The sequence below is a fragment of the Epinephelus fuscoguttatus genome, linkage group LG1 (genome assembly GCF_011397635.1).
Source record: "Epinephelus fuscoguttatus linkage group LG1, E.fuscoguttatus.final_Chr_v1".
Lineage (NCBI taxonomy): Eukaryota > Metazoa > Chordata > Actinopteri > Perciformes > Serranidae > Epinephelus > Epinephelus fuscoguttatus.
Window position 1 is genome coordinate 42,238,947 of NC_064752.1, and position 278,639 is coordinate 42,517,585.

At 41.6% G+C, this 278,639-nt stretch overlaps 4 protein-coding genes across 6 annotated transcripts; 2 read left to right on the forward strand and 2 right to left on the reverse strand.

The window, feature by feature from the left end:
* Positions 1-20,979: 20,979 nt before the first annotated feature.
* pdzrn3b (PDZ domain containing RING finger 3b) lies at positions 20,980-136,946 on the forward strand. 3 transcript variants are annotated; one of them, XM_049576739.1, is made up of 10 exons: positions 20,980-21,830; positions 28,993-29,079; positions 32,239-32,346; positions 126,843-127,096; positions 129,820-129,904; positions 132,364-132,462; positions 132,642-132,704; positions 132,938-133,039; positions 133,266-133,382; positions 134,553-136,946. In XM_049576739.1, exons 1-10 carry the CDS (start codon positions 21,117-21,119, stop codon positions 136,065-136,067), a joined length of 3,144 nt encoding a protein of 1,047 aa, XP_049432696.1. In that variant the 5' UTR covers positions 20,980-21,116; the 3' UTR covers positions 136,068-136,946. The 3 variants fall into 3 exon arrangements, with proteins under 3 accessions (XP_049432696.1, XP_049432704.1, XP_049432715.1); XM_049576747.1 differs by lacking the exon at positions 28,993-29,079; XM_049576758.1 differs by lacking the exons at positions 20,980-21,830; positions 28,993-29,079; positions 32,239-32,346 and adding an exon at positions 110,383-110,654.
* Positions 136,947-158,793: 21,847 nt separating this feature from the next.
* On the reverse strand, positions 158,794-167,613 carry ppp4r2b (protein phosphatase 4, regulatory subunit 2b). Its single transcript, XM_049583310.1, has 9 exons — positions 167,452-167,613; positions 166,647-166,728; positions 166,126-166,296; positions 163,467-163,560; positions 163,334-163,371; positions 163,143-163,217; positions 162,854-162,994; positions 162,454-162,761; positions 158,794-160,373 (listed from the first exon to the last, which is right to left on the reverse strand). The coding sequence occupies exons 1-9, from the start codon at positions 167,483-167,485 to the stop codon at positions 160,003-160,005; spliced, it is 1,314 nt and encodes a 437-aa protein (XP_049439267.1). The 5' UTR covers positions 167,486-167,613; the 3' UTR covers positions 158,794-160,002.
* A 3,463-nt stretch (positions 167,614-171,076) lies between these two features.
* On the reverse strand, positions 171,077-205,058 carry gxylt2 (glucoside xylosyltransferase 2). Its single transcript, XM_049588327.1, has 7 exons — positions 204,590-205,058; positions 191,130-191,328; positions 189,227-189,358; positions 178,122-178,373; positions 177,658-177,781; positions 174,802-174,974; positions 171,077-172,543 (listed from the first exon to the last, which is right to left on the reverse strand). Exons 1-7 carry the CDS (start codon positions 204,868-204,870, stop codon positions 172,367-172,369), a joined length of 1,338 nt encoding a protein of 445 aa, XP_049444284.1. The 5' UTR covers positions 204,871-205,058; the 3' UTR covers positions 171,077-172,366.
* A 4,450-nt stretch (positions 205,059-209,508) lies between these two features.
* shq1 (SHQ1, H/ACA ribonucleoprotein assembly factor) lies at positions 209,509-260,956 on the forward strand. The gene is made up of 12 exons (XM_049584480.1): positions 209,509-209,581; positions 210,556-210,724; positions 211,062-211,126; positions 219,877-220,005; positions 220,095-220,249; positions 220,392-220,504; positions 220,592-220,689; positions 227,529-227,686; positions 228,247-228,300; positions 239,059-239,182; positions 247,601-247,721; positions 259,482-260,956. The coding sequence occupies exons 2-12, from the start codon at positions 210,582-210,584 to the stop codon at positions 260,104-260,106; spliced, it is 1,785 nt and encodes a 594-aa protein (XP_049440437.1). The 5' UTR covers positions 209,509-209,581; positions 210,556-210,581; the 3' UTR covers positions 260,107-260,956.
* Positions 260,957-278,639: the final 17,683 nt, after the last annotated feature.

Genomic DNA, 278,639 nt, shown 5'->3' on the forward strand with positions numbered 1-278,639 from the left:
CTAAATGAAATTTTAAATGCTTTCAATTTTGCATTAGTCCAGATCCATCCATCCATCCATCCATCTATATATCCATCTATTTTCATCTGCTTATCCTGGGACAGGTTGCAAGGGCAGCAGGCTAAGAAAGGTACTTCAGACGTCTAGCTTCCCAGTAATGCCTTTCAGCTCCTCCTGGGGGAAGCCCGGGCATCTCCAGGCCAGATGAGATATCTTCCAGGGTTGTAATTTAACCTTGACTGTGAGACTAGATAGAAGTTGATTGTGATAATTGTCTTGTTTTAAAAGTACTGGACCGCCCCCCAACAGAGGTTGCTGATGGAAAGTTTCATTTTGTGCACATGCCTATGAACACACGTTCACATGCAACAGGGTTATCTTTTCCAAGCTGAAGTTTATAAACAAGGACTGCCCATTGTTCTGCTAGCTCATTATTCTGAAACTCCATTAGTCCAAGAAATGTCCCCTTGGGGTTAAAGCCAATTTGTCCAACAGCCAGTTATCGCGAAAACAAACAGCCATTGCTCCGAAGGCTCATTGCTTCAAAAATACACAATCTCCCAAACACATCACTGGACCTTCCTGGGTGCCAGTTCTTTTTCCAACTATAGCGAAAGCATTACCCATCCTGCTCTGCCACTGATTGGCTAGTATTCGTTGCCTTGTTGGTTGGATTGGTTAGGTTTAGGCAAGAGGAGTCTGATTGGTTAAGGTTAGGGTAAGAATATCAATAGAGTCAGAGTAGGACAAAAACTATAGCGGTAGGACTGACTGATTACAGGCCATGAATCTTTCTAACTGCAGGGAGAGTGTGTATTTTCAGAACAATGGGCCTTTGGAGCAACGGGTGCTTGTTTACAGGATTACAGGATAACAGGCTGTTGGACAAATGGGCTTTCACTTCAATGGGACATTTTTCGGACCATTCAGGTTTTGTAATACTGAGCCATGAGAACTATGGCATGGCACCTTTATACACCATTGCCTGTTGGTGTTTATAAATCATAATAAATGGTTGTATTTTTGTTAGGCACAAAGTTACAGAACACAGCCCTGGAAGTGACTGGCAAGCAAGCAAGACACAGACAGGCTGAGAGATATACTGCCAAGAAAAGATGGCAAGACAGACCGACTAGAGAGCGATCCACTGCAAGTTAGCACATCAACTTAACGTTACTGTTATTTGCTGACATAAAACTTTGAGAGGAAAGAACACAAGTTTACCTTATTGTTGTTCCCACTCTTCTCTTGTCATGAATTGTTCCACTTGGCTCTCTTCTCATCGACATTGTAAACATCCACTTTGACACAAGAGGGTGGTTCTTGCATAATGTGAAGGTTGATGCCAGTTGTGGATAATCCACCCCAATAACTCAGCGTTGAACGACGAACAAATGTAAACAGACTACAGCATGTACAGATGAGCTGTATTGGTGTAGCATCAATATGCCTGTGAACAAGTGTCACTTTTTTTGCCATCAGAATTTGAAAATAGTAGTTCAGCGAAAAGTTCCATATCAGCTGCAGCCATCTTGGCTGTTTTTAAAGATGCCTCAACAGCACTCCTCTTTACTAAACCAAAAGTTCTCAGTGTTCTAAGTCAAAAGTTCTTATTGCTAAGAGGTAATACAATGCCGACTTTCCAAATTACTTTGTATCACTTTATAATCCATTACCATAGGTTTTCATGACATAAAAAATGAATGAAAATCTTTGGATGTTAAAGAGGAAAAATACTATTGAATTTCTGACACACAGTTGCATGTGTTGCTAACCATTCTGCAACACATGCAACTGTGTGTCAGAAATTCAATAGTTAAGTAAAATGTACATGTGATTTATAGGATTAGCTAAACATTCAGAAAGACTGGTATTATCCTTTAAACTTCATTTATTCTCAACAAACTTTTTCTCTATTGATTTTCAGAATGTACTGACCACTACAGACTTTGGCTCAGATTAGCTGCAGGCCTCATCTCATCATTAAGGTGACCACCAGTTTGCCTGTTGATTGTCATATGAAAGGTTCTAGCTGGCACAAAAGGACACATATTCTGAGTTAGGCATAGTCAGTTTTTTCATTTTACTGTTTTTTGCTTAACCCATTTTAGCCCTCTTTTCTTTCATTTGATCTGTCCCAGTTTATTTTTTCACAACAATGCTTTCCCATTCATGTGTAGAATTTTAATTTCTCTTTTATTTGTCATTTCATTGTTTGTAAAGCACTTTGCTTATCAATATTTACCCCACACCACACATTTACTCTACATTATGTCATTACAACAGCCAAAAGAGACGCACAGTGTGTTCAGAGACACAAACCAGGACAGCCTCAAGGTTAATAATCTCATATTCTTCTACAAAATAAAGAAGTTATTCAAGCCTCGCTCATTTGTGTGAAACAAGTAGGTCAGAAACTGGAATTCTAAATGAGATACTTGTGTTTTGTACGAAGAATTAACATATTTTTGCACACAATATTTTTAAACCAAAGCTGCTGCATGTTATTTTGGGCCCTGCCCACACACTGTTCCCTTTGTGAGATTTATCTCGCACCGTAATCCACAGCAGAACAACCAGCATCTAAAATAGCCAAATAAAAGAGGGTAGGTGTTTATTTTTTTTCTATAGCCTTTACAGGAAGGTTGTCTTCAGCTGTGGTGTGGAGGTGTGTTTGTTTTCACACTGCTCCAAAGAGCATAAGCAGAGACGCTATCTCCATTCCCATCTGATCTGGCCAGGTAGAGCAGCAGCAGCATTGGCAGGCAGAGACTCCTTTGGACTGAATGGAGTCGAGGTATTTGCCTCTCAGGCATCTGAAGTAGGACAGTGAGAGGAGTATAATCAGCCCTGCTATCATGCGATTCTGATGTAGTCTTTTCTTTGCAAAATTAACAAATTAATTGTGATATTAATATGTGCTTTCACAGACTACAGCTGTCAAATCTTATCTGTATCTTTTGCAAAGGTTGGTATGTCTTTTTTTTTCACAACAGCAGCGGTTCTTTCTCAAAACAGCAGCAGCAATGAAAGCCAGTATGACTTAACAGAAACTACACAATTTAAAGCAATATTTCTGCCACAGAATGATCATTTGTGTATTACTCACCCTATGTTACGGTGAGTTCATGAAGAAAGCTTTTCTTTTCTCCCATGCCTACATAGTGAACCAAAAGTCCAATAGCAGAGAAAAATCTCACTGAATTGTACTAAAGGCGGCCAAATTTAACAGCAGCAAAACTATATCAAAACATCCTTTTGCAAACCTCACACAACTCATGCAGTATAATCCAAGTCTCATTTATCCAGTCATATGCTCAGTTCTTCCCAAACATATGCATTTTCACCAAAACCTTACCATTTAAAACACCTCTGCTTAAAGAGTCTCAAGCAGGGACAAGTAGTAAGTAGACTAATGAGGTAAATTTAGTTAGTAAATGTAAATTTACTAAATTTACTTTTGTAAATTTATGTATAAAGTGCCTTTTGAAACAAAAGTTACAAAGCACTGTGCAATAACCACAAAATTAGACATTAAAAGTGCAAAGAAAGGCAGACACACATAATAAGAACAAACTGCTTGCAAACAAAGATTTATGAAACCAATTAGCTTTAAACAGCTTCTTGAAAATATACACTGACTGCATTTTTATAGCAAAAGGAAGATCCAAAGAGTGGGAGCTACAACTGTAAAATCTCAGTCACCCTTCGTTCAAATGTCTGAACTCTGCTCATTATAATGCGCGAGTAGAGTTCAGATGCACACACTTATCCACTTAAACTCAAATGCACTTATATGCAGAAGTCTTTTAAACAGCACAGTGTTAGCAAACATGCATGTGTTTGGGAGGTACTGAGCATACGACTGGATAAATTAGACTAGATTATTCTGTTGTGTTTGAGTTTGTATACAGATGTTTTGGTATAGTTTTGCTATTGTTAAACATAATATTAGTTTCAACTTTAAGGCATTCCTCTATAATGTAATTATTCATGACTAGATAAGCAACAACAAAAAGTTAAAGTACAGCAAAAAAACATTCTAAGTGAGAGATACATGCCCGAAACTCAGATTTGATTGAGTATGCTGGAAACATAAGCACACAACCCTACGACACATTTAAATTCAAACAGTGCTACACCCTGATTGCTGCATGGAAGTACGTCACCTTTTCCCCACTGAGCTAAACTTTGGCATCAGATAGTATGTTCATGTAGGACTGCATTTCTCATAGTAAGACACTGATTGAGAAAATAGGCATTCAGTGTCTCTAAACAACTTAATCAACAGAAAATTGCAACTGCACAACATATTAATTGCCTGACAAGCGCAATAAATCAAAATACAATAATTAACATCAATTCACTCTTTATTCTGTGTTTACTCACATGACAATAAATAACATCAGAGACAACAATCACTTGATTATGAGGGCGTCTGTTCAGATGATGACTGCATTTAAAACTCTAAAAATACTTCATTTCTTCAACCGTTCAAATTGAGTCAAACCCAGACCAGCGTTCCCCATAAGGGAAAGCAATAACTATGACCTCAGCCTGTTATTTTGGTAATGGCTAATTAGAAGGGGCTTGTTTCCGATTAGCTCCTAATGTTACTTACACAGGCCATTGCCTTGTTTCCGTGTATATTGAGTTATCCCTCAGTGAACCCCTCTCGCCATGGTGTGCTGTTGGAATAACTGGTTTGACTGTTCCAATCAGGCTGTTTGTTTTTGTCCACATACATAATGATGACACAATGTCAGTCCATTATTCTTGCTTTTTAAACCCAGTATTTGTCACCTAATGTATGTTTCTGATTTAAGTGATCACTCCGCTGAAATGGTCCTGAGAAATTCCCAGGAGAAAGAGCTGATATCCGGAGGAATGGCTTTAATTATTCTGAGAAGTGACTGGGGCCATGCTTGCTTATCTATGGACAATGTAATTTCTCAGCTTTCTTCTTTACACTTTATTATTAATTCAACAATGAATAATATGCTAATATTAATATATAAGGATTTGTCCTGCAATAAGCCCTCATACCTAACAAAATCATGTCTTTAGTTTTGTCTTTCAAAACAACCTATATGAGCATTTTCTGAACTGGTGCTATATTGGTGTTTGCCAGTGCAACGTTGTTATAAATGACTGAATGTTCTGAAAACAAACAAACAAAAAAAATCACAAGAGTTTCTTCTGATCTGCTGACTTTATTGTTATAGTTTGGCTAAGTTTAGGCAACTAAATCTACTTTGGAAACAATTGTCTTGGTTCAAAGACACTAAGGCTAATTTACAAACAGCAGTTTCTGCTAAGTCCTATGTTTTATTCACCCAATCATCTATCCAAAACTCCTCCCTGAATGTGTGCAAACTAAGTCAACCCCCCCGCCCCTCACGTTATTTGCATAAATTTGAGCACTGAAGTGTTTTTTTCTGACCAAATGTATCCTTCCCCCCCAACTGCCAACTGCACAGGAAGTGTCCACCCATAGGCTGTGTAAAAGAAGTCATCGTAACTTCCATGTCTAAAAACGTGAAGCCAATGTGGAAGTGCCTGAAGCCTGCATTCTTTCTAATGGCCAGCAGGGCAAAACTCCACTGGATGCAAAAAGGAGTCAGATTGTACAGAAGTCTTTGAGAAAATAACCGTACTTCTCACCTCATTTATTACGTTAGCAAACATTGTCCTATTAAGTTTTGGCCCATTCTCACTCCTGACTCATCCAATACCACCACTTTGTCAGTGAACCTTGGCAGCAGACACCGAGGCACAGGGAACCCCTTAGCAGTGGTATAATATGCACCGCCCAGTGGCTGTTTCTGACACTGCGGACAACTACCTTCATTTAAGGAGTGAGAAAGTCTGCATGGGGCAGGTTAGAGTGGGGGTGGATGGGTCAAACAGACTCTGGATTTTTACCTGGGAGCCCACTATTTATTTCTTGTCAATGGAGTGATTTTAACAATGTGTGTGCACTAGTGATGCATGTCACATGAAGTATAACACGTGGCGTTACATTACATTAGTAACAACCATAGTTTTTTTAAGCCAAACCATGATGTTTTTTCTAATGCTAACCACACGCTTTTGTTGCCCGAACTTCAGGAAGAAAAAGACCTTATGCACGTAACAAGCAGAACCTGTACATTTCCTCTAAAAACAGGGGTGTATTTGAAAAAGACACAATGCATGTAACCAGCATAAATTTACACACTCAGTGCTTTTCAAAGTCAAGGATGCCACCTTGGTAAAAACAGGTCCTTCTAGTCGGGTCACACAGAGGCTAGGTGAGACTCCTTTCTAGCATTCAGTGAACACACATTGGATCAGGCTGTCAAGTGCCCAGGTGTGCATCACTGAAGAGGCCCTACCTTCAGTTCTGGCAAATCCTGCACAAAGAATTGTGGGCACTTCATGTCTGCTGAGGATACACACATGCATCCTTTAAAATTCTCTGAGGGAAGGATTTGGTCCTTGGTAACACTCAAAGGATCCTTGATATTGAAACAGTCCTTTGGCGGAATTCCATGGCATAGCCTCTTTAAAATTCAGCTGTTCAAGGATCCTGCATTGACTTTGAGAAGCACCATCTGTCCCTGTACTTCCAAAACCGACGCAGGAGGGTATCTAGCATCATTTTTTGACATGTAATGCCACTGACAAAGCTACTATATTTGATGAGCTGAGATGAGAATGTGTTGTGAGTTTATGGGCTCAGTTGCAATAGTTTCAAGTCTTCTTCAATACAGCATGATGTTCATTATCTAAGTTATGGACCCATGTGGAGTAAAATAGATGATTAAGCAGGGAATGCTTTAGGGCGTTGCAACCTTGGGATTGGCAAGTTGTTACCACAGCCACCTGTCAGTCAGGACAGAGGCATACTGTAGCATGCATGTCCATGAGCTGCGCACTTTTTGGGGGGTGTTGCCCATGTATTCGTCTTAGAACTTTGACCTTTTCACAGTGTGTTTTCAACTCAGTTAAGTTATTTGTGAGATTTTGGATGACGAAAAATCTCTTGTTCAGCAGAGCAGCAGTGAAGTGGAGGGTTTATGCTGTTATACCACTACACCACTAAGAGACACTTAAAGGAGTTGGCTGTTCATTTTTTATTGGTAAATAGGCTACGTTTTGTTTTCAGCCTGTTTCTGACCTGCCAAAATTAGCATCCCAATTAATATCTCAGTTAACATAAATTAGTGGTGTCCCTTACTAACCAAGCCAGCTAGCGTTTACTTGATAACTCTGTGTTTTTTGTCTAATCCACCCCTCACTCCTCCACAGCTCTACCTTTTCCATCCAATTATGGTTACTTCGTGCTCCAAAACACCCAAATGTCAAACTTAAGGCTTCTAAACAATAGCCAACAAACCAGTAAGTGATGTTATAGTATCTATATCCACTTTTTTATATGCTGCAGTCTATCTGCAAAAACCAACAGTGGATTCACTGTAACATTATCTGACTGAACTGGGTGATCTCTGAACTCACCAGGAGCTCCAGATCTGTTTCCTAGTTTTTCTCTTCTCCCTATTTGTCTCTATATACAGAGTCATACAACCTCAAGGGCCAGTCTTACCAAATGATGATATTTTGTGCTGAAATCAATGTATTTCAATGGAATCTCCACTACACTTGAAATCTCTCACAGGAGTAAAGTATATGAAGTAAACTTGCTCACACACAGTTTGACTTTTTTGTTTGTGCTATTGACTGATAGCAAACAGTCTAGACAGCGCTTAAAAGAATGGAGAGACACGAATTCATAACACAAGTTAGCTTGTTAGCTGTGTTGCACCATCCGGTTTTTCCAAGCCTCATCTGGTTGGCTGAAAAAGAGACATGTTTTGAGACAAGAGTCAATGGTGCAAATACAGTGCATCTTTTGAATAAACTGTATGAAATTGTCCTGTTAGCAACCAAGCTAACTAACCTCTGTGAAAAGGGTCCATGTCGACAGCCCATTGGTTCGACAGCCCATTGGTTCGACATCCCATTAGTCCGACTGTCCGCGGTGCTGAATGGCTGGTGCGCCGCGACCGGCTTGAGGCGGAGCAGGCTCACGGCTTATGAGTTTGTCACTTTCTTTTTCATTTTAACCCACACCATGATCTTTTCCTAACCCTAACCAAGTGGTTTTTGTGCCGAAACCTAACCAGACCTTAACCACAGGGCATCACGATGATTTCGGAACGGACTTCGGAACAATGAGTTTAATACGGTCAGAACAATGGGATGTCGAACTAATGGGCAGTTCCCCTATGAAAAGCCATTGCATCGCACACTAGCTTAATTACTGTTAGCAAGCTACCAGTGGTGAGCACAGTCTCCATCAGAACCACTATAAATCATCCATTTAAAGCAAATGTTCACACTTTGTTACTCTTTTTCAAAAGTGCTCTATATCCTCATGATTCATGGAGCAAAATATACCAGAAGGCTGAGCATTCCCTGTATATCCCTATTTTCCTCTTTAGCTCTATGAATACTTCTCCTTACTAGATTTATGAGTATCCAAATATTAATCTTGAGCTGACCTATTTTGAACATTATGGCATTGCACACCTGGGAGATAGGACAAATGTGAAGTGAACTCAAGCCAGAACAGCTCTTTAATGAACAGTCAGTGATAAATGTTATTTTTGTGGTGGAGGAAGATTTAATTTTTAAAATATTGTAACAGAAGCTTGCAGTCAGTGTTTATATTCAGCATTGCTCATATTACATAAGTATGTATTACCATTACCATAATTAAGTAATCTAATGAGCTGCTTGCAGATTTGTATAATAAAAGCAGAGAGATGTTGACAGTGCTTGGTAACTATATTCAGAATTGTCTGTGTTTGCTTTAGATGCATTAAAATTGCATGCCAGAGCTAAAACAGAAAAGCGTCTGCATGTGTCCTATCCCATCGACTCCTACTGCTTTAGGGATACTGTTCTACGGCAATCAGCCACATACGATGTGACAGAAGTGGAGGTAGAGTGGCCACTGAACAGCTGGCCTGGAGACTTGAAATGTGACTTCCTCTTGCGCCGTCAGATCCTCTGTTTCAGATGAGCTGAAATCTGGCTTCACTTTCTGCAGGAACTCATGAAACCCTTGTTGGGTCTGCTGAAGTAACTGATCAGGATTTCACTCCCAGTTTTGACCCTTTAGCCTGCTTTTAGGGTTTGTAGAAGAGGGGCTGTAACGCGGTAACATAATACCTCCTGTGACCATGATTAGTATGATATACATTTTTCTTTGTGTTAACTGACAGATTATGGGGTTGGTGTTAAAGTGTGAACAAAATCAACAGTGGTTCAGAAATGAGTCATGCTCATATCACGCTCATATTATGCTCATGCTCATGCTCATCTACCATGCATGATAAAGTGTGAACTATGCTGGTTGGATTACCTGTCGACACTATAGTCACAGCTTTCTGGCTCATGGTCGCTGTTCTTATTATCAACAAGCTTTCAACATAGCAGCTTTTATCTACAGCTCCGGTTGTGTTGTCACCCGACTTCAGGTGTTAGAACCGCTTCTCAAAAAACCTTTGATTGTTTACTGAACTGTGAGTACAATACAGTGTCAGAAACTGGAGAAGTATCTGTTGCATGAAAACCAAAAGTACAAACAGCCGATTTGTAATTTTAGAGTAAACAACACCAGAATTCCTAAAGTCACTGGAAGATATAAAGGGCTGGATAGAAACCACAGGATCTGCAACCTTTATGATAATCCCGTGGGAGATGAGTATCATATTTAGTTTGAATGTCAGAATATCAGGTTAATGACTTACAGAGAGAGTTTCATAGAGTTGTACTTAACCCATGCCACGGAACAAAAACGACAAATATTTGCTTTGAGGACAACGTTAAATCTCTGATATACTCCAAAACATTGTATACATGGTCAACAGATAGTGAATATCCACAATGTTCTGAACATACTATACTGTCTGTGTCTGCGTGATGACTATTATAAGAAACTGATAACAGATAGCGTTAAGATGGCATCTATTCATTTGAATAAAATTGTCTCACCCAGCACAAAGACATTGTTTTCACTTTTTGTCTACTTCTGCATTGTGTGGTTTCTCTCCTTGGTACTGTCAACTCAGGCTATAGACTTTAAACAATCCAATTATCAGACAAAATGTTGGCATTTTATATTTCTGCAAATCACGGAAGCATTGCATTTGCATGTTATTATGTAACTGACACATTAAAACAATGTGGCACAAAAAACACTTGATTATGGTTAGGAAAAGATTACATTTTGGCAGAAAACACAACGCCTGTTCCCTGAAAAGCCACAGAAGACACTGCAAATGGTCACTAAAAAGCACCCACCTTGAGGAATGAAAAGCTACAAGGAACACAGCGACCATTCCCAAAAAAAAAATACCCATGTTTGGACCAACATAAAACAAAAACACTTCAGGGGGTTAAAAGTCACTGGAAACACAACAATGACTTGCTAAATTTCATAATACAAATTATAGCTGCTGCACAGCTATGGTCGGGGCCGGGCAATTTTAGGCAAAATTAGGCAATTCTGAGCAACACACACTAAAACAATGCATATCACAACATAGAAGTTACATCATATAATTATGGCATGCCCTTCAAATTGTGGATGAGTGGCTGAAGTGATCAGACTCATAATATACAAAGGAAAGAAAAAACTCAAGAACAAGAAAGTAAGAATAACATTAACTGCTAGCAATTATGAACAAACTGGCCTGATCTAGCTTAAAGCTAAACATTATCCATGGTGACAAAGATGAAAACATTTTGTAAAATGTAAAAGTAACTATTGGATAGACTCTGCATATTGACTGACAGCTAAGCCAAATAAACAGGGAAAAATGACAAGGGATAACAGGGAAAAGTGTTGATAAAGAGTATTTGTCTCTCCGCAAAACTGCCTGGATCATACCTTAGTAGTCTCAGACCTTAGTAGTCTCTAATCCACATAGCATGATGGCCGAACATAGGACTTTCACATTAGAATGTCTATTCTGCCATAGCTGAGGCTTGAACTCACAACTTCTGAGACTGAGGTATTTCTTCTATCTCACTGAGCTAATTGGCAAGTGACAGTCCCTGTGTAGCTTCACAAATTGACTAAGCCAAGCATCAGGGTGCCAGACAGTAGCCATCCATGCCATGGAAAAGCAAATTTCAAAGTGAAAGTTCCAAAGCTGTAGCAAATATGGTTGATTTGTTATGAATTTTCAAAGTTTTGAAATTTAGAAGCTTGCTGTAGCGCCACCATCATGACTACTGTCTTGTGTTTCCAGTTGAGGACATCTGGCATGGGACTGGACCTTTATGAAAAGTTTGGGTAACTTTCTCATATGGAAATATTGCACGAGCTGAGGCTTGATCTCACAATCTTCAAACACCAAAAACCATCCTCTATCTCACTGAGCTAACTGGCAAACAGAAATGCCACATGTAGCTTCACAAATTGACTAAGCCAGTCACCTGTGTGCAAGACAGCAGCTGTTAGTGTGGATTTCAAACAGCTGTCAAAAATTCAGTTATTAAGACAAAAATCCAAAAATACACAAATTGCATCTAGACAACATGGAGATGTTGGTAATTTGTTTTTAACAATGATTTATTGGTTCCGTAAGTGAAAAACTGATGTTTAAAAATGCCATTTTTGCATTGATTCAAAATGCTGTAAAAAAAAAAAAAAAAAATTGAGATAAAATTGTGATATTTTTCAAACATCATCTACCATGACTCCAAAATTTTGTCATTTTTTTAATGAACATTGAAAATATATTTAGCAAGAATTTGCAAGTATATGTTTACAGAACCGTTTACAGTCAAACATTTTGATGCACTGTAGGCTCAATTTTCGATGAATCAAAAATCTGTGTGGATCGTTTGTGTAGGACAGTCTGAAGATGCTCTGTAGCAAGTTTTTTTGAAGATTTTGAAAACAGAGTGATGGACTTCATAATCTGCAATAGATTTAAGTGTACAAAAGTTTCTTCAGTATTGGGGTTAAATTTTGGTGAGAGTTGCAAATCTGTAGCACATATGGTTGATTTGTTGTGAATTTTCAAAATTTTGAACTTTAGACGCTTGCTGTAGCGCCACCATCAGGACTATTGGCCTGTTTTTGCAGCTGAGGCAATCTGACATGGGACTGGACCTTTGTGCAAAATTTGGTGATTTTTCGCGCATGGGAAGCATGATTTCCTCAGAAGAAGAAGAAGAAGAAGAACATGCAGCAAAACAATAGGGTCCTGGCAGCTTAGGCTGCCCGGCCCCTAATAATAGTAACTGACTTTGTTTTGAATTCGAGATGTCCTGTCAACAGTTCTACAGGTGCCTACTTTATAATGGCAGTCCAGGGAAATGCTTTTGGGGCAATTTTTTGTTGCAGTACCTTGAGTGGCCACTGGGCAAATTAGCAGAAAGGCTGATGGGCCACACTGTCCCCTTACCAACTATATGTGTGATCAGTTAACTTAATCCTCCCATTAAATTATAAAATATCTTATTTGCTAAGTAAAGCTCATTGAGTGTCCATAGTGGAAATATGTCACCTTCTGAGGGGCATGGATATAGTCAGCAAATTTTACAGAATCCTACCCATTAGAAAATGATTTTTCTTGTTTTCTAAGTGAGCGAATTTTGGCTGACAATAGCACTAAAGTAAAGATCGGGGTTCACCACAAAATAGTGATTTGTACTCTGTGGACCATCAATATCCACAATAAACTCAGGCATTAGTTTTTAAAGTGGAAAAGTAGAAATGCTGACCCTAAAGGGAAGATCAGGACCATTTTTATACTGACATTGCCATGCTCAAGCCCTGCGTGGTTAAAAAAGAAAAATCTTTAAATGCTAAAGTGTAAAGTTAGATGTGCAAACTCTATGCAGTTTATCTTTAAACTTCTTTTTTAAATGTTTTTTTTAATAAGTCAAGATAAGATGTGCCAAGTATAGGCTACTTTGAGTGTTATTTATGGACCCAGTGGGAACAGAAAATCAGCAGTGTTTCACAGGCTTCAGAGAGGAACTTTTTTTTTTTTTTGTAGATTCTCAAGTGCCTTCCTCGCTTCCTCCCCCCTGCAGAGGGACTCATCTGTTCCTAATATTACACACTTGTGCTTTTGAAACCTCTGTAACTAATGCATTATGTTAGTCCATCTGAAAAAATGCTGAAGGCTTTATACAAGATCCATAGCAGATCACACTCTGCTGATAGTTTTAGGTAGAAATTTACCCAGAAAACATATAATCACACATTATCAGTACTTGAGAATATAAATGGTGATGCTGTATATCAGAGTCAGTCAGTATGTTCCACCATGAGCCACTTTTTTTCACTGTGGAAATTTATATTGCTTTTTTGTTACTTTTAATTTCTTTAAATAATTAAATTTATCTCTTGAACTGTTTGTTTTGGAATTGTATCCGAAAGCAGATGCCATTTTCCCATTGGTATGTAAGTGTAGGTAACAGAATTACGGCACCTTATGTTAATGCATATACATTTGGAAAAAAAAGATTAATGTATGGTATACAGAATTGTATTTTCTGTCTTGGAGTATGAGACTAGAAATGCATTAGAAATGCAAATGCGGTAGTTATTGGTTATCCACACAGCAACAGTGACCTACTTCATCATGGGTCAATGTGCATCCCTCTGTTCATATGGGGGCAGTATTAGATGATGTTATGAGGTCATATTTATTGGGATTTACATGATCCTTGTATATACATTTTCATCTATGTAAGACTTAAAAGTCGTGGATTTTTTTTTTTTTTTTCATTTAAACTATGAAATTAAAAACTGAAACTGTCATCGGGGGGCAAACATTTTCTGTTGCAGGTCAGGTCACTGTGGTATATGCAGTAAATACTACATCTATTTAGGCCTCAGAACTTATTCATCCTCCAATACACACACTTGCGTGTCCCAGTGCATGCCTACTGGTCTGGAAATGCATACAGCAGAATATTATCACCAAATACAGGAGTATAGACTTGTCTATTTAATTAGAAAAAAAAGGCAAATGTTAGTTTAATGTCCAACTTTAGGAAAAGATGCAGAGACAGACATACTTTTGGAGATAAAATGTGTGAGAAGTGGTGGTATAAAGCTGGATATTTCAGTCATAATGAGTCACCTGCTGCTTTGGTAAAGTTGTTTTTCTTTAAGAGCTTCCTATCTCAGGTAACCACAGTAAACTATGAGCTACAAGAAGTAGTGATGGGCGAAAATGAACAAACAAATGTTTTTGAACAGTTGTTTTTAGTATCTGATATGTACTGGGTCAGACTGACAAACATCCGAGTGCTCACAAATCCCTTTTCCCACTTGTCCTCTCACTTTTATCGTCTAGTACTGCTTAGTCTGCCTGCTACAGTGAGTGAATGAGGGATGATTAAATCGGCCCTAAATTGAGACCATCGTCCGCTAAGCCAATGGTGCATTCATGTGCTTCTCAGATAGTCGTTCTTCTGACATTGGTGTGGTCATGAGCCTTAAGCAATGTGGAAAAAATATACACTACAATGAGGATGTGCCGAACTTTGTTGCTCAGAGCAATTAAACAACATGTTTATAATGAAGAGCAAAAGAAATGGATCAGGTGAGCCATGTAATATGATCCCAATCTTAAGTATTTTGACACCCCATGAATGCAGCACAAGGCTGCTGAAGTAACTGGGACATCTGCCACTTGCCTCTCAAAGAATGACAGATCGTTGGTCAGTGACATTTCAACGTGTTCTCATTCAACAGTTGGTATGATATCTTACGAAAATGCACATACAATAGCTTTTGTGATATTTAACAAGTTAGCACCCCACAATGATAAATACATAGCTAATATAAAGTTACATACTGACTGAAAGTTATGTAGGTTAGGTTTCTATAGGTTTTGGCAAGTTAAGTTACAAAGGTTAGGTTTAGGGAAAGAAACATGAAGAAGACATACCTTAAATTAACTCACAGTTCACACATTGGTCAAGTGATTGCACCCTTCCTGATTACGTGGGTTAGACACAAACTAGTGGGTCATGGGTTATGTACAAATTGTGGTGCATTACTATTCATGGGTAAATGTTCATGAGAACAGCCTGGACATTTCTGTAACATCATATTAAGCTTCCATAGCCTACCTATGTACAAGTGGGATACTGAATCAATGCATCAAAATGAATATTTTATCTTCATTAATGTAAACTTATACATAATGAGAGAAAAAGAAAGAGAAGTTTGTTGAAGTGGGTAGGCCTAGCTGTCTGATGTGTATTTGCTACAAAGAAACTGTCATCATATTTTGTATCAAAACTTGGAATTTTCGATACACCAATACTGTGAAAAAATCAGTCTGCCCATCACTAGCAACACGTTTCTGTACAATGGGAATTTTGCCCCAAATCTTTATAAATTACAAAAACAACACATCAGTGGCATCAGCCATTACTGCATCTACTGTAAGGTGCTGCAGTAGGTCTTGGTAAATAACTTTCTTTTTTCATCTTTACTTTCTTTTTTCTGGTTGGTTGTTGTTTTTTCCTGCACTGGGAAAAGTCTTTGGTTACACAATTACATCACTTCACTAATACAAATTACAAGTTTTGAGCAGTCATAAATTAGTCTGAGGCAAACATGCAAAACAATCACACCAAACCACAACTGCTATCTAAACAGCACTCTCATAATAATAAAAGACTTAACATGTTCATTCATGCACAAACCAAGACAGAAAGGTGTAGAGGGCAAACTTTCTCACAATAATTATTTTAATAATAGCTGCTGCTGCTGTTGCTGCAGTCGTGGCAACACCAATAAAACTTGTAATAATGGTAATTATTATTTTTCTTTTGTCCAGTAGGGCAGTCCAGCCAAAGAGGGCAAAGGAACAGTGTCTGCATGTCTCGGCCATGAAGATTTAATTAGCTACTGTGTGTGACTGCAGATTTAGGTCAGATTTTGTTCTGAGACTTTGACTTAGTTCATATAAAATGGGGATTTTCTCTACTTGTGCAGTTTTGCTGTTGGGTAAATCCGGGTTCCACTGACCCACATCCTGTTTCTAACCTCCCTGTGAGAATTCAGAGCTGTCTGCTGTGAGAAACAAAGCAAAACTCTTTATTGGCTTTTTTTCATGTTCACATAGCAGTTTGTGATAAAGATCTTTCTGGCATCAGCAAATATTTTTCGCAACACTGTCTCTGCTGTGGATCTGTTTTTGTTTTTCTACACTTGATTAACAGTTGGTTTTAGTGAGACACTTGTGTGGCACAACATGTTAACAATCCATTATGTGTCATACCTGTATGCTATTGGTGTATTTCATCAACACTTCTACTGACACCTGTGTTGTGCAATCATTACCAATCGCACATTCACATGTTTATGCTTGGGAGGATGTTGTGACGGTTGAGCTGCTGTTCTCTGTCATAACAAACCGACAGGGCCAGAGTGGTTATTTGGTTCACACCATCTGTCAGAGGCATGCTAGTAAAGACCAGAGTAGCATTGTTGGTTCCACAAACCCAACCTGTCCATGAGGTCACCCTGAAATCTGTCCAAATAGCCTTTAAAGTTACTCATTCACTTAAGGCGCTGGAGCCACAAAACTCCAATTCCCCTTGTGAAAGGCACAATAAGTCACTGATGTTTGCAAGAAAAACAAACCATACTATTGGCGTATAAATCATTTGGGGGCTAGACTCAGTTTTGACAATATTACTGACTCCCGAGGGAGTTGCAGGAGCATGGGAAACCACAGCGAGATGGATAGTGTATTCCTTTTGTAAGTACATCATGTTTCAGCGCAACATGAAAAGGCAACCCGAAGAGCAATAACTCATCTTTGCAGTTTCCCACATGGCCCTCATGTCTTTGACATATATAAAGAAGAGTGGTGATGATTACTAAATGGCCCAACTCCAAAGCCATATACAAAACACCCTCATCACACATGCTGAAAACTATCTGCTGCCTTACAACAAAGGCTTCAAGTAAGACGGTTCTACAATGAAACCCAGGACTTCTCTGTTCATGTCACTCAAAGTATGCATTACTTTGCACTTTTTTGTGCATCTATTATGGGATAATTACATTTAAAAGAAAACAGGGTTGTTGCTGATTTTTCCTTAAAGGAATAGTTTGACATTTTGGGAATAGGCATACTTGCATTCTTGACGAGAGTTAGATGAGAAGATTATTAGCATTCTCACGCTTGTTCACTAAATATGAAGCTACAGCCAGCAGGCTAGACCGACAGTGTTTGTAGACCATAGCTTTTGGGTAGAAACCCTCCACATCACGAACACAAAATGGCATGGCACTGAGCAAACACTGCCTCAATTGGTTGTTTTTAGCCAACTAAAAGGCCCATCTAAAAAAAGAAAAAAATCAGACAGCCCATTCTGACAGGGAATGCCATTATCTCAAAGCCACCAGACTCCACTGACAAAAACAATAATTTTACTTCACATTACATACAGTTGCTGGTCTACCACTGCCTTGATTGACTGATAGTGTGTAAGGTAAAGCAGAGAAAATATTCCAAATCAGGCTGTTCTCATGTGCTGTTCATACATGCACCTATGGAAAGTGATGCACCACAATTCATATATGACCCACATAATCTGGAAGGCTGTAATCATGTGATCAATGCACTGACGGGAGGAAAGAAGGAAGTAGTATAAAGAGCAAAAGTGTGCATAGGGAAGTAGGTTGGGGTGGTGGATGGGTCAAACAAACACAGGACTTTCCCTCTGGAGACCAGTGAACATTGAGTTATTTTAAGGTTTGTCATCTTCATGTGTCTTTTTCTAAACCTAGCCTACATAACTTTACTTTCCTAAACCAAACCTTCATAACTTTACTTTCCAAAACCTAACCTACATTATTTTATTTGCTTAAACCTAGCCTACTTAACGCCAGTGAGTAACTTTACAACTTGTACAAGTACATAACATGACAACAGGCAACCATGTTTCTTTTTCTAAACATAATCTATGTAACTTTTCATTATGTGTATGGTATTTTTTTGTTTCTTTTAGATGACTGAAATAAGTGGCCCCCCTGTCCACAGCAGTAAGCTACTTTGCTTAGCTTTCGTGACAGTAGATTTGGTTTGTCAAGCAATGTAGTACATAAAAACAACACAACAGAAATGTCAGATAGGTCAGACCACTGTGTTTAATTAACTAGCTTAAAACGTTACAGTTACTTCTGAAATTGACAACAGAAATAAACAATTTTGCCATTTTCTTAATTCTCTGCAATTGAAAGCAGTTGTCGGTTATCTACCCAAAGTGATCGTTGTTGTTGGCGTGACATCGTGTTGATTCTATTAGCTTAGCTTAGCATAAAGACTGGAAACATGGCAAAATAGCTAGCAAAGCAACAAAATACCTACCAGCACCTCAACAGGTCACTAATTAACATGTCATATTTTGTTTGCTTAACTTGTACAAAAACCAACAACAAGACTCGAAGAAGGAAAAGACCAGCACATAACTTTATGAAAAAAAAAAAGCAAATAAGCACATTTCCAAAATTTTCACACTATTCCTCAAAATCAGAATCAACTGGTGCCATCCAGCCAAAAAATTGTGAGCTCGGATTCTTGCATGGAAGTTATCTCAAAATGCTATTTTGACCTGCAGGTCTGGTGGGAGCAGTTCTGTCCTGATCCTTCACTCACAGTTTAGGTTGGAGGACTGGGATTAACTCTTATCTCCACTGGGACATTGTCTGTCTTTTAGGCTGGACCCAACATGGACTCGTCTAAGCCCTCTCTGTTGCCACTTCACTCAGCTCCATGGAAAACATTCCTGAACAGACCTGTCCGGTAGATAGCATATCAGTTCCTTTACTGTACCATGAAAATCCAAAAGCTTCAGTCTCTCATAGGCTCATGCTTGCTCTGACTCCAACGCGGTCCATAAAAACAACTGCTTATTTATTCTCACTCCATTTTGAGAGCAAACATTTCTCCGACTGAGGCACTCTCGCAGTAAACAGCCATACACAGACAGGCAGGTTGTTTGTTCCTGGACTGAAATAATAAATCACAGGTGGCAGGTTGGCCCAGAGGTCGAGAGGCTGGCTGTAGCTGGTGGGCTGCTGGTTTGATTCTGCAGAGCTGAACACAATATTCCAATGTAACACTTCCAAAGGTAGCCTGAAGAAAAGGGCTAGATTTGATATCAGCCTTAAGCTCTCAACTGTGAAATAATATATGGCCATGTACAGCTGATGTGCATCAGCATGAAATAACTTCAATTACTTTATAAAAACTGGCTCAAGAAACAGGTGTTAAAGTCAAACACCAGCCCTTTCTTTCATTTTTCATCTGTTCATTTGTCCACATGTGTTTAAACATTTCTTTTCTCTCCAAAAGTTATTTAAAAAAAAAAATCACACCATGATCTGAAGAGTGCGTGCTAAGAAAAGTATGTAATCGCACAGAGAGGATGAAACAGGCTGTATATACACAGTACAAGGACCTCTGACGTGTCTGCACAGAGAGTTTTTCTTCCACTCCATCTAAGACAACCCATAACATCAGTGTAGGATTACCTGGAAGCTCAGACTCTCTCTGTCACACTTTGTCCATGAAGTCTTTGATAAGCCCTTGTTTTTAGTTCTGGATAATGCACATATGGAAAGGTTTTATTGAGCATGGCATTGCATAAAACTGGATTTCCGAAAGAGGAGGCAAGTGGTAGGAATGGGTATCTAATCAAGGCAGCGTCAGAACCAGTGCAGGCTGTGTGTTCCTGCCTGAGCAATGGAGGCTATTGTTTCCCTTCACTGAGCACATCCAGTGTGCCCACTGGAATTTCATTTACAATTCAAAGATATTCAGTACTATAAGGCCTCCTGCTGGGATTGAAAATGCCCCCAATTGTCAAAGTGATAAAATTGTGTAACACCATGCTTTCTTTACATAAGTAGTCTGGCGAGAGTTGTGTTCACTCCCACAGCGATGTATCAAATATTCATCTTTATACTGCACATTATGATCCAGGATGGGTTTTCCAACTTTTACCCATCTCTTCCTCACTCAAAGTGTGTTGTAACTTGACAGTGTTGTTGTGGTTACACTGGTAGTGTCCCTCCAAAGTTGCTTGTTTTCACAAGTGTTGTGCATGCCTGAACGCTCACCCACCGTGTTGTAAATATCTGTCACCCTGTCTAACATTTATATGGTGGAATTTCGCAGGTTATTATTAAGAAATATAAAAAAGTGAAGAATATAATTATGTTAGACTTAAGTTGCATTCTCAAATGATATTGTTATCTCTATACAATATGTAGGCTGCATCAAAATCCCAGAACATTATGACAACAAATATGCCTAAGGGTCTCCTCGAGGTCAAGTTTATAACACGTCACACTAGTCTAAAAGTTTTTATCTGCCCATATTTTTGAACACTTAATGAGACCAAACTACCTATTTAAAACTTCTATATGCTGACAGCAAAAGGGACTTTATATATGCCTGCATCAACCTTATATGCGCAGCTGATAGAGTAGTTACGGTAGAGAACTTCATACTTTCGCCCCTGGAAGTGCTGCCTTCACTGACTGTTAGAATTATCGAATTTAAAGGTTCAGGTGATGTAAACAGCGCCGCATAAGAGACTTTGAATTTAACATTTTTATGACAAAGACCAAGCGTATCAGTGTTATCAACAGAAAGTAGAATTTTATTATAGATTAGACTGCTGTTGCAGCTTTGCGGTTTTTTTTTTTATCTAAATAGTGTAACTTTTACGTGTCATAGCTTTTAGCAACACTCAATTTGATCCAGATTTTATCGTTTTCATTTTGCAGTTCCACAGCAATGTGTTTCTCTTTTTGAAAAGTTAACCAAAGTCATTCTATTTCAGGCTTACAAACTTTTTCTTAACTTTAGAGTAAAGGCGTACGAGGCGCCCTTGAATGCACCAAAAGTCTCGGTCAATTAGTAGAGTTTAGACAGTGAAGAAAGCTTGTAGTCGGTCTGCGAGCGCTCCACCAATGACCAGCTAAAAACGCCCCACTGCTCCGACTCAGATCTGCGGGGGTGGGGAGTCAGCAAGTTTGGATTTGGACTTCGAAGACCATGGGATTCGAGCTGGACCGCTTCAAGGGGACCGTGGACCCGGATTTCAAATGCAACTTGTGCAATAAAGTCCTGGAGGACCCGCTGACTACTCCGTGCGGTCACGTCTTCTGCTCCGGCTGCGTGCTGCCCTGGGTCGTCCAGCAGAGCAGCTGCCCCGTCAAATGTCAGCGGATCTCCACCAAAGAGCTGAACCACGTCCTCCCTCTGAAAAACCTCATCCTGAAGCTGGAGATCAAATGTGACAACCACGCGAGGGGCTGCGATGCCGTGGTGAAGCTGCAGCATCTGGCCGAGCACGCCGAGATGTGCGACTACTCCCCGGCGAAGTGCAGGAATAAAGGATGCAACGAGGTGCTCAACCTCGGGGACATGGATGCTCATATGCGGGAGACTTGCGACTACAGACCGGTGGGGATATGCGAGAGCGGCTGCGGCTTGATGCTCACTCATAAAGAGCAGAAATTAAACAGCCACTGCTGCCTGAGAGCCCTGAAGGCGCACAACAGCGCGCTGCAGTGCAAAATTATCAGCCTGGATAGAGAGTTCAAGAAGCAGACTATTAAAGCCAACAAGAGGGAGAAGTCACTCCTGGCACAACTTTCCGCCGTGCACAGCGAGCTGCAGATGACAGCTCTGAAATATCAGAAGAAATTCACCGAGTACAGCGAGAGGATCGACTCCCTCACCAAGACTGTGGTTTTCTCCTGCAAGGTAAGCACTGTTTCTACTCTCAGGAAGCACAGGCAAACTTTTTCCTCTCTTATCCACAGTTACTTTCTGCCTGCCACTGAGGGAAACCTGTATTCTAGTGGTATGAAATGAAAACAGCAAAAAAAACACCTGTGTTTCTGCATGATTCCCCAAAGTTCATTCTTAAACATCCTTAAACATGTATCAGCAACATATGTTTTGACCCATCTTTACTGACATCCTGCTCTATAAGATGTTTCAGGACCAACTTGAAAATATCATTCCCAGTATGTTTGCTTGCTCTCTGGGACTCACTATATCAGGTTACAGCCCCTCCATGTTGTTTAGATACTCTAAACTAGATGGAAATATAACTTTTTTTGAGGATTTATTTAAGGATTGTCCTGTTTGGAACCAACTTTCCAGGAGTCCTAACAGAGCTCAGAAATTTGTTTCTCCACTGTCTGCTTTGAGACATGGATGTCAGCTGTGTCTCTGGCCAGCTGGCAGTCAATGGGGGAGGGCCAAATATTTACTGCACTTCTGTACACAACAAGAGCCAGGTTCCAGTTATATTGCCTCCTCGCAGCATGCTTGTTTGAGGCTTGCTGTCATCAGAGGTTCACCCTTTCCCAGAGACACTCCTAACAGATTAGAATCAGAGATGGAGCAGAGTTACTGGCACCAAAGTTGCATGAGTGTTGTGGAAGACAGTGAATATCATCAACCTCCAAAAAGTCCTTTGAAGTCCCAATGTTTTGTGGACACTGTGACTGATATTTATTGCCTTCAACCTACACTCACAAAATATGTAGAATTGTGTGCTGATCACTGGTTAATAATGTATCTAAATCTGTGGGCTAATGCAGGCTTCTGTTGAGGAAAAAGTCAAGGAACCCTGGTGTAAGCTTGTTTTATGGTTCAAATTTAAGAACCTAATGCCTCCTGTAATGAGCAATTATCAACATCATAAAGGATGCAGGAGTTCATAAGTCAGTTAATGAATTGAATTAGTGTATGGTGGTTGAACTGCTGCTGTGATCAGTGGAGGGGAGTGGTCCCACTGTGATCAGGCTCAGTTATACAAATCTGTCCGAGAACAGGAGGAGGAGCTTTGGATTGGGCACACTCACTGCTGACAGTTACATAAAGTATTGCAGATGAATGGGAACCTTTCTTGGATTTTGTCCTTCTTTAATTTTACACCTCTTGACTCCTATATTTGTGTCACTGAAGTTTCAATTTCTCACACAACTGCACATCTTGTATAAGTGACATCCCTCAAAGACTTCACTATTCTCCCTTTTTTTGCTTGGTGGTTTCATTTGTTCGTCATGGACTCAGTTCCCAGGAAAATGTGTTCCGGTAGACTGGTAAATTGCGCATCAAAAGCACCGATGCGGGGAAATGGTGAAATCGCTCATGCTGGTATACAGAAGCTTTCTGGGCCTGTAGCACAGCTGGTTATCATAGTTCATTTGACGGCGGCATTTCATCCCCAACGCTGAGATTATATACATTCAGTGTATTATTCTCAGCACAGCTCTGCTAATGTTAACACAGGGAATAAAGTCCTTTGAACATACATAAAAGACACAGGAATTGTTCCGGAAATCATTCACTTAAGAGAAACAGCATTGGGAAGAAAAGGAACTGCATTTTGTGGATGGTGTGGTTAGTTGGAAAGCTTTTTTTTCTAGAGGGGCTCATTCATTGGGTCCAGTCAAGCAGAGAGCAGGATTGTTTGGTGGGAGAGGCTCAATACACACATGGCAATATGAAACGGAGCATCACAAGTGGGATTAGCTGTGGGAGGCGGGCGACTTGCAGACTGCCACTGAAACTCTCTGAGGGCCTAACTTTCTTGTGATGTCATTGATTGATTCTTATCACATTTGGTGACAGTTATTGCCTGTTAAATCTCTCTGGCATGGAAAATTTTGACTTGTTAAAGCAGGAAAAGCAAAGGTAATGACATTTATGATGGCTTGGTTCTTTTGAAGCAATGCAAGGGAGCCAGCATTCATAATGCCATGAATCTGGAACAACCAAATGGAGTGCATCCGTTTCACAAATCCAAATTTCCATGGTGACAAGAGTCTAATGCAGATTTGTTGTGACATATTTCTTCCTGGATGCACTGTCACAGAGGGAGTATATGCCCAGCATGACGGGTAACCTACTTTAGTTTGTTTTTGTGCCTCCGTCGCTCCTCAGCTCAGGCTTCCTGAGCCAGATGGAGGATTTTAATGTCTTCTTTTAATATCCAGGCAGCGACTGTGAGGGAGATCAGGCTGACCTGGCTATGTGGAATAACTGACTTGAGTTTCCAATAATAGTCCTAACACTTTTCAAATGTCTTCAGTGAGCCAGCCAGAGCAATAAAACAAAGCAACAACACAAAGCTCAGATCTCCCTCTGGTTCACTTCAGGAAAGCTGCTCGAATTGCTGTCACACTTTCCGTTCAGCCTCAGATCTTGGTTTTTGAACCGAGCTCCTCTTCAGCTGCTGTGGATGACAGTGTTTGCGCTACTTGATGCGATAAAGAGTGTCGATCAAAATCACAAGACATCAAACAGATTTAGCCTCCATCTAATTTGATTTGGGTAATCATGGCCTCAATCTGATAAGACTAATTGTGGTCTAATTTTAAAGCATGAATCCATGAGATAATTTAACAGAATAATGCAGCCCATTAGTTATCTCTAATGCATGGGTGCCAATTGAATATGACAGATCACATTAATAAAATCTATCCAGAAGTCACTGAAAACATGAGTTTGGGCTATTTTATTTTAATGTACCCCTTTTAAAGAAAGGAACTGATTAATCTGCTGCTTCCTTTGTATACATAAGTAAGTTTCACTGAGAAATAATGCTTTAATTGATTTAAAATCTACCATCTAACATCCTCCACAATCTGAAATGGCCACGACTAGGCCAATGAGTTTCTGCCTCTTACAACCCAGTCACCAGAATCAGTATTGGCATTGTACAGCCTATGTTTCTGCAAACCACAGATATGTAACATTTGTATGTTATAGTGGATACACTGAAACTTTATCTTTCTTTACATCCCAACAACATTGTGGTTAACATTTTGTTATGTTTGGTACAAAAAACACTTGATTGTGGTCAGTAAAAGATTGTCTTTTGGCTGAAAATACCCACTTTTGGTGGAAGATGGAAACACAGTGACGTCTCAGTAAAAAACAACCGCTTCTTGTGGTGCTATCCCAGCCAGAAATTTAGCAATGGCTTGGTTATCCTGGCAGAAAATGGAGAGATGGCTTGGGAAAAATAAGCTGCTTTTTGTGGTGCCATCATGGCTGGAAATGCAGCTATGTCTTGGTAAAAAAAACAACTGCGTTTCCTAGCTTTTTACCAGCTGAAAATGTAGGAACGTCTCAGTAAAAGTCAACCACTTTTGCAGATATTATTCTGGCACAAAACACAGCCATGGCTCATTAAAAAAACAACTGCTTTTTGTGGCACTATCTCAGTAGAAACATAGCGAAGGGTTGCCAGAATACACCCACATTTGGCGACTAAAAAGTTGCTGGGAATGTTGCTATGACTTGCTCGAAAACACCCAGTTTTGTTTGTTGCTCTTGAACAGAGGTGATGCAGACCAGTGGTCTGCATCACCTCCACTTCCTGATGACAAACTCAGCTTATACTACATCGCTTAAGAAATGCTGATACAAAATATAAAAATGTAACGTATCTGTGGTTTTCAGAAATGTATAGTGCCAACATTTTCTTCCAGTGACTGGGCTGCTTAATCACATATCAATAGTTGTGAATCAATATTTCCTTTTTCATTCTGCATTACAGTACCAATACTATAATTAGATACACTTCAGAGACAGACGTAGGGGAAGCAGTTTGATGCAGGACAGACTCGGAAAGTGTGACTGTTACTGATGTGAAGGCTCGCTGTGAGCGTGCCAAGTCACCAGTGAGCAACGTTTCACTGCCAGTTTGCTCTCTTTCCTCAGTAACAAATGGCCTTCTTTCCCATTAAAGTGAATGTTAAACGTTTGTTTACTTGGCATAGCTTCCATGTGTTCCCCCCAAGTAATGTTAGCGTGATCACGTTTTGCTTTTTTTTTTTTTTTAATCACCTAAGCATACCTTTTCGTTTTAGTAAATACACAACCTCCTAAAGAGATTCACTTCATTTCTTAGGGATTAGCACTTTGCTAGAGTGTTCACAGATGTGGAAAAACGCTCCTTAATTACTCTGAGTTCATTTTAATGGTGCTCGTGGACGAAATGTAAAAACACCTTTAAAATCCATCTAATTTGTTTTGAGGCTTGTGGCAGATTCAGTATATCTCAAGTGGATGATCTTATACTTTTTTTTGCGATAATTTGTCAGCTTAGTTTTCACTTGACGCCCTGAGTTCTTGTTGACAGTAACGGCTGTAGTCACTATAATGTGGAAGCATGTGTTGCTAATGCTGGTGTGACACTGTGCAGGAGCGCACATTCCTGAATGGCCTGACATGCACATGATGGTCTTTTTAGAATACATGGCAGTCAGGACACTGTACATGCCAAGCTTTATATTTAGTCTCTCTGTGTCGCAGCATACTGGAGTGGCAGCTGAAATTATGTTACCTCATAACTCCCTCCTAAGTCCAGCTTGAAAAAAACAGATTAAGAGCTGACTCTGTGAGTTTCCCAGAGGTTTTCATGTCAGGTTGCCACTGAGTAAGAGGTCCTCTGGTGTATTAATTTACATAGGACAACAGTTTGTGAGGAGGAAGGGCTGTTAGCTCTTTGGACTGGTCACTTCTAGTCTTTGGGCTGGCTAAGCCTCAGAGAATGGTGAAGGTTAGGGCTGAACAATTCAATATTTTGCCAATATTAGGATTTTTTTTTTAAATAAATAAATTAAAATTAAACTCTACAGTTTTTAACCAAGATAATTTGTATCAAGCATAATCACAAACTTGTTTCTGGGTCAACTGAATCAGATAGAATAACAGTTTCTTGTTGCTCTTCGCAATTTAGCTGCTTAAGCTAACGTTAGCTTCACAGGATGAGCTGCTTTATAGTCCTGAGTTCTGGAGATCAAGATTCAGAGCTTTTTGGGCAGTAAGTTTAAAATATTTTTATGATATACTTTAAAGTTTAACCATGAGATTCCAACAGCTCTGTCCACCAGCCCTCTGTCATTTACACTTAACGTCTACAGAGCTAACCTTTAGCTACCTGTCTGCGTCAGCTGATTATCTTAGTTAAAGTTAGACTCTTTATATCGAGAAAGACTTACCACTCTTTTGGTCTTTGTGTGTGATGGGTGATGTTATCCTTCGACAAAACCATCTTTGGCTTAATGTTAATTGTCCAGACAGCGGTACACAGAGAACTTGTTACCTAGAAAAGAGTCAATAGCTGTGTTTGAAATCCCTTACCACTCACCACATAGTCCACTACATAACGTTAATGAGTTGGCCATTTTGTAGTGCTGTCTGAATGTATAGGGGAAATGATTATACCCTATATAGTGGACTCAAAGTTTCCCAATATGCAGTTTGTTTTACCATTTTTTTAGTCATGTAGCAAATTGTTAATTTAATGCATAGTCGTTTGTCCACAAAGAGGTAAAATAAATTGGCTAGTGCCGTATAGAAGAGCACTAACGCTAGCTAACGTTAGTGAGCTGGGTCGCTACTAGCCGTGATTGTTGCAGATTAAATCCACAAGTTATTACACGATTAACTGGTATAACAAACTTCAACATATCAAATGTTTAACAGAAAATTAATTATATTAATAGGACAGGTTGTAGTTGCCCTGCTCTTTGTCCTCCTGCCTGTCTGCCAGTATATCGTATTAATGTGAGCAGTGTAACACAACACAAACAGTGCTTGGTAACATTCTTTATTAATTTGGGGAAACTACGCTGAGTGTAATATCATGTATTTATCACAAATATGCATGTTTGTATTTGTTATGAATGGCTCACTAGCTGACGTTGATATGACATGTTTTAATTGTGCCAGAGCAATGATGTCATTAATGGTGCCAAGAAAATGACCTGAGTAGTGTCCGAAAGTGTATTTTTCATGTTGCAGATGAGCTCACCATGTAGTCCTCTGCGTATAACTCCCTTGTAAGTAGGGAGTAGTGAATGAGTGAATAATTTCAGACACAGAAGTTAAGTCACTTTTCTGTTTGGCTAACACCCTGAATTAACACCAGTTAGTTACAGTTAGGCAGAATATGCTGGCAATATGGCAGCTGTGTGTAAAAAAATTCTTACACCTTGGAAGAAGCTGTTAACTGTGTAATATGAATAATTTGAATTAATTTGAATAAATAACTGAAATTTGTTTCAGACTGCAATTTTGATATAAAATCAGTTATTTTGTCTTTCTTTTTCAGCATCAGTCTATTAATTATAATTATTGTACAGACATGGTGCAACATGGGTCATTAGAATAGCAGCAACTCACTACTTGCCATAAGACATAGTGGAGAATGAAGTCACTCCCTTGTGTGTGTGTTGTAATTCGAGCTTCTCTGTTGTTGTGGTAGACAGTTTGGAGGCACGTGTGTGCTCATGCATGTGAGTCTGTGTGTATCCCATTGGCAAGCTAATAACTGCTGCTTTGCACTGGGCTCATACGGCAGTTACCGCTGATATTGGGATGGCGTCGTTGCAGAAGCATAGTGCCCACCCTCCGGTTTCCCCCTTGTTAATACCATTAGGTCTGTCAGCACTGTTGCCATTATTTAGCACTGTTTATGGAGTTAGCACCGTTAACTGCTAGCTGTCGGCTCAGCCACCTCCATATTGAGAACAGTGTCCAGACAACTCATACGCTCTGAATTTCACATAGAGGCCCTTTTATGTGTAGAGGAAGGTAGTATTAACTTGCTCTTACCCTGACATTTTGTTTTATTTGGAATTTTATGTGTTTGAGTCCCTCTCTGTTATGTTCTAATATTTTAGATAGTTAAGTCAATTTTATTTATGTAGCCCAATATCACAAATTTACCTCAAGCGGCTTTAGATCATTTGTTGGTAATTTTGTCTGTTTTGTTCCTCCTTTTTAAGTACCCAGTTGAATCATTCTGTTGCTCACCTGGAGTTAATAATGGATTATTATGTTATAACCTCCTGCCATCTCTTTGTTCACGTGTCTCTCCCCTGTCTGTCTGTAGGAAGGCGAGACTAAAAGTGAGACGGTTGTCCTTCTTCGTGAGGGCGGATCTCTGGGTTTTAACATCATAGGAGGAAGGCCATGCGCGGTAGGTTGAAAGCCAAGCGTCTTGGAGGTTTCATCTCCCCCGGTGATCAGCCAAGTGTCATATGGCAACCCAGGAATGAATAGCACATACTTAAAGCACCACAGGCTCTCTCTGCACTGACTGACACAGCTCAGACAGTCATGCATGTGTTCTCTAGTCTGTGGATAGATGAACCGCATCTATCAAGTTTTATTGTGTTTATATATTGGTCTGGTTTAGCGGATTTGGCATTACTGATTAAAAAAACTATAATTACTTTTATGGGAGTTAAATCTGGGATTATGGCTTTGACCGCAGTTGTTTTGTCTCTAATTGAGGGGATTTTGGTGGTGAGGTAAACACAGAGGAGAGGAAAGGGTCTTTTATCCCAGCCTGAACCTTTTCACAGCCACTATGTTTTTTGCCTCAGGGCTCTGAAGTGAAAGTCATTAATGATGCCACACGCTCTGCTGAGTGAAGGCTTGAAAATATCTCAACACCGGCTACAACGCTATCTTCCATACATGGAGCTTCTTTTTGCAGCGGAGATCCTATTGAAAATGCTGTTCCCTGTATCTGTTTCATTGCGACTGTACTGAAGTGTTAGAATTTTTCCACTCCCGCAGTGACGCACTTTTCTGTAGCGACATATATTATCATAGTAAAACCTTTTATAGCGGGAAACTATAAAAAGATCCACACATAAAACGCTGTTTTTTTTTGTTTTTTTTTTTTTTTCACCAGAGTCTACGGTCTTGTTGATTTGCAACCTTTCTCACTCTTGTGACAGAACCATGTATCAAACGCAACCATATGACAGCAAAGATAATACTTGGCCTTCGCTTTCCCTGCTAGCCTCAAATCAGCAGTCTGTTTAAGAAGCTATTCATTAAAATGGAAATAGCTAATATCCCTGTAGCCTTTGACACATGTGTTTCATGTGGCTGTTATTCTGGCATGGCTTGGTAAGAGCAATCAGCTGCCAGGTTTTGTGGTCTCTGGAAGGGCGAGTTTGTCTACATCTCTGAAGACAGGGGTAGATGTAAGGCGAAGTAATAAGCCTGTCAGAAAATTAGTGGCGAAGCACACAGTACATGATGCCCCCAAAAGAGGAAGCAGAGCAGAAATAATTAATTAGAGTTAGAGCTGTGACTTTTGAGGTTTCTTTAAGTATCCCATTAAATTGCAGTTGTGTTACAGAGCTCAGCAGGAGTGCAGAACACATTTTTATGTGGTTTTGAAGAGAGCGCTAAGAGAGATGTTAGCAGTATTAGCACTCACTCTGGGGTCATAGCCCCAGTGTTAGGTGTAGACTACTTCATGTCCATCCAACATTTCCACATGTCAACATTTAGGCCCTTATAAAAGGCCAGGTCACCCCTTCAGGCTTGGTAAGCATCTGAAGTTAAAACTAGGTCCACACTAAAGACCAAGGTTCACCGACTTATTTTTCCATTCACCTCTACTGGTATCTAGCCTCCCAGATATTTTTGGTTTCATGTGGCCAGATTTTAAGATGCCCACTATAATATTGCTGCTTCCTGTGTGAAACCTGCTGACAGTGAAATCTGTTGATTAATCTGAGTAACTGGTGAATAACTTCTGGAAAGACATGCTGTTATTCAATGTCATTCACTCATCACTTTTCAGTGTTTTAAGCAGGACAAACTAAATTCAGTTATTTTTATGGGGTGGCAGCATATGTTTCTGAGGGGCGTACCACGAAACCTCTGCACAAATCCTGTAACTATTTGCACGGCTGTACAGCTCAGTTAGGATGATGAATATGTGTTTTTTCTTATTTGGGTAAAATGACCCTTTAACATCAGATACTCTTAAAACATATTTGTTTGGTGTGGGCATACTGCACACAATAGGTGCTTAAGGGCCAGACAACAGTTGAGGGGACTCCCCCAGAGGAACTGCCCACTGGGGAGTTTGCCTGAGAACTACAGTACGTACCTTCAAGGGCTTTCTGTCTGCATTCCACTGCCAGTAGAAATTCTGAAGTGATATAGACAGCTAATAGTTGGTATAGTAACGTCACGTTTGCTTTGATGAGTTAAAATCACTTTGTATTCCCTCATTATATATATGCTCAGTACAAATTAGACATCACTGTTGATATGGTCCATACGTCCAAGTTTTTTTTGTATTACGAGTTGTCGTTTATGTTGTCTGTTTTTTCACCAAGCCCCCAAAAACAGCATCAAGCTTTGACAATTCCTGAGCCAATTTTACATAGAGGCCAAAGTGAAATTAATCCATGTCTCTCACATGATGCCATGGGGCTCAAAAAGACGTTTTCCCACGAAATTGCATGGTAAAAGACTTGTAGATCCTTTTTTTTTTTATTTTTTTTTTTACATCGCATCTGCTGCGATATGACTTGTTTAACAATTAGGATTTGATCTGTTCGTTCCAGTAACATATTGGAAGTCTAGAGGAGCCACAGTGCTAAATCATTTTTATCCTTATTCAAGTAAGTGGAGGGCTACACCGAGAATTAGCCGCTTGGCCATGCTCAGCCACACTTTCAGCCACGCTGAAAATCTCTTGTGCCATTGCTCTAAGGGCCCCACAGTGTGGAAGATCCAGGTAATTTAATACCACAGAAATCAAGCTTTTTTTGGCTTCATGTGCCACTGAGCAACTTTTGTAGGAATGAACTGAGCCCACCTCCAACACTGTAACCATTTCTCTTTATGTATCCATGGTTTACATAGATAACGGGTTTTTAAAAAGGGCTGTTCCCAATGTAGCATTGGCTGTGTTTGACTAATTAAGGTACACTTCGATCTGGACCAGTCCCAGCAGAGTTACGTCACTCATGGTTCCTCTTGTGCTGGACAGCTACCTACTCTGAAATAGGAGCTAGAAGATGGTGCTTCAAAACAATGTTCTAAGAACTAAAATCAGTGCAGACGTAAAAAATAGGGATTCTTAGAACCAGGTTCCTACGACTGAAAAAGTTCCTCCAGTCTGAAAATACCTTATGTTTCCAGGGTTTTTAAAAGTAGTGTTACAAGTTTTATTGAGAGATTTATCGAACACTTCTTCTGTTTAGATGTTGGCCCAAAGTTTCAAAAGATTTTGTCACAAATTTGTACGCCACCATTTAACAACTGGAGCACTGTGGTTTTATCATTGTCCAGGCAATAACTGCAATTTATTCAACAGGATGACAGTGACAGCACTTCGAATGAAGGGATCTTTGTATCCAAGATCATCGAGGACGGTCCGGCTGACAAGGAAGGAGGCCTTCAAATCAACGACAGAATCATAGAGGTATGTGGTTTACACTGTTTCATATGGAGGAGGTTGATGCACTGGAAGTTGGATTATGTGGCAGCTGCTGTCTACCCTATAAACACGGCGACAGCAAGGAAGCACAAACTCAATATTTATGTTCCGGTGACTTTTGAAAATTAAACCGTGGCTGAAAGCAACAAATGTGACACGTTGGATGAGCATTTACATTTAGCTTTTATTTCAGCTCAAGAGAGTAAATCTGGCAGACAGTAAACATTTCAACATATACTTCTACCAATCAACACTCAGGCGAAGGCTTTGTGAAGTGGGGCATCGCTGCAGATAGACCGATTAAACCTGAGGCAAGGCTGTCTGTCTTTGGTTTTGCTGAGTGAGAAAGAGTCCTGTGTTCCCTCCCTCGCTGACAAATCCCTTATGACAGAGCTGCCATGTAGCATCCTCCTCTTGCCTTTAAAGAGAATCTTGTGTGGAAAGGCCAGCTCACCCTGAGGTCAACTTGAGGGATGCGTTGAAAAAACTCAACATCACAAAGGTTGCTTTTATAGAACGGTTGTCAACCAGAATCTTACACAATGGCTGCATTGAACGGAGATGTTTATGTGGATTACGAGTGTGTATTACCGCGTGCCACAAGATGACAAATATGGTTTGTCGCAGGCTTTATTGTCCAACCTCAGCGAAATTGCCCCTGGAGCATTTTGACCGGCACATTGCTCACAGAGATGTTTGTGGAAAGTGTTTACAAGAAAAAAAAAAGACTCCCACATCTGGAGCGCGTTGATCACTCTATCCTGTCATTCATGCAGTCAATACAAAAAATGCCACAAGTCCTCTGGCACAAGCCTCACGCTATGGTTCTAAATATTGTGGTTCTAAGTACGGCAACACCATAACTAAGATATGACATGTTAGTCCTTAGTTATAATCTCTTCCAGTAACACAATCAAGTGTCTCAAAGCAACTTGAGATCCCGCAACAAAGGGCAGGTTGAACCAGCGATTTGCTCATGTCCTGGTGACTCAAGGCCAACAAGAGACTCCAAGCGGGCCACAAGCTGATGAGTGACGAGAGATTAGCTCATATGTCACATGAACGTGCACGAGTGGAACTAAAGAGTGTATCTTTGCATCTACAGTGTCTGTTTTTATGAGCTTGCATGCATGTGTTTGCCTGGGCGTGTGTGAAGGTTGGAGAATCGTGTTAATGGGCCAGATGTTGTTCTATCTGGTTACTTGAGAAGATATCTTGTGTAGGATTTCGTGTTGAGATAGCCATTCACTCTTCATTGGCTTTTTAAAAAAAAGAGAGTACAGATTTTGCTTTAGGATAATGGTGCACTTGTGTTGTTTTTGAGCTTTTGTGGGTGAAGTCACAAAATCTCTTCAGTGAGGAAGCACATAAGCAGAGAGGACGGGAAGAGCCTAAGGAGGTAGCGAAGCACCCTATTTAGTGACCTTTTCTTTTCAAAAGGTGTGGGATTAGTCGACAAAAAGCAACAAAATAAATCATTCAGCCATTGAAAAAGGAAATGTATAGACAGCTCAGAGTTGTTGTTCCACATTGGTGCTTTTCATCAGATGGGGAACCTGATAGCGAAGGTGGTTCATATTTCGAGGACTCCCTCTTTGTTAAAGTAAAAAGTTCCATGTCATGGTTTTTCAGGCCACAATAAGAAATGCAACGTCATGACGACATGTTTGCAATTGTGTGGGTTGCATCTTCAACCCCGGGTGATTGGGTCTATGAACTCCGGTTTACAGTAGTGAATCAAAGGAATTTAATCCCAAGCGCCCAAAGGCAGTTTCATGTTCATGTTTTGAACTTGTGGGTTGAAACCAACAGCTCGTAACTCCGACCTATTTAGCATCCTGTGTGGGACGCAGTGCATTAGAAAGCTGCAACCTTCAAGTCTGGTTTCTCATCATACCTCGCAGGAAGTAGTTTTTTTTCTCCAGGCAAATACTGTGTAACATTAGTGGCTTCCACACGTTTATAGATAAAGTTGTAGTACATGGGTTATGATATGTGCAAGGAAAAGATTTTTTCAAAATACACTAGATGTATTTAAAGAAACCATAGGTGCTTCTGAGAAGCTAAAATGATTAAAAATCAAACAGGATGTGCGGCTTTTGGTTGTGAATGGAAGCTAATTATTTTCATCAGTCAAATCTGCTGATTATTTTTAATCTTTTGATCTTTCAGTCTGCCCAGAAGTCCCTAGAACCCAAATATTCTTGCTTTTCAAATGAGCTTTTGTCAGACTAACAATCCAAAACCAAAAGATATTCAGTTTATAGTGATAATGAATGAAGTGTATTATCTCAGTCAGGCATAAAACTAGAGGGAATCATGTGTTGAGCTGTGTGTGTATCTGTTTGTCTGCAGCTATTCTCGTAAACTACCGGACCAATCAGCCTAATATTTTGCATGCATATGTACAACTGTATGCTCATGGGCCTCTCATGGTTGCGGGGATTCAGAATTGGTGGAAAAACCTGTTTTATTGACTGTTTTATACCATCATTGACTGCAAACTCCTCACTCCTCTTAGGGGCTGCAAGTAAATCAGCTCAGCTAAAAACAAGAAGCCTGTTGCAGGCCACATTTTGGCTTTCATTGTGACATCCATAGTAAAGGTTGGGCTCATTTTGAATTAGAGCATCTGCAGATCAATTTTGCTACTGATGTTAGGATCCACTAAAGTTAGGCACAATATGAAATAATTAAGTCACCATTGGGAGGCTTAGTAGCTCAGTGGGTAGAGCGGGCATCCAATGTACAAAGGCAACACCCCTGCTGCAGCAGCCAGGGGTTTGATTCCAATCTGTGGCCCTTTGCAGCATGTCACCCTGTCTCTTTCCCTTTCACACTTTGTCTAATAAAGGCATTAAAATAATCTTTAAAAAGAAAAAACATTTTTTGTTATTCTAGCAGCCATCATGACTGTAATGGAGGGACAGTTCCATTGGCCACAGCTGCGGCACTCTCTGGCTGCCATAACTGTGACCTGGTTTTGTTCCACTTGACAGTGTCAAAGCAGAGTGTTTTGCCTGCCCTATTTTGTAGACTAGCAGATTATGTTGATTTGGTCATTTTTCCTTGATATTTTTGCTTCTGCCATAGGTAAGAAAGTAGGCTATATAGTTAAATGGGGTTTTATTTTGTCTGTTTTAGTGTGTTTATTTGTATTTCCTTCTTTGTTGTGCTGTAGCCCACAGACAATGTTAATACAGTTAAAAGTCCAGTTATGAACGACATGAATCAAAAATTTGTGGCTGTGTTTCAATTATTAGAATGCATTCATCCTCATGACTGTATTTTATTTGTATTTCACATACAGTGCCTATGAACAGGAAAACTTCATCTGCTCTGTGCAACACGCTGCAGCTCTGATATAAAGCTGAATAGAGCGGCATAGTGGTCTGAAAGAGGCCAAAACTCTCCATAGAGCTGAAGGAAAACTGTAGAATTGGGTGGTAACTCTCTGGGGTGTTGTCACAATGAGCAGCTTCACGCAGTCACACAGTCATTGATCCACTTTTAATGTAAAAATATTGATTAGTGCAGCTTTAAAGATAAAATTCAGAAACTGCTCATGTTCCATTTTTTAGCATCACCGCCCTCATTTTCCATTACAGCGAAAAGAAAATGTTTTTCTCTTCCACATGAAATTTGGCTTACAAGCCTACAGAGGCAATAATTTTGACAGCCATTCACAAGGCATAGCATAACCCTGCCGTGGGGATCAACCGCTCTGTAAAAGAACAATCATATTACATGGCGCAGTGAAAAGCACATTCACCTGAGGAGGCAGAAAACCACAGCCGCGGAGCTGTTTTCTCTTCCTGTAGTAGAGGTGTTAGTTCCAGTAAGTCTATATGGATGTAACATGTACATGATGATCCACGGCTCGTCCTTCTATAACAGGCTCTTAGCGGGGGAGTGTGATAGCAGATGGCTGTCCTCTAACAGAGCTACAGGCTGGTATGAATCAGCACATGAATGCCTCCTTGTTCAGCCGGACATTTTTCTCATAAAAACCCCGAGCTGTGTTTGCTTTCGCTAGCCCCTCCGCAAGCTGAAAAATCTCAGCACTCTGGTCAGGATCTGCCCATGTTTGCCCAGATTTCATAAATAAGTTCTGATTCAGTGTTACGAGGGGATTGGTGCGATATGAAGCACTCTGCTCTGTAGCCCTGGCTTATTCTCATGTTTTCAGACAGCTGATTGATGTGTACTTACATGTTATTTAGAAAACGGTAACATGTTTACCATATAAATCTAATCCCAGCATTTTTTCTCTTCAGTGTCACTTGACATTGAGCAACGCTGGAACTCGGGCAAGAGTTTGTTGCCGCATTTCTTCTTACGAAAAATGACCCTCCACTTTCTCCAAGCCTCTTTGCTTGTGCAATATGACTAAGCCAATGTCACAATCCCAGAATGACCGTGCCTGAGCTCTCAGTGTGACGGGGATGTTTTCTGTGTGGGCTTCTGAGTGTGAAAATAGGAAGAGAATGGAGACGCCTGGGCTGCTGTTGTAAATGTCGCCTTGTAAATCCTCAACAAACATTCTTAGGTCGCAGAGGGCGAACAGCAACAACTACTTTAAAATAAACTGACATTGGGAGCAGTCTGTTCTAATGTGGAGGACAAGGTTGCGTGCGTTTTTGGACGGGGGGGCAGGAATGTGTCTTTGCTGAGACAGTGTTATATAGTGGATTACATTTGAATGGAAAAACTATTAATAGTTATTACCTGGCAAAAGTTATTATATAGAAGAGGTATTAATAGTTATTATTTGGCAGTTACCTCTGTTCATTTAACCTGTTTGAGTTGCATAATGTATTTTTGCATGATTAACTGGAGGAAGAGCAAGAGGAATGTGGTGGGAAAATGCCAGGGGTCACTATCAAGCATGTCTGAAATGCAAAATAGTCTGCTTTAAATACAGCACTGTATTATTGGCAAAACTGAACCTTCATCCTGAGACTTTGTAACTCACTACACCCAGATCAGCTTTATTGTGTTTGACACAACCTGCTCCCATGACTATATTGCTACAGCTTATACTAATTAACAAAGAATCAATGAGCTTTTGGCCTTGTGGCTCAAGTTAACTCCATTTTAGAAGTTTAAAACTTGAGGAAAAAAGAGTTTATGCCATGAGTACTGCAAAATCATGCGTCGTATCTCAAACTGCCGAGAGTAATTCACATATTTATTTAGAATATAAAACTGTGACATTCCTTTAGGCAACACATCTGCACTTTCTTACATGTCAAGGGCTGTATGAGTTGCGAGGTTACCCATGGTGAGCCACTAAACACCTCAAACCTCCCCACGGTTACTTAAGTGTCAAGTCACCGGGCCAGACAGCTTAAAAACCAGCCAGATAGCACTTAGCAGTGACTGACAGCAACGTGAAGTGAGCTGTGTTAGAGGTGGGTCCAAAGCACGTATGTCAATGAGGCTTTATACCTGTTTGGTGTCTGGGTCGCCTTGCAAGGCAAGTGAAATATTTGAACAATTTGGGGAGAAAGTGGAAGCAAAACGCTGCCTTTTGCTGCAAATTAGCTACATCACTTTTTCCTGTAGACATTCCAGGTTTTATTCTGGTCCCTGGAACGCTGTGACAACAAAAAGCTTAGCTTCATTACAGCTAATTCAGTAAGGGTTAGGTCAGTAATGTTCTCTATGTTTTTTATGGCAAGTTGTACAACGCTGGTCTCAAGTGTTAGTTCACTGCAGCACTTAAAGCGTTGTTTAAGCTCTGAATGAAAAGGTGTACTTATGATTGATGAAATGATTTTTATTGGTTATTAAATGTTGATTTGACATTGATTATTGCTCTTGAGAACATATAATACCATTGAATCTAACAGCAGTTTTCATGTCTGAGGATGTATTATGTCACCAGTCCTTCTGGAGAAAACTGCTAGATAACAACCAGGGATTCGCCATGTTGACTGCCATCAACCAATCATTTAATAAGCCATTCTGTGATGGCAGTGGATGATGTTTGTCTGTTGTGTCACATCAGTTTTGGACAGGCTAAAAAGCAGGGTTTGAGATTTAACAGCATTGTTGGAACAACAGAAAACATGTTTGGACACCCTTTGGACAAAAAGATGCTGTAAACTCACTATTGACATGGATATTGGCAGTAGGAGAGCTAGTTAATGTTAGCTTTTAGGTGTTAGCAGCCACGGCTGGAACTAACAGCTAACTGAAGTTGCATTCAGTTACATTATGATGCATTCAAGTTGTACTCAGTAAAAATGAGTATGGAGCGAAGGTAGATTATGATGGTGTCATGATGTGTTCAAATAATCATGGAAAATTTAGTTTCTGGAAAGAAACTTAAATAAGATTATTTGAAGGCAAAATTTGTTGATACCAGGGAGGAAAATATGATGTATTATATATTTAGTAAAACAGAGCTTCTAAAGCTTTTTAATAACAGTAATAAAAGTTTGATAAATTTGTATGATAGTGTAATGAAGGGCTTTATGACTTTAAAATAGTTCAATTTTTTTCTATAATGAAGATTTCTTTATTTTCCCAATACAAAAGGGGGAATAAGTAACAACAAAGTAAAGAAAACAACAACAACATTGGTATCCCAGAATTGAAAAATCGACGCATCCCTAATTACATGATTGCCTAGACCCCACTGTCACTAACAAGTTGTCCCAGCACATGGCATCCTCAGCAGGACATGTGCCAAAAGTTCCCCAGGCGTTATTTCTGACCCAGAGGGCTATGAAGAACAGACATAGAAGTTATTTCCCTAAGGGGGATCACATGTTGTTTGGCATTCTTAGGCAAGAAGCAGGCCTTTGTCAGGCTCCTTATTGGATTTTGGCTCCTGTGCAGGCAGCGTGTTTATTCCCCAGATGGGCAAGCTGAATGTGGCACTGCTCTGTTTCTGCTGTCTGGCCCTAGACAGGATGAATCCACCCCAGGCTAAGCAGGCCAATCCTAGCAGCGAGCCACATTCCTGTGCCCCGTGGTCCAGCTGAGGCAGGAGCAGGACATTAAATCAAATCTAACTTTAAAGAGTCCATAATCAGCTTCTGGTGGTAGCCGCTACCCTATGCAGAGCTGGTTTTAAGAAGTGAGGACAAGCACACCTTTGTTTTCCACTACTCTATATGAGGAGGGGGGGGGAATTTAAGATGTGGAGTCGTCGCAGTCTAGAGATGGTGTGAGGTGAGCTTACGCCTGGCTGCAGCCAGAAAGCTGCTTTTGTCTCCGTCCCTCAACACACACAGAATATTGTATTTTCCACTCGGTTTAAACAGCTTGTGTCCTCAAAGGCAGACCGGCGCTTGATGATTTTTGTGGAGACATACAGTCTGGGTCTACTGTACATGTGTTTGCTCTGCTAGAACACAGTCTCGCCCTGCTCCTTGTTCACTGAAGCTACTGGGGTTAATTTACGGCTCCTGAAAGCTTTAAAGGGGGCAAAAATAGACAGGTGTAATTAAGGCTAATTTTCCTGCCAATCAATCACTGGTCTTGTGTAAATGGATCAGTAACAATCGTCTCAGGTTCCTTTGCCAGCTACTTCTCATGTCAGCCTGACCCCCAAGCATAGACTGCCCACTGACTCCTAATTAACTACCCTCAATTAAACCCTAATAGGCTGATTAACAGACCCTTAGTTGTGCTGTAATGGTCCGTCGTTTCCTCCCAGTGCCCCTCTAAAATGCATCCTGACTGCAGCATGTTAATCACCGCTCTCTCTCTCTCTCTCTCTCTCTCTCTCTCTCTCTCTGTCTGTCTCTGGCAGGGCAGAGTGTGGCTGGAAAAAAAATGGAATTATCCAACATATACACATTGCCACAAAGTACATAATAGCAGGCCAGCAGCTTATCGCTTGCCCTTTCCTCTTGTATTATCAATTTAGGATTTATATAACATTTTCTGACAAAATCATGAAAAGTGCTCTGGAATTTATACAAAACTATTGAGCAGACTGTAAAATTAAAGTCACAGAGTCTAAGTCACTATAATTACAAAGAAACATACTAAAACACATGTACACAGTGCCCCAGTAAAGGCACAGAACGTTGTTGCTTCTCTGGTACATGAATACCAGTTGTGAAGTCAAAATTCCCATGATCCTATAGCAGCTAGAGTGTTAAGCTCTAAGTTCATTCTTTACCTTGGAAACAGCATTTGACAAAATTATGTTACCTCATGGTCTGTTAAGTAGCTGTTCTGGTGCTTTTAGTCATATTACATCATCTTTATCCGCAGTGAGTTTATCCAATTGCCATGGAAAAGAAAATTTTTATGCCTCTGCATATACATACGTATGTCCGTCTGTACATCAATCCCATTGTTGTGAACGTAATACAGGGGGTAAAATAAATATTGAACACGTCACCATTTTTCTCAGTAAATATATTTCTAAAGGTGCTATTGTCATGAAATTTTCACCAGATGTCGGTAACAACCCATGCAATCCACACATGCAAAGAAATGTTATGTGTAATAATGTGAAATGACACAGGGAAAAAGTATTGAACACATGACGAAAGGGAGGTGCAAAAAGGCATGGAAAGCCAAGACACCAGCTGAAATCTATCAGTAATTAGAAAGCAATCCTGCCACTTGTCAGTGCAAATTAATATCAGCTGGTTCAGTCCCAAATGATGGCCTATAAAAAGGTGTCTCATTACCAAGGTGTCACACAAGAAGCATCTCATGATGGGTAAAACCAAAGAGCTGTCTCAAGACCTTCGCAACCTTATTGTTGCAAAGCATACTGATGGTATTGGTTACAGAAGGATTTCTAAACTTCTGAATGTTCCAGTGAGCACTGTTGGGGCCATAATCCGGAAGTGGAAAGAACATCATTTCACCATAAACCAGCCACGACCAGGTGCTCCTCGCAAGATTTCTGACAGAGGAATGAAAAGAATTATCAGAAGAGTTGTCCAAGAGCCAAGGACCACTTGTGGAGAGCTTCAGAAAGACCTAGAATTAGCAGGTACAACTGTTTCAAAGAAAACAATAAGTAATGCACTCAACCGCCATGGCCTGTATGCACGCTCACCACGCAAGACTCCATTGCTGAAGAAAAAGCATGTTGAAGCACGTTTAAAGTTTGCTGCACAACATTTAGACAAGCCTGTGAAATACTGGGAGAATATAGTCTGGTCAGATGAGACCAAAATTGAACTCTTTGGATGCCATAATACACACCATGTTTGGAGGTCAAATGGCACTGCACATCACCCCACAAACACCATACCAACAGTGAAGTTTGGAGGTGGGAACATCATGGTGTGGGGCTGTTTTTCAGCATACGGCACTGGCAAACTTCATATAATTGAAGGAAGGATGAATGGAAAAATGTACCGAGACATTCTTGATAAAAATCTGCTGCCATCTACCAGGATGATGAAGATGAAACGAGGGTGGACATTTCAGCAAGACAATGATCCCAAACACACAGCCAAGGAAACTCTCAATTGGTTTCAGAGAAAGAAAATAAAGCTGCTAGAATGGCCCAGCCAATCACCTGACTTGAATCCAATAGAAAATCTGTGGAAAGAACTAAAGATCAGAGTTCACAGAAGAGGCCCACGGAAACTTCAAGATTTGAAGACTGTTTGTGCTGAAGAATGGGCCAAAATCACACCTGAGCAATATATGCGACTAGTTTCTCCATACAGGAGGCGTCTTGAAGCTGTCATTACCAACAAAGGCTTTTGTACGAAGTATTAAATAAATTTCAGTAAGCGTGTTCAATACGTCTTCCCTGTGTCATTCCATTTTATTATACATAACTTTAATTTCTGAAATTATTTATTTTGGTTTCTTTGCATGCGTGGATTGCATGGGTTGTGACCGACATCTGGTGAAAATTTCATGACAATAGCACCTTTAGAAATATATTTACTGAGAAAAGTGACGTGTTCAATATTTATTTTACCCGCTGTATCTCAAGAACACCTTGAGGGAATAGCTTCATATTTGGCACAAACATTATTGGACTCAATGATAAACTTGTTAGAATTTGTTGTTCAAAGATTACAGGTCAAGGTCACTGTGACCTCACAAAACATGTTTTTGGCCATGACTCAAGATTTCATATTTATTATTTCACGCTTATTATGACAAATTTTCATACAAATGTTTCATAGGATAAAATGATGAAGTGATGACATTTTAATATCCCAAAGGTCAACTTCACTGTGACATAAGAATGTTCTGCAAAAATACTTTTCTGGCCATAATTCAACATCACTCAGGAACTCAGGAACAGAAGAAGAGACATTTGGTTACTGAACTGATGTGTGTGAAGCATCCATGTTTTCCCTGACATGGATGTAAACTGTAAGTGCAACCTGACTGGTTCGTGGAGGCATATGATCACAAGTCAGGAATTCTAATCTCTCAATGAAAATTGCAACTTAGTGACTTTTTCTTTTGGTATAATTCATGAAAAATAAAAGGCAACTTGTTTCAGGGATAAGAAAACTGCACTTATTCTGGGTTTGTGATTTATACTACACTAATGTTACCACTAACCATGCATGTGTAATCTAACTCACTCTCACCACTTGCAATAGATCTGGATGCAGCAGCCTCTGTCATGGTGATTTGTCTTGTTTTTTGTTCATGTTTCAGCGATTTTCCAGTTGTGTTTGGCAGAAGAAAACTGTTTGCTAGATTTGTGATTTGTTTGTGTTCCACCACAAAGTTGCACATGGTGCAAAACACTCTACCCCCGCTTTTGTGCAGAATATCAGGGAATTACCTGCATGGTCTACATCTCTAATTTTAGTTGGTAAATGTGAGATGTTTGTGTCACACACGTCTGCATCTTCATAATCAGAAACAAGGAAGTGAGTTTGATGACATTCTGCGGGGCACTGCTTGATTGGCAAAACTCACAGGAAACAACGATGATTGGTCAAATTTGCAGAAGAGTTGCAGTGATTGGACAAAATTGCAATGTTGCGCGGAATTCATGGGATTTGGTTGAATTAGTGTTAGTTGTTGCAATGACAACATCCTGGAGGGGCTGCTTTAGGCGAGATTGTCAGTTCAAGAGTTGTCAAGTTCCCATGTGAATTTTTCTTTGGATCAGTTGTTTTCAGTTCCCTATACCATATCTGTGTGCATTCTAAATAACAATACATCAAATGTATTTTTGCCAATTGACACCAATCTGTCCTCATACCAAGAAAGGCTGAGATACCAGAGAGGCTTACATACTCTACACAGTGTAATATGTGCATCAGTGCTTTATTTCAGTCCCATGCCAATCTTCAATTCAGCTGCACTAAAAATAGCACGCCATGTCAATGCAGCTTTCTCAATATTTGAGATGATCACAGTAGAAATCTCACAAGGGAGCAAAACAGAAATAGAAAACAGTGGCACAGTCCTCAAACCACCAACTTAATGAAAGTGTTGACAGTTTTTACCAGATGTGCCCTCCAATGTGTAGACCATAGTTTAAAAGTCTGTGCTTTTAAAAAGTTGTAAATCTTTCTGTTTGGTTCTTGCTAAAGAGGAGCCCGCAGTCTTGTAGGCCCCTCTTACTCATTTCTGTCTGAGCTTTAGGGACAGTCAGCAGAAACAACTTGAGACAGTAAAATACTTAACCATGGTGGTTTTGTCAAATAAACTAAGAGTGCTTAACATCAGGCTCATATCGAGGTAGTTTATTCCACTTAGAGCTGATAGATAAGGGCATTATGGCAAACATAAAAACTAAATGGGGACTGGTGATTGGGGGAATGCTCCATGCGGGGAAATCAATTAAGTGGAGAAACCGGCTGCCAAGCTTCAGCAGCAGACTGAAGAATAAATCACAAGATGGTGACATGCATGTTGCTCTGTTTGTAGAATTTCTGTTGTTACATTTCATTGGAAACTTGTTTTTTATAGAAAGTCAGTTGAACAATGCCTACAGTCATATCTCTTTGACACAACAACTGGGTTCTCGTGAGTCTGTTTTACGACCGGTGCCTACATTATGATGATACACGGAGGGGCTTTCCTGTTTTATTACACAGATTCCATCTCTCACTAGTTGGCGGCAGACACTGTGACACGTGTGTTTGTTCCTATGGAAATGGCTATAGGCTGGCAGTGATTTAAACATGGGTTTGTGAGGCATTGTATGATTCAACATTGGGTCCTCAGCAGATTATAGGCTATAGATTTCCCTCATCAATCAAAATGCCATAGTATGCTTGTCTTCATCTCATATGGAACCAGTGCAGTTGTTGCTCCAGTGAGATGATGAAGTGGACTTCATTTCTTTTCCCACAGCCATGTATGACTTTAATCTCAACTTGCTGTTAATCATGTACAGTAGGTTGGACTCTTTTTTTTTTTTTTTTTTGCAGAGTGACATCACCAGTGCAGCAGAAAAGATTTTTTTGTAATGCTTTCCTAACTTTTTCTCTGCCCTTAAGGTCACAGTATCTTCCACTCTGAAGGACTTGGTCTGATCTGAACTCTAAAATCATGGAACTTAATTGTTTCAGAGATTGAGAATGTGTAAGACTGACTATTAACAAGGGCAGCAGGGTAATAAAAAAGTGCAGAATCAGAGCTAATGATTTAAGCATTTAAGGTAGCCGTTTCCCAGCATTCAGGTATTTAATGTTCTCAGTAAGGTACGAAGCATCTCAGGTTACTGCCTTACTGCCTTCACTGTAAAGCATCGGTTGACGGCCACAAAGAACATGATGAATGTGGCGTGGCGAGCTATATGGTCCATTCAGCAGTCTACTACACTCAGTCTCAACCTAATGCAAATGAATCCAATCAGCTCAGTGAGTTTGGGCCTTGAGTGGGTAATACAGATCAAATTTAGCTGTCAATTGCCTATTTTGTTCTATAAATGTATAGCATATTTGAATGGACTATCTTGGTGGCAACCCAGTCGCCAGAAAGAATTTTTTGACTAAATGTTTCTGCAAACCACATATATAGAAAACGGACAATGCCAACATTTGCTTCTTGCGACTAGGCTGTGGGTACAGTTGTGTAGACTGTGTTTTTGCGGCAATAACCATCTAACTTGCAGGTTGGAAAGCACCATCCAATCCCCTATTAGTAGCATTTTATGCATGTTACTGTATTTTATTCGTTTAACAGGTGCCGTACTTCTTCTGATCTAAAGCTAATTCCCTTGAGGTTAAACAAAAGTAGTCTCAACAACATGAATTTTCCAAAACAAATTGCTGCTTTACATCTGAAGTGCCCGTCTGACCTTCAGAACAAGTTTGAAGCTGTTCTAAAACAAGCCACATCAGCCTGTACACACTGCAGTGCTGCGGCCGTGGCCGATACTGCTGCCAACAGATGTTAGGTTTCATTCTGTAAGGCTCCATTAGGGCTTAACAGATGCAAAACATACAGGGTTGACATCACCGTACATAATTGTCCCTCCTGTACATGACAGATGTTCAGTAATATGTGAGCTAATTGGAAAACATCAACACACATTTTCTTGAGAGAACTGTTGCACATGTTCCTTAACTTGACATATTTATGAACAGTAGTTCTGCAGTGTAAGATCGAAACGCACACCTGCTCTTTTTCAGCTTTAACATGTTGAGTCTCTGTATAGTGAATGGTGTTGGATGCTGGTAGTGTTTGGCACCACAAGCCTATATGGTTCGACAGGCAGCGATGGGCCAGTCCTGGTGTCCGTTATCAAAATGTTTTCTTCACTCTACTGACTAATCCTAATGACACAACATGCTTTAGATGTGTTTGCCATTCTCCCCAGCCTCTCTGGAGGAGGTTTAGAGCTCCCCTCCATTCACCAGCCAACCAGTGGAACTGGTGGCCGCTGCGCTCCCTTTTCTCATGCAAATGTGTGCAAATAGAAAACATTGTTCATCAGCGTGGCTCTCCGTCTCTGTTACGCCGCTTTGCTCTGGCCTTTCTCTTGTTCCCCTGAGAGAGATGTTTCCCTTTCAAGTGTTACCTCTCTGTCTCATTCAAGACTTCCTCTTTCCTTTTGACAAACAGCCTGGAGGAACGGCCGTCGCCGGCTCATTGAGCAAGCTTTTCAGCTATCAGGCAAAGGGAGAAAAAGAGAGAGAGATGTTCTGCAGGCGCCTCCCTCAGACATCCCTGATCATGTCTTTTTTTTCCTCTCCCCTCAGAGGATGAGTTATTCTATAGTGGGAAGTAAAGTGTGCTCTCTCCCAGTACTCCCCTTTCTCTTGAGTATATACAGGTGCTCTCCCTGCAAGTACACACTTCCCTGTCTTCTAATTCCACCTGCTTATATGCAGTGATATATGCCACATGTTCTGTATTACAGAAAAAAATCATAGCTTTTTGCATCACTGAACACTGGTGGACATAGCTTGAAAGACTATAATATTGAATCACATTGTTCAGAGCCCACCTGGGAATAGTGGATTTTCTGTATTTCAACATGAGCTTGCAGTTCTATTCAACTGTGTTATCAAAAGCATATGTTTAATAACTTGTCTCTCCCAGTCACTCTGATCCGCAGCATGTTTTGTCCTCTCCTCAAAATGGTACACCTTGTACCTGGGGTTGAATAGGTTGTGTCCACAAATTTGTGTAGATCATGACATACGATAGTGCTTAGGCAGAGGAAATATCTGGCAGGCTCAGGAGAAGCCCAGGACCACCGGCTGAGAGCACAGAGACCTGTGCCAAGGTCAACGCCAAGGTGTCAATAAAGATACCTTTACTCCCAGCTAACAGAGGAGCGCTTTGATTAGAACCTCAGCAAGAATATGTAGCATTTAATCAGAGAGGTATGCCAGAGGACGCACAGTGGCAGCCATTTTGTCTGCATCTTGGAGTGAGCTCCAAAGAGATTTCCTCCTTCTTCCCTCCATATTCCTGTGGAGCACTTGGCCAAATGCGTGATTGATATGTGCAGGTGGTAAAGGATATCCCCCAGCGTAAAAGTTCCCAGCTAACTTGAAAGAGAATATTTTCCCCCGTTGCCATCTTATGAAAACAGTAGTCTCACAGCTGAAAGCCGGAGCGGGCCAGGAAAAGAAAAAGAAGTGTAATTTAACGTCTAATGTCTCTAACTTCATGCCTATCCTGGCTGGACAATAGGCCTTTGTCAGTCCATTGTAGCCTCGTTTTTTAACACCATAAGCCCAGCTGCCTTGGGCTTACTTTTAAATACAAGGAAATTTAGCCTTTTGTCACAACAGTTTCCACACTCCCCTCCTCTGCGACGGTTTACCCTGAAAATAAATGGAAGGAGGCTGCGGGTGCCAAGAGGAAAGATGGAAAATTATCACAGGGTAAAGCAGGGAGTCTTTTGTCCTGCAGAGTGCTGACGTGTTTCGATTTATACGTGCAACAGTGAAAGTCAGGGGAGAGTTCGCACAAGCTAAAAAGTTGTTTTTTTTTTGTTGTTGGATTCAACTCTGATGCAATAATGTACCTGGTATAAAGATAAGCTCCATGGTCCAAAAGGAGTGTGGATTTGGTTGTTTCCATTTGCTCAGGAAATATGAAATAATTGAATCTGCAGAGGGCCTTTTCTTTTTAAATGTTAGGGTAAAAGATAGGGAACTGTTCATCAGTTAACCGCAGAGAATATATTTTTTGACTGTTACACATGTTGGTCTATAGGTTAACTATAGGTTAATTTTGTTACTCTTCAGTTTACTGCACTGTGGACCACTTGGGTATGGTAGGAGCTCACTAGCAGTGCGGCTCATTCATCAATTACCACGAGTAACGCAATCCTGCCTCAATAGCATCACTGAGACAACATTACACCCACCCTCCAGTCTCCCCACAGGTCACCCCAGTGAGTAAATGGCTCAATTTTGAGCCACAAGCTCCCATTAGCATTGTTAAATATGTTATTAGTGTCAGCCCAGCTAGTGATGCTACAGCTAGATGCTGTAAACAATGCTAAAGGGGTTTTGTAATGAAGCTCCTTACTCGCTTTATCTGTGAGGAGACTGGAGGGTGGCTGCTATGTTATATGGCAGTAATCGCAAATGAGTGGCGCCACTAGCTTGTTTCCACCTGACTCCAAGCCCACAGGAACAGCTCCGGGCTTTGAAGCCAATTTTACACTGAAGCCAGAAGTAGACACACCATCTATCCTTCACTTGATGCCATGAGGCCCAAAAAGACTTATTTCCCATAGACATGCATTGTGAAAGAGACATTTTTGAATCAGTACGTACATTTTTTTGAGCACCTGTGGAATGACAACATGATCAACAACATGATGTGATCCATTCAGTCCAATAACATTTTGAAAGTCCAGAAGAGAGGAGTGCACTTGCTTTATGGGCCCCATAATGCGCAAAATCAGAGTAATTTCATACCCGGGAAATAGAGCTTTTCTGGCTTATGCGCCATTGAGCAACATTCATAGGAATGAATGGGGGCCCACCTCCAACGCTGTGTCTAGGTCTCTTCATACATCCATGCCTCATCCAGGTGGTGTGTAGTGCAGAGCAGCCAATGCTAACATTAGCTAACCAGTGAAGACCAGAAGGTGGCAGTAAGTTTTGTGCGTGCTGATACAGCTATCTGGCTATTTATCAGCAAAGCCAACAGAAAATAAAATATATTCAAATAATTATAGTATATAAAATACACTTAAATTTCTTCAACTCTAAATGAATAGCACTTTGAAATGTCATGCTGAAGTTCACTTAGTCAGTGAAGTGCCAGACTAAAAATAGAGGCCTCTTGTAGTTCATATTATTTTGCCTTTTTTTTTTTTTTTCTTAAAAATTAACCAGTTAATAAATGGTTAATGGGTATCAAGCTGTGGAACGCAAAATTAACTGAACTGACATCCCTAGTCAGGGTTAGAGTTAACCAACCTAAGGGGCCGTACAAATACTGCCTCATTTTCTTTAAAACGCAAGGTCGGGTGCTGGGTGCACCTTAGGTTGCCAGGCAACCTCAACAAGCACCATATCATAGCCTATTTACCTGAAATCCTGAGTGCTGAGCTGATCTTGCATAGGCCTGCTGTCATTAGGAAAATATAAACTTCTGGCAGCCCTGCACTAAAATGATCAACTTCTCCTCCATATTTTCCACAGACTGATATTTACAGATGAAGGGAAAGATATCTGCTGGCTGTGATAGGTTGTTCCTAGTCAAATGACATGCGCTGCACACCACTGCGTTCCAAAAGTTGAAAATAGGCGCTCAGGAACGCATGCGTGCCGCGACCACGTTGCTCTGGCCGTTGCTCTGCCGGCTGCGCACCTACACTGAAAACAGTGAATTTGAGGGAGCAAAAAAGGCGGCATGTGTACAGCCCCTAACCCTGCTTGAACTCTTGACTTCTGCTCTGTCTAGCTTTGATAAGCACAAGGTCACCACCATCTCTCATATATGACCTAGATCTACACCAGATATCTATTTCTCTTTTGTTTTCATATCGTATGGCATCATCTAGCCTTATTCTGCCAGGACACGTAGTCTTGCCGATAACAGAACAAGAACACAACATGGAAAATATGAGAGCTCAGGAATCCAGCCACCTGAAGCAGGACTGATGTAGATAAAGCAGAATTGGGCCACAATGAGGGGAAAACAGCGTTGCTCTGTTTGGCTTTGAAATCCCTTTGACTCCGTTCTTCAATTTCTAACCCTGGATTTTCTATCGTCTTTCTTAGAGAGAGAGAGGCTTCGAATGAACAAGGCTGGTTTTAACACTGTGGCCTCTCTGCTCTCTAGCCATGCTATATCAGGCCAGCAGCTGCTGTCTCTCAGCAAAGGCATGCTGACTGCCGGGGCTTGGCTTCCACACACACACCGGATCTTACACAAGGCCCTTTATTTTTGGGCTTATGACTTGGAGGAAAAAAACCCACAACCCCAGCTCTATCTGTGATTTTATTAGTAGAAGAAATAAAAACATTTTTTCAAGTCTGACAGGAAACCTTGAGTGTCTGGATAAAATACAGTGTTTGCTGCATAGCTGCTGACTTATCCTGGAGTTGAAGCTTTAAACACGGTATCTCAGGTAGAGGGTGTGCGTTGTGCTCCACGATTCAAATTCCTTGAATCGGAGCCAAAGAAATGTAAGCCCTCACCCAGCTGTCCCTTGGCACATCAAGACAAGACCTTTATCTGATTGTTGGAGAGTTTGAGCTGGTGCTGTTTGAACAGTATTGCTGCAGCTTCATCTGTTCACAGACAACAGCCTTAAACAACATGGGGCCAGTGCCGCAGGGACTGCCACCCAGGACAAACTCCCCATGCATAGGACTAGATCAACATTTCAATACTGGGGTATTTCAAATGCCACAACTTGTGTTCACTCTTTAAAAGCTGCTAGATTTGATGGTTGCCATAATATTTTTGAAACATTATCACTGCATGTTGAACTTGCTGTGAAAATAAGAACCACTTGTCCAGCTGTTTTCTGTACATAAAGGTATAGGTTAAGCTAAATGAATGCTTCTCTGTCTCATCTGGACCTCCTCCCAGTCCCTTACCTCCAAGAAGCCAACTTGCTCCTGCAGACAAACCACAACCGCAGTGTATAATCCTGACATACTCTCTGGCCCCCCAGAAAAGCATTTTGCCTCCTGCAAGAAACATTTCCACTTCCAGAACTCAGCGTAATTCAAACAATAATTAGGAAATGTTCATGGCACCGACTAGCCCCGAAGTTCACGTCTCAGGTAGGGGTTAGAGAGAGAAGTGGTTCCAGACTGTTAATGTCTGTCACAGCAGAGGCAGAGGCCTGTGATTATTTTGGTGCAAAGGTCCAAATAAACCCCGTGTGGGTCACGACCCTACTGATCTGAACCAAATGTGCCGCGCTCTGCGACCTTTGTTGCAAGACTCACCAAGCAGAGTGGCTAAATGTAAGCAACAATAGTGTTTTTTTTCCCCCACTATCGCCGTCCACCTAAGCTCTTCTCAGGCAGAACATTCTCAACTTTATCTGCGCCTCCGTTTGTGTACACAACACCATGTCAGAGACTCATCAGGCAGGTTTTTAGACAAATACACATATCCTTACTTGAGCCAACCATTTGAAGGCTCCTTCAAAATGTGTCGAGACAAATGCCTTTCTCATCCATCACTTTCCATTTGCAAGTGTTAAATAAGTGGACTCGGTCTTCATGTCGCCCGCAGCTGCGTTAAAACTGTAGACATCAGCATGTATGTTACACATCCATTCAAGTGAGCAAACACAGTTCATTATCACTGGATTTCTTTGAAGGGTGAGTGATTTATCAAGTGGCGAAAGTCAACACTTTCAAACATGTTCAAAGCCTGAAGGTCTCCTTCAAGCTTGCTGCAGCTATCTCTCTGCTTTTTTACCACTGAACAATTTACATGGCCCTCCAAATCTAGTCAATATTTATGTAAGCGTGTACATTAGGGCCAGACCGACAGAGCTCTGATCAAACGTTTCTTTCATCTATGACCTTCCTCTGACTCAGCTCACAGAAGCCTCTAACCCGGCTGGGGGTAATCAGATGTCAGGCTGGGTGTTCGCCAGGGACTTGAGCTCAGCTTCATGCATGGGGGCCAAGGCTCTTGCATCCCCCCAACCCCCGTGGCCTACCTAGCCGTCTGCCCTCGACGTTTCACTTTAGCCTGACACATTGCAGTGACAGAAGTTAAATTCCTTTCAGTGTACAGCATCTAACAAGGGATGAGAAATGGGACAGGAATGTAAGGATGGGGGCAGGACTGAAGAGTTCAGATCCATCAAGAACACACAGTAGACCTACTACGCAGATTCTTTGCAATGTGGTGCTAATGCTCACTGAGTCAAAGGAGCACCTACTGAGAGATAAAGGCCTCTTGTTTTTCAAGTCATTTGAGTTTTTTTAATTAAGTTACCAGTTTAATGGTGTTGGACTATAGAAAGCCAATTAACCAAAGCATCCTCCAGCTGATTTGTTTGTTTAGACTTAATAGGCTATGTTACCTGTATAATGAAGGTCAAAAATGGCTCTTTTGGTTGTAAAGGTTGCTGACCCCTGAACTAGGTCATGTGTCGCTTCACATACGATGGTTGTAAGCAATATTCCTTGGTAGTTGACGCCAGCTTTCGTTCTTTTTCTGTACTCCTGTAATTGTAACATCCATTTATGTAACCATAACATACCTAAGAATAGCTAAAACATGGCTCTGCAGGATAAGATAAACAAATCTTTACCTTTTTGCATTGAGAAGAGCAGGCCAACACTATGAGGTCAAGGGATATAAAACCGGTACTGGCAGGGCAAGAGCTATCTATAAAATCTCACAGAAAGCTTTTTATTCTAGCACTCTGAGTTTTCAGACAAGAAAAAGGGATTCACTTTGCTATTAGTGTCTCTGGAAATGTTTTCTCAGATGTTTTTGCACTCATTTGTCTGGCAGTAAAAACACAAAAATCACCGTCATTCATAAATGGCTGCTGTGGTTATGTGTCTTCGTCCTGTTTGAGCCCCGCTCGGCTGTGTTTTGCGGCCCATGAATTAAATTACATGATGCAGAAACTCTAGGGGGCCAGACTGGAGACTCCACTCACTCAGCGGTGAGGGGCGGTGAAATAACTCTCCTGGTTTGCCTTTTCCAAGAGAATTTCTGTGCCATTGCGCTGAAATGACAAGTAGCTGCTGACTTTGAAAGCCTTGCTCTCTCTCAGCCTTTAGTGTCTCTTTCGCTGTTTTCTCAGATGGTTCTCTCCTCATCTTGAGCACACATTTGTTCTCCTCCCAACCTCTGATTAATCAAGTATGACTCTCTGAGGAAAAAATGCAACTTGGTGGTTTTGATGCTCCGTTTCTTGTCGGTGTGTCCAAATGTGGAATGTTTAGAGCTAAATATTAAGTCTGGACTTTTGGGAAAAGTGAGTGTCATCCCATTAAAGTGTCTGTCATTGAATAGCCCCATTGTAATCTCACATTCAAGCATTCAGAATTACACAGTAAAACCAAACCAAGGCCATTAAGTTGTAACTTGACAGACACATGCGACTTAAAAAGTACACCCTGTTAATGAAGTGCAGCGTAGTGTGATTTTCCCAGCATGTGTCTGTGGGCTAGCAGCTCAGCACTCTCCATAAAGCTCACTATTGTGGTAAAGAAAAACCAACTTGCATGGGAGAGGTTCAAGTGCCAAAAAGAGGGTTCGTTTGGGGAGAAACACCGCTCAGCTGCATATCATTTACATCACTTAAACAAGGATTACGGTAATCTTCAACTCGCATCACCTGGTTGTAGTGTCACCCTGCTCCCTTCTGTTGTCGTGTCTCCTGAGGAAACCGTCACATGGGCTTTCACAGCTGACTGAGCTGTTTGTCCAGCTCCTACACAAAGAGGAAAACTCAACCCAGAGAGTAAAACTGCACTCCCCTCATCACAACAGCAAGAATCACCCAGTTGGAACCAGAAGAAGGACCGCTGGCCCGCAAACACATGATTCACTTCAGTCAATTAGCTTGTTCGTTCAACAAAGCTTTTTATACCTCCTCAAAAATATCTTGCCTTTGTGCTGTTCATTCCAAAGCTTAATCTGTAAATCATAAACAAGCATGCCTTAAAGGAGAAGCCCAGGGCCCTGACAAAAGAATGAGGAAGGGGACATGTCAGGAGACAGTGATCAAGAAGATCTGAACATCTAGAGGACTAAACTCTGAGCTGAGTTCAGGCAGATTACATGTTCAAATGATAAGAACACAAACCTTTCTCTTTGACACATAGAACTTGCACCATTTAGCCATAAATCAGCTGTTTATATAAATCATGGTTTTGCTTTGGTTCTTAGTCTTTGTGCCAGAATCTTACCATGTCAAGCTTAATTACTCATTTGTCCATGTCTTTACCCCAAGGTAGCGCAATATGGAAATAATGTGGCACTGCATGCTAAAGGAATGCAACATATAGACATTTGGGTTTTTGAAACTATAAAGAAGCCTGTGTGTGTGGCTCAGGTTTGTAGGATCTGTCACAAGTACAACATGCTTGGTATGGGAGATTAGAGACTTTGGAGAATTGAGTCTTGTTTTATGGCACTTCTCCCCTTGGATAATGTTACCGAATTGCTTCAGAATTCTGCAGTAGAGTACCCTTTGTGCGCTTGGAATATCAATACTTTTGGCTTTCTATTTCATAAACAAAAAATTTGGAGGTAATTAATCAGCTATTAGCTTTTCCTGCTCTAAACGGTCAATATTATATCAGCCTTTAAAAATTGGTAAACCTCTACTGATAAGCAAGTGTGACATTACAAGTTCATCAATTCTGTACGAAGACTGTGTTGAAGTACTGAGAGGAGCTTTGTATATTGTAAAACAAGAAGGCACAAAAGAAGGAATGGTGTATGTCTGGTCACTGTAGGGAAAGCTTGAGAAAACATTTCTGTACAGCTTCCCATCTGGAGCACAGAGAAAAAAGGCTACAGAACCATGTTGGCAAAAGAAAATATGAGAGAGACAAAGAGGGGAGTGGAATTAAAACAGGATCTCCCTATTCCTGCTGGTTAATTCAAAAGCCGCGGTGCCTGGAGGCTGTGTGTTGGCTCTCTGTCTGCTGTATTGCTCTAAGGGCCAGATCCCTCCGGTTCTGCTTATCTAAGCACATCCAGCATGGTCCAGTTTTTGACCCACTGCTCACTTTCAGCCCCAGTGTTTTCTCCTTTCAGCTGGATGTGTGGTCCATTGTGAGTGTGGTAAAAGGCTGGCAGCATAGGGACCACCAAAGTGAAGGCAAGGCCCAGTGGCCTGTATCAGCAGGGGAGGCCAGTCAGGCCTGCACCGGAATCCAAATGTCATTATATTAAACACCAATCCTTTACTTACATACTCACCTATTTACCTACCCCTGTTTACTTACCCATCCATCCATTCATCCATCCATCCATCCATGGTTCATCATTATGTAAGTGGTACTAACTGTCAGTCAGTCACATATTGGAGAATTGAGGGATGTAATGTTGCCTCCTTTTCAGTAGATAAACATGGCCAATCTTTGAGGTAAATGCTCTTTGCCATTACATGGGCAATTTGATTTGCTAGTAGCTAATGAGATGTTTCCAGCTGAGGTAATGCTGGGATCAGACTACATCATATTTCTGCCTGTGAACATGATAACTGTGTCAAATTGGGCGATGACACAGTTATAAATTCTTGTCTTGTCTTGTCTTGACGACATGTTTGATCTGACTCATCATATCTTTCCATCTTTCATGACTTTGAAAGTGGCCGTGGACCTCTTTCCATCTTTCATGACTTGCGTGACATATGCAGGTGATTGGAAAGGAGGGACTGACTTCAATGATCCATAGCAGCACTAACAGCATTACTTTTCCTTAGTTTTGCCATGTTTACCTTGTTCAAAGTAGAGTGCTCTGTGCTCCTATGGGTCAATGTTAAAGAAGGGAATAGGACATTGTGAGGTTTCCAGGATGCTGCTTCACTTCCATTATGATACACTTTCACAGGATAAAACAAGCAATTGAAGCACTAGAAATTCAGTTTGCATAGTCTGTTGGGTCGGTTCATATTTTGTCTGATTCAGGCATCAAATATTTTTTAAACATTAGCTAACTTACTTTATATTTGCTAATGTGTATCGTTATTATTTACTACTATTTTAAGCCGTGCATGCACTACACTGATGATATGGATGTGTATCTCACATATGTATGCTTGTTTTCGCTATCTTGTTGTCCATGCTTGTTGAGTATGAGCCACAAAAAAAAACAGGTCCCCGCAAGGCCTGTCACAATAATGACGTGACTAGCTCATTGTACGATATATAGACGTGACCTCGATCATTTTGCCGACCTTGATATTTCCCGTCCAGTTTACATGTGTGTTTGTTTACATAAGCATGTCACCAACATTTTAGCCAACATTATGCTGGAATAAACTGTAGGATTTTCCTGACAATAATAAGACTTGGGCCTAGCAAGACGACACAATGTAGCTTAGCGGTAGCCTGCAGCTGCACTTTTTTAGTGGAAGACATACAGTCCTAATAGTCGTCAGCTGGCCAACCCCTAGCAACGAGCCAAAAAAGTCCATCAGCAATCCATCAGCAAACCGCCCAGCTCCTAGGCTGTCCACTCCCGGTAGCTGACTGCAGCAGAGGCTGTATTATGGAGGTAACTACAGTATTCCCAGAGCTTTGCTACACAAGAGGCATCACCTGGTTTTGTTTCTTGGCCAGATTTTATATTAAGTCTCAAACTCAGTACTTTTGTGCTACTCTTGTAATGGTTCCAAAAATTAACATACATTTTTGCATGTTTTAACAGGTGTTAATGACGTTTAGAATAAATGTTACATATTGTTGTTGTATTCCAGTTCCAATGACTGTTCATTGCTTTTTCAAAGGATGTACTTGCATTATAATGCTATTATATTATTTAATCAGTGGCATAAAATGGTCTTGAAATGACAATAATATAGTTTATCGCAGTTATTTCTGAGACAAGATAACATCTGAGAAAAGTCATAACAGGCCTAGTCCACGCTCATCGAAACGTTATAATGTCATGCCCCCAGTGGTCAAAACGCCACGTGGTTCCTTTAAGCTGCAATACAGTCATAAAAAATCATTAAAATAAACCCATCTTATCCTCCTAAGTCAAACTTGTTTCTGTGGGAATAAAGTCTCATCCCTGTTAATGGAAACAATGTACAATGTAATATTCACATATCGTGTGTACTTCTAAGCCTGCAGCCCTTCATACTCGATTACCATAATAATGCCCATGCTTGTGTATTTTTGGTGATTACTGGATCGCACTGAGCTTGGCAAGGTTACTCTTATGCTCTATGACAGATCTGCAGCCATATTCATTTGCTTCCAGCTCACATGCTGACTCATCCAGCCTTCACAGCTCTGGATGGGAGCAGCTGGGAGGCTCACATGTCGCAAACACATTATTAATGTGTATGTGTATAGCAAGACTAACTCTGCCAAAAGAGTTCTCAGTTACCACTATGTCCATCCTTCATGTGTCAGTTGGATCTCTTATCGTTTTGAGTAACGAGCCTCAGACTAATGGATGTTGTGGTGGGAATAAAGTCCTGTTCTGTTGCCTATCCAAACATCAGTTTTCAAACTAGATAAGTGTTCATATTTCATCGCATTGATGTCAGTGTTCTCGTTAACTTTGTGTGATATCACGATCTGGTATTTAATTTTTGGAAACGAAACACCTTGGCATAAAGTAAAAGGAATTTAATTTTTACAAGATTCCTTAAAGAGATTTGTTTTCAGAACTGCGTCCCATTTTTCACTCCAGTTTTATTTACTAGTTTGCCTCTCACTGCTTTTCTGAGCATTTTAGCACCATAACGATGGCTTTGGTTGCATGAACAGCTGCGCACAAGACACAGCTTTGGAATTTTTTTCAGTTTTGGATTGATGGTTTGCCAGTGTAGTCATTTACTCTGAAATTTAGACTTATCTCACCTCATTTTTTTGGATTGTTCACATAATAAAAGAAAATTGGGGTTGTTACTAGCTGCTGACTCTGTGTGTCACACTCAAAGCTCCCCCAAATCAAGTCCTCAGCTCACATTGACGGCAGTGATGACACAGGCCCATATGACACCATACCAGCCTGTGATATGCTTTTTGTCCACAGAACAAGAGAGTGTTATTCCACACATTCCAGAGCAGAGCCTCTGTTCTCTCAGGATGACCTTCAACTTATCTCTCCATCAGAGCATGTCTGGGAGGGAGAGGAGTGGTGAGACAAGAGAGCGGGGGTAGGGGTGAGGGGTACAATCTCTCTCTCTCACACACACACACACTCATAGAACTGGTCTAGCGTGTTGGCGAGCCAAGAAAACCCACAGGACTGGCTGTGTATTATTGTGCTGTATTATTCTCTGTTTATGTTTGAGTCTGTAACTGTAAGGAATTAAATCTTCTGTGTGTGTGTGTGTGTGTGTGTGTGTGTGTGTGTGTGTGTGTGTGTGGTTTATGTCCGTGTGTGTGTTCTTGGGTTTTCATCTTTGTGAGAGCCAGTTTGAGCTTTAGACCTTTGGAGTCAGACAGTTTCGTGAAGTGAAGTCATTTTGGCCTATTCCCACTGGTGTGAGCTTCTATTTTAGGACTAAGCCTTGGGTTTAGGGCTTAATTTAGTTTTAGGTTTACCATAGAATGGGAAATTAATCTGATCGTCAACCCAAGCAACCAAGCTCTCACATCACGAGGTGAAATGTAGGTTCCAAAGTGGTTGAGGGGGCTCCTTTGGACAGCTATCTCAACTTTCATTTTGGTCTTTCTGGTTGCTCCAGGCTTCCCACACAGAAAGCTAACTCGAGAACTTAGCAGTGGTTGCCAAGGTTGTCCCCCTCCAGTAGAAGAGGTTCCTGACAGTTACTGCATGTACTGCTGTAGATCAGATTGTGGTGGTTTCAGCAGATCTGCGCACTCACGCACACGTTCCGACTGGATAGGAAACAGTCCTGGCGTCCCCACTACAACCTTTCAACTTCAGGCTTCCACTTTTATACTCAAAATGTCAGCTTCACTTTATTAAGTCATTTCAGCCCCATACGATCCAAGAACAGCACTAAATCTGTCACTCGTGCGGCGCGCAGGCCAAGAAAGCGTAGAGCTGTGTTGCTAGAATATTACCTCTTGTCACGGTAATGGAGTCATTTTAAGGGAGCGGAACAAGGTGGGGAGACCGCCGCCGGCCTCGGCTCTGTGGGGTTTACTCTCCAATCTGATCTGGTATCTGTTTTTTTGCTGCTTTTGCTGTGCTTGACCAGATATCACAACAAGATTTACTGCTACTGGATTATCTCTGCCCAACCAGAACAAAACATTTTGACACATGAGAAGGTGAATGTGCATCAGAAAACCATTTTCCTACTAACAGTTAAAGAGACATTTCACCCAGAATAAAAAAATGTGTATTTTTCCTCTTCTGTAGTTTATCAGTCTAAGTTGTTTTGCTGTAAGTTGCTGAGTGTTGGAGATACTGGCTGTAAAGATGTCTGCCTTCTCTCCAATATGATAGAACTAGATGGCACTCAGCTTGTGGTGCTCCTACCACCAAAAAAATACAACTGAAAAATTTAACAGCAATGTCTCTTTCCAGAAATCATGACCTGGTTACTCAAGATAATCCACAGGCCTTTTGTGAGCAGCTTCATGAAGGAACTGTTTTCTTTCTATTGAACTACACCCACCAACCGTAACACCACACAGTAAGAGGTGTGCGTCTACTCATGGACGAGATGCTCCTGCTCATGACAGCACAAAATGTAAACATTAATGCTGTCCTCCTTGGCTTAGCTGTAACATCAGGCCCCCATGACGTTCGCCGGACTTTAAAGCCAATTTGACATAGTGACCAAACCATGTAACTACAACTTCTGGTTACATCATTTGGTGCTGTTGCACCAGCAAATACTTTTTACAAATAGACTTAAATTGTGAAAGAGACGTTTGTAAATTAGTGAATACATTTTTTTGAGCATCACACCCCTGCGAAATCACTTATTTCACTATCAGGATTTGATGTATTTGGTATGATAACATTTTGAAAGTCTAGAAGAGCAGCACAATTAAGTAGTTTTATTCCCATTCAAGTTAGTGGAGGGCTAAACTGGAAGTAGCCAGCCCAGCTGGCAGATGTTAGCCACTTAACAAGAATGAACGAGGCACCGCCTCCAAGGCTGTATCCAGTTCTCTTTATACATCCATGTGTAACATTTGCTTATTCAGTGGTGCTAGGTGAGCTAGCAGTAGATGCACACTTTCTTCTGCATGTTGATATGATTGGAAGGTGTAGTGTGGTAAAAAGAAAATAGTTCCTTGATGAAGCTGGTCACAACAAGGCCTGTGGAGTATTTTGAGTAACCAGGTCGTGATTGCTGGTAAGTATTTCAAATGTATTTTTGGTGCTTTGAGCACCATAAGCCGAGTGACATCTAGTTCTGTTGTATTGGAGAGAAGGCAGATGTCTCTGTGGCTGATATCTCCAACACTTGGCAACTCACAGCAGAACAATCTAGATGGATAAACAGCACTACAGGTAGGAGGAGAAATATGGCTGTAGGGATGGAATATAGCCAAGATAAACTTTTACCACAGAGGTTGTTAGATTTAATATATTGGGGTACATTTGCCAGTAGTATACAAAAAACAAGTGAAACAGAGAGGCTGAGGTATCAGGTGGTGCTTAGCTTTGTGTTCTTGTTGTTTCACACCACTACTCCAACTGACAGATTGAATTTCTTCACACTCCTAGCAACTATATGCCTGCAAAAACAAAGTTACCCAAGAACAATTTTGCTGTTATGAGTTCATTTTTAGTTTGAATAGGGGATAACAGCAGTTCAGCAGGGAGTTGTGAAACTTGTAATGAACAAAGGAGCACATTATGCTGTACACATCATTAGCTGTCGGGATGGATGTGGAGCTCATTGTGAAGTTAAACCAGAGTAGCACCTCTGATGCTCTCCCTGGTAATGTAAATAACTGAATTAATACTGCCACGCATAGTTTTTCTGTTTGCAACTATTATGTAGATGTTAATGTGCCAGTGTGTGTGTGTGTGTGTGTGTGTGTGTGTGTGTGTGTGTGTGAGGCTCCAACTAAAGCCCTGTAGACTTCTCACATAAGTCCCTCTTACGGCCCTGTAAAGCCTGATAGCCAAATGCCACAGGGCTAATTGGAGAATGTGTGTCTGTGTACTCGGCTACAGCCGAGGTCGCAGGGTGTCACAACCCGGCTAATCAACATCAACTGCTTGCAAATTACCAACACATGCTGCCTAGTTAGTGTAGAGTGTGTGAAGACAGACAGACTGATGAGCTAGTGCAGAGCGGGAGTGTGTGCCTGAGACTGAGTCGATATCTTTTATTTTTGATTGTTAGCACTCACAGCTTGTTATCATTTCAGTCGCTCCCATTTTTGCTCCACTATTGTTAAGAAAGCAGACTGAAGTGTAATTGATTGACGGATTTCTTCTCTTTTAAAAGAACAACCTGTAGATTTGAAAGACTTTTTTTTTTTTCTTTTTTTTTTTTTTTTTGATCCTGCAAGATCTGCCGCAGTGCAGATAAAAACAGTTTCTCTCAGTAAAATAGCAGAGCTAAGAAGAGGCCCATTGCCATTTAATATTATGCAGGGATGAGTCCCAGAGCACATTACACATTTGTCAAAACCATGAACAGCTAGTAGCTCTGAGCTCTCTGGGTAGTGCTCTGCCTACTGAAAGCTGCCCAGATGGCTACTTCACAACCACCAGAAAATCGGACTTGGAGGTGACTCAGCACTCAAGTTCCAAACAAAACCCAGCGTGGATTTTAGCACACTTTCCACTGCTGTTAGCTACCACTGAAGGTAAAGAGAGGCTTTTTGTATGAAGCACAATGCTCAGTGGTGGTGAACCTATTGAAAACCACACTGTCCCCGTACTGCTGCTCTCCTAATTAGCTCCACGTACTTTAAGTCATGATTTAGGTCTGGACCCCAAATCCCCCTGTTCCCCCACCGGAGACCATAAATCTGCTTAAAGCCGACCCAGTCAGAGCGCGGGCAGCTCGCCGAGGTCCATCTACTGGAGCAGTTTTTACGTCCACACAGATTCTAATTTCATTAGCAGAATGTGTATACAGCCTCTGTTTCCCCCCTCCGCCAATCTGGTTGGAAACAACATGCTAATGAAATATTGCATCTTCTCAGGAGTGCTGCTGATTTAGAGCGGTTCTGATTTAGGTACTGTAGCAGGCGGCCATGTTAAACTTGGCAGTGCGGACTGCGCTGAGCTGTTCTGGGCTGGGGGAGTGGCTGACTGACTTAAAGCTTGTCTCAGCATCCAGCTGGAGCTGAGCTCATCTCCCTGGTCTGACTCAGGCCTGAGTGAAGAAGCAGATGACGTGTGTGTGTGTGTGTGTGTGTGTGTGTGTGTGTGTGTGTGTGTGTGTGTGTGTGGGATTGAACTATGGAGAGGTGTATTTACAGACATCATTAATATCTCCCTGCCCTGTGTGGTCACATTGTTGTAGTTAGACATCATCAGTCAGGTCAGGGAGAGCGATGTTTAGTAGCTCCAGTAATGTCCCAAATCTGTTTTAGTGTTTTTAAAACTGTCTCTTCAAATTATGCTCATAACTACAAACAAAAGTTCAACACGCTAAGCTTAGTTTCTCCCTAATACTTTCTCAAATCAGTGCTTTTGTTGTCAAGTAACTCTTTTATCTCCTGGTGTAAATAAAGAGGGTTTAGTTGGGAAGACGAAGCACTGATCTGGACTGATATGTTGATTTAATGATCAACAATCCAGTGTCACCTATGCAAAATGAAAACATTAATACAAACTGTAATCTTTAAGACACAATTTTATTTTGAAATTCCAATGGCACGTCTGTGCCACCATTTCCGTCCAAGCACACCTCTTTCCTAAATTTCCAAGCCATGTTAGCTGCCCAGTGCCAGGCAGACAATGGCAAGCAACCAAGAAAAACACAATGAGGATATTCAGCCCAGCTGCCAAGGAAAGTGTTGGCATTGTATGTTTTTGCAAACCACAAATATGCTATATTTCGAACGTAGTATATATGAACTGACTTTGTCATGAGGAGATGGAGGGGATGATGGAGGGTGACGCATCTAGGTGAAGCATCTGCCAAGCTGCAGACAGCTGCAACAAAACCGGTTGTTTATTAGCGAGTCAGCGCTGGGTTTCCAGCAGCTTTTTAGCCACCATCAATTTTTTTTAGCAAAGGGCAGTTGTTTTACCAAGACATCACTGCGTTTTCTGCCGCTATAGTGCGTTGAAAAGTGTTGGTTTTTTATTGAGACATTGACCGCTTATCCAGCTGTGATTGTGCCACCAGAACTGGGTTCTGAAAGCCCAAACATGATCTTTTCTTAACCATAACCAAGTGATTTATGTGCCTAAACCTAACCACATACTAACCACAGGGCAACTTCAAGTTTTAACATATCCACTACATAATAACAACAAATGTAACATATCTGGGGTTTGCAGAAATGTACAACGTTTTTTTCTGCCAGTTGGGTTGAGATATTTACCCATGTAATCTTATTTCGGTTGCAGGCCCCTTGTGTCTTTGAACAGAAAATCCCACACAATGACTGTTCAAAGACTTAAGTGATGTTTCCCATCACACTTCCATCTGAGACAGTTGGATATGCAAATATCTTTCTTCAAACTGGGCCCCTAAATTGAATCAAATCAAATTTGTATTGTGGCAGACTTTGTGATATTAGCAAATATTAATTGTGATAAAACTTGTAATTTACACTCCTGCTATTTAAAGGCCCTGAAAATCTATATTATGCTTGTATTGTACACTTCTGCTGCTGCAAATAATGAATACATTACATCTGCACATTTCATATGTATCATATCAACACCTCTCAAGTGACGTGAGCTGACTTTGTGATTGGGACGTGGAGGGGTGGTGGATTGCTTGTCACTTAACAGTAGGTGAGACACCTGCCAAGCTGGAGACCACTGTGCAAGACAAGCAAACAACAAAAACAGTTGTTGTAGTGAGTCACTGCTGTGTTTCTTGGGGCTTTTTCGCACCCAAACATGGATGTCTTTTAGTGACCTGTGGCTGTTTTTCCAGTGGAGATGGTTCCATGAAAAATGGTTGCTTTTTTACCAAGACATTGCTGCATTTCCTGTGGGGATAGTGGCACAAAAAGCGGTTGTTTGTTACTGAGATTTGCTGTTTCCAGCAGCGATTGTGCCCCCAAGACCAAGTATTTTAAGTCAAAATATGATCTTTTCCTAACCTTAACTACATGGTTTTTGTTCTTAAACCTAACCACACGTTAACCACAGCGCTGTTGAAACATTTTTAGTGTACCCAATACATAATAATGTGCAAATGTAACATGTCTGTAGTTTGCAATAACATACAACAGTTTATCTGGTGATTGCTTTGAGAGAAGAGTGAGTGAACTGACTCAGACATGACAGTCCCACAGCAATATCTACTGTACTTTAAGTTTGCTAACATTAGCCACTGTAAGCCACCAGTCATACCAGACCAAGTAGGAAAGTAGTAACAAAACTCCAGAGTGTATTAAATTGCACATGGGTGTGTTTTATTACTAATGAACTCAATATTTTATTTGTAATTGGAAGTTGTTCTGTAATCTATTTTAAATGTTTCTGCCCTTTTTCAAGTTATAAAAAGTAGTCTTGTCTTACAGCCTGACAGAAACATGACATTTATGTATCACATTAGCGTGACGTCTGGATGCTGGTCTGTTTTTGGTCCAGGCCCTGGCGGGACATCTCGCAACTTGTGCTCACTAACCCACTAACAGGTGCCACTACTATTCTCAGTGTACGCTGCTCCTTCATGATCAGTCTTGCATGTTACAGCGGAGCACCCGATCAGTCCCTGGGTGTGTTTTTGTCATTTTCAGATGTCACTTATCTTCCTTGGATCCTGAAATTACAAGTCTGTGGCTGATTCGCACGCTCTCAGGCTGGCATTGATACCTCGCCTTGAAAGAGGAGCCATATATCAGCCTTTAATTTGGCATGAGCGAAACCGATCTGTTTTATCGCTGCGCTTGGACGGCATGAAGTGTCAAAGCAATTAACGTCGGTGGAAACTAATAGCATTGATGAGCACACAGCCATGTAACTTCATCTCCAGTCTGCACATGCCTTCATGTGGATTTACGCTGATAACCACCTGCGTAAACCAGTGCTGAGTGAATAAAAAAAACACATATATATCCAAGAGGCAGTGCGACGGCTCATAAACAGTCTGTATTAATAGCCAGTACTTTTAGATGTCGGTATTCCATTTACCCGGGACGCAAGCAGGAGGTATTCTGGGTAGTTTGCCTCCTAAAACACTGGCATGCTGTTCACTCCATAGTGCAGACACATAAACCTTCTCCTCTACCGCCCAGCTATATGTTTATCCTGGATTAGGTCATTTGTATCCTTACACCTTGGAGGCCTGCTTTTAGCAGCCAGGCTGAAAGTGAGAGAGGGCCCTGTCTAAACGTTTGAAGTATTTTTTCGTCCAGATTGTCGCAGAGTGAAAGACATGGTGTGTGGCTGCTCGCTCCCGTCGCCGCTCAGGTCCTACTCGTGTTGTTTGTTTATGTGACAGTCATGAGTGGCGTGCCGCTCACATCCAAACATCCTGCGTGTGACATGGGGTTTTAATTATGAAAAGTCGTAGCTGCCTTTTTTTATGTGCACGCTGTTTTCCAACTGTGCCTACCTTCATGCCTGCTTGTGTGTATCTAAGTGTGTATGTGGTTCACTCTTAAAGGTCCACATTCATCCAGTGAGGCCCGGTGGTGGCCAGGAGCTCGCCAAGCATACAACAGAGCGCCTGTTGTGTGATTGGTTTGAAGCTGCGTCAGCACCTTTGGGAGAGACGCTGAAAAAAAAAAAAATTCCTCGGTCAAGAATTTTTATATGCAACATTTAGTCCACCTTAAGCCTGGATTCTGATAGTACTGAGTCAGTCATGGGCAATTTGAATGACGTTTGTGCACACTGAACAAAAGGCTTGAACAAAATAGCGGTGCTTGTTTTTGAGGACACTTTGAGAGAAGCTTTTATTGTTCTGAAAACCAGTCTCACCACTCATCCCTGCCACCGAGCCTCAGGAAAAGAAGGAGCACAGCATCTCAACTGATTAAATCTGCATGCACACTAGGCTATCATTACCATGATTGATTAGATTAAGCTGACATCTCGTTTAAATTGTTTACATGATTTGAAGTTGCTGCGAAATCCCGGCGTTCATATTTTAAAAAGCCCCCGCAAAAAATTGTCATTGATCTCCCCTTTTCATTTACTTTTACAAGGTATTGCAGCAGAGATGCTGGTTGTCACCACTTGCTGTGTTGTCAGAAAAATTGAAGGTAATCTGAATAAATCTAATTATTTACATGCCCAAGGAAAATCAAAGATGCAGCAGAAAGCGAGGTGTTTTTAATCAGGCTGTGTTTACACTCATAATGACCTTACTTAGATTAAAGCACCGACATGACAATCACTGTAATTGCCTTGAAGATGCAGTACATAATTACTCTCTAATTCTTTGGAAACTGGGACACTAAAAACCTCAAACTATGGCAAGCACCTTCGTAAAACACACACTTTTTAATAACTGGAAAGTAAAGTTGAGAGAGTGTCTGTGGACATAATCATCTGTCTAAGTCAATTTACAAAGTCCCAACCAGGACGTAACGTGGCCGCCCAGGATAAAGTCGCGCAAGATGTTATTGATTTATTTCTGTTTTGAGTTTTAGTCTGCCTCAGGAAACTTCACATACCTTTATCTAAAATGTCTGGCAACACGCTGCTGTGTCAGCCCGCTGCGGCTGTATCTTAATTTGGTCAGATTGTTCATAAGATGGCTGAACTCCGAGGCAGGGAAGGGGAAACTGATGGACACAGGCAAGAGGAAAATAAACAGAGCAGGGAAAGTAAGCAGGCCTGTGCTACTTTCCATTTTTAAGGGCAGGGAAGATGTGAGCACACTGCAAGAAAAGCTCTCACATCATGTCAGCTTGTACTGAGTTGTAAAATTCTATTTCTCTTGTAGATCGACTGAAGAAGTTCCCCCATTGCCTACTTATTTTAAGAACTTCTTTGAGTTCAGTGACATTTTCTTAATATAAAGTCATCTGGCTTCCTGTGCATGGTGTCAAGCTCCCTCGGTGCTACAAAATCCCTGAATTTTGTGGCACTGCATTGGGCTTAAGGGAATAATTTGACCCTTTTCACAGAATTTTTCTAAGTAAAGTTCTGTGAGAGGTGTCTGGATATGAGAAGCTTCACTCTGGAAGACATTGTTGCAGTGCATATTGTATCACATGCATATTTTCCACAAACTTGTTTTTTATTCAGAGAAATGTTGCCTCAATCCTTAATCACATTAAGATCAAATGATCCGAATGCATGCAAACCCTAGCCAGCATGTCATAGCCCTACGTTGTGCCTCTGAATTTGCGGCTCCTTCGGTCCGTTATTGTTGCTGTTTTTGAAAAACTTTTTTTTTCTCATTCTTCTTCCCCCCAGGTCCCTCGAGGTTAGATTCGTATTGTATCTCCCAAATCCACAGCTCACTACGAAGGCATAACTCTTCATGATGGCTGGATTTGGGCTAAAGCTGCTGTCAGAACAGGATATCTTGCTAATGTGTTGAGCAGGCCTTGTCCCGGCATAAGAAAGGAGGAGAGAGAGGGTGAAAGAGAGAAAAGAACAGAATCGAAAAGACGAATTTAGAAGTACAGTGATGTGTTGGTTTTAGACTGATGAATCTGTCTGAGATGTCGATGCTCGACCTAAATAGATTATTTTAGGACTGTACGGCTGTTCCTTCTTTCCTACCCTTCTTTTTCTTCCTCTTTTCATTCTCTCTCCCTTAGCGAACGAGCTGGCCTGACAACCGTGCACAGCTGCACCCACAGCTGTGCGTCGGCCCACAGCAGACCCTGCTCTTTATCAGCTTGATTGGTCACATGTGGTGTCATTACTTCCACCATGGAGTTGTCCAGCTTGGAGGAGGTATGGGGGAGGAGGTATGGGCGGGATATAGGTCGGGTCTGGAGTGGGCTCCCGGGGGCAGTGGTACCTGTTGTAAGGCTTTAGCTAAAAGCAACATGGCTGTGTTTGTGTTTGCTGGCCGGGCCCCCTGTGTTTGTTTTTGCCCCCTGTGCCCTCAAGGTCTTCCAGCACACTGGGCCTGAAAATTGTCTTCAGTGCAACACTATTTCTTCACTCAGAGATGTCTTCTTTCAGGGTGTGGTACACAGAGTGTTGGGGGATATTGCCCATTGGTCAACTTGTTAAGTGATGAGAAGATAATATTATCTTTGCATTTGTTAGACATCCAGTGCTCCATGCTTACTAGCTATGTGCTAAACTGTAACTTAAAACATAAAACATGCCTGTAGCTCCGAGTATTAAAAACTGCTTAGTAGTGAAAATGCATGCAGTGTTCTCTTTTTATTCTTTCTCTACAGTTGCTGATTAAAGTCAGCATTTTACCAATTTTTGATTTTTTTATTTTTTTTTAGGCAAAAATATCCAGAACAAAAGTGCAATATATACAGTACAGGCCAAAAGTTTGGACACACCTTCTCATTCAATGCGTTTTCTTTATTTTCATGACTATTTACATTGTAGATTCTCACTGAAGGCATCAAAACTATGAATGAACACATGTGGAGTTATGTACTTAACAAAAAAAGGTGAAATAACTGAAAACATGTTTTATATTCTAGTTTCTTCAAAATAGCCACCCTTTGCTCTGATTACTGCTTTGCACACTCTTGGCATTCTCTCCATGAGCTTCAAGAGGTAGTAGAGGTAAGAGGTGTCAAAGTTCTTTTTTGGCTGCTTCTGTTTAGACAATGTTTAGCCTGTGGAGTATTTGGCTTTTTGGGGTAAAAGACTCATATTTCTCAAAGTAAGGTGTGAAAAAGTATCGTTTTTGCATTGGTGATGAAACTCAGTAATATAAAAATTCCAACAGTACCCAGCTCTAATGCTAACTTTTTGTTGTTGTTGTATTTTGTAATTTATCTTTAAAGTGTGAGAAATTATGTGCAATTGTAGAAACTCTGTGAGAGCCTGGTAAAGTTCAGATGAAATATGGTGCAAGAATAACAAAAGCAAGAGACTGCTTGCTTTGTTTATGTGGGAAATGCCTCTGACACAGACTTCTGTCATCCTCCCTCACACGAAAGTTCCTTCATTTCTGGAGAAGCCTCACCATACCTCACACCCTTTGAGACACAGAACCTTTATTTTCCATCATCTCCAGTTCCCTTTTTTTTCCCTCTTGGGCCACTTATAGTTGAACCCGGCCCCCCGTGGTGAAGTGCCAGCAGCTCGCTGCCACCACGGAGCGCACTGGATGTCATTGCGAAGCTGCCTAGAAGCAGTAAAAACAAAGCCAGTGACAAATAAGATCAAGACCATTGTACACACCCAAAGTAGTGTGTTACATGGAGGCTAAGTAACAAAGCAGTTTTAAGCATCCGAACATTGCGTAGCCAGCGCTAATTCTCAGCACATGTGCTGAGTAGTATCCCTCCGGCTCTCCAGCAGTGGAGTTGTGATCCAGATGCAGATACAAGACTCTGAACTGAGCTGACCTCTCGGTGGCACAAGGATCTGCATCGACTCGTGCCCGACTCTGTGATCACTGTGAAAGTGTTACTGGCAGGAGCAGCGCCGATGACGTGCTGGGGTTGAAATACACCACCGACGCAAATGGTGACTGTGCGTCAGCCATCATAGCTGGATGGGTGGTGAGTGAAGCGGACGGCTGTTCTGTCTCTAAATCTCTCTCTCTTTTCTCTGGGAGGACATGGAGTATAGCAACCCCCCCCCCATACACACACGCACACACACGCATCCACCCCCCACCCCGAGGAACCAGTTTCCTGCCATGCCTCCATGCTGAAATCAGATCCCAGCGTCTCTCAGGCCTTGTTTTTCTTGGCAAGGGCCGCACACAGACACTCACACAGAACTGAGGCTCCCGACCATTTCCACCCACCATCACTACCTCTCTCTTTTTCCTTCCTCGCTCCTTCTCTCCACCTCTGCTCTCGTCTTCATAAATTTACAAGGAAACGAGGCCTTTATCGGCTTTCCCCCTGAACCTGTTTTCACACTACCGGAGCGTAAATGTTTGACTGATAAAGCTGTGCGCGATGGCTCGGAGAGTGTTGAAAAAGTTGTGATGAGGATAGATGCAAGACATGCATGTTTCTCCAGACGTATTGGGGCTGTAATTTGAACCCAACTCGTTCAGCCAGCACATATTTTAATGACATTTAAACATCTCCAGATGTAATTTGAAAAAGGTCCAAACAAATGCCTCATGAGGCTTTTAAGATGATATTTTTCCCTCTGCAGTCGACCGATGCATCTCGTTTTAGAGATAAGTTTTACAGAAAAGTTGCTGTCTTTTACCGACATTGAAAAACCTCCAGAACTCCTCAAAGGCTTGTCTTTGTCGAGCAGGGCAGCATTCCACCGAGTTCATGCAGTTAGTTTTTTTTTTTTTTTTTTTTTACTTCCTCCAGTTTGGGGCTTCACTCTCCCCTGAGCTTGGCCCGAGTGAGTCTAACTTGACAGAATGTGACTGGTGCAAAGTAAGCGCATTGTTTTCCAGCACAGCTCTGCGGCTTGTGGGAACAGGGTTGTAAAGAGGGTTTGAATGACAGAAGCGTGCACTCTGGTCAGTCTGCTCATTGTCGTCTGGTGTTTACATGCCTTTGGCCCTCACACCACTGCCATGGCCTGAGGCAGTTTAACTGCAAGCCCATGAGTTAGTGCCGTCTGTTGAAAAGGTGCTCTGTCTCAGGGCCCAGCGGTGTGGACGAGTGTCGAGTATGTGTGCTTTTCATGGATGGGTACACAAGCACCCACCCCACCCTCACCCCCTTCGCCTGTCTGCTTGTGTTTGTGTGGTTATGTGTGTGTACACACATATGCAGGCGAGGGGGGGGGGGGGCTACAACAACAAACTTGACTCATCAGTGACATTAAACAGTCCCATATTTCAGGAAGAAAGCAAACAGAGCTGGCTGTTGCTCCACATTTGCACTTGTGCACGCAAGTTAGCCGAGCTCTTCAAGGAAGCACCCATCTGACAAGGACATTAAATCCAGAATCGAAGTCACTGATGAAGTTTAGTTATCTTAGGCTATTAACTGTGTCCTTCTTCTTACCTACAGCAGAGCACAAATGAAACCCATATGCCAATCGCACAGGCAGCGCGAGTTACCGATTCAAAAACTGAACCTACGCTCAGATTTCCATCTCATGTGATGTTTTCCACTGAGGTGCGAGCAGAGAGATGGGGTGGGGGAGGCAGAAAGCGCAGCCCTCCTCGGTTGTTCCACGTCACCAGCCAGCCGATGGAGTTATCACACAATTACAGCTGTTTGAAAAGATAGACATGCCTTGTAATGTAGCTGACATACACTGACCACAGTCACCCCCTCACCCTGACCCGCCTTACTGGAGCCATCACGTGTCTGTCCCTCTGCTCATTACGCAAGGATACAGCTGAGCCTCCCCGTCTGCTTTTTTTTTTTTTTTTTTTTGGTCTGTGCTCCCTAATTTAATTCCAGGCTCGGCGGATGTTACAGCTTGATCTTTGCACATCACAATGTCTCATTGTTGTTGTAAAATGTTGTTGTTTTCCCAGCTTTCCCATGGCTAGTAATTAGAGGCGTGTGATGTGTGGGCTGAGAAGGGGGGGGTGACGAGGTGAGGTGGGATGTGATGGTAGGGATGAGCCAACCCCCCCCCCCCCCCAGACACTAAAGCTAAGCCCCCCTCTACCCAACTCCACCTCCCCACCTCATCCGCCCCTGGTGTATGTCTCTCCAGCCAAGGCCAAATTAAAAGCCTTTGCAACTTGCATTCACATTCAATTAAAAGCTCCCCTCTGCGGCCGCGCAGAAACAGCTGCAGAGACTCCACACTGTCTGTTCTCCTCAGTTGTTGTTGAGAAGGTCGCGGCTCGTCTCCCGTCGGAGGTTTACACCCCCCTCTCCCACCTCCTCCCGACACAGACACAGACACACATTAGACACTGACACAAAACAGCTAAGATAACGCGAGCTAAAATCACATCCAAATGTTTACATGAGAGGCGGTGTCCCCGTTTCATCGTTCCCTTATCGCTCCGGCATAATAAGGTGCAATTACAGAAAAGATAGCATAATGTGGACAACAAGCCAGCAAGAGGGGGAAGTGAGTAATAGCTTGTAAACAGATACTCTCCGGCCCGTATTCTTTGATGGGAAAAGATGTGTACCTCAAAGACCTGAATGAGCCCGTCCGCAATTACGCGTTATTTGCTGATTTGAATGCTGGTCAGACTTTCCACATCAGAAGCTCTGATAAGACATCTCACTATTATCATTACCTCTGATTGAACTGTTGTTTGCACGCTGCAGAATCAGAGTTGTTCATTGTAGTCTATCAATGTTGTTTTTTCTCGCTTATTTTTCTGTGTTGTCGGAGTGAAAACAAAGCAAAATTGGTAATGAAACCACCCGCTGTCTGTTTATATGTACTGTGGACATGCAGTTGGTGGTCTAGAAGTTAAGAGTATAATGTATACAGTGTGTTAACACTTTGATTTGTAGGTTGGAAATATGCAATTTTGAACCGCAATTACTCAAAATGAGACATGAGAGTTAAACATCACAAATGCCCTGAAAGACATATTTATCAGCCTCATGCAGTCAGGTAATACTTTTCATAAGAAAAACACTTTCACTTGAATTCACCCATTATGAAAAGGGTCCTTAAATCCCGAGACTTTTGCATGCATCAAGTCGAGTTTAATTTTGGGTGGTCGCGTCCTCCTCTCTAAGAAGTGAGGAGAAATGATAATGTGGTCAGCAATGGCTTCCACGAGTGACTCGCCGGCTGGGCTGCGAGGGCGAGGGCCGTCTGATCCAGCCTAAATTTAAACCTGTGGACAGACAAGTCTAGCCAGCGGCCAGCCTCATTCCAGCCGCCGATCATCCACAGCATGGAGAGAGAGGGGAAGAGAGAGAGGGAGAGAGACAGTCAGCCTCGGGCTTTTTAAGTCTGTCCTCCTACTCCTCTCACTCCCTCCTCTGCTCTAACTCACTTCCCTCATCTGTTTTCTCCCTGCTTTGAAATTATACTTTATAACTTAGGCTATGTTCTCCAGCCTCCAGTCTCTCCAGAAGTGGGCGAAAAACTGTATATATTAGAGTACTTAGAGCATTGTTGAGGTGAAATATATTGCACCAGTGGGATTCACTTACCACTCAATCCTTTCTGGACTGTCTTTTGGCTTTCAAAAGTTGTAATTTTTTAAACTAATTATCCACAACCATTTCCAACAAATACATTTCTTCTGATGGGTCTAACATAACAGTGATTCAATTTTGTCTGATTTAAAAAAATAAGAAGCTGTTTTTCATTTGCATCTATGAACACCTGGGAGGATGTTCCCTCAGAAGAAAACAACCTCAGGCACACTGGAAGTGATGCATTTTATAGTTTCAGCTGCAGCACAATGGGTTTGTTTGGGATAGCAGTAAATAAAATATAAAGCAACAGTGATTGTCACCATGCCTGAAGACAGAAAAGTCCAGAGCCAAGAGATAACCCAAAGATCAGACTTGATACTATATACCAAAAAATGCACCAACAAGGTTTGATTTTACAATATATCCTGTCAGTAGAAAGTGATTGGCATCTACTTCTACATTTTGAATTTGGAGTAAATTGACAGTCATCTGACCTCAATCCAGGTACACAGACACATTGTACTGGACTTACTTGTTTGGGGTTATAATAATAGTCATCTGTTGTTCTGGAAAATGTTGGCTCACTCTTCCTGATGTACTTAAACAGCCTTTCCTTATCTCTGCTCTGAATGCTTTGGCTCCTCAAATCATGTAATAGATGGAGGAGTTTAGACAGTCTCAATGGAAGACTGGAAAACATACACAGATGTTCACAGAACAGTACCGCTATTATGCTACATTTGTCTACTTGGTTTTATTGGTGCGCTGAGAATTAGTCTGCCGTTTATATGACAATGGAAAAAGAGCTTTGAGTGCACACGCTCGTTTGTGTCTCATACTCTCAAAAGCATCAGATTTGAGCAGAGTCCCTCATGGCTCGGGCCCTTCAGGGCTGGGCTAAGCCAGCGAAGAATCATCAGCTGGGAGCTCAACAGACCCCACAAGGAAGAGAGACAAGATATGTTTCCATTCTGGCTCTGTCCACCTTCCTTCCCTCCTATCCTCTATCCTTCCTTCCTTTTATCCCTCTGTCTTTCCATCCTGTCCTCTCTCTCTCTCTCTAGCTTCATTCTTCTCCTCCCTGTAATCACGGTCCTTTGAAGTGGGCCGAGGAGACGGATTAGAGTGGGACCTGCAGGGTCTTTGACCTGGGGTGAGCCGGGGACGAGTAATTAGATAGGGAATTAAGAGGAAGCCCAGCCCCTCTCTCTGTCTCTCTCTCATGAGTTGTGCGCCTTCTGTAGTGGAATCATGCTGTTACTTTTCGGAGCTCTTATTTCTATCAGTAGCATTTTATTTGCTTCTAAAGGCAGTAGTACATCTAACAATCAGACATCGTATCAACAAAAAAATAAATAAATACAAAAATATCATCAATTGAAGAAAATAGTCAAATGGCTATGTGTTTCAGAAACACAATAAAATTGATCATCTTGTTGTGCAGTTTAAGGATTGGAACAATGTCCTAAAGCAGAATTTCTTTATTTTCTTGGCAAGTCTGTGCAGCGCATTGAGATATTAACACAGAACTGACATTTTATCTCATTATAATGCTTGTATAACAAGCATATTAGCAAATAGCTGCCTATTTACACATCCAACAGACACAGGGCTACGTTAGTATTCATTTGAAGTCTTGGTCCTGGACTCCTGGGGAATCCAAGTCCACTGTTAACTTTCCTTTCAGCTCTGTTTTTGGTCTCCACCAAGTCCTTGGGGAAAAATCTGGTTATTTAGCTGCTAAATGTTCAATTATGTTCAGCAGCTAGTTGATAATATGACTTTGTGGATTTAGACTGTCGCTAAAAGCCTGCCATTGAAAGACACGCTGCAAATGTCAAGTTTGAAGACTGGAATTGTGCAATAAGGCATGTCTGCTTTGTTCTTTCTGTGAATTTCTGTAAAGGATCAAACTCAGTCGACATACATCTATGACCAGTTTTTGTGACTCTTTCTTTTGCAGAGAATTAGCCATTTTAATGACAGTGGCTGCCTTCCTGCATGCAAATATTCCACCTCCCTACACTATTGGGCATGGACACTGTCAGTGCATCCTGGGTTTTGCACCGCCTTAGCGCCAAGGCAATTGTGATTGGTTGAAAAAAATACAAACAAGCCAGAGCATTTTAGTGTACAATAGGCTAACCAGAGCTTTTCTGCTGCCCCCTGCTGCTGGAAATCAGTTTGAAAGCAGTGAGATTTAATTAACGTAGTAAATTTGCAGGGCAAATAGCCCAAAAAAACGAAAAAGTGACCCCTTTCATACAATATCAACTAGTGCAACTTGAATCTGTATGCAGTATCCTGTATATCACTTTAATACTGCTCAAAAGCTTTCCCAAACGAGTAAAATTCCACAGGTATAGAAAGTGTACTACTAACGCTTTATTTCTCACAAAACATACAGCTATAATCAGTGTCAGCAGGTCTGCCAATTGAACTTGTACAGGGACAGGCTATATTTTGTGATGAAATGTTAAATGTATTATTTAGTGATAAATGGAACAAGCCCGGCTCTTTTCCATTCAACGCCTTCTAAGTGCGGCAACAGTAATAATAACAGTAAAAAAGTGAAAGTAGTAGTAACACTAGGAGTAAACAGCAGGAGTAGTGACTGAAGAAATATTAAAGCATGAGCATTAATAACAAAAAAGTAATTGTAGCAGTGTGGTAAAAATAAACAAAATGAATGGTAATGGTAATAGCAGTAATTGTACCAACAAGCAATAACAGGAACAGCTGCTGTAGTATTTGTAGTATATCAGTAGTGTTTGACAGAAACTTTACTCATGTGAATCCTGTACGTTGGCCTGCAGTGTATGTGTGTGTGTACGGGCCTGTTGAAGATAAGAGTTCGCTGTGGAGAGAGAGGAATTATGCCCATCAGCCCAGCCAGCTGAGACCAGGCACTGTGTTATTAAACAGAGGCCGTCTAGAGGAGCACCCACGTGGCCAAATATGGACATCCAGTCGCCCTCTCTGTCTCCCTGAGGGAGACGAGAATGAACCCAAAGCAACTGGCCGACAAGTGACATGAACACTCTGCACTAAAGAAATACACTTAACACTTTCCATCTCTGTCTCTTTTTTTTTCTCTGCAGGTAAGAAAGATTTCCTGTGCTAAAAAAGCCTTTGTGATCTGCCATGTAAGTAAAGTGTCACAATTTTAGGCTCTCTATCCTGTCGTCCTCCTTCCTCCTTCCTGACATCTCTTCCCTGTGTGTGTGAGTCTATTTGGTGTGTGTGTGTGTGAGATCCCCAGGGTACCTGTTGTTGTGACAGGCTCTTGACTTGAGCGGCGTTAGAAGATAGCGTGTAAATTGTAATCTGGGAGCTCCCATTCCTTAGCCTGTGTCATGCTAATAATGCCGCGCGTCAGTCAAACCTGGCCGCTGATTACAGGCACAAGCCGATGCTATCTCTCCTCCTCCTTCTATTGTGCAGTCACCACAAAAGGAGCCATTTACCAGTGGCAATTTAGCGCCAGGGGGCGAGTATTGGCTGTGCGATAATAGAGACTTAACCTGTATTGACTTACTCCTTTGCATAATCCTTAAGCTAGTGCTAAAGAGTAACTTCCAGTGGGGAGTGTGTGATTATTACAAGGTAACAGCGCAGAGGTAAACAGATGAGTGACACTGGCTGTAATCCTTACGAAGGGGCCGTGAGCTCAGGCTCAAAGATAGAGGAGAGGGAGGTAAAGGAATTAATAAAAGAACACCCTTGTCCTTACATTGTCCTTCAAAAAAATTGTATTTAGACTTCCTTTTGTCTTTTCTGGAGCTCTTATTTTACTCTTTACCCAAGCTACGTGTTGTTATTATCTCCATTAGACATAAGCCTGCAGGGCATTATGTGTCTGTGTGTGCATTAGAGTGTGTATCTGTCTGCAGCTAATCTTGCAAACTGCTGGACCAATCAGCCTAATGTCTTGTGTGCACATTTATGATTGTATGCTAAAAGATCTCTAATGGTTAAGGTAAATCACAGTTGTTGGAAACCTGTTTTATATTGTCACTGACTGCTGACTTCACACTCCTTCTAACGGGCCAGTAGAGGCAACAAGCCTTACCTCGTCCTTCACAGGGTATATTTTGGCCTGAATCACTGCTCAAAAACTGACATCCATGGGAGGGTTCAGTCTCATTTTGAACCGGAGCATCTGCACATGAATGCTCTACCCGATACAATATGCTCCATTAAAGACAGGTACGATACAAGATTAATTTGTCCCTGTTTTTGTCATCTTCGCCATCGGTAGGTCCAACTCCAACTGGGGCACAGCTACACAGCTGCATCCCGGCTGCCATGGCTGTTGTCTGGTTTTGTTACGTCTGCAGCACAGTGTCATACCACACCAAGAGCGCTTCCGAATTGGACAGTTTTGCCTGCCCTATTTTTATAGACTTGCAGAATTTGTTGATTTGGTCATTTTTTCTCGATATTTCTGCTTCTACCATAAATGAGTAAGTAGTCCATGTAGGTAAATGGTTTCTCTTTTGGTCCATTTTAATTGTGTTTGTTGTAGTTGTTTCCTGTTTTGTTGTGGTACAGACTACAGACAGTGACACAAATGGTTAAAATTCCAGTTATGAACAACATGGGTCAAAGATTTGTGGCTGTGTTTTAGTTATTAAAAATATATTCATCTTCATAGTTGTATTGTATTTATACCCACTGCCTGTTAGCAGGAAAACTGGTCCATGCAATGTGCTGCAGCTACTAGAATTGCAAGAATTTTCTTGATTTGGTTGTAGTAGTACAAAGACCACTAGGAATCTCCAACTGAAACACGCCTCCATCAGCACCCACACACACAAACACATTCACACACTTCCCAGTAAACCCATGACTCTTGCTTACATAACCCACCTGCCTCTCCCGACCTTAGCCACATCCTGGGAGCAGCAGGGAGCGGAGGAGGGGTTGGATGACAAGAGGCTGTTAAAGATAAGCATGTTTACTCTAACATTGTGGGGAAGTTGTAGACATCCTTATCATTAACAATGAACAGAGTCAACAATGGAAAGAGTTTAATTTTGTGGTGCTGGCAACAGTTTCAAGAATCTGACAACAAGAAATACAGAGAAGAAATCAATGTTTAGGAAAATGGGGAGCCAGTAAAGAAGTTTTCCTTCAGTTCTGTTTACTGCAGTATCGTATCACCACAGGAGAGAAGTCAAACTGAAGCTGGCAGATAAAGTTTTTGCACAGCACAGTAGCAGGGCTGGCCAAGGTGCAAGGATGACGTATTGGTGTATGACAGTCTGAATGGCAAATCCCGATGGTGCCGTCTGTGCACAACCTCAAGAGCAGAAGCGGAAATTACTGCTCTACCATAACACGTCTTTCCATTCACAATCAGGTGCCAAGCAAAGGAGTAAGAGCACTGCTGAAAGCTGTAAAGAACCCTTGTTAATATTCCACATTTTGACCCCTGATCTCACCACATTTTAAACCCTAGGACATTCCTCTATGACCAAATTCTATCCTTGCGTTGCCCGTGATGGCTGACATCATCACTGTTTTGCCCATTAGGTTTGCCTCTCTTGAGAAGAAACAGCTGCGTCACCCAAAGACCACGTTGAGGGTGTATTTCGGTTCCTCGGTTAAATAGAACATTTGAACTCGGATCTCTGGAGGGCCAGCCAACCCGACTGTTGGGATTAAGGAACAGAGCATGTTGTGCAGTCTCACATTCAACCTCATTTCCCTTCCAAACCTTCATCCACTTTGGCCAGACCACACATCCTTAACCGTTGATAGTTCTGCTGGCTTGCTTATATTTTACTTTACACACAACCGCGCAGTCACGACCTCAGATAGGGATCACATTCAGCCTCGCTTGGCTGCTAACTGCCCTCAATTGCATTTAGGGTTTACAACCGAGCAGAGCTTGAGGTACCCCTCAGTATTTATAAACAGTTATGATCGCATTTGCTCTATGAAATAATCTGAAATTAGTATTTTTCTGGAAGGTCAACAGAAGAGTCAAGTAGAGCGAATTTGCACTGCACTTTCTAAAGTCGTGCTGTTTGTGCGGTTTGGTGTTAGCCGGGCTGCCAGTAAAAATGGATGGGTTGAGCAGTAGGTTATGAAGGGCTGCAGCAGCCGTGATAAAACATCATGTGGGCAGCTGGTAAAGTGCACAGCCCGGCCCTTTTAGGACTGATAAATCCAGGCCTGTTTTGGGGTGTTAAGGGCCCAGAATAGGGGCGGCTGTAAAGGTCATGGTGGAATCAGAGAGTCTGTCGTGCAAGTTTTGAGCTTTAAAATTAACTTGCACCTAGGGAGTAGGCATGTAGTCAACTGCTAAGCCTGTGACTGAAACAGATGGGTGAATTCACTTTCGGATAAGAGGGAAGACAAAAATTTCAGAGGGAATTTTGGAAATTCGCAACCCACAATATCCAGACAATGAATTCTCAAGGTGGCAGATCAGATCCAAAGAACTTTCTTATTGTTGAATTTGATGTCAGATGTGTTCAAATATAGTGATTTATTTCCTTTCTGATTTGTTTGGGGAAACATTTTAGTGATACGGAGGGGGTTGGGCCTCGATGCTGCTCACTGCAGAGGCTGAGATGCCGTGCTGGGGGAGTAATGCAGCGTTATCAGACGAGAAGCGAGAGGTACGGGTGGTGATGGAAGGGGGAGTACATGTGCCATGTGATGCAGAGAGAGGTGATAATGAGCCTTGTCTTAGCCTTCCATATCCCCCCTTCCCCAACACTTCCACACAATCTCTGCCATCTGCCTCTCTGATTGTGCTTCGTCTACAGTACCAATGACTAACTGGCTGGCAACCGTTCCTCTCTCCTCTGGGTTGTCTCTGCGAATAAGCATGTGTTCTTCATCAAACTCTCTCTTTCTACCCATTGTATTCTTTCTCAGCATTTCTTTCATTACCCCCTCTCTCTTTCTCTCCAAATCCCTTGAATCAGTCCGGAGTCAAGTGAAGATGCCGAGAGGGGGCATTTGCTGATCAGCTGATGAATTTCACAAAGGGTCAGAAGAACGGGGATTACAGCTCGACTCATGATGAGCTAGCAGCTCCAGCTCATCAGGGCGCGTGATGGCAGTGTCTTGGCATCTGGAGATCTGGGAGGAGGGCATCAATGTGAAACGACAGCAAGTCGTAACTGGCTGGCGGCATACTGACAGATCTGGCTCAAATGCCACTTTACCCTTCAAAACCGCTAAATCCAGCTTCAAAAGTCAGCGAAGCGTTGCTAGTTAAAGCCTTTTGGCAATGAATGTGAGGTCACTGACATTTATCTGGGAGATCATTTGAAAATGAGCCAGGCTGTTGCAACTACGAGATCCTGGGTTTAACAAGAGTGCCAACACAGCGAGCTGTGTAGCTTGCCTTTAATTTAACCCCGCTGGACTGTAGCGCAGCTGGAGGCAGCCCTGTTTGCTGGATACAAATCCTCTGCTAGTATGTGTAACACCCCCCTCAGAGCGCCTCACACACAAGAGTGCATTCCTCTCACCCAGGGCAGGGATTGGTCAGAGGATCCCTTACCCTATTTAAAATCCTTTATGTAGCAGCCAAACCAAGCTGTGGATCAGGTGGGAGTTACTCAGAGAGAAAAATGTGTTTGTGTGTACGTATGTCTGTCGTTGTATGTTTTTAATGAGGACCAAAAGTTGTTGAACAAATTTGACCAGCCTGAAGACTTTAGATGTCCTCATAGCTGTTAAGGATTTTCTGGTTAAGGCATTGTTTAAAACATGTTAGAGTCTGGATTTGTTTAAAGTTGTACTTGCTTTAACATTGAAGTTTAGCAGTAAGTCCTGATGATAAAATTTTAGGCTAAAATTTCAGGACATTTGTCCCTAAGGAGATCCTACATTTCTCATGATTAAAGTAGATAGTCTTTTTTAGACCCGTCATGCCTGGTAAACTCCCGTGTCTTTTAAGCTTCACAGACCCAGTTTGAAAGGCAGGCTTTCTCATAGAAGTATCAGATCTCCAAGTCTAAATCAAGATAACCTTGATGACATCATCAGGGTTTTTCATTTATTGCAACCACTGAAAAAAACTCACGTCGAAGAGAGTTCATACAGGTTGAGTTGTACTCCCTGTGATGAATAAACTCATTGATATGTTGGTAGGTGTAATAAGGAATGAAGGTTATAACGTAATCATCTTTAAGATTCAGTCCAGCTTGATAAAGCGGCGCTTTGGGTGCGGCGGACTCTGCCAGTAACGATAAAAATTCTCTGTAGAGAAGCAATTGCCAAGTGCAGATAAATTGAGTGCCCCAAAAGTGCTTTTTTAAACAATAGACATTGAACAAAAACATTTTTGAGGAAAAAGGAGGTCCGTAATACAAATCTTTAGGATTCTACATTAAACAGACTTATGTAGGCAGCTAAGGGAAGGGAAATAATCGTGATCAATTGAGGGTTGTCACTTTGATAGAAAAACAATAATGAATGTGTATATGTGTTTGTGTGCTGTACGGTGTGTTTTCATATGCGTGCGTGGTGTGGTGTGCTGTCCACAGGCTGCTCGTTAGTACAATGTCAGACATGTCCATCAGCAACATCCCTTGCTGCGCAGTGTGTGAGCTCTGGGATTCACAGAGCCTTAACACTGTTTTTTGTTGCTGTTTTTTGTTTGTTTGTTTTCATTTTTGTTTATTTATTTGTTTGTTTGTTTGTTTGTTTTTGTATAAGCATGCAGTGGGAGAATTTTTCCTGATCTTCTAATCTTGCAAGCTTTGGTCTGCTTTGCTGAAAAAATTAAAATGAAGATAAATAAATAAAGATCAGATCAAGCCAAACTTGTATGACACCCTCTCACACATCCCAGCACTTTGTTTTTTTTTGTTTGTTTTTTTGTTTTTGTTTTTGTTTTTTTTTTGTTTCAGTAGCAACACCTAAACCTCAGCAGTGGAGGCTGCCCTCCTGTAACTGGCAAACTCAATCAACAGCAAGAAATTTAAGAACAAGACTTTCCCTCGTCACCTTTGGCTGTTGGCGAGACTTTTGCTCCAACGAGATAATCACATTCAATTAGTGGGTGTGAGGGCAGGAAGACTGTGTAAGGCTGAGTGGCAAGCGAAAGTGAGAGACAGAGAGAAGTCAAGGCTGCATGGGTCTAATCCCGGTCCTCCTTATCACAGCCGACCTCTGGGAGGTTGTGTGTGGATCCTGATCCTCTTGGGGCCCCTATAGGGTGGTGGGGGGTAGGGGTGTTCCTTTTTTCCCCTGATCAGACTTCAAAGGCGGTGCAGGGAATGGCGGTCATCGCTTCTTTCATTACCAGGAGCTTTACGCTAATCTGCGAGGGCACACCTGATGCCTCTCCCCTCTCTGACTCCCACAAATGAACACCCTCCCCACCTTTTCTTTTTCTGCCAGGGGGGCTAAATGCTGTGTAATCTTGGTATAAAGGAGCCTTAATCCTCAGCAGTCGGGTCTCGTACTCCTGTACCGCTACCTGAAGACGGGATAAATTCCCGAGCTCGTTAATTTGTTAATCAGAGCTGGGTTTGAGGAAAGGCCTGGCGGGGATCAGAGGATGAGTCCGAGTAGTTGTCAGTCAGAGGGGGAGTAACAATCTCTGACCTATGCAGGAAAGCATGTGTGATATGGAGAGACAAATATAATGGTGGACTGATAAAAAATAGATACAATGAAAAAATAGCCCATAAGCTGCCACTATGCTGGGTGGAATACAGTTTTGAGCATTTTTTTTACTATTGACATTTTAATAGACTTAGCAATAGCTCAAATCAGAAGATAACCATCGGTTGCTGCCCCCATTAAATTGTGCAGGGATGACTTTTTTTGGAGGCGACCCCAGAAGTTAGCATCGTCCTGGTTCCCTCAACAAAGACCCTGTAAGATGTTTTTCATTGCATTTTGGATTGATGCAGAAAATAAGCTCTGTCACAAGCAAAAGTTTATGATACTTAAATGTTTTGCTTAGTAACATCATTTTCACAATTGAGCAATACCTTTATGATTTTTGAAGTGTAAATGCAGTGGCCAGATGTAAAAGGCTAACGTTAGGCTATAAATAAGCTACACCACAGTCACATGATTTCATGTCTTCACCACCACAACGAGGCTCTGTAGCGGAGACTCTTTATAGACATGGATGACATGACAGCACCCCAGAAGTGAAGCCAAAACATCTTGATCGCCCCCTGGTGGCTGGCTGCAGTATGTGTCATAAACCCCGCCCCCTCCATGTTAGTGGATAGGACATGAGCCAAACTAAAAACTCAAATTACATCAAATAAATTTATCTCAAAGATGGTCTAGGTAGTTCTCACGCTTCTGTACGTGCAAGTGTCCATCTTTCTGATAAGTTTGGTTTTGATTTGTTATGTGATACAGTAGAAATAGAGTATGACGTCATGAATGCCTGCCGACAATGTGTGCCAATCGGTGTGCTCGCAATCAGTGGCGCTGCTCATGATTGGTCAGATGGGTGTTTGGGTGGGAACTCGACACTGCCGCTGACTGGCTCCAAGCCACGTCACCAGCGCAAGACAGCAGCAGCTGTATGCAGGATATCCTGGCTTCATTTTTGTATAGTGGGAGTGAGTGGTAACCCGTCGTCCATCTTTAAATACAGTCTATGCTCTGTAGTCTAATTTAGCCTCTTGTTAGCAAGCACCTTTTAGAAGACACATTAAAGCTTCAGAATTCATGGGTGGGGTATTTACTGATGTATTTTATGTCGTTGAACAAAATGTTAATATCTCTTAAGCTTGTGTTAGATACAGACCTTATTTCAGGCATCTAACCAAAAATCCATTAACTTTGAGACAAGGGAACAGGCAGTGTAAAAAACTCATTTCCAGGTTTTAGGACCCATTCCCAACTTGTTTGATTCCCAACTTGTCACCCTCAGTGGGCAGTCTTTAAAACACTCAGTTTCAGAGAAATGTTTGACAAAAGGACCCTGTTATCATTCACACAGAAGTTGTAACTTGTTACTCAGAGTTAAAGAGTAACCCGTAATCGTCGGCTGTAGAAGCTCCTTCAAAGAATAAACAGCCCCCTGAGTGGTTTTCACTTGTTTTTCATTCAGATCAAGGTTTGCATGCTGCAAAAAAGCAGCAGCTAATTGGCCAGTACTGTGGGGTTTGATAAGGGGCTGTTGTTAAATGAGGAGCAGGATGAGCAGAAAAACATCAGTAACAACAGCTAAGTGCAAAAGTCAACGTACTTTTTTAGCTCTAGCTGTTACATTTCCATTTCCGTCAAGGAATATTTTCTTTTCCTGATTTTAGCTTGGGGAATACTGGAGTATGTATCCACTGTGAGCCTGCATGGAGCTTACTTTAAGGCACATCAGGTCACATGCAAAGAACCCGAGCACGAGACAAAACTTGGAACAGATTTTACGTTTTTTTTATGATAGTCCATTGTAACAGGAAAATGAATTTCCACTAACTTCATTTTCAGAGCTCTGGCTCTCAGTAGCATTAGAGTTGATTTGCCAAGGGCCTCTGGAACAGAGAATGTAACAAGAAGTGTTTGGCTCCACAGTGCAGCACTGGTGTGAACTGCACTCCCTGCCCCGGGCCTGTTCTCCGTATAATTCTTTCCCTGGGAATCTGTAAGAGATAAAGATCGATGTGAGGGCTGGAACCATGCCCCCCTCGCCCCAACCTCTTGCTCCAGCGCTCATGCCCCCCATTTTCATCCTCCTCCTCCTCCTCCTCCTCCTCCTCCTCCTCCTCATCTACTTCTCCTCCTCCTCATCTACTTCTCCTCCTTTCTCTAAATCTCTATTCATCTTCTCATGACCAGCAGTAATTACAGCAGCTCCTCACCCTCACCGCCAGAACGAGCTGTTTACATTGGGCCACTTGCCTCTGGCTGTTGTGGCCGGCCTCTCATCCCCCATTGAGCCCAGCAGGAGCAGCCGCACAGTCACCAAAAAGCAGCTCAGCGCGACCCAGTGCCCGCCAGGCCCAGCTCACCCAGGCTCCCACCCAGACACTTGTGCTCCGCCCAAAACCCCACAGAGCTCCATCAGTCATGTTCCTCATACAGCTTCTCTTTTTCCCCCTCTTTCTAGTGGCAGCCCTCTACAGTTTGGATATCAAGCCCTGCTGGGGGAAAACCATTTAATTCGTTGAAGGTTTTAGTGTAAAGAGGCAGGTCTCAAAGCCAACAGTTCTACCGCACACTTTTTTTTCCCTCCATGTTTTCTGTGCCTGAGGGTTGAAGCGGAATGAAAGATCGTACTCCCCAGTGCCACTGCTGCGTACAGAGGAGGTATGTTTGTTTACACACAGGCAGCCAGGGAGTGCTGTTTAGAGCTACGGAGCCAGCGCAGGATCCTTCTAGTCAAGCTGATGATGTGTTGCACTGGGTGGGGCCAGGCCCCCCCCCCCCCACCATTCTCTGTCCCTTGGACCCAGGTGCTTCCTGTCTGCCTGCTGGAAAAGTATGAATGCGCCCGTGATGGACCAAGTCAACCATGAGCTTTGCGCTGTTGCTGCTCCTGCAATGCCCTGTGGGACTGGCAAAAGGGCTTTAAACATCCAACTGTTTTTTTTTTTTCTCTCTCTGTCTATTTTTCTGCTCCTCCACCTCCCACGCTCTCTGCTGTTCTCTTGGACTCTTGTAATGAAAGAAATAAATTTGTCACCAACATCTGCAGAGAGAGTTAAATTTTAAGCAGGCAGCTTTGCATTTCTCATCCTACTGTGCGTCTCTCCCTCTTCTCAGGTGTGGCCGGTTGCAGAGCTAACAGTGTATTGTTCTGTGCTTGCCTTATTTCTCACATTGTTCTCCAGAGCAGCCCTGGAGTTGTACTTCAGCAATAATTCCAAGACAAAGGAATATTTTGGCAGATGTTTTCACAAATGAGAATGGATTTACAAGTTTTAGTGCCAGCTGTGGCAGTTCTATAAAGTATTTATATGCTCCCTAAAATATGCATTTTATATGTAACTGGAGCTGTCGTCTGTTAAAACGAGCGCAGGTCGACCTGCTTGGAGCTGCGTGCTTCTTGCAGCCTGGGTTTTGTATCTGGATAGAGGCTCAGTTCTGTGAAGATCATTCTTGATTCCTGTCCAGCCGGCCTTGCCCTGATCTGTTAAACACAACACTGGAGGGATGGAGCGACCCCTGGTGGCTGCTGTGTGCACTCACAACTTCTGAGCCATTTCACTCCACAAAGCAGCCTGTCAGAAATGAGAAGTCCTAGTGAAAGGAACATGTCACTGTTGGTTGTTGTGAATTTTTAGTTTGATGGCTCCCCACCGCAGTTACATTCATTCCCTTCTTTTTACTAGCTGACTCACTTATCCCACCTGTCATGCTCATGTTTTATGTCTGACACAAAAGCATTTAACCAACAAGCTCTGATTTATGACTTGCCTGAAAGGTGTAATTTGAGGTTTCGGGTGGAAGCTTGGAAAAAAAACTTGCTGTCAAGTCATGCAGGTACCAGCCGGAGCTGTGATCATTTGCACCCTCTATTCCTTCAACACCCCAAGGTTCAGCCTCTTCAACCTGTGGTGAAGTGAGGAGGTGACAGAATACATAAATGACACCTCTCCTCCTCCTCCTCCTTTTCCTCCTCCTCCTCCTCCTCCATCTTCTGCACCATCACATGAGTCATCAGATGAGTCGGTCTTAGAGGACTAAGTGAACGACGGTAATAACGGACAGCCCGACTAGGCATGGGAGTACATTAGTGGCTCGTAAAAAGAGTTGATGGCACCCGCTGGCTAGCTGTTCCCCCATTGTCAGGTGTTTCATTGGCCTCTCCCCGAGGGTATCTCCATGGCGATGGGTGCAGTAAAGGTGGTGTTTATTTCTCGGTACCTATGTCTGCCCTGTCCGACGCCAGGAGTCTGTGTGTGCTGATAAGACCTGAGACTGGCTGGGAAGAGACAGGGACTCAAGGTTAATACTCACAGTCTGGGAGACGTTTGCTTTTGCTTTAGGGTAAAGTTGTGCAAGAAAACTTTATTCCCGTTTGTTCAGTGGAACAGCAAAGTAAATGACTGTATTTCCAGACAGCTCTGTGAACTAGTTTACAGCAAAGACGGCACCATTAAATAAATCATTAAAGACAAGTAAGAAATCACTCATAAAAAAGGTTTTTGTACATTAGTGCTGCAATGCATCTAGTCTTTGCTGTCTAAAAGGAGCACAAACAGGATGGTACACAAAGGTCAGAAGGGTCATACCCAGTTTGACCCTGAGAGTCGTCCCACACTTTGGTGTGAGCAGTGACCTGAGCAATGACTCGCCAAGGTCAGTAACAGTTCACATTTGTCCCTCACCTCTTCACTGTCACCCTTCCACCCATGGCACTCTGCCTAGGTCTTTAACCTCCACTGCAATGCTGTTTCAACAGGGTCTTTTTGTGCAGTGCCGGAATTAGCACAATCAGTGCCCTAGGAAAGGGTGGCACCCCTGTCACCTATAGTAAGATTAACCCCTGTTTCTGTGACCCACTTTTAACTTGACGTATATATGATAGCTTCTATAGACATGTGTGACATGCTGCAGAAAACATTGACATGTAGCGCTTTAATTTTCCACCTGAATGAGTTGAGGGATTTTTATTTTGGTTTTGCGCTGGGCTAGATGTGCAGATAGGCAGGGAAAGACGGTCCTGGAGCCAGCTGTGGAAACAGAAGATAGTGAGCGAGCCGGCGAGGAAGTGAAAGGGATTTGGTGAGCGGGATCTGCGCAGCTCTGCAGAGATGGAAGTTTTCATTTCCTCAGGATAGCTCTGGCTGTTTGAACAGGTGGGCCATCCCCCCCGAGGCTGTAAACGCTCTGGCCCCTCTCGCATCGTCCAGTTTGTGCTGTCTCTCCTGGGCGTCGCATTCTTCATTCCAAGCCACGGCAGAGCCTCAGGAGCAGGGAAGAGATCTCTTTTCCCAGCTCGTCGTTTTGCAGGAGAGCCCAAACAGAGTCACTAATGCTTTTCCAGTCACCCTCCTGTCATTGCTGTTACTGCCGCTCAGAGCAGCTGGGCTAAGAGACATGGAAATGCTTGTTAAAGGGGGGAAAGTGAGCATCTGAACACACTGATTATAGAGGGCGAGGAGGGGAGATGGAGCAGTGTGTTTGTCTACATGTTTTGTGTGTTTTCCCCAGGGGCATGGATGCACCCAGACTGAGTCATGCTCGACTGGAGCCATGGCTCCGGCTCCCTGAGCTCCTTTCCCTCTTTTTCTTCCTACCTCCCCTCCCACTGTCGACACAACCAGCTGGGCTCCTGAAACATCCAAACACACACACGTTGGAGAGGTACTTGATGGGAGGACAGACGGAGTGATGAAATGCCAGCAGGAGTAGGGGCGGGCGGTGTGAGCCCCACATTGAGATTGATGGCCTGCTGTAGAATCTAGCAGGTAAACACCAGTGTGGCCCCTCCTCCCCCACAGGACGGCACTCTGGGATTAGGCCACTTGTTGAAGCCGATTCCACAAATTCTCAGTTTGCTAAAAACCACACGCCCCCTCTTACTCTCACCTCATGTCTGTCTACTTGTTTATGTTTTTCTCATCCACTTCCTGTCTCTACCTCGCCGTCTCCTCTCTTCATTTCATTCTTCTCCTCCTTACTGAGCATCTGTGAAAGTCATTACAGTGTTTAACATGTACGCAACATGAAAGCAAAACAGAATGCTTTGAGGCTCCTTTGCTGCTCAGCATCAGTGGGTGCACTCCCAGACTTTGAAATATCACCAGTAGGTGGCGATATGACTCTTCAGAAGCTCCATCAGAGCTCTCTTTAATAAATAACCTCGCTTCCTTGCCCTTATTTGATCCCACTTCCCTTCAGCAAAACAATGTCTCGTTACTGCTTTGTGTGATTTTTAAAGAAAAGAACCTGGATGTCTCAGAAAGTTTCTCAACTGCAAGATTTCCTTTTCTTTTTTTTCCGCCACATGGTCTGCTTCTAATGAGATTTATATATATTTGAAAGAGTAGCACATACAGCCTGCCAAGCTTTAGTAATGTTGGTAGTATGTGAGGATTGAAAATGATTTGCGGTACAAGCGAAGACCACCTGTGTTTGCGGGCAAATTACCTTGGATCTCACACACTGAATTATTTACAGCACGCTCTCACACCGTATAGTAAATATTTCACAGTATATACTGTGAGATCCTCACAAGGGTAGACTGCTATGGATTTTTGCTCCATCAGCATTTGCAGTGCAATACATCCACCACATGTTGTGCAGTTTGAGAATTATACAAAATGTCAGGTCGGCTGTATTGACAGATTTCACCCTGAACAAAAAGCCTCTTTGGAGAATCCAGGTGGTTTGCTATCTGGCAGTGTTTTCAGTATTATGACTCATTTTGTATCCATTTCCTGTCTCTTTCTTGCTGTCTGTGAGTGGTCTGACCTTGTGGATGTAACCCTCTCTTTCTATCCATCTCAAATGACATGACCTCTCTGTAGAATGAGAGTAGATCGCAGCTCTCCGAGGGCTGTTTAGTCTGGACGGCAGCTGAACTCTCGCTGGCCTCGCCTCTCACTTATTGTGTGTGTTTTCGTGGGCAAGCTGTTTGTTGTTTCCCCATCGGTGCTGGAATGTGAGTGAAAGTGCATGCCAGAGAGAGTGTGTGTGTTTGTGTGTGTGTTTATGTCACTAGGGGTAGATTCTACGATCCCAATCTCAGTGCTGCATGTATTGGCAGAGGGCAGCGGCTTGGGGCAGATTTGTGATGTAATCGAGAGTTAATCTCTGCCCTGTTACTTGCTGATCAGCCCCCCTCAGGACGGTCAACCTAGGCATGCATGTAAACCTCACCGCCCAAACACACACACTCGCACACACTCATATCTGCAGCTCTGCCATCCATCAGCTCCCTTCCAACTCCCATCTGAACCAATAATCTCATTACCAAAGCGAGCGCATGAGAGAGAACAAAAGCTCCGGTTCACCTGAACCCTCGTACTCATTACACATCAAGAGCAGCATTAGAGCCCGCTGGACAGAGGAAATCACATTCTCGGCCCAGCTCGGTTGCATAACATGACTAGCTGAGCTGGTTGAACAGCCAACAGAGCTGGAGCTCAGGGCCAAGCACGCTGATGTAGACAGGGTTGACCAGTGAGCAGCGCTTTTCATTCTCAATTTAAGAGGAAAGACAAAAAAAAATATCCGAATTAGCGTTTCTTGGCACATCGAGTGATATTTCAGCATCTGAATTCTTTCCTTGCTGCTTGGACAGGATTATCTCAGATTATTATACAGTTGTAAGGATGGTGTGACCTCAGAGGGGTAGTTGAGTTTGCACAATCTTTAATCGTTTTGATGGAAAATCTCATTCCTCAGTTTCAGTTGCTGTGTTATAACTTATTTTTCATTTTGTTGGGCACAGCTCTGATGAAGACAGATACCGTAACCTCAACAGAGAAATCTTTTAACAATGGGACATCGCCCCTCGAAGAGAGCCCTTGACACTTTTGGGATGCAGGTTGCCATGGCGACATTCGGAAGCAGGTTGTGTTTCCTTGGTGACTGGGGTCTTGACCGGCATGTGCATTAGCTTTCATTGTTGGAGTCCCTTCAGAGGCTGCCTTCATCTCCGATCCCCACACACACACACACACACACACACACACACACAAAAGGTGTTCTCAGGGAAAAAAAACTTTCACCAAGGTCATTATGGCAGCATCTCACAGAAAATTCCTTGTACATTTACAGCGTGTATTGGTCTGCTCTCACTTTCTCAAAGATGTGTCCGTCTTTCTTTACCTTCATCTGGTTTTTTAGACTTTGTCTTCTGGAGCGATACTGAGGTTGGCTAATGGTTTTTCCTGCTCACCTGTTTCCCCCATTAGGAGCGTCTGTGTGGTGAGACAAAGGTGAAACAACAGCATCAAAGCAGACGGGTTAGTTAGACATCATGTCAACCTGTGGCTCTCAATTAGGAGCAGGGGGAGATGTTACCCTGGGACGGCTAATGACAGCCCACTGGGACCTGGGAGAGGGGAGAAGGAAGGAGACATGCGGGGTCATGAATCCAATCATCTTTTCGTTTTTCTCTGGCTTGCTTGGGTTTGATTTGAGCTTTTTGTTGAGGCTATATATGTGCTTGCCACATTGTCCACCTCAGTCTGCAAAATCTGCGGTGAATTCTTATGTAAATTACGCATTTATTCATTTGAGTTTTCATTTAAGATTCTTTTTTCCTATATATAAAGTCAGCAATGTGCCCAGAGTTTCCTTTGCTGTTGTATAAATAGACGCTCTCTGCCTTAAAGAGGAGCTTACACTTAAAGAATTAAAGTTCGTTTCAGTGCAAAGCTTTCGTGCTCTTGAGAGCTGTGTCAGAGGATTGTTCTCCCTGACAATAACACAATTATACTGGAAACACTCGAGGAATGCACCAGTGCAACTTCTTTTCTCCAAACCCAATACCTCTACTCAGGATGTCTGAATACAGAGTAGTTATTCGATACCAGGGCTTTATTTTCCCAGAATTTAAAGTCTGTATACCCACAGTACATTTAACACAGTGGGATCATTTTTATGAGAGGTAACATCAGGGCAGGGACTGCCGTGGCACTCAGCCTATCATGACTGAATGAATGCAGCTTAAAGTGGAGACAGCATCATTTTATATTGGAGCTGTAGGTGGTGGGACAAAGTCATTGTTTTAGAAGTCACAAGTCTCAAGTCTTTGCACTCAAGTCTCAAGTCCTAATCTTTGAGTTTCGAGTCCTAAACAAATCATAATGTGGTCTTCACCGAATGCAGTGCCAAGTGCAACAACAAGTGCGACTGCACTTAATCATAATAACATGTCATACTGACATTACACTTTCATATAGCACAATTAATCAGTGCCACAGCAGAATGAAATTTGCACTGTATGTTTCTGTCCTGTTTTGTTGTTCATATATTGGAAAAAGTCTAAAACCTTCTCATTCCAAATTTGTAAGACATTTCTGTAAGGCTTTTCTTCCTTTAAAGTGATATTGTTTGTTGTTACATGTGTAATGTCCGAATGAAAAAAAAGATTAACATTAGTTTAGACAGGAGATGAGAGTAAATGAATTGCAACATGGCACACTTTTGATAACATAATTTTTTAAACTTTGGGCTCGGGGGGAAGGCATCAAGTATTTTCAAGTCAAAGGTGAAGTCACAAGTCATTGGTATCTAAGTCAATTTGGAAGTTGTTTTTGTCAAGTCAAGTCTAAAGTCATCAAATGTGTGACTCGAGTTTGATTCCAGTCTAAATCATGTGACTCGAGTCCACACATCTGAGAGCTGTATTTAATATGGACCAGCCAATACCTGATCCACCCAATCATATCAGTATCAGGGCCATTATCAGTTCTGCGTATCTTTATAAAAACTGAAACCTTGAAGTCTTTTTGGAATGAAAACTGCCTTTTAAAGATGGAGGATAATAGCACTGAATCCCGTCTATAAACCCAAAAATACTAGCGTACATTGAATTCTAGTCTTCAAAACCCCTAGTCCACTGTGTTTTCAAGTTTCCATTTGAAAGATTTTCATCTGTTATGTACTGAGTGTTCAATAGTGGTTTACTTTAGGTCATGTATCAACCACAATGTAAGCTACAAAAGATGCATGCTGCTCCTTTGTGTGGAGGTTTCCGTTGAGATCTTGATTGTCATTGTAAGTACAACAGCAATCTGGATCATAACCGGTGTTATCACTTCTGCCCGTATTCTGTGTGAATAATCACTCTTTTGTTTGCTTGACTTCAGTGAATAAGCCAGTGTTTCCTGTCTACAGTTTTCTACTTTACATTTTGCTTTTGTATTCAGCTTTGATCTTCAGATTTGTTAGTGTTATTCAGAGGCTTCTGCCTGTGTGATCTGCTGTCCACAGCCGTTCCCTCCAGCTGGCAGCACAGTCAGCCGTGACTGGCACGTAATACCTCCTCACCTCTACCACTCAGCGGCAAAAATCGATCTTTTTTTTCTTCCTTGGCTGAGGGACGTCCACTGGCTCGGAAGCGGTCTGAATAATGGTGTATTAGCTGAGAGCAGTAGATAAGGAAGTAGTCAGTGGTGGACTGAGGAAAGAGTACTTTGTAGTGAGAAGCTTTGACAGAGATAGATGGGGCTGAAAGAGCTCAGAGTGTGTGCCTCAGTGGAAAGGTTTCTTCTGGCAGAGTGGTGCATTTGGATACTGCAGATAGAGATGGTTTTAGCAGCACTGTATTCAGCTGCAGCAGGGAAATGATTGTTCTTTGCTCAAGAGTTCTGTTTGGAATATTTTAGCTGGACTGTGCTACGCTGTAATTACCACTGAACTGTTCGCTACCTGGCCAAGAGTATGTGAACACTGGGCCATAACATCCCCAAATGATTGCTGAACATCTAATTTCAAAACCATAGGCATTAATGTTATTCACCAAAAATGTGTAAATGTTTTTGTTTTTGGTAGATTGTCTCAAGAACCACAAGATGGACTGACATTAAATTTGGCACAGATATGTTTCCTAGACAGTGTATCCTAATGTCTTGTATCCAGATTGTAGATAATGTTTAACCTGATTAAATTGACACCTAGTATTAATACGTGTTGTGAGCGTCCACGTGAAGATCCGATTGAGATCCGATCACTCTGTCCAGCTCAAACAAGCCAATGTTTGCAGCGGTTTGCCACCATTTGCTAAGCAATTGCTTCATAAATGGCTCAGTTGCTATATGAATTGTCAAGTTCTGCTTGTACACTTTCATCTTGATTGTGGCCCATAATGACCCCGCTCCCCCTTATCAGCAGCTATTATTATAAGAGAAAATGACAGTTACATAGGGTGCATATCATGTTGTCTGTTTTCAGAGACAATACTGGTGCAAAAATATATATAAATATATTTGGACTCTGGTCCATAGTTTTCTTTCTTATATACACATCAGAGCCAGTCAGGAAGATTTTGAAGGCAACACCGAGGTCAGTGAGGATGAAACAGCCCTGCCTGATAAAGACAGTGATCGACAGGTGAGGAAGATACTCCAGTAGCATTAGCATCAGATGAGAGAGAGACCCCTGTACACTTTGCAGCTTCAGCATCAGCAGCTGCTGACTTGCTGGTTTGGAACAGTCACACATAATTATGTATTTCCGTCCATGAAGTTGTTGTATGTGAATTGGAAACAGAATTGTGTCCCTGACTGACTCCGAAGAGGGTTTGGCCGATCGGGTCACAAACGTCCTCAATGCATTTTGGGTGCAATTACACCTGTACTACCATGTGGTCAAGCTCTATCCAATTGCAAACCGAACACCCAAAATGCATTTTTATGTCACGTGTAAAGAGGATCAAAGTTTTCACTTTTTCAATGAAGTATTTCCATGTCTACTTGATGGATTAGCACAAAATGTTGTACAGACATTGTCTCCACTTGTCTAAAATACCCTGGTATCGGACTCAAAAATCCACCATCTGTGTGTCTCTGTTCTTTTATCAGTCGTGGGTTTTAAAACAGTGAATTTAAATCAGCCAATTATGGCTTGAAAAGTGTGGTGCCAAATCCTCATAACACCTTGGAAAATTCTGGAAACAAAAGATGTGCCACAACATAAATTAACAGTTTTTTTGTGAAAGCCAAATTACAATGTGTTTTTCAATGCTGGGTAATGACATATAGTGAAAAGCCCTTGCTGTTGTTGGGATTAGTGGCTGCTCTTGTAGCGTCACTGAAGGTCTTTGAGGACTCGTGCTGCATGTTCGTCCTCACACACTCAAATGTGGTGATGCAGTAGCCAGCTGCTCTGCTACTCTTATTGTCAAGTTGTTGTTTTTTAAGCCAGAGAATGGGAGTCACTTGCTGGCGGGGGACTGCCCTGTCGTGGGGGACCTCTCACCTCGCTCCCCTCTTGAGGTGTCCCCCAAGTCCCCCGGCAGGCTGTCCGTGTCAGTTTGACTGACGGGTACAAAGTAACCACTGTGTGCTTTAAGGTCCCCAGCTCGCCCCGTCACTCAGCTGTCCCAGGACAATGCCCGACTGTCCCACCCCCTCGACCTGCCTCTTTGTGTCCTTATTGAATTACAGCACAAGTTGGTTCTGTGCACTCTCGGAGTAATTGAAAACATGTGATTAAAAAAAGGCAGGGATGTGCACCACTGAACGTGACTCCATCCAACAGGAGCACCGGTCAAATGGCGCCTGTGAAAGATGATATCGGCATGTGGCATCCTCATTATGAGGACTTAAACGTCCCCTTTGTAGGTGTTAAGACCGGAGCCAGGATTTTTGAAGTGATTGAAGGGATTGTGCCGACCTCAAAATGAAGTCATGTTCCACCAGTCTGCTGCAGACAGAGCGTATCCTTTTAAGGTGCCTCCTCACTCTTGGCCTTGTCAGGGTGTCTGCTGCCAGGATACAGAAAGGCTGTTATACCTCTTCATGCTACTGTGCTGCTGTAAGTGTAAGGATTTGAAAAAAGTCTACAAAGTCCAAGTTCTCTCTTTTTGTAATATTGTTATTTATGTTGGATTTTTTTGGGATATCTCATTTCTTTATATTGCATCCTTACTTGCAAATCCCTTATCTAAACTAATCCAAACTACAGATATTGGTCCAGTTTTAAGAGCCAAAACAATGTTTTCAGGATTTCCAAACACTGAGTTGGTTCATTCCTGTCCACATAGCTTATCACACGATTTTTGCAAAAATGTTCTACAATAACTGAGCTTTTTCTCTGCGCTGTCTTCAACCAAACTGTTGGAGCAAGTTCAGCATTCCAAGCTTGTGATTGGCCAGGAGTAAGAGAGATTCATAATGTACCTTATCAGGAGAAAACATTTTACCCTTATGTAATGACAGTGGGGTGGGTTTTAACATTAGTCTACTCACGTTTGGATTCCAGGGATAGTCTTTGATCCTGTGGACGTCATTCATTTTAGAACAGAAATAATTCTTCCATCAACAGAAAACTAATCAGGAACTGTTCTGACAGTAATCATTTAAATCTTTTTTTTTTTTTTCAAGCAAAAATGTCAAACATTCCCTTGTCTCACATCACAGTAACGTCAGTATCTTCAGCTGTTGTTCCCACAAAACAGGAGATCTGAAGATAGCTTGACAATGGCCTGTTTTGTTCCTCCTTTTTCTAGTTTCCGATGTTTTCTAGAGCAAATGATTGACCTATTATGTAAGGAAATAATCAGCAAAGTGATCAATAATGGAAATATTTAGGAGTTGCTTCCCTAATTGGTTCATCAGCATAATAGGGCTACAACTAACAATTATTTTTATCGCCAATAAATCTGTTGATTCCTTTGTTTGGTCTGTGAAATTGGTGAATAATATCTATAGGGAATAGATTGTGTCATCATAACAGCAAGTCAGTCATTCTGGGAGGATAAGGCTAATAAAGCATTGGGGTAAGCTAACATAATGTGTATCATTTTGCTAGATACTGGCGGATAAATTGCGCATGAGTAGCTGCCGTTTTGTTAGCATTCAGTTAGCATACCTGTAGTTAGCTCGTCTTTGACAGGGCGAGTGTGCTGTTGGCTTGTCGATCTGAAGGTCTTGTACCCATTTGTTTGTGAATTAGACATGGTCCTCCAAAGATTTAAAGTTTCTGAATAGCTGTCAGGTGTAGACGCTTACCTTAAATACCAGATAGACTTCAGGGATGATAATGTTGATGGGTGGCAAGCTGTCAAGGTCTGTAAAGATCAATATGAACCCACTTCAGCTTTGTAATATTTCACCTCTTTACCTCTGTCGAGAGCTTCTCTTTGTATGAACATTGGTCTTTCATACGCGACAGCATATTTCTAGTGATGTACAGTTGACAAATGATTAGACCAGTAGCTACCAAAGCTAAGAATACATGTATTCGGTCCAATGTGATTGCTTGCAGTGCGCGTACGCCAATAGTCTCTGGCTTTGGGGTTTACCTTTGGGTATGCAGTCCAGTGAATATGTGCAGTAGTGGTTTTCCACTTGCCCCTCTCGCAAGTTCCCAATCAGCTCATAGACTTCAGATTGTGGTGATGTCATGGATTTTTAGACTTTTTTCAGCTCAAGGTATACAAATATAAAACCTCTATAGATCAGAAATTCATAATAGAAAGATTCACAATTGACCTTGTTTGTAATTTGACATGTCCTGTCAACACTTTAATAGACGTCTTTTTAATAATGGAGATCTATGGGGAAACTACTTTCAGGGCCACGGGAGATTTATTTTTTATTTAATTTTTTTTGCTGCAATACCGCAAGTGGCCACTGGGAAAAATGGAAGCCAGGCTGAGCAGTGTTTCCGGGGGCCTGACAGCCACTTATTCTTCTAAAAGGTGGCACTGCCCCAGAGCGGTCAACAATTTCCGTTCCCTATTGAATGTTCACAAACTCCAAGTAGGTTCCAGCTTCTTATTTCAGGAACTGGAACCAGCAAATGTTTGGCTTTTTTTGCAAATTAAATGACAGAAATGAAATGTCAGTTATCAACACTGTTGCTGACTGAATTCTGTTAATTAAGCACTCCGGCGTAGCTTTACCCCGGGCAAACAGGTGATTATTATACACCAAGTATCCACTTTCCAATAACTCCTTCCTGTGAAACTGAAATGAAGTGTAGTCTGTACCAGCTAAGAGACACGTGTCCTCGAAATTGGGACAAAGGCTAGGTATCCCATTAGTGGGAGGGTGGGGTTATCCGTGGGCAATATTTCACTCATCTATATCTGTCTGCAGTGGCCCCCTTCTGTCATGAAGTAAACCACCACAGGCAAAGATGGTGTCGAGGTACAGACACAGGCTCAGGAGAAAGGCAAGTAAGGTGCATAATTGTTGCTTTCGGGGAGGGTCCGGCCTCATCAATGTGTGCTCTGTTCTCATTACTACCCTTGATTACCTTAATCCTCCGTCTGAACTCAAGCCTGTCACACGCACCGAGGGATCTGAGAGGTCAAAGATCAAACCATCCCCCTCTGCCTGCTCCTAAAATCACTGTCTCCTCATTAAACTACAGCCCTCTCTCTATCTTTCCCCTCTCTCCCTTCCTTTACTCTGCATTAGCACCCCCAGTCCCTGCTCCCTCCATCCACCATTCCCCTCTCTTTCCTTTTGCGTGCCTGCTCTCCTCGAAAGAGAAGATAGTTCTCTCTCTCTCTCTCTCTCTCTCTCTCTCTCTCTCTCTCTCTTAATGGACTGGGTACTTTTAGAATCACCACAGCATTGTGCTCTGTATAGGCAGCATTTGCAGGGTGCTTCAACGCAAATGAAGTTGGAACGAGATGGAAATTACAGGCTTGGGTTCCTTAAAAGCATGCTTCTATTTTTCTCTCCTTCCATTTGGAAGGGAATGGGGTGTAAAGGGGGAGAAGTGTGGTGGAGGAGGGTGGGGGTTCTCGCAGTTCTTGTTATTTTCAATCAAACACACTCCATCTGAAGATGTGTTGGTAGAAACAGTTCTTGAGAAATTATATTTGGGTTAATGGTGCTCAGAGCATCAAAGGAGAAACCTGCACTTTGGGGCCATTTTCCCATTCCCAGTTTGATGTGAAATACACTGAGCCCACTGGCTGAATTAGAAATAAAATGTTGTTGTTGTTTTTTTTTTAACCAGGGCCTTGTATTGACATCAGTATTCTCTTGTTGTCCTGGCAGCCAAGCTCGTCACCATAATTGAAGCATATAATGTCTTTTCATTCTGAAAGACGTACATGCTAAAAAGGGCTTCATTATGATCTACTGAGTTGTTTGGTAAAGCATTTAATAGCCTTGTTTATTTGGAAAATAAACAGGAAAATAACAGCATGAACATCTTTTTGCAGTTGCATTTTTTCCATTTTAATTCATAACTCTGTGCAAGCTTTGCATTGCATTAGGACACTTTCTGAATAACACATTGGCACACGAAATGCTTCTGTTTGCACTCTAAGAACCACTTTGAGCAATCATTTCAGTACATCTATTGACATATGTCACAAATTAATTTTCCATTCAGGCTAATGGCATTAGCATTCCCTTTGTTAAAAGCCCCACTGTTTGGGGTAATCATTGGATCAGTAGCGGAGAATGGGGACATTGTACACACTTGGATTCTCTGGGAGTTGATAATTAAATTTACTTTAGGCGAATCTGGTTTGTATTGTCATGAGCAGATGTGTCATGGGAAGTATTTGAGAGGAGTTTATTGGCAAAATCTAATTCATTACACACTACTCATGACTGTTTGCATAATCAGTAATGTAAAGTCCTGCCACATGCAAACTGCTTCTTGTTTCTATGGCAATTATTCACATGTACTGGATACAAATTTATAATAAAAACAGCACTTTTTCTGGTCTTACATCTCACAAATGCCAAGTGAATTGTCTGAAATTTGACCAGTTTCCTTGATTTCATATACCAGTTGTAGTTTGACCTTTACAACCTTTTTTTTTTTTGTTTTCAATCAGAACAATGCAATCTTGCAATGTCTAATCTTTTAAACCCCAACCCTGGGGCTGCATGAGAAGGATAAAGCACTAACAGCAAGGACAGATGAGATGAAGTCACCATATCAGTGCTAAATGTGTTGCTCAAAGACATTTTAACTTTCAAAGTACCAGTGGCAGAGAAAATGAAGTCTGTGGTTTGTCTAATCCAAAAGGTCAGCCGTCACCATCAAACCAGATTGTCTCAGGTATCCTGTGGGATTTCTTGGTTAATGATGATATCTGGTGTACAACTTGTCATTTCACACCTCTTAAAAATCCTGGAATAGTTAAAGCGACAGTGTTCATCTAAACCACTGTGTTACCAGCTATTAAACTAATAATGGAGGGTTCCAGTATTTGGAGGTTTGTGTTTTTTGATTTGGGAAATATAATCTCAATAACATCAGTGATAAATAGCAGAATATTAAGAACCCTAAAATCAAACAGTCTGAACCATTTTCTCTGTCAAGGTAACATGAAGAATTGCGAAATGGCTAAAAGCTCTTGCATCACTGGCTGTGTATTACCTCTGTATGTAGAGGTTTATTCAGCCACATATGAAGTTGGCTATCGGTCATAGTAATGTTTAGAAGTGTCAGCTGACAGCCTCTGGAGCCTGACACATCTGAAGAGGAGCGGACATCTCATTTTGAAATTGCTGACTGGCTCAGCAAAAAACAACAGGGAGGCTGTGAATCCGTCCTCACTGCCCATAAGGACTCTGAGGTTACTGCCTTGGCCTGACTAATTGGCCAGGAGGTTCACATAGTAAGGAGATTTCCTGACTGGTCAAGACATTCAGTTAGCATCACTAGCCATTTCATCAAATTCCCATGGAGTGCTGAAGACATGAATGTGTGTAAAAATAACACTTTCCCCCTCTGCAGTGGTGGGCTCATTTATCACAGCTGACTTTGGGCAGTTAAACTCGGCTATCCATCTGGGTATCGAGACATTTGAGTGATGTCAAACAACATGTCAGTCAGTTACCTCCCAGTGACCTCAGCTCTCACTCAGAGCTTTTCATTTGGAGGAGCACTGTAATGTAATGAGATTGAGGGCTGAAGACGGACCTTGACTATAACTCACTCTTTAGAACCTTTCACTCAAACAGGCTGACATGTTCGCCCTTTTCCACTACAGGAACTAAACCAAAGTTACTGCAACATGTAGTTATTAGGTGTTTTCAGACTGTGCAGTTATGAGGATTCCATCAGAGGACCTGCCAACTGGAGAGCTCCCCCAAGAACTACTTGTCTTTCAGGGCAGTTCTTCTGCTTGCATTCGCACCGCCAATAGGAACACCGAAGTGATGTACTGAACACCAGCTGGCGGTTGGTATAGCAACATCACTTTTGCATTGATGAGTCAAAATTGCATTGTATTTCCCTCATTGGATTAATTCTCAGTAAAGCCTGGACTTCACTGTTGGCCCATTTCCCCATGTTTCCTTTTAATCTTTTTTAAGTTACAACCTGATGTTTGTGTTTTGTGTTGTCAGTGTAACCACTGCCACATTGGCTCGCGTTTGATCAGTCATCATACACTTATGTCACTCAAGGTTTCTCTTGTGCTGTGATAGTACCTACTCTAGGAGCTGACAAAGTCCCTCAAAACAGCATTGTTAGACCTATGATCATTCCTAGTTCTAGCAGTGCAGACATAATTAAAAGGAAAACGTCTATAGTCAAGGGGTCTGCTGTTATTTCCGTTACTAGTTATTTTCTTTAGGGAGAACTCCTGAGGTGATAATAAGTTCCTGTGCTGTGCTGTCACTTGCTGTGGTAAATAGGTAACTTATCACCTACCATCATGTTGCAAGTTAGTTGTAGGGATATTCCTGTTTGTTCTTTTGATGAATGTGTTCTGTGTGTCCGTAGTCTTGGGGTAAGAAGGTCTGACTCTGAACTACAGTACTGATCTCTGTTTGATCCATATCCTGTTTATGTACGTAGCTGTCTGCCTTGCATCTTCTGGTTCTGTTCAGCTCACTCTTCACTTGATGCAGGCTGTTCTGGCTGTATTAAATTTGTAGAATGGATAGAAGTTCTAAATTGTTTGAAGACCGCCGGGATCATCTGGGTGTTTTGCATCAGAGCAAAAGACCTCCAACCCTTCCCCCTCACATGCTTTAATCCACCAGACTACAGTCCCTTTCACACATGCACAAATTACCTGAAGTAATCTAGATATTAACCGATGTGACAACGCGAATGTCCTAACTCATAGGATCAGGCATTACACAGACTTTACCCTGCTAGCTCCCTAGCACAAAGTTCATGTAATGTCCAATTGAGCCATGTCTGTCTGGAAAGGTGATGAGATTTGGTAACTTCTGTCAGTAAGGACCAAAGCCAAAATCATCACACAAATTCAAAGAACAGGAAGAGACTCCGGTGTTTATGACCAAATTCATAACCAGCTACTACACCCTTGTGTAATCTGCATCATGTCCTGCCTCAGGCACGCTCTACCCAGGCACCACCCTTCGCCTAGACCAAATGTTCTGTTGTGTGCTACGTGTCTTACAGAGAAACTCCGAACAATGTCCAGACCTGATTCTCCAGGGTTCATATAAGAAAATGGTGTAAAAGACTCCGGTCCAATAAAACATTGTGGAAAAGTAAATGGAATGCATTTATATAGCTTTTATCCAAAGCACGTTACAGTTTGCCTCTCATTCACCCATTCACACACACACACACACACACACACACACTCGCCCAACCATTGGGAGCAATTGGGGTTCAATGTCTTGCTTAAAGACACTCCTGCAGGAGGAATCAGTGATCAACCCACCAACCTTGCAATTAATGGACAACCTACTCTACCTTCTGATCCACAACCGTGAGCAGGTTGTGGGATCAATTTTCAACTGACAAATACAATTCTAATGCTGCAAATATTATATTTGATCAACTACATACTCAAAACTTGTGACACCCTTTTTCCAAGTTTGATTCAGTCTGATTGCCTCTATACAGTCTCAGTCCGGAGCCATTTCACTTAGTACACTCCCACCTCTGTTTACTGGATCAGCAGTGTGTGCACCCACGCTTCCTCACTCTGCAACCAGTGTAGCTGGAGGCTTTCGTTGGCGACATTGGCTGCCAACATGCTGGAGCAGCCGGGAGCGATGAAGGCTCAGGGAATTAGCTGGTGACAGGAACTCTGTGTGGACTGCAAAGTTGGCAGTGCCCTACAGGGAGCCTCAGAGTGGAGTCACATCATCGAGCCCTGCTCTTGGTACGGGAGAGGGGATGAAATATGAACTCCTTTTAATATCCCGCCTAATAACCGTGTTGACAAGCGCCATGAGTTACCTTCTGCAGGAATGTCGTGGCATTTGGATAATTAGCTGTAAATAGTATTTTATTATACCTCGCCATCACACAGTAGTGGAGACGTTTTTATAGTAGCAAAGGTTAGGTGGTAATTTTACCGGCCTAATTATGGAGCCAAATTCAGGTCTCTCATAGGTGATGGTAGGTTGCAGGGGACCAGGCCAAAAGAATCTCTGCAAGTGCTAGTCTGTCTGCACCAAGACCAATTAATTTACACTTCAACTCATTCCTGTCCATGCCTGCATCCACTTGGCACCAATGCTGGCTTGTTTAGAAAGCCAGAAAGCTGTCCCACTCCTTTGTCAGTGATGTTTGTTTTTACTGGAAGAACCTGACAGAGTTTTCTGTTTTGAAAAGTGGGTAATGTTCCCACAAGTTGGCAGAGGGACAGAGGTCCCAGTCTGATGAACACACACAAAAACTGATAATTGCTTTTGCGTCATAGTGTTTGTGTAAACCACCTCAGTGACCGCATCAAAACAAATGCCTAAAGCTGTTTTTTTTTTTTATCCCAACCCCCCCCCCCCAAATTAGGATGATTTTTACACAGCACAGAGTGAAATTCTGTGCATTTCACTGTCAGGTTGGGAAACAGCCTCAGGGAGGTTGAAAGAAGCAAGCAGATTTACAGATTTGCATTTTCTGTTAACAATCTTAATCCTAAAAATATCCAGCGTCATACATTGGGGTTTGTTTGCGACAGGAGCATTATCACAGCATTTTAACATATCAGTCCCCTCATACTTAAGTAATTACACTGAAGTGATAGTGATGGCATTATTAGTTGTTTGAGTCTCCAATTAAACTGTTTCGGTGGCTGTCGCTCCTGCTGGCTGGGCTCCCTGTTGGCTCGGGATCTGGCTCGCAGAGTAAATAGGAGTACAAAGCTGACAGCTGTCTGATAAATTATGCACAGCCCAGTGTTTCAGAGGTGGATACACACACACACTCTCGCACCCACATACAGCCACTGATCCTCGCACCGCTCAGGCCCCAGCAGTACAGTTGAGAGGAACTGGAGGCTCATTAAACTCCTCGACACATTTAGTTTCTGTCCCTCCTCTGTGGCTTCTCTCTCTCCGTCTCGTGTGTCTGTCTTCTTCACACCTTCTTCTAACATCTCTCGTGTTCACTCTTGCTCCCTCTTGCCGCTCCTGTTTGCTCATCTGGTATCTCCATTAACACGGCAGCATTGTAGCTCCCTTCTCCTCTCGTTTCCTCTCCAGATTAGAGGGCTGATATGAGGGCTCAAACCAAACCATGTGAAGAGGGGGTTGAGATATGGCCAAAATCAACTCAGTGGAGGCGTCCTAATCCCAGTCTATAGTGGACCAAACCTGTTGACCATTGCCTAAGAAAACTCATGCTCCAGAAAGTTGTAACTGATGGCTTTGCTAATGGTTAATGGATAATAAACTCTTATGAGTTATAGGTCCGTTATAAGCCATTAATGGTTTTTACTGGTGTTGTCCCACTCCAGCATGACACTTGTTCTTGCTTTTTCTTTTCAGTGAGTAATAATACTACTCACAACTTGCATCTTTTGTAAGACCTCCCATGCCTGATAAATGCCAACACCTTTTAAACTCCACACCCCCACCATTGTAGAAGACAATATACAACTGCTGAGTAGTGCTTGTCATGATGGGTAAACTAATATATTTTGTTAAATCAGTGGAGTGGCCCTTTAAGTGGCGAGACCCAACTAATGAATGTTTTACCACTCAAGGTACATTTATACTTTTCATGTCTGCAGTGGTCTCAGTGATGTAACTTTGACCACAAGTACTGCTATAGAGCAATGTCATAGACGCAAGCATGCAGTAACTTTATTTGCTTTATTTCATGCAAATGGTTTTACATTATTCTAGTGATCGACAGATGGCGGCCATAAACCAGCAAAAGCACGGACGTGGGTATAAACAGTGTTTCCAAAACATCAAAAGAAATTGGCTTTTCATGATAATTTTTAAGGAATAAAGTGTATTCAACACATTTTTTAGACATCAAGGATACACACAATGTGTCTTAGTAAGTAACACTGAATGTAAACAGAAAATATGTTTACAAGAAAACAATATAGTGCACCTTTGTACATTCATAAATACATATGACTTACTAACCGTTGCTGTAGGCCAGCTGGATGTTTGGACTTTATAAATGAGGCCTCATTAGAAAGTTGTACCCTTTGCTTTAAGTAGCATCCTACTTCAGATATGTCTGTCCATCCAGTCATGTCGGAAAAAGAAAAATTTAAGCATCTGCGTGTTTATGTTATTCAGCATTTGGGGTTTCACCCCACAAAAGTACGAACAGTTGAGGACAGTGGAAAGTTTTCCTCTGACCTCAAATAACATGACAAGAAGTGACGTTAATCCAGCGTCTGCTGATGCACAGAACAATGACACTCTATAAAACAGACAAGCCACACTAGGACATTCTCCTCATGGATTCACAATATGTAGCCAATTTAGTTTTCCCCGTCACTCTATCGTTCCTCGTCTTCCACCCCTCCTCCCTCGCTCTCCCCCTCATCCTGCCGTCTGGACAGTGCATTAGAGTCGTGCGAGAGGACCTGGACATCATGCTTTTTCCTTGTGTTATCACTGTCAGCCATCAGTGTCCTGTTTCTTCACATGTTGCCACGTTGTCACCTTCTGCAGACTTTGTCTCCACACCCTGTTAAGTCCACCTTTTTCAAAAAGTGATTCTGATCACCAAGATCTCACTTACCACGATGGAGAGATAAGCAACTTGGCATTTTTCCACGTTCCATGAAATATTAAGGTTAGGTTACGTTAATTTTAGTGGATCTGCACTGACACCACACTGAAGACATTGTGGGTCATGTATATGCAATTATTCCTCAGTCACACACTGTAAATCTTTACATTGTCAATAAAGGGAATACTTAAAGCTTACTGGCCTTCTTCCCTAGAGTGTGATGATGAGCTATACAAAAACGATACATGAAAACTACCATAAAACAGTAAGCTGTTGTATTTATGTTTAATTTTTGTATTGATTAACATGAGATATGACATGTTGATTAGTCTTAATGCAAAGCTAAGGTAACTGGCTGCTGGCTCCAGCTCATGTTTATGGTACAAAAATAAGAGCAGTATCAATCCTCCCATCTAACTGTCCAACCCAATGGCCAGAAAAAAAAATTATTGTAAAAATGTATTGTATGTCTCTGCAAACCGTTGTTGTTGCATTTGTACATTATGATGTGTGCAACATATTGAAACTTTCAACTTCCAATGTATTAACAATGCTTTGGTTAACACTTGGATAGGTTTAGGCACAAAAACGTCTTGGTTATGTTTAGAAAAAGATAACATTTTGGCTTAGAATACCCAGTTTAAGGGACAGAAGTCAAGCTGAAAACACATTTCTGTTTAAGACGACCACTTTTGATGGCACTATTCTGGCTGGAAACACAGCAATGTCTCTGTAAAAAAAAAAAACCAACAACCCTGTTTTTGGCACTGTCCTGGCTGAAAGCTTAGTGATGTCTCTACATCACATCTACGTTTGGTGCCTAAAAAGCCACTGCAACACAACAATGCCTCACTAAATCACAACTTGTTTTGTTTGTTTGTGTGGAACAGAGGTCTGCAGCTTGGTAAGTTGTTACACCATCCACTCCACCTCCTGATGACAAAGTCAGCTCACATACTAGGTCACTTTACATTGATATGATATGTATTACATGTGCAAATGTAACGTATTTGTGGGTTGCAGAAACGTACAAACACGAAATGTACAATATTTTCATCTGGCAACGGAGCTGAACTCTCAGCAAGAAAGCATGTAGGCATATTTCCTAAAATATCAAAGTATTCCTGTAGTCATTAAAGCCATATATCAGTTATAGACGCTGGTTGCAGCTTGTGAAAATGAGGATTTGCAGCTTTTCTTATTTTTTTTTTTTAATCTTTATAGAGTCAATGTATTTGGATGTGGTTGAAAATCGGTGAAATTGTCGAATTTTTAAGTTGTATGAGGAGCATAAAGAGCTCAGACGGTGGGAAGACAATGTCTTAGAGAGTTGTAAACCACACAAGGATCGCGTACGCCACAGTGATCGCCACCTGATCCCACTGTGGCTCAGTTAAAGCCATGACTCTTAAACCGGGCCCAGTGGGACACTGAAACAACACCAGGCAGCCTCTATGAATATGAATGATCCAACCAAGCATGGATCAAATGCACAGGATCCAAGCACCGCATTGCTAATTGGGAGGGGATGTGGTAACCTCTGGACCTCTTGTCTCTATAAAAACAAAATACAAATGTTGATGTTTATTATAACAAACCACATGACATTATTATCGTTTGGTCTCACTCCCGCTGAGATAGGAACCTCCGACACTGTGTCACCGTCTAGACCAGTAATGAATAAAAGCTGAAGTGTGTGTGTGTGTGTGTGTGTGTGTGTGTGTCTGCTGAGCCCACAGATCAAAACACACCACAGGGACAGAGGAGAAAGGTTTTGTCGCCAGTGATGGCAAGAAATTTAATCAGCACTGACGAAATTAAATCTCCGAACACGATGTCGGCCAGTGTGCAGACACTCTGTGGTTGAACAGGTCCTCAGTTGACTTCTCTGCTCCATATTTTACTGCTGCTGATTATTCATTAATGCGCACATTTTTTCTGCAACAGCTGCCATAACCTTTAGAGCAGTTGTTCATATCAGAGCGCTGTCTCCGTTTTGACTTTGTGAATGGGATAATCTTAGTGTGAAGGAAAGATTAGCCGGCCAACAGCGCCGGCTAAAACTCCTCAGTGATCCCAGCCCCAGGCACAACAGTCCAGCTAATGTGAGCGTAGAATTAGTTTTTCATGCTACTGTGGATGAAAGTTTGAGCCCAGCACCCAGACAAAGCCAGCAGTAATTATGAATGATTGTTCAGTTCACACAGAGATACTTTCACTGTTTGCCCGAGGCAACTTTTTGTCACCATCGCTTCTTTTGCCTGAAGGATCTTATTTTAAGATCTCTTTTTTTTTTTTAGTTTGTCTTGTACTCTGTGTGGTTATGTTTGTGGGAAAAAGACAAGAATTTATATGGAGACAGCTTTTGGTTAACAGCTGTTGGACAGAATCCAAACAGAGATTAAATAGAAAAAGTGAAATCTATTAGCTGAATTCCCATCTAAGTGTTTTTATGTAAATTAGAGTAAATTAGAAATTGGGAATAGAAATGGTAAACTCTGATAAATATATATAAAATAATAATAAACTTTGCTTGAGGCAGAAGTGTTTTTTTGCCAATACATAAATTATGCCGTAACAACCTGTGGCGATGCATTTAACATAACAATGTAGCAGTGTTTGTAGCCACAAACTGTGACTTCAGAGTCAACCAAAACCTCCCAGTAACCCTACACTGCCGTTCCCAATGTACAACATGAGTTGCAACTTGCTGGCCATCAATTTATGCAATAACAGTGGGCATTACAGAGTCCAATTTTTGGTTTTCAGCCTTGGACAGTATGAAATGTGGCCAACATCGAACGGCTGTCCTTTTGCTTGGTGGGTCTGATGTAATTTTATTCCATGTTCAGGCTTCACATTATGCTTTCTGTGACATTTGAAATAAATTAACATAAGATTTGCTTGACATTTGACTGCAAAGCCTCACTAATAATGGGGCTGTCTTGGAAAAGCGCAGGAAGTGTGGAGGTGCTGATAGATAGGGATCAGTGGACACATCTGGCAGGAGGAAATACTACTATCTCCAGCAGTCAGGGTTTCTCCCACGTGACCGTCCCCCTCGCGCCATGAACTCTATCCAGGTATGTGGCTTAGCACCTTGGCCTTAATTGAACCAGTCTTTTGTATTTCGCAAAACTGAATTGTGAAGTGACAAATACTGCACTCTGACTGCACTGACGCAGTCAGTCCCAGATTATTCCACGTGGGATGTATAAAATAACTATATCGCAAACACTGAGTACAAATTGTAAGGTCTTTTTTTTTTTAGCCACCGGCATGAGACTCGCTTTGGCGTTTTTTTTCTCTCCCTCCATCTCACAGACACAAAAAGAAAGAAAAAGACTCACAAACATGATACATCACACACACTACCCCGCCCATTCAGACCGCAGGAGAGGCGTGTGTTTTTTTATCTGCAGGGCTCCCGATCGCAACCATGTAGTCGCATTTTGCGACCATGGAGCACCAGTGCAACTTGCAAGTATTACTAATATATTTGTTTCCAGCTCACAGCGAATAAATTCTCTGGTTTAATGGCACTGTTATAATTGTTTGACTTTCTGCTAACTGCTTACATCTAACTGTTTCAATAAGCTTCAAGTTCATTGTGAAAATGTCGATACTTCTGACCTGAGATGAGCTGCTTGCTTCAGAATAAAAGCTACAGTGCCTTCAATTCGATTTATTGTATCGTAACTGTACTTTATGTAACTTAATTGTAGCAGTACTTATTTTATTACAGAACGACTTTATTATATTTTATGAAAATAGTATAAGATAAAATATAATACTTTATTATATTTTTTGAAAACAGTACTGTATTTAACTTTATTAAAACAGTACTACGTCTATCGCAGTATAGCCTAAAATATTGCAGTAGTACAATGACCATATGATCCAGCCCTTAAGCACATCGTCTGCCTGTAGAAATGTAAAGTTTTTCTCCTCTAAACCTTCTCACACCAACAGATTGTAACCAGCAACAGCATTTGTTGCCCTTCTTGCCCCGAATGGGACATTTATCTTTGGTTGGCTGTGTGCACCAGAGCAAACAGCAGGACAAATGCCAGGTCTGGCTTATGGAGCCATCCCCCGTTGTCTGCACGCAGGGCAGCAGACACTAAGAAGGACCCAGAGAACTGTACAGTATGACACTATGCATAAGATGCTCCACTGGGTGAGGGCTTGTCCGGTTGCACTGGAGAGGGCCAGCATAAATATTTATCTGGTTTGTTTGTTTTCCCTGGCTTTGGGCCTGTGTATTTGGAGAGACATACATGAGGAAAGAATGCTCAGTGTCTCTCTCTGCTGGATTAGTAAACCAGAGGTCAGCAAGTGCTAATTTAACTGGGGCACAGAAAGGGTATGCTGTAACAAAGCTTCAGAGCGTAGCTTTGGGTGCATAAGTCACAAATATTTAGTGCCTAATCCGTTATCATAGATGAATGTCTCCTTGTCACACTTTGAAATTAAATGTCTGGAACTGTTAACAAACAAGATTTGGGGGCCTCTGGAGAGAAACATACTAGTCTTGTCATGAAATGAAAAGCCTTTCTGTCACTTGACTTGTTCCTGCACAATGGATCTAATGATGCTTATTAATTAAGAAGACTTCATCTTGCATGATGTCTTCAGTGAGCCCCATTCATGAGTTAGCCCCCCTCATGAATAATCAATGAGTGGCCGCTTAATAAACATGAGGGGCTGTATATAGCCGAGCTCTGGAACTGGCCCCCCGTAAGCTCAGCAGAAGGCTGGAGAGTGTTGGAGAGGGAGGGAGCATGTGAGGCGAGGAGGGGGTGTGTGTGTGAGAGAGAGAGACGAGGCTGAGCGGAGAGATAGAGCCACAAGCTGGGGGGAAGTCAATCCTGTCAGCCAAAGTCTTCGTGTGGCTGTGAGCGGACGGAGGGAGTCAATTCAGAGAGGAGGAGAAGAAGAGAAAGAAGATATCTTCCTCCACTCTCTTCCTGTCTGAGTGGCTGGAGGGAGAGCCTGGATGGTGAGATCTCCTCCACCATGGGATGCAGCCTCTGTACTCTACAGAAGCCTGAGGAGCAATATAAACTACTCTATGAAGTCTGCCAGGTACTGTGACCAAGCCTCTTCAGACCTCAGGAAGAGTTTTTCTCACTCTTTTAGCTTCTTTTATTGTACTTTTCACTCTTTCAGCAACAGCCACAGTCAGTTTTCATACTTTATCTGACTCTGCTCCGCTCGTGTCTCTGGGGGTCACTGGCTGAGTGAGAGCAGAGTGGAGTGGAGTTGTTGCCGGCCGGAGCTCCCGCAGCTGAGCAGCCTGAACTCTGGCCACAGAGGTCAGCGAGAGGTGGCGCACTGTGCTTAAAGGAGGGGGTGATGAAGAGGTGACAGCTCTCTCAATGTGTCTGCTAGTGTGTGCCGATCACTGCCCACCTCCTCATTGTCAGCTGAATGCTGACTCGGGAGCTTTCTGGCTTTAACCCCAGTTTGACTTTCACTAAAGTTTATATTTAACACTCCAGTGCTTGTTTTGCACTTTTTTTTCAACCAAAGAAAATAGAGCAGGCGTGTTATAGATGCACCATTAACATGACAGAACAGGTTCTCTCTGCTGTTTAAGTGTCTTGAAACAATACTTGGGTACAACCCTGAATAGTGCTGAAACATTGAATCGATTAGTTGATTAATCAACATTTATTAAGCAAAATTGCAAACCTTTCTGGTTTGAGTTTCTCAAATGTGAATATTTAAAACCTGTCTTTGCTTTGTTGTAATATCTTGGATTTTGGACTGTTGGTCACTGCAGCTGCAATGATTAATCGATTTGCTGTCAACTACAAAATCGATCACCAACTAATTTGATGATCAATTTATCAGTTTTTAAGACAAAAAAAAGTCAAAATACTCCGATTCCAGCTTTGTATCTATCATGACATTTGAGGATGTCATCTTTGGGTTTGGGAAACACTGATTGATAGTTTTCACCATTATCTGACATTTTATAGACCAAACAGCTTATTGGAAAATGATGTACAACAATTAAAAATATGGTTAGTTGCAGCCCTGTTGGTCAGACAAAACATTTTCGAGACATCAACATGCACTGTAGGAGATCTCACAGTTGTATGATTGGCAGATAAATGGATGATGAAAATAGGGCTAGGCAATGTATTGATATCCTGTTGATATGGTGATATGAGACTAGATATTGTCTTAGATTTTGGATATTGAAATGTCGTAAGTGTTGTCTTTTCCTGGTTTTAAAGGCTGCTTTACAGTAAGCTGATGTAATCCTCTAAAGTTACCAGACTGTTCGAGGTGTTTGATTGTTTGCCTTTACCCACTGAGTCATTATATCCACATTACTGATGATTATTCATCAAACATTTTATGGAATTAATATTTTGTTGAAGCCCCCTCCAATATCATTGCAATATAGACATCCAGGTATTTGGCCAAAAATATCATGATATTTAATTTTCTCCATATCGCCCAGCCCTAGATTAAAATAATAATTAGTTGCTCCAGTCATCAAAGTCAAAATACATTCTTGGTTTGGGATATTTTAATATGCATGTTGGATTTATTTGAAAAGATGAGTAAAACATGATTGATTTTTAACTTCTCTTGTTGAAAATGATCAAATGCAAATTTTTTTTTTGCTGAAGCTAATTTTCCTAGAAGTTGTTCATAATTTCAAAGCAGTGAACCATCTTCTGGCTCTCTGCCTGAGTCTTCTCTGCCGTCAGGTGAACTCAGTATGAACCCTCCTTCTCCGGCTCTGTTCTCAAAATCATTTGATTTTTACATTGTAGCATGTAAAAAAGAAGGTGGTTGATATTGAAGTCATAACGAAACTTAGCTGGCTGAATTATGATATATTCCTTCAGTGCAGAAAGTGCATTTCATTTGCTCTGTGACTGGCAGGTGGTGCCCCGGAACAAAACCTACGGCATGTTGCCATTCTCTGTTCTCTGCTGCATCGTCAACTTTAATTGAGACGGCACGCTCAGAGTGCTGGCTTATTCATCTGAGTGTTTGGATCAGTCCGGTCTAATGAGTGAAAACATCTGACAGCAGATGACTCTGACAGACTGTGTCGCACATCTTAAAGGACTGGTTTTTGTACCGTGCTTAAGTCTGTTGGGTTTTTTTTCTCCCCTCGTTCTTTTCATCCATAATGGACCCTGGCCAAGTGTTGTCCTCCAATCACACCAAATTACATCTCCATTTACTGCACAGGGTGCCGGGTGGCTAGTGGCTGGTTTAAATGAATATAATGATCAAGCTCTCTGTGGATCTTGCTCATTATTCTCTCTCCCGTCAGGGGAAGATAACAGGGGGAGTCTGACATTGTGTCTGCAAATAGTTCCGCTTTGATCAGGTCTGTTCATGGAGAAAAACAAAAAGACTAAAAGGTTTTTGCTTGTCTCAAAGACAAGATGGGTGCAGTGGCATAATAAATGGATTATGGGTGCTGATACTGGGTTCAGAAAGCCCTCCACTCCTGCACCCCCAACAGACCTCTAATAACAGCAAAAACATGGTGTATGGAAGACGGCTGTCACTTCTTTTGTCCTGCTGTCTCTCCGGTCACAGTGTCATCGTGCCTGTCAGTTATCCCGGATCTGCAGGCCGTTCGCCCTCCTCTGTTTGTCTCACAGCAGTCTTTACTTTTGTCAGTTGCTCCGTCTGCCACTGAGGCTCTGTAGAGACAGTCAGCGCACTGGGTTTAACATGACACATCATTTGTCACTTTGCTGCCCTCAGACAAGCCAAGCAGCCGGCCCACATGACAGCAGAGATAACACAGAGGATTTCCGATGCACTGTGTGAATGGATATTCTGTTTTAAAAGGTTAATGACAGGGATGCTCTTGGAAGAGTTGTGGAAGGAATTTGTCATTCTAGCCAAGTCTTTGCTGGGACACTTTTTCTTTTCATACTTGCCAGGTTGTTTTTCAACGGTGGCAGCCTTGTAAATCTTTTCTTTAAGGCTGCGACTAACAATTATTCTCATCATCCATTAATCTGCTGATTGTTTTCTAGAGTCATTTATTGTTTAATCTATGAAATGTTGGGACATAGTAAAAGATGTGTGTCACAGTTTTTCCAGAGCCCAAGGTGACTTCAGATCTTCAGATGTCCTGTAGATATTCAGTGTATGTTCACATAAAGCTCTGCAAACCCTCCCAAATCAGTATGACGTTTGGCAGTTTTACTTGAAAACTTATTTCAGTAATGCCAAATTCATTGCCTAGGTATTTTTTTAAACAAAAATGCATGCATGCAAACATACATTTTTACAATCAATTTAGAATTGATTGTTAAAGTAGCTGAGATTATTTTTCTGTCAATCAGCAAATGAATTTTCCTATTCCTATTTTTTAGACATTCGCATACTGATGACGCAGCCATTAGGAGCAATTTTGGGTTCAGTTTCTTGCCCATGGATGACCCACGTTATACCCTGAGCCATAACCACCCCACTGTATTGCATCTTACCTGTAGTGCTGTTTATCAGTCTAGATTGTTTTGGTTTGAGTTGGCAAGTGTTGGAGATGTCGGCCGTAGAGATGTCTGCCTTCTCTCCAGTATAATGGAGCTAGATGGCACTTGGCATGTGATGATAAGAGCGCCAAAAAAAAAAAATCATTTGAAAAGCTCAATGGCAATGTCTCTTGACAGAAATCATGATCCGGTTACTCAAGATAATCCACAGATTTTGTTGTGAGCAGTTTCATGTAGGGAATATTTTCTTACAACTGAACCACACTCGCATCCATATCACAGCGCTGAAGGAAGTGTGCATCTACTCATGGACTAGAGGCTAGTACTTGTGACAGTGCAAGATATAAACATTCATGGAGCCCTCCTCGGCTGAGCTGTAACATTAGCTAGCTCAGGGGAGCCTCTCGTCTATGAGTAGATGCACGCTTCCTTCTCCGTCATGATACCATCTAGTTAAATTATATTGAAGAGAAGGCTGAGAGCTCTACAGCCGATATCACCAACACTTAGCAGCTCTTACAGGTATGAGGAAATATACCTATGTATGTATGTACGTATGCATTTTTGATTTATGGGTGAACTGTCCCTTTAAAAGCAAAATCTTGATTAGTTTTGACCTGGTTAAGTTCCAAGGCCACATCTTGCATGTTTAAGTATCTGCCTTTAACCCAAGCAGTAACTGAATTACAGTAATAATACAACTAGGAGCTTGATAGTTTGTCTGTTTACCCAGAATTATAAGAAACAGAGTTTTTCATGGCCTTTGGTCAGTTGCACCACAATGATCCATCTAGGACAGCACACATTACAGAGCAGACACAAGCTGTCAGGCCCTCTGACACACTTGGTATGTTTAATCATTACATATGTCCTACTAGAAGGAGCATTTATAATGTACAACTACTATTACAGGTTAATGATGGCCGACAGGTCATGCCTGCATTCATTCTTCAGGTTATTGTAAAGCTTTTGCAGTTGTGGTATGATTGTGTAGCCAAAGCCTCTATATTTTTTGGAGGTTTTATCAACTGCATTGAATCAGTTGGTCTCAGCTATACCTGATGCCTGATTTCTCATCAGCACTGGTTTTTAATGATAGCATCGTTGAGCATTTTGGATGCTGGGATTTCTCTGGCCGTGGCTACAGGCCTCACACATGAACCTTTTTTATTTGCATTAACTGTATTAAGCATTTTCATGGTGCTGTGCCTTGGTACAGTGGAGGGTAGTGAATGAGATCTGTGTGAGCACATCCCAAGCTTGTACCTCTGGGGGGATTCTGGGCGGTCTTATTTCTCCTTACTGATAATACAGGCAGATCCTCTTGTTCAGTGAGCCTGGCAAAGCGCCCACTCTGCTCTCCCCTTCATCTCTCTGAGGACTTAATAATCCATGAACACTTGAAATCTTTCCAGTTCATTAAACACCTTAGCTTCAATTCCCATGTTGGAAGCATAAAAAATATGCTTTTACACTGTTTTATAAAAGTCAACAGGCTGCACTTTCCTTTATCCTGAAGGCATTTTATCAATTCTGGCAGGATTAGAAATACTTGCTTGACTTTTTTAACTTTAGCAGTCTGTTTGGTTAGAATGAATTAAGAGCTTTGGTGTCTGCAGACATTATTTTATTGAAGGAATTGCACTTATGCATATTTTTGTTTGCAGCGTTGAGTGTCAATAGAGTTATACTGGAAATCAAACATTGTTAAGGTCTATTAAACGCAGCCAACATGGCATTTTAGATAAGCGTTTTCCCGTTTTGTTATGATCATTAAAGGCCTGAGCTGCGGCAAGCTCAGTGCTCCCTTTTAAACTTGACCCCTCTGACAGCAGTGAACCCCCTCGGTCCTTTCTTCAAAGCTAAAGGTAAGCGCCATGTGGAGATGTAAGCTCAGCTGCTTTTGTCAGGGACTTTAAGGTAGAGGCCCTGGAAACTCTGTTTGACAGTCCTAGGGCTCTTAATCTCTCCAGAAGCACTCTGTAATGGCTGTGGCGCCGTGCTGTGGCTCTTACAAGACCCAGAGCTTAATTACAGCCTCCGCGCAAGCTGGCTATTGGGGCTCTGATCCATGCTGAACTGATCTGGACTATTGTTTGTCTGCTAAGTCTTTTGCTTTCTAAGTTCTCTGTATCTGTCTCTGTCGATTTTTCTGTCTCTGTTCCCTGCAGAGGAACAGCATCTTAAAACCAAAAACCATTGATCTGCTGAGCAATGGAAGTTTACAAATGAGCCCGTTGGAATATTTCCTATCTGAAGCTTTCCCAGTGCTGCTGCCTAATTACCCATATTCTGATTGAAGGCTGCAAAGATGTCATGCTCAGCTCAAGAAGCCAAGTTGTCACAGCGCCAGATGGTCTCAGTATGACATCTTCTGGACCAGCCAGACAGAGAAATTAGATGGAAATATTTGTACAAGACAGCCTGTCATCCCTTCAATCCTCTGCCCTCTGCCCCCACTGTCAGAGACCCCTGTCATCAAAGCAGTTACTAGAAAAGAGGAACTTGCAAAGATGCAGCTCGATCCGTTCGGCCCCAGCCCCTGTAATGAGGCTTGACACAGACAGCGTACAGAGACAAAGCAGGGATCATTGAAGCGAGCGCGGCCACCGGAGCCTGACACTGTGTGTTTTTAATAACGGCTAAGATCAGCCCTGGTGTGCCGTCACATCTGTTAAACACTGGAGCAGGTGGCTGGCTGCCACAGGGGACCACTCACAGGAGCCTGTGTACTTACCGTCAGACCAAAGCCAGTGACAAAGAGGGATCACAGCCACAACACAGATAGGACAAATCCTAACAATACAGCAGGGAAAGACTGAGGAAACCTGCAGTGATGTGCAAACCAAATTATGAGTGAGAACATATCATAGTATTGATGTAGCACATGTTGAGTTTACCACCCACACTCACCACATATCGATGTCAGTCAAAGTAGATGTCATGGACAAATGATAACAAATGACACACTGACACTGTACTCATGGATGTCAGACATAATTATCAAGTCCCATGAGTCCTATATTGCAAATGCCTGAATGACAGGACTCTCAGGTCCTCCACAACAAGGAGAACACTGCTTAGGTTAGTGGCAGTGATCATATACTTCTAAGCACATTGCACATTGTGCAGATGCATCAAGCAAGGCACAAAAGTTACTTGTTCAGGTAAAAATTAAAGTAATCTATTATAGGTCAGTCATGAGCAACTTTTTGTTGTTTTTTGTTTTTCACTCATTTCATGTACTTACCTCTTGAAGGAGTTTATGATTTCACCAGTTTGACTTTAAAAATAGAACAAAAATACACTTTTTACTAATGAACACTTTTAAAGTCATTTATTACAATCACCGACAATAATGTAAAACAAATGCTTTGTTTTATCATTCTTAAAAAACGTACCATGCACACTTCTCTCCTAGCTGAAGTGAAGGGAGGGGTCTCTCACCTGCCATCGGAGTGCCACGGTGGTGACACTCAGCTCGGCAGCTGTGTGACATTTGACTGACAGGTGCTACTCACTGCCACTGTCAGTAATCACACTCTACAGTTAGCAATAGCCCCTTTTACACTTCCTGTGGCAGGAGTAACGTGCCATTATGGCGCCTCGCCCTTCTGTACGTATGGTACAATCACAGAATAGAGGGACAGAGTTTTCTCGTCTGTCAGCTGGGAACTGAGGTAGTAACAGCGGCAAAGGACGTCTGCATAAACGGGACAGCCAGCAGGAGGAAATCATGGGTCACACAGGTGTGACGTTTTGACGTGTTATGCGCGTGACCCACTACGGAAGATTAAAAAAGTAGCTGTTAGCAGTTAGCAGCTAACTCAAAGAAGAAGAGCAGTGGCTGAAAATGTCCGCAAATTGGGAAAACAGTGAGGTCCAGGAGCTCCTTACCCTTCAAGCAGAGGATGAGGTCAGCCATGATACCAGTACAGTACATGATTGTTAACGATTGTTGTTGCAATGGTAATGCAATTGATATTATTTATAAAGTGCTGCCGACGCATATGTCGTAGCAGTTGGGTTGATGCAGTTGGGTTACATGTCACGCCCGTCACATCTCTTTTGATTTTATGATGCCGGGAAGCTGTCTTGAATTACACACGGGAGCAGAATGATGCTGCAGTCTTTCGGGTCTATGTAAAAATGCAAAGGTGCCATAAAGAAGGGACTTCATAGAGACCCTATAGCGCAGTCTCTGTGTAAAAAGGGCTAATGTTTGCAGTTTAGCTAGTCTGTAAGCGTATTTTCTGGGTCAATGCAACTGATCCTGTGAGAGCAGGTCACAGTTCTCTAGGATGGTGCTAAGCAAAGGTTATTGTAATCTAGCGAATTACACAGCTGCGAATGCAAGCTAGCTAACATCACGCTTGTCAGACAAGTCGGGCTGCCCGAGGCAGGCGCTGCAGAACATGACACCTTCCTCTTCGTTAAAATATACAAAGTCATCTCTTAAGTTGTTGACAAATTTTCATACTCTTTTTGATTCGTATGGTGCAGTTGTAATGTGAGCAGCTCCTACTCTGCAGAATACTTGGATTGACTCTTGATTGGCCAATCAAGGTAATCTGATCTGACGTATCACAGGAAAAAAAGGCATATATTCAATAGCCGATCAATGAGTGGCACATAACACGAAGACACACACTTTTGTTTTGTTTTGTTTTGTTTTTTTAATGACTTCCACTTGGCTGACAAAAAATCCATTTGTCCCAGGCAAGCAAACAGGCCTTAATGTCGCGCCCCGCATCAAGAGATCATGGGTGACCTCAACTCGAGTAGTTTTTGTCTGATTTTCTTCTCAATAAGAGATTTGTTTCTTGGTGCAGAGCTCTTAATTTGCATGAATTACCTGTTGTTTTACAAGAGCAGTGATGCATGAAACTGATTATCACTGTAGGCACATGATTAAGAATTTGCTGATTATAAAATGAGTGTACTTGCACCTTGTTAGTGCTTTATTTGTGTGTTGTATACACACCATTATAAATGAAATGTGTGGCCCATGTGGCCTATAAACAGTTACATTTGACTAATTAATAATGTTTATGATGTCCCATTATCAGGCTGTAAGAGGGAGGCTCTCTCAGCAGTGTTCTCACCACGAACTCCACATCTGATTCATAGTGTGATGTGTCAGTAACAGTGGAATTTAGGCTTAACTGTGGATGCCACCTGTGGGAAAGGGAGCTGTGATGCTTCTGTGGTGACTGGACATCCAGAAGACTTATTTTCTTGTTTTGTGTGCATGATTGACACGTAGCTCATGTGTGCTCCCTCCCTTTCCCTTCCTTCAGTGGAGTATATCTCTGTGTAGCTCTGTTTGATCGCTGTTGGAGCAAACTTGACTTTGCTGACTTGAACAAACACAGTTGGCCCTGGCACAGAGCTCAGTGTGATTCCTCACAGGGAATAGGTGTGTATGTTTTTTGTGTCTATGTGTGTGTGGAGCTGCTGAGGCTGGACAGAGACGGGGAACCTGGGGTAGTGCAGGAAGATAACAGCGCTAATGAAGCATCACACAACCCCAGGTTCAGCCTGTTTTGCTGATTCCCCATGAACTCCACCCTTAATTAAGCTTTACACTGCTGTCCTCATATCTGTACTGAGGGGCAGAGAGTGATGTAGTCCAGCTGCACTCTGCCTCAGGCAGCCTTAAGATGCTTCAAGTTATCAGTTAGGCTACATCCACACTAATATGCCTTAAAATGCATTACTATTGCTACGTTGAGGCCTAGCATCCACACTACTCCTGCATTTTGGAACCCCTAAAACAGAGACCTTTGAAAATGGCGCTGACCTTATTTACAGAGTAACTAAACCCCTGAACCACGTTATTCAGTTGAAAACCAATGTATCTGTGGGTGTTTAGTGGTGTTGTTTATTGATTTAGGTCCAAATCTTGACGTGAGTGCAAAGTATTTGAATTCTTCATATTGTGTTATAAATATGCAAAGTGACTGCCCTCTACAAGTTGAAACCTGGCAATTGCAATTGAAGTTTGCTATTGGCTAATCTGGTGCCAAGTGACATGTATGAAAGCAGCTTCAAATTGTAGTTGAAATGAATTGTAAAGAGTCTAACCATGCTAACGATGTACGTAACATGTCCACATTAACGAAAGCATAAATAAAGACTTTCTACTCGCGAAGCTTTCATGCATAGCGCACAGTGCAACCGTCGTCAACTCTCCATCTGTCCGCTGCTTCTCTCTCTTTTACTCCGCTGAACTCCCATGTGTGTGTAAAGAGCTGGGGCTGAGGCCCACCAGCAGCAAAACACCACACACCATAAACAAAAACACAGCATGAGAATGTTTATTTGTGTTATTTACCTAAGTTACAAGCACTCATTTCATTTCTGCTCAGTGCGAGCGTCTCTTGCATTTTCTGTAGCTCATGGTGATTCACTGCGGGCTTCAAACGCCAAGAAAAGCCCCATGAGCAAACAGCTTAGAAGAGTAATACATCAATGTGACCTAATCCATGCAAAAGATGTACAGAAAGTAAACACTCAGTAGAGTACAGGTCAGTCAGGTAGGCTATCTCAGATAAGGCTGCACCAATAGGGACAGAGAAATCCCCTCATCTTAAGACACTGCTTTAAAGTGAAAAGTTATTGTTGATGTGGCCTTTGGCAGCCTTTGGAGGAGGCTGCCATTTATTTTTAGCCATAGTAAATTTTACTGATCACTATAATTTTTTTAAAGCGCCTTTTTTGCTGTATTTTCATTCAGGATTTTTCAGTTGAAGTACCCAAATAAAACTCTTGAGTACTGTCGGCTTTCAATTCATGTTTTTTTGCAGATTCGAGTTGAGTCTGAGTCACTGTTTTTGTATGATTGATAGCAGGTTACTGCTGGTGTGGTGAAGCATTTTACTAATAAATCCCTCGGAGAGAGAAAATCATCCATTTATGATTCTTCTTTATCTTTTTCCACAGTTCATTCTTAAACACAGTGGATGAAACAGGTGACTGTTAAAGGGCTTAAAAGTCAAAGAAAAGGTTTTCCAAGTCAGGTAAAGTTCAGCCACTCCCTGAGACTCACTTCACACCTTCAATTAGGCTCATTAGCAGAAAGCCTAGTGGAAGTGATTTGGGTTTTTAATTGATCAGCTGTGGATAACACAATGTCCCATGCTTAAATCAGATTAGTAGTGAACAGTGGTGTCTCTTTCAGTCAGCATTAAGTTTTCAGCTGTTTGTTCTCTAATCCTCAGTAAGCTCGCACAATGGCAAATAAAGACTGCAGTGTTTTCAAGCCTCACACCTTGGAGAGTATTCTGTCCAGTCAGACAAAAGAACAACATGTGCAGATTTCAAGACACACTTGGAAGTGTGCTCATCCACACACACACACACACACACACACACACACACACACACACTGAGAAATCATTGGCTAGTCCTTGAGTTTTATTTCTCTCTTATGAAAATGGTTAAAAGTGAAATAAAAGAGGGATTAACTGTGGGGGGTTTTCAAGCAGTATGACCCACATTCAGACTGCCACTCAAATGTTATATAGGCCCCCCAGAAAATAAGCCTTCAAGTCTTCATGCTCTCTATCACGTCAGCACTCCTCTCTGTTCCGAAATACAGACTTTGAAGAATTTGTCTAAGAAGTGTATCCGAGCATAAAGAGGAGGCGAACGCCCCGGCTCTCGAGGCTCTTTAAAATGCTCGTCCATAGAGTGAAGTTCCCAGGGTTTCCTCTGCCCGGTTCTGAAAGGCACCGTTTGCCTGGCAGAGTTTCCACTCTGTTCACCTCACTGCACTTCCCCAAGGAACAGAAACACTGTCTCTTTAATGATGTTCTTCTCCTCTTTATTAAAGGATTAGGTGGCGATTGAATGGCCGTGTCAAAGACTAATGTTACACAACACAGTTGGTGGATTGACTTAATATCCTGCAAAGACTTTCTGTATGATAATGATTAGAACAGGGAATTGGGGTGTAAATACATATATGTGTGTGTATATATATATATATATATATATATATATATATATATATATATATACATATATATTTTTTTTAATTCTTCCTTTTCTCCCTTCTCATATTTCTTTGTTTTTTTTATTGTAACAATAATATAATTATAAATCCCCATATGGTCGTCCAATCATAGCTTACCAACTGTAACTAGGGACAGCAGGCCTGTCAGGCTTTGTATTAGAGCTGGATATGGCACCACCACTCAGCCTTGTTGCCAATTTGTCCCAGTGGCAAACCACAGTACTACGTCACAAAAAAATTTACATTGCATGTTAGCATGTCTGGCTAATAACCTCACTACCTAGTGTAGTAACGTAGCATTCCTTCCGAGGCCAGGGTTGGAAGCTAGCACCAGCCACCAGCAAAATGCTGGTAAAATATGCGAGTGACTGCTTTAAAAATCTTCCAGCCACATTGGCAGGTGGACAAAAAAATGAATTTCCAACCCTGTCTGAGGCCAAGCAGACTTCCATACTACATTATTTTGTGAAGTTACAGACTAAAGTTTCAATGAAAAAAAGCTAACTGTTGGCAATTGTACATCGACTGTCGTTTTTCCAGACTGTGTGGAAACTGGTCCTGGAGTTGGGCATATTTACCCTTCACCAGCCCTGGTGGACAGTGTCACAAACACATAACAACCTTAAGTCCTGCATTATTAAAAGTGAGACTTGCTGTTTAAAAATCTGTACTTCTGTACTTCTGCGTTAAATCAAAGCCCTACCTACGACGCACACTCTACACTGTAGCCTACACCATAGCCTAATGCGCACATCCACAGAAATGTTACTACATGTCGCATGCTTCCTCTTGATTTTTGTAAACTGAAGACCCTTTCTCTCAGTGGAAACAGAGCTTTTATTTACTTAAATTTCACAACTATGAAACAATACATTGCTAAGACAATAAAGCCCACACAAAATAGCATTTCAAGTCCTGTAAATGTCATAGGCTTATGCTAATAAAGTTAGCATATTGTTCATGTGGGAAAAACATGTCTAGTGCTATAAGATAATGTTTTGTCATGAAATGTTAAGTCATGTTTTGTGTGTGTTTTTAGGGTGTACTAATTGAATCAATTAAACTTTACTGCACTTCACAGAAACTCAACACAGTGACATAGAAACCCAGAAACCACCAACTGGTATTGTGGAGGTGTGATTGCAGAGCGACACAGACACACCACCTCACAAGTAGTTATTTATGTTCAAGCCTTCTATGTTAATTATCTCAGTAGGACACTAGCTGTTGGCCCATAGATGTAAGGCATTAGCCTCTGTCTTTAAGTACGGGATCAAGTGCATATCTAAGACTGCTTATGCAGTGTTTGAAGCAAGTCACTAGGAAGTATTAAAAAGTCAACTGTAGACAGTGTTTTCAATTTACTCATGGCTAACCTCAGCTCTGCCAGCTGCTGAAATATGGACCGTTGTTGGCTAGTAACCTGCTTTTGTCTACCTCTGTCTGAATTGTTTTTCAAAGATTCTACTGTGAATTTTTCGTGGTAAATCTGCCGTCGTTATAAACGAACAGAAAGTTTGACAGGCATAGCAACAGTAACTAAGGAGGGCAAGACTGGGCAAATGCTCAGTTGAATTTTATTTGATCTCAGACTGATTGTATTTGTTAGTTTTTTATAGCAGAGTTTCCATGAATGAGAAGCTCAATTATAATGAGACTAGCTGATTAAATAGAGAATAAATGGACAGCTGAGGCAGCCTCATCCCGTCTACCATAATACAAAGATAATAATGAAAGAGATTGAGCTCGCTGCCTGGCAGATAAGCATCTTTGGCAGCAGGTTAGCAATCAGTGAATACACACACACACACACACATACACACACAGATTCCCACATCAGCATCTCAATCCAACTTGATTTGCGTTCCATGGAAGATGCCGGGGCTCACGGCACGGCTCACCCTGCTGCCCCTAATTATTACCCAGAAGGTTGAAGACTGGCATAGATATTTCTCATGAAAGCTGAAATCCTGGTTTGCTCTCTAACAGCCAAATCCTGTGCAGGGATACAGGTACCTGATTAGAGGTCAGATGTGATATTTTAATCAAAGAAAATAGGCTGTGAATAACAAAGCCACAGCTGTGTAAATTCCTCACCAAACACCGACACAGCAGACATGTGTGATTTAGACCTAATTAGTATTCCTTGAAGTAGAGCCTTGCTGCCCTCTTGTCATTAAAATAGATTTAACAGAGACCCCTCTCTGAGGATGCACCAGAGGTTGACAGAGTCATTTCTGCATGTCAGTCATCGTTTCGTTGCGTCAACAGGAACAACAGCTCAGGTGTTTGGTATTTGCAATGGCATATCCAGCCTGGGATTACAGTTTAGGAGGTATTCAGAGTACGGAAACTGTGAAAGTGAGGTTTGTGTGGCTCATTACTGCATCAGCTTGAGTTTTGTGTTCTTCACAGCTAGCTGAGCTGTGGCTGTGTTAAGGCGCAGGGTTAACATGGCATAGTCGGAGAGCTCAGTGGTGGTGCAGCATTGTGTATTGTGTCAGGGGAGTGTTGTGTGTTTTTTCCCCAGTGTGCTGCAAAGGGCCGCTCTGTGTCAGAGGTGAGCGCAGTGAATGGAGGTCGTGGGACCCCCTCCACAGCTGGGAGGAGACTCCCCCCATTGAGAGCACTGAGGCAGAATGCTCCGGGCTCAACAAGACGGGGGCTAAAGGCTTTGTCTCTGCTTCACTGCCTTCAAGTAGCCCTGGGATTCCTGGCAACCAGGTTTGACTGTTGGAGCAGCCTGCATGCAGAGAGAAGAAAGCACAAAGGCGCTTGTATTCCTCAGCTGATGTACAACATCATGGGCTCGCTGTGGGAAACAAAGATAGTTGAGGATGTGAGGTCCCGTGTGATTGCGGGAAGGCTTATTACCGATACCAGCAGCAACAGCAGATAGGAATTTAGACGTCTTCTTTTGATGTGCCGTGTTTTGGTTGCGTCTCAGCTCACAGTCAAGGCCAGTTTTTCTTCTTTGCAGAAAAAGAGCAGTGGTCTTAAATCTCAAGGTTGTTGTTTTTTTCAGTAGGATTTCTTACATTAGTATTCCTTGATAAGATAACTCGCTTTTCTCAATGTCGAATAATTCAGAGCAAACCGCAAATAGATGAGCTATTAATTTTTGATGTAGGAGAAGTAGAAGTTTAAGTCCGCTGAGATGATCCAATTATCCTGCAGGTCCAGGATTAGCATTAATCTGCTCTGGTTATTAGCAGGCACATAGCCTCGTATCACTTCTGTATTAAGTTCCCTTCTTTTCCTGCCTTCTTCGTCCTTCTTCTAAACACACACACACACACACACACACACACACAGACACACACACACACACATGAGCCCAGTGCCTTTGGTTTCTTTATGTACTCCTTTATAGAAATATGCACGCAGCTTTTACATTGTCTGGGTCAAAGTCAGGGTATATAAGCATTCATTCCCCGGAGATGTAATATTGCTGCTACTCCTTATGTGCAGCACTCCAGTTAAGTCTGCAAAGTGTGCGATGAATTGAAATGAGACAACCATAGCCGGAGGCAGGCGCACCAACCAGCCACATGTTTATCAGAAAATTAATCCTCAAACACAGACTTGCATGTATGTTAGATGTCAGAGGGAGTGAGATGGGACGCTAAAGATTTACAACACGCCTAATGACCTGCAACTCCACATATTGGAAAGTAACTTTATTCTAAGAAAGCATTAAGCGTGTGTGTGTGTGTGTGTGTGTGTGTGTGTGTGTGTGTGTGTGTGTGCATTGGAGAGACAGGAGGAGGGAGGATCGAGTCTGTGAAATGAGAAAAGCCTTGGGCTGAGATCCTATCAAAGCTATCAACACATCCAGGAATCACAAAGCAACAAAGTCTGTATGATGTGGTGATTGAAAGTGGAACAGCAGCTCTGTGTAAAGGCTGATAAAAATCCCAGGGCCAGTGTGATGACCAAGGATGCAGTATGCATGCAGGCAGCTGCAGGGGACTTCAGCTCTAAAGTTCACTAGGTTAATGCTTGTTTTGGGTTCTACGTCTCCCACAGAAGATGCTTTGGTGAACTTGCGGTGGCATTTGGGCCAAAGGGAAATCAAAATTTAATCCGCGCACTCGACCTGACATTTCGGACGGCGTAGATCTTTGTGCTGACTCAAATCTTCTTTATTTAATGTTAAGTCTCATTGGATCTGGTGACACATTCCACTGAGAGCAGGAACTTTAGAGGGTCTCCGCTCATCTTCCATCAGCACACAGATGCCTCTAAGTGGCTCAACCGAACCTAATTAGCCTCTTCTCTTCAACAGGCCGCGGCCTTTGGCGCAAATTAATCTCAGGTTAACGCGCGGCACCCGCTCCACTGTCTCTGACAGGAGGTCAAATTTATCCTCTGCTGAGAAATTACTTAGCTAAATGAGGGCTCCTCCATGCAGCCTCGGCTAATGACCTTGATTAATTAAAGAGAGACTCATCCTAATTAAGGTCTTATTGGGCTTGGTCCGACTGTGACCCTGTAAAACAAGCTGAGGCAGTAATGAGTCATTTCTCCGGCAGAATACCGCTGCTGAGTTTGTGTGGGCGCAGTGCTTCATGTGAGGCCTTAATCATCAGAGGTTATGATTACATCAGTTTGGAATAATGAAGGAGATCACAACGCCAAATGGAAAAAAAGCTGGCATCTTTTGCATCCTATGATTTCCTTCCCCTTTCCTCTCCATCAGCAAACCATACTGAACCCTTAACAAGAGTCAGTTGCTGATTCCTGATTCCCATCTTCTTCCAGGTAAATGGCAAGGACCTCTCCAAGGCTACCCACGACCAGGCAGTCGAGGCCTTCCGCACCGCTAAGGAGCCCATCATGGTCCAGGTTCTGCGCCGTGCCCCACATCCCAAAGTGGCTAGTCCTGCTGCTGACACCCAGGTCTCGGACATCAGCACCCAGACCGACATCACCCTCCAGCACATCATGGCCCTTACAAAGCTGTCACCCTCTTCACCCCCCATGACAGAGCTGGAGGAGTATCTGCTTCCAGAGGAGTAAGTACCAACTCAGTTCATTAAAGGGTTACTATTATACTCATTTTCAGGTTCATACTTGTAGTTTGGTTTTCTATGAGAACATGTTTACATGCTCTAAAAGTCAAAAGACACTTGATTTTCCTCCTGATGTCTGTGCTGGAGCATCTATATCCACCCTCTGTCTGAGACACTCTGTTTAGTCCCAGTCTCTTTTACCTCCCTCCTGAAAAAAGCCCATTCTGCTCTGATTGATCAGCATTTTCTAGTCTTCCATATCTTGGAGTGTCTGCATTGTCATTGCAGCCGGGTCATAACACGTTTCCCTGACGTCAGCATGTAGCTTCATGTAGCAGTGTACTTGCAGCTGAAGAATGGCTGTAACGGAGTATGGCAGCACTTTCTACTGTGAAAAATCACCAGTAAGATCTTCTAAACCAAAGTCCTCACAACCAGACGTGTTCCAACAAGAACATGATCCAAAACTGAAGAGAAATTACATCGGCAACCAAAATTACATGTTCCACTGCTACATGTAGCATGTAGCTACATGTAGCAGTATAGACTACATAATGTAAACACTTGCAGTAGTGTTCCTGAAGCAGATGACCATATAAAGTAATCCAGCATAAGCTGACATCAATTTGTCTCAAAGATAGAAAAAAAAGGTTTGAAACAGGGTGTTCAGAACGGTCTCTAGCCATCGGTTTTTGCTCACTGGGATTACTTTTACATACATTTACCTCATTATTTGTAACTTTGGCCACGTTTAATATAACAACCTTCACTGTAGCACTATATATAAGACAGAAAATAGGAAAAAGCATAAAAGTCCCCTTTCAAACTAGAGAGAAAGCCCTGCTATCATGAGTAGATGGTCAGAGTCCTGTATCTGCAGCACACAGTCCATGTTGCACACATGAACACAACATTTGCTTAGTCTTAACAATAATTATTTTTCCTGAAAAATGAAATGAAACAAGATAAAGAACACAAGTATTCTCTTCCATCACTATAAAGATTCATGACTGCCCAGATAGCCAAAATGTTTTGGCTGCATACAGCCCCAAATGTGACACACCTGGGTTGCTGGACTTTTGTCAGACTGGAGATGAATGAGACGTTAGGCTGCATTCAGACAGACAACAGTGATGTATGAAAAAAAAATCAGTCACTGAAATGTGACCTTGAGGCAGTGTTGGTGCAGAGGGCGCCAGCAAGACAGTTGAACCTGGCTCAGCTTGCATTGCAGCTGTTACTATAAGATAAATGCTGTATTCCTGCTGTTTACAGTAGAATCGTTGAGATGAAATGGAAAAAATGATTGTTGCAGTGCATAACTCTGTAGTTAGAAGATCCCATCTTAGAGTATTATAACCCCCTGTGCAGGCAGTGTTGGCAGTGGTGTCTAATAAGCATTCAAACTGGTTTTTAGTCAAACCAGCTCTTCTTGATCATATTACATTGATTATTGATACCTTAACAATGCGCCAGGGTCATCATTTAAAAAAGAACCAGTACCAGTATCCTTAAAGTGATACTAGTACCAATAGAGTACTTCATCTGAGATTTTTTTCTGCTTCATTTTATACCCATCATGGACACTACAGGCATGTAGTATAGCCATACTTTTAATATTTTGGTGGCCTCTGGGCATGCTGAGCTGCCAACTCTGTCAATTTCAAAACCATACAGATAGCCATTTTGTGTAGGTCTGGGTATAAATAGATTGAATGCAGGTATTTTTTTTACTAAAGAAGTTTTGATACTACCTGCTATTTGCTTATTTTTGTAGATACCTTAAATTTATCAAGCAATACCCAGCCCTACAATACATCTCAATCAATGTAGCCCCTGTAGTATTTTTTCAGCCTGAAAGCTCACTCAAGCTCAATTCCACAGTTGCCTCTGACTTAAAGTGGAATTGATTCTGATTTTGAACCCAAATTAGCCCAATCTGCCCCCACCGAATCAAACCTGATCTGGGCTGTTTTTGGTCCTTCGGTGCCAGGACATCTTGGATTTTAACCACAAAGTGACTGATTGGTCTGATTGATCTTTAGTTGCGGTCTTGCTGTGGTAATAAAAAAGATTATTATGCATGTTTCGAGAAAGTCCACTTTGGTGTCAGAGCTCAGCAGTGTTAAAAAGGTCACTTCATTCTTGGACCTTTCACCTTAATAGTTAATTAAGAAAGCTACACCTTATCTTCTTCTCCACGCCACACTTCTGTGATCACACAGGACATGTCCTAAGTTTGAAGGGAAAATGTCCCTGTCACTTACTGGAGATGACAGCTCCCCCAGGGCATGCAGCCGCATAAAAATGATGGTTTAGTTCATGCGTATTTGCATATTCCCAAATTGCATCTTTTGTTTCTGTGTGTGTGTGTGTGTGTGTGTGTGTGTGTGTGTAGGAGGCCCTGGAGCTCAGAGAGTCTGGCTACATCTTACACCCTGTGGCAGCAGCGGTTGCCCTTTAATGAATGATTGTGATTCCTGTAATTGATTTCTCAGTCAATTTAATAACACGGCATGCTAATTTGTGATTAGCCTCCGGGTGTAGTTTCAAATATATCTGATTCAAGAGTGATTTCCACATTGACTTTTTATTACTTCCTCTCTCCTTCTCATTTAATTTTCAAACTCTGGGGCAAAATTAAATCCAGATTGACAAATGTGTTAATAAATTTACATTCAACTCTTCTCCACTTTATGTTATACTCTGTTTTTCACATTTCTCAGGCATCCTCCACATGGATACTTTGACCCCAATGACTTCCTGGAGGTCATTCAGCAGGACATAGAGCGTGAGGAGCTGGAATATGAGGTAAACATAAACTCTTCTCCGCTCTCCTCTCAATGAAGATGTACATTCAGACAGCAGTGCATTATTGCTACATAAGCAGACCCAAGGTCGCCTTTGTGTCTCCAGTCCAATGGCCCCGCTAGCGACCACAAGTCCTGATATATCCCAGTTATTGATGAGGCACTCTCTCTACATACGGATACTGAGCTGTAGGGCAGACAGGAATCGAGTTGCTGGTTTGTTCCAGCAGATGCACAACGGTGACATCATTACTTATTAGCGACAGGGCCTAATAAGTCTTCCTCAGCTGGTGGATAATTAGATGGCACAGATAATAGGTCTGCGGCAATGAATCTGATGATGCACGCTCACAATGCCTGGATGAGGCCATAATGAGGCCGTGATCAAGCCTCTGTTGTGCTCCTTCGGTGACCTCCGCCAACCCTGACACCCCCTCCCATTAAACCCCAGCCACCTACTGCTTGATATTATTAATATCCATGAAAGAGCTGTGAGGCTCAGACCAGAAAGGTGAAGCTCTGGGCGGCTAATGGCAGATGCGCAGCAGACAGACACCGGAGTGTCCTTGCAGAATGACTGTCTGTCTTAGAAAAGAATGGCTGACAAACGATCCAGTGATGCTCTGCTTGTGTCAGATCAGCTTCGTTTCATTGTCACTTGGTATTCATCATAATGTTTCTAATTCACACAAGTATATATCATAAAATTAGCAGTGAGCGGTGAATCCGAGGTTCAAGCCAGTATGGACCATTAAGACTTGAAAGCGGCAAAGGATCAAGACCTTTAACAGTGTCCAACACCTGCACTAAAAATAACTAACAGGTTTCATGATGGTTGGACAGACGCTTTTCATTTATGACCAAATCTGTGTTAGGCCACATCGTTCTGCAGAAATGCCGTCACCCCCTATTGGTCAATTTCAAAAACAAATTTGGAGAAAGTTTGGTGAGGTTTCGACAAACTTTTGTTGATTCATGGCCAAATTTTACACCAGGCCAATGCACTTGTGGGAACTGGTGGCGCCTCCTATGGGACCATTTCAAAATTATTTTACACACAGGGCTCAACAATGTTATGAAACATATCCTTCAAGTTTTTCATTGATTGGGCCAACAATTTCTGTCTGTGTTATGCCACGCCCAGTTGTTTTTTTAAATTTGTAGCGCCCCCTAGTGATTGATTTGAATGCAACTTCCAGGGAATGATTCAGGTACTTATGTGGACATATCTTTTCAGTTTCGTGGCAATTGGTGCCACAGTTGGGGAGTTAGGCCCATTCAGGAGTTTGGCCACACGCCGTCTAAAGTTCATTGGTCAATATCAAAACTTAAGAAGATATCAATCTTTTACTAACTTTTTGTAAGCCTGGTCCAGTGATGAGTATCAACAGAAAAACTTTGTAGTGATCAAAGCCGCAGTTTAGATGAGATGTCAAAATATGTTTTAAAATAAATGAAAATGGTGGAAAGTCTAATCAGGCAGACTTTAATACTTTTGAACATGTGGACTTGTGAGCTGGATTTTTGTGTCAAAGTTTAAGTCTGTTGGACTTACAGTGTGATGGGCGTGGCCTTTCCAAAATTGCATTGTTGGGCCTTAATTACATTGCCACCATCAGATCAATTGGGGTAATATTGGGCAGCATTTGGTCACAACTTCTAATCATTGGTGAAAATGTCATGTGTCTACAATGTAGCATCTCACAGGAACTAAAAGAAAACAAAAAACAACCCCTTGAACCTCTTATAATAGAAAGTCTTATAGGTGAATACTAATAAGTTTGTTACATTTAAAATCTTAAGCTGTTCGGCCTTATTCAGTGATTTTGGTTTGGTTCAAAAGAATGGTTGGACACTCTGACAATTAGGTTTATTTGTGTTCTTGCCTAACATCTTGTCATTGCTATGAAGTTGCCAGGCAACCAGCCAAGACTCCGGGAGCTAGTTGCACCAAACTTAAAACGTATCCTGGATATATGTATATATATATGTGAACCTAGCTCTTATCACTACATTTTCCATCTAACTCTCTACTAAAAAAAGGAGTAAATATATTTAAAATACAATTTCATATTCAGTTGCTAGTTTTTGGAGGGTTAACCCTCACGGTGCCCGTCCTCTGCCCTCGAAGAACAGCGCTTTTCGTATCTTTATCTGTATCTGTGAGATTACAGATGTTGACAAGTGAAAAACGACACTTGGCCCGCCTGCAGTCCACCGCATCATCTCTCATTCTGTCAGTAGGCCTCTAAGAAAGCCAATGGCTTCCCTGCGTCCAGCTGAAAGATTCATTACAGTGATTGATGGATCACTGTTGCTCCGTGATCCCATTTCGAAGTCAGTATATTCAGTCCGGCCAGAAAAACATGAGCAAATATACAACCATTTTCTACTCAGTCTGACGGGGAAACTGATCATTTCAGATGTATGTGGTGTTAATTTGTGCATGTGTCTTACCAGGAAGTGGATTTGTACCGAGCCAATATCCAAGACAAGCTCGGCCTGACGATCTGTTACAGGACTGATGATGAGGACGAGGCTGGGATCTACATTAGTGAGGTATGTGGTGCAGGCTAGATTTCAAATCTACATCAACAGTAGGTAAATAGCGACTGCTCGGACTGTCAGCAGTGATGATACTCACTTAAACTCAGAAATGGAAGAAATTGAAAGGATTATCTCACAGTGGATAGAATGAGTCAGCAGTAACCTTCATCTCTTACTCTTTTATTCTTTAGATTGATCCAAACAGCATTGCTGCAAAAGACGGCAGAATTAGAGAAGGGGACAAAATCATTCAGGTAAGATCTCAGCAGTTTTACTCGTCTCTTAAATATTCAGTTCATCTGTATTTCTGTGACCCAGTTTCTCGCTTGTAAGTGAATCCCCAGAATTGAATAAAGTTTCATCTATGTTAAGAGCTTTAAAAAGTTGTGCTTAGAGTTAAATGTTGCATAAATGTTTAATTTTAAGGGTACAAACAGTCATTTTGTAAAGATACAGTATTGCAATAATTTTTTTTCTCTTCCTTAAGATCAATGGTGTTGAGATCCAGAACCGGGAGGATGCTGTAACACTGCTGACCAGTGAGGGGAACCAGAATATCTCCCTGCTGGTGGCCAGACCAGAGATCCAGGTGATTAGGATGTCATTATGGGTGTGAACTCATTAAAGGTTAATGACAACAAGGCATTTCATGTTAAAAACCTCATATGGCCATCTTTGGAGCCATATATAGTGTCCTTCAAATGTCACACCAACAGACAAGAGTAGGACTTTGAATAGTAGATGCTTCACTTTCTGAGTAAAACTTTGAGATATTTGCATCTAATGAGGCGTCTCTTCTCCCCACTGCGTCTCAGCTGGACGAGGGCTGGATGGATGACGACAGGAACGACTTCCTGGATGACCTCCACATGGACATGCTGGAGCAGCAGCACCATCAGGCCATGCAGTTCACTGCCAGCATGCTGCAGCAGGTACACACACACACACACACACACACACACACTCGCACAGCATGTAGAAGCAAACTAGCACAATCAATCTGCATTAACACATATGTTCATCTATAGATTATTTAGGCTGAGCCAATTCTGCCGAGGGGAACAGCTGTTGTTATCAGTTGTTTTTGGCAGTGCTTTCCCTTTGCAGAAAACACAGGCTGTCATACAGAGAAGCACATGCTCATTGACAAAAACAATGTAAAGCCTGTTATAGCTCCATTTTAAATTTGAAAGTTTCCTGAGTCATCGTACATAAAGAAGTATTTTTAGTAGTAGTAGTACACTCTTCGAATTAAGGGTTCTTCCTAAAGGGCGGTAGTTCTATCTAGAACCATTTATTTCGGAGGAACACCTTTTTATTTTATTCATGTTCTTAAGAAAGTGTTGTTGAAGGGTTCTTTGTAAGTTTAAAGCCCAGTTCAGACCAATGATTCGAGACGAGGCGAAACAGTTTTAGAAGAGAAAAGTTGCAGTGGTGTAAACTGGCCGGTCTGAGCTCGACTCAAGCTGGCTGATGATGTAGCCTGCAACTCAGTACTTGGCATTTTGTATTCGGTTTTAATTTGAAACAGAGTTTCAGTTCCTAACCTACTGCACCAGTTAAAATATAAGAGGCTGTAGTGGTGGTGATTTTACAAAATCTCTGTTCCTTTAAATGTGATTGTGAACCATGATTGTTGTGGGTTACATTTGACCATTTCAGCCCTTAAGGAGCATCATGAAGCCCAAGGCTGCTGGACTTAGTTCCCTTGGCCCTAGGGTAACCTGTAAAAATAACATCAGAATTAATTGGCGAGAGATTTATAGGTTATGTAGTTAGTCACTATATTTGGCCCCTCTGAGTGGGTTCTAGATGAAACCCTTGGAAGGATGGAAATGTTTGAGATAAACCCCGCAAAGTAGATTGTGATTGTGTATATATCATAGATAGGAAATATAGAGGGTTCATAGAGGGTTTTGGGTGGAAACTTTCACAGATAGTTCCCTAAACCTTTATGTCGAGCTCTGGGTAGAACCCTCTGAAAGAAGTTTACAAGATAATTGTGATTTTTAATGCAAGATTGATTTAAGTCAGTCATTGTATTTTACACACATGCACAATGCAGCACTCTGTCTGAGTCGCTCTGTTGTCTGTTTTTACAGAAGAAGCACGAGGAGGATGGAGGCACAACAGACACTGCCACACTGCTGTCTAACCACCACGAGAAGGACAGCGGGGTTGGCCGCACAGATGAGAGTACACGAAACGACGAGAGCTCGGAGCAGGAGAACCTCGGCGACGACCAGACCACAGCCTCCAACACGCTGGGCAGCTGCAGAAAGCTCACCTACAGCCAGGACACCCTCGGCAGCACCGACCTGCCCTTCAGCAGCGAGTCGTTCATCTCCGCAGACTACGCCGACACTGACTTTCTGGGCATCCCGGCTGATGAGTGTGAGCGCTTCAGAGAACTCCTGGAGCTCAAGTGCCAGATGAGGAACAGTGGTGCCCAGGGTCTATATTTCCAGGGCGGTGGGGCAGGAGGTCAGGACCAAGAGGGTGTTGACAAAGAGCTGGAGATGCTAAACGAGGAGCTGCGCACCATCGAGCTGGAGTGCTTGAATATCGTCCGAGCTCACAAGATGCAGCAGCTGAGGGAGCAGTGCCGTGAGTCCTGGATGCTCCACAACAGTGGCTTCCGCAACTATAATACCAGCATCGATGCACGCCGCCATGAGCTCTCAGATATCACAGAGCTGCCGGAGAAATCAGACAAAGACAGCTCCAGTGCCTACAACACTGGAGAGAGCTGCCGCAGCACCCCTCTTACGTTGGAGCTGTCTCCAGATAACTCGCTCCGTCGAGGTGCGGAGAATCAGCCTGGGGCGTCCGGCTCCACCAGTTCTAACAGCAGGATCCTCAAACCTCTCCTGTCCCCCGTCCAGGAGGCCTGTGGCCCGAGCCGGAGCAGAGGCTCCTCCAAGGATCCAGATGGAGCCCTGCAGGCAGAGAGCAAGGAGAGGAAGCTGGGAGAGTCCAGTAAGTCCGGGCGGAACTACTCCCAGCCACACTCACCTTACAAGCATGCCCACATCCCCGCCCACGCCCAGCACTACCAGAGTTACATGCAGCTGATCCAGCAGAAGTCAGCCGTGGAGTACGCCCAGAGCCAGATGAGTCTGGTCAGCATGTGCCGGGACCCCATCAGCCCCAGCGACCTGGAGCCCAAGATGGAGTGGAAGGTGAAGATCCGCAGCGACGGCACGCGCTACATCACCAAGCGGCCCGTCAGGGACAAGCTGCTGAGGGAGCGCGCCCTGCGCATTAACGAGGAGCGCAGCGGCATGACCACAGATGACGACGCCATAAGCGAGCTGAAGATGGGCTGCTACTGGAGCAAGGAGGAGCGGAAGCAACATGCAGTTCGCGCCAAGGAGCAAAAGCAGCGCCGCGAGTTCATGAAGCAGAGCCGAGCCGACTGTCTGAAGGAGCAGGCCGGACCAGAGGACAAAAAGGAGCCCAACATCATCGAACTCAGCCACAAAAAGATGATGAAAAAGAGAAATAAGAAAATATTTGACAACTGGATGACCATCCAGGAACTGCTGACCCACGGTACCAAGTCACCAGATGGCACGAGGGTTTACAACTCACTCCTGTCTGTGACCACAGTCTAAGTCCTGCTCTGAGTTCAGGTGGCGGGCCAGCCAGAGGAGGACAGACTGGAGTGTAATGGACTGTACATAGGACACTACCAGTTGGGGTAGAGATTTCTGCCTCGTTCAATGTGGCAACATTTTGTAAATAGGAAATAAAGAAAGCCTTTCCTGGATGAACATTTCCCACCACTGCGGTGAAGAGAAGGTCTTTATAATGATGGTCGGACTTGATATGAAAGGGACATGGCTATGAGGATGATTTTGGAAACATTTTTCAAATTCTTTCAATAACCTTTTCTACCGCTGTGCTTGCTCTTTTAAATAATTTTGGAAACAAAAACGCAATATGTGACTTTTTTGGAAGGTTTTGAAAGTGTGTAAAGACCGTGTGCCATACATAAACAGCCAGCATTTACACTATTTTACATTATTTAGTTCGTACTATATATCTCTTATCAGTATTTTACTGTTATGCATACTTAATGCTTTTATGGAAACAATGCTATTTTCCTGCAAGGTAGAACACGTAATCCTTTTCAAAAGGACTTTTGTAAATTAAAAAAATAAAATTTTTGTAACAAATAAAACTTTTTTAGTTTTAATTTCTCTCTAATGGTGCTGATTTTCCAGAGTTGATACCACCAGCAATGTACCATCTGTTACATAATGTAGAGACCATCATAACATGATATCATTGTGTATGTGTTTAGAGAAAGATGTTTCTCACGTTTGAATTTAAATGTCTGTGTTTGTTGAAGCACACATTGTAGTCGCTTTTGCTTTCTTAGGGTTTCATGTATCGGACAGAATAACAGCGTAACAAATCCTTAGTTAGTCACACAATTTGATGTCTTGTAAAATGAGAGAAATAATAAATTATTGTTTTATATATGACAAGCTTTCAAATGTTGTTGGAATTTGTCATTTGTAAGAGTTGTTGGACCACCAAAAATATGATCTAGGGCTGGGCAATATATGGATATCATGATATGAGAGTTAGATTTTGGATTTCATAATATCATAATTGTTGTCTTTTCCTGGTTTTAAAGACTGAATTACAGTAAATTACTGGAATTTTCTAAACTTACCAGACTGTTCTAGCATATCTATATTTTGCTTTTACCCACTTACTTTTAATTACTGATGATGACATTACTGTAACTGTTTTGTAAAAGCACCAACAGTCAGCCTGACAATATCATCGCAATATCAATATCGAGGTTTGTGGTCAAAAATATCTGATATTTCATTTTCTCCATATCACCCAACCCTAATACGTCCACACCAGGGAAAGGTGAATCTACATGAATTTCCAGTTCCACTGATCCATCAACTTTATTTTATCATGTAGATCAGGCAAGACTAGTCTCCGTATAAATATATTTACAAAGTAAAATCGACTGAATTTTATTACATAGATCAAGCAAAGCTAGTATTTAAAAGGATTTTAAGATGTATATGCATGATCCTATACAGGATCATTAATGCTGTTGCCACAGCATTTACTGTTATTGTGGTGTAGTAGTTTCTTGTTGAGATAAAGGATCTATCTCCACCCAAACATCAGTTCCAGTGGTTAATCTGGCGCCATAAAAACCTCAACTAGCAGCCTTTGGGTTTAGTGGGTCTCTGAAGGGCCAGGGTTTATATGGTCCAGCACCACCCACATCACTCATGGTTCCCTATCCCACGGCTCCACCCACGATTTGCAATTATGATGGAACAGAGTAAATAAAACAAAACCATTGTTTGTGGCTGTACCTAAGAAAATTGGCTGTGATTACAAAAATACATACTGTAAAGGAAAATACACCAAGTTTTGTGTTTCAAACCAATGCAGATTAACTTCAAAGCTATATGTTCATGCGAAGACACAAGCTTAATTTATTATTGTTAACATCACAGGTTTAATTATGCTACATTTACATCTGCACAGATGTAATGTTTTACAGTGCAGTAAGATCTTCCATAATATAAAACACTACACAGTTTATTTCCATACAGTTTTACAGAGCAGTATTGTGTGTGGAGAGTCCAATAATCCATCAGAGGGTAGTCCTTGTGACTGAATACCCACAGGGATATCTCTTGGGTTTGAAAAATACATGTAAACACAGAATTGGATTTACTTCCAACTTTAAATCTGTTTCCTTCTGGTGCTTGTTTATTATTACTGTTACAGAGTTTAACACTGAGTAATAAAAGCCCCCCTTGCTTTCTTGTTTAATACAATTTTAAATGCAGGCTATGCATTCTTAATGAAATCACACAATCAGATGCTCTGTTAGTGTAACTTTGCCAACTTGTAGAAATGTTAGTAGCAGAAATCCTGTGGCAAAGAGAAGTCTGTTGGCGGTGTGTGTATTGTCAGAGCCCAAGTAGGGCATGTCAGACTGGCATCAACACAAAACCATCTAATCAGCAGAGATCCCTGCTGTCCAGATCTAATGGCTGAAGGCTAACAACAAAAATGTCCTCTGTCCTTTATTTTCCCTTATCATCATGGCGGTCTTCCCCTCTCATGGATTTTACAGTGGTGGCTGCCCTCCATCATCTTTTATTGTTTTTACAAAGTGGTCATAATGAGTATGTTGTTTTATGTTGGAACCAAGTTGTCCATGACGCTGGCATGAGGCAAACCAACATGGCGATATCTCCTCCCTGGGCTAATGGTGTATTTATCTGACTCAAGACTTCCACCATCTGTTAGAGGGACCTCATACCCTCAGTCCCATATGATCCTTCAATTAGCAGCTCACTGCCTCATTACTGAGGACAAAAGCAGCTCAGACTCTGCTGAGATGCCACTTTTGTAATCTCACCTCCATCAAACACCTTTTGGTTTTGTTTTTTTATGAGGTAACAATTAGGGCAGCATTAATATGCATTTAGTGCTTTTGCAAATTCAGTAGTTAAGAGTTTGACCTGTATCTTTTTCAAATCCCACACTCTAATCATGATTTAATGCTTTAATTATAGTATAGTAAAGCTTAATGCTGCACTAATTGAAATGTATGTATTAACAATGGGTCAGTTGACTGTGTGCAATGGGACAATGTGCTACATGGTTAAAGACAACCTATCCTCATTTAAAAAAAAAAAAAAAAAAAACGACAAAAAATGTACCTCTCAGAAAAGTCAATAACTACCACCTGAGACAGTTTTATGGAGCTCCACGGAGCACTTCAGTGTCTTTCAGCTCATTGTTTCGAATTTACCCACAACTTTAATGTTTTGGTTCTCACCATGTTCATCAATCTCACTCTCAACAGCATCCAAGCAGATGTAAGTTCAGATAAACCCACTATATTGGGTGAGACGTGATCGTTCTGACAGCTCGTAATTCTGAAGCCCCAATAGTCCAAAAAATGTCCCATTGAAAGGCCACTTGTCCGACAGCCCAGTATCTTGAAAACAAACGTGTATTGCTCTAAAAGGAATTTTGTCCCAAAAATAAGCCACACACTCTCCCAAACAGAAGCACATGGCAAGTTATTATGTAGAATGACATCATCCGAACATTCTATCATAGCAAGGCATGGCCCGCAATACTGTGTCAGATTGGCTTACCCTGATATCATATCCTAACCCTAACCAATCTCACTCCTGATGCCAAAACCTAACCAACCCAACCAATGAAGACAACAACTCCTAGAGGCAGAGTAGTCTGAAGGTCCAATAATGTCATTCTGCATAATAATTAGCCATGTGCTTCTGTTTGGGAGAGTGCTGTGCCCTTTGGAGCGATGCACAGTTGTTTTTGGGATATCGAGCTGTTGGACAAATGGACTTTCAGTCCAATGGGATATTTCTCAGACTTTTGGGGGTTCGGAATAATGAACCATCAGAACAATGGGCAGTCCCCCTAAAGGTCACCTGGCTAGCACTAAAAAAACAAACAAAGTTAGCAACTAGATAGTGAATGTAGTGAGGTGTCAAGCTCCTAAAAAGCCAAGTATTTTTCCCAGATTTGGTAGAGACCAAAAACAGAGCCAAAAGGAAACTCGATATCAGACTTCTAATTGTTTGATGGCCAACATTATAACTCCATATGAGTGCTAGTGCTGCTCCATGTTTGTGTCAATAGGCAGTTGTTTGCATGTTAGCCACATCAACTTTATATGATGATTTTATATCAGATTTGTATATAGCTTGTTTAGTTTCCCCAAGTGGACAGTCAGTGTCACTTTAAATTGTTTGAACACAGTAGTATCAAGATTTTAACCACAGACTATAACGTAAAGGGGCACTTCAGCAGTTTAGTATTTCACTTTGATACAGTTGGAGAAATTGACAGATTTACAAAAGAGTGGTCAAAATTTAAGCAGCAGGGGTTGAGATATCCCTAATATGAGTAAAACTCCAAAAAGTGTGAATCCAGCACTTCCCATGACAGTGTCTTTCATGGGACCGTCCGTGTGTGGTACTTTAAACGTCAACATCATCCCAGTATGTAGGAATGAATACATTTCTTTAAAAATTAATAATAATTATAATAATACATTGGATTTCTGTAGCGCTTTTCAAGATACTCAAAGGTGCTTTACAGAGAGAAACAACAGCAATCAAAAAAGTAAAAATACATAGAGTATCTTATATGTTAAAGGAGTGTATTTTTTTCTTTCGATCTTTCTTTTTTTTTTTTTAAATCCAAGTCACCCTTCAGTTTGCATTATTTGTCAGAGCTGGTAGTTCATGCACTCATCTCTTGTCTCCTTTTTTGACTCTGCATCACTTAAAGGGAATGATTATGATAATGAGAGCAGCCCACAGTGCAAGCTCAGCCACTTCCTCCATGTCTGGTAGGGTATAATTGATTACTTCTTCTTAAGCCTGACCCAACCCAAGCCCTGTGATTTATGTCTGGGTACAAGTCTCTGTACACACTCTTTTAATGGGAGATAACAATATGGCATGCAAGGCAAACAAAAAGCTGAAGCAATCAATTCTGGGATGTCCCCCCCACCGCCACAGAATGCTGGGAGATGAGTCGATCACAAACTTGGCTTTACCGCCCCTGTGTATTTTTATTATCTGTGGGATGAAAGTGTTCGTCCCCCCGCCCCCGTTTGACAGTCCTGTGTTTGGGCTGGAGAGCGGGACTCATCAGTTTAAATGTCAGTGCGGAGAACAGGCCGACATTCCAGTGCGCTCATCCATTAACTGATAAGGAGGCAGCTCCTCTGTTGATTCTGATGCCGCTTTACTGTGGAGACTGAGAAGCACTGAAGGGCTCGTACCAGCTCGACAAGCCCAGACATTATCCCTCACATTGCCATATTTACAAGCAGACTGTCATAGTCACAATATTCATTTTGACGGATGACAATGTAACTCAAATCAGGGCACCATTTGTGGCACGTCTTGCTAAAACTCTACTTGTACTGCCTGAGTTTTTGCATGACCTAAATTAAAATAACCACATTTTGTTATTTTTACTCAGTGCGATAAACCTCGGAGGCGCCAGGCTCTCCAGCAGGTTCAGCAGGTGTCGAGACTGTGTTAGCAAATCTTGGATTAAAGACAACAAGCTGCTGGATAAACAGAAAGAAATGCTGAACCACATATTCACACTCTCCTCACCATGTCTAAACATCAGTCAAAAACACTGCACTTAGATGTGGAGGCATGTCCTCGGAGCTTTTTAATCTCTGACCTCTTGAAGAGTTTTGTACCAAAAGTGTGATATTGACAATAAAACCGAAAGCTGCACCCAGGAGAATATTGCTGATGTAAAACTGGAGCTCAGCATGAGAAATGGAAATATTGCAAAAAATGACTTTCTAACTAGAGGCAATAAATTTCCAGCTTTTATTACTAATTGGAATCATATCTTCAGTAGTGATTGGTGTATTTTCCCCAAAAATTTAATTAGTGGATATTCATGTTTAGAGCAATCAATGTGACCTTGACTTGCATGACTGATTTTAAGTCCATGATGATTACTGTGATAACCTTGGTAGATATTAAGAGCGATAGATTTATTGTTTAAAAAAAAAAAAATCATTTCATTTATTACAAAAATACAAAAAAACATTGTCATGTACCTTAGAATAGAACATTACCTTAAATGTGGTTTTGAGTGTGATCCTACTAGACCAAATTAGGCATTAAAAAGAAAACATCTAATTATTCACAACTTTGTAAAGAACTATAAATTAGGCTACTCATCTTGGCTGACTTCATCTATCATGCTGCCTGCCATAATGTCACACTTGGCAACAATGAAATACAAGCTGGAGATAGTTTTCAAGAAGTGACAACTTCATTGTATTTTACAGCATTTTATCACTCTTATTCAGTCCAGGGCAATGTGCTTGCTGTGAAATCACATGTGACAGCTGGGATGGATGAGCAAATCTCCAAAGGTAACTAAATATATCACATACGTAAAATGAATAATAAAACCCACGAGCTATTCTGATTTATCACAAGTACGAGATGGAACAACACAAAGACATTACAATGATTAATGGCAGGAGGAGAACATGGGAACAACATGTTGTTTACCTGCGGGAGATATGAGCCTGAACAACATGCCAGTTCCTGACTTATCAGTTAGAGAGTAGCATGGGGATCAGGAGTAAAATTGGATCATGTGCTCATTTTAATTAGCTTGTCAGCAGTAACAAATTCCCAGTTCAAACCAATGGGGTACAAAGCTAGACAGTATTTAAGCATGGAATCTATGGGTTTGGGAAGGAGAGCCTTTCACTTATATTACTTACTGAAGCAAAACAAAACAAAGGTAATGGATAAGTTCATTGGTGCATTTCTCATTTTAACTCAAACACTTTTTATATAAATCATCCATTTAAATGTTAGATATTCAGTTTTTCCAGTAAATATCAAATCAAATCAAATCATGTTTATTTAGAAAGCATATTTAAAAACAACCAGAGCTGACCAAAGTGCTGTACAGAACATGTAAGTCAACATCAAATATCAATTGACCAACGAAATCAGCATAATGTAGTGCAACAAGGACCAGTTAAGGACAATCAAATGCCAGGGAATACATATGAGTTTTTGATTTTGCCTTGAACATAACTACAGAGGAGGCACATTTGGTAGAAAAAGGTAAAGCGTTCCACAGCTTGGGAGCGGCCACCGCAAAGGCCTGATCTCCCCTGCCCCTTGACTTTGAACGAGGGACAGCCAGGAGCAGCTGGTCTGAGGATCTGAGAGGTCTGGGGTTGGTGAGGGGGCACAGGAGCTCAGAGATGTACTGGGGTGCCAGGTCATGTAGGGATTTGAAGACAAACAGTAGGATTTTGAATTCTGTTCTGAACTTGACCGGAAACCAGTACAGAGATGCCAGGACGGGTGTAATGCTTTCTCTCTTTTTTGTGCAGGGTATTAGTCTGGCAGCGGCATTCTGCACCAGCTGCAGACGGGACAGAGAAGACTGGCTGATGCCAAAATAAAGTGAGTTGCAATAATCGAGGCGTGTTTTCATGCCTGTGCTTGTGCCTTGCTGTGAAAATTAGCATTAGTATTACCCAGTGTTGGGCAGTAACGCGTTATTAGTAATGTGTTACAGTAATGCTGTTAGTTTTGGCAGTAACTAATACTCTAACGCGTTAGTTTTTAAATTTAGTAACTCAGTTACCGTTATAAAACTACAGTATTCCTTCACAAACTGAAGTTCCCTTTCACTAAAACATTTTAGCCCTAAACAATAAAAAATAGTCAAGTCAGATAGAGGTATATGAACAATTCTTACCAGAGCATCTTAATGAAACACATCTCTCACCATCTCTGAAGTCACTGTTGACCTGCTGGCCTCACCACAGTGCTGTAACGTTACATTAAGCGGTGGCGCTTCTGTAGATTTTTAGTCCCAGTAAGGTTACATCCAGTGACATGATATCCATTGTTATCCTGAGGAAGCTTTTGTTGTGGACAGATAATGTCTGCAGTGGGCGACAGACTCGACACCATCATGTAGCTCTTCAAATGTTCTCTTTAGCTCATTTTCCATATTTGTATCCAAGTACCGTAGTTGTAAAAACGTTTAGCTGCCTGACAGCGAGTGACTCCACTGTAGAAGATGGTTGCATGTTTCCTATACCGTTCAATTGTTTTGTCAAGTTGTATTCTAACAGTCCCTTAGTTGAACTCAATCCGCTGTCGCTAACTAAAAAGTTACTTTTCTCAATAAGGCATTACTTTTTGGTTTAAGTAACTGAGTTATTAACTGAGTTACTTTTTGATTGAATGAAGTAACTAGTAACGGTAACTAGTTACTATTTTCAGTAACTAGCACAACACTGGTATTACCACAGTTAACTACTGCTGTAAATGCACCATGCTCACAGCCAGTGTTAGGGTTAGCTCCACCCTGTCGTCCAAATATGGTCAGTTCTGATCCAAAAATCCAAGGTGGCAATGGCCCAAATCAGGCTCCCAGGAAGTGTGCCAGGCTTTGAAGCCAGCTGTCGTGGGCCCAAAACAACCTATTCCCATTTACTTACATTGGGAATTAGAGGTCTGTAAATCAGTGGATCAATACTTCTAAGTGTCACAACAACTACAAAATGACTGATTCCACTATGAAAATGTAATCCATTCAGTCAACATTTGGAAAGTCCAAAAGAGCCACTAGGTGAAATTATTTTATCCCATTCAGGACTACAGAGTGTTAAACTGGAAGTCAGCCACTTGGCTGGCGGAAACCGGCTGCTCAGCAGCGCTCGGCCATGCTGGGTGGCTGTAAGTCTCTAGCGCACCTGATCCATGGGTCCAATAATGCAGAAGCAGCATTGACCATCCAGGTAATTTCATACCACAGAAATAGAGCTTTTCTGGCTTCATGCGCCCCTGAACTGCTTTCATAGGAATGATCAGGGTCCCACTGCCAACGCTGTGTCCATGTCTCTTAATACATCCATTGCCAAAATGCCAAACTCAAGGCTTTAGAACATGAGTCCACCTTCCAGTGGGTGATATCCAGGTTGCGTCCATTATTTCATACGGTCTATGACTAAACACAAGTACAGCTGAGGGTGATAGGAATGTCATTCACTTTGCAGGATTTTGGTCATAAAACAAACTAGCCTTGGACGACAATCAGCAATCTTAATGGGGTCTAGCCTCACAGTTGAAATAGCAAAAGAATGAAGGCAAAGCATGTTTTAAATGCAGATTAAATGGTAAAAATAGGAAGGTAGTGGAGTATGATTTTAACATATGACCCTGGGAAACATATACTGTATTGAACATTTGACTTAGAGAAACATATAGAACATATACACATTGAATAGAGAAACATTGCTAAGAACATAATGAACCTTTTGAAAGGTCTCTTTAATAAGTCATATTAAGAGGATATTGAGCTGGGGAACATAGGTCCCTAGGAACATTAATACACTCCCACACTACCAGCTACAAGATCTGAGAAAGAGAAAGATTAAGACGAAAGTTCAGATTCCCGATTAACTCAGCCACCTTCACAATAGTCTGAAACAAGTGTATGGTGCACCATGACTGTCTGTAGACGGGCCTGTCGGCTGCTGATCCACCGGTCTTTGAGTCATTTCTTTGCACTTTGACACAAAGTTGAGCAGACGCAATATGGCAGCAAGTATCTTGTCAGCTAGATGAGAGGGTATGTCGCTCCTGAACCAGACAGGAAGGAATTTCAAACATGACATAACATCACTTACAAACGAATCCAGACACAGAATTTCCTTACTTTAAGAAACCTTATAGCTTATACATTTTTGTATGAAATATTGTTCTGGAGATTCTGCATATGGAATTTTGCTCTTTTCTTACTTCATTTGAAACCGTTTTTGTCTCATCTTGCAAAATGTGATCCAACTCTTTGAATGCCGAAGACACATAAATGTCTTTAACTACGTATTTGACCCTTGCATGGTCTTGTTAGCTTCAAAGGCCCCTTTGCTTGTGTTTTGTTTATGGCCCAGCGGAGCCATAACTCACAGCGCTCCGTCCTCCCACAGCTCGTCCCTCTCTGCTCAACTGTTCTCACAGCGCAGTTTCCTGGGTCAGATCGCATGAACCTCTATGGTTCCCTTCCTGCAGATTTATTGGTTGACAGCTAATTTATCCATTATACACATTCCAAATTATAGGCTTCAGTCAGCAGGATGGCGGCAACTGAACAAGGAAGGAGAGAAAGAAAGGGAAAGACATGCTGTCATTCTTCTGTGCCACCACATTTCCCACTGGATCCAAAGGATTTACCTCACCCCTGTGCAGAGCGTATCAGCGCTCATGTTCAAACAGACTCTGCAGAGTGCTGCGATTGATAACACCAACATCATTAAGTGTTAAGTACAGCACTGTCACAACAAGCTGACTGCATAAATGTTGAAAAACCACAGCTACCAAGAAATGAGCAGACTGGAGTTTTGTTAACAGAGATTATACACAGACAATGTGCTATGATCAAAACTTTGGAGGCTCTGCCAGCATGGGTGTAACTTTTTGGACTGTTAGTTTTGGAAAGTCCTGAAAAATACATGAAGAGGCCCCAAACAAAATGACACAACAGAGCTTCTTACTGTTTTCACTGTCTGAGAGGCACTTTAGTCCATATTAAAACCCAACAACAGGACATTAATGCTGTATTTTCTGGTAAAGATTATGCACATTAATGTTGCTATGCTGCCTAATGAGACAAATAACACAAGACAGAGATTATTAACCACCAGTCCTGCCTATGGTTGGTTATGGGCACTTGAACAAGCAGCTGGGGGTTTGGTCGGTACGTTGCCCAAGCACACTTTGACACTGTCCAGGAGGTGAACTGGGACCTCTCCTGCTACCTAGTCCACACTTCTTTCCTGGTCTGCACTGGACTTGGATGGGCCACCCCCGATCCCCACTGAGCCACTGCCGCCAAAAGGCACCCACCACCCACTCAAGTGGGTGTAACCAAAAAGTCCAGTCACTGCCCATAAATAAGAGACATTAAAATCTAATTATCAGATTGTAATGGAAGTTACATGTCATGCTCCCCAGATGGTGAAACCGTTCCTTCAGACCAGCTTCCTGCAAGATAAAGACATTCTTTTTTAACTGGCAAACTGAGATAGAGTTTGTTAAGTGCATTAATAGTTCCAAGGGGATCAAAATTTTTGTTTGACATTTTAGGAAATATGCATATTCGGTTTCTTGCCGCAAGTTAAGAAGTGATGATTGATACCACTCAGAGTGGAAGCCAGTACGAAGCCGGAGCCAGAAGGCGATTAGTGCTGGTCGCCAAAGAAATGGTTACCCTTCACCACTCAACTTGAAAGTCACAGCTTGTTTTTACATGTCTGTCTATGTACAGATTGATAAAAGATGACACATGTTAATTATCTTTGAACTTTGAACAGAGTCAAGCTTCAGTTCCATATGTAATAACTCCCTCAGGACAAATTTTGAGATTCAATTCTGAATAGCTTGTTGTTGGTTCCATCTCAGTTCATTGGACACAGCAGCCATACTCCCTGTTTTAGACTTTTACGCCAAAAACACACCAAGTGGCTCACTGCAACAATTACATTTTTCTGTGGGCGGAAGATGTTTCCAGGTGTTTCAGGCAGGAAGAAATTCTTTGTAACATTGGTCAACATGTCACCAGAGTAACAGGAGTCTGTTTACTGGTTAGCTGAGGGTATTCTTTGGTCCCCATTTGCCACTAGGAGTTAAACTATCCCCAACACTTAGTTTTGCCACACTTTACCATAGAATCAAACGGCCATAGCTTGGAGCAAAATTGGATGCAGTGTTGCGTGACCAATCACCATTTTGCCCTATGGAAGGCAAACCGCTAACGTGACTAGCAGGCAGCTAGCAAGTGTATCGACATAATAGCAGTGCGTTGGGGCCTTTGACATTCTAGCGTAAGTGACATAGGCAGTGACAAAATCTGAGAAAAAATGGTCACTGCACACACATGATAGACACAAGTGTAAATGGCAATGTGTTGGCTGTCCACTAGTGCTCGGGTCACCTGAATGCATGTTAATACAAGGTATAAACAGGCTCTTTGTGTTTCATCTGTTGAATTCACTAAGTGGGGCTTCATAACAGTCCATTCCTTTTGGCTTAGATGTAATGACTTGGCCTATTAAGAAATTGTGCTGTTTTTTCACCTCCCAGCCCAAGGTTAGGTTTATAACACATGCAGCTTTAAGTCTTTCAGAGCTCTAGATGATTTATCTGAACATGTCAAACTTCTTGTTAATCTAAGGATTATATTGGCACTTGACTTTCAGTCTGCACATTTGAGAGTTATACAAGTTAACGATGTAATATGCTAAATGAAATGATGGCAGAATTAAACTGCTGCTCGTTTTCAAAGGCTCCCCACCAAGGGCTCCACTTTGAGAACCACTGGAGTGAAGAATTAGAATCTCAGTGTGATGCAAGCCGTAATTGAAAGACTTCACTAAGACATCATTTTTAGCTGCAGGAAGAAATGTGTGCGAAAGCTGTAGATTGTTTATGAAAAAACATTAGTGGTTTTGGTAACCTGAACATTATCTTCTAGCATTCATACAGTATAAGCATTTTTCTAAAGGTGCAAGCAGCAATTCTAATCTGATACACATTTTGTCAAATTCAGCAAATATCTCTACACAGTCCACTAGCTGTCCATTCTGTGTGTGCACTGAAAAAAAATCTGTTTATACACAGCCCTGACTCTGTGAAAGGGAAACAAACAAAGTGGCTCAGAGCAAACCACATCGCTCTGCTGGCTACTCTTCCTTTTACGGAACAGAGTTGCACCTTGGTATTAATGAAACATAAATAAGAGATAGAGAAATTACTGGAGCTTCTGAAGGAGCACTGTTTTGTTTGGTTGGTTGTCAGGGCCCCACCCCCTCGCCACCACCTGCAAAATGTTGCTGAAATTAAGAAGTACTTGACAGGTAGAGAGACCACAATGACACACAAAGAGACCACGAAGAGATGCAAAACCACCACAAAAAGACACAAAATAAATACAAAGAGACAAAAAAAATCCAAAAAGGACACAAAATGACCTCAGACCAACAAAAAATGATCCCAAAGAGACAAAAATAACTACAAACAGACACAAAATTATTACAAAAGACATTAAATAAACTTAAAGACACACAAAATGACTGCAGGCATGAAATGACTACAAGGAGACAAAATGACTACAAACAGACACAAATGACATCAACGAGACATAAAACGACTACAGAGAGACATGAAATGACTACAAACAGACACAAAATGATTACAAAGAGACACAAAACAACTACAAAGAGACAGGAAATGACTCCAAAGAGATACAAAATGACTAGAAACACACAAAAATGAAATGAAATCAAAGAGACACATGGCATCAAAAAGATGCAAAATGTCTACAAAAAGACACAAAATGACCAACATAGACGGAAAATGAAATGAAAGAGACACAAAATAACTACAAAGATACAGAAAATAACCTCAAAGAGACACAAAATAGCAACAACAAAAACAAAGCCTGTGTGTCTTGACCCTCTGTAGGTGGTGGGGCTTTTTGCTCATCTGTGCCCTGTAGCCCATTGTCTCATAATCCACCCATGGGTGCATGTGTATGTGTGCAGTTTGGTGGGGCTTTTATTGACCATTACTAATATCCCTAGAGAGCATGAGGTAAGGCTGAAGTTCACATATTTAGCAACGCTTGATTCTTACAATTCAGATGTCAGCCTTTTAATATTTACTATCTCCACCTTGCATGTTCATTTATAATGTATGTGCCATGACGTATCACTAGTAATTCAAGTCCTGTGCACATAAAATGCTGATCTCTGGAGCTCTTGGCTGTGCGACAGGCTCCGTGAGTAACTCTTATTTCCTGCCAATTGATTCAGATTACAACAAGCAGCTCTGAATGTGACAAAGGCTCTGTTGTCGTTGTGAATGGACTGTGCTGATGGCACACGGTTTTTCTGGCCTCCCACAGCAGCACTTCTCAACCATCCATGGCATGTTCTCACAAGCTACATTTCAACTTAATGTTCTTCCAGCTGAAAGTCAAATCAATACAGCTTAAGTGTCCATCTCAAAAGAGTCCATTTCATTTAGCTGCTTTTGAGGGGCTCAAATAAATAAACGCTAATTGTATTTAGTGTAGAGCTCAAGTAACAAGCCCAGTCACTTTCTCATTTATTTATGTCTTTACTGTCAGACATGCTTGAACCGCAGTCCTGAAAAATGACCATATGTCAGTGTTTGCTTGGACAGGTAGCAGCGGCTCAGACACAGACTCTCCCCAGTGCCTCTCCAGTGTGTGGCCTAACAATCCATTATCATCATCATAAAGCATCCAAGCAACCCGCCTCCTCAGCTGCAGGATGCATGCACACAATCCCTCTCAACAGCGCTATCACCACATACACACTCAATTGCTGTAATTGCACCTTTATTAGTCTCCCATTCACACTTTTTACAACCCAGCGCAAAGAGCAGGTCGCATCTGCGAAAATGGCCTCTAAAAGCATGAGGCTGCCATAAACAAGACCCTTCAGTGCCATTAGACAGAGTGGCTGGGGGAAGCAGACAAACCCTGTACTGCCAAAATGGTGAGTAAAGTCAATTAGTGTACTTCATTAGAGTGTAGTAAACTTGCACAAAGGCCATAACCTGATAAATATGGGTTATGTTTCTTATTTTATTTTGGGATGAAAATACGTAGACTTGAAATTTGTCTTTCCTTAAGCACCAGAAACATAGAAAATATCTATACATTTCTTTTTTTGATGATAATATCCATACTGTACTATCTGGAAAATGTATTTGTGCTCATAAAGAGTTGGAGGTGGGTTGGTTGAGATGAGGCAGTAGGAAACTTTGTGGCAAAAAGGCCAAACCTATCATCATTTACCTAATTGAGTGCATTAAAGACAAACAAGTCTGTGGAACATCATTGTTTTCAACTTGACAAATCAGAAAATAATGTTATTGTGCTGAGCTCCTGTGACAGGAAATATGTTCTCATTTAGCCTATCTGTTCCTGGAAGGTACCACACAGGTAATTATTGTTGATTCTGACCTTATCTTTCCTGAGCTGTATCATCAATGTGACAAAAGTAGCCCTTTATCATCTCACAAGACTGAAGAGTCTATAGCCATGCTTACAGCTCTGGGAGGCTGTACTTTGGCAGGGCAGTGCTTTGAGCTAAATGCTAACATGCTTTAGCAGGTTAACCCTGTCTGTGCATCTATTCATGGTCGAGGCTCGCTCTTGTGACAGCTATGATACAAGTGGTGGTTGTGGCTGTGGATTATCTTGAGTAACTGGGTCATGATTTCCAGAAAGAGACATTGCTGTTGAGTTTTTTTAAATGTATTTTTGGGGAGCTTTGAGCACCACAAGCTGAGTGCCATCTAGTTCCATTATATTCAATAGAAGGCAGACACCTCTACAGATTATATGTTCAACATTCAGCAACTCACACCAAAAACAAAACAAAACAAAAAAACAATCTAGATAGCACTACAGGTAAGAGGAAAATATGCATTTTGGATTTTGGGGTGACCTGTCCCTTTAAGGATGCACAGGCATACTGTAGCTAATGGATGGATGGATGTCTTAGTCTGGCATTTTACCATGTTATCATTGGCTAATTTGCAACAAAAACTAGGCGCATCTAAAGGCCCATTTATGCTCAACGTTAACTACGGATCCGGATACGGACGGAGCCGTCTGTCCGTGCTCCGCGTTCATTTCGTCCGTATTTCTGCACGTTTCCATAAAGCTTACGGATACGGGCCAAACGGAGCAGTACCACCGGGAACTGTGGGGGCAGTGTTGCTGTCACTACCCGATACGTAGCTCTAGTGAGACACAAAGAAGAAATAACAATTCAATTTCTCTCATCGGCAGTACTAGAGAAAAGAATTCTCCGTCCTCCAGTCACGATGTATTTAACGGCCTCACCAACCACCGCCTCCTACAACGCTGCCTCTGTTTTTGTCTTTTATGCAAGAGGTACATTATCAATATCTCCTCCACAGTCGCCATGTTTGTTTTTGAGTTTGTTGTTGTCATAAACTTTTGACTCTGGGCTGCCTCCTGGTGGATATATTGGTTAACATCCATGCCAACGTAAAGGACACATGGAAGTATGTGGGTAGTGACGGTAACATCGTTTGCAACGGACGTATACATTTTCGTACGTAAAGGGAGCATAAATGAGCCTTTAGGCTGACTGGAATGTGATTAGTTTTGCAGGTATTTGGTCATAAATCAAATGGAAATTTTGACCTTGCTGATGGCACTAAATGAAATTTTAAGGGCTCGCCAAAGTTATTAAAGTTCGTCCTGGAGGACCATGAATATCTGAACCAAATTCCATGAAAATTCATCGAATAGTTGTCGAGACATTTCACTTTGCATAAGAAAATGTCAACATTATGGTGGTGCTAGATGAAAAATCAAGGGATCCCAAATGTCTTTGGGGTACATCGTCTGGGGACCATGAATATCTGTACAAAATTTTGTGGCAATCCATCAATATGATGACCTACTGTTGCCACCACAGGAGAAGTCAGAAAATTACAAATTCTTAATGAATCATCCTCTGAGCACTGTGGGTATCTACATAAAACTTTTATTTATTATTAAGATGAGTTTGGACCAAAGTGGTGGCCTGACTGACAGACTGACTCTGTCATCTACTGAACCACACCACTGCTGTGCCTAAAAAAATAGGAAAGGAAGATGCAGAAAACTGCATTCCTCTTTAGGTAGTTAGATTACTGCAGTGTTCCACTCACTGGTCTACCTAAAAACACTTTGAGCTGCCTACAGATATATTCAAAATGCTCCTCAGATCTTTGCACTGGCTTCCATGTAGCTTTAGAGTTTACGACAATATGTGCTTCTTACCTATAAAGCCAACATGACCTGACTCCGCAGTACCTCTCTGACCTGCTCATCAAGTATAAGACATCTCAGGCCTTATATGTGCTGTGCTTGCTTGTTTCCTATTTACTGTATAGTATTTTCATGCATCTATTGGACCAAGATGCATGTCTTGTAGACATTAGGTTAAGTGCTTCTGCAGGAGTCAAACTCTCACTCGCTCCTTTACTTATAGATCTTTTAACACTGACCTGATTTCCCCAGCCAGGCTCACAGCCAGCATTTCATTGCCAGCCATAAATGTCACCACTTCATGTAATGTGTGATGTCTTAGAATTTCTCAACTTTTTGACGGCACTTGAAGCCGATCTGAAAGAGGAAGCTGATCGTCGGTGACACAAATAGACCGGCTAAATCAAAGCAGTCGTCCACTTACTGTCTCTCTTTCTGTGTGATGATGCCATTCTGACAGAGAAGTGGAAATTCAAACAGCAGCCACCCAAGGTTGGTACCCGCCAAGCGTGCTGCCCCCTCACTGAGCCGCATTAAAATCCACTCCTCAAACCCACTGGAGCCTGGATGCCGGAATAATTGAATCTCTACCTTTTTTCCACTGACCATTTCAGAACATTAGATAGTATTTCTCACTGTCCCTACTTTGCTAAGCGGTGCTTGTGAAGTCTGTCTGGAGGTGTCCTGTGGTGGAGCCTCCCTGCTGCCTCCATTTTTAGGTGCATGGTATTTTTGAAGTGGGAGAAAATAAATGTTTTTCCCCCAGACGTTTCTAGTCTGCCAACACACTGGACAGCATCCCACCCACTGCTGGTGTTTGCCATTTTGTCAGAGTAGTTCAGAATGTTTGACCCAGTTGTGTGCCAAATAATGTAACTTGACATTGACACCAACCCCCCACCTGATCCTGGATCTGCTTGTACCTGAAAAGCCCTAACAGAGGCACAGAGCCCGCTCTGCCAATTAAGCAATACAAGCAGTTGGTCCAGAAAAGGTTTTTTTTTTTTTTTTTTTGATGAACACTAGATAATTATGAAATAAAAACTGAACTTCCCAAACAAAAACTGGCAACACTTTGTGCAATTTTTGCCAACAAATGGCGACAATTAATTTACTGTCACCTACAAAACCAGCCCTTCTCTCTCATTCTGTGGGATATACTGGCAGAAATGCAATATAGTATAGTTTGTTTTCTTAAGTGTACAATTATCTGAAAATAAGAATCGTGTTTTCCTTACATTAGAATGAGCTGTTTGCACCTAATACGCTGGTTGCCAACCGCCGTTAAAAGACAAAAAGAAGAAGAAGAAGAACAGTTTAAATCACTAAGGAGACCTTAGTGGAAAATTCTGCTTCCAGTAAAAACCTCCTCAACATCTGAATCAGGGGTCAGCAACCAGAGGAGCCATTTTTGGTCCAAAAAATTAATTAAATCTGTCTTTGGCCGCAAAATTTATTTGAACCGTATAATAAAGGTAACCCAGCCTTATTATGCCAAAATTAGCATAATAACATCACTAACAGGTCTAATCATTAATATGTTTTACCATAAGGTGGCTACACTGCAGTAAGATATTTAGGAATATTTGGTACCTGCAGTGGAAGTGAACAAATCTGTCTATGCACTAGTATATTCAGTATTTTCCTCCAAGACTTTTCCTCTCTGGATTTGGAATCCACAGCTAGCTTCACTAAGGACACTCAAGACAAGCCATCGCTCTTGATGTTCAGCAAAATTTAGGAAAAAGGCACCACGCCATAGACATAGCTATGACTCACATTTTAGCTGATGAAATGTTAAAACATTTTAGAAATATGTTATTTTTACAGTTGGATAATCTAAGAATCAGTTCAGGTCTACAGCAATGATAAATGAAAATTAGAATGTTCAAAAATAACCGTGACTCATTTCTATGTGGCTTAATTTTTTTGGTCAATGCCACGAGGAGCCATTGGAGAGGGGCTAAAGAGCCAGAGCCATAGGTTGCCTTCCCTTTGTCTAGATCTTAAGTTATCAGAGAAAAAAGGTGGGCACACATTATCATTTGGTGAGTAAGCCACATGTCTCCGACATGCCAAACAGCATTGAAGAAACACTCTGAAATGTGAAACTGCTTTATTCTGTGCTTTTACCGTTTTTAATCACCTTTAAACCTCCTGAACAATGAACACTGAAGGAATTCTCACCAGGTGAAGTTTTAGCTGGTTACAGTCTGCAGTCCTCACAACTAGAAGCCACTACATCCCCCTAAAGTTACACACTGGACCTTTAAAGATAGTGCCGCTGCTAGTAGTTTTCACTTCAGTCTTTATATGCTTATTTGTACATTATGTGTGCTTAAACTAACATTCACAATTCAAGTTGTTTCAATGCCATCAGAACGTGACAGTGAGGGGGGCCCCCCAAACCAAAACCCCAAAAGTCTAGGGTCAGCCCTGCAGAGACACGAACAAACCTTTTAGGCAATGTAGAGGAATTAAACTTGTAGGAAAGACTCCCGCACACTGTCTACGTTGTCACTGTCTATGCTGCAACATTTCTGTGACTAGACCTTCATCAGGCATCAGGTTTTTTGCCTGATGAAGGTCTAGTCACTGAAACGTTGCAGCATTAGAATCATTATTCTTGTGAGTTAGACAGTATGCGGGAGACTTTTCTACAGGTTTTATTCTTCTCATCCCTCTCCTACGCACCTGTGTGGAAATAGATGTGCAAAGTATTCCTTTGTTTTGAGACAACGTAGTGGAAATCTCACCTTGTTTTTTTTTTCTTAACAAATATGATGTGCCTAGGAATTCACCACAAAGTAAGACGCTGTGTATTCTAGATCATTCTGATAAAAGCGTGAGAAATGAGACCCACGTGGGAGTTGATCTGAAGGCTGTGGTTTCTGAAGAGGCGTGATGAATGTGTCACAGGTTCAACTGAAACTATCACTCTAACTGGCATTTGGGCAATAACGAAAAACATGGTTATGTCATCTCATATTCATTCACAAGCATTCCCGGGCAGTCTGCTCTGCCAGAGAAACACAACAAGCGAGGGTTCATCATGCGGCCAGCGTTGGATAGAGCTGAAGGAGGTCATGATGTCTGTGTGTGCTTTTTCAGGCCATTCAAAGGCAGTGTGTAAGGAGACATACTGAATGTGTCACAGCCTGCATTCACCGGCAGCGGGAGGACTCGGCGTGCATTCTGATTTCAGGGGGCAGGCTAAGCATGTTTGGTCTGGCTCGGAAACTAAACAGTACCCTCTATTGGATGACACGGAGATTGCGCGTGGCGGTGCCTGACCCCGTCTGAGAGGACGTGACTGGATGCTGCTGCAGCTCCATCTGTGAACTTTCAATCCTGTTGAACCACTTAGTATGCTCAAATCTCTCAACCGACGCACTTGGACTAAATGACTTTCTTAAGACTTGATGTATTTCTCCTTTTAATCCTGTCAGTGTCACCAAGTGTGTCCAGCTCTGAAGTGCTTCCTTTTAACGTGATGACTCAAGACAATTAGTTTGATTTGGTATGCACTTGTACTGACCACAGATCCATTTAAAAGTTCTTCTCTTGAGGCAGGTGATGAAACATTAAAATCAAGTATAACTACATGTGGCAGCCCAGTGGGCTTTAAATGCAATCCAGAGGCCCCAGGGGTCAAAGAGGGGGCTCCAAGGAGAGAAATGACAGTTTAATTTCATAGTTATTTTACTGACTAGTTTGATCAAAGGCTTCACTCTACTCAGAGCAGCTATCACTATTACAATTATATACTCGTACCTACCAATACGTAGCTGATTTATAGGACTTGGACAGTAAACACTAACATCCCTAATTTCTTGTACATTCTTGGAATAATTCTGAAAATAAGGAATGCCACACGTTCAAAAGACAGCCCTGCAGTGTGTTTTCTTTCATTTTCAATTTAATTTGATTTTCTGCTTCTCAGGAAGACCAGAAGCAGTTTTTCTTACTGCGTATCTGACAACAAGCTGGTGTATTTACCTCTCTAAAATGTTATCCCCAGCTAATAGAGTCCTACCCCCCACGGCTGCAGACACAGAAGGTAGCAAAGATAGAATTTGGGGCCCAAAGTCAAAAATGTGCAAGTGCAGTCGTGACATATAAAGTGAGGAAAAGCTATTTAAATATAAACTGTGATACAAGTGTGACAAGTCAACTGGCCATTTTGGCAGGCCGGTGTTGACTCTTAAAAAGCCTGCGAAACCTTCCAGGGAACATCCTCCTCTGTCCATATTGTGTGCCAGTCATAAAGCTAGGGTCAGATTAAAAATCATTCGGTGTCAAGCTGCTTTTAATAACCCTCCTGACCTGGTATTTGTTTCCCTGGAGATGGGTCTTCGAAGCCCACCATTAAGAGTGCAGCAAGGATTAATGCAGTCCGCCTTTTATTTCCTCTGAGAGCCTGGGCAAATTTCAGCAGTCAAGAGACAGCAGTGACAGATGATATTGGGACTTTAAGGGCAAAGGTTCGCTTCTCTGTACGTTTTGATTACGACCAGAGCTCCATAACAGATGGCGAGCCATTACAAAAGACGTTTGCCAAACTCATCATGTTAATATCTTCTTTTACTATCACCTTCATCATTTTTAAATCAAGCTTCCTTTGCCCTTTAATATGAAAAAATATCTCAACAAAACCTATTATCTTATTTTTAAACACATAAAAATAATGCCTGCGTCACCACTGCTACCTGTGGAAATAATGTGCTTACGGGCATAAAAGCTAGTAGGAACACTTCAGACAAATTGGCTTACTGGGATGTTAAATGGAGTAGAGCCATAGTTAATTTTAGTAGTTACACCGTCTGTGAGAAACACCACTTATGCTGCTCAGGACCCAGATAACTTGCAGCCAACTAATTACAGACCATGATACACCTGAGCTGCAGTTATAAAATACATGAGTATTCTGGAATAGGCTTGTTTGAAATTAACAGCACCTTGCCTTGAAGGTGGAAACAATTATTAGTATTTGCAAGTATTTGCAAATCACAATGTAGTGTTAAATCTAAGAATTAAGGGGAGTCGGTGGCTTAGTGGTAGAGCAGACGCCCCATGTACAAGGCTGTTGCCGCAGCGGCCCGGGTTCAACTCCAGCCTGTGGCCCTTTGCTGCATGTCTCTCTCCCTCTCTCTCCCCCTTTCACACTTCACTATTCTATCAATTAAATGCAAAAAATATCTTTAAAAAAAATCTATGAATTAAACAGGAAAAAAACATGGTGTTTATAGTCAAACTAAGAGCCAATCCACTCTTTGATCAGGCATCAGCCAGGCAATTCTCATCATGCCCTGGGTCTTACTGTCAGTGGAGAGCAGCCACAGCGCCCACCTGAATCTCATAGGGTTATCATTGCCCACATGTAGATGACATCAGAGCAAGTCGGGATGAAGCAGGAAGCACCAGGGTGTAACATGGTGGCCCATGTTACACCCTTCTACCAAGTGTCATGAAAATAGGGCCACCTTGGTGGAGGTTATAACACACTAACCAGGGTTTGTAGGGTGTGTTGTTCACTGGAGACTATACTCAAAAAGTCAGTGTGGATACTAAAAAATACTTGATTTTTGAGTGTGTACTACTATCCCACAATGCAAGACAAAGATAGCAGCTAACAGCTGTAAAGATGGCGAGAAAGCTCTTCGAAAACAAATAAGTAGTCCATTTTTTGAAAAATACTCAAAACAAGGCAGTGAAAAAGTGTTGAGAATTCTGTAAATTAGTGAAGCTCTGAAATGGCAGACATTCTGACTTCATATAGCAGCTCTCTTAGTTGTCCCATTTCACTGAGCCAGCATTAACTATACTGAACACAGTTCACAGATTCAACCAGATGTTGCGTCAAAGTAAGCAAAACCAGCACGCATAAAAATGTTAACATTTATTGCTGTTTCTGAATATCGCACTGAAAGCAAAAGCATTCAGAGTATACACAGAAATTATACAATTATATATGGTTTCACAAAGGCAGTGAACACATACTGTATTACAATCTACAAAAATCTACTTTACAGAAATTTAAAATTCTAAATATCAAAAAGTACAGCTGCAGAAACAGGTGTAGAACTGGAACCAGAAACTGCTCTGGATATCGGTCGGTGAAACAACATGGTGACATCACGATACAAAGAAAGCAGAAGTCATCTTTGTACTTACAGCTGGTTTTGTAAACTACAACTGGCGGACGAAACAAAAAACATACTCCAAAATAACTAATTGAATTGAAATGATCATATAAATTATGGTGGTTTTTATGCATCCAAAATATATCATTTTACAGAAGACGCCTCAACAAGGTAGCAAGTCATTGTATTGTTAGTGGGATTGGTAGTGTATCATTGCAAAAAGAAAATGTGGTTAAAATAATATAAGGACACAATGGAGAAAAAAAGTCTCCCATCTCATAAGGATGGAGTGATACTTTTTAAAATAATGCATGTTCTCAACAGCCTGATGGAACTTGGTGGAGTAACAACAGAGCGGTGGTGTGTTACCCTCAGGTCATTGCTTGACTAAAGAGCATTTTAACATGAGCTTCAGCCAGGAACAGAAATGGTGGTTGGTAGCTCAAATATCTTCAACAATTTCATAAGTACCCAGGGGCTGGTATGGCTCTGTTCTGACCCTGGTAGTGTGGTTCACTGGGCTTAAAGGGTTCAAAACGTAGACTACCAATCCTGTCACAATGTCCAAAATGGATGGATTGAGTGGTGTAAGAAAAGACCACCCCAGCATCAGAATCTCATTGAACACACAAAAAAGAAGAAAGAATCCAGCCAAGAAACTCAAAGCTGCTGAAACCAACCCCTTTTGAGGGAAACTTAAAATCAGAGAATAAGAAGATCAATAAAATATTCCAGTTAAAAAGAAAAGAAAAGAAAAAAAAAAAACTTCAAATGAAATTTTATTTGTATGCCCACATCAATGCCAGGTAGCCATTTTGGAGGAGTGTCCAAAAGCGGGACGAGGCGTTCGTCTTGTGTACGAGGTGCAGTTATCCTCATTCCCAGTGAAAGTCAAGCTGGATTCAAGGACAAGCTGGTTTATGGTCACACATGGCTGCAGGGCGCCTTCAGTCTAGTCCTGCTCCATGGGCTCCTCAGTGGTCCCAGTGTTCAAGGTGGCACTTTCCATGGCGCCCTCTGTAGGAGGTTCAGTCGTACTGCTGGAGGGAGCGAGAGCTACGTCTTCTCTGGCTGCCTCTGCGCTCTCCTCTATGCTACAGCTGCTACCACTGCTGCTACTGCTGCTGCTGACTGGGTCACTGTTGCTCTCTTCACTGTCCCTGCTGGTCTCGGGGCTCTCCAGGACGCCTGCGGGTGCCTGCTGCTCTGTCTGATCCATGTCACTGCCCTCCTCCTGGGACCCGCATGGCACCTCCCTCTCAGCCTGCTCGGCCTCCGGACCTGAGCCTGCAGATGCCTCGGCCTGCGTGCTGCTTGTTGGTTCTGCGGTAAAAAAGACATAAAGACACCAAAGAGTATGATTTATGTTTTTGCCCTCTTCAGACTGAAATGACCCAAATCTTTCCAGGCAATTTAAGACAGATGAATGAGTGGTTTGCTTGTCTTCTTGTCAGGCACCAAATTTTAAAGACCACACACACACACACACACACACACACACACACACACTTAATTTGTCATGAAACAGAGCTTCTCACATTCTCTCACATAAGCTCACAAAATGGATTCAATGCAGTCATGTTAATAGGTGTTCAATGTAGTGAGTCCAGGGGACCCACAGGTGGTCATTTTATTGGTTCCCTAAAAGAGTTAGTGGTTTTTGATAGGTTATAGTGTTTAACTTGTTTTTAATGTTACATGGCTATAATTACTGTTTTATTCATGTATGCTGACAATAATCAAACACATAAAATCCTAAATATGAAATATACATATATGAAATATACTTCATTGACAAAACCATAGACTGTATATATATCTCTATATACAGTCTATGTACAAAACATTATACAAATGTCACTCAGTGTAGAGAGCAATAATGTAATGTGTAAATGAAATGTGATTTGTGATAATCCATCAAAATTTAATAAGCTGCTGTTTAACGTTCACAGTTCAACATTCTGACAAATATGCTTATTCTCGTTCTTTCTGAGAAGAGTTTTAATATTCTTCTGTCACTCATTCAGACAATGAACATGAATTGCGAATGAACATGAATTCATCTTTTGCAACCGCAGATGGTGAGACAATGGCAACCGCTGCTAAAAGTATTTTTTCAACACGTCATGTCCCCTGGAGGGTAGAGCATCATTGGATCATCACTGACACGAGTCAAGACAAAAGATGTTGCAATGTTAACACATAGTCAGATTGTAGGAATGCCTGTAGTGATATCGGACATATTTGTGATTGGTTGATTAACCTAAAAATGTAAGGTTATTGTCTGCCAGTGGTCCCCAAGACCTCTGTATCATGCCCCTGACACTGTTGACTTTTATGCCAAGCAAAAGCGGCGCACAGAGCTTCAAAGAGCTGGGGATGAGAATGAATTCACGGATTTGTTGTTCATAATGTAGCATTGTCAGGGGAAAAAACAGCGCGTCTCGTAGACTCATTGATACTGAGTTTACGGCATCCTTTCAGATTTTAATGCATCAGGCATGCAGGATGGATACCTTGCAACATCAATGCAACATTTCCTTTCAATATTGCTGAGAAGCTAGATTTAAGTTACACTGCATAAATATTTTAGGTCAAGCATGTCAGGCTATCTTTTTAAAATTGAGAAATTCACAAATCCAGCTATCTCAGAAGGAGGTGTGTTGGAAAGCAGGGTTTCCCCACACATTTATTTATTTGTGACGCACCACCACAGCATCAACATGCCCCACATTTACATTTCCTCGTTTGAGAACTCTGTCCCTCTCTACCTGTCTCTCACAGCTGAGAGCACTCTGGAAACAGATAGAGCAGCTGAGCACAGAGCGCAGAGAAAGTTAAACTTCATATTGTTTCTGTGTTGTCCATCATTAATCCAACCACTTTTGGACAAAACCAGGTATTTCCCCATAAAAAAAGTGCACACCACAGTCCAGCACTGGGTCTAACAGCAGCAGACGAATGTATGTTTTTCATGCGCTCTGCGTTACCTGCTCTTCTAATCCACTGATCTAGTCTGATCAATCTGACCACAAACTCATCAAATTAAAAGTCTGAATGTGTTAATCAGCTTGTTTCTCAATAATCCCCCCTATGAGTCAAACTAAAGAAGAAGAGGAAACAATAGGAAAAAATAAAAAGTCAAAGTTAAGCCCAGCACTGGCTTTTTGTTGAATGAACCAGCTCAATGTTGAATTCAGGGTTGGCCTACAAAAAACATGTTTCATGCAGCACTCTGTATGCAGCGAAATACAGCCATTTTAACAGTAATGCTCCTGGTTTCCATAACCTACCTGGGTGAGCTCATGAACAGCCCATAACATAATTTCCTCTCGGTAATGCAACACATCACATACAAACCGACGACCAGTTAACACACAGCACACAAGAACAGCCTCCCTACCTTGGTCCTCAGTGGCAGTAGCACTGCTGGAGGCTTCATTCTCCTTGTTGCACCTGACCTTCTCCTCTTCATCTTCCTCCTGGACCATGGCTTCTGCCTCTTTTGAGAGGCAGGTGGCATGTAAAGGCCTCAGTGTGTCAACCTCCTGTTCTTCCTCTTCGTCCTCCTCATCTTCCTCTTCCTCCTCGTCCTTGCTAAACTTAAGTCTCTTCACTTCCTGCTGCTCGGCTTCCATGTCCTCTTCTGTATCTTCCGGATGTTTGTTCTTCACTGAGCTGCCCAGAGAACCTCCCGACGCTGAAACCTCACTAGCAGGAGAATCAGGAGATACAAATGTGATTCCAGTGGGTTTATGTTGAACATAGATAACATATTTTCTGGTGAGTGGCTTCTGACATACCTGGAGCCTTTTTCGTCTTCTTGCTCTGTGTTGAGGTCTTTGTTGTCTGTGCTGTCTGGCAGGCCATTAGCTGCTAGTGAGTTGGCCAGAGACAGCTTCGGTCGGTTCAGCGGCCGGGGAGTTCCAGGACCGTTCACTTTCCTAACAAAAAGCCACCACAGAGAAAGAGGGAAAGGGGTTGGGGAAAAACAAAAACATTTTAACCATCATGAAAAAAACGAAAAAAAGATGTTGTATTTTAATGTATGTGAATTTCAGGATCAAGGACAAAATCTGTCCCCAAAACAACCTCTCTGTAAAAGCAGATGTGTTTCCAGGAAGCATCACTCCATTCATTCTGTTGACAGCACTGCATCCATTTTTCCTGTACAAGCAAGTTAATAAAATAAATAAATAAATACATACAATTCCCACCAGCTTCATATTAATTTGTTATTGAGGTTGGTTCTACAAAGTGTTTCACTTGAACAAAACACTTACTCTGAGGTTGGATGAACACAGCTTACCACCATTACATTCTGGAGGGAGACAAGAATTTCCAAATGAGTGAAAACAGGTGACAGCAGTTTAACAACATTAGAGGGAAAAAACAGCCATGCTGCTTGGGACATACCTTCTCCACCCCTCGAAGAAACTTATCTGTTCCTGTGTAGTTCCTCTTGGGTTCTGTGAGCAGCTCGCACAAGCGCTGGATCGTAAATGGAATTCTAAAATTAGGAAGAAAAAACATTCATTATACTTTTAACAGAAAATGTACCGTTTAGGTGGTCTTCTACACAAATTTGCCTGAACATTCTGTTTCACACTTGTTTGGTAAATTTGTTGAGTACTCGGGGATTGTGGGAGCTTAGGAGGCGTCTAAAACCTAAATCAGTCATGATTAAGTAAGATAAATTGAGATTTGTGTCCCTGTGAATCCAGTGTTTTCAACAAGCGCATACAACATCCAGCTAGGTAAAAGTAGAAGCCAGCTGAGGATTAGTGGCTTTATGCTCAAAGCAGTATTTCCCCACTGGAAAGATGGCCTTTTGATAAAACAGGAGCTCTTCTCAGTAGAAAGTAAGAAAGAAGAAACTTCTGAAATTGGTGCTACAAAACCACAGAACACAGAGGGACACTTTTGCCTAAGAGGGAGAAAACCTACAACTACCAGAGTGCACTGTGCTGCACCAGACCAATAAACGCTCCCGCTGGTGGGTGACGGAATGCGAACACGTCCATTTGAAACAATGGCAGCTGAGTGGGAACAAAAGATCTTGATCTCTTACAGTTAAACAGTAAACTAAAATATGTTTCTGAAAACATCTGAGGAGAGAAATAGGCAACTCAGTAACAGAATCTTGGTTTATATTTATTCAGTGCTGCCTAGACCTTTTGATCTCAGTTTTTTCTGCCTCTTTTCACTGTGCAGGAAACAGTATGGTGCCGACTTCCTGTTCACAAACCCTCACTATTACAATTTAACACAGTACTGTAATATGTTTCTAAAAACACTGTAGGCAAGAAATAGGCAATGCAGTAAAGATAACCTTGATATTTATTTGATCAGCACTGAGAGCCAGTGAAACCATTTTGCTGGGGACGAGGAGGGATATCTCTGCACTGGTTTGATGGAGAGAAGTATACCAGTTCATTTATATATACACTACCCACATTATTTTGATACAAAGCTCGTTGAAAATCTGCTAAATGCCCTTATCAGTTGTCTGTAACACATTTTTTAGGCTGAATTCTGTTTCCCTTTTTTAAAGTAAAGATGGTAACAAACTGTATCGCATTTACATTTTGCTAACTGGCATTTACATTTGACAGTAAGATGGCGTATTGTATAGAGTCCTAGGGGTGCGACTTCTTGACAGGTAATATGAACAAGGCTATTAAAACTGCGAAGCCATCACATTCCTCCTTATACATTGTAATTGGCAATATAATGAGGGGTGTTTTCTTTACTTGAAATTTTCATAGATCAGACTAAATTATAAACTGCACAGTGCATGGATTTTTTTGAGTGCATTTCCAAATGGTTCAAGCTGATTTTCCCTCTTAAGTTTGCATTATTGAATCACAAGTATTCATGGTTAGAGCGCCTGTTTCTTAAATCCAATATATATTAAACTTTGGAGCGCATTCAGAAAAAGAAGGACTTTACAGTCATCATGATCTTACAGATCCCAGCAGAAGGGGATATCAGAAGGTTTTTACAGAGAGCTGAATGTCCTCAGAGACGTCCTCCTCCTCAAAATAGATCCAACAGTCAAAACAGGTAAAAACACAGAATAAAGCAGCTTCACATTAAAAATAAGTGTTTCTCTGATGCTCTTCGGTGGCCATGGGACATAAGGGGGCTGCTAGCTGAGCTGACTCTAATATTAGCTCAGCTTGTTTTTAGGTGCTCAGCTTGTTTTTAGGTTAGGATTTCTTCAGTGGTCTCTGTTAACATGTTTTACTCTGAGCCGAACTATCGGCAGAGGTCTCCTCCTCACCAAAACAAACCGACCCAGTAGTCTGTGAGCCAAGCTGCTGCGCACATGAACTCAACTTGTTTCTCTAATTACTTAAGATCCAGAGGTCCAATGACCAAAATCCTTCATCCCTTTAAAACATATAGTTTACACGACCAAGATCTAAAATGTGACAGGTAAGTGACTTGATACAGTAAAAAAGTAGTTGGCTGAAGATGTTTCAATGTCCAGCCATCCAGCTGACACTTATGGAAAACTCTGATTCATCATTATTTCTATTTCGCATTGTAACTGACAGATTCCCACAATGTCAACACATGGCATTGTGGGATCATTTGCATCTCCATTTTGAGAATTTTGAAGGACACTATGTTGGGCATAACTTTCACAACAAGTCAGTCAATTGGGAGTGATGCGGGTACGTTCCTGATCTTTATCACACACAAACTTAATTACTCTGGCAACACTAAATATACACAGATTCAAACAATATATTTAATGAGGCCAGACCTTTCCATACAATTTGGGACACACTAAAAAGCCAATAGATGTGGCGCTGTTTCACAAAAGCGACAATATCAGCAAAACTACTGCATTTTACAGTCATAACACAGAATGAAGAACTGTATAATAATTACATCTTCCACTACAAATATTTGTGTAGGAAACTGGGTGAGCTAGAAGTCATCAATCCATGGCATGTGTTGGCCATGGGAAACCAGACATATTCAATCTGGCATCCCCATCCATACATTCAGTTTGGCACTGTAGCTGTAATACAGAAATGTACTCATGTAGCTGGTCACCTACCCATTGTATCCCTTCACAATTTTCAAGATTCTCTCCTTCATATCTTCAAATGGAATTGACTCCACGTTGGGATTTGCAGGACCTCTTTGCTCAGGTGCTGAGGCCCTAAAGTCATCCATCACCTTCTCCAATTTAAACAAGAAGTAGTTCCTAAATTGGGACCACTGAACCCTAGAGGAAAATGATAAGCAGAATAAGGCGCAACATATTAGGCATGATACATTAAATAGAGGAAAATACAGCTCAATTGGACAAAAGCATACTATGGCTGGATGTTGCATAAGCTATTGCAACACATTCATTAAAAAGATGAATTTAAATACAGTTGCACTGATAACAAAACTGCACAACAAACTAAGAAAAAAAAATATTTTAATCTCTGTATAAATAGCATTCCTGGACCGCACATCTATTGTTGACTATAAACACAATTATGGTATAACGTTAAATCATTATCTGTGTGTGTTCTAGTAACATTAGATATGAGGGGAGAAATGATCAGGCCTGCTATGTTTACTTACATGGTCTCTCCTGTCTTGGCAATATGACATAGAAACTGCTCCAGAAGAGGAGATGCCTCCTGCTTTGCCTTCTTGTCAAAATCTGAGGAGAAACAAATGCGGACATTACGTTGTGTTCCAGCCTGTACTAGCCTTGGGAGATGGACAGGCTTTGATTTAACCTACAGCTTTTATAACTCGGCTATAATGCTTGGATGTTATAATTACCTTCAAAGATTGCCTAAACTCTAGCCAACTAAATGAGGCTTGTTAGCAGGTCTCTAGCGAAACTTTGGGTGAAGACGATCACATTGTCTTATTAACGTTAGCTATTTACATAACGTAGCTAGTAGGAGCTATCTATCTCGCTATGTCGCTTGCTAGCTGTAACTAGCTTAACTTTAGCGCACTAGCTAGCATGTTAACTTAGCCGCAGAAGCGTAGCCGGCAAACAGTAACGTTAGTCTTCCAATAGCCGGTGACACCGGCCAGTTATTTCATCCCGACAAAAAAATATCTGTTAGCAAGTAATATCAGATACTGAGGGCAAATAGAAGGCAGGACAGTAAAGAAATCATCATATTTTAGTTAGCTTTCCACCTGGCTAATGAATTGACATTAGCCAATGGATAATGAACAGAAAGCTAACCATTTCCGTGAAACCGCTTGTGCTGTTAGCGTTAGCTGGTAATGAGTAGCAGCTAGCTAGGGACATTAGCCTGTGAGCTACAACCCGTTTGTTTCTTATAATGTAACAATTGCGGAAGCACACGTACAACACGTAGCCTTAATAAACACATAAACTATCGAAATAAAGTGAAATGACCTCTGAGCGCCTCTTGAAGCGAGTCAACTTCCATCACGTCGTTGCCCTCTGTCAGTCTTGAGGATGTAAAAGGCAGACTGGCGGCTAGCTGCTGCTGCTAAGCTACGATCTCACAGGCAAAGAGGAGGGAGCATTTTAATATGGCGCCGTGAGGTCACTGCCTGTTCAGCAACAGACAAGGCACTGCACTGAGAGGAGCACCAGAGCCCTGTGGAAAACATACCTGTAAAATGACAAAATGAAATACAATAACATGAAATAAAATAAATGTTTACGACAAAAACGGGGTATAATGACAAATGCAAGTGGCAATATCTCAGCAATCTCAATTTTATCCACTGCAAGTGAGACAATCTCCTCTTTCGAACAGGATCATTTGTTGAATTTGTAACATATTTTTTTATATTGCATTGTATTATTGTGATCTTATATGTGTTTTTCATTTAAAAAACAGGCAGGATCAAATAAACAGATGTTTGCCCTAACAGAGTAGCTGGGTATACCAGAGTGACAGTATTGCTCAATGCTCTCTAAACATTGCTAGAGAAACAAGAATGTGATTGATAGAAGTGAACTGTCTGAATGGTTTTTATTTTGTTTTATAGCCAATATACTTGTTTTGTAGGTATTAGAGCTTGGTCCAGTGTCTAGGACTTAGCGAGATAAATAGGCAGAAATGGAATATTATACTAAGCGCTAAGTTTTCATTAGTGTATATTTTATTTATTTTATATACTCTATTAATCCCCCTGAGGGGAAATTCATTTTTTTCCACTCCTTTGTCATTAACACACAGGTCTGAAAGTTACACACACGCACAAACAGGACCTATACATGCACAAAGTGGAGAGATGTCAGAGTGAGGGGGCTGCCTTGGTAGGGCACCCCGAGTGGTTGGGGGGTTTGGTGCCTTGCTCAAGGGCACCTCGGCAGTGCCCAGGAGGTAAACTGGCACCTCTCCAGCCACCAGTCCACCAAATATTATATATATAATAGCTACTGTCATAACTGTTGTGTTTCCATTACCTGAGAACAAGCCGTTTATATCTTTATGTGAAGTGGGTCCTCTTCTGCAGAGGACGCCATGTTGTTTCTGCAGTAGCCCAGATAGGACCAACCAAACATTGGGTCCAAAGCCTTTCCTATTTTCGCATCTACCACCACAGTTCTCCCCTGCATTCTTGGCACAGAAGTTTTAGTTGGTTGCAATCTGCAGCCTCACCACTAGAGGACACTAAAGTCTAAACACTGGACCCTTAAAGTAAAACATCACCTAAATTAAGAATTCCAATGATATTTCAATGACAAGTGTGAGAACAATTTAATTCATGAATTTTGTCATCAAAAAACTTGGAAACGCCAAAATTTGAATTAAAATCCCCTGATTTGCACAAACTAAAATACACTCACTATAGCCGGGTTTTGGTTAATGAGAAAAAAATTTTGATTCGCAAAACGGGGGATGGAAAAAGTTATGTTCGAATTAAGTCTGATGTAGTGCACTTTCACCCCAACTGCTTCCGGTGTTTCTGGTTCACTCATAAGGCAAAAACATTGCGGAAAACAACAACACAAGACTTCTGTGGACGGAGGACAAAATAAGAACGTTTCTAGTCTTAATACGGTGGTAATGCATTTACAAGCTGGTTGACAACCACCAGAAAACGTAGAAGAAGAAGAATGCAAGACTTGTTTTGTTTTTGGTTCTGTGGAAAACTCGTGCGAGTTCGTAGTTTTCACCAAAGTCAGTACATTTAATGGAAACACACAGGATTCGTATTTCTTTTAATGCACATTTCTCAATGATTCAAATCACTTTTGGATGGAAACATAGCTACTCAGGTTCTTGTCCATCATCAATGATGGGTAGTTGCATGTCACCATCAGACACAAAGCAGTCTCCTTTGACCAGCCTAGATGGTAGGCATTTGGGATCAGAGGTCATATCATTAGCTGTCACAGTCTGTTTCGTGGGCATTATTCTCAGACTCTGGCACAACTGAAATGCTTGTGATTTTTGCAGAGGGATCATCTGCATCAAGGATGTCCAAAACCTCTGCCAAAGTATACCTCTCTAATCATCCTGGTTTATCTCTGTGGAAAACACGAAACAGTTTGCTCCCATGGCCACTGGGGGCCACCATTTTGTGAAATTAACGCAATTTGAAATGGATATTTTTTACCAAACAATTCCAATTCTATATCCCTGTTCATGTACAATAGTGTTAAAGATGTTCTCCCTGTATTTGACATCATTCAGTCCTTCTAATCTACCACACAATGCAACACAGTCAGCGCTAACATTGGCAGCACTAATAGCTAGCTAGTTAGTTAGCTAGCACTAGCTACCAAACACTAGTAATGTTGGTTACCAAATGTTAAAGCTAACACTATCAAAAACTGTATTGTTACCAAATATTAGCCCTTTGTAATGCTGGTAATGTTATCTAACATTATTATCTACTGACAAGGTATGTGCCCACCGGCAACAATAGTTGCTGCTTGGACAAATGATTGCATACAGAAAAACTATACATCCAATGCAAAATTTCTGTTGCTCGGATGATTCTAGAGACTTCCATGAGTAAGTAGATATATATATATGTCAACAAAAAAAATATTATTATAATATGAAAATCACCTTTACTTGTGGGGGTTTGTCGTCGCCACGCCCTCAGTAAGATGGGTCAGGAACTCAACAACACCATGTGACAGGAAGTATGTGGAAACTTCTTCTTCTTCTTAATATGATTTTCTAAGGTGTCTACTCACATATCACTGATATATAAAACATGTATAGTATTTAGAAATGTATTTTTAAGTGGAAAATGACAAGCATACACTTTGGCAACTATTGTTGCTGGTGGGCTTAAATGGGTTAACATCTTTCCTAATTCACTGTCCAGGGTGCAGCTCCAGACTTCATACTTAAGGGTTTTTTTTTTTATTTACTTTTATTAATCCCCCTGAGGGGAAATTCAATGTTTTCACTCTTGCTTGTCAATTACACACAGGTCCGAAAGACACACACATGCACAAACAGGACCTATACATGCACAAAGTGGAGAGATGTCAGAGTGAGGCGGCTGCCCTTGGTCAGGCGCCCCGAGCGGTTGGGGGGTTCGGTGCCTTGCTCAACGGCACCAGTCCATGCTCCATATTTGGTCCGGACGGGGACTCGAACAGGAGACCCTGCGGTTCCCAACCCAAGGCCCTATGGACTGAGCTACTGCCACCCCAAAACTTGATGATATACTTGATGATGATGATGATGATGATGTACTTGATGATATACCAAAGTTGAGTTTTTTACACTCCAGCGTTTGGATTTGTTTGTTGTTATTTTTTGGACTGCTTTAGACCATGGGAATAACATATATGAATTTTGAAAATAGGCATAGTTCCCCTTTAAGTCTGTCTTATTGCTTTTGCTAATTTGCTTTTCCCTGTGCTCCTGACATGAACTCAGGAACTGAAACTGGATTTAAATAACTACATTTGCTAGACTCCTAAGGCACATAACTGGGGAACTCTTGTTATCTTTTTCCTCAAACATTAAAATATTATATTTCTTCAAGCCATTGGTGAAACACATACAGTGGTTAAGTTCAGTTCAGGTCCAGTTTCAAAACACATTATCATATTAATTATCAAACCAAACTAAATATAAATACAGATGCTAATGTCAAGACAAATCTTTGGTGTTGTGATGCAGCAGTTACCGTTGTGTATGTTGTGTATCTTACCTTACTGCATAATTCCATACATTTGTGAGAGTGCATTTCATCCATTTGCATTACTCTGGTATATTTCATTCCCCATATACAGTATGTAAATAAGACTCGGTGCATTGCATTGATTTATTTAGAAACATGTGTTGACTGTACAGCCATGTTCTGTTTCCAGTTTGAATGATATATTTAGATCATTACACCACACTGAACATAATGCTGCTAAAACATGTGACCCAACAGACCATACATCATATTACAAACTAAGATATCCTCTCAAACACACACACACACACCACCACTCATTTTCTTGTAATAGTAAACATGACTATTTATATATGGCACATAATCAGCTGTAGTATGTCATTATTTTTAAACGCTAGCACTTTTGGTTTGGATCCACTTGGACAGTGTAGCATCTAATGTGGACGTGTTGCGTACAAACAAACATCCTGTCCTAATATTATTCTGAAAGTGCATTTTAACATTCGCTTTTTAACATTGAAAGTCCACATTTCCTCTGTTGTACTGTATCTAATACTGTCAGTGGCATTTGGCCAAGAACTCGCAACTCTTTTCATTCACACAGGCTCACATTTCAAGTTATTTGCTGGTAAAACATTCACATGATTTTAAAGGAGTGGTCTATGAATCTACTACTCAAAGTAGTAAAGCCTTCCAAAGTCCAAAGTTTACTTTTAGTGTTAACCATGTTTGTGAGGAAAAATAAAGAAGGTTGATTCTTTCGTTAAATGCTTGATTGACACAAATGTGCCTTAATTTAACTTTTAGCCCACACTTGAGATGAAGAGCTCATACTTTCATAATTCTTGATTTAAAAAAGATTTTGTGCAGTTTTTTTCCCACTGTAGCTTTCCAACGTTGTCATACATTTCATCACCGTACATAACTGGGATGTGGAAAGTTTCAGACGGCAATAAGGCAAACCTACTCTACGGCATCACTGACCAGCACTGTATGCTTCTCTACATAGGCTCATTATCTATACCATCTTTAGAGGATCATTATGTTCATAAGACCATTCCAGGAAGAGTTGTGTGTTGGATACACTGCAAACACAGAGCCAATAGTTCAGTCTGGACGATGCTGGTGTGACACATAATCCACAGCAGGATGGTCCTTGGTGTTTGCCAGTTAAAAGTTGGAGTCCATTTCTCCATTAGTTATTTGTGCGGCTTGACGTGTCGGACCACTTTATCCTCAAACGCCTTCCTCATGGTCTTTTCTATCTGCTTGAGGAAGACCTGAGGAACCCGGCCACACAGGGTGTTGACTGTGTCCAGGAACTTGGTCTGGATGGGGTAGAACAGCGACTGGAACATGTTGTCCTCAAAGGGAAACTGCGGGGACAGAGTCATTGTCCTGTGTCAGTTCTGATCTAAAAGCTGTTTCAGTTTGATCATTTTTTAATGGAACATATCACACACTAAACGATATTTACAAATTCCATCAGTAGGGGTGGGGTGGTGGCGTTCAGTATTAATCATAAATTATGGCCCAGCTTGTCTTTAAGAGGCTTATCTCAGTAGAGCAGCGAGGGAACTGACTCTGCTGCCGGAGAAAACAAATTCTAAATTTAAAAACTGACCCAGATTGTTTAATGCAAGCAAGAGAGAATCTGTATCAGAGAGAAAACACTCAACGCTGCTGTTTTTGCTGAGCTGAAGTCATTAAAGGAACAGTCCAACATTTTTAGCAATATGTTGCTTTACATTAACCAGAGTCCGATGAAAAGATGAGACAGGTCAATAGCTGTTTGGTTGTAAAGGGGTGTATTTTTTCATAGGGCTAGGACTCCCCATGCTTCCACTTCCTATGCTAAGCTAGGCTAAACATGTCAGACTATATTAGGAGGCACAGTTGAAATTTGTATTGAGCTTTTTAACCTGACTGGTTAATGGAAAACAACAGTATATGATACAGAGTATATTTGTTCTCCTATATTTAAGTATATTTACATTGCCCATGAGTTCGAAAGGCTGAGTAGGAATATTAGCTGTTGGTTTTAAGGAATACTTCATCCGCAAAATGACCGTTTGTATATTTATATATTACCCCCCACGTGTTACCTTGAATTTATGAAAAACACAAAGTTTTCCCACTATGCCTCCATGGTGAACTGAGAATCCCAAAAAGGAAAACATTCTTGATAAACTGAAGTAATCAGGGTCCGCATCTAACAACAGCAAAACTATATCAAAACATCTCGCACAACTCGTGCAGTATAATCCAAGTCTCATTGATCCAGACGAAAGCTCAGTGCTCACCAAACACATGCAATTTCAGAATCAGAATCACAAACGGATTTATTGTAGGTTTTCACTTACAAGGATTTTGGTTTGGTTCTTTGGTGCATACATTACACATACAATAAAAAACATATTAGGAGGAATAAAAATGCTGAAAAGTACTGCAACACTCAAGAATATAAATATAGACTACAAAAATTACAATTGAAAAAATGTCATTACAACGTTACATTTAAAACACGTAAGTACAAACGGTCTCATGCACGGACAAGTAGCCCAAGCACGCTATGGGCATGCTACTCTTGTGTGGAAGTGTTTTATATTGTAACATTCTAGTAAAAGTACATGTGTTTGGGAAGTACTGAGCATACTAGAATAGAACAGCTGATGTCATGACATCAGCTAATGGGGATCCTAGAAATAAACAAATAAACAAATACGACTGGATAATGGAGACTTGGATTATACTGCACAAACTGTGTGAGAGTTTGTAAACAGATGCTGTGATGTAATTTTACTGTGCAATGAGAATGTGCCCCATTTTTGGATTGTCCGGTCACTGTGTAGGCATGCAAGAAAGACTACGTTTTCTTCACAAATTCACGGTGTCACGTGGTGATCAACTGATAAACAATGTGAAACTCAGCCCATTGTAGCCATATAATACTCACAATTAGATTATACACATTTAAAGGCCTTCATTAAGTTGGACTCAAGTAATAATAACATTACACAGTATATTATGATACTATTAATTATATTACTCCTCCATTATCCATCATCCTTCATTTCCATGAGATATTTTGATATGCCATAGCAGGTAAAGCACAGGTGTAACTATTAACATTACTGATAGATAATACCAGTTTACCATAATACTTACACCTCAGCTTTTTATGATGCTCAATTTTTGCAGTCATATTGTCATTAATACACATGAATGCAACATTTCTGTTGTTTCCCATCTAATTAGGTGTTAATGACCAACTGGATAACGGGTTCATCATCTTATATAACACACCCACATATATATATATATATATATATACACACACACACACACACACATATATATATATATATATATATACACACACACACACACACACATATATATATATATATATATATATATATATATATATATATATATATATATATATATATATATATATATATATACATAAAATTGATTACTAACAATATTAACTATGCTAAAATGAATGGAATAGGTCATTAACCATACATTATTGAGTTACCTGCACTGTGAGCACAGTGTAAACAGGGGGTGCTGTGCATCAATATCATATTGTGTCTTTAAAACTTGAATATCCTGCAGGGATACTTACATCATGTATTGCATCATAGACTACTTTGAACGCTGGCTGCTTGTCATCATGATATACTCCACGGTTGCCATGGAGGATGGACACGCCCTCATCTTCAGCCCCTTTGCAGTTACTCCCGTACATGCAGTGATCTGGTCTGTAGTTCCACTGGCAGGGGAAGATGTAAAGACACTCTGCGAGAAAACAACAAACAAGAACACATCATTGCTATGAATTACAACCAAACACTGTATCTGATGTCAATACGATGCTAGGAAACAGTTAAGATTTTAACTTGTGAAGGTTTCAAAAGCAGGTTTGTCACTGGCAGATTGCTAGTTTTATTTTTCAGGATGCAAAAAAATCTGTGAGGAGAACTATGGTATAGAACACACATATCTGCCCTTTAGAGTTAATAGGGGTTTATGCTCAACTAGAAATACAGCCCTGCGACTGTATGGCTCCACAAACCAGTCAAGTTGCAGTGTACGTTCATGTCTGCCCAGACTCACACTTTAATACATAGTGAAGACTTTGAAGGCATTAAGAGTTTGTTTTTGGAAAAACATGGATGCTTCACAAACATTTTTGACCCAGCAGCACAGAAGTTCTATGCCATCGCCACAGTTTCATGACGGACACCCAAGATTAGTGTCACCAATTTCTGTTCCTGAGATATGACGTTGAGTAATGACCAGAAAGGTGTTTTTGCAGAACATTATGTCACAGTGAAGTTGACCTTTGACCTTCTGGATATAAAATTTCATCACTTCATCATTTTATCATATCAGACATTTGTGTGAAATGAAATGAAATAATTAGCATATGACTTCTTGTGTAATAGCCAAAAACATGTTTTGTGACATTAGACCAATCTTTGACCATCACAATCTCATCACTTCATCCTTGAGTCCACGCATCACAAATGGGACGGATGGACAGACAACCTGAAAAACATAATACCTCCAGCCACAGCTGTCCCTGGCGTGGAGGCATAAAAATATTCAGATATGGGGCATCAGTGGCTTAGTGGATAGAGCAGGCGCCCCATGTACAAGGCTGTTGCTGCAGCAGCCCAGGTTCGACTTCAGCCAGTGGCCCTTAGCTGCATGTCACTCCCTCTCTTTCTCTCTCTCTCCCCCCTTCATGCTTAGCTATCCTGTCAATTAAAGGCAAAAAAGCCCCAAAAATATCTTTAAAAAAAAAAGAAAATCAGATCTAGGCCTAGTAGTTGGTAATATCTGGAGTGATCAAATATCCACATGTAGATGTGACTGCCACCTCCACTGGACCACAGTAAATTGTTTTCATGATTTGAGGACTTTGGAAACAACTACAAATTGTGTCTTTTTGAGAAACAATCTAAAAATGGAGCCTGAAACAGTGGCAACTGTCGGCACCAAACAGCCATGATGCATGTATCAATATCAATACAGTGAAACAGGGTAGAACCTAGGTATGCACAATATGAGGAAAATATGAGATATGCAACATTGTTGAATATTGTGATATTACTTGCAATAAATACAGATATCACAGTGTACTCAGTTGTATGCTGCTTTCAGTGTACTGCTAAAATAACAGTAATTGCTTGTTGAATAAAAAAACAAAAATTATTTCCCAACATTTTTTTATTGAACGGAAAAAAATCAATGATAGTTACATTCAAAAGTTTTCTACTGATACTCTCTTTCAACTATCTCAAAACATCTTTGGCAATGTGTTTATCGCACAAGTTGATATCGTGATCACAGCTAAAAGATTATATCTTCTGCAGCCCCACCATTCTAATGAAGGTATTCCGGTCTTTGTATTCAAAGGTTGATATGTTTTTGTCTTTCTCTAGCTTCACCTGCCCAACTGGCCACATACACTAATAACGCAGAATAATATCCTGATCAGACTGGTGGGTTTTTAAATATGCAGTACACTGCACCTAATAGCTCAAAATGTGATAAGCCAAAAGTAATTTTTTTCATAGCTATGAATGTGTATGTCAACACATCTCTCCGAATGTCATGTAACATGCAGCTGTGACTGTGACAAATTTGCCCCACAGCTCAGCTCTGCTCCACAGGGCATGTGTCCCACACATTATGAATGTGGAGGAATGTGTGCATGCTGCATGTATGCACATTAAATATAAAAAGAAGAAATGGTGGGAAAGATTTAATCATAGGATACACAGATATTGATATCTTTGTACATTTGTATCCATTATAGTGATGCATTGTATACAGTGCCAGGCTAAAAAAAAAAAGCCAAAATAATATACAAACATACAAAGGTTTTTTTTTTAATTTTACTGAAAAATCACATGAATTCATTGGATTCTCAATCAAGTTCTGACCTGAGGAGTGATCACAGTCTTAAGAAGCCTCTCCTGATTGCAGAACAAGCACAGAGAAGTCAGAACAATGCTCATAACTTGAATATATCTCTGGGGATTGCAGAGAGCTCAAAGCTGTACCATGTAAAACAAACACTGGCTGTGTTTTCGAGCAAACACCAGCGATGCCAGCTCTACCGTAGTTCTGCTGTAGCTCTGAACATTTAATGCCCACATCTGGCTGCTGCAGCTGGAGCTCAGTCTGCTGTTGCCTACAGCCACAGCCTCATGTGTTTACTGATGCAGATTCATAATGAAGACTGGTTTATCAACAGTGAAATAAGACACAATTTATGCGAACATGTTGATCGTGTCAAACTGAAGTGTGCTGACTAATAATTCAAAATGCATTTACATACACTGGTTATGCCTTTTGTAAGCCTTCAACAGAGCAGTTTAAAGCCTCTTTTTGTGGGTACCCAATGTGTTTTAATAATATGTTTATGATCATTGTAGACAATATGAGTGAACCCCAAAAAGGACTGTACCTGGGTTGTAGTGGAAGATAATGTTGAGCAGGTCCTGGTCTCCCCAGGTGATGTGGTTCTTGTACTTCTGATAGAGTGGATGCAGAAGATCCTCCCAGGACAGGCCACTGGGGATCATACTGTTCTGAAATACCAATAACAGCAACTTTCACTTGCGAACAGCTCAAGAGCAATCTTTTTTTTTACCAAAAACACATCATCAAAGGAGAAGCACATTTACATTCCCTCTTCCATTTGCAATCCAGTAGGAAGCATTAAGAACTGGAGTGCTACTAAATTGAGTTCTGAGGGCAGAAGTCTGTGCTTCTAGCGTGGTAATCAGAAAGCTTCAATTGCGGCCCACTCAGAGCACTGCGACTTGAGCTCAGAGAAAAGAATCTTGAGAATGCAAAAGAGAAATCACAGCTCACTTTAGCTTTTTACTGATCAGAGTGTGAGGAAATATGACTACGTTTTGACCTTACTTTAAACATTGTGCTGCGGATCCTTGTGAGATTCATCAGCATGACGCCAGAGTTGACCCCTGTGACTCCGTAGAAAGGGTGGCGTGCAAAGCGGCTGTACCAGCCAATCTTTGGAACCTCGTGCTCTGGGGCCATCGCTGCCAGCTGAGTGCTGTTAAAGGACTTCAGGAGACTCCAGATATCATCCATAGGCCGCAGGAACAGCACATCAGTGTCTACGTAGAGTAAGGAGTCCACGTCTTTCAGGATGACCTGGGAGGACACAGTTACATTAAATGTCATTATATATTATTTATTAATGACAATATTCTTCCATCTTATCCAGGGGTCCTCAGTGTTTTTCATGCCGAGGAGAATTCAAAGAGAGATGGAGTTTTTTTTAAGAATAACCTGATTTATCTTTGCTAATAATATGTTTGTATGTTACATTTTAATGAATTAAAAAAAACTTCAATTAAAATTAAAATTAAGAAGAAGATTAAGAATGAGAACTGGCATTATTACACCATATCAGTAATACACAAAAATGTAGTTAAATAAATAAACCTGCTGTTCAAACATGGTCTCACATACCTCTTGCTATGGCTGACCTGAATGCTTTGAAGCTTCAATCATTGACATGATAATTGACGGCTAAATCAGTATCTAAACCTTTGTTTTTTTGTTTTGTTTTTTCACCAGTAAACTGGCGGAGGATATTGAAAGGAGGTGGCAAGTGTCAGACACGAATGAGGCCAGTATCCTCAGTTTGGCGCAGTCATCGACCCCTACTTCAAGCAATTAAATTGGCTGTCTGATGAGGAAAAGGAACAGGTGAGACAAATTGTAGACAGCTATCCGCAGCTGGCAACATTAGAGAGGCACTTGTGTTCCATCAAGTGATGCAGCCCAACCCGTAGCATTCAACTTATTGATAACTTACAGAAACACTGCGTGCAATAGTCCACCCTCCACCTTACTTTCACCTTCTCTTAGCCCCACTCTGTTACTCTCTTTTTCTCACAAACATGCAACGATGCTAAGTCCTACCAAAGTCGAGTCTGGTTTAGGTGATGGATTAGTGTAAATGTATATGATTGGGTTTTTTTTGGAGGTGTTTTTCCTTATCCGCTGCGAGGGTCCTAAGAACAGAGGGATGTTGTATGCTGTGAAGTCCTGTGAGGCAAATTGTGATTTGTGATATTGGGCTTTATAAATAAAACTGAATTGAAAATTGATTGAATACTATCCCCCTGGGTCCTCTTGTGTCCCGTCGCAACGTTAGCAGCCCCAGAAATGGTATTTGGGACAGCCCTATTTCTTACATGGAAAAATGCATAATTTTCTCACAGTGTCATACGACACTGTCACTCCGTATGATTTTCACTTCCTCTTTTACACAAACAATTTCAAGCTCCTCTAATTATGTGTAACAACAACAGTAAAGCAGTCGTTGGCAACGTAAATCTGAGGTCTCAGGCAGCCTCTATCAATGCTTCTTAAAGGGACATTGTGTAGCATTTTCAGTTGTTTATTGGCAAAAATCAATGTCTGCATTCATAAATATGTCATCACTGGTGTATTATTACCTCCACCAATAATCTGACTTATTCTTGTAAAAGGAGAATTTCGGATTTGTTTGTACATTGGGCGGGTAAGTCGTTTGGGGGGTTCCATAACATTTCGCCATCTTGAAAATACATCCACCAGTCAGGGACATACAGCACTACCAGGGAATAGCCCTGCCTTCGGCGTTTTCGTTGCAAGCCAGGCCAGTGCTGCGTGACTGAAAAGCCGAAGGAGAGGAGCAAGAGGCGCTTTGCTACTACCCTGGCAAATTTGAAGCCTGCACTACTGCAGCATAACAAAATCCCACTCTAAGCATAATGCAGGATCACGGGAGACGGAATCCTCGTCGCCAAGAAAGCGCAAAAGGGAATCAAAAAGGCAATGTGACTGGCGAATTCAAAAAACGAGGGTCAACACTGGGGTAGCCTTTCCCAGGTGGAGAGAGCTGCTAAAGGAGAAAGGTAATGCAATCACAGGCCCGCGCCACTAGCTGCTGTCAGTGGTGCAGTGATGCGAGGGATGAGGTGTGTGAGGTTGAGCCACTTGTCAGTTGTCAAAAGACAAGATGTGATTGGTTTGTTTCGATTTGCACCCGCCCCAACAGTCCTACATTGTAAACACAGCCAGCATGGCGAGGAGGGGGTTTGTTAACTCACATCGCGTGTGTCTGTGTAGGAGCCTGAATGAATACTCCATGTAGTATCGGATGACGTGGTTTCATCAATGTTATCATAGCTTTTTGGTACACAGCGGCTACCATTGTTGCAATATGCGTTTGAAACAGTGAGGCGCTAGAGTGCGCCATCTGTTTGAATGCAATATATGATTTCAACGTTAGATGGGAGAAATTCCTACACACTGTGGCTTTAATTATCTATAAAAGAAAGAAGATCACACAAGTAAAAGCAAAATCTGCATTGTAGACATAAGACAGCTTGCTCTCACAGATGGCCACTCATATATTAATAAAACATAACTCTAAAGTATGTTTTATGCAGTTCAGATCAGATCAGTTAAACGTCTTTAGTGGGAAAAAAGTGGCATTCAACATCAAACACCCTGCAGGCTCAGTATTTTAACAAAACCAGACAATTCTAGCAGCTCTGAGAGGGTGTAGTTAGGCAGAGAGGTGCTTTGGAGGGCTGTACCGAATAATTCAAAGCTTTATTCATGACTTTGACTTTCAAATTCGAAATCAATATTCGAATGCCGTGCAGTTTTTTCTGCACATCTATTCATTTTGTTTAAACCCAGTATTTTTGCACAGTTGCAGATAAGGATTAGACATCACTAATATATTGGTATTGCAGATTTCAGAGATGGCTGCGTAGGATTTGTTCTGACTCGTGTGACCCAAACATTGCGAATAAATCCAGAATGTTGTAAAGTCAAAAAGTCACAATTTATTGAAAGAAGAATGATGTGATCGTTTCTAAAGTTCATATTTTTATGTGACAAAATATTCTGCTTCAATTCACATTTGTTGGCATTTAGCCTATGAGAACACTGTAGTCAAAAAAAGGTTTCCTCTCCTATTTGCTGCGCGTAAAGAGAGGCACATACCTGTATTATAAGGGCCCTCAAGCAGCAATCTGACTGCACTATAAATTACATTTATTCACTTAAGAGTCACTTAAATATATATCTCATTAAATTTGATTGAATTTGAATTACTATTCAAATTGAGGATTTTGTTTGAGGATTCTTTCATTATTGATATTACTTTAGGGGGATGATGTCATAAAATATGACAACTGACATTCAAAGCTTCAAACTGAATCCTCAACAGAAGCCCTAGTGCTTTGAGCTCAATGCTAACACGCTGATGTCTGGCAAAATAAACCAAAGTATTAGACACATTAAAATGTTGGCCCAGTGATATAAACTAAGGCAATAAATAGTAATATTCTTTATCCTAGGGATGGGAAATTATTACAAAAACAAATGCAAGTTGTCTAAAAATAGTTCCTCTTCACATTTTTCCATTTGTAAAATCAATGTTACCAATTGTTTTATTGGTATTGGCCACAACTGATTATCATTTCGCTGTGAATTCCATTTCTAATATGAAGAAAACAAAATTATATTCCAAAATCAAAGGTTCAGTCCAGATCTGATCAACTAAATGTTTGAGTGTGTTAAACGTGTGATTTAAGGGACTTTAATTATAGTTTAATGTTAAACAATTTCCCCAGATCCAGGATTTCAGTAAGAGTCAACAACCTAGGATTTAAGTCCACAACTGGTGCTAGTAATATGAATGGTGTGTTAAAAAAAAGCACACACACATACAAAGTCAGTAGCAAAACAGAGGTGATCTGTGGAAGAGCATCTTAGATTTCACATATCATAAAACACTGAAGTTGTGTGCTACAAAGGGAGAAGAAAATGCAGACTTTCATTGTCTGCTAACAACAATATCTTGAGTTAAAGATGAGATAATTACTTCCTGTATCCACTGATGAATTGTGCTGTCAACGCACGGTAGACAAATTACACGGCCAGTTTGGCTGAGATAAGATTCCACCATCAGCCAGACTTCAGAGCTGAGAAACACTGAGAGTTTAAACTATATTTCAGGCAGCCAAAGTGACTTCCAGTATATGGCATATGGGCAAAGTACATTATGTATTACTTTACTGTTTCAGACATGCTCTCTCAGAGTGTACCAGTCACAATATGATATTTAGAATATACAGCACAGGCAGACAAAGATTCATTTTCGAGGGTCCCTTTGCCCCTCAGAACAGAGTTACAAGGGTTAGTGGTTGAAATCTTCTCCTGTAAAATGAAACAAATCCTCAAGACCCTGATACTTCATCAGGAGTCATCAATGGCATTTATGTAAACAGACACGACTATGGTTTTAACAGTGTTATCATAATGACATTTGCCATTTATCTGATGGAAATAGAAAAGCATGGACCCTTGCCATTTGTTTACAACTTAAGTTTCATGCTACCAATCACCAGGCCACTAGCAGTGCTCTGTAAGCTAACGTTAGCAACCTGTGCTCCTGTCCTGCCAGTCTGCACTGGCACTGATACTGGAGGAGCTTAATCTTACGTTAGTTAGCTAGCTAGTTAGTTAGTTAGGTAGTTAGCTACCCAGACATATGCAAACGACTAGCTTTTTTTTCTGTTACCACTGCTAGAAAGAAAAAGACCACAACACATGGAAACAACATTAAACTGTTGATGGTTACCATATTTTTAAATCTTTGATAATAAATAAAGTACATTTGTGGGGTTCTTTCGTTGCTCGTGCAGTCATTATGCCAATGACTTTTCACAGCACTCGGTTTGGAGTGTACCTCTGAAAAACATCTATTTAGAGGGCCATATCGCAGGTTTGCCAAATCTCACGCATCTCGCATGCACCTTCCATCTCACGGTCTCACTCTGCCCAAACAATTCTCACACCAGCGATGAACGCTGGAAAAAGGGCTGGCAGCTGAGTATTTCAAATTAATCTCAAACAGAGAGGAGAGGAGAGGGGCAGACTCCGTCTGACTGGCGTACCAGTTGAGTGAAATGGAGTGCAGCCAAATGCTTCTGTGGTAAACTACTCTCTGATTGATGCGCAATCCATATTTGTACTTCGATTGGGCAGCTCTAGTCTCACAGTCAGCCGACTACGCTGTCGTGTTGTGATCTGAAACAATCGCACAGACCAGACGTGTGCTGCTGGGCAGTGCTGCTGTATGTTAGCTATGTTCAGCAAACCAACCAACAAGAAGCAAAAAACCTTGCACAGTTTCTTCCAAACAAACTGTGTAAGTTGAGTAATGCTGTTGCATGTAGCTAATGTTAGCTAAATGATGACTAATTAACAGATGCCAATGTAACAAGTTAAGCTAGTTAACAAGAATACTAATGTTATTGTTACCTATATTGAATCGCTTGCTAGCTAGTTTTATGCTAGGAAAAAACCCACTCCTCCTTAATAAGAACGTGTGCTTACTATTGCTTTGCACATATTTTTTTAATCTTTATTGCCACAATAGAAAGAGCAGGGTCAGGGAGGAGACAGTGGACCAGAGACCAGCAAGGATGATCATGCAGGGTCTTCACAGGTGAGGAGAGATTATAACTGGCTGAGAAAAAATATCTATAGCATAAAAGTGAGTTTACGATTAATTTTTCCACAGCTATGTCAAAAGGCATTTGGAGAGCTTTGTAACTGTCAAAAATGAAATGAAATGGCCTAGGTCCACGCACTCTTAGACTTGCATAGTCTAGAAATATATCATGAAATACTTTTTAGACTACATTAATACACAAAATATATTATTATTCCCAAAATAATATTTTAGTTAGATCTTAATCAAAATATATTCAACCATTTCAACCATGAATTTTGGTTTAAATCCAAAATGGGTCTTGTGTCTTTAAAGTAATAGGCTATATGCCACATAGGCAAGTCCTAGTTTCTGGTTTTAACTAGTTCAATCACTACCCCTAAACCCACCAGAATGCAGGAAATGACATCTACCACATCCAAAATTTTCTGGGGAAGGACCCACAGACCCCCACTATACCACCATTGTCTCTCTCTGCATGGTATTTGTATGTAAGGTTTTAGGCCCTATCCATCTCCAGCAAGTGCCCCACGAATCCGTTAGGATGTGGGGGATCAGGATCGCATCTACCAAATCAGTTGACAAACAAAAATCTCATCTCACTCCAAGGTTTTATTAAAAGTTGTCAACCCTGCATATCGCCCTAACACTTCACCCCACCCCTCTATCCCAGCAGGAGTCAGGGCACCATACCACTTGGCGTAAATGTGCAAAACGGAGGGGTAAGGACAAAGTGTTAGGGGCAAGGGGTGTATTGGGATTTTGCACAGTAAAGACAGAACAGCTTAGAGCCACCGGGTAGAGTTGAAACCATGTCACCATGCTGAAGTGTATTCGACCGTGCACCGTGCTTGCTCTGTTGGATTAAGTTGCTGACAGCAGCGCAAGAGCGGGTGCTGGTGTGCGTGACAAAACGGCAATCGATACCAACAAGGCCAAACAGAGCAGTAGCCCACTGTTTCAACAGCCTCATTTTAAGTGTGTATATCCACAGCCATGTAATAATAGCCACTATGGGCTGAGCAAGAGAACACAGATTTCTCTGTCAATATAAATGGAGTTTGGGAAATAGTGCAGCTGTAATCATAATAGAGTATAAACCATGAAAACACACTGAATGTCCACAGTATAAACATCTAAGTTACCTCTTATAGCTTGTGTCCGTCATGAGCTTCAATGACTAAATCATGAATATATGTATTGTGTGCTGTTGCTAAGGCACTGCCAAAACTGTAATGGTTTGTAAGGCAGGGGATATATTAACCTGCTGTCTCAATAGCTTCCTCTTAGTTTGAAGTGGTGTGGTGATGTCAGCATTACTACACAGGAGTGGAAACATATGGAAAAATGCACATATAATGACGGTGAGTAGTAGACTGACTCAGTGTGGGAAAAACTGAGACATATTGTTGAAAGTGCACTTATTTTTTTGAAGACATTCAAGGTTTCTGTAACCTGTCTTATAAAGAAATGAATGCTTTCAGAATGAATGTCTTCACACTTAAAGAAAGGGAAACGTTTGAAGGTGTTGTTATTTATAGGTTATTATGCAATGGTTTTATCAGTCTGGCCCACTTGAGATCAAACTAGGCTGTATGTGGTCCATGAACTAAAATGAGTTTGACACCCCTGACCTATAGGCACATTATGGAACTTAACCTATAGTGTCCCACTGAGTTTTACAAACCTGAAAGTTTTGGAAATGCATAATTGAAAAGGTGACACAGCTTCTAATACCAGGTCAGACATTCATTTTTACGTGCAGTGGGACAGACAAGAATGGATTATGTAGCCCCAGTATGGATTTTCATTCAAGTATATCGGTAATGACTTTTAAATGTCAGTATCATTAAATAATGAAAAAGCCCCACCCATAGAAGGACAGAGAGAAGCAAAGAAAAGCAGAGAGAGAGAATGAGACCAGCCCCAGCCCCCCTAAAATATGGCGATTCAGTGTTTGGTTGAACTGCCCCACTATTTAGGGGTAAAAAATAAATGCTGAAAATGTTCCATGATTTTTAACAAATAAAATACAACCTGAATGTTAGCAGGAAATATGGCTGTCACTTCTTATTCAAAATTTGTTGAAAAAATATACCCATTTTTAAAATGCAAGACCTGTTCACATTCATAGTTTACAGTCTACACGTGCAACAGAGCTACTGAAGTAGTTTGCCTTGTGGTCCAGCAGAGGGTGTCACTCTCATCTCGACCTCCTGTATGCCCTATTGCCCTGTCAGTACACTAAGTGAATAGATAACAATGGAGGAGGACACCAGTGAGCAAAGCTGTGCCGATCAGATAGTCACAACACAGCAGCATCTGAGAAGCAGTGTGTGTGGAAGCATTTTGGGTTCTACACTGTATTATATAATATTGATATCGATAGCCAAGTTTCCAGCAGTGCTGTAAATAAGCTTTAGGTGCCTTTCCCCTGAGAGAACCTGAGCAGCGCTGGAATTTAGTTCCAGGCAACGTCCCCATAGCAGGAAAGGAACAGTGGAAACAAAAGCAGAGCCAATGACAATGACTAGAGCACCTTAAGTTACGTTTCCTTACATTTTCATAGCAGAGAAGGCCTGCAGAAGATGCCACATTATTTTTCACTGAGGAATCCACAATGTACAGTATGTGCAGGTTAGGGAGGCCATGCTGTGGAAATTTTCCCACCAGGTAAATAAGCTTGTGTTACCGATTACACCAGACATTTTACAAAGAAGATATTTGTCGATGATGCTTAATATCTGTACAACGCTTACTTTGATATTTTATGTTCAAGCTTTTCCATAATTTTACTGCAAGCCCATTTTGGCTGCCTCACTCCTGTGGTGCCCTTAAAGATGTGTGTGTGTGTGTGTGTGTGTGTGTCTGTAGATTAGAGGTGTTGTTTCAAGATGCTTCATCGCACAAAGTTTACAGCCTGCCTCATTAACGTTATCAGGTTCCTATTAGCATGGGTTTAAATCCAAAATATTGCCAAACAGGCACTTTTGCTTTTTGCTTTGACATCAAATCCTCAACCATTGTCCTGTTTAGCCAACTTTCCTTACTCTTGTCACGTCATACGTGAAATCTGACTCTTGCTGCTTTGTGCTGTGACTCTGCTGCCGCTAATTATTAGTAACACGCTTTGTATTTTACAAATTACATGTTTCTTGTTTGATAAACATGGCAGTGATATGTGAAAATGAATTAAATGGGTTTTATTTCTATACTAGAATTACCATCTTGTGGTTGTATGTATCTGCCAACCAGTCCAGGTGTAGTTTACGGTTTACATCCATGTCTGTCCAGACTCATGTGTAGCCACGACAGTAGACTAAGGGCGCATTCACACCAGGATAGTCCAGGGGACTCAGTTCAATTGGGCGGGGAATATCAAAGGAATTCACACCCTCATTTGGTTTGGTTCACTTTCACACTGCACCTTTTAAAGCGGACCAAACCGCCTGAACAAGGTCACACAGTTACAACAGCTGCTCGCCTGGGGGGGGTGGTATTGCCCGAAACGACCACTGACCAAGCATGAGGAAGAAGAAAACCAGTCTCATCGATTGGCCAGGATCGAAAACTGGAATCCATCCCCTTCAGCCGGCTTGGTCACCACAAAAACACCAAAATGCATTGCGCTGTACATCACTTCCTCTCTTAGGTTCACTTCCTCTCTTTGGTTCGCTGGATAGTCCGTTTGCTTTTCCTACTGTAAGTGAACCACACCAGGGTTCACTTGAACTCGAACTGAGACACCCAGTTTTCAAGCAGACCAGGGGTTGCTCGTTTGGTCCACACCAGAGTTCCAATGAGCGTTCACACCACTCCAAACGAACTGAACTATCCATGGAAGTGGACCAGGGTTCGTTTAAAGTGGACCAAATAGCGCCATTGTGAATGCGTCCTAAGCTTCAAATACGGATGTTGCTGCAAAGAATCTACAGATTCGAAAACATGGATGCTTCACACACACACCTTCAACCCAGCAGCACAGAAGAGCTATTCAATCAGTTTCAAGGTGGCCACCCAAGATTAGTGTCATCAATTCAGTATCTGACCAAATACCTTCCCTTGTGTTCCTGAGGTGCTGAATAATGGCCAGAAAACTGTTTCTGCAGATCATTATGATGTCACAGTGATGCTGACCTTTGACCTTTTGAATATATAATGCCATCACTTCATCATTTTATGTTATCAGACATGTGTGTGAAATTTTAGCATAATTAGTGTTTGAATTCTTGTGTTATGACCAAAAACGTGTTTTGTGAGGTCGTGGTGACCTTGACCTTTGACCACCAAAATCATTGTTAAGTCCAAGTAGACGTTTGTGCCAAATTTGAAGAAATTCCTACAAGGCGTCGCTGAGATATTGTGTTGCATTAAAAAAAAAAGTGTGGCAAATAATGTAAAAGATGTGTAACTGGTATTTGCTCAAACACAGTACAATACAGGTAACACCGACTACCTAGGGCTGAGCAATATAAAGAAAATCAAATACTATTATTTTTTGGACCAAATACCTTGATATTGAAATTGCGACAATTTTGTAGGGTTGACTTTTAGTGCATTCACAAAATATTTAGACAATGAGATTTTTGATAAATAATCATCAGTAATGTGGATATAATGACTAAGTGGGTAGAAGGAAATAATAGAAAAGCTGGAACAGTCTGATAAGTTCAGAAAATTACACCACTTTACTGTAATGCAGCCTTTAAAAACCCAAAAAGACTACACTTAAAACATTACATTGAAAATCACAACATCTAGTCTCATATCAAGATATTGACATAATATTGATATATTGCCAACCCTACGACTACCACAACAAGCCTCATGTGGGTCTGACCCAAGCCTCAACTTGACTCAACCCACCTCCAAGCCAGGCTGAGAGCTTGGTGTTAAAGGCATGTAACAGACCAGTTTTAATATAAGGTGGATCTGTATTTTTGCAGAATTAACTACCAAAACAACTGTGGAAGCATGTGATGGTACTGAATCAGGACTGACCAATCCAGCCCTCACATAATTCAGATTAATATAGAGGCAGAGCGACTACAAGGTTCTCAAGGGGCATTTCTAAGTGAATAGTGAATGATCATTAATTGCCTTGCAGCGAGAGAAATTGCATATGGATCTGTCTGACCTGCAATATGTTCATTACATGCTAAGTAAGATGGCTGTTATTTCAATGAACACCAGCAGAAAAAGAAAATCAATAGCCGAGAACAGCCTTCACTTGATGGAATCACTGGATTGGGTCTCTGGGGACTGCTTATTTGTTCAGTAAATGCTGCAGAAAAAGTGTGAAATCATCAATAATTGCACAAGTAATGGGTTGTAACCATGGAGTGGGATGAAGTAAAGAGGTAGGAAAATGCTGTTTAAGTAGAGATGAAATGGATTAATGGCATTTTTTCTTAACACTGGTTAATGACATTATGCACGGTGAGGATATGAGAGGAGGTAAGTGCTGCAGCCTTACAGGGAGGAAGAGTCTCTGAGCAGCACAGGGCTTGAAGAGCTTCTTCCACTCGTCAGCGTTCCCCACGGAGAAGGTGATGGGGTAGATACTGTACAGGAACTTGGCTGAGATGGAGCGGGGCCACTGGCTCAGCTGGAAAAAAAAGCAACACATCACATTTTACACAGAGGAAGTGTCTAATGAACCCCTAAAAAGGTTGAGTGAAAAAAGTGTGTGAGAAAGAGCCATTATAAACAGTCATTATTCTTAAAGCTAATCTCATCTTTTCACAGATTTATCAACCGACATTTAAAACCATGAAGTCATGTCTCGTGGTGCTGTGTGGTTTCTGCATGAAACACATGCAGCCGCCAGCTGTCGTTTGATTAAAAAGCTACAGTCTAAACAAGTGAAGGCGCCCTCTTAAACTCCACAGTGTATCAGTGAAGCTTGTGTTATCCAACCTGTTAGGCGCTGAGCCCCTCCATAATCAACAGTTTAACAGTTTGGCCCTGAAAAGAGTCAGAGTGCTGCTAGCAATTGGCAGCGGTTGTGCTGACGCGGACAAGAAATCGGAGATCGTGGACTCCCCCTCTAACTCCCTCAGCACACATACACCATGTCTCTGTACACTGTGTGACATAAGCTCCTTGCTGTAAGTACACACTGTACACATGTGCTCTTTTATCTATGCCTCGATTTCCACAACTCCCTGTCTTCCACAAGGGGATTTTCAACACATGGCAATGATTCACCTTACATATGACGGCAGGCTCACAGGTTTAGGTCTTGGATTTAAAGCTGTTTAAGGTGTTTCATGTGCTGTTTAAAGCTGCAGTTGGTAACTTTTTATATAAATAACTTATCGTCATTTTTGCTGAAACTGTCACTTTATCCTGACAGTAGTACATGAGAAGGATAATCTGTGAAAAAAAAATCATGTTTCTCCTCCTCTTCCTCATACTGCTTCTAATGGCATTTTCAAGAATCCACTGTGGCTGAACAAAAACAACCAATCAGAGCAAAGGATTGTCTCACGTAGCTGTCAATCATGTCAATCAGTGCTCCAAAACTGCGGTCAAACGGTCAAACTAGGCAGCACTGATCAAATATGAATCGAAATTCTCTTACTGCATTGCCCATTTCAGCTGTAAAATGACAAACCAAGCACTGTCCACCAGCTGGAGCAAACATTCTCATTTTACAGCTAAACAGTACACTGAAATATGTTTCGGAAAACATTTGAGGTAAGAAACAGGCAATGTAGTATCAGAATCTTGACTCATATTTGATCAGCGCTCCCTAGTTTGACATCGACAGCTTAGAGACTCCTTGGCTCTGATTGGTTGTTTTCCAATTGCCTTAGAAGATTCTAGCATACGGGATCAGAAGCACTACTAGGAGGAGGATTAATTTTTTCACAGATTATCAGTCTCATGTATGTGGGGATTCAGTGACAGTTTCAGTATTTTCATAAAAGTTGCAGCTTTAAGATCTGTTAATAGGAATTATGTTAATAGGCTGTTAGTTACAATATCAGTGGAACTAATCAAGATCATGCCAGGCACCTCTGTAGAGGTGACTTTGAAGTGATACATTGTACTGGAGAAAAAGGAGGGTGTCTTGGTGATATATTACTCCCAGGCCTTGAGATAAAAGGGTTATGTGTCTGTACTGAGTCAGAGACGCGGAGTTAAAACTGCTCTGATCTTGATATCATCTATTACAAAGAGAGGGGGGGTGTTTAACATGCACTGGATTAAATCAGAAGTCAGAGGACTCACTAAGGGAGTATACATAGAAAATAAACCCTAAAAGATTGCAGCTTATATCTAAAGTCTCTGTGGCACCACATTTGATCTTGTGCCTTTTTTAAAAACCTGCACTGCATACACTGGGCATCAGGCCACTGGAGCGTTCTTACCCTTTCTTCAAACTGCGGAGCCAAAGGGTCCTCAGCAAAAATGTGAAACTTAATCCTCTTGATGCTGAACAGGAGGGCTGATTTGACCATGGTGAGGGTCTCGTCCAGACGATCCCCACAGGCCACCACAGCCAGGTGCATGATCACCTCTGTCCTTTTGCGCCTGGTCACAGGTCGCACCACGTTATTCTTGGGTTTGCTGTAACAGACATGCAAAAGACATGAATAAAAGGTGTGCTAATCTTCTTACAGTGTCGTACAAGATAAAAATGGGTCCCATCCATTGAACAAATGATGTGTGTGATGAGCAGTTTCTCATCTCTCAACAATGTCTTCTGATGTAAATGGGCCAAGGCCATGTCTGAGGAGGGGGTTTAGATCTGCTGACAGTTACTGATTACACAAACCTTGTTTCCCTCACTCGTCGCCTATAAATTGGCCTGTGTGCTGCAGGGCCTCTGAAGAGCAATTTGTACTCTACATGAGATGTACTGAACTATATGAGTCAAAACATACAAAGTGAAAGTACTGTAATCTAACACTTCCACATTAGGTTTGACTAATATGGAATTTTTAAGGGTTGATAACTTTCTGATTTCTTTAAGCCACCAAATTTTGATAGTTTGTGGCAATATATAATACATACACATACATGCCCATGTACAATTTACACGCAAATTACCTAGCAATTCAGCGCTGTATTCCCCCTGGAATAACCAATAAAAGAACACTTAAACACTCTGAACCCTCTGCTGCAACTAGGGTAGTTATTAACCTCTTGCTCCTTTTGCTTCAACAATTTTTCACTGTACAAAAACATTGCATTCATCCGCCTCATTGAAGCAATATCAGGCTTGTATTAAAGATAACATTCAAACCCAAGACAGCGTTTATTTCTGGATGCATGATGGAAAATGATGTGTTGTGCATTGCTTATACACATTGCTCTGTAATTCAGCCTGGCATATTTCAATGAAAACATAACAACTGACAATTTTTGTTTTAGGTATTTGAACAAAGCTCAGCTGCTCAACATGGACTTGTAATTATAGACTCAGTGGTAGATGTAGGGCTGAACTACTTGAGCAAATTCTATAATTATAATTCTTTCATACCAATATAGTGATTATGATTTTAAAAAAATATACTCTTATCAAATAAAAGCTCTAGTGGCAGTCTGCATAATGTCAAATAAGGCTGAGTAATATGGAGAAAATCAAATATCACAAGATCTTTGACCAAATACCTTCATATCGATATTGTATTGACAATATTGTAGGGTTGATTATTGGTGATTTCATAATGACATTTTTGATAAATAATCATCAGTAATATGCAGCCTTGGAACCAACAACACTAACTGCAATATGATACCCAAAATCTAAGATGATATCTAGTCTTATCACAATATCAATGTAATTATCATATTTCAGCCAGACCTAATATAAACCAAATAGTCAAAAATGTGTATAGTCTTTACATTAAAAATAATCACATAAAATTAAACAGTTGCTTTTTATCTGAAATCAACATCTTTAATTTTTAAGTAAACTTTGCTAGTTCTCTATTGACAAATTGACTTATGGTAAGGTTTTACATTTGTAGTGTACTTGTCAGTACAATATTTGGCTTTATAAATATTGAGAAGCTTCATAGTTGTCACGCCAGTCATGTCTGACAGTGCTAAGTTTTGATATCTTACAGACTTGGAATTTCCAAATCAGCTTCATCTAAAACTATCTTGCGTTAACAGGCTGACAGAACCTGTTTCACAGAAAGAACAGAGATGTATCAGTGATAAGCTTAAAACAATATGATGCGCTTAAATTTGCTCAGTCACTGATCATTTACACCAAACTACAGAGCTTGCTAGCAAACCATGTGAAAATAACACCATGTGATCCCCTATTCAACGTTAGAGAAAGGCTCAGCACCTTGCTCTTCTTAATCAAATATACTCTTCATCTTTTCACACTTTAAAATGAGTGGCTGAGTGTAAATTCTACATGTTACATAGGTTAAGTAAGTAAAACACGCTGCTTATTGCTAACGTTAGCCATCAGCAACTGGATGCTGCGTTGTCATATAACTTTATATGTAATATTAGAAGCAAACTAAACATAACGTTACCTGTCCTGCACAACGCAACCCTGGAGTTTTGAAACTTATCTGGGGTCAGTGATGGCTGATGTGTTTTATAATATAACGTAAATGCTAATGTTAGATAGTATTGACTGGCAACAAACAAGGAAGTTAATACTGAGGGTCAGGCAACGTTAGGCTACAGTAGGCTAACTATTAGCATGTTACGCGAGCAGTTACATCAGTCGGAGGCCTCCACGTGGGGAAGACAGACAGGACGCTCAGCCAATCTTTGCATTCGGTCCGGAGTTTTCTTAGAACCATATGAGAATGGTACAATTATGAGTTTTTATCTCTGGTGGAGTTCACTTACTTTTTAGTGTGCCATCAGCTTTTTAATAGCATTTTAACCTAAACAAAGAAAAGTGTAAAATTTCCAGAAAGGTAAGTGTCCCTTTAACCTTACTTAGAAGATTTAAAACAAAATGAGACAATCTAACTTTTGTTAAAAGTCAAGCAAGTGACAGTTACAGGATAATGCAAAAACATAAATGTCATCAAATGTCCGCTAACATTAGCCAACGTTAGCTACCATAAGCTGCATATATAGAGTGCTCTAGGAATGAGTCCTAAAACCTGGAAATTTGCATTTTAGCACTTCTGGTTTCTTTGTCTCAAAGTCAATGGGTTTTTTAAATAGGTATTCGGTTAGATACCTGAAATAAGGTCTGTGGTTAACACAAGCTTAAGAGACTGTCAAGTTTTGCTATGTGGCATAAAATACGTCACTTAATACCCCACTCTTAAATTTTAAAGGCATTATGTGTCTTAAAAAAGGCCGTTGCTAACAAGTGGCTAAACGAGACTACAGAATATCATCAGGCTGAACACAACCTCATTGTGGTAGGGATGTTAAGTCATTGCGATTGCATTAAAACATCAAATTTCATAAAAATGATCTTCATTCATTGAGATTATCTTGCTAAACAAAACATGTAAGTATCTTAAATGTTTGTTTGCCACAGAGCTTATTTTCTGCAGTAATCCAGAGGAAAAATCACATAGGCTTTTTAATGAGGTAACCAGGGCAACGCCAGCTTCCACATCGGCCTACAATATAACCTCATCCCTGGAGCACTGTATAGCAGAGATGTTGAGCCCCTATAGACCAAATCCCAGTGTTGATTTACAATAACTTCCTGCTCCACTGCCTTAATTAGTTCATTTTTAGCCACCTTAAAAAAGGCACAAAAAAAATCAATATCACTTTAAGTGTACACTGTATTTAGAATATTTTCACTGCTTTACCTTGCTGTCAGACAGCCTTTTCTAACAGGTTACTGAAGCTGTTATATCAAAGCCACCAGACTTCGCTAACAAAAAATGGTAATTTTACTTTACAGAACATAGAGTTTCTGGTGTACTGCAGCCTCGAGTGGTTAGTGTGTAAGGTAAAGTTGAACAAATATATCTATATACATATATATATATATATATATATATATATATATATATATATATATATATATATATATATATATATGTAGATAATAATCACAGAAATACAGATATCTTTAAGGTGGCCAAAATAAAGGTTTTGCTGCAGCCCTGGCCACAGCAGAGCATCCTTTAGCTTCTGTGCCAGTAGATTTGGTTTATCAAAGATGATAGCAAGGCAACAAAGTACATAAAGTAATCACAAGAGAAACGTCAGACAGGTCAGACCACATGTTTACCTGTGTATCTTTAAAATACTTATGGCTGAAAATGACAACAGAAATCAACAAATTTGTAGACTTTTCACATCTCCACCACTGTGATTAATTACCAGTTTTATACCCGGAAGTGACTGCTGTTGTTAAGGCAACATTACAGTGAGTTGGTTTATTCTACCAGTTGGCTACTTCGATCACCTGAAAAAGCCTCATATGTGTTCTCTGTTCTCTGCAGGTGACCTTTCTTTGCAGTTGTGGATCCCAAACTCTGGAAAAGCCTTATTTCATCAGAAGTGCTGAAATTTTTCTTTTTCTTTAAGCATCTGCTGAAAACCCATTTTTTATAGGTTGTCCTTTTTATAAATTCGCTCTTTGTGCCAGTATTTTTGTTTATTTTGGTAATGTAACTTTTGAATATGTATTGTGTATGTACTATGCATGTATGTGCATATCTATGTGTTAAGCTTTGTAACTTTATGTTTTATAAAGAGCTATATTAATAAATGTATCATTATCATTATTATTATTATTACTGGTCATACTAGACTAAGTCAGGCTGTAGCAGCAAACCCCCAGAGTGTATTGAGCTGAGCACGGCTGTGTTTTATTGGGTTTTGTACAGAACTAGAATTTCGATGCAGGATGAATTCAGGTTAAGAGCTTTCCATAGATAACCCATAGAATTCTGACACACTGTACAATAAACATTTATCAAACCAGAATCTGTTGTACCTATCCAATCAGAGCATCAATATCATGCCTGCATATTGAGCAAACATATCTGTTAAAACACTTCCACTACTGACCAAATGCCTCCAGTCTCAGAGCACACTGGTACATGTAGGCTAAGCTCTCCTCACCTGTCAACATATCACTGCTGAGCAGTAATAACATGTCACTTCATCAACATGTCAGAAGCACAGAAATTTCATTCTGGACTTCACAAGAATGAAAACAGACGAAACAAGGGAAAAATCACATCTATCCTCCTTTTAGACAGACAGGGTGAAAAGTCAAGGATTTTTTTTTTTCAAAGATAAGACACCTGTGCCTCCATACATTGTTCAACACTACCTCCACACACTACCACACACACACACACACACACATCCACTCTCTTTTCTTTTGTAGCTCTGCAAGTTCCCACCGGACTTTGTTCTTCCATGCTTAAAGGCAAGGAGGTCCTTTATCTGATGTAAAAATTAGCTCTCTCTGCAGAGCTAGAGCTGCTGTGGTGTTAAAATGCACTCAGCAGTGCTGAGTATCTCCCACTATGATAAGGAAACATTTGTACAATGGGGGAGCCTGAAGCTGAGGCCGACATCCTCCACATACACACTCTGCATGGGGCTGGTTGTATTAACAACATGTTCAACATAAATGTTGTCATAGCCATAGGGAGGGAAGACTGGCACACAAAAAAAGAACAGAGAACCTTTTTTCCCCAGCATGAAGCATTATCTGGGAGAACAGTGGAAGGTAAATGGTTTTACGACTAAAGACTGCATATTCCAAAAGGCATGGATATCCCCTGAGCCTGGAGGAAGCAAAGAGTCTACCATAAAACGGATGGGAAGAGAGAAGAGTGAAATTTGACAGGTGGGTTTGCAGGGCAGTCTCCAAGCGTGACACTTCGTTTTCTGCATGGCTGAGGGACAATGATGAACCGCAGATTAGGATGAATGAGAAGGTGCTGAGAAATCTGTCTGCCACGCTTCAAAGGCCGATGCTCTGTCAAGGCTGTTGAACACACATTCCTATTTTACTCACAGAAAATGCAATCCATATCTCATACACGGGTGTAATTACATCGCACTTAGTCATGCAAAATAAATGCCCTTGAAATGATTTCTGCGGAAAATTGGATGGACAAAAGAAAAAAAACAAATTCCTTTGTTGCATAAAGCATGGGCTGCACACATGATGTTTTGTGTCATGGCACTGTTCCCCACATCTGGAAGCAGTCAAAAAAGCACAGAAGAGGTACAAAAGGATTGAATTCATTACTGGCGGCAGAGTGAGCACATGAGGAGCCCTTTGCCTACAAAGCACTAAAGCCAACCCTTTTAAATCATGGAAGGAGAGAAAAAAGCAGCACCTTTGAAGATAATGTCAAAGAAAAATGTACATGTACAGAGTGAAGAGCAAGAGTACAAACTACACCAAAGAACACCTTGAAGGCATTTAATTAATCAGCATATAACTAGGTCATATGGTGGACTTGTATCCAACATGTTCACTTTGGTTTGAACCAGTGGGTATCAAGACCATTAAACTGAACATATTCCCATCATGCCCCTTCCTCTGTAGGGAGGTAGAAAAGATGTCAGCTTCTCAAAACAAGCCCAAAATATAAGCTCATGTGACAAAGGAACCTCAAGATACTTCTTAAGACAGATCCATAACTGGATTCAGGGCTTTATTCAGCAAGTTTCCAAGACAGTGCAAAGCATAGAAAACTCAGCAAATCTGTGATTTTTGGCCAAAAATAGTTGTTGATGTAGTCACAGCCGGCTGATCCAAACTTCTATGGGAACCAGATGATCTGTTGTCATTCCTTTAGCATTATGGAATGATTTACAATCATCAAGATGTCCAGCTGAGTTGCCTAAACCAAATACTATCCCTCGATATATGCCGGTCCAACTCTGAACTTTATATGCACGTTTTGGAAGTGATGTACTTTCATATTACTGAAATAAGTACTGTTCTAAAATTACTGCTTTGCACTTGTATGCCTCCACCAACCAGTCAAGTTGTAGTTTACATCCATGTCTTTCCAGACTCGTATGTCTTGAAGACTTAAAAGAAATGTATACAATCCATACAAGATACAAGATCTAGGCTATAAAATCACCATAGTCTCAAGGTGGGCACCCAAATATACCAATTCAGTATATGAACAAATGTCTCCCCATCTGAGTTATGGTGTTGAATAATGGCCAGAAAAATGTTTTTACAGTTATAATGTCACAGTGACTTTGACCTTTGACCTTCTGGATATAAGTTGCCATCACTTTATCATATAATTTATTAGACATTTGTGTTAAATTGTGTCATATTAGATTAGCATAAGAATTCTTGAGTTATGGCCAAAAACATGCTTTGTGAGGTCACAGTGACCTTGACCTTAGACTCCCAAATTCTAATCAGTTCACTGTTTTGCCCAAGTGGGCATTTGTGTTGAATTTAAAGAAATTCCCACGAGGCTTTCCTGAGATATCGTGTTTATGAGAACAGGACAGACTCAAGGTCACAGTGACTTTGATTGTTGACAACCAAAATTTAATCGATCCATCATTGAGTCCAAGTGGACGTTGGTGCCAGTGTTCTTAAGATATGACAACAAGAAAAACAGACAACCCAAAAAAACATGTGTCCGTCCACGGCTGTCGCCAACACTGAGGCATAAAAATCATAGATCTCAAAAGGTCAAGCCCAGTCAGTCATTCATAAAATAACGTATTGAACATTACTAGGGGTATAACATATACATTCTCATCCCCAAATATTTGGTTAAAGGCATGAGGTGTGATAAACACAATAATTGTCACATTGGCCTATACAGTTAGGCAACAACAATTTAGCATAAGCCGAATATGTTATTCTGAGTTCCACTGAGAAATCTTGGGCAGTGAGACAGTTGTTGTCTGTCAGCCAAACCAGTGATTTCAAAGTGAGATCTGTGGCACTCTGCAAGGGCGGCCATGAAGTTTTTAGATTCATTAATTTCAATTAGCATAACACAATTTTTTTTAAAAGGCTTTGACTCGAGTTAAACAAATAACATTTACATTTTTAAGTCTAAAATAGTTCATATATTAGCGTCTGTTCTAATCTAACGAACTGTATATTATTTATAATAATCTGAATATGTGTTTCATGTTTTTATGTGTGCACTAAGAGTGAAACACTTCACTTTCTCTTGATTTGTTTGTGTATGATCCGAAATGCACTTTAAAGCAGTCTTGTTCTGTTGATTTGCTTTTGATATTCTGTTTAAGTACAGTGTTACTTGCAGCTAATTGGAGTGATGTTAGTTTCATTGTTCTTTTACATTTTTCTTCTACATCTCTCTTATGTTGTTTTTCACATAACTAAAGGCCTTTGCACACAGAGTCCATATTTTCTGTCTGAGATTGTCACACGTTTAAAAATAAATACGACCTCTCGTTGTGTCAGTCACATTCACACGCAGACTCTGAAACTTTTGTCCGTCACTAAAGTTTTTGGAACAGGTTCCGTTTTCTGTGCTTTTTTCTGCATCAGTCAAAAGCCTTCAGAGAGTTGTCTGACCAAGACACATCGAAGAAAGTGTGGTGTAAGCTGCGGGACACATACATTCGCAACAAGAGAGAGGGGCATACAGGGCAGAAGTGGACAGGGAGCCAGAGCGAAAAGGAAATTGAAATACATGGAAGCAATGTCCTTTTTGAAAGAGAAGGTAATATTAGCCTATACAAATATGCACAACAACAATGATGATGCTTACAGCAGAGTTCAATTTAATTGCCACACAGTATCATTTCATAACTCCATACGGAAGAAAGGTAGAACAACCATGACACAGGGAGGTAACTCCAGAGGAGAGAGTGAAGGAATGAATGTGCGTTTCCATTTTCCCTCGTATTGCGAATTTTTGCAATGAATGGAACAATACTTGGTAGACTTGGTATGCAAATGCCTTAAGAATACAGAAATATATATATATATATATATATATATATATATATGTCAAATTATTCCAAGGGACATACATGAGGGGATCTCAGGTATAGGGTTGTCAAGATACTCAAACTTTAACCTTCGATACAATAAATACAATACTCGTTACCTCTTTTCAGACTGCCAATAGTCCTAGGCACGGAAGGTACAGGTACAGAAAAAGTCCCTGATGATACGCCTCTAGTCATGTCTTGGGTTTGTTGCTGGAGAGAATTCTGGTCCAGCCACAGGTTGAGGACCAGTTGATTTTCATCCTTGCATCCTTGGGATGAAAATCTATATAGATCTGTTGTTTTTACAGTTTTGGTACTTTAGATTCTAATGAGTCTTTCATGGTATATTTAACAGAGATCGTATAGTTTTAAACATGTGGTATCAAAAAAATATCAATATTTTTGACAATCTTACCCCTGTATCTTTTAAGGGGTCCTACGCCTAAAAAAAACAGCTGAGAGCCTCTCAGTTAAACCATGCTTGTTAGGTTAGCCACAGGATGTATAGCTCGTATGGAGTGTCTTTTGCATGGCAAACACAAAGACAAACTAGAGCTGGTCAGTCAAGTGAGCCTGTACATCAAATTGCGTCACTGCGGGAAATTTTTGCGCCCAGTACATGAGGATATGTCCTATTTTCCAGTGCAGGGTGGATGCTGAGTGTTTACCACATTGGCTTCCCAGATCACCACATTCAGCTAATCAATTAATCAACTAAATGTTTCCTCCTTTGCTGGATCAGTTACTGTCAGGAAAAGGTTATCTTCCAGGAAAATTTGGGATGTTTTCAAGATGATCTGTGACATTCTAAGCTTTGACTTACAAATCCTTCTCCTTACAAATTATTTTACCCGATGCAAGTCTTTCTATCTTTCTAGTTTCTCCTTCAACACCCTCTTATGATTCATTCACTAGTAAATTAAAAGTGTGTTTGCCAGTCACACAGGCAAATTTAACTGCCCCTGATGGTTTTCACACAAGCACCCCCTCCAACCACGTCAGGCTACACTAGCAGGCAGGGATGATTTCAAAACACTCCTGGCAGAGAGAATGTTCAGTGATGCAAAATGACATTTTTATAGCTATGCATAATGCCACAGTGAGAGAGTGTCTTCTTCACTGTGAGGAGAGCTGGTGAACTATATTTGAAGTGACAGGGCAAGGGATTTGTTTCAACACAAAGTATCAACACCCATCTAATCCTGTAGATACAGGCCTTAATTCAAAGTAACAAAGCAGATAGAGGGGTTACGTCTTTATTATTCTGCATTTGTAACATATACTGAGGGTAATAAAGAAATCACAGTGATGGAAACTGTAACTGTAACTTATAGGTTGTGTTTCTAAGGCGATGCCTATAGGTCTGCGACAATAGACTGTAAAAATGATGGATGTGGTCACCATGATGTCACACTGGTTTGCCGACTGCCGAGGCTGTCATTTTGGCCATCACCATCTTGGTTTTTTGGAGCCAGAAGTGACCGTATTTGGAAAAGAGGCTGGAACTAAATCATGAGCCCTTTTTACACAGAGACCAGCTTATTGAGCTGCTATGAAGTCCCTTTTTATACCGCCTTTAAATTTTTACACAGAACCAAATGACTGAGGGATCATGCCGCTCCAGCGTGTGATTTTACACAGCATGCTGGCATCGCAAATCAAAGGAGGCGTGACATCTAAGACAACAGAGTCTGCCTCGAGTGTGACATATAACATATGCATCGGCTGTGCTTTATAAATTACAACAATGATTGCATTACCACGGCAATAACAGTCATTTACCACCTCTGTTATATGGCGGCTGATCTCGTCCTCTGCTTGGAGGGTAAGAAGCTCCTGGACCTCATTGTTTACCCAAACTGTGGACATTTTCAGCTGCTGTTTTTCTTCTTGAGTTAGCTGCTGACTGCCAATAGCTACTTTTTAAATCTCCCATGATGGGTTACATGCATAACACATCACCAGAACGTCACACCCATTCTGCCCATGATCCCATCCTGCTGGCTGTTCCGTTTAGAGGCCGTTTTGGTGCCGTTACATCAGTTCCCATCTCAGACGCAATACAACTCTGTCCTCCCATTCCGGGATTGTACCTTTTATTCAGAATGGTGAGGAAGAATAATGGCATGAAATCCCCGCCTTGAAGAGGCAGTGTAGAAGGGGCTATAGACTGTACACACAACGTGTCACTCAAAGCCGTCTTGCCCTTAATTATGTGTAACTTCAAGCCTTAGTCAAATGTAAACGGGTGAGTTATATAAAAATGTACCCCCGTTCAGTTATCATGAAGAGGGTAATTAGACAGACTTGCTTTGGATTTAGCCTCCAGTGGTTATTCAAGGAACTGCAGTTTGTAGCACCTCCACATTGGCTTCATTTTTCAGCCCCAGTGGCTGCCGCTTGGCTGCAACCAACAACTGTTTTCAATATTAATTAATATGTTAATATTGTTTTGATCAATCGATTATTGGTTGAGTGTAGAAAACGTTAGAAAGTGGTGCCTTTCCCAGAGCCGAGGGGACATCTTCAAACTGATCAGAGTTGTCTAAACCCAAAGACATTCAATTTAAAAACAACAGGAAACAGAGAAAAGCAGCAAAATCTCACAATTGAAAATCTGGAAATGGCGAATATTTGGTGTTTTTACAAAATTATTAACGGACTTTATATATTTTCACTAATTGATTTATCATCTGAAGATGTTTGTGTTATCATCTGAAGGGCTATCTGCGTTTGTACCCCACAACCTATGCCAGTGACAATTTACAGCCTGTGGGCTAAATCTAATCTCAATAGGATGCTGAGTGGTCAGCAGACCACTTTCTTATTCACAATGAAAATAAACTGATTCACAATGGGATTTTATTTTGTCCTCTGAATGTTAATAAGGTGACAGAGTGCATAAAAAAACTTCAAAATACAGTTTCTAAAAAGGTGCCTGGGAATGATCCCCCAGACCCCTTGACAGAGGTCCAAGATAAACCCCAAGTCCTCAAATCCTAGAAGAACACCTGCAAACACCTGATCTGTGTGGGGCTGCTGTGCAGGATTTCCATAGTTTATTATTTTATCTGCTAAATACTACTACTACTTTGTTTATTAACTGACCACTGGCCTTCTGTCATTTTGCAAAAGTGGCCCTTGAGCAGAGCAAGTTTAGTATCCTATGGTATATGTATGGTGTCTGGGGAGCAAATGGATCTCTCTCTATTTTTGGCCACAGGAAGTAGTGTGATGTGTCAAGAGGAAATGATATGATTAGGAAAAACCGGGATGTTTGTCTATTAGGCATGCTGCACAGGAAATCTGGCCACCGCTCAGATTTACAGATGAAGAGAGTGTCGAACAACACAAGGCAAAGATACACAGCCACAGTCTATAATACAATCTGCTTGATGTGTAAGTCAATGGGAATTATAGAGGTGACAATGGACAACCCTTAAATCAATTATTCATCCCTCTGTGTATACTTATTATCCCTGTGATCCACATTAACAGAGCATGACTATTGTACCTAGGCTTGTATGTGTGTTACTAGAAAACTACACCCCATCATTCAGACTCCTCTGGCTTTTATCTCTCTGCCTCTCTGCATCCATCTGATTGACTCATGCTATTAAACAGAAGAAAGTTTTTTGGAGGCTTTGGCCAGATGCTCAGTGTGTTTCCCTAATCGCAGCAGTCAGTCTTGAGCACTTTCCAAACCTGGTAGTGTTGTTTTTTTCTTTTACAGCCACCGGTGACCCCTTCCACCCCATCTCCCTTATCAGTGCTGAGCACACATGGAGGAGTGTGGTTTCTGGGAGGACGCAAAGGTCCTTTCTCAATGTAACGCCTTGATGGCTTTTATCTACCGAACAGTGTCCCAAACCTGCAGTCCGGCTTTAGAGTAGAATACATATTATTGGCTGCCGGCAGAGCGGGTATCTCCACGACCACGTCGTGGCTATTATGGCATTGCTGGCATTCAGCCCGGGAGGAAACGTAAGGGATGTGTGAGGCTGAAATTAGAAAGCCGGGAGACGTAATAAAAAAGCTCCCATCCTTGAACAGAAATAGCAACTGACAAACTCAGCCTTTTGTCTTCAATTTGAGAGATGGTGACTTAATCAGATCATCTGCCAGGGTGCAGCCTCTCTTTAACTATCCAGAGAGGAAAATCACACCTGACAGACTCTCCACTCCCACGCAGAATGTTTGGCAGACTTTGATGGTCAACAGGATGGGTTTCCGTTTTCTGTCATTTCCAGTAATATCTCACCAGTGTTGCTGTGCAACTATTGTAACAGGTCACCAAAACCAGTCTGTGCTCATTCATATTCCTTATTAAATGCATTATATGTCTCTCAAGGTGACCTTTACCACTTTAAAGCAGCAGAGGACTGGATTAAAGGCCTAAAACCCCCAAGGGTCAAATGATGAAAATTTAGAGGTCAGATAATGATTTATCATTCTGCTGTGCTATTGTCTGATGTTCTCTCTGCAAACACTGCCAATATTTCCACCTAATCTCATTAGTCACACTCTCTACTCACATTTCAGCCAGACATCTGAGCAGCCCCTGATTACAACAGCGTGACTCACAGTCCAATAAATAAAGGGGAAATGATGGACATAAAACGCAGCCAAGCAGCAGATAAACCCATATGCATGTTAGAAGTGTCCCTTGACAGATCAGGCTATTGTGAAGCCAGCGTCCTTGAGCACAATGTAGGCTGTTTGATGGAGGGAGCACGTCTGCTCCAGAGCATGATTAAACGCTGACACGCTCACTCTTTAACTTCCTGACGACAGGAAAGATGGGATTCAGCAGCACCAACTAGTTAATGATGCTTTTGTGCGCGCACAAACGGACGCAGACGTGGAGGGAGAGGGATCATCAAGGCTGCAAATCGACAGAGGAGAGAAAAACACACACACACACACACACACAAACTCCCCTCACCTCTTTGCATTCACGCTGGCTCTTCTATTGATCGCTTTCCCCTCTTTCCGTCCCTTGAGGGTCTCTCCCGCACGCCCGCCGGATCCAGCGGATGATTTCTTCGCAAACTTTGCTGCAACATCGCGTCTGGGCTCAGAGGGCAGCCGGGAAGAGTTGCTGTCCTCCTCCTTTACAACTTCTTTCAACAGCGGATCGTCCGCGGCGTTGCCCCCCAAAAAGTACAAAAGTAGGAAAACTCCGAAACACACGGCGATCACAACTACTTTGCAGTGGATCCGCATGGTGAGAGCGACTTGTTGCGGCTGGCAGAGGCAGACGGGACTCCGCTCATGTCTGCGGCGGAGGGAGAGCAGCCCGAGTTGACATTTTGTTACCGCTCCCCGCTCGCATTTTTCTGCGGATGATGATGGAGAGGGCAGAGGAGCTCCTCAACGTCCATGGAGGATTGCACAGCAGAGGCGGGGCTTCGCCACCATTACCGTAACCATGGTAGAATTACCGCACTATTATATTGCAATTACCTTCTCAGGGTTGAAATGTGTCTGTAGTAAGACAGGTACTAATGCATTATCTACTTTTTTTATCTTTGGCACAGGAAAAAAACACCTTTACATTACTTTACATTGTAGTTTCATCTTGATATAGTTTATCTCTAAAAACAATTGAAATATTAACACCATCAGGGCCATAATCACCTTAATATTGAAGGGACATTCAACCTATATCAGGGGTGTCCAAACTTTTGGAGTTGGGGGCCAGCTGCTACATATAAAGAAAAAAAAATACATACAACTAGCAAGGACCACACCACAACAATGTGTCTTTTAACTGTTTAATTGTAATTCAGGAGGTGTTAGTTGTTAAGGGATGGTGAATGGCTTTAAGTGGAGGTGAAGGTGGAAAAAGGTGGATGTCCTTTGTTAGGTTGGTCTGGGAGGATGAACTGGAGATCAGGCAGAGGGAGACTCAGTGTGAGGGTTCTGTCTCAGGCATTTCTCTACCCTAGCTGATTACAGGCCCCCCAGATGGTACCTAGAATGAGACATGGGAGAGGTATGCACCAGACTGAATAAAGAGAGATGATGGGAGAAGGGAAGAGAGGATGAAGGAATGTTGGTAGGGATGAAGTAGGGAGGATGATGGATGAAGGGAAGGGAAATGGAGAGTGTGTCGAGAAATTTGAGACAAACAGAGCAGGATGGGTTGACTACGTATAAAAGTTTCTTTATGCATCAACATGCGCGCAGTTGCTGTGTGCCTGTCATAGTTCTGCGTCCTGTTGGTCTATGTCGCTATGCAATTCCCCGCCAAAGAGCTTGGGGGCGCAGTGTTCTTTCATATACCTACCTAGACTCTGTGACATCTATGGTCGTTGCTCGTTCATTGTTTGTTAATCTTCCGGTTTGCTCTAGTCACAGTGAAGATGGCGACCGAGAGAGAAAGCCTGTTGCTGGAGCTCGAAATGATCGACATTGAACACCAAATGCTCTTATTATTACATCCATCCTTTAATCAAAACTCAAAACACAAACGATCACAATGGAGACTTTTGAAAATGGCGGTGTTGTGGTACTACAGCAGGAAGTGAAACCTTGCGAAATGCCGGAAATTATGTAGTTTGAAGGACCAATCAAGTCTTTGTATCTACATGTGCGTGTTCATTTTCCTTGTTATTGGTCTCCAAAGTGATCATGGTTCTGTCCCTCATTGCAGGAGTAAAATCGGATCGGCACACACATGAATGCTGTCACTAACATCATGTCCTTTCCTTTTTTTATAGTTTACTTGACTGAGGGCACACGCTCTGACCTCATGATGACATATTACACTATGGCATTTTTAATGACTTTTTGTGACATCCTATACTATGACTTTTTTAAAAAACTTTTTGGACATACTATTGGACAATGACTTTTTTTCTGACTTCTTTTGACATACTAATACTTTACAATCAACAGTGATATGGTCTACACGACACTCATATTACATTCTGGTTTTCCACTTTTTTGATACATTTGAAAGTGATGAAATAGAAAGACAGTAAACTGACACTGATCGCACCAATCCACAGCAGTTGAGCAACAGCTTCTGCTGGAGAATGGCAATACTGTTTGCATAAACCACAAACAGATCTGCAATACACTGTAATACTAGAACAAGAATAATAATGACAGTTTGTTAAGTTTATTTATGATTATACCTTCATTAGTTTATGATTAGCAAATGCTTTTCAAACTGTCTAGCCATACGTTTTTGTAAGCAATGTTCATACAAATACACTAAAATCAGTTTTCATTAATAACAAAACAGTTGTCATCATATTAAGCTTTGAAATTGACTGTAATCTCACAACAACTATTAATTTGTTCATCCGGATTATCACCAAACAATATTTATTCAAACCACACTTATCTGCTGAAATATTTATAGAATGAGCGAACAGTAGGACATAAAGACCTGCAGTTATGCTGACTTAATACATCACATTCCTCCATCTGATAAGTGGTAAGTTATTGTGTGATCTTTCTCTGCACAACCTACATAAAACTCTCTGGGATAAACTCTCACTTTGAATGCATCACAAGCACCTTTCTTGTCTTTCCAAAGGGTATGTTGAGGCTATTTCTTTAGTTTGTCAAAGAAAGTTTTGTTCTGTTTGGTTTGTTTGTGTTATTTTGTTTTTGTTTTTAGTTTTTTAGCACTTTGAAAATGATGCATTAAAGTGACAGCTCACTCCCAAATCATAATTACATGTTTTTCCTGTCACCTGTAGTGCTTCTTATCAACCTAGATTGTTTTGGTGTGAGTTGCTGAGTGTTGGAGATATTGGCCATAGAGATGTCTGCCTTCTCTCCAGTATAATGGAACCAGATGGCACTCAGCTTGCGGTGCTCAAACTGCCATAAAAAATAAAAAAATAAAAAAAATAAACATTTGAAAAACTCAAATGCAATGTCTCTTTCCAGAAATCATACCCTGGTTACACAAGATAATCCACAGAACTTGTTGCGAGCAGTTTCATGTAGGAACTATTTTCTCTTTTCAACAAGCTACAGCCACCACTGTGCAGAAGGAAGCATGCATGTACTCATGAGAGGCTTGTGCTCGTGACAGTAAGAGATGTAAACATTATTATTAGTAGATTCATGCCACCTTCTGCGTGGTGATATGGATTGACGTTGTCGTTCAGTAGGAAGGAAACAGTCGTTACGTGAAACTGCTCACAGCAAGGTTTGTGTGGCTTGTTTACGTGACAATGCCTCAGGCTTTGTCGCATCATGGCAACGTGAAACGACAAAAACTGCAGTTCCTCAAATGGCCACTTGAGGTTGGCTCTAAGAGTGAGTCAATCCCCCTCAGTAAAATGACTAACTTTACAGCAGAAATAAACATGGTCACAGCCTGGTAAAAAAAAACAAAAACAGTTTTGGTCTCTATAGCTAATTTCAACATTCATGGAAACTGCATAAGGGTGAATGTTTGTATAACTTACCCATTGAAATAAAGGCTTGAAGTTACACAAAAGAGGATACACGAGAGCAGCCTTTATGGAAGTCTTTTATCGGTTGACACGCCCCCTGATTGGATATCAGGTATTGATTTCAGGCTGCAGCTGTTTGCACTGATCTTATACATTACTGGAGTTTCATACCAGAGTGAGGACAGATCAGTGATTAAACTCTCAAGTTTTATGTTTTCTTTGTTTTCTGATTTACCATCTAGTTAAACATCTGAACAAGAAAAGGATTGCAAACACCTTCTTTCATTTATTATTCATTTTTCTTTCTACCACCTGTTATCTTCCCTTTTTAACATTATGAAAACAAGGTCAGAGAGATTAGGGGAGTCTGACTGTCAGCAAAGAAACACTTTTCACTCAGTTATTATCATTTCCATTTAGTCACATGCGATGCTGATAATTCCTGAGCGTCAGGTTTGATGTGTTGCAGAATTGATTTTATCCCTGAAACATTTAGCCTAACAAATTATTCCAGTGTTCAAAAGACACATAATCATATTCTGGGCTATTAAGCATAATAATCTGAATATCAATAAATAGCCTGCAGATCCAAATAATGAATAGCCTAAACATAAATGCATGTGCCTCTGAGCAGAACACACTACAGCATAAATACAGAGTGCAGGTTGTTATTGATGTGTAGGTGTTTGTAAAACAGAGAGAAGTGAGCAGTGATAACTGTGTGCCTTTATTAGTATTAGCTCAGTGCACGTGTGCAGACACAAACAGCCGTTGAGCCGGTTCACAGCTGATCCTTGTGTCTCTCCATGCATCCCAAGTGGAAGGGACTAGGACGCAAGACAAAGATGCAAGTGAAGGAAACATGGATGCAAATTTATGAGTCAGAGCCACCCATCGCTCCTCCACAGTTCCACCTATCTAGGCGTCAAGGTTGCTATGTCCATTATTTTTATACAGTGAGCCATAACTTCTGGAAAGAGACATTACTGTTGTTCAAATGTTTATTTTTGGCAGTTTGAGCACCACAAGCCAAGTGCCATCTAGTTCCATTATGTTCAACAGAGGGCAGACATCTCTGCCAATATCTCAACACTCAGTGACAGTCATGCCAAAATAATTTAGATTTACAAATGCTAAACTAAAATTGAGAGGAAAAATACGTATTTTTGACTGGGGGGGGTGAACTGTCACTTTAACTTGTGAAAGTTAAAAAACTAATTGGCATCATAGCTTTGTCCACCTGTCACCTCCTCATCTCATCTGTATGAGTCCCTGGACCTCAGCTTGGGAAAAAAATGTGTGCCACTTCTCTAAAAGCATTTGGTTTAACTACTTTTTACACATCCTGATATTGCATTGATCATAAACGTACACTATCTGTCATTTAGGACACTGTTAAATTTGCCAGAACATTTTTTACTGCCAGTTTATACCGTGCACTACGGTAAAACATGGGCGCTACATCTGAGAGCTGCCACTGAAGCTTGTTGGGATAACTCAGTAATTTTCTGGTAAGTGTATATCCTTATGAACTCCATGTTAACTGTGCCGTGTTTAGTGACTGGCACTGAAGTGATTTAAACAGCCCGTTTACACCGCATGCAGCTGAATAAAAGTAGTGTTAGGTAGCGGTCGCCTAACCTGTCAGCTAGCACAGCTGCTGGGTGCTATGTTAGCCAAACGCGAGGAGACCAATCATGTGTTAGCTTTAGTTGACAAGCTAATAGCGAGCCAACCACGAAACAAAACTTCATTTAAAAAACTGTGAAATGAGTGTGGCGTAAAGCTCATCGACAGATACGGCCGTTTCATAGTTAATTACTCAATGTCGACTGATCATTAGGGTCTAGTGTTAAATTCGGAATAGATGTAAGCCAATATAAACTCTGCTATAGACAAAATTTAGACCTTAATGATTTTTTGCACGTTAAGTCCCCAACTTCATCGCTGACGTAGCTCCATGAGATTTTTTCAGCAAATATCTTGTAAACATTGGTAAATCTCTTTTAAACGTGTTTCTGGGTAGATGAGAACTATGCCGAACATAATTCCGGAACAGTAAAGTGAGTAAAATGGGTTTAACAGTGCTTTAAAAGTTACACACGTTTGTCAACAGGTAAGACCTTTTAAAATGTCGAGATTTCCGAATGCAGTTTGGTATGAAAATCTTTCTAAACAAGAGGACGGAAGGAGCGGGTTAAAAGCCTATTTGAAGCCAAAGTAAAACATCTTATATTACTTTCTGCATTAGAAAACGAGTCGTTTAGTTTTACACAAGCTATGTTTACAGTTCTCACTCTCAGTGTAGCACATGTGGGCTGCTGCTGGTGGAGACGTGCTCAGCTACAGCAACACTTAATGGAGTCACCACAAGGTGGCATGCTACAGTCAGTTGGGCTGTCATACAGTCTTGCAGACTAGCGTGCAATGCAACCATACACACTGTAACCAGAGCTTGTGATTCTTCCTGTCATTGATGCTACAGGTCTGTTTTATACATCAGTATTCACAATGATAACTCCGGCGTTTGACCTGAGCCAAGATCCAGAGTACCTGATCCTCAGCATCCGTGTGCCCTACACCAGAACATCAGAGTTTGATCTCTACATCGAAGGAACAGATTTTAAGTTCTATGCCAAGCCTTACTTTCTCAGGTGAGTTAACCAACACACACAATCTGATGCAACTCAGTGAAAACTGTTTGTACCTCTGACACCTAGCTTTGAAAGAGGGAGTGATGAAAGCAGTTAAACATGGGCTCATCATGTAGCACCATCTATCTTATACTTCAATATGCTGTCATTTATTTTCTGACCATTGGTCTCAATGTCAATATAAAATTGACAAGATAAATCAAATAGGGTGTTTGTTATTAGTGACTCTTCATCTGTCTGTGTGTGTGTGTGTGTGTGTGTGTTTTACTTTTATTCATTTATTTATTTATTTATTTATTTTTATTTGTATTTTTTTTTTTTTTTTTTTTTTTTTCAGATTATCTCTTCCTGGAAGAATAGTGGAGGATGGGAGAGAAAAGGCTAAATTTGACATTGATAAAGGTAGGTCACATTAGGAGTGTGCCATATCATCTTGTTCACAGCAATACCTGTATAATTTTTAACATCATATGAAAGATTCATACCATGATACTCACGATATTTCGACTTGTTGACGCATTGTCGCCATACTGTTACCCACGGCAACAACAAACATGGCTGAAAGCAAAACTATTACAGAGTCTGCGGTGGTTTCAAAAAGAGGAGCAGCTTCAGTAGTGTCGAATAAACTGTAGCGTCCTGAGTGTTTTATGAACAGCCCCGGACTTCTCAGACTCTTAAAGCGACTTACCGCTCAGAGGGAACTCATTCAGCGGCTCCTCCGGCAGCAGCACAACATCTGTCCCTCTCCTCTCTTGCCGTGCGCATAATGGGAGTCTGTGTCATCAAGTGATTTTGTCATAAACCTATCACTTACTATGTTGTAAATCTATGTTCCTTAAATGACAATAATTTGTCATATCGTCAAAAATATCGTTATCGCAACAATACCCTGAAATATTGTCATATTGTTTTAGGGCCATATCGCCCTAGGTTACATTATTATGTGATTGTAGATTGTTTTGATGGTTGATTGATCAATTGTTTACGCTATAAAATGTCAAAAAACTGTGAACAGTGCTAATAGTAATTTACCACAGTCCAAAGTGACGTCTTCAGTGTGCTTCTTCTGTCCAACAAACAGTCCAGAACCCAAAGACTCGTTTTTTTATCTTAAATGACAAAGAAAAGCAGGAAACTCTCACATTTAGGAAGCTGAAATCAGCAAATGTTTGACATTTTTGCTTTAAAAATGAGAGAAACAATTCATCGATAATAAAATAAAGTTGCCAATTGATTTTTTTCCCATCGGCTAATTGTTGCAGCTCTAATGTAACGTGCAATTGCGATAAAGCAGCATGAATTGTCATGGGTTGTATGGTTATGTTACATAATAAAATGCCTGTGGGTGCATTTCAGCAAGATAACAAGCAAGCAGCTCAACATACCTTTTTCTTGTTCGATCAGATATGGTTAAGTCGGTGTCTCAGGTTGCTGTGAAGTTGCTGCTGTTGGTCTAAAACTATGATGTGATTACATATCTGAATATCAGCACCCCATGAGTATTGAGCCAGAGAAACAGCTGAGAGGCAAGAGAAAACAAAAATTAAACGTCCTACTGGAGGATCTGATATCTTCCATTCATTTTACTTCATCTGTGTTTTTGTCAACACAATGACTGAAACAAGTAAGAGCAATATTTTTCAGGATGTTTCTAAGTTCTAACTGTTGTTTTTCCCTCTGGTGTTTGTCAAAATGTGCTGACCTTTCTTTCAACAAGGGAAAAACAGTTTTCCAGTATCTTGTTTTTTTCTAAGTTGTACAAATGTTATCTCAGCATACTGAGCTATATTTATTCCAGTTGTCTGCATACTGAACAGGGGTTTAAAAACAGTGTAACCTTTTTTCAGCTTAATTGGAGAGTTTCACAGACAGGATGTGTAAAAACAAAGAGGCACATGCGTATGACATGCAACAACAGTCCCTGGCTGGGATCAAACTGAGGACTTTGCAGTTTAGTGGTTTGTGTCTTTACCACTAGGCCAGGATGCCCCACATTTGTGTAACTTAACTGGGTTTGTTGGCTGCAGTTGAAAAGTCAAAAAAACGTAGTCCAATGTCTTCTCCTAAACACTTTGCCCTGACCTTGATGGAAAACGTAATTAGCTGAAGGAGAGATGTGAAGGACAAGTCATAAGGACTTTAAAAAAAAAAAAGAAAGACATCCAAGTACTAAGAGAAGCCGACTGCACTTACACTAGGTTATTTAATTTTGCAACAGCAGATGTTATTGACGTCGGTCTGCTATGGTAACACTACAAACTTCCGAAGATAGACTAAAAGTGCATCTTCCAGTGTTTCCCACAGGACAGGAATCTATTCGTGGTGGTGTGGTTCATATCACCTCTGATAATGGTTTATTCATTTAAAAACACATTGTGCTCGTTTAGCACACTATTTCATATAGTTTTTATCTGCTGGAGGGTCGCGTAGGGGAGCATAGCGCGACAAAAATAGAAGAGCCGCGTAAAATAGAGAGTTGTCCCGCGGCAGACGGGGGTTGTCGTGCCGCTCCCGTTGCCAGTGGAGCCGCTGTAATTGATTAACAGGTTGGCGAGCTGCTACTGGACTCGCGCTGCAGTTAACACTACTAACAGCGTGAGTTAATGTCTCTGCACATGTTGAGCTTCCAGCTATGTTAATACAGACACAGGCTAATAAAACAGCTAATATAACATGATGAGTTAGAGTTGTTCGGACCACTTTTGGACTTGTTTGCCCACATATTTGTACCGAGAGGTCTTTGGATCCGTTTTGCTACTACGTCTGCTGCTTCTTCTTCTTCTGGTGGACCAGGTGTGTTAAGTGCGTCTTTACGATGCATACCGCCACCTATTGCACCGGAATTGTAACGACAAGCTACATTCACAGACACTGAGTCCCATTATAATGTGTTTATGAGCGAGGTCGAACAGGTAGCGCCAAAAGCAGAAAAATCTATATGTGGCGGAGATAATTTATTCGTGGCGCACCGCCACAGATAAATGAATGTATGGGAAACACTGTCTTCCTTGTATTGGTTTTTATACACCAAATATTCATTCATTCATTTTCCGTAACGCTTATCCTGTTGAGGGTCGCGGGGAGGCTGGAGCCTTTCCCAGCTGACATTGGACGAGAGGCAGGGTACCCCCTTTTTTTATTTTTTTTTTTTAAATAAAACCTGAGTGCTAGGCTTGGGCATTGTTGTTTTTTTTTTTCAAACCTTAGTACCTTCCTTACATTTCACTGGGGTATATGGTATATGATGGTGTATGTATTTATGATGGTACATCCCATGTCTGAAAAACTCGCTTAGCTTCTTAAGTGCAATAAACTCACACAATGTCAAGAAAGGGAATATTCTCACACCTGTTTTCCTTATTGAACAGAATAATACAACCATACACTTTCTGAATTCAAGTTTCTTTCCTTCATCATGAAACAAAGTTAATTCAAACTAGAGTTCTCAGCAGGCCCAAAAATTCAACCCGAAACTGAAATGACCTGAGGGACTTGAAGCCCGAAACCGGCCCGGCCCGACATCATCACATACATCACTGGGTCCGAGCCCGACTGAACCCAAGTGATGCTCCCCGTGTGCGCCTCAGCAGTCTGGCTTCCCTTCCCTGGCTCAAATACAGTATCTTTAATCACTTAAAGTCAACCAATCATTCATGTCCCAAAATAATATTACCAGACAGACAAGCTTCAACGTCAGCGTGGGGGAGAGCAAACATTGTGCATCATGTAGCGCTGCGCTGCTGCATTTAATGAGCCGCAGCCGCTCTCAACACTTTCCCTGCACCTGAACGCTGACTGACTGACTGAACTTCGCTCACACTTCACAGCAGCATATCTTGTTTTAGTATTATTTTTTTTTCGTCAGAACGGAATTCAGCATTCTTTATTTTTATAATTCGTATATTCTTCTTGCTTAATTATTATAGCCCTATTATCATCCCCCTTACACACACACAGCAGAGGATACTTCAACTTCAACTCGAACACTTTATTAAAAACGGTAACTATAACCTTCAAATATGAACAACATAACATTGAATAATGAATGGATTTGGAATAATCTTAACAGACATGCATATTTTCTTCCTCACAGGCTGCTCAGAAGTGAGAACCATGGACAGCAGCATTGTGTGTTAGTGCTGCTGTCACACCCTCACACAGTGCGCTTCTCTGACAGACACAGTTTTTTTTTTTCTTCCGCCCCAATTAACTTACTTAGTCGGCCCAAACCTACCCGACCCGTCGGGCTTATTCGGGTCGGGCTCGGGTTGAAATTGAGAACTCTAATTCAAACTCAACAGACACAAAGTTAAACTCGCCCAAACTGTCTTGGTAAGTCACTGCTGCAACAATCACCAACTCTGGTTTGGCTGGAAAACCTTTAATTCACAGAGTCAGATGAGAAAATGTGTAGTTTTTTTCCTGTGCTGTCTACCTTAGCTGTTGATTGCCAGCTTTTCATCTGTCCTGTAACGTTCTCCCCATCACTCACAGATGCTATTTTTGGCTGCTCAGCTGCCTGTTCCACTGGTAGAGACTGACCTCTTGTGGCGTGTGATGTGCATTACATAAAATACATCCTTAGTACAGCATCTCCATATGCATTTAATAGAAAGAAGAGTGTCTTTATATTTGATGGTATTGCGAATTTTACGTTAGGGATTTTGAAATGCCCTGGTATATCATAATAACATGATACAGCTCACGCCTAATGCACGCTATCTAAATGTAGGCAACACGGTGAAAAATAATACTTCATTACCAAAGTTTGAATTAAAATTAAAAAAGAAACATAGGCTACCAGTCACAAAAGTGAAACAAAATAGATGTTACAATGAGAGTGGTTGCTGATGCTCACTCTGCTGTCCACTCCTATTTATCACATGAATCCCAATAAACATTGTTGTATGGAAATAATTGTTAAATTTATGCAAGATTGGCATATTGTTGTTTTTTGTGAATGGTCAAATGATGTGCCGGTTTAAATGTTGCTGCTGCAAGTAATGGGGACAGCATTATCTCCTCTCTTTTTTGTTAAAGGATGCTCCAGTGTCCCCTATGTTAAAGGAGATAAGAAAGGAAGCATAGAAGCACCTTTCCTTAGCTTATCATGGCTGCCACAGAGATACTTCTTCGACATTTCACTCAGTTAGGAGTCTTCATGAGCAAAAAGGCTATTTGACCGCAGCCTTTGTCTTTATTTGGTCACCTCGTAAAAGATTAACTGATCAGTTTTTTATAGTTAACAATTGGGGTTGACCCGAATACTTGAATGGAATGAGTATTCGGGTCAAGCTTAAGTATCATCTGAATAAAATGTGTCAATATCCACACCTGATCGCAGGGCCTAATGTTTTTATATTATCCTGAAAGCAAAAGGGCTCCTAAGGGCCAGAAGCACCCTCGCTGATGTCATCACTCTGCATAATAATTAGCCATGTGCTTCTGTTTGGGAGCTGTGTAATCAGAGAAAAGGAGCAATGTTCTGTTTGTTTTTAGGATAATACAAAAACTTTAGGTAGTAAGAAGAACCCATGATCACACACACAAACATGACACTGTTTAAACTGAATATTTCAAATAGAAATAAAAAATCAATCAAAAAGAAAGCCGTGTTAAGTATGAAAACTCTAGTTTGTGCATTTGACTTTCTGCTTCTTAATAGTGCATGCATGTGTCGTGTTTATATTTTGATTCACTTTAGTTTATTCATTCGCTTTATAAAACGCTTGTTCTCTAAATGAATAGTTCTCTGACTCTTGTGGTCAAAGACATTGATCTGAAGCTCAGTTACACAGATGATGTAGTAGGTTGAACAGATAGTGATGATGGTGTACTCTCTCATCCCTATTAACAGTGATATCACATCAGTGAGATGGAGTTAATTGCTGAGCGAGACCAACCATCATGCTTGCTGAAATACATACAGCACAAATAGTTACAACAGTGCTTTTCATTAGGTCAAGGACTTGAAGGATGTAAGTCAAAGTGGACTGCAACATGGTGTGTGATTTGTGTGTGGCATGTTTCGGGTTTGTAGTTGGTGAAAAGACAAAAAACACAATACAGGGTGAAAATTAAAATGTAGTTGTTGCAGTTGGAAACTTTACACATCCTGGTCCTTATAGAAACAGATTTGCGTGGTATTGATGACCAGTCACTCTCTTACAAGGCACTGGCTGAAACATGGTTCTCGTTGCAGGCAGTGATTGATCCCCGGGGTGTCTTTAGTTTGTACTTCAGTCAATCAGCCGGGGTAAATTAACCTACTGATCGTGTTTTATTTCATCCCATTTAAAGGGCCACTGGAGCCATCTGTAATGTCATAATGATTACAGCCTGCAGGCTGCCTGTAATATCTCAATCACAGTGACAGGGAGCTCATGTAGGATTTCTTTAAGTATATAACAAGCAAATGAAACGTTATAATGAGTATTGGGGTGACGTTCGCTGCTGTGTGTACGCTACTGTCTGTACGGTACTGTCTGTCACTCTGATGCGCCTTTGATTTCTGTTGTACATAATCGGTTCTAATGAAGTTGTCTTTATGGGGACATCTGCCTTATGGACTCTGACACCTCGTTGCCCGTCTGTCAGCATGGCCCCAGTTAACTCGCTGTGTCTAAATAAGCCTGCAACATCTGCTAATAAAGCCTCGCTAATGAGTGTCCTTGTTTAGACTTATAATGAGCAATCATTAAGATCCCTCTCTCAGGCTCTCCATTCTGCAAGGCCTGCAACTCAAGCAATTAGTCAGCTCCCATCGTAAAGCACATCTAAGCTTTAACACTTGGGTGCATTGAAATTTTATGAGGTCTTTTAGGCGACTGTCAGATTATCTCTGTGGTGTGACCAAATTGGCCTTATTCATCCATGGTGTATTGCCTATTTAGTTTTAATAACAGTTGGTAAAGTAACCACTTAATGGCCCTCGTTTGTTATGAATAGATACTTTCAAGTTGAAATGAATGACCGTACAAAAAGCAATCAATTATAGTTTGTTTTTGCTTTTTGTCTGTGATCAGTTGTGTGTTTGTCCATCTTCTCCTCTCACATGTTGTCAGGCATCAATGTAAAATCTTCTTTTCTGACATATATCGTCTATCAGTTTGTAGCATAGTCATTTCTTTCTTATCGTAGTATGAATATTATAATTAATATGTGATTAATGCTGTTATGGGAAAAAATCTGAAGTCAATTGTTAGGTTGAAAGAATTGCCTGTTTTTGTGATCAATTCCTCTTGTCAATAAAAATTGACAGTTTCTACAAAATCTCAAAACAAAATATAACTTCTCGTATTATATTAATAGAAGCTTAATTTATTTTGTCCAGTCGCTAGTCACAAAACTAGTATTCAGTTCCTATTGTTTTAAAATGAGCTAAGTCAGGCGCATGCTGTCATTTAAGACGCTGCCATCACCAACTCATTGGTACAGTTACATGAGTTCCTTAAGGGGAGACATCTGAGGTCAAAACATTGTTTTCTCATGCACTGGTCAATTTTGAGATTTGGAGCTATTTTGCTTCCATAATATGTCCTCTGTCAGACTAGTAGAAATAAAATGTCCAAAATGCACATTAAGGTTCATTTTAATTCAGATTTGTGCTCTGGTAATTTATGCAAAAAGTGCATAATTAATAGGTTGATGCCTCATTTGCATATTTAAACATAATATTTCAGAAAACTTGTAATGCAAAAAATAATTGTCTTAATGGCAGTAATCAGCTGGGGAAATTTATGGTGATATCTGGTAGTTAAAAGTTTCGACCCAATTCGCCTTTAGTGTTTTAGTTTTTGTCAAAAAATGTATGGAGTTTTACAAAACATCTGTTTTTTTACTCTGAGCCAGAAATCTTCACATCAGAACTAACATAACCAAACTTTAGAGCTTAGATCGGGCCCAAAAAATCCAGCCCGACCCGGCCTGAGCCCGTGCACGTTATGTCCGGGACCGGCCCGGCCCGTCCAATTAACTGTAATTATGGGCCCGAGCCCGATTTAAACCCGACATTTTTCAATAAGTTGGCTGCTATAATTAAGAGTATTAAACCACAAGTCTTGTTATTTGAATGACAGAAATATAAGATCTTAATGAATGGCGCAACACGGAAGCATGATTATGTAATAAAACAGGTGTTTATTTTAGGATCCAGGTGGTGAAGGGCTGTGCACGCACAATGTTGCAACATTGTAACTAAGTTTGTTGTAACTTTATGTGTCATACAAAGTGTGGTTTAATTTTATTTTTTATAATACTGTAGCGTCCACCAGGACATGTGGAAAGGATGACGCAGTTATTCGGCAATTAATCACTGTTTATTACTCAACAGTACAGGTTACTGTTGGCCGTAACCACGCCAAAACAACCAATAAACAACAACTTAGCTATAACTCCATCTGTGCACTCCTGCTCTCTCCTCCAGCTCGCTCATACACACACCAGCACGCGCACTCACACAGCCCTCCTCATCCCCGTCACACTCGCACCCCGCACCTCATTCAATCCCAAACATGCCATGAACTCACAGAACATTGACATTATAACAGAACATTTACTGCAGGGTCGCTACAATATGTAGCCTGTAACATTATCAAATCATAGCTTAGCGGGCAGAGAATCTAAGCTCTACCAAACGTTCCAGTTTTTCCTATCTATATTCTGAAGGTTTTTACATAGGGATTGGTTTATGTATCATTTATAGCCTGATTTATATACAGTAGTATTCCTAATAACATGGCAAACAATGATTTTTTTAACAGCTATTGACAGTATGTTTTGATTTATGGAGTGGTAAAAGGAGATGTCCAAATCTCCCTCTGGAAAACCAAAATTAAACAAAAATGTTCAGATTTCTGCTCTGGCGATATATGCAAATTACTGCATATTTAATCAGACAGCACTTTATTTGTATATTTAAACATAACATTTAAAAGTCTTTTAATAAAAAAATGATTGTCTTAATGTAAGTCATCAGCTGGGGAAGTTTCATGGTGATATCTGTTAGTTAAAACTTAAACTCTCTGTCAACTGGTTTGTCGTTTCAATACTAGAAATCATAGACGTCTGAATTATGTGGAGTGATGTCACTGAAAACGAGCTCTGTAATGGTTAAAAAGCGTCCCTTGCTTCATGCCCTGTCTCGCCAGGTCTCGTCACTGTTTGGGTCCCCAAGGAAACAGCTGGAGAACACTTTGAAGGACTTCAGATGCTGACAAGTCTCCTCGCCCCAAAAGGCTCCCGTTCAGCAAAACCACTGATAGAGGACTTAAGCACAGGTAGGTCAAATCTGTACAGCAGATTAATTAGATTTAAATAATAATTCAATTAAGCTAGCACTTTCAATAACTTCTTCACATTTCCAAAGGATGCAGTGAAGGGGCGGTAGATGATGAAGATGAAGAAGAATTTGACTGGCAGGTGGAGCAGGAGGTGTACAAGGAGAGCTCTGAGGAGGAGCTGAGCGCCCTGCAGAAATATGGCTTTGGCAACCAGAGGTCAGGAGTGTTTGCAAGGTTACAGGTGAGGTTAAAGATCCGGATTATCACCTCATCAGTGAAGTCTGTACATCTGTTCTAAATATAATCAGAAAAAGTTGCTAAAAAGAATCATACAAAAAGTTAAGGTGACATTGCAAATTTTTTTGTTGGGAATTTCCTGACAGGAGGAACTGAGCGATGTGATTGATGTCAAGAACCCAGAGGGAACGACAGCAGCAGAGAGGAGGCAGGCACGGCTGGACGCAGAGGCATCTGCTTTTTCTCCTGACCATTACCTGTGAGTTTATCAAAGTGAAAACCTCTGACTTCCTAAAACATCACTTATCGTTCGGTGCTGTCTGCTAATGTCAACGTGTTGTTTCAGGGCTGATCTGTTTGAAGATGATGAGATCAAGGGGCTGTTGAAGTTTAGGCCGTGGTGGGCGAAGCTGAGTCCCTCTACAGAGCAGGAGGGAGAAGCTGGTAAGGTCATCCCTTTAAAAAGTTTTGAAAAATGTGATCTACAGACCTTTAAACTGATTTGTGCTGCTCAGATCAATCTAATATTTAGCTGCTTTCAAAAAACAGTAACACAAATTTTCTTCTTTTTAATAAAATGTTTCCAGCGAACAGAGTTTTTACAATAAACACATCAAAGATAAGATAAAGATTCTATATAAAAACCAGACAAAATGAAGTCTGTGTTTGCAGTGTGATGCGTTATACATGAGAATCATTTGAGCAGTTAAAAGGAACCAACAAAGTAGTGACCAAAGGCTACCAGAAGGTGGCGTAAAGTTTCAAACATTGAGAGGGCAATCATGCATTGTTTGAAGTTATTTGACCAAATTAAAACACTCTTGTTTACCATTTCCACTACACCCAGCAGGACTATTCCAAAACTTCCATTGGCATTATTGTTACTTGAAATAGTTTATATGCAGAGCTCCAAACGGGAATCTGTTGGCAGGGATTTCATGCCTGCAAGGCACTCACATTGTTCTCTGACAATATATTAATCCCCAAAGGACACATGAGTCTTTTCACTGGCCTTTTCTAGAAGGAAGGTCAGCGAGAAAGCAACAGAGCTGCACTCCCTGCCAAAGTGCCTCAGGGCTCTTCAACAGGAAAAACACTTCCCATTATGAGAGATTGAACTTGGACCTTCCCTAATCACTACATCTCTCTGCTGCATGCTGACCAATTTTAACAAGAACATCTGCTGAGTTAAAATGTGACAACTTCCCCCAAAAAAGGCGAGTTTCTCTACCTTCCTGCATCTTCAGTGTCTTTTTTTTTTCTAAAGTCAGGGTTTCTTTTTGCAATCAGTTCCCATCCATTTCAAATCAACGGCTCATTTGCTTAGATTGAGACGTGCTGCTTGTTGGCTGCAGCCTCCCAGCCTCATTTCTCCATTCAGCCTCTTGCACAGGAGCGATGGTTCACGAAGCCTCGGCACTGCAAGAGACTATTTAATTGTACCATTCGGCTCCTCTAACAGCCTGCTAATTCCCGCACTTCCACTGTTTAAGCAGGCACGTGGCTCATAGCCACAGCTTATGTGTAGTGCATGGGTGTTGTACTCTTGAGAGAGGATTTAGATTAAACAGATAGCATTATCACAGGAAGGAGTGCTGCTGGTTGCATTTTCCACCAGCGTGAAGGGGCCCCGTCGCTGATGAGCAGCCATCAGTCAGCAGTGCAAAGGCCATTAGCCACAGCCTGAAGTTTAGCCTCCAATGAATATTACTGCTCTCTGTAGCCCGGCTGGCTCCCTCGCCTAATTCTGCATTCTAAGACAGAGTGCCTCAGTTGGGAGCCCAGGCGTAGATAAATGGGCCAAATTAAACTTAATGGCTTGATTGACAGGTCGAATAGCATTAGCCTCAGCTGAGTGTGAAGAACGGCATCGGTCAGGAGATTTAAGCGGCTCGCCAGCAAATCTGGAAAGCATGCTCATGATTTTAACTGTTTGTCGTATACTTAAAATGGTGACTACTGCTCCTCCATGTGGGTCTTTAGACTTTCTACCTCCTTTCCTTTCTGCTAAGTCTGATATATATGTCACCTGACAGATGGATGTGGACACAAGTGCTAATGAAGTAGAAACTGGCCCCTCTGTGCTCTCCAGTGTCAGGGCCAACACACTGACAGGCCACAGCTGTCCACTGCAGGCCTGCATTCACACACGGGTCCAGGCTAAATGATCCTGACAGCTCAGTCTCTCTCTACCTGCTGCACTTTGTTATGGCTGGGTTTAGAAGTCTGACCTTTGACCGAGTCAGATGGTGCCACTACACAGAGCTTACACTTTGAGCAGACTGACTCATTAAAGCTGTAGTTGGTAACTTTTAAATAACTTTTTGTCATGTATGCTGAAACTGTCACTAAATCCATACAGTAGTACTTAAGACAGATGATCTGTGGAAAAATAATCATATTCCTCCTCCTCCTTGTAGTGCATCTGATGGCATTTCCATCAGAATCCACTGCACCTTCAGCTGTTTCCTTAGGGAGTAAGGAAGAGTAACAAGACCTGGTGAGACAGGGCAAGGGATGTTTTTGACCTTTACACCTGTAACCTTTGTTTTTAACCTTAACAGAACCCCATATAATTTGTTTTTTAATAGGCTGTATATTTCTAATACTGACAATTAACCATTTGGATAACTACAATAAATCAATCACAGTTGCAATTTTGATGCAGGATTATTCCTTTATCATTCATTAAATGTCATTTCAAGCTACAGTAGGTTAACTTTTTTAGCAAATATGTCAAAGAAAAATTTCTAACTGTGACTTTATCCTGACAGTAGTACATGAGGCAGATGATCTGTAAAGACAATCATGCTCCTCTGCCTCCTCATTTGCAAGAATCATGAAAAGCAACCAATCAGAGCCAAGGAATCTCTGATACAGCTATCAGTCATGTCAGTTACGCCTTGTGAACTGTCAAACTAGGCAGCACTAATGAACTGAGTTGAGATTCTGTTACTGCATTGCATATTTCTCACCTACAATGTTTTTAGAAACATATTTTGGTGTACTGTTTAGCTGTAAAATGTGACAGTTTGTGGCACGGCCAAAATCAAGCACCGCCCACTGGCCAGAGCAAGCTATCTTATTTTACAGCTAAACAGTACACTAACAGATGTGTCTGAGAACATTTGAGGTGAGAAATATGCAATGTAGTGACGGAATCTTGATTTATTTTTGATCAGTGCTGCCTAGTTTGACAGTTTGACCGCAGTTGACGAACAGTGATTGACATGATTGACAGCTGCGTTACAGACTCCTCGACTCTGATTGGTTGTTTTTATTCAGCTGCAGTGAATTCTACACCATTAAAAGCACTAAGAGGAGGAGAGATATTATTGTCTAATGCAGATTATCTGTATCATGTACTACTGTATGGATATAGTGACATTTTCAGTAAATATGACAAGTTATTTTTATAAAAGTTACCAATTGCAGCTTTAAACATCTCTTTGATTTGATAATTGCCATGATCACAGTGTGTGCATGCACAAAATTAACCATATCTGCCATCCAGGGTCACGTGTTGACCTCTTGCATTTGTGAGATTCTGGAAGGGTTTTCCAACCCTCAGCAGTATTTTGACAAAGCATATTTACACCATGCCATCAGGCCATCTGGACCTGTAGAGAGCAGCGAAGAGCCAGGCTGCCATTCCAACTGGAGGAATTAGGTCAGAAATTAATTTGCAATCAGCAGAGGCCCTCATTCACTGCGTGCTAATGCCCATTAGAAGGGATTGGCTCCAGAGAGGAGATGAATGGATGTGGTGTCGGGTAAATCTATCAAGTCTGCTAACCTCACCTCACTGGTTTGGCTGCAGAATTAATGGGTGATATACTGGCATCATGAGGCTGCTGGGTCCAACTTGCAAGAGTGTTGGTGCTCTGTTGCTTTTTAGCTTTTGTATTAAGTTGCTGTGAATATCTGTTTTTAATTGCAATCTGTGTGTATTGTGCAATATCTTTCTTCAGAACAGACGGCACTTATATCCACAGAAAATCTCCAGGATTATTCTTGTGTAAATGAAGATCCACAAAAACACTTTTAGAGACACTGTGCTATGTCAACATTTGTGTTCTAGATACATCTTTGCTCTTATATGTTATTCCTCAAGGGCCTGTGCATCCTGGCAATTTGTTTGCATATCTGTCGCTTGCATCGCTGCAAGTTAGTCTGTTAAATTTTCTCTCAATGTGTGTGTCTCGCAAGTGTTTGAAGAAGCGGTTGTGCAGATGTGGGTGCACGTGCATGTGGGTCTTTGTGTCTGTCTGTGTGTGTTCTGCTCAGTGTGCAGACGAGGGACTCAGGTAGTGCCTGCAGGGAACTAAAGCCTGACGTAATGCAGCAGGAATCTCCTTCTCAGCAGTGCCAAGTTCCCACTGCAGCCAGGGAGATCATTCTGAAGCACTGCGTGTGTGAGTGTGTGTGTGTGTGTGTATATATATATATATATATATATAGATAGATATAGATATAGATATATATATATATATATATGTATGTATGTATGTATGTATGTGTATATATATATATATATATATATATATATGTATATGTATATAGATATACATATATATATAGATATAGATATATATTGAGTGTGCCTGTGCGTGTGAGTTTGTGTATTTGTATGTGCTCTATCCAATACACAGCAGCGCTTCTTGCACATCAGGAGCTCAGTGCAGGGACTCTACTCTCCTCTTGCAGAGAGAGGAATTGCTTTCAGCTGCTTTATAAGCTGCTGGGAGAACGAGAAAAAAACAGTTGAGTTACAGCATGTTTCTGCAGACATTCAGCGCGCCCCTCAATACTGAACGAGATAGCTTAAATGGGATTGAAGTCTGTTTGTGTCGCCCCATTAGGCTTGCCACAGATCCCCATTAAGCAGATGTCTCTCTCAAAAGGCAACAGTTAGTGAATTTGTGGAGAGCAGGGAAGCAGAGGTTTTGAGATATTTTCATATGATGAAACTTAAGATTTCTAGCTGTTCAACTGTCATACACGTCTAAATTGGATTAGCTTTACGAATTTTCCTAATTGAATGTCGGCCTATTTGGCCTATTTTCTCTCTGCTCCCCATCAACTTCTGTCATGTTGCGCTTCAACAAGGCACTTTGCCCCCAACTGATCCAGAACAGCAGTCCATGCCATCGCCTAACGGGTGTGAATAAGTGAAAGAGTGTGAACCTGAGGCAGAGGTTACTGGAAAATGCATACAACTTTTGAAAAACTAGTTTGTTTGTGCATCCACATTGTGTGCATTGCAACACTAGAAAGCCACACTGCACAGTGATTTTGGAACGGAGCCTCCATCCTGCAAGAGTGATTAAACATTTTTTCACCTTTTGCCCTGCACTTTGTTCACACTTGTTCCAAACAATGTTTTGCCAAATAGCTGGACTGTAAGCTGTTTTTTCAGAATGAAAATGACTTGCAGCTGGACAGTTGATCCCGATATGTTATCATAATAATTGCATTTCATGGTCGGATAACATCTGTGAGATTCGGAGAAGACGTCTGTTTCATTGCATACAGTGCTTTTTAGTTCATGATTACACAGGCACTTCTAGATAGACATGCACACACAAACTACAAAATCCAGGCTTCCCACAGATTTTGGTGAGTTCACAGGAAATACCGGAATCTCAGTCCAGAGCATTTAACCCTACATCATACGTCATTGTTTTCCAGAGGTGTTGTTTTCATTAAGTCACTTTAGACAGGAGGTTGGTGTTTTCAGCTTTGGATGTGAAATCACTGGCTAATTGTGGGCTGAAGGGCAAAACTGAGACAACTGTGCATTTTCAAACTTAGCCGGCTCATAAATTTCAGGCATACACATGCTGTGATCATGGCAATTATCAAATCGAGTGACATTTGAAGCTCCAGTTGGTAACTTTTCTAAAAAATAACTTTTTTCATATGTGCTGAAACAGTCACTATATCCTGACAGAAGTATGGGCAACAGATAATCTGTTCAAAAATCATGTTCATCTGCCTCCTCTAGTGCTTCTAATGGCATTTGCTGAATTGGACTGAACCCCCCAGCAGACTTGTCTGAGCTGGAGATTCTGTTTCACTGCAGTAACAAAGCAACTGCTTTCTTGTAGGAATATCGGGAGTCTTTTCTTCTCCTAATACCCTAAATTCTGTTTATTTAACATGGCATAATGTCGAAAATGATTGTTCAAACAAATGCAAGGGTAGCTTAGGTCATTTGGAGAATACTGGAGCCAGTATGTATGTAGCGTGTGTGCATAAGGAGTGTGTGGCAGAGCAAAAGAGAGTGACAGCGAATGGATGAGAGTGGAGGAGAGTTTAAGTTTAGCATTGAAGATATCAAGTGAATGTATGAAAGAGTTTACAGTTCGTGCACTAATGAATGCTGCAGCTCCTTGAGACTAGCACAAGTTTCCCTGTGTCTTGTCTAGCCATAGCGCCTCTAGCTGCATAACTGCTATAGATGTATTGCCACATCTATTCAATTGCACCCACAGATGAACGATTAGTTGACAAAAATGCAGTGTTGACTAAAGATTTTGGTAGTCGACTAGTCAGCTGTTCTGTGAAACCCTTTTCATTTTACAGCTAAACAGTACACTAAAATATGTTTCTGAAAACATCCGAGGCGAGAAATAGGCAATGCAGTCAGAGAATCTTGATTCGTATTATCAGTGCTGCCTAGTTTGACAGTTTGACCGCAGTTAACCAGCAGTGATTGACATGATTGACCTCCTCAGCTCTAATTGGTTGTTTTCCTTTAGCCACGGTAGATTTCTGCAAATGCCATTAGAAGCACTAAGAGGAAGCAAAGGAACATGATTTTTTTCATAGACTACCTGTCACATGTTCTACTGTGTGGATACAGTGACAGTCTCAGCAAATATGACAGAATGTTAGTTTCATAGAAGTTGCCCGCAATAGGTTTAAAGACGTTGGACACTAAACCCACCTTATTAAGCTGTTTTTATCACAGCAGTGCCATAATGAAACATGAAGCCTTTTATCTTGATAGACGGTGCTTTGAGCATGTTTAAGTGATGATGCTTTGGTGGTGTGTGGAGTCTGTAAAGTCATACACTTCCTCTTTCATTACGAGGAGCTTTTGTAGCAAACTAAAGCAGTGTAGGCAACTCCTCCTCAACCTGACCACCACCACTGCCTCTTACACCCACTGCTGGGTTCTTCTGCTGTTCATTGTCTCAGTCCTTTAAAATATACACCAAAGACTAAGGGTGATTTGAAATCAGATACTTAACTGTAAAATCCTTGTTCTTGTGCAGCTGTATCGTTCACCGATGACGAGAAGGAGCAGCTGAGAAAATTCACCAACCGCTCCTACCTGCTGGACAAGACGTCTCGTTACCAAGTGTGGCTCAGTCTCGTGGACATCCTGCTGGCTTATGCCTATGAAGTGCGCTCTACAGAGGGAGAGCACAACGTAAGTGTGTGTGTGTGTGTGTGTGTGTGTGTGTGTGTGAAGAGGCAGCTCCTCATGAGCAGCACTTAGCCTTGGATGACAAAGCCCTCTATCCTCAAATCCTTTAGACCCCCTTCCATTTCATTCAGAGCCTTAAGAGATTACGAGCAGATCCGAGAGCTCAGTCCAGGCCCCTTTGTGTCACTCCTCCAAGGTAGCTGCAGAATGGCAAGGTGAACGGGGCTGATTTCATTGTTAAAGACCGTTCATAGCATGTGTGAATGAAATACTAGTGATATTTGATATAGTAGAATGTTAAGTTAAAGCCCAGCTATAAAAACAAAGTCTACTGTGTGAACATTTTAATTCCCATACAGGAAATTATAATTTGCTGAGAGTTTAGAACAGGTCCTCGAGTTAATTTCAATTTCAGTGTTAATTTCAATTTCAATGTTTGTTGCCCGATTTTTACTGTGTGTCTAGATGCTTTTGTCTGAGCAGAATTCATTGTACAGTATAGTGTGTTAGTATTTCCTGTCTGTTATTGTTGAGTTGGTAAGTGGTCTCCCTGTTCCCCGCAGGTAGAGTCTCCATGGACTATCAGAAAACTCAGTGGAACTCTCTGCTGGCTGGAGGTGAGTCAGTTTTAGCTCAAAGAAATGAGGTGAGTTGCAGTCAGTGATTCACTCTCACAAATGTAGTTGTTTATTTAATATACAGCCTAGTTAAACATTACTTTAAATGTGCCAGAATGCTAGTGAAAGACTAGCCCTCCTCAGATTTTGCACATCAAAGTCTGTTTACAAGTCTTAAGAAAACTGTTGCACATATGAAACAAAAAGCCTGTAAAGCCTTTTGTGGCTCCAGAGGCAGCTGGGTGAAGTCTGATAAGTGATGTCACTTGAGGCGGTGTTGGTTGGGTCTAAAGACCACAAGTTTAAAAAAAAGGAGAAAAAAAAAATCTCATCTCTGCTTGATGCTGTCTACAGGTTACATCAGGCGCCATTAGCATAACACACCCGAATCTCTGACAGAACTGTCAGCGTTCAAGTTGCATTGTGGTTAATGTAGGTGTCAGGTTGAGACAAGGAAGAGGTAAATATGGACGTAAACACAACAATATTTCTGGTTCTGCTGCATCGATGTTGATCCTTTGTTTTTATTTCGACAAAGTGTCCATGCGTATCCATTGTCTGATGCTAAATTAGTAGAGTACTTTTTAAATTCATGCTGCACTGTGTGGATCTGCCCCTCTTTATATCTCTGCTTTGACCTTGTTATTTTGCCGCCTCTTATTATTTTTTCCTGTTTTATCATGCAGCTGACTGGCAGCCTTAACCACTCATGCTTTTGAAAGTGTGTATGGGTAGCTAAGTGCGAGACCCATTTACAGATGGAACTGGTTTCCATCAAGTTGTAGATGTGTATTCAGAGTACATGTTGGCAGGTCATGTTGCCAACCTGCTGTGAGAGAGCTGGCACGCTGCTGCCTCTCACCAGGCAACCGCGTGTGGAGAATCAATTGCTGTTCTAATTTAGCAATTACTGAAATGAAAAAAGGACCAAATGAAGTTATTTTTCTTTCCCATCCATATTTTCAACTAGGGTTGTCACAATACTAGAATTTAAAACTTCAATACAATACTAGTATAAAAAAACAATATTTGGTACTTCTTTCGATACCATGGCAAAGAGAAAAAAAAGTCCTAGGCACACAAAATATGACATATATGTTGTTGTTTTTTATTAACAACCTGCACACAGTACTGGTACATGGATGTATAAAGAAAATTGGATATGGCGTTGGAGGCATATCCCCTTCCATTCCTATGAAAGTTGCTCAGTGGCGCCGAATGGATAAAATCCAGAGAGGGTTGTGATGCTCAAAAATGTATTTATTGATTTACAGACATCTCTTTCACAATATAGGTCAATGGGAAAAAGTCTTTTTGGCCTCATGGCATCACGTGACAGGCCTGGACGTTGTAATTCCACGTTTGGCCACCATGTAAAATTAGCTTCAAAGCATGTTGCTTTTCCTGGGGGCTTGTACTGGTACAGAAAAGTCGGTTAACACACAGACAGTTTGTGTTGTGGGTTTGTTGCGGGAGAGAATGCTGTCACAGCAACAGTTCGAGGACCAGTTGATTTTCTTCCCAGTTGTTTCATCAGTGCTGCCTTGGGATGAAAATCTGTGGAAGAGGATTAGGGCCACTGTGGGGAAAAAAAAGTGAGTTCTGACTTATTCTGAGAAAAAAGTCAGAACTCACTGTTTTTTTCCACAGTGGCCCTAATCCTCTTCTGTAAAAATCTGATTGGAGATCTGTGTTATATATCTTTGGTACTATTGATACTAGTGATGGTAAAATTAATTCGAGATCATCTCGTTTTAAACACGTGGTATCAAAAAGGTATCAGGTATCGATACTTTCACCAATATTAGTTTTTACTAGTCAGCAAAGATAAATGCTTATTCGTCAGAAAAGGGGGCAACTACAGAGACAGATCATGGCAGGAACAAGGCATAGTTTCCACTGAATTGTGTCCTAGTCAAACAGAAGATAAAACAAAGTTGAGACATTTGCTCTGTATCAGTAATGCTGACATTCTCACAGAGTCAATTCTTTTCTTCTTCAAGTTCGGTTGGTGAGGAACTGCTAACATAAGTGTATCTTTTCTATAAGTAGAAAAGTTGTTTAAACAAGAAAGGCCAAATCTACCCTATGCTGACATTTTGTATTTCAGACTTTGAAAGAAACTTTTTGAGAACATTGTGAGTACATTGAAGCGTTATTCTTTAAAATAGCAACAGTGTGAATGTGACAAAGAATGTCAGAAGACAAAACAGTGGTACCACCTCTTCTTTTATTACCCTCTTGTAGTTCTTATGTTTTTTGTAGACTTATGGTTGCCTCTGATCATGGCTCAGCAGCAGCCATTCAGCAAACTTGTTTTGACTGGTGGGTAGGTTGGATGTATTACAGGTTGGATGTATCATAAAATGAGGAGAGAGACTCTTGAGGTGAATATTGATGTGTGAATGTGTCTGTGCGACTTTCACACATACACACATGGTTTCACTTTGTGTAAATACATATGGTGACAGCTGCATCAATGTTTGAAGACACAGTAGAGACAGCTCCATGACTGATATCTGAAGTTAACAGTCTGGGTCCAGGCTCCATCCGTTCAGTGGGATCTACAGGGAGTTGTTAATCGCTGGACTTGGCACATTACCGGAGTCCTGTACAACAGCAGTAACAGGTGTTCCCAATTCAAAGAGAAAATGATAGGGGGGATGTGTGTGTGGTCTGTCTGCTCACAGCCTGCCACTAGACAATCACTTGAGTGTGTAGGGTGTGTGAATGGTGTGAGTTTTTTGATGCTGTCTAAAATCTTAGTCGACGTCCACAATATTAGGATATTTTTAAAAAGGTTTTGTGTCAATGTGGGTTCAATTCACACCGGTATTTTCAGAAAATGCTCTTTTGCTTTTTACATTGACATGCCAGAACAGCAGGAAACAGTTAAATCTCTGCCTCCTCCTGGGGCTGATGATGGCTGCATCTAGGGCAAGTGGTTGAAAGGATACTCCATTGTGACAGACAAATAACAGTTACTGTGTTTACACCCTTACTCTGTTGTTTCCTGCTCTCCATTATCACCTATTTTTAGCATTTCTGTACAATCCAACACAGTTCAGGTGGTCTCATGGTTACATTTTTATGCCTCCACGCCAGTGACAGCCATGGCCGGAGGCATTATTTTTTTAAGGTTGTCCATCCATCCCTCCGTTCATCCTACATGGGCTCTTTGTGGGGGTTGAACTCCTCATGGTAGGAGTGGCCACTTGGCTGACGAATTAGTCTGCCACAGATCCTGCGGACCCACAGAGAGTCATCAACAGCGAATCAATCACAGAGTCCAGCCTCTCGTGTCTCTTGTCCAACAAGTCGTCCAGATTCTTAGCTTGTTTGACTGTGCATCCCACCCTCATAAACCCGATATATCTCCAGAGCACAAATTTTCTCAATTTGGATTTCCAGCTTGATGGACATTTCTAGTATTTTTATTTATTTTTTTTTTATGGCAACAACTTGGTATAAGTTAGCATTTAACGAATCATCTTCTGATGTTCAGCGAAGCACGTGGGTAGTTCCACCAATAGTATAGTGTTATCAAACTCAGCTGGCCAATAAGAGCTGAGTGGGGAGGGTCTAAAAATGGCATGTACACACACACACACACACACACATACACACACGGACAGGGTTACAACTAGGGATGGGCATCAATTTTCGATTATCGATGATTGATTGTTAAGGCTTTTGATCGATCACAAATAATTTTGATCGATAGATCTTATCTTATCTTACTTCTAAGCACATGTTGTTTAGGTGTCCCTAACAGCCTCATATTCAAATAAGTGTTGGGGAATGTGCAACAGAAATGGACAATTGAAATGCGCTTGAATGATTAGCTTGTATTAGCTTGACCACCAGCTATCGGACACTGAGAGGAAACAGCATGCCATGCAGTGTTTCCCATATATGCAGCTAGCAGTGGTGCACCGCTGCTGCTGATTTTTTTTTTTCCGTCTTAGCGCTTTAACCATTATTATTTGGCGTTACCGATGCTTCGTATCCAGGTCAATTCACACACTTGTGAGTAAAGCATATAAGAGGAGAGGAGAGGGCTCCGTCTTATCTTTTCATAAACTAAAGTCATATTATTTTGCGCGATGGACACTTCATATAATAACATAACAATATACTATTTATGGTGTTATGTCATCGTGTCATTTCTGTCTCTACATTGTCACGCGTTGACAATTCTCCTCTGATCTCTGTATTGCACACGGCAGAGTTACGCCACACACACAGGTGAGCACGCTAGAGTAGCTCGGGCCGCATTTTCCTGAACAAACCAGACCCGAGCGCAGCGCAGTTTGTCAGCTGACAAAGTTATTGTTATGGACAGTGTGTAAATAACCACCAACAGACTGCTGTTACGCACAGACAGACACGCTGCTCGCACAGCAGCGCAGCACGGCACTCATTTGGTCCTGAGCTTGTGTTGCGTTCAGGTGTTGTCACATAAATAACAACTTCCAACACTTAAATAGGTCATAGCACAAAACAGCAGCATGTCATGTGACTTTTTACTTTTATTATGTTCAATACAATTGTATTTTCCTAAATCTTGAGACACCTCATATGTAAGCTAGACAGACATTTCACCCGCTCATTACTGTGCACACATGTACTGTATGTACTTAGTCCTAAAGAGTCCTTCTGGTGCCAGTAGATACATAGAAACATCCCAGCAGGCTGTGCTTTGCATTCAAAAAAGTTTCACGCATGTGAAAATTATTTTTCATGCGTGTGCTTCACCTCCGCTGCTACAACTCCATCCTAGGGGAAACACTGCTGTGTGTGTTTTGTGCAACAGGTGGATGTGGTAGTCTACTGGTAGAGTAGCGAGAGAGCTAAGTAGTGTTGAAGTAGAGGAGAGCAGGGCAGAGAGATGGAGGCAAAATATATTAAACCCGGTGTTAATACAGCAGAACTGGAGAGAGGGGTGAAAAATAAAAATAAGTGGAGGTGGGCATGGCTCGAGGAGGGCGCAGAATTATAGACGTCCTCTTCCGAGGACGATTGACAGAGATTGCTGCTGTGCAAAAGATGTACACTGCAACCTCACAAAGCATGTTTTTGGCCATAACTCAAGAATTCATCTGCAAATTATGGCACAATTTCACACAAATATCCAATTATGAAGTGATGACATTTAATATCCAAAAGCTCAAAGGTCATCATCACTGTTTCATCATAATGTTCTGCAAAAACACTTCTCTGGCCATTATTCAATGCCGTAACTCAGGAACAGAAGGGGAGACATTTCGTTAAATACTGAATAGATGACACTAATCTTGGGTGCCCACCTTGGAATTGTGCTGATTGTAGATCATCTGTGCTGCTGGGTTGAAGATGTGTGTTAGGCATCCATGTTTGAGAATATGTAGCTAATTCCATATTTGAGGCATTGTCAGTTGTCATGGCTACATAGGAGTCTTGACAGACATGGATGTAAATTGCAACCGCAACTTGACTGATTGCCGAGGGCACACAACTGCGAGGCTGTAATACCAGCTCTTCACGTTTTTTAGATGACTACACAAGTATCCATTTCATCTGTTAACCATTGATCCTTGATTAAATTGATAAAATCACAGGTTTATTCCTCAGTGTTAAAAAAATCGATACAGATCCATTTCTGCTCCTGGGGTCTGTTCCAAGAACCTGCTTTACTGAGTAATCTGGATCAAGTTGCTGAGTAAAACCTGATCTGGAACAGCTCGTTACCTCAGACTTCGTTTCAGACTTAAGGAGGTTTCACATTTTACTCAACAGAGTTATCCAGATTACTCAGTATAGCGGGTTCTTGGAACAGTGTCCGGTATCGTGAGAACAATACCTCAACGTATAAAATGATTGCTCAAAGAGATATTGCCGTGATATGGCTTCTTAACATTACTGTGATATAGTATGTTTTCAGGTATAGTTTTGTAATATTTTGGAGTGTTTCAAATTTCTGCACTATAGGAGGCTCAGTGTGGAGGTCGGATTGTTGAGGAAGCCATGCATTTGCAGTAATATGGGCATTGCCTTAGGAAGCGATAGCCCCTAATCAACACATTAGGGCAAGTAAACCTGATAAAGCCCCTCTTCAGAGCTGTGTCCTGTCAACACAAACATACTGATTACATGTAAATGTAGTTCCTATAAATTGTAGATCACGCCTGGCCTCATAATGCCTCTAATATAAAGCTGGATTTAAAGTTGATGTAAGGAGTTAATGGGAGGCCCACCATACATTACCTAAGGTGCATGTTTTGATTTTTAGTTCAGCAATGGATTTCAAATGCTGATGGCACCCTGGCTAGACTAGATGGGTGAACCATACGTAGTCCTGCTATACGTATGTGTTTAACTGTACAGGAGGTGTGTGTGTGTGTGTGTGTGTGTGTGTGTGTGTGTGTGTGTGTGTGTGTGTGTGTGTCCCATTATGTATTGGCATTTAATTACTGACATACCCTACAGAAAAATGTGTGTGAATGCTGACAGCTGAAATAGAGTTTTGAAGTGGGGTCGTATGAGGTATTTAAATACAATCAGTGTATTGCCTTCAGTAGATGGCAGTCGAGGCACCCCCAGTGTGGATAGCAGGCAGGAGTCCCACCAGGGATGCTCAGCAATACATTTCTGTGGATGGGGGTTGATATCAAAATGTTCATAACCACCTTAAAAGAGGCATACCTAATAAAATCAATATCAGTCCAAGTGGGTGCTATTTTTAAGATTTTTTTCACCTCACCATCAGACAGCCCTTTTCTTTGGCACTACATTTTCTCAACCGTAAAACCTCTGCATTACTGTGCCGCCACAGCTACGCTCTGTATTACTCCACAGCTCAGCTGTTTGGGTCACAAAGTGCTGTTGCGAGATCAGATGGAAAAGAAACTTTACTTTTGTAAATTACCAGTCTTTCAAACATGGCTCATGCTTGTGTTTTTTCAGGCTGTTGAAACAAAATAAAGCCCCACTCACCACATACATTTCACTGTATTCTGTTAATTGACATTGATCTTCAACATCTGTGGCTAGTTGCAGTCAATTTGGACATCATCTCTATTCTCTCTATTATTCCAGCTTAGTTTGCCTCTACAAGCAGCCAACACTTATATGTTGATTAGGTAAACATAGCCCATGAAACTTTGGTTGTCTAATAATCAGTCATCATACAATAACATGTACTGAGAGCCAAGAACATGGAAGACAATTTGTCATAAGCCCTGTCTGGTCTGGGACATTTTTTACAATTTATCTTTGAAAAATAAAATAAGGTCCACAAGACACTGGCGTTCAGTAAGACAGGGAACTCTGGATGGTTGGTGATGCAGAGGTTGCAGACTGTTTCTGAAGTGCTGGCATCCTCTGGTTCAGAAAGATCCTGAAGTTGTGTTTCAAGTCCCACTCATGGCAGCAGTAGCTCTTTGGGTCTGTCGGCATCATTTACAGTACACACATCTGCACCACCAGGTAACTTGTGGTCTTTCTTGGGCTCCAGTTTCCACAGAGATTGCTCCCTGTACATTCTCCCTCTGTAAAAGTTCTTCTCTATATTTTGGTTTGTAAAGGTCTTTCCATCTCCATAGTGAACGTCACTTCATCGTCGCTGTCATGATCACTCATTTTGACTTGTTTTTGTTGTCTCTTTCATGAACTGCTGACTGTCTGACCCAAACAGCTGAGCTGTGGAGTAATACAGTATCCGGCAGTGGTGGCACAGTAATAATGAAGTTTAACAGTTGAGAAAATGTAGTGCCAAAGAAACTGTCTGAAGACGAGGTAAAGCGGTGAAAAAAATCTTCAATATAGCGTCCACTTAGAGTGATATTGATTGTTAGATGAGCCTCTTTTAAGGTGGCTACAATACACTTTGATATCAACCCCCATCCACAGCAGTGTATTGTTGAACTTCCGTGGTAGGACCCGTGCCTGCTATTCCAAACTGGGTGTGCGCCGACTGCCATCGACTGAAGGTAATACACTGATTATAGATAAATACCTCATACATCCCCCTTAAAAAATCTCAAACTCCAGGGCATAATATTTTGACATTTGAATGGTGTCTGTAGCTGAAAGTATGCAGAAGTAATGGTTGATTGAAAAATGTGTGGGAGAAGTGTAATTCCTCGTTAGGTGCTGGACACATGGTCACCATTTGTGATCAGATCATTGTGATTATAAACAAGCTGATGAGGCTGCTTGGAGGAGTTTGGTTGCGCAGACCTTGACCACAGTTTGAGAGTTTGTAGTTTTCCCTGCTGTGGTGACAGTGGAGTTGAGAACAGTCTCCACCTGCCTGGCAACCCTTTACTACTCGTCAGTCAGTCAGCAGAGCTGTCAGCTCCTATTGACAGGCCACCTCGCTCAATCCCCAACTCCCTGCCTCCTCCTCCTCTTTCCTTCACCTTGTGATCTACAGTAGATTCCTCTCTGTCTTTGACTGCCTGTCTGTCTGTGTGTCACCGCTGAAATCAGCTCTGCTTCCTCACTTCGTGCTTCCTCTCTGTTATCTCTTTTTCACACTCTCGCTGTCTATCTCTCCCCTCTCACTTATGCCTTACATTCGCTTTCCCCCTATTACCTTATCCCACCCCATCCCTGCTCCCCCTCCTCCCTCCATCTGCTGCATGTTTACGTGTCCTCAGTCGACTGCGCTGGTGCAACTGTGAGTCCCCTTCCCCTCCCCCCCTGCAGCAGCAGACCTTATTTACACTCCTGCTAAACAAGCCCAAGGGAGAGCATGATCCCGGATGACACGCACTCAGCTCGCAACACATCCTTAACAAGCCATAAAGAAAAGAAGAGAAAGACACATGAGATAAAAATCTCTGCTTCTGTCTCCAGGCTGTGTGTCCATGAGTGCAGAGAAAATCTGAGAGTGAAGGCAGTGATTAAAGGGAAGCAGCAATTAACAGGCCAGGGCTGCAGAGGTGTTTAAGAGTTGTGAGCCCCTATTTTGCCAGCTCAATAAATGAGGAGTTGTTAGGAGTAATTAGCGCTCCAGCGACTGCAATGCACACCAATGGGAGCCAGTCTGAGGCCTTGTGCACGCACACAGACACGGGCAAGGGTGTAGGTTTTGTTTCAATGCCGAGGAGGGGGGCACATATGAAATGGGGGTTCAAGGTCCCCCAACAGAGAGACTTTATTTCCTGAATTCTGGTGATTTTTTTTATGCACCAGTTGGTGGTGGTCTTTAATTTTGTCAGAACAAAAATCATCTGCCACTTAAATGTTTTTTTGGGGGGGGACAAATGCACACGTTCTAAATGTTGCAGGGGATGTGTCTCCTGTGTCCCGGCTGAAATCATAATACATCTATGTACACAGGCATTTTGTGTTTTGGCCCTCTCTGTCCACACACCAGCTGTGTTTTAGGTCACTGAGAATGGATATTTCGCAAAACTCTGTCCATATCAAGATTTTCAGAAATTTTGTTTTCAGTGTTGACATAAAGACCGGGGAAAAAAACTTCTTGGCTTGAGACTTGAGTGTGAGCCTTTTTCTCCTTTAGGAGGCATCACAAATAAGGCGACATTTGGTGCAATAGTATACATGAGAGATAGTGCTGGGTTTAACCCAACTAACAGGACTTGAGGAACAGAGGCTCAGAATTTGCTACAGAGGTTACTGATCGAGGTAGCCTTCTGGTGATAGCTTTTCTTAAGGCTTCTGATTGATCTTTTTTTATGCCTCTACGCTGATGGCCATAGCCATGGCTGGAGGCATTATTTTTTCCAGTTGTCTATGTGTACATACATCTGTTTGTCCATCCCATTCGGATTTTGATGGTCAAAGGTCAAGGTCACTGGGACCTGGTCTGTCTCATTCTTGTGAGTGCAATATCTCAAGAGGGCCTGTAGGGAGTTTCCTCAAATGTGGCACAAACGTCCACAACTGTAAACTGATTTAGACTTTGGTGTTCAAAGGTTACTGTGACCTCAAAGAAACATGTTTTTGGCATAACGTAGGAATTCGAAAACTAATTATGACCAAATTTCACAAAAATGTGTAACAGGATAAAATGATGAAGTGATGACATTTTGTATCCAAAATCTCAAAGGTCAATTTCACTGGGACATCATAATATAATTTATTTTTAAACTCTTCTGGCCATAATTCAATGCCATAACTCAGGAACAGAAGGGGAGACATTTAGTCAGATACTGTCCATCTTGAAACTGTGCTAACTGTATAGATCTTCTGTGCTGCTGGGTTAAAGATGTGTGTGAAGCATCCATGTTTTAGAATTTGTAGTTTCTTTGCAGCAACACCCATATTGGAAGCATTGTCAACTGTCATGGCTACATAAGAGTCTGGACAGACAGACATGGATGTAAATTGCAACTTGACTGGTTCTTGGAGGCACACATCTGTAGTAGGAATTCTATTTTCTATTTTCATATTTGCGTGGCTTTAGGGTTACGGTTATACCGCTGCCTGTTGGGTTAGCATGCTTTTGACAGTGCTTCAATTGTGTTTGGAATTTTTGTTTGGATGTGGATTTTGTTATAGTAGTGCTTGTGTGGATGGAAATTTTTTTTTAGAACAAAGAAGGGGAAACTCCCAGTTAACCAAATTATCTGTGTCTGTGCAGACTGGCCTTAAGAAAAGGAGAAGATGAAAAACTCCTGGTCTGAAATATATGGCTAAACCCAACCTTTATTGTCAGTTGCATCTTCATTTCCTTCTCTTATTGAATAAAACATGGTCTGTTTTGTGCTGGATAGCTTTCTGAGTTGTATGTTCTCTGTTTTGCAGACATATAGCTCCTTGCAAGATGTCCTGGTGTCATTTGGACGGAGGGTTTTGTGCTACCCACTTTACAGACACTTTGGTATGGTCTCTGCGGCCATTCATGACACGACTAAGATTCTGCAGTCAGGTGAGTCGCCTAGAAGAACCCCCCACACACAAACACACACATTGTGAGTGAAGCTGCTAGAAGGACGTCTTGACTTTGCAGCAGTATGCTTTTGTGGTACATTGTTGAGTAGAAGCAGTCTGCTGGACAGACAGAATTTGGAGAAAATTGTTCATGAGTATGCTGTGTGTTTGAAAGTAATATTCCTCCAGCTAAGCAGGAGAGCAGCCCCACTCCCACCTCCTCGGGGAGAGAAATGTGGATTTGTCGAGAACGGACTGTTGACTTTGATATCTCAAAGCCCAGAGTAATCTTTAAATCAAAAGTCCCCACGGACAGATGAAACTCTGCAGTGTAAACACACTCAGGATGTGTGAGGGCTGAGATTATCCAGCTTGTGATAACTTTAATGCTGGTAAATGACAGCAAATTAAAGGCCTTTTAAGATCCAGATTAGCATTTCCGTGCCTCATTAAGTAGGAAGATGAGTTGATCGGGAGAGCCAGGGAAACAGCAGTTGGAGTCACTCTTACCCATCACCTTCTTTCTCTTAGCTCGGAAAACATTTTTATCACGTTCTCATGTTGAGCCTTGAAAACATACATCATTGTTTTTTTTTGTTTGTTTTTTGTTTTCCAAAAACAGCCAACCGACAAGACGCTCTGTCTCTCATTTGTGTCAATTTATTAAGGGGAAAAAAGCAAATTATTTCACTATTGTTTTTCACTCACGACTCATAACCCTCTTTTTTTGCAAGCATTAGGGAAGTCTGAGTAATAGAGCTTTTCCTTAATGAACTGTAACACTACAGTAATTCAGCCCGGCGTGTGTCTGAGGGTGTGTTTGCTCCCAGCGTTACTCTACACACTAATTAATTTGTCAGGATAAAGCGAATGGAAATGCACGCTCCATTTTTGAAGCACTTCATTTAAGTGGCCGTGAAAGCAAACATTCATAGGTATTAGCAAAACAAACCCATTAACGGCAGCGCACAGGTTAAGGCCTCCGAGGAAATGTTATCCGGGGGTAAATATTTGAACAGCCCTCAGGAAGCAGGTGGAGGAGCTCCTTGAGAATAACTTGCCACACTGCCGAAGTGGCTGTTACTTAAGAGCTACTGGGCAGGTACAGAGGAGCGGAGGGGCCCTGGAGTTAAGAAGTGTGGACGAAGACCTCTGGGTCATGCTGCTGTCATGTTTACACTGACGGGACAAGACATGGAATGTCAGATGTGGTCCTTAGTTACAGATCCATCCACCATGCATCTCTGCTCAAATTCATTCAGGCACATTTAGCATTGGTCATGCAATTTCTTCTGGAATTCTGAGAGGGCAGGGAAAGTTTGGGAATTGAATTATAGGTCAAATAAGCACTCTGACCTAGTTATGGAAAATCAAGGAAGAGTGATTAAATTTTACAACCAGAGCAGGGTGTGAACACTTTAGGTTCAGGGAACTGATGGCTGTTATTACATGAGATGCGTGGATTGTGTGTGTGTGTGTGTGTGTGTGTGTGTGTGTGTGTGTGTGTGTGTGTGTGTGTGTGTGTGTGAATGAGAGAGAGACAGAAAAAAAAAGGAAAAGCATGAATGAAAGGGAAAGTTACAGAAGAAAGTTGCTGATATTAAATGGTACATTATGTGCATTCATTTAAACCACATGTGCCGAACTAGACAATTAAGCTGCACTGCAGTAGATTTAAATGTCACTGGGCACTGCTGTCATGGCTGAATTGCCCTGGTACATTAGACCTAGCACCGGATGACGAAGTTTCTCTTTTGCCTTTAATGCAAATCATCATCATCGTCATCATCATCATCATCAGTGGCAAAACCAGACAAATGCAGAACTCATTCTGCTCCTTTTCCTGACTTCCAAAAGCAGCCTCCGTCTTGCTCTCAGAAGCTGAAAAGTGAGAAGAGAGAATATGATTCTCATTATTTCATCTGAGCCAAGAAGCTGTCACATTTCTGGAAGTTACTATCACCTTTATTATTTATTTTATCAATGGAACCACAAGCCCAGGCAGTAATTTTTTAGTCATTAAATCAAAAAGATTATATTATACTCATCAATTTCTCTCTTTGCAGATGACGTACTTTTATTCAGTGGTACAACAGTCCTTCCTTGGTATTTAATACCGTTTCCTTTCTTTGAAGTTAAAGAATCAACTGGGCGCTGGTATAAACCACAATATTCCCAACGTTCCTTATTTCATATATCTTGGAAAAGGTATTGATTCCTCTTAAGGGCAAACTGTAAGAAAGAATTGAGCTTAAATAATGGGCACTGTTCAAAGACATCTGTATAGAGTGTGTGACCTACCCAATTCCCTATCTTTACAACAGTGCAATAGAAAGGGGAGTTGTAAATTCAGACCCTTTGAAACAGAAAATATTTGGTGTAATACTAAAAAATGTCATCAGTGGGGGTCCAAGTGACATGAGACACATCTCATATTATGTAGATGTTTACATAATAGAACAAAGATTCCAATCTAGATGAACATTGATGTTGATGCCCTCATTTCTTTTGGGAATAAAGTCATTTGACTTTGCTGCCTCTGCAGTTTTTTGGAATTTCTGCATTCCTGTGGAGAACACACAGCAGACATTGTGTTTTGGTCCACTTCACACCCACTACTACATTGCACTATGCAAGCCTGCTCACACAGCAGCTATGAAGGAATTACTGTTGTACATTTGAATTGCACATTCTTCCCTACTCATTGGATAACCTGCCCTTGCCTAATTAACATGCCTTGCTCACTTCTTTTGGGCATCTCACCAAGAATATCAGTGTTGAACTGAGAGCAACCCTTCCCTCTGATTTCATACAAACTCATGAATCTTCCCCGTGAAAAATAAGTCAGATCTTGGAAGCCAGTTTGTTTTTGCCTGACACGATCCAAGTCTTGAATTTGAGGGCAGAGTTCCCTGCATACGATCCCATTCTTAAATGAGAACCAAATGTTTGTGTAAGGTTTTCCTCACTGCGAGTGCGCTGTTTATTTTGATTGGGTTGGAATGTCTCTGGACAATGCCAACCAGCTTCACAGCGGTGGATAGGAGCATTTTCTCTTGCCCTCAGTGGATCGTTGGCCACATCATAAGGCTATTTATACGCCTGATTGGAGGGAGAAGTGCTGTGGCAGTTTGGCTTGTTGTATGCTTCAGGGAAAAGTCATTTGTCAGAATAACAAATGGAGATTCTATGTGGTGCATTTGTGGTGTTGAAAGCTGCAGTGTGCTAGCTAAAGTGATCTTGGAACATGTTTCCAAAGTGCAGGTGTCGACCATAAACCATGTCATATACATTGTAACAGAAAGCTCCCACCATTGAATTGATAAATATGTTTGATTGTTTAACAGACTTTGGTTAGCAGATGGTTTATTTATTTCATGATTAAGTTTGAGTTATTGAACGCATACTGCATTACATGCTGAAAGATACCACAAGGAATCCCGTGCACATAAAATCCACATTGACTTAAGACAGCTGAAATTGAGTAAAATAAAGATCCTATTTAAGTCTGCTTTAAAACAGTTTGGTTCCTTTTGCTTTTTTAAGTGTTAATGTTAATAACTGAAAGCAATGATTAAATACTTATTGTTCCTATCCAGCTCCATAAAACACTTTTCTGGCTATTACTCAGCGCCATAACTCAGGAACAGAAGGGGAGACATTTGGTCAAAAACTGAATTGGTGACACTGATCTTGGGTGCCCACCTTGAAACTATGCTGATTGTATAGATCCTATGTGCTGCTGGGTTGAAGATGTGTGTGCGAAGCATCCATGTTTTCACAGACATGGATAGAAACTGTAACTGTGCATTCACACCAAAAGCGTCATGAGCGTCATGAGCGTCTTGAGCGTCATAAGCAGCCGGCAGCCATTCATTTTCAATGTACGCTTGCTACGAAGGGTGTCTGGAGCGTCGGCGGCAGCGGAGCGTCACTGTGAAGTTGAGAGAAGCTCAACTTTATGCAAATGAGCAGCGCCGCCGCCGGAGGAGCAGCGAGCAGCAGCCAATTGCAGACCGTGATATTCCTCGTGGAGTAGCCGGGTTCACAGGACTTGGTGGACCCAGATGGCCCGACAGTACCGAGCCCTGCGTTTCCTCAGCAAATACACCGCTGCAATACAAAACAGGCTTCCCAAAGTGCAATCCATGGTGAAAGAGGAAGTGGAAGATGTACATGCTATATATACAGTACAGGCCAAAAGTTTGGACACACCTTCTCATTCAATGCGTTTTCTTTATTTTCATGACTATTTACATTGTAGATTCTCACTGAAGGCATCAAAACTATGAATGAACACATGTGGAGTTATGTACTTAACAAAAAAAGGTGAAATTACTGAAACATGTTTTATATTCTAGTTTCTTCAAAATAGCCACCCTTTGCTCTGATTACTGCTTTGCACACTCTTGGCATTCTCTCCATGAGCTTCAAGAGGTAGTCACCTGAAATGGTTTTCCAACAGTTTTGAAGGAGTTCCCAGAGGTGTTTAGCACTTGTTGGCCCCTTTGCCTTCACTCTGCGGTCCAGCTCACCCCAAACCATCTCGATTGGGTTCAGGTCCGGTGACTGTGGAGGCCAGGTCATCTGCCGCAGCACTCCATCACTCTCCTTCTTGGTCAAATAGCCCTTACACAGCCTGGAGGTGTGTTTGGGGTCATTGTCCTGTTGAAAAATAAATGATTGTCCAACTAAACGCAAACCGGATGGGATGGCATGTCGCTGCAGGATGCTGTGGTAGCCATGCTGGTTCAGTGTGCCTTCAATTTTGAATAAATCCCCAACAGTGTCACCAGCAAAACACCCCCACACCATCACACCTCCTCCTCCATGCTTCACAGTGGGAACCAGGCATGTGGAATCCATCCGTTCACCTTTTCTGCGCCTCACAAAGACACGGCGGTTGGAACCAAAGATCTCAAATTTGGACTCATCAGACCAAAGCACAGATTTCCACTGGTCTAATGTCCATTCCTTGTGTTTCTTGGCCCAAACAAATCTCTTCTGCTTGTTGCCTCTCCTTAGCAGTGGTTTCCTAGCAGCTATTTGACCACTAAGGCATGATTCACAAGAGTCTCCTTAACAGTTGTTCTAGAGATGGGTCTGCTGCTAGAACTCTGTGTGGCATTCATCTGGTCTCTGATCTGAGCTGCTGTTAACTTGCGATTTCTGAGGCTGGTGACTCAGATGAACTTATCCTCAGAAGCAGAGGTGACTCTTGGTCTTCCTTTCCTGGGTCGGTCCTCATGTGTGCCAGTTTCGTTGTAGCGCTTGATGGTTTTTGCGACTCCACTTGGGGACACATTTAAAGTTTTTGCAATTTTCCGGACTGACTGACCTTCATTTCTTAAAGTAATGATGGCCACTCCTTTTTCTTTAGTTAGCTGATTGGTTCTTGCCATAATATGAATTTTAACAGTTGTCCAATAGGGCTGTCGGCTGTGTATTAACCTGACTTCTGCACAACACAACCGATGGTCCCAACCCCATTGATAAAGCAAGAAATTCCACTAATTAACCCTGATAAGGCACACCTGTGAAGTGGAAACCATTTCAGGTGACTACCTCTTGAAGCTCATGGAGAGAATGCCAAGAGTGTGCAAAGCAGTAATCAGAGCAAAGGATGGCTATTTTGAAGAAACTAGAATATAAAACATGTTTTCAGTTATTTCACCTTTTTTTGTTAAGTACATAACTCCACATGTGTTCATTCATAGTTTTGATGCCTTCAGTGAGAATCTACAATGTAAATAGTCATGAAAATAAAGAAAACGCATGAAATGAGAAGGTGTGTCCAAACTTTTGGCCTGTACTGTATATATAGACACACTTTTTCCCTCCGAAGAGCTCCCGCTTATTTACCACCAACCCAATAAGTTCTCGCTTATTATTAACAACCAATTACATTTCTCTTGGTCCTACGACCCATCCTGTGCACAGCTGATCAGCTGAACACATCGGCAGCGCAGCTTGAAAGCCCCACCCCTTGGAAGCCTTCTGCAACCCCTTCTAGAACTGCCAGGCAGCGCAATGCCAGCGACCTGAGCGACCGCTGGCGCTCATGACACTTTTGGTGTGAATGCACAGTAAGAAAAACTTTACTGGTGCATTGAAGACAAACAACCGTGTAGCAGTAATTCTAGTAAAGATATTTTTTATTATCAGCATAACAATAACAGTCTCAATAACACTCAGTATTTTAATTCATTAATTTATATTTGTGTTATTATACTATACAGTGTTGTGTAATTCTGGTGTGTGTGTGTGTGTGTGTGTGTGTGTGTGTGTGTGTGTGTGTGTGTGAACAATACCTAATAACCCAGTGTTTCCTATACATTGACTTATTTAATCTCTCTGTGTTTATCAGACCAAAAATGAGGCAAGAAGTAGCTAGTTAGCCCCTCCACAGTTCGTTCACCTCGCTCACTTACTCTGTAGACTGCTCCAGGAGGAGAGTGGGCAGCAGCTCTGCAAACGCACATTCGGTCAGGCAGCTTGAATTCAGCCTACGCAGACCCCCCAGCACTGAGCATTACAGCGGGCTGGTGGCCGGCAACAGCACCTGGTCTAACCTGTGTAATGGCAGCAATAGAAAGTTTGCTGACGTGCAAGAAGTCAGGGCTGCCTATGAGGTTTGCACTGGCTGGACTCAGGTATTGTAGCCAATGACTAGGGGCCCATCTCTGGAGCTGCTACCCGCAGCGGGGAGTGAGGCAGAGGACACACTGTGATTTGATGCTGTAGCTAAAGTTAGCTACATAAATGGGAAGTTGAAGTGGCAGATGTAAACTAGTAGCAACATTTTTTCTCCATCTCTCAAACGCTTTGCTGGAATTGACGCTTGTTTGATTTTTATTTTTTTTTATTGTCAGGCTCTCTTTCAGACTGTTTGGAGAAGTCTGTCTCCCTTTTTTGTGTTGCTTTGCAGTGAGGCAGTTGCTGGAATAGCAACTTTCTCTGCAGGATTCTCTGTCACTGGATCAGGCTTTCACCATCTGAAGGGACATGCATGCACATTTGCATTTGTAGAACAGCCAATAGGAATGCCCTCTCTTTGAAATGACCTGTGATTGGCCAAATCCTGACAACAGAGCCACGTGGAGGTGCAGAAGTCTGGTTGTCTCTCAGTCCACCTGAATTACTCTACACTTTAAAGTTTGTGACAGGATTTTTGCACAATCATGACCAAGTGAAACTGCCTACCCCAGCTTTAAGGTATCACTTCACCCACATCCCCAAAGAGCAAATTTTTCCTAACAACCATGTATGTGGTATCTAACTATGCAGATAGTTGAGGTTTTATGTGCTAAGGTTTTAAGATATTCATTTTGATTTGTGCTTCCCCAGCCCAATCCTATAGTGGTAACTGGAATCTTGTTTATGGTGCTCAAAGCAACAAAAAATTGAGTTTCAAAAAACACACAAATAGATCTCCTTTGACAGCAGACATTTGCATTATCTCGCAAACGGTTCTGTTTGAGCACAAGCCTAGTAGTATCGCATTTGTCTGGTTGGGGCATTTCCAGCATTTTGCAATGGCTGATTCAAACAGCAGGCTTCGACACAGTAGCTGTGTCCAATCCATATATCATACTACATACCAATTCTACGCAGGTTTTGAGAAGTGGCAAAATTAAATATATATAGTTCAAACGCTTAAGCTGTGAGTCAGAGTGGGTGGCAAATCCATACTACAGAACTGTCATGATAAGATTGCCGCCGTGTTATACACTCTTGTTTGCTAGACTCCCTCAGGGCTCAAAAGCTTTGACAAGTTGATACTCTTCATTTAAGACCAGACAAGGTTTTTAGAGAATGATTTTTCTCGAGCACTCGACAAAAATAGAGACATTTTAAAGCTGTGTAATTAAGTGACCTATATTGGACTTAATGCCATCGGGGAAAAAAACACTGCAGTTCATTACCTTTCTGAGTAAAATTATTGATTTCTGTTTTAAATAAGGCCTCCAGGTTTGTCAGATGAAAAAGATTCAGATTAGGACTGTAATGATCCTGAATGGGCAGACTTGAATAGCTGTCAAATGGAAAATCATCAAAAACATCCAATGCTATTTTTGACAGATCAAGGCAAAAACATTTTTTTGACAGAAAGAGTAAGCAGAGCTGCCACTAAATTGACAGATTGACTGCCAAAAATAGAGTTGTCGTCTTTGGCTCTTTTGTCTCAGACGAACCACCAGGAACTCTTCTTAAAACCGTATGGATCAAATTACTCTGCAGCTCGCTGGGATTTTCCTCTGATCCTGTACCTTGGCTTTTATGTATGGAACAATGACTGCAAGCCTTTAGATGCATGCTGTGTCTGCCAGCAGCTGGAGTGCATTGTCATCCTTAATACCGAGCGCGAATAACACTGTTTTTCCATTTGCCTGCCATGGTGTGTTCCTGTGCCCAGGGAAAGCCTGTGTCCTCAAATGCCTGCTGGATATTCACAAAGTGTTCCGAGAGAACGACCCAGCCTACATACTGAACGATCTGTACATCACAGACTACTGCATCTGGATCCAGAGGGTCAAGTAAGTTCAGCAACACACACAAACAAATCCATGCACACACACCTGAGAGACCTTCATCTTCAGAGAATTACCTTCAGAGCCGAGGAGAGTGCCACTCAGCCCCCATGATGCATCAGTGCTTTAGAGGAGAGGATTAGACGAGTCATTTGTCACAGCAGGGCCAATTGAATGACCGAGGCAGCGAGAGATGCAATCTCCCTTGTCTCCATTATCATGTGTCAAAAGTACCATCAGTGAGTCTTAAAAGAGCCAGCTGCACTCAGCAGATTCACTCTCTATGAAACTTTTAAGAGCGCACATGTGTGTGCCGGGGCTTCTCACATCTTCCGCTGGTGTAACCTTCCACTCAGCGATCGCGAGCCAGACACGCAAAATCTGCACTTTTTCTCAAAATGATACAGGTTTGATGGCTCTCTCCTCCTCAGAGCACATATTTTACAATTACTTACACATTTCAAATGTGAGCCTGCGAGCACATTACTCAGTAATGAGCTCTGTTTTACTCTTGGCCAGGGTTCAGCCAAGTGGTGTGCTCGCCTGGAAAAAGCCCAGTTGAAAAATGTGTGCCTGATGTTGTAGGCTCGGCGCCCAGATGCAGACACGATAAAAGGTCTGCAGGGATTTAGTGCCCCCCCTCCTCCCCTTCTCCTCCTCCTCTTCACATTCTCATTTCTACATTTTTGGAATCTTAATGGGTGGGAAAGATGTCTCTCTGCGAAGACACACTTGTACTTTTAAAGGCTCTCTATCTCTCGAGCTTCTGGAGCTCCGTCAGCTCGCTGAAAAACTCAATCAGTCTCTTCTTAGCTGAGGGGCAGCGGAGCACCGCCTCCCCTCCCTGCTCCTCCTCTCTGTTCCTCCGCTGTACATTGGAACTAAATGTCAGCTTGACCTAACATGCTGACTCCTACTACGCCCTGCATCGATCATTAAATGGATTAGCCCGTGCTCTCGTAGTGGCACCCTGTGATTGAATTGTTACATTTCCCTTCTCTGTTTTGTTTTTTTCCTGTCAATAAAGTAGGTGAAGTTTTTTTATCCACTTGTATAAGCTGTCATGTTGTGAAAAACACATGTGGATTAGTAAAACCACTTCTGTCTCCAACCACTTAAAAGACTAACCAGGCATGTATGTATTGCTGTTTGTTGTTTCAGTAGAGATCTTCTGGCTCAGTTGAAATTCGATACAATTTTCACTCGTGGTTCCTGAAACTATTTTCCCGTGTTTGGAGTATGATAATAAAAGGAGCCTGCAGTCAAAATGCAAAGCAGCTCAGGAGAGCTAGGCCTGTGGTTTCCACAGACCAAACCTCCGCTATCATACATGCGGTTTGTTGTGGCAGCCCTTTGTGTTTCTGACAGGTTTGATGACAGATCGTGTAGGCATTGCTTTCTTCAGTGCGAGATATTCCCCCAGCGCGGGATAAGTCATCCTCCGCTAAGTGAGTCGCCTCTGGGAGCCGAGCGGTAAGATGAGATGTAATCTATACCCCCGGTGCAATGCCCGTATCTTGTCACCCCGTGCAGCCGACGAGGCAGACGCGATCAGCTGTGCATGATGGACATGGCGATTAATGGATGTTTGTTGGCCGGGAGGGTTGATTTATTTAATCTCTGCTCTGTCCCACATGCATTTCTACTCCTAAAGTTGCTCTGACTGCCGAGACATCGGTCTCAAATTTACAGCCTCGTAAAGACTTCACTCTGATTTAAGCCTCAGGGCAGGCGCTCCCCTTTACTCTGACACAGAGTCGGAGCAGAACCTTGCACATTGAAATAAAGAGTGCAACCTCAAAGCAAATTGCTCTTCACTTTGTCTCAGTGATTTGGAACTTTTTTTTTTTTTTTTTGTTTCACACCGTGGTGGTCACCGTTTACACACACACATTTCTTTTGTTAGTAACACTTTGGACTCACACCCATCTAATCCCAATTATTGTCAGCAGCAAGTATCCTTCCAAATTAAGCAGCAGTCTCCAGTTCATTAGTTTCAGGGTATGCTTTTGGAAGTCCTCAGATGCCAAAGCCCCTGCAGAGCTGCTGGACTGCAAAGAAGAAGCAAGTCGCCTCACTTTCTCTCCCTCTTTGTCGTCTGTGCCTTTATCAAAAAGCTTGGAGAGACGCCAATGCAGATTCACGGCAGCCAGCGCAGACAAAGCTCATAAGCCTGGTGTTGTGTTACACTACCTCAGTCAAATCAGAGAGGCTACTTCCATTTTCAGCGCCGGTTCACTTGAAACCCTCCACCCACCCTCATTAATTGGGTCAATTAGATTCTAGCAGGAAAAAAACATGGCAAGTGATGTGCTCCAGGGTTTGTCTGAGAGGAGGGAAGTGAGGTAGATTCATGTTTCATGTGAAGTCATTATTTTCTGCTAGTCCTTACAGGAATACTTCACCCACAAAATGACCATTTGTAAATCAGTTAGTCTTGCTGTGTTACCTTGAATTTGCATAGAAAACTTTGTTTGTCTTGCATGCCTCCATGGAAATGGCAAACATATTGATTTATTGGTTGATTGGGGACCATGCTAACAACAGCAAAACTATATCAAAACTATATCTATTTACAAACTCAAACACAACTCATGCATGTATAATCCAAATCTCATTCACCCATTCACATGCTTAGTACTTCCCAAACACATGCAGACTTGAATTATACTGCACAAGTGGTGTGAGAGTTTATAAACTGATGTTTTAATAGATTTGCTGTTGTTAAACATGGACCCCTGTCAGTTAATAAATTAATATGTTAGCCATTTTCCCTGGAGGCATGCGTTTTCTTCACAAATTCAAGGTAACTTGGCATCACTAATTGATTTACACATGGGCAATTTGTGGGTGAATTATTCCCTTGAAAAGTCTTAAAATGTTTTAAATTCATTTTATGCCTCTGCATCAGTGATAGCCGTGGCCGGAGGCATTATGTTTTAGGTTGTCTGTCCGTCCAAACGTCTGTCCGTCCATCTGTTGTGTTGTTGTGAACCCAATCTTTCTCGGACACCTTGAGGGAATTCCTCTTAATTTGGCACACACCTTCACTTGAATAATGATGAACTGATTAGATTTTAGTGGTTATAGGTCAAGGTCACTGTGACCATGTCTGTCTCATTCTTGTGGATGTGATATCTTAAGCCTAGTTCACATTACACGATTTTCACCACGATATTGACGTCGCAGAGGATCTTGAGAGCCACCTTGGGTCGGGGGTGAGTCAGCAGATCTTCTACCACCACAAGTCCTCGTGTGAACAAGCCTACGGGCAAGTCGCCCCTCGTCCGTGACTGGGACTGGATATCTGGCATGGTAGAAAAGTGGAGAAGTGTGACACGACTGACACAGAGCATCGGCCAATGAGAGGTGGGATACATCCCACGTCCGCATGCAGGAGGACCGAAGAAATGTGAGGAGGACAAGCTGCAGGGTTGCCACTTGCCAGGTCTTAGGTGCTTGAATAAGATTAAAATTATCTGTTCAAAAATCTGTCTTAAGTTAAAAGTCATCTTTAAAAGGTCTTAAAAATTTTAGTGTCTGATACCTGTAGATGCCCTGTGGAAAGAGAAAAATGGATTCTGTGTATGTTTTCTTCCTTTTTGTTTTTTTGTTTTGTTTTTTTCCCCGCGTGAATCTGTGACTTGTCTGTATGATGTGGGAAGTGAACAGTCACACATTGCTCCAGAGACTGGAAAATTGACAAGAAATGGCTTAGGGATAAACCGAGCCTCGCGCCATAACAGCTGCATGGACAGATTCAAATAGTTGTGAATGGAAGGTGTGAAGTGAGCAGTCCCTAAAATAGTGGGTGTTGTTTTCATTGAAGAAAGAGAGTACAACTAAGACAAGAACGTGTGCAGCATTGCATGAAATCACCAAAAGAAAACTGCCAAAAATGAAGTCGTAAACATTCTTTTTCCTGAGACCATCCTTTTATTTCTGGAGGATGAACCAGCCCTCAGGATTTCCACACACTCTCCTCCCCTTTGCCTCATTCGTCCTCTGTATTGTGTGCATGACAATGGCCCACGGGGAGAGTCGGCAGCTCTGACAGCAGCTCCCCCGCAGGGAATAGCATCTGGCGCTCCAACAACCGGGGAACGTCTCAGGGCAACGGGGTCAAGCACGGGGTCAGCGTGTCAGCCAAGACCTGCGGTTAACGCCTTGGAAATGCACTTGTGCGTGGTGGTGTGGTGTTAACACCCATCCCCCCCCCCCCCCCCCGGTCGAGCTTGGCTGGTCAATTCACCTCAGTACTCCTCTTTGTGATTGTAAAGCTCAAAGCACTTATTACCCAGATTTCCCCTCGGCTACTTAGCGTAATAGGTGTTTTCATTTCACTTGTGCCCTGGGGCTTTTCCCGGAGAATTAAAATTAGGTATTGCAGCCAACTTCTGTGGTGGGATGCTCCCCATGTAGACGAAAATGGGGAATTGTCCTGCTGGCGTGTGTGTGTGTGTGCTTGTGTGTGTGTGTGTCCCTCCCTCAACCACACAGCTGATGTGACAACCAGATGTTTGCTGGGAAGCACCAGGCAGCGCCACACGACTGTCAAACGCCCGTCCTGAAGGCTTTGAAACAGATAATGGAGCTGCTCTATCAGATGTTAGCCTCAGCACTGAAGGAGATACTAGAGGCCCCCGCTGGGGAGAACAAAGATGCAAATGTCTGCCAGCTAACAGGGATAAGTAGTACAGATTTCCTCCCAGCATGAGGCCACTCCAGCTTTTTGTCTTGAGTACACAGGCTCATCTTAAACACATACTTACACACTGTGTTTGCATAATTTCCTCTATCCATGCTTGGAGTGCCCACTCCAGTTATTTCAGTCGATTGTTGTAAAGGGATTTCTTGTCTCTTTGCAGCCTTGAAGCCCTGCACATCTAAACAGATGCTGATTAAACAACTGCTCCTAACATCATCATTTCTGTCACTTCTAGAAATATAAACAAAATATTAACCGCTGAATATAAAGGAGACACCAATGAATGGAGGCAGAAAAAGCAGATAGTAATGAGCTGAACATAGTTTCTAGTAAAGATCCCACAATCCCAACAGCAGAGTGTAACTAAAAGTGTTGCCAAGCTGCAATGTTAAAAACAGCACTGTAAAATCCAAGCCTGGGGGCTTTTTAGAGCACAAACCAAACTAAAGTCTGCAACAGTGAAGATACAGATGATAAAATTTTCAACTTGACTTTTAAACTTAAATGGCAATGTGGGAAATAGAATAGAACTGGTCAGGTTAGGCTTTTTAAAGAATTCTCCTAAATTCCTTCTTGTGCTCCAACACACCAAAGCCTTAAAAGAAAATAAATTTCAAGATAAACAAAGTTTATTTTTGTAGATTTGTTCATTCTGTCTGATGGTTAGATGGTTATTTTACTCACTAAGATAATAGTTAAGATCCTTGAACATGGGTGAACATAGATTGTACATTATTACAATTCACTTTGAGGGGAACGTTAATGTCCCTACAAAATTTCCCGGCAATCCATTCCACAGCTGCTTTTTCAGTTCTCATACAACAGTTCATATAATATTCTACGAAAACGTGCACACAAATGTTTATGTGTTATCTAAAGAATTAGCAACCCAGGAACGATGTCACATACTTAATGTAAAGTTGTGTAGATTGGGTTTAGGATAAGAAACGCGGTGACAACGCGTTGGTCACGTGACTGCAGCATTCCCAAATACGTGGGTTATATGCAACTTAGTGGCCTATGACAACACTGGATGTATAGAATTTTGGTGCATTACTTTTCATAGGTATATGCGAACAGTGCATGAGAACAGCCTCACAACATTAAGCCAAAATTGAACAAGGAAGTCTACAAACGCTGATGCCCATTTACAGACACGTTAGCTCTTAATTTGAAAACTGCCTACATTTTCTGATATCAATAGGCAATGCAAATCTGTGGGATTTCTATACAACCTTTAAGGTCCGTTGTGAAATCGCCCTCAAATCCCAGCAGTAGTGTTTCTGAGTTAATGATTATCATAACTGATGGGAATGGTGTCCAAAACAGCGACAAAACTGATCCAGGTTGTAAAGAAAAAAAAATTCCTTTAAAATGTCACACCTTACGATAGAGGTCTTCGTGGGTCAACCTGGACCATTAGAATTGAGATCCGACCTGGGACCCATGCAGGTCGGGTACATATTTTGATATGGCCGAACAGGCCTGGGTCGGGTTCCATTCTGTTGCTGTGGGTACCGGGTCTGTTTATCATTATGTGTAATACCTAAGTGGTTCTGAACAGACCTGTGATCAGCGCTGATCACGAAAGTAAGGCGAAAACAAACTTTGAGCAGCAGTGCCAGCAAGGTGGAGACAGAGCGGTGGAAAGATGGATACCTTCTTCACTGAGGTGAAAAAGAAGCTAAAAGAAAACAAACATAAAGAGATCACACCTAGCTGCGCCTCTTCTGTCTGGGCCTCTTTCATACAAATGGTTGACAAAGACAACAAGGAAGTAAGCACTGTTAAATGTATTACATGTGTGGTGGACAGTTATATTTTGTGTTTAACGGGGTATCATTGGAGGATACAGTAAACTCAGGTATTTTACTGATCCCCAGCCAAGGAAATTAAGGCATTAGCAGCTCACATCACAGTGACAAACTAAAACTAAACTAAAACAAAAAGACAAGATGTGAAACATTAATCTTTATTCTATCGGACATGATAAACGTTTTTAGCAGTAAGACAGCATTTTTTGTAGCATTATTAGTAACCAGGTTTGTCAGGTCCATAAATTGAACCAGAGCATTCTCTCTTGGACATGCACCAGGTCAGGTCTATGTATTTTAAAAAATGATCATGTCCAATCAGAACTCTGAATGAATTTCCAGGGTCGATTAGGGTTTGTGTCCATCATTTTGGACCCGTGGAGACTTCTACCTGACAGTCAACAGACATTTATGATGAATCAGTGTTTGTTCAGTACAATAAGTCTTTCATAGGCAGCTATAAGTCTGCACTGGAACTTTGGCATGTTGAATAAATACATCTGTGTTTCTCATTTCTGGAATCGAAGTGGCATCCAATGCCTCAGACCCTTCCAGTATTCAGTCACAGTGACGGATCACATCTCCCAGTGTCGGCTTTTATCCCCCTCAGCTAGTGAGTGATGCATTTTGCGAGTTACACTGAGGAAATGCTGGTGCTCATATTACACAGATTTATACATCTGAGGACAAGCTTTATCTGAGATGTTTTCAAGAGCACAGACGTGCTGAACGAGTCGCTCTTTCAATGAACATGAGCCCGATGAAAGAAATGTCAGATTGTAATTTAGCTCAGCTCTTACACACACACACACACGCACGCACATACATCCCATTCTCATCTAAAGACTTTGGCAGATGGAGGCGTCTTTGTCTCGCCAGAAGTTTTCCAACCTTGAAAAAGCCACCCCTCCTCCGTTTAATGAAGGCAAGCCACAACAGCGGTGTAGTAATGACTGGATTGTGTACAACATTATCCCTCCCCCTCCTGGACACAGCTATTGTATTCACCACAGGCCGAGCTTCTCCAACCACAGAGCAAGGGAGGAGAGAGAAAACAAGCGCGCCTCCCCGATGTTAACTCAATAATGACTTCCCACGGGGGGAAAGAGAATACAGGGCAGTCTTTGAAGTGGCTGTGCTGCAGGAGGCTCTTCTGCCCCAGTCTCACTACAGGAAGCTCTCATGTGGGTTATATAGAGCCTGGGACCTAAACAGGCTCCATACAGCCTGCGCACCCTCATCATCATTAGCCGAGGTCACATTAATGTCTTGATGTCCTGTAGCCACTGTGGGAAAAGGCTATTTGTCACTGTGTTAAAAGTTGTGGGGATCTTAGCTCAAGTTTTGTCTGTTTTTAGTGGCTTTCACACATGGAGACCACAAAATAGCTGGACTCAGTTATCCAAAGAATGCAGTGGTTTTTGTTATTCACATCTTCAGACAACTTGTGTGTTGACATCATTGTGTATGAGAGTAAGCATTGCCTGTGTGAGACTACATGTCTCCGGTACTCATCTTTAATTTGTAATGCACAGATTGATTTGGAAAGTCTGCCAGCGTGGTGCATTTATGGGCTACTGTGTATATTGGAAAATCAGCTTTCACTACATGGACGATTAGCTGATTAATTTCATGGTTGAGGAATGGCAGTGTTGGTTGGTCGGTCCACCACTTTGGTTTAGACTGAAATGTATCAACAGCTATTGGATGCATTGCCATGAAATTTGGTTAATATCTGCGTGATGTCCAACAAATGTGTCATGAAGACTTTGTTAATCCCCAGCACCATGAGGTTCACATTTGAGGTTTTGAGGGAAATATCTTGATAGCTATTGGATGGATTGCCATGAAATTTGGTGCAGACATTCATGCTGCCCTCAGGATAAATTGTAATAACTTTGGACACTCCTTAACTTTTGATCTAACACCATCATCGGGTTAAAATTTAATTTTGTTTGGTTTATGACCAAATACCTGTAAAAGTATTAACATTCCCATCACTTATCATTTAGTGTGTTGAATCAATGCATTGCCTCATCAATGGGGGCATGTTGCTTTAAGTACTAGTTAATATGAAATACAGTCCAACACGTCTAGTCTGAGAGCCTTGAATTTGAAGACTTTTCAGACACAAAAAGGATTTCACAACACTGAAGAGTTGAGGTCTCCGTGTCTCCTTTTGTATCATTCTGTGTCCTCTATCTAAATTTTGAGGGTTTTGTGAGTCCGTGAACGCATCACAGGCAGAGCACTCCATGAGTTCTCTTTTTTCCCTCCGCAGCAGTTTGTGACTACCAGGAGAATAGTTGATCTGTGGATCCATTCAGAGCTGATGAAATCACATCAGTGGATTAGAGGAGCAGCTGCTGCGAGTGAATGCAAACTTGTACAGCCAGCACGATGGACGGTTAGGTTTCACTTTTCAATGCACCTGACATTCTGCCTCTCCATCATGTGGTGCTATAAGTCACCAAATGGTTTATATATTCCGGTGGCACTCCTAATAAACTGTCCAGCTCCAAAAATAGAAAATCTATTAGTGGTGGCAGATTTAATCGTGGCGGGCTGCCACAGATAAATGAATGTGAGGGAAACCCTGTGTCATCCAATGTAATTGCTGACACAAACAGTGACTACGTTTACATGCACAAACTATTCAATTTTTTGCCCTTAACTTAAAAAGACAATGTTCCTGCTAAGCTGTTTACATGGCTAATACAAATAGATATTCTACTACTATACTATACTATTATACCGATTAACCTGCGGCCATGCATACTCTGATTAACATGCCCTTAGATGTCGTTTGTCACAACTAAACATGGAAGAGTGAACTAACTGTTGCTTGTGTCAGGATTTTCTCAGTTTTCCACCAGTGACAAACTTGTTGGATTATGTAAACACAGCCTCCCTCTTTCATTCTTTCAACCTCTTTCTTGAAAAGGTTGGCATTGCAATACTTGCACATATCCAAAAACCTACTGATATCAAAGTCCTTCATAATGTTAGAAAGTAGGTGTTTTTCTTCTTCTGACCAGAAATGTAGGCTTTTCCTTTGGCAATGCATCTGTACCTCACAGCCTTACAAACTGTTGCCTAGTCAGTTTGTGTTCAACACACAGAGCTGAAAGTAAACAGGCAAGAGGCTGTGTTTCACAATCTAGTTTATATGAGCAATGCAAACAATACGAGCTTCATGGCATAGAGGAGTGTGCTATGTCAGGCAAAATAATACTTGTCAGTAGGATCAATAGAATGCATTAGAGGATAAATATGGTAATGTAGAATATTACCATACTAATCCTTTAATGCAAGACGCAATCAAATTCCTCTTCACAATGTACATAGCATTTTTCATGTTTTATGAGTTTTATTTGATAGGATTTACAGATTTTGGAGCCTGAGAATATCGTGCATTTCAGCCGCACTCACAGCTTCAGGTCTGAAACCATGGAGGAAGATTTTTCACAAATCTTTTTTCTACATTCTGAGCTGGCAAGTTGCCCAAGCACCTTAGCAGGAAAAATCGACTTTGGCTACTGTTTTCAAATGCCGCCACGTTGTGACAGCGAAAACTGCCAAAACATTTTTGGATTAAGGCGTATGTGAGAAAGGGCATCTCCCTCCTTTCCCACATCCCCACTTTCTTCCTTTCTCAGCATACAGAGGCGTATGTGCACAACTATAAGATCTGTTTACACAGTCCCTCCTGAGGTCTTAAATGAATACACAGCCCCTACACGCTACTTCCATAAACACTTTACTCGCCAGAATAGGGAGCTCATTAGGGCTGCACGGTAATGAGGAGCCATCCTGGTGCTCAGCAGTGGGTTAATTGGGCCAGAGAGGGCACCAAGAGCCGAGTGTGAAAATGTGAATGGCAGCGGAAGAGTAGTCCCTCCGCACACACGCACGCACACACACACACACCCACACACACACACACACACACACAGAGCTCACACACTTTATCCCACTCTGAATGGACATAGTCTGAATCGCAGTGACCCGCAGAGGTCACCTTGTAATCACCATGGCAATAGGGGCGGCACACACGCCCTAGCCGCACTGGGGGACGAATAGCAACCACTTAAGTTTTTGGCAGCATGGCAGGCATTCCCAGCGTGAATAATGTGCAGGCGGGGGCCTCCCAACAATCTGATGGCTTTACACAAATGGGGCCTTGTAGGAGGACATTCATCAGCAATAAAACACCTTCTCTGTCTTCAATGAGTCTGTTGTGTCTTCTGTGGCGACACAACTATAAAACTGAAGCCAAGGGACAGGGACATTGTTTAATGTACTGCTTTATGAGAGCATTCTCTTAATCTTAATCTTCGGAGACATTCAGCTGTGGGGGCTGCGGCTCGGAGCCATTCTCTGTCCAGACTTTTATTGACTGTATTGCAGTCAGACTTTGTGCACAACTGCAGTGTCGGGCCATTCAGGGTTACCCTGCTCCTGTTCTGCAGGATTTATTCTCAAACTGTGTTTGTTCTATTAGTTCCCTCTGCAGCCTGACTGTTGGGTAAAACATCCAGTTTAAAATTCACACTCTAAGGATTTTCTCTCTCAGCTCTGTTGTGCTGGAAAAAAAGAGTACAAATGAGTTCCTTAAAATATTAAAATCACATCTTGTGTGGTGTGAAAGGTTCCTCTGCTCGCCTCTGATTGTTACCAATCGCCGCTCCCTCTCCTCTTGCACTGTTTGCAGCCTCTAACTGGGCTTAGCCTCTTAGAATGTGGAGGTGAAAGTGTGAGCGTGTTTGCATGTGTGGACCGAGGAGGAGGTGGAGGAGGAGGAGGAGGAGGGGTCTGCCTCTGCCTCTGTAATCCCTCTCGCAGTCTCTTATCACCTCGCACAGGGAGAGCAGCAGTGGGGGAGGAGAGGAGCCCGAGCCCAGTGTATCAGTGCAGCTCATCTTCCTACATTATTAAACATCCATATTTCCATATTTCATTGAGCCCCCCGCGCCTCTGCAAATCGCGGTCTACTTAGCATTCAGAATGGGATATGGTTAATGGGTATTAGATTTGTAGATGGTTATCCTGTGGCTATGTCTTTAGTACGCAGAGCCAGTCGATCAGTCAGTCGCTGTGCCTCTCTCTCTCTCGGGCACCACTGATGAAGTTGTAGTTTGATGTCTCTCTTTTTTCCGTCTTTGTGAAGTCATATGCCAGGTTTGTTGAGGAAAGGGATATTTTTTCTAACTTGTCCCCCTCTCCCAATCTTTATCTTCACAGGTCCAAAAAGATGTCAGCTTTGGCCGAGACGTTACAAAAAGCCTCCCTGCGGAAAAAAGATTTGAAGCTGGAACTCGAGGAGCTAGAGGAGGCAGCATCAATGGTGGCGGAGGAGGAAGAAGAGCAGGGAGCTTCCAAGCACGCTCCGATATCCCACAGTGACAGCAGCAGCGACTCCAGTGACAGCAGCAGCAGTGACTCGTCCGATGAGAGTGAGGCTGAAGGGCAAGGCTGCACTGAATCCAACGAGGGAGGAGGGGAACTGTCTAAGGACAACCCTCTACAGCCCCAACCCACCTCGGCTGCCTCTCCCATCCCCCAGGAACCCACAAGCACACTCCTCTCAGCAGTGAGGAAGGTGGACGCCCTCCCCGCAGCCTCAGAAGGCTCCAGGCAGCTGATCCAGGAGCTGGGGGAACGGGTGGCGGAGGAGCTGAGAATATCTGAAGGCTCCAGCTACAAAGCAGAGAGACAGTGTTCACAGGCGAACAGCGCTGCAGCGAAAACAGAAGCAACATCTGCGAGGAGCAGCAGTGGGACTTTATTAGAGCTGAGTCCTTGCAGAAACCCTCTGCTCATCGTCCAAACACAGGAGGATGATGAAGAGAGCGACTACATCTGCTGATAGACATTGTTGTGGATCCTGAAAGCCACTTGATGATTTTTGAACTGTTAACTCTGTGTAAGTGAGCGCAGATGTATTTGGTTTAATGACTTCATTTCCATATGATTTTAAGTGCTTTAACCCTCTTCTAAAGGACCTTATTGAATTATATTCTCTTAATTTATGAACTTGCTAAGCCTCATTAAAATGATATGGTTGTTTAATGAGCGAATGTGTGCTTTTAGTTTTTCTCATTTCATTAGAAGATAGAAGAGGGAGCCCTCTTCTTCTGTCTTGCTTTATGTGTTATATGATTTTCCTGCTACATGCTTTACAAATATATGTATTCTGTCTGAGTATACTTTGTTTTTTTATGAATTATTGCTGCTCCTTTTTTAATATGCAAAGTAATTCAACTAAATTTGAAAACTAGATTCCATACACTGACCTCTGCTACTAATACCCATGTATATGTCTAGGGTGCACAATATGGGTTCTTTTCAGCCTACTTCTCATGGCCAATATTGATAACTGATAAAAAGAAGTTCGTAACCTGTAGTTTACGTACACCTGAGGGTTAAGAAAGGCTATGATATACTGAGCAAAGGTGGGTGATGTTATTATTCCGTAGCTCTGACCTAACCACATCTAACTGACATTACTATTGTTTACACACCAAAAACCAAAAACAGTTTTTGACTCTTCAAATGTTCTTTTTTTTTTATTATTAATTTGTAAAGTCAATTAAAAACTTCACAAATACACTTCAGCTTTTGTTTGTTTTGCCTAAGATTTCAAATTAAATGCTTTGACATAACTTGTCAAATCTGACATGCAGTGCTTAATTTGTAAAATTAGAAGTAGGGGAACACTTTGGGCCTCTGAGAGAGCAGTGTTCCCCCACTCCCAAAAGTGGGGGAACACTTTTTTAAGCGGCACCTGAGCCGCCTCACTGCACGACCCCGAATGGAATGGTTGTGACATCTAGTGTTGTCACGGTACCAAAATTGGGACCCACTGTACGATACCAGTTAAAGTATCACAGTTCTGAGTAGTATCATGATACCACAGCAAAAATGAGGCAAATGTGCCTTTTGTCATTTATAAAAAGATAAATCACTTACATACATCAATGATATTTCAATGGAATAAATTACTTATTGACTTATTCTATGAGCCAGCCGGCCGCCAGTCAAATTGAAGAAGAAGGAAGCGCATACCGTATGCGCACCGGTTGTTGTGGGCTGGGCCGAGTCAAAGTCCAGGGCTGTTTTTTAGTCCCAGTCCGCCCCTGTCGGTAAGCCGTTATCTTGCGCCGCAGAGCCGCCACAGGCTATCTGACTGCTGTATTCCTGTCTGTGACCCCCGTTCAACCCACAACCGGCAGGATTCACCTTTCGTTTCTGCTGCTGGTTGAAATCTGTACTCGCACAGCGTGCTGAATGATTTATTTTGCTCGCACAAAACTACTTTTAGTCGCAAACGCAAGTAAAAAAAGAGCTCTGTGGAAAACAAATCACTGCCGACAAGTAAAAAGAAATAAATAATAACTTTCACTGCTCAAAGATACTCACATGTCTGGAAAACAAACCACTACAGCAGCATATTGAGTGCCAGGTGGCCAAATAAAGGCTCTGTGTTTCCTGTACATTGATTTATTAGTGACGGCCTGACACAATGTCAATTCTGACCTGCCGAATTTTGATGGTTTTCATTTACCATACAAAATGAGTAAATTCTTTTTTTTTTAATTTTTTTTTTTTTTTTTGTGGAGCTGCACACAGTGTATTGATTTGCTCAGCTGCTCTTTGTTCCGCCCTCCCTAAAACTAGAAAGCCTTTATTGTCTTGCATAGGTATACAGCGAAATAAGTTGTGACACTCAAGTGATGCATTCCAACAAAGAACATAACAAAAATAAGACACAGGACATTGAGTGAGGATAAAAAATGCAATAGCTACATAAATATAAAAGTATTTAAAGTACAGCAAAGTGCACAGTGAATGGCAGAATGACAGCAGTAAACTTTATTTGATTTTTGTTTTATTTAGTGTGCTGATGGCTGTGGGAAAGAAACTGTCTCTGAGTCTGGTGGTTCATGTTTTGGCAGCTCTGTAGCATCTGCCAGACTCTCTCTCTATTTATCATGAGACCGTAGCGCACCCTGCAGTTCACCTGCACACACAGTGACAGGGCTAACTGTTAGCACCACATGGCTAACATTACTGAATGAGTTTAACGACATAACGCGGCTAACGTTACCTAGCGGTCATTAACGGGTTTAAAGACGGAGTCAAACTGTTTCATTGTTAGTGTGGTTTGTCGGGGCCGTTTAACAGCTCGGTGTTAAATGTTAGCCTCTGCTTCTGTGTTAGCTCGAGCTAACCGGGCAGACATTGAACTGAGCGTTTGCTGGGAAGGCAGCGACTCCATGAGCGGTCCTTGAGCGCTGTATCTCTAAAACCGTGGGAAAACATCCACACTGGCAACAACATGTTGGATCTCTAGTTAGCATGCTGTGCTTGCCCCTCTTCTTCTTCTTCTCTGTGCTTATTGGCGGTGTAGATGCTGCGCCAGTTAAGTAAATGAAAGCAGTTTGGCTTTATGTTATCGATTCTATTTATCAGCTATAATTTTATCATCTGAATAAAAAAATGATGATAGAAATTATCACCCAGATATATATCTTGCATCCCTATATATTGCCATACCCACATTAACAATATTCAGTCTATATATCCTGGCAAATAAAACAGGAATGTCGTTCCAGGGACCTGACAAACATTTTTCATTGTTGATTGCTGGATGTCTCTCTGCCAAGGTGGCTGGCAGAGCTACTTTTGGGGAGCTTTTCTTTCCCTAATAAACAGAAGGAAAAGCACCAACCTCTTCCTAAAGCATTGATTGAAGTGGAAAAGACTCTGTCGGCACTAAACAGGGCTGCAGAGCACGCAGGAGTGATTGATTCATCTGGCATGAATGGAGGAGCGCCGTCAACACAGCTCAATATCATCGGCCCGCGTCTAGCAGGCGAGAGAAAACAAACAAGGAAGCACATGTCAGGCAGATAGATGAGGGCTGCGAGCGAGGCTGCGGCACGGGAGCCGTTTGTTTGAGAGATAAGAGCACCCTGCGGCCCGAGGCAGCCGCGAGATAGAGGAGCAGAGGGCCAGCAGAGAGCCAGCAGAGACTAACTGACACTCTGGCCAGCTCAGGCGTGGAGATGTCCACATACATTGGCAGCAGCAGTATCCACCTAAAGTAAAATATATTTAAATTTGTGTCTCCTGGGTGGATTTGTGTTGATTACTGTAATTGATGGAAGAGAAAAAGGGTACAGGAATGACCCAAATTAGCCAAATTTGTCAGGTTTAGTGATCCTAATGGGTCATAACTGGCGGAGGGGGTGATTGATCAAGCTCAGTGTTGCCTCGGGCTTTTTCAAGGCAAGTTTCATCCTGCATGAATGAAGGCAGCTCAGGAGCCGCGGGTGATGATGGCTCCTTAGGTAGGCGGTGTCTGTAGTATTGTGTTACCGAGATGGATGGTGTTGTTAAGCACCTCCCAAGAAGAGACAACCTCCTTGCAACACCCCCCTGGGAGCGAGCGCCATCACTGCTGTGACTGAGATGAGTTACATTGCGAGAGCCAGCCCATTTAAAACCCCTTTCGTTTTTGGAGACATGAGTCCAGGGACTGCGCGGCCCCCGCAGGCGGTGGTTCCCTCTCCCCGCTGGGGTTTCACATTGATTAAGTGACACCAGGCTCTCTTGCAGTTTTTCATTTTAAAGTGGCCTCCATATTCCCCCATTAGTGCAGACATCTCGGAGCCTGACCGGGGGATCCACGACCAATCTCAGCACTTCACTTGGTTCTTTGGCAATTAATACTCCTCGCCGACGGACATTTTTCAAGAGACTAGGCCATAGTTTAATGAACGCAGCTGATAAATTATACAAGGCAGTAATAAATGTGATGTCTATGCTCTATTTTGACTTAGATTTGATAAATCAGCCCCTTACTCGTGTAGTGAGTGCGCCCTTTGACCCTCAAGGGTCTAAGAAACTGGAGTAATGTGTTCAGGACTCATGTGGGCCACTGTCGTAATTGGCCCATTAGCAGCAGCACGTCTAATAAAGACAAGCTGCTAAAGCTTGTGATATATTTGCTTTCGCTGATGCATATGTGTAGATGAACAGCTGCATTGTTCAGATACTTGCCTGCACACTTTACGTGTACCTGGAGAATAAAATCGGTAGTGGACAGGTCAAGGTTGAATCATCTCCAGCCACCTTTTTTGATAATAACAAAAAAAAGTAACCATTGCATGTGGGAGCTCATTCTTGACCTTGGAACTAACAGTTTGACTAAATACGCTTGTTCAATAGTTAGATGAGTAGAGCTATACTGCTGTCATATATCTAAAGCTCACTGATTAACTGATCTATGGAAGCCCATAGGGGACTATTAAAATTATAATGTAAACTTAAATAACTAAAAATATAATGCTACAATAGCATTTTAATATTCCACATATGTCAGTGTTATTTGAGTCAAAAATAAAAGGAAAATGAAATAATCCAATTTGCATTTTGACTTACCCACATGGGCATTCTGTGCCTGTATTAAAATGAAAATGTAAAAGCTGTTTCATATTTAATATTTTAGGTTGTACCCTGCTGTGCTGTATGGAAGCTTGAGACTCCACGAAGTTGGCACATAACCCCACTGAAAGACCACATTAGTCTTTGTATGGATCAAACAAACAAGATATAACATTAATGAGCTTCTGTGGTGCAGGTAGGTGCATCTATTATTTACTGTTGGACACAGTCTTTGTGCTAAGCTAAGCTAACCCTCCCCTGACTTCATATTTAACAGGCAGGTATGAGGGTGAAGTCTCTAAAAAAATTGAGCAGATGATGTGCTGCCAACAACAGCACACACAGCGAAGACAAGTAAACTGCAGAAAATCAATGACGAAAAGCAAGCTATTCAGGAAGAGACTGAAAGAGGACAGGATCTGAAAGGATTCAAAACCAAAATCGAAACGTAAGCTGCGTGCTGAAGAGCTTGATTGAGTGAGAAGATGCACAAACAGTGATTGCGTTAGAGACTCCTCCTGGCTCTGATTGGCTGTTTTCGTTCAGGCACGGTAGATTCTTTCAAATGCCATTAGCAGCACAAGGAGGAGCCAGAGGAACCTGATTTTTTCCTAGATTATCTGTCTCATGTACTACTGATTTTTTTTTTTTTTCCAGGAACTTTAACCCAAGGTCTAGTTACCTTTTTTTATTAGGAGCCATATTTAACATATGGAACATCTATAAAGCATCCCAATCACATCTTGTGGACAAAAAACGGTCAGAAAAAAAACAGGATAATGTGGGTAGCTATTCTCCACAGCAATGCATAGCTAAAAGCAAGGAATATATAAGAAGCTTAAGACTTATTTACTTATACCATCTGTTGTATTTGTAGAGAATTAGAATTAGACCATATGAACTCACACATGGGTCCATTTGAAATCATTCAGGTTTTATGTCTGTGAAGATTAAGTGAACCATTTGGCCATGCGTGTACTGTGACCTTGCTTGCCTCACTGTGTATAAAAACCAAAAAATGAGCTCACTAATGTCATAATATATTCCCTCCTTTGTTTTTGTTTTAAATGGAGAAGGCAGCAGCAAGGACAGCGTGGTCGCTGCCCTCTCTCCTTGCGACACACTGCCTCTGCTTGATTGTAATAGAAAACTCAATCTCCTCTCCCGTTCCTGAGAGGCAAAGTGATTCTGGTGCTTGAAAAGATTAATAGCCCTCAAGAAGAAATGAATCAGGTGCTCTCCAGGGCCCGACCTCTCCAATGGGCGTGCAAATAGAAATCCTTTTGTGCACCCTCTTTCTCTCGCCGGCCGTGTCGCCCGGTGCGTCTCAGCTCTCCCTTTTGTGGCCTTCGTACTGTGTCATGTCGCTCCAGGCTTGGCCGACGAAGAAACGAGGAGCGGCTCCGGCGCTTGCGAAAAAGAGAAGCAGGTGGCCGTTCCCTTCAGCTCATTCTTCGGGCTTTGTAGTTGGCCCTCTTGAAATGACTGGCGTATGGTAATGAGGGAATGAGTGCATGGGATGTGTCAGTGTCTCTCAGGCTGACGGCGCTGACAGGGAGGGATTATCTAAATGGGCTATTTTCATGCTCTTAATCACAAAAGAAACAGTGAAATGCCCCCTTTCCGCAGTGTGTGGGAGCGTATGTGTGTGTGTGTGTGTGGTGGCTGCGTGTTGACAGTCGCTGGCATCCACTTGTCGTCAGTAGCGTTGCCTGGCTGATTCACTCTAATTGGTGTGAGCAATGTCCGTTAAATCACTCCCTAACTCTCAGTGGACATGTGCTATCAGGCAGCTTAATGCTGCAAATTGCCTCTGCCGTGCTAGAGCCGTGTGTGTGTGTGAGTATGTGTGTGTGTATGTGTGAGCGAGAAATCCTCTCATCGTTAAACCATCTTGTTAAGTGCGTTGGCGTAGCAGAGATGTTAGTAATTGTTAAGGTATAGGAGAGTCACCTGGAAGAGCATCCGCGCATCAAGCTTCCTCACACTCTAACCTGCTGTTGCCTGAATGCACATTGCAAACTATACACTCTTCCACTTAGTTCATTACAATGCTGCCCCTGAGGACGCGACAGTTGAGATGCAGCACAGCTCGTCAACATTTCACACGGGTAAACAACAGCACATTTCTAATGAGGCTGCTTCCACGCGGCGCTGTCTCGAGCCCATTCTCCTTTTGTCCACGACAGTTGTTCCTTATCTGAGCCAGTCCACGCTCGAGCGTATGTCTCCGCGCTTTCCAAAAAAGCTCCGGTCTTGTGTTTGTTTTCATAGCTAAAACAGCTGTCAAACACGATTAATATTTCAGCGAGAGAATGTGCTGGAGGGAACCTCTAAGTGCTAGGGGAGTTGGAAACAACAAACCAACACTGTTGCTCTCTGGCGTTCTCCCTCTCCGGCTGCGTCTGCTGTATATATATTCGCCTCTATCCTGCTCTGCTTTCGCGGAACTGAGCGGCTCTTTTATGACTCCTGCAACAAAGCTGCGCAGGGTGGAAATCAAAATAAACTGGGTAAAGCTCTCCTGGTTGGTTTCAACAAGCTGTTGGTGTATCACTTCATGGTAGTTTGAACAATCATCGCGTGGGCTCTTTGATGTTTCTTTCTCAGAGGCAAGCAGATCAGAGCTTCGTCAGGAGAGAACCTCTGAGCCGAACCTCCGAGGCAGTGCCTGCGTTTGCTCTGCCTTGAGTCCACAGGACGATGCCCTTTAGCCTTAGTGTTAAGTCCACGTTTCTGCCCCTCTTGGCTCACAGTGGAGCAGGCTGAGCCTCAGACTAATGATGCCTCACGGATGTAAGTATGTTGCAACTAGACGGTGAACAAAGGTTTCTCATGCTCCCTGAACACTCCGCAGACGAGCTCCCCTGACACTACCCGACACAGGTTCTTGACACATAAAAAGCTTTTGCATGCGCGTAAACACAGAAACACACTCCTCTCCTTTTCTAAATTCGCTCAGCAGTGTCAGTTCTAGTGCTTCTGTTGACGTGCCCTGAGCAAACAAACACACGGACTTTCCACCCTGATCATCCTGCCACGTTTCATCCAAGGCACCTCCGCAGCTCTCTTCCCAGTCAGTCCACCGCATTTCCTTTACCCTGCTCTTTCTATTTCATGCTCTGCCTCTCACACACTCCCTCGCCCTCTCACTTGTGGCCTTCTTTCTTATCTCCACCCAGCCTCTCTTTGCAGATCTCTTTAACGTGGTGTCAGCCAACCCCACGTCCGTCCCACCCAGTCGTGCAGCGTTTTCCAGCACCTCTCCTTTTCACCCCTACACACATCACAAGAGTTGGCCTCCTACCATATTCCTCCCCCCCGGGATGTGTTACATGAAAGCAGATACCCACACATGTGTCGCTTTGCCGATCCTGTCAGCATGTCACGGATCGGCCGCCCGCCATGATTCAATCGCTGTTCTCTGGCACGGAGAGGTGTAGATTACATCTGCATGGTTCAGCACCGTGCCTCCCAGCTGACACACGGCATCAACAGAGAGGGTAAAACATGGGGGTTTAGAGGGAGAAGAGAGGGAGGTGAAAGAGGAGAGGGGGGAAGGAAAATCACTGTCACTGTAGCACGCCTTTAAAAAGGCGCCTGTCTGAACTTCCTGCTCACACTGTCTTTCTAGTTTCTTGGAAAGACTTCTGCTGATTCCCATCAAAGAACCAGACTTGAGGCTAATGAAACGTTCCAGCGAGCCTGTTAACAAGGAGTAAAAAGCAGAAAATGACTAAAGTGTCATTAGGTTTACAGAATGTGGGGCCTCAGCACCGCCATCGACATCTGCCGTAACGTGACTGGCAGCTTGGTGGATTTTCCTGACATCAGAGCAGTGGAATACGCATGTTGTATGTTAATGCTGTGTCAAGCTGTGGGAGCAGTGTCAGATCAGATAAGAACTGATAATGTGGAATAAAACTATCTGCAGGCTGGCTGTGAGCTGAGTCACTCTGCACTTGAAAAGAGAAAGAAAGCTATCAGATAACCAGCTTGCAGTTGGATAACTGTTGATAAGGTTGATAGATCCCTTTACCTGTAAACAAGGGCTGTTGACCTCTGAACCCTTGCAGAGTGGCTGCTTTAACTGACCTTGGGCCAGGCCAAATGGCACAGGATGACTGAATGCATGCTGAGTGGAGAGACTTTGATCTCTCTGAGGGTGCGCTACAAGACTTAGTCTGATTTATTTGACAGGTTGTTTGCGTAGGTTTTCAGGAGTTTCAAACTGGTAGAAATATTTTTAATACATTTCCAGTGTAGAGGTTTGTTCGGTCATATTTCTCAGTCTGTGAACAGAGCTTGAGTGCTGAGTTTTTGGGAGCTGTGGCAATGACTTTCCAAAAGTGACTATCTGACAAGTATGCCCGTGCAGTGATTGGCCAGGTGTGCTTTCTTTTTTCACTCTTCACACAACTAATTCTGTCACTTGAGTGTAAACCAGTCTGAGTGCCTTTGAGCAGAGACTGTTTAGAAGTTTGTGCCGTTATCGCCGTTTTTGAAACAGATGGAAACACTTCCCTCAACTCTTTGTACAAACTTATTTGTTTGAAGCACACTGAAGTTCATACAGACTCGCACTGCCTCTTAGGTCAGTATTGCACACAGTGCCACTCAGGAAATGCCTATCCAGCTTCCAATACAATGTCACATTCTGAGTGGTGTGTAAGATTTGTGGGGATTCAGTGGCATCTAATGTTGAGAGTTGCAGATTGTAACCAGCTGAAACTTCTCCCTGTTAGAATTCCTTCTGTGTTCTTTGTTCAAGTCAAATTATCTGCAGAGGTCTCTTTGTCTCCAGACCGGATGATTAAAACAGATAAAAACACTGATTTAACCAGTTTCACGTTACAAATCAGTGATTCTCCTACACTGTTTGGCTTGTCGCAGATGGGCTGCTAGTCCAGCACCTGCTAATGTCAGGTCATCAATTTTCTCTAATATCTTAATGTGTGCTCATTTTATTTCTGGTCCAGATCTTCAGCTTTTTACCAGGAGGTGGAAGTCAGCTGATAGATCATATGACTCCTTTCTATGCAACCAACCGGCTAATCTCATTCAGGGCACCCTATTTAAAGTACTCTGGCATGCCTACTGTTGCTGCTTCCTCTGCAAGCTGCTTTGCAACCCGCCTCCACTACAGCTCCTCCTTTTTATGTTGTGTCTGACTTATCAGTGTCATTTCTGTTTGTCATTGATGCTGCTCTGTTCTGTTCCCAGGGGGTCTTTGCTGCTGCTTTTTCCAGGTTTTCCATGGAGGCGCATGGAAGGGCAGGGAGGTTCTCTCTCTCTTCCTCAGGCTTTCCTCATTTGCATGTGGAGGCGCAGAGAGGTGTGCTCTCTCTGCCTTAAGGCTGTCCACATAGGCGCATGGAAAGGCAGAGAGGCCCCAGAACAGATGATATACTCTATCTCCACCTATTTCCAAATAATGTTTCCAGAATCAAGTGTTGGTATCATGAAACAAAGCAGAATATCATTCATTAATAAAATGATAGTTAATTCAAGAATTCATGTGCATCAGCTGTTGGAAACAAAGAGTGTAACCCAAGGACCCTGGGCAACCGACTAAATGCAGCAGACAACTTCACTGTCAGATCAAAACCGGTTGAAGTCATCGACAAGAAGTCAAGAAGAGGCAGCACTCATATATGCCGCCAAACAGCATCCTTGGACAGAGACAGAGGTCATGTTTTCCCTGCACACTGTATATGACCACTCGTTACCATCACATGATCAAACCCTCTCATTTATGTCATTTAATGATAACTAACATCTCCATTTGCTGAATGAATGCCATAAAATGAAATATTGTAGTAAGTGGACTATTGAGCATACAATATTTTCTTACACTTATTGTCCCCAAAGGTCAAGAATAAACTTCTTTTGATTTCCATTAGAAACATATGCATTTATTTCATCCCATAATCTCTCATTCGAATAACATTAACATTCACTATTGGATCAAAAGACTTCAAATGCATATTTTTGGTAATACATCTGTTTGCAGGCTGGTCCAGCCCATCCTCTGATCTCAATGAACAGAGGGGGAGGATGATGGGAGAGTGGGATTTGCAGTCAGGCGAAAAGTGTATGTTCCTCTTTAATACATCCCAGCTCTGAGTGCGTAACCTTAACATGCACTAATCTCTCCAACACAAAAATCAATGAGGCGCCCACCCACCCACACAACATTCATCTCTGCAGCTGAGTCAGGAGACTCCAGCCTTCACACATCTGTGGGATGTTAGGATCGCTCATGGATTTACTCATGTGCCGACAAACCGCGCACGCTTGCTCACACACCTCTGCTCAGGTCACGGTGTATGTCCCATTATGAATCTCAGGAGACAACCGGACCTTTTTCTTTTTAGAAATATAAGATGATGTCACTTTGTCTTGAGGGGTCAAGTGGAGCTCACTACAGATGCTCATTATTCAGAACAAACTACCCGTCTTGTTTATTAAAACCTGTGTTGCAGTGGATAATCTTTTCTGTTGTTGAGAAAAAGTAAAACACAGTGAGCTGCCAGTTGTCCCACCAAATCCCAACAAAACACTCACTAATACAAATGAAGTATTTAAGCTAAATAACGCACTGATCTGGAAAGTATATGTCTTTACATGGTAATTAGCATTAAATATATATATATATAATATATATATATATATATATATAATAAATTAAATACACTCATCATTTTCTTGTGGAGACTTAGATGAGAAGACTGATACCACTCTCATGTCTAATGGTTTGTTAACACCATGCGAAGTGAGCACAATACATCTTCACAAAGTCAATGTGAAGATGCAAATACATCCGAATTTCCGCCAGGCAACACCAGTGATGTGACAGGAATGATGAGAATGACAAGAAGAGACAAAATTCACACTATTTGCGTGCATGAGAAATTCGCATTACACTGTGTCATGAAAGCCTATCAGTGTTGGTATCTAGTTGAGATTCTTCTGATGTTACTGAAAATCAGAAATAGAGGACAAGCTTACTGTCACAGTCTGTGGGCACCTGGAGCTCTTCCACCTTTTCCCAACTGGACGTGATTCGAATGAGCGAGCAGGAGAACGTCACATTATTTCAGTGATTTCTAATGAAGATGTTCTAACCTGCTCCGTGTGCCAGTGAGCAGGTTAAGCGACATGTGGCTTGTTTGAAAAACCACCCTGCTTGGGCGAAGCTTTGCGCACCTTCTGCTTGTTTTTAGAGCAACAACAAGCTGTTGTTCACACAGGGCTCGACAGGCTCCCTGAATGTTGCTGTTGCTCATAGTACATCCGAACGCTTTTTCACGCTCAATTTGCTAGAGGTTGCTGTCTCATTGTATGTAATGAAGAGGTGCACCACTCACTGTCAGCGCTGTACAGAGACAAAACAAAAACGGAGGTCAGTGAGCAAAGCCAAAAGACTACCTGGTAAGTTCTGAAAATATTTGTTTGTGACTTGTGTGAGCTATTTTGTTGAGCTGCCTCTTAGCAAAATGCTCTGAGAAATTTAAGTTGGTCTTTTACTGGAAACAGAAGGAGTGAAGCAGTAATGTTGCTGTGTTGGTTCACGCTGGTTCAGACCACGGAGCCTTCTTGTTTACCATGTTCGTATCACTTCACATCATTGTTCACATCACTGTATTCCAGCTATTGCTTGCACTTTACTGCAAACCAAGTCAGCTGTTAGCCATCTTCCCCAGTTAGCTCACACAAGTGTTGGCACAGCTGTTGAGAGTGAATATCCGCCACTTGCAAACCTCTCAAAAAACACTCCGGCAGCCGTATTCGCACATGTAACACAAGGTGAAATTTTGCCTTGTGTTCTGTATGAATACACCTTAGGTCCGTGTGCTAAATTTAAAGCTAGACCTCACGTGTGATTAGCATAGCTTAGCATAAGGACTGGAAGTGAGGGCAAACAAACTCCCCATAAAACCTATCTGTCAGTTCTACATTTCATTTTGTATGATTAAAAACAAACAAACAAAAAAAAACATAACACGTTAGCTAGTGGAGGGCTGTTGCGCATTTTGTTCCTTTTTGAAGTTTTGACAGAACCAGGCTAACGGTTGCATGCTGCTCCCAACAAGAGTGAGATCAATCCATTCATCTAACTCTCTGCAAGAAAGTGCATTTCACAAAATCCTTCACTGTGTTTCAAGAGCTGAAAGAAACTTAAAGTACTTTATGCAGAATGAGGTGCATTTTATATGAAGTTAAGTCCTCTGTAACTGTGGTGTATGTGTGAAGTTTCTGTCTGTACAATGTTGAATAGATCTACTGTACGTGCAACTAAAGTCTAGACTTAAATCTTATGAATAGTTGACCTCACTTTTTTCAGTTCTCTTGTACTGTGTACTTGTCAAAGAGCTCAACAAGTGCTCAGCATTCACACTGATCTCTCTCAAGGAGTCTGAAAAACAACAGTTAAGAAGTCTCAAAATCGATGAATCTCAGTATTCATGTCAGAGGGAAAGAGAGAGAGAGACAGAGAGCAACATATAGCAGAGAGTCTAGTGCCAACAGCCTCATTCTTAGAAATGTACATCTTGGCAGTCTCACAACCGTCCAGCCTGTTGGAGGATGCAAGCATGTGACCGAAGGCAGCGTGACAGGCTCTAATCGAGAACAGACCTTGATTCTGGACACCAGTTTCGAGAGAAAAAGAGCATCTTGTCATCTTCCAAACTGTGAGATGATGTCTATTTAGAACCTAATAGGGAAAGTATGCTGTGCTGTCAACTTGTTAGCTCTTGTTATGTCTGTTTGGCATCATTGTTACATACTATCCCGTATTTGTTTTTTTGTTTTTTTTTAAAGGAGTTTGTGACCTGAAATCAAGAGTACAGACTACAGCTCAGTCCTTCCCAGTTTATTTCCTTTGCCTTATTTATCCACACTGTATTGATTTTCATTGTGGAATTGCATGTGTCAGTTATTGTTTGACCTGTGATGACAGGTTGAGTTACAGTAACATAAAGGGTGAATTTTGTAACTTGTAGTTCAGTTAGTTGGCTGGTTCTCAAGGAATCATATCCACCTCTAGGGCAGTGGTTCTTAACCAAGAATCTGGTTACCCCCCAGGGGTTCCAAGGGGGGCCTAGAAAAACAGGAATGGTTTATTTTTACAATTTAATTCACTATAGAAGTGAGCCCAGTGTGAGTAAGAGTCATAAGAATGGCTATTCTGATCATAGCTTTTACTTCATCCTATTTCCTAAACTGTAGTTAACAACTACAGAGCAGGGGCCAGTTGCACAGAGCACCTTAAGGTGGCTCCTTAAGTATGACACTTAAGGCTTACAAAAATATCTCGCCAATAAGCAACTGGAAAGATCTCTTTGCATAAAAACGCAGAGCAGTCATTAATTGTAAAGGGGTTGGAAGAGCGCAGCATTGGAAAGTTGTGTGATCCAACCCCAGACGGTCACAATCATAATCTGACTTCTGGTCAATTTAAAGTGCAAAATCAGTTGCTCATCATTAAGCATGTCTATCACGTTCTCTCAGTTGTGGAACACTCTCGTTGGGATGCCATAATTTTTCTTATTTATCTCCATAAACTTACTGTGGTTAAGATGGAGTCAGAGGTACTTTATTTTTTTGTCCTTACTTTGGTTACTAAGTGTTTTTGTGCAACTGCTTAACAAACTTTAAGTAATTCCTTAAGTATAAGACCAAGATGAGGAGAAAAACTTAAATCTTTAAGTAAACATTTAAAGGAAACCTTAAGGAGAACCCTCAGGGATATTTTGTGCAACCAGTGTTTTTTTTTTTCAGGGAAACCTTAAATCTTAACTTGAGGTGCTTAGTGCAACTGACCCTAGGTCTGTTTTACATCTAACAGACAAAATATTTTCCAGTGAAGGTCCCTAAAGCAAAATCTTATCAATTCAATGTAATATGTATGAATGAATGTTTGTATATGTAGATCGAGTGACCATCTGACCAATGTAGCTAACTCTAGAGCCATGCTGCGAGCTAAAAATGTAACTGTGCATGATCACGTGAACAATTGCAGGCAGAATTATATTGAGAGTTATGGACACATTTTTAACACAAGGAACTGAAGCCAAAAGCACTGCACCACATTTTTCACAAGCCCATCATTATTTTCATGTGAACACCAACTCATTTTTGTTCATTGTATACTGCCAGCCTCCGTAACACCCACAGAAACACACAGTATTACTTTAATTCTGATCAGATCAGTTTTAGAAACATACGTGGGACACATGGACGCATACCTCTCTTTTTCTGTTGTAACACATGGAGCCTTCTTATTTGCTCAGGCTTAGACCGGATCAGTTTACGGGACAGCCATCCTGCTCTCCAAGAAACCTGAGTGGACAGACCATAATCCTGACCCTAATGAACCCTAACCTGACCTGAACCCCAACTCCTAGATGCCTTAAGCCTAGTTTCTAGGAGATCTCCCAGACGACTCTAACGCTGTATTCGTAAAAGTGTTTTTAAATGCTCCCCCTTATTTTTCTTGTGCTGACGTCTTCTAATTATGCAGTTTTTCTCCCTTGCGGCAGTCCGTCATTTGCAAGACGAGTCATATTCCATGTGCTCAACACAAGCACTGTAGCAATGACACACAGTGCTGTTGCATCTGTCCTGGTTCCACTGTATTACCATGATTACATTTCAGCTGCATAAGCCTCCACATGTAACACTTGCTCACGAGGCAGAGAAATAAGAGCACCGTGCAGTATTTTATATGTAACAGTTACATGGATGAGTGCAGCACACATAACCTGCCGTGGGCCTGTTTCCACTGTGCAAACACTCGCTTCAGTGGACAAGGACAAGCCGCAACCTTCTCTGACATGACAAAGCAGTGGGCTGTGTAAAAGTCTGATCTGACACAGCTGCTTGACTCTTAATGGTGTGTTTCTCCTCACATGACAACCCTCGCACAATGTTATGACCGCAAATTGTTCATGCTATGCGGAACCATTACAGAGCTGCACATATAGGATTTATCTAGAAGTCCTTTGACCTCTCTGGTGATGAGCTAAATCTGTGATATGTGGAGAAATGTGTGAATACCTTATTGGTGTGTTTCCCCTGTATTCAATCAGTAGGAGCAGCCACTGCAGGAATGCTGCATGTGATTAACAGAGTAAGCTTAGTTTGATTGTTGATGACTTGGAGGTGGGATCAAGTCATTGTTTTAAAAGTCACAAGTAAGACTCAAGTCTTTGCACTCTCAAGTCCCATGTCAAGACTGTCAAATCCCAAGTCAAATCCTAAACTTTGAGTTTTGAGTGCTAACAACAAAGTAAAAATATATATTACATTTACAAAAATCACAATTTAATTTAATTTATTAATTTGTGTGACTGAACTTAAACATAAAAAAGTAGTGATGACATTGCACATTCATAGCAAAGTACTACCAAAGAAACTATTTTTTATGCATCGTCTCCTGTCTTCTTGTATTTAACTCATGCCACATTGGAAACATATCTATGGTTCTCTGTCCTTTAGCGAAGAGGCAGCCAATGTAGCTGCATGCTGCTGCGTTGAAGTGCAGGAAACCCTCTTTAGTTTATAACTTTCTCTTCCTAAATTGGCTTTGGGAAAGGTATCAAGGATTTTCAAATCAAAAGGTTTAAGTCCAAGTGAAGTCACAAGTCACTGGTGTTAAAGTCTAAACTGAATTCAAGCCTTGAGTCTTTTGACTTGAAAGTACTTGATACCATCTCGCAAGCTCAAAGATCACAAAGTACGTTATTTAAAAAGCCATGCATCAATTCAGTTTATTTCATAAATTAACTAACATCAGCCCTGTTCATTCCCAACGTGTCAACACTTAATTCCCCAGATCCACTTTGTTTGAACCAATGTGACAGTCAAGATATAGGAGGGAACCATGAAGAACTAAAGTTGTGTTATTAAGTGGCAGCTGAAAAACTATACTAAAGATCATTTTGTTTGCGTACAAAAACTACACTGTGGTCTGCAAAATGCAGGAACTGCCCATTGGTCCGACAGCCCATTGGTCCGACATCCCATTGTTCCGACCATATTAAACTCATTGTTCCTAAGTCCGTTCCGAAATCATCATGATGCCCTGTGGTTAAGGTCTGGTTAGGTTTAGGCACAAAAACCACTTGGTTAGGGTCAGGAAAAGATCATGGTGTGGGTTAAAATGAAAAAGAAAGTGACAAACACATAAGCCGTGAGCCTGCTCCGCCTCAAGCCTTTCCCAGCTGACCCAGAGCAGGTCGCGGTGCACCATCAAGGTAGAAACACGCCCGCCGGGAGCCGTTCAGCACTGCGGACCGTCGAACTAATGGGATGTCGGACCAATGGGCTGTCGGACCAATGACATGGACCCCAAAATGCATGGGTCGAAAACTACAGATGGAAATGCAACAACTTCAAATGCTAAACATCTGTTCATCATTTGAAGTTGCAGGAAGAACAGTAAGTTGAGGCTTATATTAAGATAAGTAGTAAGCTAACGTTCCATTAGCTAATTGCGGTACTGGTTAATAATGCAATATGCTTTGAAAGTGCATATGTCAGCGCTAATTTTTTATGATTAAGTTCAGTTGCACTTGTTTTAACAAAAATATATTTTAAAAAGCATACATGTTTTTTGTAAATTTAATTTAAAGGCGCTGTATGTAAGAATGTGGCCAAAATGGTTACTGCACTCAAATTTAAAATACTGCCGCGACTCGTGTCCGCCCCCCCTCCCCTACAGATTCGAGGTTGCTGGACAGTGGCACGCTGGAGACTGATTTGTTTGCCCATTAGCGGCTGCCGTGGCAGGGCCACGTCGCCGCGTCCTTGATCTGCGGTTTTCCAGCAGACCGTTCGAGCAAGTCTGGCTTCTCTGCTGCTAGCGCTGCTGCCGGGATACAGCTGAGGAGACTGCTAATGCTATGTACCGGGACACTGCTACTGCTGTTTGCCATGTTGCTGTAGCTCAGTTGTAAGTTTAACTGATGCTGAGACTCTACTGACTGCGTGACTGGTAGACAGCAGTGGGTGGCGCAACAGGCCAAAACACAAATTCAAAACCTAAACATGATTTGCGGACCGTAAATTTTTTTTAAAATGCGAATATTCTGGCTGTACTATTGTTGTCGGTGAGATCAGTATGTTATATGAACATTATTCCATAGTCTCTGTGACATATTAGGATGATTTTACGACTATTTGCTTTAGATTTCTTACATATAGCTCCTTTAACATATTATTACTGTGTTGTTGAAATGACGTTAGTTAGTCTTGACTTGAGACTTGTCGGCCTTGACTTGGGACTTGAGTGCAAAGACTTGAGACTTGTGACTTGCAAAACAATGACTTGGTCCAACCTCTACATGTTAACATGGGTTAGTTCATCCACACTGAAGAGCATGGCCCTGTTTTAATGGCTATACACATGTACCTAAAAATAATTTGCATCACTTGACCTTTTGGCTTTGAACAAAAATCACAATAAAACTGTACGATTATGTAAACTTCATGAAAACTGATAATATTTGCCTAGCTCTGGACAGATGAGAACAGGCAGCCTCAGATAGCGATCAACCTGCCACAGTCCTCTGCACACTCTGAATCTCCCGTATTGATTTGTTTTGCCACTTGGTTCGTTAATGATGTTAATTTTATTTACATGCTTGTTGTACTCAAGTGTAAAGTGTTATCAGCGGCCTCTTAATTAAATCAAATGCACGGCACCCACGTGGTGCACTCGCGTCTAACTCTCCCCCTGGAAGGCAGGAAAGGGCAAACTGTCACCCTGGGCAAGGAAATCAGGTGTATTAACAAGTCAATGAGAAATTCATGTGTGTATAATTTCACAGTGAGCACATCTGACCTTTGTTAATGATGCCACTCAAACCTGCAGGTGGTGTTTCTCAAATGAACTCCCAGGGGAGCGGCATGCGCGGCTGCTGCTGCGCTAAAGCGGCTCAT

What these genes read in the sequence shown, in the direction of transcription:
- pdzrn3b (XM_049576739.1), top strand. Translation starts at nt 21,117, where the DNA reads ATGGGATTCGAGCTGGACCGCTTCAAGGGGACCGTGGACCCGGATTTC. An exon ending in TCAACGACAGAATCATAGAG is followed by an intron (nt 32,347 to 126,842) that starts GTATGTGGTTTA and finishes ATCTTCTTCCAG; the next exon opens with GTAAATGGCAAGGACCTCTC. An exon ending in CTGGGATCTACATTAGTGAG is followed by an intron (nt 132,463 to 132,641) that starts GTATGTGGTGCA and finishes TTTATTCTTTAG; the next exon opens with ATTGATCCAAACAGCATTGC.
- ppp4r2b (XM_049583310.1), bottom strand. Translation starts at nt 167,485, where the DNA reads ATGGAAGTTGACTCGCTTCAAGAGGCGCTCAGAG. An exon ending in GCTTCAAGAGGCGCTCAGAG is followed by an intron (nt 166,729 to 167,451) that starts GTCATTTCACTT and finishes GTTTCTCCTCAG; the next exon opens with ATTTTGACAAGAAGGCAAAG. An exon ending in TGTGTTCATCCAACCTCAGA is followed by an intron (nt 163,218 to 163,333) that starts GTAAGTGTTTTG and finishes TTGCTTGTACAG; the next exon opens with GAAAAATGGATGCAGTGCTG.
- gxylt2 (XM_049588327.1), bottom strand. Translation starts at nt 204,870, where the DNA reads ATGCGGATCCACTGCAAAGTAGTTGTGATCGCCGTGTGTTTCGGAGTT. An exon ending in GCCAGCGTGAATGCAAAGAG is followed by an intron (nt 191,329 to 204,589) that starts GTGAGGGGAGTT and finishes TGTCTGTTACAG; the next exon opens with CAAACCCAAGAATAACGTGG. An exon ending in TCCGCAGCACAATGTTTAAA is followed by an intron (nt 177,782 to 178,121) that starts GTAAGGTCAAAA and finishes TTGGTATTTCAG; the next exon opens with AACAGTATGATCCCCAGTGG.
- shq1 (XM_049584480.1), top strand. Translation starts at nt 210,582, where the DNA reads ATGATAACTCCGGCGTTTGACCTGAGCCAAGATCCAGAGTACCTGATC. An exon ending in GAACTCTCTGCTGGCTGGAG is followed by an intron (nt 228,301 to 239,058) that starts GTGAGTCAGTTT and finishes TCTGTTTTGCAG; the next exon opens with ACATATAGCTCCTTGCAAGA. An exon ending in GACTAAGATTCTGCAGTCAG is followed by an intron (nt 239,183 to 247,600) that starts GTGAGTCGCCTA and finishes TCCTGTGCCCAG; the next exon opens with GGAAAGCCTGTGTCCTCAAA.